The 280,964-nt window shown below is 38.9% G+C and overlaps 3 protein-coding genes across 4 annotated transcripts; all 3 read left to right on the top strand.

Annotated features, from left to right (window-relative positions):
- The first annotated feature begins 37,456 nt into the window (after positions 1-37,456).
- Positions 37,457-179,896, top strand: negr1 (neuronal growth regulator 1). Of its 2 annotated transcripts, XM_020639253.3 has the most exons (8): positions 37,457-37,983; positions 81,083-81,321; positions 106,087-106,212; positions 122,188-122,319; positions 135,856-135,976; positions 138,009-138,157; positions 147,440-147,481; positions 172,521-179,896. In XM_020639253.3, the coding sequence occupies exons 1-8, from the start codon at positions 37,814-37,816 to the stop codon at positions 172,619-172,621; spliced, it is 1,080 nt and encodes a 359-aa protein (XP_020494909.1). In that variant the 5' UTR covers positions 37,457-37,813; the 3' UTR covers positions 172,622-179,896. The 2 variants fall into 2 exon arrangements, with proteins under 2 accessions (XP_020494909.1, XP_020494910.1); XM_020639254.3 differs by lacking the exon at positions 147,440-147,481 and having other exon boundaries at positions 37,468-37,983.
- Positions 179,897-236,846: 56,950 nt separating this feature from the next.
- Positions 236,847-241,138, top strand: zranb2 (zinc finger, RAN-binding domain containing 2). Its single transcript, XM_020639277.3, has 10 exons — positions 236,847-237,003; positions 237,653-237,705; positions 237,781-237,889; positions 237,987-238,069; positions 238,163-238,239; positions 238,419-238,574; positions 238,669-238,832; positions 239,322-239,381; positions 239,923-240,072; positions 240,277-241,138. The coding sequence occupies exons 1-10, from the start codon at positions 236,948-236,950 to the stop codon at positions 240,332-240,334; spliced, it is 966 nt and encodes a 321-aa protein (XP_020494933.1). The 5' UTR covers positions 236,847-236,947; the 3' UTR covers positions 240,335-241,138.
- A 686-nt stretch (positions 241,139-241,824) lies between these two features.
- Positions 241,825-245,193, top strand: ptger3 (prostaglandin E receptor 3 (subtype EP3)). The gene is made up of 2 exons (XM_020639246.3): positions 241,825-243,493; positions 244,397-245,193. Exons 1-2 carry the CDS (start codon positions 242,642-242,644, stop codon positions 244,709-244,711), a joined length of 1,167 nt encoding a protein of 388 aa, XP_020494902.1. The 5' UTR covers positions 241,825-242,641; the 3' UTR covers positions 244,712-245,193.
- Positions 245,194-280,964: the final 35,771 nt, after the last annotated feature.

Here is a 280,964-nt window from a genome sequence, read left to right as displayed (position 1 = left end):
GCACACTTATTTTGAGGTCTTACTCTTAGCTCGGTGGTTCCCATTTGAAACATCACCACCATCCTGGGAATATGGTTATGGTCTTGATAATGACACGTTTTAGACTGTTATGTCAATATTATAATGATATGCGATTGCCATGCTGTCTTATTGCTGTCGTTTCTAATAGTAGCGGCAGTACTGTCAGCCTCTTGGGGGCTTTTTGAATAAACAGATACTGAAAACTGAGGTCAGATGGCTGAAGTGAGATTTTCACGCCGAAGGCTGTAAGAGCTGCAGCTGCGTGTATGACATACAGAGGCAGAGTTTCATCTTGAGTCAGTGAAAGGCTCAGTGTCTGCTTTGGAGAGGTTTGCAGAGGAGCTGTCAGATGATAAAGGATGTGCATGTTATCAGGGTGAAGGTTACAGAAATATAACTCCTTGTGGAAGATTTAAGCAGAACAGTCAATGTGAGTGCTGTGTTCAAGTTCTTAAGTTTTAGATTTTATAATTTTTAAGTAGTCAGATGAAACTCCAGTAACATACCTATAAGCTAACAGAAAAGTTTTCCAAAGTTTAAAACGACATAAGCTACCCATCCTGGGTGGTGCTGGTTCGCTGTTTTACTACGCCATATGTGTATTTCTTTTCTTTTAATAGCAGGGTAGTAAATCCTGGGGGTGACATTCCCCTGGCCTGATTGGTCACATGTTTGGCTATAGGCAGGACTTAAATTCAAACATGCTTGTTCGGCTTTTGGTTATGAGGATGCTAGCAGCTTTTATGGCATTTCAGGGCTCAAGTTTCTTCTGTTGGTACTTTTTACTGCAACTTTGAGTGAAACTTATTTTTTTAATCCTTCTAGAGTTAATAATTGAGGATGTATGTGTCTGTTCCCATTGAAAAACATACACATAAATGTAACAACTGCATGACACCTTAATGCAACTACAGTAGTTAAAAAGACATTAACGGTAAATAAACGCTAAATCCCAAACCTCCATCTGTCTGAAAAACCTCTTGACACTTCTCCGATGAAGACTTGTTCTGAAGGAGTTTTAAAGTTAATTAATCTTAGTAGTTTATTGTTAAATGAAGGATACGGAGTGGTCCCTAGTTCAATTTTCTTGTGATATTCCCCAGGCTGTCAAAATTGCAACCACTGCAGGTCTTTTCAAGCAAGAATGATTTTTTTTTTTTGGTGTTGGAATAGACTCCAGCCTTGTTTGACCTTAAACAACAGGGCAAGGATAGAAAGTGGATATAGATTTGTGTTTTTTATCATGACATGCCGATGGATGTTACATTGAAGATTGGGAATATAACTTTCCTAATCTAAACCACAGAATATATATACATATTCTTTTCTTCAGGCCTCTAAGACTTTTTAACATGTAATTGTCCCATTATTATCTAGTCTATAGATTTAAACACCACTGCCAGGTCCAGTGATTTGGTTAAATATGAGCAATAATATGTTTTCTAGTCAATTAAAAGTGATGCATCTGTAAATATTTTGAGGTTTGTCGTACAGTAGGATTGTGTTTCCAACTCACTGTGTGAGGGTGTTTCTACCACCCCGTGTTGTTAAATCAATACCCTGTGTGTATTATTGTGTGAATGTCTACTGAATCCTATCTTGGAGCACCAAATACCACCAAATACCACCGCAGCATCACTGGGGCAGCTTTTCCTTCTGTAATATTTCGGGATTATTTTCAGCTCTCCTGAAAGTAGATCACAAATCCATAAACCTCGCAGACAGCACCTAATCGTGGTGAGGCTTCCATCATAAACCCAACCAACCTTAACCCTAACAATTACGGTCTTCACCCATGGTCCTTACAGAGCCATGGGCCATGTGGGCTGCTCGATGCACTGAAACAATGGAGAAACTGCCATTACTGAAATGAGAGAAATACTCACACAAACCACACTCACTCTGCTTAAACATTGACCTGAGAGAGCTTTCTGTACTCCCACCTTAAGCTGAAAGTTACATAATACATTTATTAGATGTAGGGAAAAATATTTTAAGCACATTTTTTATATTTACAATGGATTACATGAATGTGAAAGGGGTGACTTGTAAAAAAAACAAAAAGAGCCACCTGATTTATGTCTCAGCTCAGTGGTTAGGACTGCAGTTGAACTGTTTTTCCTTACTGCTCTATAAACGTTGTTTCTGCTGCATCATGCAGATTTAAAATAATAATAAAAAAGCTACAATGCTATCTGCCCAGCACCACACAGGTGGTAAAAAAAGACAGTGACAAGCTATAGGGACTACAGTAAAGGTATATAGCTGCAAAACGATCATCTTTTTTCCAGTTGGTTTTCATGAGGTCTGAGCTTAAAGGAAATAAAATATTGGACAAGAATTCAGCAAATAAAGATAAAAATGACTCAAATGGTTGTTACTGATGAGCCAGGACTGCTTACATCGGCCAAGATCAGGATAGCAAATCTTCACATTCCCTAAAATTCAAACAGTCATTGCTGCTTAAAATGATGCATTGAGATTATTACAACTGAATTAACTATGTAAGAAGTCTCTTTTGCCTTTGTGGAAATGAAAGTTGATCGAAATGCTCCAAAGTTCGCAATGGCAACAAGGAAAATTCTTGAATTAATGACCAGCATGTTAAGACATCACTGCTTTGTGTAATGTTTTATTGTATTTTGCAATTGCATAGCAACAGCTGAGATTAAAATAGGGAACCTTCGGGGAAAAGGCCTTTTCTATGGTGCTCATAACACATTCATTTATAAGTAAAGGGGCCATGTACATTATTGAATATCATTTTTTGCCATTGTTGCATTGTACCACAGTTACACATCTCCAGCCCCTTGGCAGGTCCAAATCAAAACATCACACAGTTATAAAACTGCACTGGATCAACTACAACACAAGAGACATAACAGAGCTGTTCATCACAAACACACACTTGGCAACACACACATACACACCAGCAACAACAACGTTAGCCAAGTAAGAGGCAGTTATATAAAATCAGTGGTTACAGAAACGATTGTGTTGCAGGGGATTGTTCAGTTTTTATGAAGTATATTTCAAAAAGACAGTTTTATACATACATTAGGCAAAGTATTTTGGTATTTTATTCCTCCTTATTGTCTTTCTCATGAATGAAATGGGACTGAAAGGATGCCCCTGCTCCTCTAAATGATCATGGGTGAAGTGGAGTCATTGGGCTTGTCGTATTCTAGTTGTTCCCCAGATGTGCCCTCCTTGTTTATGGCGCCATGCTGTGTAACATGTTTTCATGGCAAGAACAGATGCAATTTCCCTCACATTCAGTGCTAATGAGATAAACATTAACTTAGGAAGCAATACATTATCGTTTTATCGTCCAACTCTGTGACTCAGTCGATGTCACAGCAGGCTTTCAGCTTTACATACCAATTAGTCTGGTTGGCATCAGAATGGTCTTTTGTAACTTTTAGATGCAATTCAATTTCCACCATGTAGGAGTACATAAAAGACACAGTCCAACAACCAGGAGGGGGCACTGTTGATCCTACCAGTGACGTAAAGAGCCTTTACTTGTGGAGCCATTCAGTCTATTTTTACTTCTTGTGAAAATTGTATGTCTTCCTGTACAGATCAGTTCTTTTGTTCCACCCATTTGACCCAAAAATTCAGATACATACAACAAAACGGGTGTCATGTCAGAGGATGATGCGTGGTTAAATCACGCTCTGCACAGCGTGTGGACTCAATTTTGAGTCTTTTCTTCCACATCCTTTCCATATGGATAATCAAGAAAGTAGCCTATCAGAGGTTTACATAATGTATTAAAGGAAGATTTCTTTTTTTAACATTTCTATAAAGAATAAAGGAAGCAACATCAAAATGTGCTCCCCCCTGCAAAAGTATCAAACTCAGTTCCCTCTTTCGCTTTTGCCCCCCAAAAAAAATCCCTGATCATTTGAGAAACAGTAAATTTCACTGTAAAAGAGCAGCAGTGAAGTAGCTTTAAACATTCAGCAGCCACGAACACAGTCATTCTTCATGCCTGGTCTTAAAGGCTCTGTATATGTCACCAAAAGAAGGCCACTAATCCCCCCGCCCGTAAAGACATGTCACCATGGCAACCCCACAGTTTATCAAGGTTCTTGGCAGTTTAGAGCAGAGGGTCTACTGATGTTTCATACACACTCACAAATACACGTGCACACAAACATGTGATTTAATAACAATAATAGCATGAATTTATATAGGGCCTATCAAGGGACCCAAGGATGCTTTTCTTCAGAACACACAAAATGGACTTGTATAGTGCTTTTCTAGTCTTCTGACTACTCAAAGCTCTTTTCATACCGCAGGTCACACATACCCATTCACACCTCAGAAATCAAAGACAACACAATTAACCAAGTCCAAAAGCTGAGTTGAAAAGCTGGGTTTTCATGAGGTTTTTTAAACATATGCAAGGATGTAGCATTGAGGATATCTCCAGCGAGGGTGTACCAGAGGGTGGGGGCTGCCACATTGAAGGCTCTGCCTCCTGAAAGTGAACTGGTTGATGTTGGAAATGCAGAGCAAACCGGTGTATAAGGACAAGAGATTCAGGGACGGAATGTAGGGAGGAGGTCAGAGAAGTACTGGGGGGGAAAATCCTTCAGAAATGTAATGGTGAGGAGGATTACAATGAAATGTAAACACAAACAAACACAGATGTACTGTTGGAAAAACCAAAACATAAACAAGTCTAGTTGGACTGTTGTTTTGAAATCCAAACCCATGTCAGATGTCAAGAGGAAATGTGAACATATGCTCATGAGGTATAAATAATTCTAGCAGGCAGATTATATTCTAGTTAGCAGATATACATACTGAGGTAAGCATATGGCAGGGCGACAGGGTGATTAGAGATTAACTGCATGACTGGAGGCTTGCAGGTTTGATCCCTGCAAAGAGCAGAATTTACACTGTGTAATACACTGATGCTGGGGCTCCTTCAGACAAACCACAACAAGATGCAATGAACAAACAGGTAACTCATCTGAAGCAAATAAATCCTGTTCTGGATTTTGCAATAGAGCCTGAAAAATCAGGTTTGGTACAACTTCATTTTGGTTTTATAATTCTTATTGACCCTGGGTATCTTCTGATGCTGTTTATATATATAAAAAAAAATACAAACCACCATACAAATAACAAAAATCAGAATCTCAGTCTTTAAAATGTTTCTATTAATACTTTGAAACTGTGTACACAAGGTTATGGGAGCTCTGTGAACATTTTTAGGTGACAACTGAAAACCCTTCACTCTTCATTACATACCTTTTCGTTCTAAAGCTGTCCTTGTATTGTATTCAATCGATCACTGCTCACCTGTTTTTGCTGTCTGCTGCCTCTGTGGTTTGTTTCTTCAGTAGCTCGGTTTTATCTCAATATTTATTTTTAAATGCTCAGTATTGTTGATCATGTGGCATTGTATTATCTGTTCAAAGACATACAAATATATGGCTACCACTACCTCTTATGCTACCCTATTAGCACATTGCATATTTTTTTTAATAGTACACAGACAGAGGCTAAATGACAAAATGTAAGTAGTACATCTTTGTTTACAGGCTTAACAAAGAAGATACATTATGTTTATTAAGGGCGCTCTAGTTGTGTCGTTAGCATAATGTTGAAATCTAAACAAAGCCAGAACACAGTATTTCTCTCTCTCTCTCTGTCTGTTATGCTAGGCTGAGCTACAGCATGTCATAGCCTTGACTGGCCCTAAAAACATCAAGACAAGACTTTTTTTCTCTTTTTTGTCCAACACGCACATGTACTATAGGTTTCATAGCTAATCAATGCTGTTTTAACTTCACATCTTTCAACATTTCGAGGACATATCGGGATTTGTTGTGCAATTGAAAAGTGAAATCATGTAAGATTGGCTAACTTGCCTCCACTGGTAAAGGTAAGGCTATTTAGTTCAGCTTGTTAACGTTCATATGGATTCCCATTAGTATACCTTTATTTCAACTCTTGCTTTTTATCCTTTCCCCCTCCCCCCCTTCTCACTCACACAGACGCACACATACACATTCACACACACTTCTCAGTAACCAAAAAGACGCTAAAAGAATGACAAAACAGGTAGACTGAAAGTGACACCTGAGTTAATCTTGCACTTTTTGAACAGCTCAGCTCACTAATGTGGTGAAACGTTCACTTAGAAAACCTTCTCAGGAATGTTGTAACCTGTGTGAAGTAGCTATCGTCTTTCCTAAAAGGATTTCAGACTGAATGGTGTTTTCCTTTCTTGTTACTCAGTCTTGCATCAATTACCCATAACAGGATGCTGAGCCAAAGTGGGCTTTGTAGAAGGGCTGCTCTCTTGCTTTTGATCTCACTGCAGCCACTGAATGGCATGTTGAATAAGATATCATTTCCAAAAGTTAGAGTGTTTTTTAGGGCCCTTTAGAGGATCTAAAAACAGTTTAAACTTATTTGTTGCTGCCTTTTTGCTCAAACGAGCTAATATATTCTGTTCGGAGGTCACACCTCTTTTATTGAGCAACATGTTTCTCCGTTGGTGGTTAATGTTGACTGGCTTCAGGTTTCATCACCTTAATAGTTTCAATTAATATTTCAAATTGACGGAGCATGCATGATGCAATGTGTTTACCATTTATAAATTGTGACAAGCCAGACACAATATTGTGCAATGATGAAGCTACATAAGTGCTCCAACAGTCAACTTCACTTGAGTCATTGTTAATGAGAAGTAGCGTAATAAATGACTGTGTCACCATGTGAAATAAATGAGAGAACTTCAATTTTGGAACTACCAAACATTTGAGACACCCTGAGAGACGAGCCTAATCTTCACTGTGTTTGGCGTTTTTTTCTGCAGGTCGGCTGCCATGTCTGCACTCAGTGAAAGCAGGATGATTAAAGAAGCTGCAAAGCACCACATGACAAGTATACTGTGGCTGCACCGCCTCAGACATGAATAGGTATAACCTGAAATAAAACACAGCAGGTTAAAACACAAGACACACACACAGGATCTGTCTCTATAAAGGATATTAAATATCATGATGTGCCACAATTACCTTGACAGGTTTACACGGACACAAGAAAAATATACTGATGTGTTTTTTTTACTGCAAACAGGCTGCTTATATTACTATGGTGGCCACATAGAGCAAAAATGCTGAGCAGCGTTAAAAATGTATTGGGAGAAAAAAGGTAAAATTTCAGAAACAATGCAAAGTCAAAAACTCTTACAAACATCCAAAAAAAGTACAAAGACGCAATGGACTAATGTTCTTTATTACTAATTATCTTTAACATACAAATTATACAACATTAATAAAAAAATATAAATTCATAAATTTGACATTTATCTTAGTCAAAAAATACCATGTTATATTGTTCTATATGGAGTACAAAGTATACAGTATATGGTTTTACATAATTCTTATAAATGTGTGCGTGGTGACCCATAAACAACATATGTGACATCTTTATTTAGAAAAATAGACGATTTATAAATTAAAAAGACAGAAAGGAGGAAATAGATTCATCATTAATAAAATAAATTAATCAAAAAAGGTGTTGCTGTTCTTCATTTAACACATATTTTCTTTGTTTAAAATTTGATGGCAATGTCAGACATTTCACTCAAATGACTAATGCAAAGGGGAACATCAAATCTGTACGATTCGTCCTTTGGGAACCTTGAAAGTCTGGATGCAATTTTAATGTCATTCCCCCTCATAGATATTTAGCTATGTCACAGGATGAGTGAAGTCTTCAGCCCACTGGTGGTGCTGGAGGGAATGTCAGGTTATTGACCAAAAAAAATGTAGGATTCTCTCTCTTCGACTCATGACTGTATGTACAAAAATGTTACGGCAATATCCATTTAATAGGGATACTCCAGTCTGAGCCAATACGATTTACTCATTTATAGAATGACATTGCTATTCCAAAGGCCACCCCACCAGCACGAATAAAAGTACTGACTCTGATTTCAAGAGCTATCTGATGTGAAGTGGTTCAAAATGGGATGATCTGTTGCACTCGTTATACATTACCTTGTGTGTTTTTCATCATATAGCTGAAACAATAAAATGAAGAATCTGCAAACAGCAGGAATCTCTCCACTACCTCCTCAAGAGCCTGCACTTTTTAAGTGATGATGACAGAAACATAAGTGCTACAAGCTTGAAACCAAACACAATAAGGATGTAATTCATGAAATGCTTGGATTAGAACAGTGGATTAGAAGGTAAACATTCAATTATTCAGTTAAGGCTTGCATACACACATTACTTGGAAGACGTTACAGGATTCAGTGAATGCATATTATGTTTGCCTTTAGGCGTTATAAATGAAGACAAGCAGAGAGAGGGCTCCTCAGCCAAGTCTATTAGCAACAAGCCCATTAATCCTGAACATCAATGCACAACATAATCATGAATATTTGCTCATTTATACGCTTCATATTTTAGTGTTGTTTTTGTGTGAAATACCATACTATAGCTTTTCACTATTCATGCCAACGGGAAGCTTTTGTCCAGTCAAGGGTTCAGCAAGTTAGCCACATTTTTTTTTTTAGGCTTGTTTACATAGTTTCCTCTGTCCTGTGCCAACGAATAGATCCACTTTAATCCAACCAAATGTCAATGTTTATGTGTTTGGCAAGGGACTGAGATGCTCTTTGACACCAGGGAAATGGAATGTTGCGTTTATAATGTTATTTTCAGCCGTCACGCCAAGTGGATTAAAACAGACTTTCAGTTTTTATCAACTCTAAAAAAACTCTGTGAGGTGATAATTAGGGCAAAGCTATGAGCTAAATGTTAATGTCAGGATGCTTACATGCTTTAAATGATGATAAAATACTGTTGTTTAATGTTCACCACAGTCATTATTAGTTTAGCTCCTAGTATGCTTTCATTAGCTAATTTACAGTACAGCACAATCTGCCAGCACAGAGTCAGGGAGATCAGATCAATAGATGAACTCAAATGACCTATGTATCCTTAAAAATGTCAAGGAATGTGCATGATGCTCTAATTTAGCGGCATACAGTCAAAAGTTATATGTTATATATTTTTTGCAAAACTCACCTCACAGGTAATATTTTCTACTTAAGATGGATGGGATTTGGGATCAAGCTATTTTCAGTTTAAAGAAATAAACTATAATCTTTGTTTTCCAGATCCATGGGGTGGCCAGAGATACATTTTAAATCTGATGAGCCATCCAAAGGGGAAACCCAAATCCTAAAGTATAATTGTCTATCAGAGGCCAGGCGTACATTTAAACAAACTATTAGGACTGTGTAGCAACAGGCTGTCACTTTCTTTGCATTTCAATACAACACATTCTTTTAGATCTTAAAGGACAAAGCTGTTCAAGTTTTAGAGATAGTTAGATATAGATATACACATTTATTACATTGATCCCTCAAAGGAAGTTATCAAACACTTGTGGAAAAGATTTACAGTTTAACGAAGACAAGATAGTCAACTAAGTAACTGATAGAGTAACTGCATGTATGTGCATCACCGCTTTACACTGGAGAGCGATAATGCTTGTTGTAATCGAAATAGCACACTCTCCTGGTGACAGCCAGAAAGGGAACTACTAGTGTAATACAATGAAACTCAAATAAAATTATGAAATTATTTGAATGATGAATAAATCTAGTAATATCGGTGCATATTGGAGATAAAATGAGCCGATACAGATAGTCAGTAAACGCTAACATCGGCCGATACGATCGGCTGGCCGATTATAGGGCTCTAGTTGCCACCTTGTTGTTTTATTTTGAAAAGTAAAAAAAATATACACAGGCATACAGTATAGCATCTTTTAGTCGTTTTAGTGTTAGTACTTAAAACAGAAATAAATGATTAAAGACAGGAAGGGTAAATAAAAGCTATTCATTATAGCTTTCTTTGTAACATAGCAATAAGTAAGGTCTTTTACCTGCTTTTTGTAACATAACAATGAGTACGGTCTTTTTACCTGCTCTTAATGTTAACAGACAAAGAGTAAAGTATTTTACCTGCTTTTTGTAAAGTGTCTCGAGATAACACTTGTTATGAGTTGACGCTATTCTTCCCTGCCGTAGGATAATGAACAATGCACATGAAGAGAACATATTGTAAGATCTCTCAAACATTCACCTTTATTGTTTTCCTTTGTGTTGTGTGATGTTTGTGTTTATACATTTCCTTCATGTTGAAACTCAAACTACAGCGTATGATAAAGCCCGTCTGGCTGTCAGGAGGCAGGTGGACTGACATTCACTGTATTCAGAGGTAATTATTGAAGCCTATTTATAGATCTTTGCCAGGCTTATAATACTGTTGATCGCATTGTTCTCTGACAGAGATTACTTGGCACTGAGTCCTCGGCTCAAGCTGTGTTTTGTGAATGATGACAGACTCAGTTTGATGTTTTCGCCTCATAGATTTCTATCTGTCATCAAAGGAGCTCTGTGCTTGGATATCTTTTTCTAAACATGTTTGATGTTGATCTATATCAAAATTTGTCAAATGTTAATCTTTTACAGTTAACGGATGCCATTATTTGGTCATAATAATGATGCTGAGGCCTTTTAAAGTCTCAGCCTTTTATGATCTATAAGCTGCATTACAACAATTTAGACACTTAATCTTTCATTTTGAGACAAAGAGAATATATTCATGGATTTAAGTGAGGGGTTGGTTTTCCCCTAAGGATATTTCTTTGTGTTGGCTTTTTTTTTTTTTTTTATATAGAGTGCATTCTCATTTTTCTCTATCTCGCGCTTCCTTAAGTATGTGTTTACTCCTTCCATGCAGTATATATCCTGGAGCAGTGAAGATAACACACTCACTCTAACACTTGAGAATGCACCTTGAATGCTTCCAGTTTATAAATCTGTGGATAAATTTAGAACTGAAATCTGAAAGAAAGTTCAATGTGCTGTAAAGATTGTTTTTTTCTGGGTTTCTTTTTATTGTTGTTGCTTTTCTAGTGGAAAGTGAACACAGATAATCCAATGACGGCGCAGCAGCAGAACAAAGTTTGCATTCGGCGTCTAGGCTCCGACTTCATCGCTCCCCACAGTTATGTTTTACATGCAGACATTTAAGGAGTAATGAGATGGTATCTTCAACCCCCCAGTTGGAGAATACAGCTGGATGCTGGGGTGGTGGTGGTGGGCTTGAGCAAGAGTGCAGTACATTTGCAGATCAGACCTGGAAATGAAAGAGCAGAGAGAGAGAGAGGCCGGAACTCTTGCAGATAAAAAAATAGGCTGCCAATTGGAAGGAGGTTTTGTCAAGTGATTGTGGATAAGCTGTAGGAAACTAACAGACTGATTGAACATGATATTTTCTTGTAAACATTTCTCTTGATGTTACTTACAGTGTCAACTGTATTTTATTTGCATTGCATTTCTGTGTCATTTTTATTTATCTTATTTTTCTGTCCCTGGTAAGTCACCTGGCAAACTCTTTAAAAAGGATGTCACGTCCACATTTGTCCATGAAACACTGGTGAAAGCCTTGGGCTGAAATGTCTTTATTTCCTTCAATTGCTGTGTACTAGTTTTTCTTATTGAAAGTGATAGACTTTATTGTGAGTGCTGACATCGTTTTACTCATGGTAAGCACAAGGCGTTTTTGAGTTTAGAGCTCTTTATTTTTACATATATGAAACGTAGTCATCGAAAAGGAAATGGATCATAAACCTCTCGATGCATAATAAATAAATATGCGATGCATGGAGAAATAACACATATGTACGTCTACATTGTTCACTGAAATATGTATGTATGGAGGGATGGATGGATGGATGGATGGATGTCAGTCCTCTGTGTCCTTAGATTTTGTTCCTCAGATGAAAGACACTTTATACTCTCATAAAATGCATTTTTACAGGAGCCAGCCTCCATTCTCAGAGGAACATGATAAGATGCATCCTTGGAAGAGGAGACACTTGAGTTTGGGTCAACATCTTTATGAGACAATAAAAATGAAATTACACTAAAAGCAGTCACATGTTTAGAAAAATATATTCTCAGTCTTTCCCCTGAGAGTTTCATTTTTACTGTCTTAACCCTTGCACTGTTGACCTTTGAGCTCCATTCCTTTCTATGATTTAAAAAAACTAATCAATATTAAGTGCTAAATCACAATTCAATCCTGAAGGCGGCTGAAATACGTTTATTCATTTACCCTGTATACAGATATGTTATGGAGTTGCTTTATTGTGCACCTGGCCGCCTACAAGCTTGATTCTGTGTCTTGTACACACTGTACAGCACAATACCCCCTTTATTCTCTGAGAATTAATGCTCACTTGTTCAATGCTGATCTATGGAGACAGATTTTAAAGAGTTCCTTCCTTTGATCCAATGTTTTCATTATGATGCAACATGGAAATTTCTGTGCAACCTCTGAGATCTGAACAGATTTCATAAGGGAGAATAGCTAGGAGGGAGAGAAAAATGTGATTATTTCGACCAATTTCTGGGTTTTTTCTGTGACGGTTTGCAGAATCGCTCCTGGGTACAAAAAAAAAAATGAGGACGCTTGTGCAGCAAACTTGATTTGCACGTATCCACTGTGTAATAGTTAATGCAACAGAAGGTTGAAGCCTAGTTGAAGACTGATGGAAAAAGGCTATATCCATCAAACATCCAATACGTCTAATATTCAAATACGTTCTCCAAGAAGATTATCCTTTTTAGTCCTTTCCATATTGTATGCGTTGCTGGGATACTTGATTGATACATGTGGAGCTACATAAAATATATCTACATTTTTGGATTGCTCTCAGCCTCTTCTGAAGGAATGTAACTACCATGACTTCCTGTGGTGGATAAAGCAGCAATAAAATTAACATTAATTGAAAAAGGTTTGACACAGGGAAAAAAACCACTAAAGCAGGTGGATAATGGGTTATGAGGTGCTGTAATAGTTTCCATGTTATATACCACATAAACGTTACAAAAGAAAAAGATGAGCAAAACTACAAGTACATTTTACTGACGGGCCTATAACAGAATGAGACCTGAAATGGATATTTAGACCAGCTGACCAAACCAAACAGTGCCTATGTGGAAAGAGAAAATTAAACAACTGAAAACATAGCTCAAAGAGAAATCCTGACTCCCATGCTAACAGACCTCTTGGCATTGTCCTTTGCATGGTCTTCTCAATAAAAATCTTTGGCCAAATCAGGAGGAAGAAAAGCATTTCAAGAGGCCGATTCACATCCCAAAGCATGTCACCAGGCTGGCAGCGTCGGTACTCTTTTTTATGTCAAAATCTCCATTTAAAAAAGAGTCTTGATCCTTAAGAAGAGCACCCTTTTTTTGGGAGCTGCAGATCGATAACACTCTTCAATTCATACCAAGAAGTTGCCAGCGAGGTTGAGCAGATGCCAGTTCAGGCAAATTTGTCTCCTTCATTCAACAGCAGTCATGTAACTCAAAGAAAAATAATTTACATAACATCCCAGTTTGGAATCAATGAATTACGTCAATCAGTCTATTTCTATAACTAAAAGCATCAAAAGCCCTACAACAAAATTAAACCAAAACAAACTGATGGTGATTGCAAATGAAAACAACATCATTTGATAAAGTTTAATAAGTGTGTGTGCTGTGGCCATCATCCCGTAATTTTATGTGACTCTATGCACTTACCAAACATTACCTTCAAGCCCTTACATAACTTCCCATCCTCCTTGCCTTGGCACTGTAAAAGGGGCTGAAATAAATGTCTGTGTACTTGTGTCCTTCAGTGAGCAGTCTTGCAGCGAGGCTCAATATTTGGAGGATAAAAAAGTGGGGAAAATGGATTAATTACCACGGTCACTTTCCACTTGCAGCCCAGGGGACTCGCCAAAGGACTCAAAGATTCACAGAGACTCCCACCGCTCCTTCCATCTGCCGTGTCACACCCACTAGCTCATAGAGCACAGGGGAGGATTAGCAATACCTGGCTTGGCACAGGATGCTTGGAAAATCTGGGAGGGATAAAAAAAAAAAATACAAAGGTGAGGGTTAAGGGTCACACGCAAGTGGTGGAGGTTAAAGTGGCTTGACAAGAGCTTTAAAGCCCACCAGTGTGAGTGTGTGTTAGCTGCACCACAGGGTTTGCCATATCTTTGTCACTAAGCTACCTACCAGGGAGGGAATGTCAGCATGGCAAAGCAATGTCCTCCTGCCTCTCTGAGCCTTGTCATTCACACACAGAGCTGTTTATTTGTCTCTGCGATAACACACTTCATCTCCCTTGTTGTCTGTTCTACAAGGCTTTTTATACAAGTCTCTGTGGAGAGCGAGGCATATTGATGGACATTTAGGTGTTCTCGCACCAATGCTTTCTTTGTGTCCTGCATTGGCACTGACCTGGATTGAGAGAAGTGCACCTGGCAATGTGACCAATGCTGTCACAATTGAGCACATCATAGCCCTGTCATGCTCCAGAGCTGCATGAAATTCTCAAAAGAACACAATCACTACTTTGTAAATGACTACATTTTACAGTACTGCAATAAAAAAGGATGTCTATTAACCTATGACAGGAACATTCCTGTCTTCTATATTCTATATCATGGCTTAACCTAATGTGTTATGCTTGAATTATAATTACTGCACAGATTATATTCTCTTCTCCTTGTGTACTTTGGATGTGCATGGTTGGATTTATACTCCTAGCTAAGTCAGAAAAGACACATATAATGAAAAAATGCATGGCACATATTTACTCCTGTTCTCCTGCTTTCTGTGCAATGTTTGCAGAATGTCTATGCATGGAAACTGGATCACACGAAGTTTCTTTAATAATCAATAACACATTATTGTAGGAATAAGCATCTTGTATGCACAAGTCTGTCATAATAATGGCACAGAAAGTATGTTTTGATTTATGGAACCTTTTAAGACAGGGTCACAAGATCAGCAATACCGCAACGCCAACTTAAAGGCTCTGTTGGGTCATTCATATTGCCTTAAACATTTTTGAACCAACCCTGATTGACAGAGGTGTTCTATACTTAAATATTGAAGAAAAAAAAATACCCGCTACTTTAAGTTATTTCTTAATATCCAAATGGACAAATAGGCTACACTTCTTCATTTGCACATTAATACATGATGGCTGAAGCTGCTAAGGAAAGTACCAAACTTCTCATTGTTACAAATCACATTCACACACTGATGGCCAATAAAACTATTGAGGATTCTTTGAAAATAATAATACATTGTATTTAAGGACACCTTTCAGGACACTCAAGGTTAATAGAAACAGAACAATATCATGACTTAAGTATCAATTAGGTCATTAATGTCATGGATGGCTTGTGGGAGAGAGATCCACTGAAAAAGTTTTAAGTTTTAAAAACGTTCTAAGAATGTTAAAGAGAATGTTCTCATAATGTTTTCAGTGGGAAGTTCCCAGCATGTTTAGGAAAAAGTTCTCTAAGAACACTCCAAAAGTGTTGGGTGATAACCTTCTTAAAATGTTACGCGACAACACTGCTAGAACATTATGCTCTAATGTCCTTAAAAATGTTTTCAGGAGGAAGTTTTCTTTGAGCTCCAAGAATTTTCTTTGAAACCGTTCTCTAAAAACATTCTCAAAATGTTTGGAGGTATAGTGACAAGCAAAGAGGAGGAAGATCAGAGAGTACAGCTAGATGTGTAAGTATGAAGGCGATCAGAGAGGTATGGAGGTGATAGGTTATAGAAAGCTTTTCCTGCCCAAGGACACTTCAAAGTGTAGACTGCACAAGCTGGGGATTGAACCACCAACTTTTCAGCTGAGGTAACACAGGCCCCACCACAGCCGCCCAATATCTTATATTCTAAACACGATGATGGGCAACAATATCATAGTCCTGAACATGTTTGACATTCAGCTTCTTCAGAAAAAAAATTAAATACATTGTTGATGCATTTTGCTAAAACATTTATAAACTTTGAAGACTTTACAGATCTGTTAATATGTTAACGGAAATACATTGTTATGTGACTGCTGGCATTACATTTATTATTAAAAATCACAGCTTGTACATAGAGATGAGTGATAAATAATGCCATATTTAACAAGCAAAAATGTGTTGATAAAACTGTCATATATTCAGTCGCAGCACTACCCTGTCTACTTACAGTGACGAAAAGAACAAAAGGTCACAACATAAGTTTTGAGAAGCAGACTGCTCAGTGCCTGTGATGAATCACAACACTATTAATCCCCTACAGATATGCTTTTTATTATAATCATTTTCCGCCGTGGGATGGTAAAATCGTACTTAATGTACTTTTAACAGCTACATATGCGCAGTATATAAGACTGTGTGGGTGGGAAAATGGAGGAAACTGATTTTCTTTGTTCTGTCTCCAAGGGCGAGAAAAGAATGACTTTTGTAGCAGATCAATATAAACTCAGACGTGAGTTTCATGGTGTTTTACCCTCTGCAAAGGTAAAATACTCCATTGTGTCCTCACTGTGAGCTGAAGGCCTCTTCTTTTAGGGAGGTCTCCAAATGGAGCCTCCAGGCAGACTTTGTCAATCGAGCGGTTTGAGTGTTGCCCTCTCTACAGGCAGAAATCAACTCTGACACACTCGGGCTCCAGCACTGGCTCAGCTCCCCTTCGAGTGTTTGTGGCAGACGACAAAAGCTTTTAGATCACTGGGATATCTATTACAGAAAAAAAGACACTGCAGGTTTTTCCATCCAGCAATAAGCCGATGGTTTTCACAGTAATGCTGCAATGTCCAGTATTGAAATTATTGCTGGGACAACTGTATCCCTCAAGTCCCAAGTAGTCACGGAGGCTATTTTTCACAGTTTAACAGGGACAATACATGTAGGCATTTTTACATCTAATTGAAGTGCAACCGATGCAATGTATATATGACTTCTAGCCATGGCTAAAAAGTTGATTTGTTTACAACAAATAGTTTACATTAACATTTGAATTCATCAACTTCAGGGTTAATCAGGATCAACAAAAGAATACTCTAAATGACAGGTAACTGAACTAACCTGAGAAATAAAAGTAACCATAGAACAATCAACTTACCTCCCAGACTACAGGAGGAAACAAGGTTAGAGATGGAGTCGGAAGCTTTTTCCTAAAAAACAAAATATAGACTTTTACAAAGGTAATGCTGCTCAATCCTCACTTATGGGCCTCAATAAATGTGTGGTGGTGACTCTGTTTGCAGAGACTCTGTCCTCTGCCTGGATTTTCATGTTTTGTTTTGTTATGGTTGACATTTCTGGGCGGGGAGCTGGTGCTCGCAGGTCAGTTTTGGAGTGGATACAGCTAAGAGATTGGACGGGATTCAAATCGGCGAATACGACTGACTTGGTCATAGCGGCAAAGCAGAGGAAATATAGTCTAATCATAGGGAGGCTAACCACCGAGCAGATAAAGCTTGTTCCAAAACTAGGGTGAACCTTTGGCTGGCTTTCACCCACATACATGGAGTTGGCTTGCTTTCTGTTGGATAGGCAGGTGCCAAACACCATGCTAGCACATAGCTCGTGTTAGCATGCTATTGCTTGCAGTGCAGGTACTATTACCTGCTGGAGTAGAAAGTCGATACACCAATCACTGGAGGGAGCTGGCACATCTATTTAGACTGACAGACACATACATCCAACACAGTCAACCTGGGCAAATATAAACCAAACAAAACACATTACGACCACAGAACTAACATTTGACTAGTGCCTGACTGATGTGTTCTGATTGGATAATATATTATATTGTAATCTAAGACTAGAGAAGAAGTAGCTCAGTCCATTGGGACTTGGTTTAGGAACTGGAGGGTTGTAGGTTCAAGTCCAAGTATGAACCAAAGTATGGAAGTTGGGACTGTTTGCTGAAGAGGTGCCGGTTAAGGCACTGCAAAGGGAGTCCTTGAGTGTGTGTGTGTGTGTGTGTGTGTAAAAAACAAAAAAAGGAAAAAATTGAATTCCTTCTGTGGATTAATAAAGAAAAGTTTCTTCAATCTTCTTGAAATGGAAATGTTGTGATGCTAACGTTTCATAAAATAGATTTTATATATCTAGTCCAGAGTACACCCCATGGACTACTTTAGCTAGGCTAATAGCCAGAAAGCTTATAGTATGCTTGAAATATCAAAAGTAAATACCTTTTATTATTTTTGATTAAAGATAAATATAATTTGATAGTGTGTGTGAACAAAAAGACCATCTTGCCAACAAGCCATGTCATTGTCCCTAATTTCACACCAATTTAATGAATAAATGGAAGACTCTGTTTACTATTTGCTGCAGTCTGAAGTAGCAAGTAAGGGGATTGGGATGGGAGATGCTTGTTTATGCAATTCACAGTATCAGTAAATTCTGAGCAGTAGTAAATTTTCCAACTTATTTGATACATATGTCATCATGTTAAGTGCAGATAAACCAAAGATCTGGGCTCAGTGTTTCCATTTTCCACTTCACCTTTCATTTCCTCTCTCTGTCCTTCGAAAAGTCCCAGTCCTCAGAGTTAACATATAATCCTAAAGGTTAAAAGAAATGTTTTCACCCCTCACAATTCTAATTCAATTTCAGCCTGTAAAGGAGTTGCATAAATAAAAAGAAATAAAAAAGCTTTGACTGTGTCCAGAGCTTAGTAATGCTATGGAGAGATACATACTGATACACAGCCAGCACACTGATTTAGAGCTGAACCGGCAATATCTCATTGTTACTACTTTGTAGGTGTCCAATACTCAGAGATGAATTGCCACCAATCAGAAACAAGTATTGACTAAGACAATCTTTTCAGCTTTTCTAATCTAGTCAATATAAATAATGTGAGAGTTATGTCCAAATGAGCAAAATTAACTGTCACATAAACCAGCATTGTAGCGTAATATCTGACTCCTTATTAAATATTATTCAGCAGTGAAACAGCTAAATCATCAAGAGGCAGCTTGTTTTAGTGGAAGGATTCCGTAAAAGTTCTTTAGGGACAGTCAACACGAACATCAACACCTATTAAATAATGATTGATATTGATATGTTTCTGTGGAGCTCAACCTTCTTTAACTTTTTTTAAATGTATTTTTGTCAATAAGCCTCTGAAGACCTGAAAGTATTTTTCAGTGATCGTGGGGTGATGCAGAAAATGCTGTCTCAGCTGTCATTGGGTTTGTTGGGTAGGAGACAATATGCCTGTTGGAGTGCATGGCAGCAATCATATCAAATAATATCGTGAAAAAGTATCTCCACATGCTCACCACAGTGAAGTTCAAAAAACCATTAACACAACGACACACTCCGAACTTCATCAAACACAACATGTTCCTCCTGGGTTGGGAAATATTGCTTACATTTAAGCGGTCGGAGTGAGGTGATACGTTGAATAAAATCTTCATAGTGACAGCAAATGCAAACACTTGAGCTAAAAATATCACAAACCCTGACAGACCAAGCGAAGAGAAGAGGAAGCGCAAAAAGAGAAGAAACACGCAGAAACACGAGGAGATAAGAATCTCTCTGGAATATTAACTATACATACACTGATAATAACCATATCAGCCTCACAGCCAACCAAAAGAGATTAAATGCCATTATTGTAGCAATATGTTCTGCATAAATAAAGGCAAGCCCCCCTCCTCCGCCCAAAATAAAACACTGCTCTGAGCAGTTCCACTGACTCTACAGCATGTGCGTGTCAATTTCAGAGAGCAGTCACCTTTTTTGCTGCAGCTGCAGGAGGAAACTGAACCTGTATTTTTCCTGTGCATGCACCCCGTGGTAGTGTTAAATTTGATGTTTCCACCGGGTCTAGGAAAGGAGCCGTGGTTGTTTTTGAAAGATTGTGTCGAGACAGGTGCATCTTAAGATCTCCTCTCACTTAAACAAGAGGATCCCAAACCCCAGATAAATGATCTGAAGAATTCTGCTTTCTTTCTGTATTACCACAGTCCCTTTTTTAAGACACAGCTTTCGAGTGGCAGTGGACACTATAACCCCAGGATGCACTGAATCTCTGCCACTCACCTCGGGTCAGTCTCATAGCACTGTGCTTTGTTCCCTACTGCCATACAGCTAACCTCAGCAGCACTGGAAATCCAGCATTATCATATTATTTATGAGGGCCGGCCTCCTGGGATGCAACTCGAGCAGGAATACCAATGGTGCCTTCCTGCCGTCCTGCTCCATGGCCTAAGCACTCACACCTATTCTCTTCAAGTTTAGATTCTGTAGGTTATTTACATGCCTTTAAAGCAGATGCCATGCTACACCGTTGGTAATTTTGTCGTACATTTGCAACACTAATTAGTAATATAACACATCATAGGCCTGATTCTTGTGTTTGAGATTGTCTTGCTCCTGATGATTCCCAGATAGTTTGCCCTAAAATGAGGATTTTGTTTAACACGCCTGAGCTCCACTGCAGCTCCCCGATGGAAACACAAGGATATGATCTGTTGCCTGTCTCAGCTATACAGACAATCTGCCAATCTGTTCACTGGGACGTGAAACACAGAGCTTTTCCCACTGTTTGGACTGACAGATTAGATTGTTAGCAGAAAGTCATTATTTCCAGAAAGTACGCTAATCTGCAGAAGCTGTCCGAGTACCAGACCTTTACTCACCCACCAGACACAAGACATTGTTTCAGAATTCACATTAAGAATAAAGCTAACAAATGGGATTGAAATGACGTCAATATCTGAATAACATCAAGCAGAACATGAAGCAGGTATCTCTATTAGTCATTTAATACCCCTTGGCTCTTTGTGCGGCTGAGCCTTAGGCTACATCTGATTTTTTGTGCTTTAACAATTGATCATCAGACCATATCACAATTTCTCTTTTCCCAAAATACTTCTATATTGGGTCTATTACAATCTAATAGTGCTTATTAAAATAAATCCTTTTGGGAAGTATTTTCAAAGGATCGATGTGAAAACCTTATGTATGCATTCGCTTTGAAATTCACTCTGATTCAGTAAGACAGGCTGTCTGAAACTTAAGAATGACCTAGAGTTTTGTACAGCTCATCAGAAAAATATCCTGAGTTTTCAAATATCCAGAGTTTCCCCTGCTTTCTCCTTTGTAAGAACTCATTACAGCTCGGTTTGTTTCCTTAACTAACTCATCAGAAAGAAAATTTCACCTAATAAATCTGCCTGGCATACTGGGCCAGTATCTCTCAAAGAGTGATTGCACATGCTCCTGGAGAAAAAAGGCTCTGAGTGGGTTTCTTTGCATGACAAAGATTTGGCCAAATCTGAAACATTTACACGGCTCAACAGTCAAAATGAAAGGGCCTCTTTTGTTTCTTGGCATAATTCAGCAAGTTCATTGTAGAAAAATGAACTGAGTTAAGACAGGAGAACACTACTTCTTCTGGGTGAAACACTCACAATTAAGTGCTTTTACTCAAACCAGCTTAACTAGCACAATTAGGAAGATTGAGGTAAAGATTTTACAAATCTGTTCTCCTCGTTGATCCGCACTCATGCTCCTCAGCCCAATTGTAACAAGCGTATAACATATGCACGCAGGCTGCATTCATGCCACCCAGGACTGATAAATATGTTGCAGACACATTGCAGAAATTGCCTCATCCTCTTGTGAGCATTTTCTCCTACTGTCCTCAACCGCAAAATACAGAGAAGCAAAAGGTTGCCGGGCGGGGAGTGGCATCTTGGGAACACACTGGCCTCAGCAGCATGTCTCCTTTCATGCCTCATTCATTCACTTTATCACCTCATTAGACGAATGTGAAGGTGTGGGGGAGAAGCCTTGTCACCCTGAGACAGAGAAGGAGGAGCTGTACTCCATCTTCTCCTCCTCCCCTGGCCCAGCAGCTCTCCCCCCTCCCTCAGTTTGCTAGCTGAATGCGAGGATAACATTACTCCAGGGAGGGGGGTGTAAACTGCCATATGAGCACACTTCATCAGGTGACACACGGCACAGAAGCTTCCACCACAAAAGATTCACGGTTGTGGGGAAACATGAGGACACAGGGTGAAAATGCTGGATTGCACATGTACATATAAATACTATATGTAATTATTTTTCAAGCTAATAAAAACCTTTCTGACATTTTTTAAGTATTAATCGAAAAAAACTAAGAAATATTTTCCGACTTGTATTTCCTGCACATTTTTAGATTTTTGTAGTTGTTATAACATTTCTTACCAGACAGAATACCTCAACTTGAGTATTGGTCCAAACAGAGGATATCTCTAATATACTTTTTTAAATGAAAAAAACACTGATTGCTCAAATTTGATAGCTTGATAAACATTGTGCTCTGCTGTCACTGCATTGGTAACGTTTATCTTCAATTGATTATCACCCCAAAACGTGTAGAATTTATTTGCACTGATAATGTATTTTTGTATTGGTTTAGTGAATTGACTGACGTACTTGCTGATAATAAAAACGTCATTTTAGGCAGTATTAGAGGTTGATATCTATACTGGTGTAGTTACTGAATACCAGTATTACTGTGGGACTGGTGTCTATATCAGAACAACTTTGTTACACCAATACTTTGAGTACTTGACAGCACAGTATAATGCTAGGAAAGTTGCATAAATATATATGTACTGATATTGCATACAAGTATTTGTATTATACCAGTATTTGTATTTGCTTCAGACACCAGTATCACTACATGGGACAAGTATCTGACCTAGTCTTGACGCTTTTAATAAACTGATCATTTGTTGAAATTAATTGAACTGTACAATGAATTCTAAAATTTGGATAGTACTGCCTACTAGCATTGGATACCAGTATCAGCACTGTTATTGGATACCAGTATCTCTATGGAAACAACTGAATGTGAGGTATACCAGTATTAGTGTATGGGATACTTTGTTTGAGAACAAGGCTTAATCATCTTAATTAACTAGTTATTCAGTATATGATAGAACAGTATATGCATCTTAGAAACTCCCCCAACATTGAACATTTTTGAAAAGCTTTCTCTCTTAAATAGATGAGAGGTTTTGGAATGAAAAAGGTCAAATGGAAAGACTAATTCTTTAAAATAATCGGCTATAAGCCTCTAACCAAAACAACATTAAGCCCATATTGGCAAAATCCTTGTAGAGTAAGCATTACCATATAAGCAGAAATGCACTGCATGTTCATCTTCGAGCTCACTGGCTTAAAATCTCTCTTAACACTACAAAGCTCCTTCTGTTGCCAGATCAGCTCACAGCTAAAAGTTAGCAGTTTTGAGGATCATATAGAAGGGATACATTGCACCCACTCCCTGATTTTCAAGAGAATATCGGTCAGAGCTGCCCTGGATAAATAACCCAGATGGAAACCATGCACACAACTGATCTCACACACACAACATTGCAATTTGTCATTTTGGGCATGGAACTAAAATAAGTTTGTCCTGAGCAGAAATGACATTAATCATGAGTATAATCCACATTTATTTGGAAAAGGTGAGAGCACAAACCATTGTCTTCACTCTATCCCAGCATCACGGTGCAGAATACGAATGGAGTTTTTCATTTAATGTGTCAGGCCCTCACACGGTCAGGAGAGACAGCGCTGTAATGTTAGAGTTTTTTAGGAGCTCCATCATTAGGCTCTGCCTTTTTATTGATTTCCTGTGGCCTCATGTTGACTTGAATCCCTCCACGACAAATTGCCTTCATATTAGGGATATAGCATCGGCACAGGCCACTTCACAATTATGTATTAGATGTGTACTTGGTTGAAATTGCTTTTTTTCCCAGAGAACAATAAGTAGCTCTGATGAGAGAAGATCCTCTGTGATGTCTGAGCAGCAGCCTTTATGTACCCTGGGCTTTATGTACAAATGAATACACTTTAACTAAATGCTACAAGGTAAGCTCTCCTCTAGGACTGTATTATGTCTCTTCTATCCTGAATACAAAGTGTGTTTTTGGACTTTATACATAAAAATACTCAGATCTGGTCCCAATATTTTTGAAGTTATCTTGCACATTTTCTAAAAGTGTCATCAGGCCACCATATCACAATTCTTTTTTTCTCAAGATACTTAAATGTCAACTTTATTAGAATATAAAAATCTCAGAATGCAGTTTGGTATGTCTTCCCTCACAGACAGATAAGCTGTCTGAAACTTCTGGTTTGAAAATGTCTGGATAAAAAAAAAAAAAAGGGTTTTTTGGGGGTGTGTGCTTTGGGCTTTGGCAGATTGTTTTTTTTTTTTTCAGTCTGACTGTCAATGTGCACTATATGGATTTCTGATGCTTATTGATGTGACACTCATTAAATGTTTAACCTCGTGATCTGCCAAACAGCAATAGAGATGTAAGAATGTGTTGACAGGCTACTTTGAATTCATAAACTGTCAAGACCCAGGCATGGCTCAGCGAAGCTTTCCCTTTCAAAGCAATTACACTGAAGCATAACTCGATCTTGAAGATTTCTTTGAATAATTCATCATGTGAAACCATGTTTGGTTTGTAAAGAGGATAAATATCTTTCAGGAGAAGAGATGAACACATGTTGAAGGTTGACCAGAAGAAATAAAGCATTATTCTTCCTGCTGCGGTGTACAATAATGTGCTACTTTTGCAATACATTTTTAATTTCTTCTGTTATTATAATTTTTTCATCTTTTTACCTTGATTTCAACTCTGTATTGTAACATTTTAAGCCATTGCCCCCCCCCCGACAATTACGTCTCTCTTCTCGTTTTCTTTTTTAGTTATTTTGGGGCTTTTTATGTCTTTATTACAGAGAAAGGACAGTGGTTGGAGTTGTAAATCGGTAAGAGAGAGACTTGGGAATGACATGGGGGAAAGGAGTTACATGTTGGATTAAAACCTAGACTGCTCACCTTGAGGCCTAGCCTCTGTACATGGGCTGTATGAACTAACCACTAGGCCACGGCATCCCAAGTTTCTTTTTATTTTCTTCAAACAAAGCTTCCAATGCTTTGTCCTCTTTAATCATAAAAGTAAATTATTGAACAATACCGCAGGTAACAACTACTCTGCAGCTGGTGAAAAACAATTACTTACTTGTATCCTCCAACACACAATCTTTGCCCATAAAATTGTTTCAGATTGAGTTTTTGTAACAAAAAGCATATTAAAGGTAAGACATAAAACAGGTTTTGCTTTTCTTTTGTCTACTTGAACTATTCTGTTTTGTATTTAAGCTGACCTCTGACTGTTTTCCTTTTTTTTTTTTTTTTACAAAAAGGGTAAACTGAAAATCTTTCAGAATAGACAGGGCTTGATGCTTCTGTAATATCTCTTAAGCACTGGCAGGAGGATACCAAGCCCTATGTTTGATGGCCAAAGAGACTACACCATAGACTGTGAATTAAGATGGACGACGCTTCAGTGAAGTCACCCATTGGTTACTGAAGGGGCCGCTTGAAACCTGTCAATGCAGCAAATTGGAAAAATGCTTTCTCAACCCAAATCTCGGTCAGGCGAACAACAGGTAAAGAGATAGAGTTGAGGCGGGTCAGAAGCCTCCTGACTAACAAATACACTGCCCCCGTCTCATCAGTCACGCACTTTATTATCAAAAACTCACATACTCCTTCATAAAATCACAACAGATGAATTATAATAAAAATCACTTCTGCTGTAAAAACAGGCATCTTGAATGGGTGTGCTTCCAGGGCTTCTGCAGGCAGCCTTAAGTGGACACTCAAGGAACTGCAGGTTTTTGTACTTCCTCATCAGCTTCATTTTTCAACACTAGAGGTTGCCACTTTGACTTTACACAGCATTCCTCATCCAACCCCGATTCCAACCCATCTTATTACTTTTGAACTGTTTATAACTTATTCAAAGTGCTTTTTCATTTAAGATTGGCTTCAAATGGATTGACATAAAAACATCATAACCTTACAATTTATTCTCATTAAGATTTGCAACAATATTTTCAAAAAGTATGTTTTTGCTCTCACACAGAACCCTTCATGAGAGTTTTATTATCCTCCTGTCACATTTTCAGGCAGGTGGCTGGGTAATTTCAAGTCTTTATGAGCCTGACAGAGTTCAACAATATTTATAAGATTGTGAATAATGTTATATGATGGGGAAAAGGTGTCCAATTAAACACTGAACAGGCTCAATTAAATATATAATTGCCTTAGGCAACAAAAAAAGCTGACAGTTGGTAGAGAAAGACTTGAAATAATGGTACAAAGAAGCAGCATGAGCATTCAGATAAGGACGCTCCTCATTTAAACATTAATATGTGGTCAGACTGCAAAACTGTACAGTTACTTTTCAGCTGAGGAAGAAATTTGCCTTTTGACTTTTTGTGAGAGCAGAGAGTTACTTCAGTGTAAAACTTTTAACAAAGCATGAAAATGAAGATACACTGTATAGTCTAAAATGTGGGAGCATTTGAAAAGTTATTTATGACACCAAAGAAAGTATTTAGGATAAAATGAAAGCAGTAATACAATTAGTCTTAATGGAAGTGTTGTTTTTTCAGAATATCCAAAAGGTTCATTTCATGTATTCACACAAACGTGACTTTTGAAAGGTCTTTTTAAAAGGATAAATGACGAATTTGTGCCTTCACTGTGAAAGTTATGTGTGATGACTACTGAAGGCCTCTATGCTGTGAGTGATCATGTAATTATTATGGCATAAACAAAATCCAAATGAAATAATAATCAACTCTTATAATTACTCGCCCTTTGGTCATTTGGTAAACACTCAGCATTTAAAGAGTTTGGAGAGCAAAGCATTTTTCTATTCTTTTAAAAAAAACACCCCCATCAGCAAGTCAATGAAATAGTGTCTCTATGTTCAGTGAGCAACAATGTCAGCAAGTAAGGCTAGCCACCTTTGGTCTCCAGTAGTCACTGAAAGTCTAGCAAGACCATACGTTAGTGGTAATGTTCCTTGCTCTGTCCACTTCAATACCTCATTTTAACACTCTACCAAAAAAATCATTTCCACAACACTGCCACATTCTGCAACACTACAACACTTCCATAACTACCAACTCCAGCAAAAAAAAAACTACATTACCCACATTTGGGAAGAAAATGTTCTTTCCAAAACAATGAACAAAGCTGTAAAATATTTGAAGGCTAATTGTTGCAATGATTAATGACAATGCCATCTTCCAGTGGTGTTTTAAAATGAGCTATCATGTAAATTCTTTTGGATTATTCTAACATTGTGTTCCCATTACTTTAATAGTTTTTACATATATCTACAACTACTTGAAGATGTATATATCTATACCCAATTAACAACAAAAACAACAACTTGTTTGGCAACAAATAAGAAGCCAGTTTGAATCAGCATGTGTCCCAAACTGGTCAGTGTAATCATTCTACATTAGAATCAAAAGTTGGACAGGCATGGCAACAGAAACAATAGTAACCTGTTTCCTGATGAGGTTAAAGAGCCCATATTATGCCCTTTTTAGGGTTTGTATATTTAATCTATGTACCTACTTTTGTACGTTCACAATAGCTAAAGTCCAAAAAAGTGTCTGTTTTCATGTACTGCTCCTCCTTACTCCCTCTATGCTCTGAGTCCGTCAGCTGCACTCTGTTGAGCCCACACTGTTAGACCCCATGTGGGCCAATCTGCCGATCCGCTCTGTCGTTATTGGTCAGTTGCTCAGCATGCGTCTCGGAAATTTCCAAATGAGCTGCAGGGCTTGCCACAACGAGCCAATGGGCTTAGATCAGTGATCTCACACTGACAATGACGCCGCACTGACAAATTTTTATCGAGGGGGGCTAGAACCGAGCGTTACATGCAGCTAATGCTGCAGCTAACAGGAGGACGTAGGAGAAGCCGCGTTTCCGCAGACTTTGAATTTTTGCGCATAGATGTGCCTAAACATGCACAGGACACTTGGAAAACACACTAAAGAGCATATAAAACCAGAAAAAGCATAATATGGGACCTTTAATGCATTTTACATCCAGTGTGATACATCTACATCTGGTAGGTCACTTATGGAACTAAATTTGCTGAATAAAAACATTTTGAATCTGTTAATTTCCCAGTATCAAATGGGAAAAGCTTTGTTATATCAGATTAAAAAGTCGAGTTTGTTTGATCAGTTAACAACCACCTTAAAACCCGCCTTCTTATCTTGTGGAGCTTGACAATCATTTGAGGAGCTTGTCGAGCATTGTATCAAGCAGATATGTTCACTCAGGATGCCTCAATCAAAATTCTCATGGATTAAGCCTCATCTACTATCAGCGATCAGGGATTAGTGCTCTAATCTGGCATTCAATCACACACAAAGACAGATGGAACGATTAGTTAACTACACTCAAACAGGTTTACACCAATCTTTCCCCAGCGCAGGAACAATATATCACTTCACAGTCAAACGTCCATGTTTTCACACGAGTTTAACCACAAATCCGTGTATGCCACAATGTAATTTCCCCTTGAGTGGCGGGCCACATAGAGCGGGGATCTCCCTCAGGAGATAGAGAGCATTTCATTTCACACTGACATGTTCACCTCTATCCTCACCATCCCGTTGAGGGTTGCGGGGGTTGTCAACCGTAGGGGAAAAGAGAGGAACTTGAGTTTGTGCCCGAGTCAAAACAATGTAAAAAAACTACATTTGTGACCACAGAACAGAGCTGGTAACAAAATCACTTGGATCTCTTCAGTTTGAATAGTTATTCATGTTGTTGTATTCGAATGTCCCTCTTCCATCTCTTGAACCATTTTGGAATTAAATAGCCTGGAATTTTATCAGCCTCAAGAGTAAACACAAGGGGGTACAAAAGACGACTTATGCTATAAAGGACATATAAAACTCTAATAGTTTGTTTCATCCCTTTTTATATTTAGATGTAAAAGGTGACCAATACACAGTGGCTTTGTTTGTCTTAGGTCAAGTCAGGGTCAGCCTTCCAATAAAGCACACATGGGGGCTGGTAGCAGTCAAATAAATTGGATTTTATATGCTTGCCATGAATATACGGCTCATCCAATCTGGAGACTATACTCTGCACTTTTTAGAGTGTTCACTATACCCTCAGGCTTTTCATCTCCATCTAAGCTTTGCCGAATCACTTCTCATTATTTCCTCCTGAATCTTCCAATCTAGCCAATTTCAGGTAAAATATGACACATCCGTTGTTCTCCTGAGGTTGAATGTGCGAGGTATACTAAGAAGGAGTAGGGAAAGAAATGTAAATACGTCAAAGCATCAGGTTTTGTTTTCTTTCTGAGTTATTTATTCACACCATTAGTTCTTTCTTTTGTCCCCCTCAACATGCATTCATCTGTTAATGAGTACACAAGGTGATTGCTTTTTAATCCACAACAGACTTTTGTTCTTTACATTAAGTTGGTGGGTTATTTTTTCAAATTGCTTCTAGGAAACTTTGTTATACGATCTTTATTATTTTGCTCTTTTATTTTTAAATACATGCAAATTTTTTTGGGGGAGGAAAACTTAGTTTCTGTGGATGGACCCACATAGTCAATAACCTTGTATTATGTGTAGTCACCCCCCTTATTTCAGGAACGCAAAGAGGAAATCTTATTTGATTTGATTAGCAATTGTTCACATTCACACGAGCTCATCCAATAATCAAAAGGACTTGTTTGTGAAGAACACAGATAAACATCATTGTTCCTCATATTGATCAAATACAAAATAGGTCTAATGATGTACACAAAGCATCTAATGAGTGGCCTCTCTGATGTCCTCTTTGGTATGCATAAGGCAGCACAGGTAGTTAGAGCGGAGGCTCTGGGGGTGCAGTAGGTAATCTATTTCTCTGTGCCAGAAGGTCAGACAGATTAAACCGGGCTATGAAGACCCCACTTTTCTATGACAGCTGTCTGCAGGGGAGCTGCTCGGCTCTGAAACTCAACCCTAAATGAGATGTAAAATGAACTTCCTGTATTCTGGTGTGAAGGTCATGCTTTTGTACCAAACAAAACAGCCTCTTGACAATCCCCTCATTGAAACCAATAGATTTTCTAAGCTTCAAAGGGGTGAAACTGAATCCAAAAAAGGCTGAGTCGTGAATACAGCCAACGGGCAGTGAGGCGTAGAGTTGCTTGCAACAATCACCAAGGATTAGATCTAGTCAAAGCTGCAGCAGAATTTAGACTGTTGGTCATCACTTCTATCTTACATAAAAGGGCATCTTTAAAAAAAAAAAGGATTTCTGTCATGATTTGGTCTTTTTTAGTTTTGTATGCTGTATATTTTTAGAGTTTAGATCCTGGTGTTTCTCTATGTCCTTATGTGAATTGTTACTCTTATATTCTTGAGTTATCTTGGGTCCATAGTGTTTCCTGTTTTATTTTGTAGTTCTTGTCCCCAGTGGTTGTCTGGTTTCCCTCCATTTTGAGGGTCCTACCCATGTTGTGTGCTGTTTCCTCATGGCTCCTTGTGTTTTTGACCTTTTATGAATTTTTTCAGTTTGCACATTTTTTTGGACTCTAAAGAAGTAAGCTTTGTTTTTGCCTTTTTGTTTAATTCAATATTTTGGTAAACTGCACTTGGGTCCTCCTCTCCATGTTTTTATGAACATGAAAGATTTCAGTACCATGCTTTCTACATTACCACATTCACCCTGAGCTGTCTGCTATTGAATGAGAAAAAAAAAACCCTCTGGTGATAATATTTTCTCTCGCTCATTTCCCTCAGTGCCCATGCTGTGTTTAAACTTATACCTTCCTATCGCTGTCATTTCTCATTTCAATAATCACAGGCACGTCTGAGTTCCATTGACATTCTAAGTACTATTAATACTATTTCATTCTGATGGCTTTGAAAGAACAGATGTTCATTATATGAACATTTTCTATATGATCATTATTTTCAGGAGCTTAAGACATCTGCTCTGACCTTTGCTGGTTTGTGAATCTGTCTTAAACTTGATTCCCTCTTTTAAAAAGGTTCAATATAAAGTGATTTTCTTTAATGACCTGGGTTGCTGTTTTGAATACCTTAAAAGGTCACATCTAACTTGGCTTTGAGTTTAATTCCCAATAAATTAAATTTCTTGGTGACATCTTAACTATTTAATCTCACAAGACTTAATTTACAACACGTAAAAATCTCACTTTAAAGTGAGACAACACAACTGCATTTGTTTTTTATTTGGGATGCATACAATTATAAAGTTTTTTCTATTGAGTGAAATCTCAGAACACATTGGCTATTGTCTGAAAACAATATTTTAAGAGCAATACTTCTAGGTGTGGTCAGCGACGAGCAATGAAGGACTTCTGTTCAAGACTTTCTTTTCCATGTTTTACAAGTGTTCACAGTATGACTCCAAGCTTGAGAAGCTTTTATGAAGTTGGAGTAAAGAGGTGATTTATATGAGCAGTTTTATGAACTTGAATACAGATATCTGCTAAAGTATCAATCAAAAATTATAATAGACTGACATCAAATGATTGCCGATAGGATGAAGGATTGTATTACAACTGATATGTTCCACCTCTTCTTTCTCTCCACTAAAGAGGCAATGAAAGTCAGCTGAAATGCCAGTGGACAATTATACTGGCATTACAAACAGAAACAACAATGCTTCTTATCTGGAAAGAAAAGTGTAATTTGCATACAGATTATTATTATTTTGTGTCTTTTATCACAGATTTTGAATTGAGCTTGAGCTCTCGTTTGTCCATCCTTATAGAAACTTAAGATAACTTCTTCAAAGATACAATTTTTATCTGTGTGTAGAGGGACAGCGGTAAAAATGTCAAACACCGAATGTTTATGTAAAAAAAAACACGCAAGAACAATGAAAACACCTGGATTATTCATAAAATGAACCGTACTTCCAGCTCGCTCTCATGGTACAGATGTTGTACCTTCATTCTTTAGATCATAACTAAGATGTCTGGGGCCTAGTCCCCAAATATTTCTGACATTAAATAAATTAAAATTAAATTAAAGAGTGTTCACAGTTCATATAACCTTTATTATAAGTATTGACACATATTTTGACTTAAAGGCACTCCAATGTTGGGCGCCATGCAGATCGAAATACTCTAAAACACAGCACCCACACAAAACCATCCGAGTTAGATAAACATAATGCAATCAAGAAAACAAAATATATGATATTAAGGGGGCAAGAGGACATTAGAAGCAGCAGCATGATTTTGTGAGAAAAGGTAGTAGTGATTTCTTAAAAAGGTGTAGTGAATTTATTGTTCTTATGTTCATAGTTAGATTGTTCAAGTCAGAGGGAGCTTTATATTTAAATGCTCATCTGCGGATTTCTTCATTGGTTTTGGGAACTAGAAAAAATGACTGCTGATATGTCTTGAAGAATATGAGGAATTGTAAGGTCTCAAATATTGTTTTAAATAAAAGGGAATACATTAGAAAATACATTGGAGCCAGTGGTAATGTCTTCTTGCATTCGGAGGTAACCAGTTCAAGGTGTCGTACATGGAGCAGTGATGAGTTCGACACCTTAAAATAAATCTGCAGAGGGTACTGTAAATAAAAACTTTTGTTGAGCATCTTGTTTTCTCCACAAGGGTTATGTTGAACACCTTCTCAACAGAAGAAATATTACAACTGAATTTGTACTTAAGTGTCTGTGAAGAAACGATGATTCAGTGAGTTCAGTCCTGGCAGAGGCACTAAACATTTGTCTGGTGAAAGAAAACCTTTTTGGTATATACGGGGGGGGGGGGGGGGGGGGGGGGAGCTTTGCCATGCTAGCTCAGACAATCAAAGAAAACAAACAGGAGCTGCTGGTTTGCCTGTGGCTGCTGTTTGAGCAGAACACAAGGAAAGAAAAACCTCGGGAGTAGGAAGACAGCGTTACACTTCTCTTTCCCACACACTGAGCTTCTTAGATGGTTAACGCTGCTCTGCACACACAGAAAGGTCTTCTTTTAAAGAAACTCAGTGAGACAGAATGATTAAAACAGAAATACATTTGGATACTGAGGAGTAAATGCAACACACTTATAGTGATTGATGAAGAAAGACACATCAAGGAACAATTATCTCCAGAAAAGTTAGACATTTTACTCAGGAGGTAGTGAAGACCAAGAAATTAGCAATAAGGAAAGGGAATAGTGGACTTTTTGATTTGACAGTGGGTAAAACAAGACTCCATATCAATTTTATGTTGCCCTGAAAAAGAGGAAATGCTTTGCGCTTTTAGGAGGGACATTGTTTTGTTATATGCTTGTCATAGCGTCCCCGACGAGAAGAAAAATAAATTACTATTGCACTTTTACACCATATTCTGATAAAGTCAAAGTCCAAACTTGGAACCTTTAGCGATAAAGGGACCAGCTATGATACCCCTTCACCATGAGTTTTCTTTATTTCTGAGCTCCAAATTAGTCATGATTTACTCTTTTTTTTGCCTAAAACTTGTACTTTTTAAAGTCTTTGTTGATTGTTGTGAAATCATAAATGTGCATAAAGGTGTTGCACTGTATTCTTAGGAATAACACTACCGCTTATGACCAGTAAATAACCAGTTTAGTGTTATGATGGTTTCATGTGGCTTCATCCACGGCTGGTTCCCAGAGTCTCATTATTATGTGGCCTAAAGCATACTCGATACACAGCGGACCACTCTGCATCCAGCCAACTGGGCACTCAACTGTTTCAGACAGCTGCTCCACATTTAAGCAATGACAATGAACAAGGAACTCCACCACGTCCTATAAAGATGTCAGTAAAGTCTCAGCGCTGCCTATCCTCCACATATTTTGTGACAAGATGAACTTTTCATTCCCTCACTCTTTTAATTTCACTTGTCTGCCTGTGCTGCAAATCCTGGAGAAAGTTCACAGGAAATGTTGCTCATGGGGCTCGAAGATCAGTTGCTTGCTATATTTAATGACTCAGGAGAGCTTTTTGAACCATCCACCATGTATGAAATGCTGTAGGTGTTGTCTGAAAGTACAAATCAGTTGTGACTCATGAGGGTTGGAGGTTTTGTCTCACATGGGCAGTGCAGGGAAAGCAAAGAAAAGAAAGGCTCAAAATAAATCACTGCTGCAGGGCTACATATATCAAACTTTATAGTTCATTCAAAATGTGTTTTGTCCACTCTACATTGTGCATTTGGACTTTGACAGTAAGGTACAGTTTGAGAAATGTTACACATTTCTCTCCCCGGACACGTGGTGCTTCTTGAAATGTACAATAATGAAATTTCTTATGTGAAGATCTCAGGGCAAAAGAAAGGCATCAAGGCTTTTCTTGTACTTCCTAGGAAGCCAGGTTAGTCTTTTTTTGAAGACGAATGCCATAGCTGAGATGGTGTAGTCTTTGAACTGGCAGACTGAGTTACTCAATGATCTTTTTCCTGCCAGTACATTGCCATTACATAACCGTTATCATGTGAAAAAGTTCAGAAAGCTTCAATCTATACCAAATACAGTCTTGTTGCAGATACATTCATTTCTTCCACTTTGACATTATTTTCTCTCTTTAGTTAAATCTAAGCTAATTATAATTCATTTCCTGTACGTGCATGACATTGTCTAGTGGTTTTCATTTTCCTTTTAAATGAATGAGGCCTCACTGGAGTCTTATCACCATTCTTTTTGGAGGCATCATGGTAGAGAGGGAGCTACTGCACTGCAACCTCCTGACCAGGAGTAGTTGCTGATAAAAAGTTGCTGAAGAGTTTAAATGCCCTCAGTTGCACTTTTGTAAAGACGATGTTGATTAAAATCTCTATATATGTTTGATTAATGTCAAAAAAATTAGATTCTGTCTTCCCACAGGTTCTTAGGTTTTGCCACAGCTAAAATATAGCTGTCTTTAATTAGGAGCTAGTATCATTAAATTGCCATTTAGATAAAAAAAAAACTATTTAAACTTTGAAACTTAAAATGGAAAGGAGCTCTACATCAAACTTTATATAGATGCCATTACTTGAAATACTCTTTATAATCTTAGTCTATTTGTGACTTCACAGGTGATCATTTATCTTTACATTTTCCCTTACAGCTCTTTAAGTTTTGTAAAGCCCAGGCTACAGGGATGCTTTTCACAGAAGTGCTCAGCATTGGTATTTAGGTGTTTGTTGTGATCGATTGGCACACTTCCCGGCAGGATGTCATCCATTATCATAATAGCCAACCAAATCACTATTACAGAAAAATGGCCATGCACTTACCTACTTCAGGAAACAATAAGCTTTCCATACACGGCATCACTCATGTTAAATTAGTCCCTTAAACTGATGGTGAGGGTTGCTGAGTTAAGTCTAACAATACACTGAAACAACATGCAATATGACAGCAAAAGATGAATAAAAGATCTTTGGTTCATGCTCATTATTCACTCAGAGGAGTCAAAATAAGTTAGCATATGCTTCAGTGATTTTTGCCACACCATTAGCACACAATTAGGACAATAACCACAGTCTAAGTGCTGCAGCTATTCTCCATAACCACTAAAAGTGACATACAAATAGTGCCATTCTTCTTGGTTTTATGCTTTGCTTTTAAAGAAGCCGATAACACTGTGAAGTATATTTAAAGCTTACAGAGACATGTCCTCCTCCTGAGAAAAAAAAAAAGATTATTTTTATGTGTCACTTCATTCCCTCCCTATTAAAGCACATTGCATGCATTGATTTTTTTCTAACTGTGAAAAGAGGACTGGTTATGGTAAGTGTGAAGACACGTTTGAGGTATCCATTGCTTTAAAAACAGCTCAGACGTTGTGATAGTCCAGTGCCTGATCTCTTTCATCATGTTCATAATTTCTGAGGTTATTATGAGTTGAATATTAGAGGCTGCCACTCTTCTCCTGCCCCCTTCTCTGCACGGGGTTCTAGCTAAATGGAGTCACAGTAATTATGGCTTTCATGCATGGGAAGGTTCATTTTCTGAGGTAAGTTGAAGGGCTCAGAGGAAAGGAAAAAAAAATATCTTGGGACTGACAAAGAGAAGGGTGGACAAAATGTCACTTTTTCAGCCCCACACACCTCTGACACGGAACAAGAATAGAACTATTGATGGTATTATCACAGCTATTAACAGCAGAGGGAGCTTCAGTTGTGCAAATTATAATTGTGTTTGTGTCAGGATGAACTTTTCACACCCTCTCTTTTGATGCTGCTTGTCATGGAACATTGCTTGTTGACTTATTCTTGGCACAGAGAAACGTCTCTCGTAACCTCTGGAAAGCAGCGCTCTTGGTCTCTGTTGCCGCTCGGCCTGCAAACAGAAATGTTTCCCAACCTCTACTCTATCATACCCCTTCAATAATCAATTTATCTCTTGAGTAAATAATAACGACATGACAAATGCAACTCTAGCCGCACCCAGAATGCATTTATGCGTTGTACCCAAAAGCAAGCCAATAGTCTGAAGCTGGTTTCTGTGTAAAAACCGAGGCAAAGTGTTGAGGGGTTCAGAGCTGCTCGCCCTTTTTAATTTCAACGAGTAGCTCCAGACAGTGCATCCTGATAACATCACACCCTGGAACCCTGTCTCTGTAGTCTATGAGATAAGATTTGAAGATAAGATATAATGAAACTATATTGATCCTCTTGGGGAAAAATGTGGAGGATAGAAGAAAGCAGTATATAGAATTAGGAGGAGAAAAATAGGAACGTTTTTGTATGGAATATGAAATCAAAACTACAAAAATCCAATCATCTGCAAACCCCTCAAGTGAACTATTGCATCGGTGAAAAATCACAATAGAAATACATTCTACCTTCTATCTGCAATTGATGAAGAACTTAGATTTTATTTCACCTCAATACTGTGAACTCAAGACTACAAAAAAATAACTATTTTGAAAAAGTTAAACTGAATGGATCTTAAGCACCATTCAGTTTAACTACAAAAAAAAACAAAAAAACAACAACAACTCCACATTGTGGGGAAGATTTGCTATTGTTGTGTTTACAGCAAGTCATGTGTCATGTGCAATAATTTAGTGGCACCATGTCAGCATGTCACGTCAAAGAAATGTATGTCATTTCCATGGTTACAGCTGTACAGTCTGTTAAGTATTAGGGCTATGTCAAAAGGCTTAGAGCAGCACAATGCAGAGGGCTATATGCTCTAAAACAAACTTTGCATGTCCTCTGTGTCTCTTTGTCTTTGTGTGTGTGTGTGTGTGTGTGTGTGTGTGTGTGTGTGTGTGTGTGCTCTGGAACTATAACAGCCTAGTTGCGGCAGTTTCCCTAGCTTAATGAAATATCATTGTAATATTCACAAAATCTCCCAAAAGGGATTCATAATAATACCTTTGATAGTATTTTGTTTTTTTGTGGGGGAAAAAACCCCCCACAATTTTTAATATATAGGCTATTGAATGTAGCCTAAGTTGTGACATTCTTTTGGTATCAGTCTAGAATCTGTTCCAAAGTAATCCTAAGGGGTACACTTGCGTCACACTCTGTCAGCTCCATAACCAAAAACGTTCGCATTGTTAGTTTTCTTATTGGGATCGTTCTCCGGTCGATATCTGTAATTGCTCATGGGTTGTATCAATAACTTCCGGTTTTACTGATCCAACACGAGCCACTGGGAACGGGTTGCCCGGGAAACGGCCGCATGGCAACAGGATCAGAGCCTGGGGGTTGTCTGCTTCTAGGTCTGCTCCCATTTTACATCGCGTTTCCTCACTAGATGGTGTGCGAGCCACTGGAGAGTACGCTTCCCCGCACAGTGAAGCTCTGCATCCAAGCTAAACAAACCTGGGAAACTACACGGAGGACCATTTCTTCACGGGGCTCCGAGGAGGGAAAGTGTGGAAATTTAAAAACGTCAAAGGTTTCTTTTTAATTTTTTTTTTTTCGAGCGAACACTACGCCCTTTTTGTAATTAGAAACAAGAAGACTTAGGAGAAAAAGCGGCAACAAACCCCAGCTGTGATGGACATAATGATTGCGGTGCAGGATGCTTGTGTCTCTGGTCAGTGGCTTACTGCGATAATTCTCAGCCTGTGCTGCTTTCTGCCGTCCTGTTTGCCCGCTGGACAAACTGTGGACTATTCGTCGGTTGAAAGTGTGGTGAGCAGACAAGGCGACACGGCTCTACTGAGGTAAAAAAACAAAAACAAGCTAACACAACTTCACTTTCTCCCGCTCACTTTTCTGACAGAGTTCTCCAAAGCTACACCCGATTTCAACACAGACTCTTAAGCAGCTGTTCATCCATTTAACATGTCTACTATATACTTTTTAAAGACACATCGCCTGCGATAAACACACAATAGGCCATTTTCCCCCTCCATCCCGTCCTTGTTTTTAGCCTGACAAGGGGTGCTGGACAGTTGCAGCGGAGGCAGCTTTAACAGGACGCTGCTCCTAGAACAAGTGCAGCAAACCGCAAAGTTTTCTGACAACACTTTTCCTTTCTGTACACCAGCTAACACAGACGATGTGATATTTTATGGTGGGGCTGATTCTGTAGCTGCTCTAGCGGGACGGTGTCGCCTGAAATACTACATTAGCATACCGCTGCCTATCGCGTATGTTATCCTTAGTTAGGCTTTATCCTTAGTTTCACTGTTTCAAACGCTAGTGGTGTTTAAAAAAGGGAGTTTAGGATACAAAAACGGCGTCGAGGGCTATTGGAGTGCTATTCTGACAGTTTTAGCTGATTGAACAAGGTGATGTCGCAGTTTCAAAACGAGGCTGAAGATTGTGTTTGTGGTCTCTGTTGATCAAAATCGAGTTATTATGGCAGTGACGCTCTATTCTCCTGCATCCTCCCTCCGTCACGTACGCTACGAGGCAAGCTGCACAAGGAGCTGCCCATTAGGACCTCTACATTAAGAGACACGGGCGTGGTTTGGACCAGTTTGAAACAATTACATGTAAATCTCAGCATTCAGTCAATAAAATCATTAAAAAAAAAATACTGAAACGATAATGTAATGCATGTTGCAAAATGATCTCCTCTATGTAAATAAAACTCATTTTTTTCCCAGGAATTGTTCATGAGAAACTCTGTGTAGTATTTTTTTTAATTTCTTAAGAAAATTCTAAACTCTTAATGAAACACCAAAAACAGAAAAAAAAAGATGCAAAATCTTTGGAGGGCTGTGATAAAATCTTGTTCCACTAATATCAAATATCTGCTTTGATGGCTCCAAGGGAATGCTGGGGGGGGGGGGACGGGGACTGGCCCGGCCCCATTCAAATGTGAATTTTTTGGATGTTGACTTGGAGAGATTCTCTGTGTAGACCTGAATGCAGAGCAGCTGAAAGTGTGTAAAGTTCGCCTAAGGTTAGCTTTTAGTCACTGTTTTATACTTCATTTCTGAAGAGCTGGAATATTTCTGTGTCAAAAGGTCATGAAAAGTGCCCCTGAAGAGATGAGTGTCCAACTATAAGCGTAGTCAAAATGTGTTGGTGCTCTTCACAGAATTACCTTGGCAACAGCTAATGGGTGCTCACTATTTTTACTATTTTCCTGCTTTACCCTAGAGGGCCATCCTGTCAAAGAGACTTACACCTCTGCCTGTCACATTAGAGAGGGGTGTCTAATTCCCTGGTGTCAATCTGGTTTGGCTGTGATCGGAGGCGGAAGCTTTGCCTGAGTCCTGATGGTTTATTGGACCAGAGATTATCCCTGTGCTATGAATCAACTCAATAAACAAGTTTCCACCCCTTGATAAGGCAAAGCTCTTCAACAGGAGGTCATCCCCTCTGGAAATGCCAACCAGAAACCAAGGAAATGGATAGTGCTAATATTTTCATGAATCTTTCAATGCCAAGTTCTTACAGTCTATTACTGTGTTATTCAGCGCTTGCTGAATTCAACTCTGTGAATGCGGCCACTGTGAAGTTATAAGTTTGCTGTACCTGCAGCTGTTGACCTCACTGAGATTGTAAACCTCTTAAACTGCTCAACCGTCCTTTCTCGATTGCATCTCGTGGATAAACGTATTTGACAGCAAAGTGTTGACAAAAGGCTGCTCTGTCTTGTCAAGCCATGCCACAAAGAACCATGGCTGTCTTTTTCCTCCCTTCTTCGTGTTCAACGCTCTTGGGAACCAGGCATCAAAGCATGAACTATCTCTTATTGAGACTCAGTGAAGAAAACAGTGTCTGTTTGTCGAGTTTCTCTATTGTCAAGACCTCAGACTATTAGAGGGCAATTTTGCCGTGCCCCAAAGCTGATTGCTGGCTAAAAAATGAGAGCATTCTCAAATGCTGACAAACCCAGAAGCATGCAATTAGTCACTGCCTCTGGATTATGGAGTAGCTCCCAGGGGTGAGTGGACACTGTCACATGTTCATTTCCCCCACCTGCTCAATTCTTTGCGCTGCATTACAGCTACCCTAATTCATGTTGGACAGTGGGCCCACATCAATTAAGTGATTTGAGCCTCACAAAGATGAGGAATGGTCCACACGTGTATCATCATCCTTTTAATCTTTCTTGATTACCTAGATGTAGCCAATTTCAACCTCTAACAAAGGCCCTATTGTTTGAAATGAGCTGTGCTGCTGCTGCTGCTGTTACAGTGTCGTACATGAGTGCATTCAAGTTATGCACATACGCTGCTTTTTTTACATGCTGGAAATCTATAGGGAGCACATTGTTTAGAGGAGCTACTGATCCGCTTCTTCCCCATTTTCTTTTACAGGTTTCTTGTCATTTGGATTCGGTTGAATAAACCTTGACTCTTCCAAGTAAATGACTCATCTGGCTATGAATTTAAGGGGGACAGCCAGATGAAAAGACAGTTCCCTGTGCTGTCAGGAAACACAGGGTATCAGTGGCAGCCTCTTCCACACGGATAAGCAGCTGCAGTCAACAGCACAGAGCCAGTGTCTGTAAATTTAGTCAGAGCAGGCTGAAATGTTAAGCATAGACTAATTCTAGACAGTTAAAATTTGCTGTGCTATTCTTGAATTATGTCTGTGTTTCTACCTAAGTGCTCTTGGCTTTGGCGATCAACTCTTTTTCCCAAGTAAAATATGTATGATAGAGTGAGAGTTAAACAAAGGTACACTGATTGTGCTTTAAAAGCTAACTTTATGTCCTACAAAGGGAAGATAACGGGAAGCAAGAAAAAATGGAGCACGGCTGCAAACACAAGAATACAAGAACGATTGTAGCTTATATTTGTTATATACTTTGACAGTTGGCCCTCAGCCACAAAACAAGGCCTGCACTACAGCCCCTTAGTCTCAGTAATGGTGCAAAATTGACCTGTCACTTGTTCCAAAGTTGCGGTATTCTTATAAATCTAAAATCATTACCCAGTGTCAACAGAGCGGCTGATGAAAATCTTTTCCGGCTCTACACGATGGTCCTGAAACTGCTTTTTCAAGCGTCATCCTGGATAAAAACGGTGCAATGGATCATCTTCCTCACCTGTGTCATTACTGTGGCTCTGAAAGGTCTTGACATTTTCTATAAGCACTTGTGCCGGCAACAGCATGATCTAGCAGAAATGGCCTGGTGTTCCAAACTGAGTGCAGGTATGAGGCAGTATAGTAGAATCTAACGTGACTGTTTACACTCCACAGGACACAATTTAAAAGAGTAATTGTTGACTGCCTCCTTAATGCAGACCTCTTAACAATGGCTGAGAAACACACACTTCATTTTATGCATTTCATCACTTTTTTTAATTAGGCCACAGCCTTTTGAATAAAAAAAAAAAAAATGCTACTTTATCTCCAGCTGCTTGTTTGGAGATATTGCAGATATAGTGTACCCTGAACATTAGCTGCCAACCATCAGCAGTTTCATGCACTCATTTGGGGAAAAAACCTGTTCTACTACTCATGACACATCTGTGGGCACACCTGAGTCTGTCACTGTTAATTGCACGCCAAAATCCTCTCGCATGATTGCCGCGGCACAAGTTTAATGCTATTAGTGTTGCTGTCAGCACCATGTTGCTCCCTTTCACAGTCCTTATGCTAGCCATGGTCCCAGCATCTTAAGGAACAAGTGTGAGGCACATTGTTTGACCTCGTTTTTCTGGCGAGGGACAGACATCGTCAGGGTGAGAAACAATGGATTTGGGGGAGGGGCTATTGTTACAGAGGGGCTCCTAGATTAAGTCGTCATGGCCCAGATAGATTTATTTAAACTGTCTGTCTCCTCCTTCTAAACAATGATGTTTTCTGCTGCCCAGGCTATACTATCAGTTTCATTATTCTGGCATCCATTTGTAGTAGATGTACTTCAGTACAAATGGTAATCCGCCAGCAAGGTGCCATGCTAGAGCAGTTACTTAAGAGGCATTCATAGCAGCTGTCTCCTTTAAGAACTCTGGTTAACCTCTTTCTCAGAATCCACTTTAATGTAGAGCCTGTAATGATTTAAAAAAAAAAAAAAGTTCATCAGCTTGTTACTCAAAGCCTAATCTACTTTAGACGAAAACGTATAAAGTTGCAGCAATTAATACTGTCATCCAATGCTGAGAAACTCAAAAATGTTCTTTTAGTCTTTTCTGTGTAGTCATATATAGTTAACTGTTCTTTTAAGATAAATCTAATGTTCAAACATTTAGCCCAAGGATAGCCATTAGGATGCCTATGTTAAATTACAGTTGTATCTTTTATAAACAGATAACATTCAAACTAGTATTGGGAAGGAAGAGAAAATGTGATTTTTTTTCTTTTCACATGTCATGATTTATGTTCTCATCTTGCCAGTATGAAGTGGGGCGAACGTACATTTAAATACAAATGTACACACTGTAAACCATTTCCAAATGGATTACATTTAAAGCCGTCTTTTTTCAGCCAATTCAATCCATTGTACTTTGTGAAAATTAAGCATTTCTATTTCTAATAGGTTTCAATTAGCACTAAAGTGATTGAGTGCCCCGGTGAATTAAAGCCTAAATGGGAATGCTTTCTCAAGGTAAATCCTTTTGACGGTAATAGATGCTGTGCTGGGGTTTAACGCATCTTTCTAATATCCTAATAATCACTACTATTATAGGGGCTACGGAAAATGATTTTGGGTGGAAAATGGAGCTCCATTCCCAGCTGGAGCAACCACGTAATTGCAGTAATACTACAGGAGAATCTCCGAGGAGTGTTTTTGTGTTGTGAGAAAGCTGTAAGCCTCAAATTAAACTTGACAGCGAGTGACTAGAAAGGCAATAACATGGCTCTGTATCTGCAGCAATTTTGAAGGGAAGTTACTGAATTCTTCAAAAGCACAGATATCTACTTTTAATGAAAGCTTTTTTTATCATCGAAAGTTTGGATTGGAAACATTTTGGGATTTAAACACACCAACCTGTTATTAACCACTTGTTATTTAAATGCTTGTCCATTACATAAGTACGAACACTGTTGATGGGTTTTTACAAATTACTTCAGCAGATAGCAGAAATGCAAATTGAAATTCAACAGACTACATCATAAGTCATGTTTTTTTGTTGCATTTTCTCAGGGCTCAACATTATAACTGGCCCACTGGCCCGGATGAATGATTGACAGAGTCCGGGCCAGCTGATTGCACGTTCAGCTGGCCGCTCGGGCCAGTTAAAATACTGCCTGAAAAAAAAAAATAGACTGCGTCACGTCGCGCTGATAACTGCTACAGCATCAACGTATCATAAACGCTCGTGCGCGTGCATGTTTTTCACAGTTGAAAGGCAGCCGATGGCTTCACTGCTGTCCCTCCCTCGAGCGCTCGCTACTCTCAAATTGTACACTCGCACACAGATTTTAGCGCAGGTTTTCTCTGATAAAAAACACGTTTGGTAAAACGGTTTTAAAACCATCAGATCCGGGCTTAAATCAGCACTCAAATGAAAAAAAACCCCGGAAGAATTGAGAGTGACAGCAGGGCATGACGAAAACAGAATTCACAGTTACAATGGTTGGGCTTAATGTCAACCCCTGATTTTCTTCTATAGTCCTTTTTTGTAGATTAAGCTTTTCTTATTTAAAGCTCTTTTCAAGTACCGTAAATGTCTTGTAACCAGCTCTTTTGCTGAACAGTGTACCGTCTTTTTTGCTCCAAATCGTATGCCAACACTTCCCCTCTTTCATCACTGAGCTGAAATGATTCCTTAGAGCTTCTTCAATTAAATTCCTAATCAATCAGTTAGCATCTCCTTGTGTTTCATGATAATTAGTTGTGCTACTCTGACAACATTGCGTAATCTCTTCTATGCCTCCTCGGTTGAGCCCAGTTACATCCTTGCAAGTGTTGATGCCTCTCATGTCAGCAGGTTAGAGACAAAACTTGCTGACATCAGAGTTTGGAGCCTGAGTGATGCTGGAGCTTTGAAACAAAGAGTGTAGGCACAGGGGTGGTACACATAGCATGCTGTTTTGAGCATGAAAAACATCTCAACCTTGACTTTAAGCGAAACCAGAAATATCATTTTGTGAAATCTCTGTATAGGCATGATCATATGTCATTCAGTCAGTCCTAAGGCAGTAAACCAGTCATCCAATAACACGCTTGTGATCAAAATCTACAAAGGAAGTATGCTTCTTACTTTTTTTTTTCTACTGATGAATGTTTATTGCATAAAACTCAACATCCTTTATAGCAGATACTCTCTTAGGATAGTGCTCACACATAAAGATCCTCCATTGATGTCATTATCTACAATGCAGGATCTTTATGTGTGAGCATGGTTGGAGGCTGCGAAGACCACAGGTAAACATAAGGTTGATCCCAGGGGTTTTATAAATCAGAAGTGTTGGCACGGTTATCTTAGTGATTCCCATTTGTGAATTAAAACGGTCCAGCGGGACTTCGTCTCGTGTTCTCAGGGTATTTTCTTGTCCTTTAATGAAATTCAACGTTGATCCTGTACCTTTGGTAAAAATTAAACATGCATGTTGTTCTGAGGGACCATGATTTAAAGCTTCTTGACTCCTTACATCACTTAACGTTCAAACAATCACTTGTGGCTTTACTGTTAAAGCTTTCTGAATACAACTAATACATGCCATATTACATTGGATTCTTTAAAAAGTTAACAATTTCCATCTCTCTTCTGAATGTTAGATTTCCTCTGATTCAAAAGATAAGTGCCTGGTGAGTCACACATATGTCACCATTCAGATTTTTAGAAATCATAATTATGTTTTTTGTGTTTTCAACTGTCAATCAAGGTATTTGTCAAATTAAGAAAGTCGATTTGTGACTATAATCTGTGTTTTAGCACTTAAGTAAGCTCATTTATATGTTCATGATGGCTGGTCTCTCACAATTGATTATAAACTCCAGCAACTAAAGGAGATAGATTGTCATAATTCATTTGGCTGTTGGCATGGCTAAAGAATTTTAATTGGAATTGCTCTGAGCAGGTTTTGGGTTTTTGTTTTTCTCTCTTGCACCCTCTGTCATCTGCATAATGAGTGTGTGGATTTCAGACTGCTGTAAATGTTTGTTGGAGCAGAGTAATTGGGGAGTCTGCATTGGTAATTATTAGTAAATGGAGAAAGAAGCAGCGGAGCAAATCAATATCAGTGAGACTAGTGTTACCTTTTGTTTCCAGTAGGATCAGAGTTAAGGTAACACCAGTGCCTGGTAGCACAGAGATGAATAAAAGCCTAATGTGTTAGAACGATTCATTAATATTGTCCAGACTTTATGCACAGAAAGTATTTACTGAATGTTCTATATGTTGTAGCAGTTCTGATGAAATACTGAAGCAACGTTCAATAATAAGCATTTCAGTTGATTTAGTTGTTGATGAAAAGCAGTCGTGACAAAAAAAATGCCCCTATGGATACTTACTGCTTAATTGTAGATTAATAACAATTTGTTAACTCTTTGCTTTTTTGCACAGATGGCACAAATGGTTTGCTACTGTAGAGTGGTCCAATTAAAAAAGAACAAAATCTGGTGTTGTCAAGTGTAATTTAAAACAGTCCCTTCAGCACTTGACATATTATGGGAACACAGGATACTATCGTCGGTCACAAAGGTTGGTGCCGTGTTATTGAAAAGCCCCCCACCTTCCCTGGCTTTAAAGACATACATTACATATTTTCATACACTACATTGTTTGAACAGATAATGAAGCTCCTGAGAAAATACAAACGGCATAATCTAAACATAGAGAACACAACTTTGACACTAATAGGCTGTCAAGCTTCGTCCCATCCACACCATGCCAGGGAGATAGACTCAATCTGTGCCAATGTTAAACAGTAAATTCATCATCTGCCGCTCATTAGGATACTCATTTTAGAACAGGGGTGTGTGCAAGTGTGGGGGAGTTTTATGCTATTTATAAAAGAACCATGATCTCTCCACACCTCTCCGTCTCTCTGCCTCACCTTATCTCTACCTATCACTCGCTCTCTCTCTGCAACTCTCCATTCCTTAATTGCATTTAAAAGTAAGCAGCCAAGGCAAATTTGATTTTGATTAGGCACAACGCAGGAATGCTAGAGCTTCCTGGTTCTCTCTGTTAACACCACAGAGTTTGCTCTGCGTTAGTATTTGGCCTGCTCTACAGCTGCAAGATATATTGATTCAGCATTTGACATTTAGACGTATGTATGTGTGTGTCTGTACGTTCAGTAGTCAAGTTGCAGGAAGAGGAAAAGAGGTAGGACAAATAATTCACAGAGGTCATGTTATGTCATTGTCCATGAATAATCTACATTACAAGTTCACATAACCACGTTCCATCAAAGCATATAGCACACTAATATCAGTGTACAGAGCTTATGTATCAACTTCATTTTAGTTGACAGTGGAACCTTTTCATTGTGCTTGTTAAAATATGATTACTTGATGGAAAAAGTTGGTGTCATCCTATATAAGTCTTGACATCTCTCTCTCCAGCTATCCATGCTGGTGTCAGCGTCGCAAACATGAAACATATCATCAAATCCAGACTTTTACGAACTTTTAATAAAACATTTTCCCCATCTAAAAAGTAGGCCCTGTCCTATATACCGTTGCAACCAATACTTGTATAAAATTCTTAGAGGTATATTTAAAGCGCTTTTTTCTATGTAAGTCTGAGTCACGGACATGGGCTGTCATTACCAGAGTGCAGCCACCACCATCAGCGACTGCACTCGACTTGATGTGATTGAAATTCCTCCCCGTTCATTGTGTATTGCTAGTACCCGCTTCACTGCTCTGAAATTTAGCGGACCAGGCTGGCTGCGACACTTTTTTAATAGCTTTTCTCCCTCATTAGATCATAATCATGCATTTAAAGAATGGTGTGCTGTACGGTTAATCAAATAAACCGTGTTGGGTGCTTGTTTATTTGAAAATTCTCCTCAGTTAAAGAAAAAGTGGCTAGCAGAGGTGTGCAGTGTGATTCTAGGCAAATGTTGCAGGCTGTGGGTTCACACTTCACAACTATCAACGTTAGTGTATGCCTAGAGCTCAACTACTGTACTGGTAGCTAGCAGAGTTGTAAACTCCGCAGGAAGACCTACACAGCTGCAAGGAAACTGCATGTTGTGGAGCTTGCCAAATGCAATGGAAATTGTCACTCAGAAGAACTGTTAAACCTTTTTCTCCTCTGGGACAGCCCCAAAAACCTAACTTTAATGCGTAGATAGATATACATATTGTTATACACAGAAATGTTTTGCATTGTTCCCTCAAATGCAGTTATCAAATACTTGTTGAAAAGACAATAATGAAGACAGGATGGGAATTCTAATGGTAAATATACGTGCATCATTGATTTTAACTGTGATAATGAGTGATAATGCACACTCTGCTTGTGACAGCCAGAAAGAGGAATGCTAGTGTAATACATAGGGTTGTTGAAATTAATCATTTAATCGATGCATCGCGATGCAAACTAGAAGATTAATGCATCGATGCAGGGACAGGACGTAATCGATGCTGACGAGGGTTCGAAAAAAGCATCTGCCAACCGCTAAATGCGGTTGTTTTGAGCAGCGTTGAGTGAGTTTGTTTAACCTAAACACACACGGTGGTGTGTAATGAAAGTAACGTAGGCTAACAGAAGGATTTGTGACAGAAAACAACGTAAATTGAGTCCCGGTCCTGTGCTTGCTGACTGCAGCACGGATTAGTATCTTCATTACAGGTAAAGGTGTGTTTAAACCGATGCCTCGCTGTCTTAAGTCCAAATTAACTAAAAGAAGGGGGCTGTGGCGGTGACTCGTGGTAAAGTGAGCGGCTGTAAACACAGTAGACTCCCGACAGTATCACCGCTAAGTGCACCTCCGCTAAAGCTGCGTTCGTTCGATGATAAACACATTCTATTCCCAACAAGTTCTTCACAATAAAAGTCCCCTGCCTATCCATAGTTGAAGTGCTTTTATTGTGAAACAGTCATATCAGGAAATGGGGTTTTTACAGAAGATATTGATCTTGATAATGACATTGTTGTCGAAATCACTTTTTAAATTATACAAAAGGAGTTCACATTCATAAGACTGTTTGTCTCTGTTCATATAAAAGTAGCCATGTGCAGTAATATAGAAAATTGAGGATGAATCGTGATGCATCGTGATATCGTGATATTGTGGCCCTGCTCTAAATGTGTGAGTGTGTGCAGTCGTACTACCAAATTTTCCAACATGGAAGAAAATGATCAGATCAGGGGCGCTGGTGGCACAGTGGATAGTGCGCCCGCCCCATGTATGGAGGCCCAGGTTCGAATCCAACGTGTGGCTCCTTTCCTGCATGTCGTTTCGCACTCTGTCTCCCTGATTTCCGATTCTATCCACTGTCCTATCTCGAATAAAGGCACAAAAAGGCAAAAAATAAATCTTAAAAAAACAAGAAAATCATCAGATCGGTCAGGACCAGCTGATCAGTCCATTGTGCGTAGTGTAAACTACACATCAAACGGCATGTGACTGGGTTGAAATTCAACCCAACTTCAAAATTGGTCGTACCACTCAAAAATCAACCTTAAATCGTACAGTGTATGCCAGGCTTTATGTAGCAGTCTGACTATATTCCTAATTTTATGGTACATAAATAAGTTCAGGCTGATGTCAGGAGGGGTTGGAAATGATTTTGTTTTGTGCACTGGTTCACAACCTTTGTAGTGATTGATCAATAATATAGTAAGCAGATACATTGTATAAAAATGTTTTAGTCATTTGGAGCCTTGATCATTGCTTACATTACGTGAACAGACACCCAACCAGCAATTCAGGGTGGTAGCCCAGTTTCTTAGCAGCAGAATGAACTACATTAGTCTTCCACTGGCATCTCAAAGACTTGGCAGCATTACCAGCTCTGCTACTAATTCAGAAGCTTTTGGATCAGTAAAAAGGGATAATATTTTTCTCTGGAGGTGTTTTAACTATCCTTTTTATCTCCATCAAACTTACATGCAAGCTTTACAGAACAACATGGAATTAACCTCATCTAGGTTTTCTGCTGTGAAGTCAGGCTCGGTTTCTCCCCTCTTCCTATTATACCAAGTTAGTATCATGAAAAGGGGGATTACTGCTCGGAGCTAATTAAAATCCAGCAAATGAAATGTATTTGTAAATGTATGTAGCTTCCATACATCTATTATGTAAAAACAGGCATGCCAGTTGTTGGATTTTACACACACTACACTGTTTCCACTCACTGTATTTATGAAAGGCACAGTCAGGTGCCGTAATAAAGCTTCCTGAGGCACGCAATCAGTTTCCAGCTTCTAATACATTCTGCAATATCTTAAAACAGCCAGTTGTCTTCAGTGGAAATGTGTGGGCCATGTCTTTTTCTTTGGCAAACTTCAATCCAGGCACTGTCTTTGATTCCAACACAATGCCCTCGCTGCCTTCCTCTCTGGACTGTGTTTTTGTCAGTTTTATTTCAGAATATTCACCCTTGTTCTTGCCAGAATGGTTGCTAATGGGTAGTCTTTTTAAAGCCTGGTGAGGATTATCCTGTCATCTTTGTTGCCATGGTCCTCTCATGCAACAAGTTCAAAAGAAAGAAAAATCTGCAGTGTAGTGTTTGTGAGGTGCATTCTGACTCTTGTTTATGTTTCTTTTTCAAACTGGCATCACTGACAGAGCTACATGTCGAAACAGGTGCTGTTCTTGATGACTTCAGTGGCATGTACTGGCATGTCACTTTAGGGAATATCCAAGCCAGATGCTTTATTATGTTGTAAAAATGCTGATGCCAGCGTACCACTACACAAAAATGCAGGGGTGGTAGGTGGTACTCGAAACAGTTGCACTCCTTGAAATGACTGCTTTCACAAAGAATTTTTGCTTGGTGTCCAATTTTTTTCATCAAATGTGTTGACATGTGAAAACACCACTTGATAAACAATATTCTCCCAGACAGGCCAATGTGGCCATTCACACATGATTAGGTTTACAGTCTCTGTGGATGCCACTGATTTGTGTTATTTCTTCACTGCAGTATCGGCTGAATTTTCTTTTTCTGGAACAAAATGATTCACCTTGAGGGAAATGTTTGATTTGATTTTGAGGACTGAGAGCATCTTATGCATTCCTGTGATGAGAAATGTTTTTAGGTACACAGATCATTGTAAAAAAGATTCTTCGAAGGAATCACAAGTGTTTACAGCAAAGGAAAAACAAGGTTTCTCTGTTTGTTCCAGAATATGACAAAAATAGTGACGTGACTTCAAGGTCTGAGACAAGGTGATGGCAAGACTCCAAAGTGTTGCTCATATTTTTGCAAGTTTGCATCTTTGTTAAAAGGCAGAATAAACTGAGATACAACTTAATAGAGTCAGGAATTTGGATTGGCATACCATACTATAATCTGAAATCAATACATTACATGCATTGCTGTTTTGTATTGTATGATAATATGTGGAGACACTTCAGGAGTTTTGAATAAAGGGATAATAGAATATGAAATACGCGTTTATATAAAGCAGCTTTACTAAAACGTCTATAAAGCTGTATGAACGGACCCAAGCATTTGATGAACATTGAAGAACAAAATGTGTATGGAATGATTTATAATAACCTATTTTAAAATATTAATGTAAATATTTCAACTTTTGAATCTGTAACAGTATTATGTCAAAAAAATGTAAATAGCTGTAATATGAAATGATTAATTTCTGATTATCTTGCCATTAAAGAAAAAAGAAAACATTAAATTAGCAAATTGGATTAAGATTAGCAATTTTTTCTTGTTGTTTAAATCACAGATGCATGATTCCACTTTTTTCACTTCTGATCCAATTACGAAGCATATGTACCGATGCCAACTCTGATATTTTTTTGAATCATAATTAATAGTGTTATTGTTGTTCTTGGTATTATGAGCAAGGCTACAGAAAGCTGTACTAAACCCGGCATTGCATTGCAGACAAGAAGGGCAATGTGTTGAGAGTAAGATGACAGTTTTGTAATTGAACATCCTTTTACAAGCAGTCAGAAAGTTGCCGTGGTAATATATGTATTAAAAACTATGTTACGACTAAAAGTCCATGCTCTGATTTATAACTCTGAAGAATTGAAGAATTGCACACTTAAATAACAGATCATATCATAAAACAGATGTTTAATACGTTAATACCAGCTAAATTGTCTTACTTCTAGTGTATGAGACGTGTTCTGCACAATAAAATGCACTCTGCACTCTTGCAATCCATAAGTTGTAACTTTGCCCAAAGGCCTGACACAGAATTTCGGCTGACAGGATGTGTTTGTTGGCAGCAGGAACTTTTATTTGCTCGCTGCGTTGGACTCAATGGCAATGCACTAATAAAGGTTAAGCACTTAGAAACACATCAAATATTTTTAGCAACAGGGTCAAACTGCTTTGCTGACAAACACTGGCAGTCTTAATGCCTTGATTATGATACCCAGTATACTTAAACTGTACATAACTTGTTTTTGTTGCAGTATTTTTCACAGCATAGGGATACAGCGTCATGCTGCATGTGTAACAAAAGTAGATATTTATGGCAGCGTACTTTATATGACTGCAAGAAAACCTTCACTGTGAGTAAATGTTCCGAGCTCTCCATATGGACACTTGCCAGTTCCTTCAAATTGATTTTTATTTTCCACAATCAGCTCCAATGTGCACTTCTTGTGTGTCAACTCAGCTGCTGCTTGGCTGGCTAAATTATTCCATGGATAGATATACTTTTAAAAAAAATCTCACAGTTAATAATAGTGGGGGATACTGTACACAGCCGCATGAATAATTCATGCTGGCTTCCCTTTGTAGAGATTAAAAAACGGAATAAAAATAATTCACGCTGTAAGCTTGTTTAAATGGTTCAAGAAACAGCTAATCAACTTGCAAGCCTGTCGAAGGCAAGGCGGCTACCTAAAGTTCTGAGTTCGTCCTCAGAAGTGCCGACTCCAGCCCAGATGAAAGCCAGCCAGAAAAAAAAAAAAAAATCAAAGACTTCAAGTCCATATCATCTCCACCTCATCTTTCGAAATTATTCAGATTTTCTCCTGGACATGGCACACTAAAGCCTCTCTTGGCTTATTCCTCCACTAAAGAAGTTGCAGGACCTAATTATGCAGTCTTAGGGTCCCAGTGACACTTAAACATTAACAATTACGTAGGAATAAAAGCAGCAGATAAAAGGAAGTGTATAATGAGAAGAAAAAGAGGGCATGGGAGAGAGCGAAACAGAAAAGGGATTTAAAAAAATGTTGTAAGGTTTGCTGATAAAGCAGGCAAGAAATTGAGTTTGTAGGGAGCAAAATGACAGTAATGGCTCTTTCAACTTGTTTCAACATTGTAACCAGATTTAGAGGCGCATCATGTATTCAGGACGTTTTTTTTTTTTTTTTTTTTTACATAATGCTCTTTGTGCTCGCCAATTGCACATATCAGTCATGCTTCAGTGCACACCAACAATTTCCCAATCCGTAAGCTGAAGCTGTGTCCTTCATTGAAAACCAGAGAACATGCAGCAGACTGTTATTAGATGTCTTCCCAACCATATGGTTTGCAAGCTTAGTAATTGCTTTCGCTTGCATTACTAACCACTGTGGATGGATTCATGATCTGAACATGCTCTGCTGTTTGCTAAAGCACTCCAAAGGACAATGGCCTTCTGTTTACTCTGCTGTAACCCTCTGAGTCCTAAATGGATTAATGATCCTGAGGTTGTCTGTCCATACACAGGAAACTGCTGATGTGTCCTTGACCATGGCACTTACTCTAAATTGTGTCAGCTAATATCCATCTTCATAAATGCATTATACACATATCATAGGTTACACAAGTCACCCTCAATGAAGTCAGGAGAAACAAACCATGCAAACCTCGGATAGCACCTTGGCCCACAACACAGTCCCGGGGAATATCAAGTGGCTGTTGTCTGGATTGCATTGCTTTGTCATTGTTTGGAGTCTCTTTCATAATGTATTCTGTCGGTACATTTTTTTGCAGGTCGATATAAATAGTTCATCCTGTTCCAAAGAGATACTCATAGGTTCGCGCTGTCTGACAATATTTATGGATCTTGGTACCCACCTTACTGTCTGGCAAATGTGCACAGCACAGTAAACAGGACCATGGGGGTGCTGCTGACATGCTAGGGGGGGCTTCTGGGCAGCGCTTAATCAGAACAGTATAGCTCAAACACACTTCTCTGAGTGGGTGGTTTGCTGAGACCTGGACCCCACATACTCTGGTAGGGGAGTTTGCAGGGTTGCCCAATTAGTGCTGAAAAGTGTAGCAGTGCGTCAGCAGGGAAGTGTGCACCAGAGGAGGCGTGTCATCAATCATCACTCCAGCTCCAGGCCTGTTCCAACCCTTTTCCCTATCTGGCAGAAGGAGAAAGAAGGAGAGAGAATGACAGTGGCCGGCCAATTCCGGGAACGACAACAGACTTTACTGGAACTGACTGCATTTAATTAGCTGTCGGCATCAATAGAGGAAAATTATTTCTTTAAATTATTTGATTATTTTTTTTTTTACCAAAGCAAGTACTTAGTTATTTTTCTCTTTCTCATCTTATCTCAATATAAAGGACCGTATCTCTGTTTCTCTTCAATATCTCAATAACTATCAAGTTGATCAGTATGACTCTTGAAAGGTTTATTTCTGAGCAGTTCAGGTCACGTCATTGTACTGGCTTTACAGTCTCACTTCCACTGCCATACAGTTGTCACACTCAGTAACTCACCTTATCCATTGCTCAAAAGTAGCACAGTTTACTACTTCTTAAGAATCATCTTGCTTAAAAGTATAGAAACCAACTGCTTAAGAACAGACATGAAGTTCTTAGGCTGTCATGAAGGCAGCAACCCTTAGTTGAATTCAGTTGTTTAAGAATTCTGATACTATTGAACCCGAGGAGTACATCTCTCCTAAGGCTCAGATTCGATCTGATGTAGCCTAACTGAATCAAAAGTAATTTTTTTACTTCATGGAACTTAAGAAAAAAATTATGTGTGTCATTTCAAAATGTAAAAACATAATCTTGTAATTTAAGCAAAGAGGTATTTTACCTGCTCTTTTGTTATGAATTGATGCTATACAAATATATTGATTGCCTGAATATAACATCTCCTTGTGTTTATTACTTTTCCAATAAACAAGAAGATAGGCCTACTGCACAAACAAACTCTGACATGATGCATGTGAAGTCACACGCCATTGCCCAGGTTAATTTAGCTGCTTAAACTGAAATCCAAGCTCTTCGGTAGATCTCTTTTCTCTGGCTTTGTAAAGCTCTGCTAACACTTAAAACAAAGTAGGCCTATTTAATTCCCCCAAGAGACAAAAAATAAACACAATTGAACTATAACAGGAGATGGGAAAAACACTATGCCAGAGCTCTGTGTTTCTACTCACATGGAGAGCAATGCTGCTGTGGTAAGATCAGAATAAAGAAAACTATTTGAGACATAATTTTTTACTTCTTTCATAATTTCTCTGTGATTTTCACTTATGAATTTCAGCTGAAGTTCAGGCATTGGTTGTGATTGAGACTCGCTCTGCATTAGACAGTTCTTGTTTAAGTTCATTCTTAAATTACCAAACTATTTCTGGTACGCTCTTTGGAAAATGCTGCATTTTCTTTTCTTGTTACTAGAGTCAAATGGATTAAACATGCCATGAAAGCTGTCTGAAAGCGACTGTTAATCGCTGCCAATATATCAAACGTTTTTTTTCCCCTTGTGAGCTAACTTATGTTAACTGGTGGGCTACCAATGCTAATTTAATTCCTGTGAGTGGTAAAGGGTCAAACTCAAGAGTCTTGCAAGATTGAAGAGGCTAGAAGCAGAGATAGGAAGCAAAGCCTCAGTGAACAGGTTCAGAAATGTAAGAACGGTTTGGTAGTATGTTTTTACAGTCCAGGCCAAGGCTTCCTGTTGGATCTTAAACATTTGATTTGTAAGCTATTCATATCGGTTTATTTTTCCACCCATATTGATCATTTATAAGGTTGGGGATTGTATGTTTTTAAAACCTGATATTGAAAGTGTCCGAAATATAAAATTCTTGACAACCTAAATTAGAAATCTGGGACTTTATGAGCTTTGCAAAGCGGGTCTAAAAAAGATACAGTATACATTGTTTCCCCTACCATTATATTAGGGGGGCGGCGTGTCAGCATGTCGCCGTGTCCCCCCCCCCCCCACCACCCCCAATGCTGTAAACCTAGAGGAAACACTGGTGACAGATCATGGAAAAGCACTTGTGTTTTTGTATGTTTAGTCATTTGTTGCTATTACCAGATAACTCTATTGAGCAACAATTTGAACCATGACAACTAACAATATCATACAATCAGCCTTTTAAATGTTTACCCTGCATCTCTTCCCTCTTTTTGTCAGCCATGGACGTGTAAACTGACTGTTCCTCCTCAGTTTCATCAGTGATACATTGTGTGACACTGGCTCAAAGATTTGTACCGCTTCCAAAAATCGGTACTTAGCTCTGTATGGAGGGTATAATGATAATGACGGTTCATCAATGTATAAAATGCCTCTCATTTAGTCAGCCTTGACACTGCTTTGTCACAGTCTTGATAGTGTCAGTCCCTGCTAATGAAAGCTTAAAAAAATCTTCTCTGAATATTATCTTTGAGGTCTTTTATCATGTCAGAAAGTTCTCAAAGCCCCATACTTTCAATTCAAAATTATGGTTATATTTCTTGGCGTTAGTCATTTTGTTCATTTTATGCCCTGCGCTCTATAGCATAAAAGATCCATGTGGAAAATGCTTTAAGATAATCTCCCCTTTGGGAGCTGTGAAGTAATATAATACAGGATATAAGGGAAACTGCCCTCACATGGAGCAGGGAGACAAGGGGGTCTATAGAAAGAATATGGTTCTTGATAACGCCTTTGCAGTTACTGCTAAATTCAACTTTAAAAAAATGCATGCTGAAATTGTTTTTTCTGAACTGTAATATCAGGAGGATCACGTTTGCAAACATGATATGGCCTGTGGTCCAACTGTCTGACATCCACCCTTCATAAAGCAGTCATCAACATTAGCTGGATTGTGTAATTAAGTTTCTGCCCCTCCATTAGAGCAATATTTCATCACTCACAAATTATCCTCAACAACATTATCTTGATGTTAATGTCCATATGGCATCAGTGATGACTGTACCACTTTCACTGGCTGCAGTTTAAAATGTTATTGCTCCAATGGAGATCTCTCTTGATTAGAGGATAGCAAATGATATGACACCATAATAGCACCGAGTCTGGCCAGGTTTTTAATGCCTGTATGGTCAAGGTTCAGTGTCTTTTAGCTGTGTTCAGAGAGATTGGCTTCACGGCAGCATGTGCTCTTCATAAACCACCGTACTCAGGTGGGAGAAGCGAGCTTTTTTTTTTTTTTTTTTAGACAAAACGCGTCTGTGGGAGAGGAGCTCTCGGATCTACTGGTAATAACCTCTTCTTTTAACCGACAGTCATGAAAGGCAGGGCTGACCTACATGCTGTAAGGAGGATTCTCACTTTCTTGTTAGTGTGTACTAGTGGGGAATTGAGGTCTTTTTTTGTCAGGAGGTGATACGTTGAAGCTGCACACTATCTCAGCAAAGCCAAAGGAAAAAAAGAGCGATGGAGAGAGCACACTCTGACAGAAGATGTGTGTGTCTGTGCACACGTATGATTTTGTAATGTAGTTTGTGAGAAAGTGTGTATCTTTTTCTGTGTGTAAGGGCTCAGATCTGTGTGTGTGTGTGTGTGTGAGAGAGAGAGAGAGAGAGAGAGAGAGAGACACTGTGAAGTGTTGACTGACAACCCTATTTCCCACAACACTATAGTGCTCCATACATCATTAATAGCTGACAAAAATGAACATTCTGCCGTATTCTTTGAGGGCTAAAAGACCAACCTCCTGGCTTTTCCTGTTGCAAGCCTGTGTATGTGTCTTTGTGTGTCCACCATACACTTTATGTGGGTGAGGATTCACCACCATCTTGAGGTTTCTGACCTGTGTGTTTGGTTCATTGCTGTTATGATGGATGACATGGTTATCAGAATCGCGCCTTCAGGATGGGGGCTGTCCTATCTTGCTGTCAAGGTCAATGGTTACCAGGCTTATAACAGAGTGGCAACCCAGTCAGGGTGCTGAAACACACCATATATTTCATCCAACATCCATCATTTCATTTGTCAGATCCTGAAAGACTGCTGTCTTAGAACAGGCCTCAGTGCAGGCTAACAATTGGACAGAAGTATGGAGATATTTGTGTCCAACATTAATTGAATGTTATAATGATGACTAGACTAGTTCGGCCAATGCCCAGAAATAATGCAGTTTTGTGTGTGTGTGTATGTTTGTATGTGTGTGTACATGTGCATGTCAAAAGCTTGGTTACAGCTTGATTGAGACTAAATGTTGAGCCTGGGAAATAGACACTAATTGCAGGCTTTAATATGAAAAAAGCCTTATCACTTCTTTCCTTGCTGAACTGTGAACATGACTCAGGTGTGAGATCAAAGGAAGCATCAAAAGATTTCCCTGCAATTACTTGGACATTGAGAATAATACTTTATTCTTGAAACTTTATCATCAAATGAATCAATGCATCAAAAACAAGTATTTCTTTCTTTTTTTTTTTTTTTTACCTCACTTTGCTTTTTAATACCTCTGAGTCTTGTTCTGTTACACCAAGCTCTTTCTTTTTTTTCTTTCTTAAAAAATTCTGCAAAGTTAGAATTTTCTCTGCTAACCTGCTGATGGCATTTTTGGTTGATTGCCTTCCAGAGGAGCTGCTACAGCTACTTTGAATCTCATGGGTCAGTAAGATTGCTGCCCATAATTCAGCAGTTTCTGTTATTTTCACTTTCAGTCTCTCCTACAAGTGATAGCCCTGCTGTGCAGAGCAGATGTGCCCACAGCAGTATTGCTAAGATGTTTTGTCCTATCACATACTGTATGTTAAGTTAACTGATGATAATATGAAAATACACAAATTAAGGACATTATTTCCTACACCTGTGTGTCTTTACTCCTTTTCAATACCCAGGCTTTTGCACAGCAAATTCAACATTATTGTAGACCATAGACTGTATAATAAGATGGACAGAACATAAGCTGTCTGGAATTGAAGCCAAAAGTGTTGGAGCTCCCCCTGCTGACTAGCTGCAGTATAGGTCATAAAGCACATCTTTAATTTGCCATGGTTCAAATGAGCAAATTTAAATACATGTTAATACTGGATAGTAAGTTATTGTCAAGCTGGTTTAGGTCTTACCGTTAATTTTTCTGAGAAATGTTATTTAATTGGTTATTTGATGCAAAACGGATCGACTGTAACGTCATGATTGGCAGCTCTGTAGACAAAACATAACAAAACTTAACACTACAGTCATTGAACTTTCCATAAACATGAGTGCTTCAAACTGACACGATTACCATTTTTGCTAAGTACTGTACTGACATGAGAGATCTTTGACATTTGAATGTGTAAATGAAATGTGTACTTTAGTTAGCTGGGTGTGGCATCATCCCTTGGCTCCACCGGCCAAATCCCCTCTTCGCACATCTTAGCTCCAAGTTACTTCGCCAATGCAATGTATCAGCGACAAGTGCAGGGCTATTTCGTCAATTTGAATTTACTGTCAATGATTCAGACCTCTTCAACACTGTTTTAGACTTAGAATGACTCTATGAATACATCAGGAATGCAGGCATAAAGGATGTTTTCTTGTTACCAGGGTGGTAAGCATTCACTGATAGATGTTTTCTATTATATACATTGAATACTAGACTCAAGATGTTACACATTAAATTCAATTAAATTCAATTAAATTAAAGCAAATTACTTCATTTTTCACTCACCATTTCTATAAAGGATTTTCTACTTGGTCAGCTTGTGCTGTGTTTAAGTGCTGTTTAAATAAACTTTACTTTCATTTTTTAAAATGATGGTATTCATTTAATGATTTACTAAAAATATAAGAAATGTTGATCACGACTGTTTTTCTATCACAAAGGCGTTTGGGTTGGTGAGCTAAAAATAGAACTTTGAACATAAAAACTTGACAAAACATACGTTTTTCGGTTCTGGATTAAAACGTAGGGGGCTGTCAGACATTCAAAATTCATGATACACGTCCTGCTGTGCGTCATAGTCCGTCAAAATATAAGTAGGAGAAAGGAGGGATGTGTGTGTGCTGCAAGCAGAGCAGGAGGAGCAACTATGTGTCTGTGTTTATGTGTGAGTCAGTGAATAAGAGCAACAGAGAGATGAAGAGCCGACGCGACAAAGAGCCTAAATGAGCTAACGATAGCCTGACGCCCTGACCAGGCAAAGTGACTAAGGCTAAGGATTCTCTTTAGAAAGATGTAAACTCTCTGTCGGTTACATCTGAAGCACTTCTGCGCTAAATGTAGGGTATTGCATGGGTGGTATTAGTAAGAGTACACTTACCACACTGTGAAATAATATAATAATAGATAACACTACTAAATAATAATACAATTCATTTATATTAGCACTTCTCTTAGCACAGCTAAAAAGTGCTTCACTAAAAATACAGAGAAATAAAAGGAAGGCAAATGAAACAGCTGAAAATGTACATTTAAGGTTAAAGGATTTCAAAGACAGATATAACAATTCAGAAGACAAAATTAAGAATTCAGTACCCCACTACATGAAAGCCCTTTATTCAATGTACTGTATGTCAGTATATTGATGATCAGTATGATCTTAAAAGATGTATGTGAATGAGGTAAAGCAAACATGTTTTACACATGTTGTAGAGAGAATATGTTTGTTTGTATTGTTGTGTTGGTACATGGTCTGTTAAGGCTATTTCATGTAGCAAAACATGTCAACATTACATTTCCTTGAAAAAAATAAGTAAATCATAATTAAATATAATTTGAAAAGCTCTACGACGTTCAAGTAACAATCTGTTGTTGCTGAATAAAGGAGGGATAAAAAAAGTCATTTTATTTTGGATTATCAAAATAATTGGCCGATAAATCGGTTATCAAATAATCATTTGTTGCATCTCTAAACTATATTTTACAGAAAGAAAACAACAAGATGTCATAAAGATACAAACAGCAACAAAATAAGCTTCCTGGAGTCAGTGCAGAGGCCATGCAGAGCAACAGGAAGCAGTAAAACATGAACCTGTGTTCAGTATAATAGCACCAATAGTCCACTATTCAGTACATGTACCCATGCAAGCAAAACAAAGCTGCAAAACACAGCCAAGGAATTTTTAATGATTATAAGAGGGACACGCATAGAGATCTGAAGTAAGCTATAAATAAATACAATAATCATAATGGATCTAATGTTAAACGATATCAAAAAAGATCATATTTATCTCTAAAAGATGCAATACACAAAAAAGATCATACCAGATTAGATTTTTTTTTACCAGTGAATATTCTAGCACAACAAAGTGATCTGATTGAAAATGGCCCACTAACATAACCGGGTAAAGTTAATTACTTTCTGGTTTACATCTTTGTGGAACAACCCAATGCACATTTTCATTATCTTTTTGGTTGCAGCTGCTCAGCTCTTAAAACATCCGAGGGTGACTCATATTCATGTCAGAAAAGGCTTTTCAAAGCTCAAATAAGATATTGAAATTTTTAAGGAGTTACGACACAAAATATATAATTGACCTTGCTAGCAGTTGAACATCTTGTGCCAAAAATTAAAAAGTTTTGTTTTGTAATTGACATTAATGAGGTAAGCCAAAAAGGATTTTTTTGGCTACAGTATCATGATTGGCTACTTTGTGCATATTATCTAGCTTTTTTTTTTTTTTTTTAATACGTCTATGATAGCATCCAAGTGGTTTTTCGTCTCATTTATTCTAAAGACAAAAGACAGAAGAAGAAGTAATGTAGTTGCAGCAGTAAGTGTATTATTTTTAACAACAACTTGCTGTAACTGCAGATCCAAATGGAGAAGACGCAGGCTAATGTTGCTTCATTGTTCTAGAAGTTTTTTGGCACTTACTTGAGATAGATTAAAGGGGTAATAAGCTCAGCAACACAGTGAGTGTGTTTCATGCTTTTTAATTCTGTAGGAAACTTCTAAAAACATGCGTCATTATTGCATTGTGTGCTAAGGTAGAAATTAAGGGTTCCCTCAGAGCTATAATGCAATGACCTAATCTGAGCAGGTTATTTTTGAAACACATCTATGAGGATGGCATGCACTGCCTGGTTAAAATAGAAGGGGAGCATTAAAACATCTTATAGAAGCTTGACACCATACAGGGTTGTTGTCATGTACGTTTCTGCACCATAACGACAATGTCAACTGTCAGCGCACCTCCACAAATTGTCACCAGAAAGACATCTGTGCTGTGAAGGACTTGGCTCATCCACAAAGTAACCAAAGCTCTGGACGATGGAGGCAAAAAACAGCTAGAGCTCTGTTCAGCCATGCTATGTTAAGCTGTGGGTAAAAATAGATTCCATTAAGTCTTGATTTCACACTGTGTTAAAATGGTTGCTGCCAAATGTATAGGGTGAGTGCTTGCTAAATATTTTCTCCAGTTGTACCCTAATAGGAGACTAGCAAGACTGCCTCCAGGCTCTTGTGACACTTTTGCTGTGAGATGTTTCTGATTAAATACTTATTGCACAAAAGTTTTATTCTTAACATTTATGCTGCGTGTATGATTTAAATAGATATTTGGATAAATACCTTCCATCCATCTCAAGGTGGTTGGTCTGGAATTGGGAGCACAGAAAGCATTTTGTCCCATCAAATAGAAAGCATGTCAATGCAAAAAACCCATTAGAATTGCCCTTAGGCACTTTCCTATTTAACACTGTTTTCTTTAATGGGGTTACGCAGTAAAGCTTGCGGCCATCTTCAACTAATTGCATGTTTTATAAACTGATAATGAAAAATCACACAGGTTACTGGCTCCAGCCCATACATAATATTTACATTCCTGCACTTCTGTAACCATCCAATTTAGGAGCTTAGCTGACTTTACTTCTTATCAGCTATTTTACCCTTAGCTGAAATTAAATTCTCTATAAACTGGGTCTCAGAGAGCCACATTTTGTGTAGACACTCCAGTGCTGTGATCCCATCCCAGTCATATGCATGATGAAAAGGAATGAGGCTGAATCACAGAATCAGTTTAGTGTTGTGTTTCTTGTCAGTGTTTGATGAGGTGAGCTTGTCATATCTTGTGCAGAATCATCAGCCCATCCCCTCAAAGCCTGCAGAGAGCAGAGTATTGTGTGCGTGTAGATGCTCATTTGCTATTGGCTCATTTGAATGTGTGCAATGTTGGTAATGAGCAGCCAGAGCTGCTGAAGCAGAATAATGCCTAGGGAAGGGATGAGATGGATTCTCTGCTGGGTGTTTCTCTTTTTTTACCATTATTATCCTGGTTGCCAATATGCTAAAGTCCTGGATGCTGCAGCAATTTACATGGGCTTAATGAACCTGTTCACTTGGACATGCATTTTCCTGCTTCTCCCCTTCACATCATGCACATGGGTAACGATGAAGAAGACTCATAATAGGGTTTAGATTAAAGTCTTTGAAAATGCTTTAGAGCCAGAATGGTCTTTCTTTTGGAGCTATGCATTATACATGTTTTAATTACTTGATGCAATGGATTTGGACTTTTTTAGTAAAAAATAATTCTTCCATGAGTTTTAATAATTTATGATGTCTTTAAGGAGATTATGGAAAAGAGTTATAATTGATAAAGACTCTGGTGGGTAATTGAATTAAATCAAGTTCTGTTGTGTTTATGCTGCATTTTTATCACTTGATTATAGTAGATTATGCAAAACTCAATGTATTTAGTTTTGTACTGATTGAAAAATACTTTATTTTTTTATCCAGACACTGCAGCTTGTCTGGAGAACAGTTTCTGCACAATAAGAGACTTTTCTTCTTCAACACAATAGTACTATATTTTAGCTCCAACTAATTATGTTTAACAAGGTCACATGGTAAGAAGCAACTGTCACAAAATGATAATGGGGGTTTTGGGAAAAGCCCATGCTCTTATTCGAAATGCAATTATGTCATTTAGACTGAAATTGTATAACTTTGCTTTTCCTAAGAGATTTTTTTTAATGGTTGCCAATCAATGTTAACATAAGCAACACGTCTCAAGACATTTTAATTGCAGGCTCACGCCAGCTACTTTCCTACATAGACAAAACAATGGATTCAAGGCTCCTAGCTATTATCACATAATTAATTTCCTAACTTTTCCATATAATTTATTCCATTAGAATCATATCAGACTGGGCTGTTTTGTTGACAGAAAGTGCAGTGTCAGGGCAGCCAAGGAGTTTATAAATGTCTCTTCAATAAAAAGTGCCAGTGGAACCAATGACAGAGCACTAACATAAGGAAACTAATACAAAAAAGCTCATGAACACTCTGTAGATTTTTATGTTTTACGACACGGAGACAGGCATGATTTTAAATCATACTGGATTATAGTTTGAGAAGTTGGTATTTGTGTCTGGTCGATTGTACTGCAGGATAAGTTTGAGAGGTTTCTTTGGAAATCCAATAGCAAAGAATCCAATGTGTTTCGTTTGTCATGTAAGTTAATCTATAAGTATGCTGCGATGTTAATGGTATATTATTGAAATATTTATGTAGAAGCATCACATTGATATTCCATTAATTTAGAAGTTTTTTATTACGAATTTGAGAATGCCCTTCTAAATGCAAACACATGGCACATAATGTACAACTTTGTCACAACATAAATGTTTTTTGAAGACGACCAACCAAATAGAATATGCAAGACAACCAAATATAAGCTTGGTTTCGATCTGAGCCCCATTATTGAGGCCCATTGAACTCTACATTGAACATGCAGAGGAAATAACCACAGCAAATGCCTTGTTCTCACAAAAACTTCAAGATTCTGTGCCTGCGTGGTTGCACACCACTACTCTTTGAAATTAACTGAGATGGAAAATGAAAAAGGTGAAAAACTCTACAAAGAAGAAGGTAACTTGAAAACTGTTCTCTGTTCATCATTTACCTTAAATTGTTTGCTTCAGCCTACCTTGCACGCACTGACTGCAGCTTTGGATTGTTTGACCGCCTCTTTTAAACTGTATACCAGTGTTGACACTCCTGAAGGAATTGGATTGTTTTTCACCCTGCTGACCACCACTTCAATGAGTTAGGGGGCGACCGCCTCTAGGCCTCGATGGGAGTGAGGTAAATAAGTGCCTCTCCAACTTATGTTGTGCCCCCTGTTGGTTGTCATCAGGATGAAATGTTAAGACTCTTGGTTTGTTGACTTCCCGTTGTTTTACTGTGTCCTCACATAAACCCAACCCAGCTAACACCCACACACACTCTATTGATGTATTTAATTGCTGTAGTAGTATTTTACTCTGGGGACGCTGGTGGTGCAGTGGGTAGTGTGCGCGTCCCATGTACAGAGGCTATAGTCCTCCAAGCTGGCAGCCCAGGTTCAAATCCAACCTGTGGCTCCTTTCCCGCATGTCATTCCCCACTCTCTCTCTCTCTCCCTGATTTCCAACTCTATCCACTGTCCTATCTCTCTAATAAAGGCCCAAAAATAAATCTTAAAAAAAAAATAAAAATAAAAAATAGTATTTTGCTCTTGCTGATGCACTCCTGGAGACCTTACAGTGATTAAGGCAATCTCAAAAACGAGTATTTGCTTTTTCAATACAATCACTTACTCAAATCACTGTTATGAATCAGAGACCCTGTTCCTGGGACGAACCCTAAGCTGAGCATAATCCTTGCCAAATGGACCGGCGATTAGCTTAACCAAGGACTTTTTGGTCCCTGCCAACAAACAGGCTCTGCATTTTAAGCAGAGCAGCATTCATTGAATTTCTTTATTCATCCACCCTGCTGCTGCCTCCTCCTATTCAAACAGGATAACATGCTTGTATATACATACACAAAGAAAAATATTAAAGCTGAAAATGACATAACATTTAACAATGGGTTGAGTAAGAAAAAGAAAGTTAAACACTCAAAACCTGCAGAGATATAAAAAAGAACAAACTTACACTAGGCTTCAAGCATTCCCTTAACACCTCACCTCTATGCTCCATAACTGGGGCTTTTGCATGAAGTCTTTTCTAATGCTTCATGGAGAAAACAGGATGTCGAACCTGTTCATGCTCAACAACCCAGTTCTTTCATCCATACTCTAAAACTATATGGAACTGCACTTGTACTGCATGTATGCGTGTTGAACCAGAAGACGCAACCAAGAAGGACTGTGCCTGAAGCAGGCACGTTCAAAAGCACAAATAGGGCATGTAAAATATGACTACGCCCAGAGGGACCTCTCCTCTGCTCAATGTATTTATTCCAATATTTGCAGATGAGTGAAAGCAGTTAAGTGCTGTGGCAATTGCTTATTTCCCTTTGTCAGGATGATGAATGTGGTCGCACCTATCGGACTGTGCAGGGTTTCCAACGACGTCTGACAATGAAGGATTGTCCATTTGTGCCATGGACAGAGCACATCAAAAAGGGTGGATAAAGCCCTGCAGGGAATGCAATAACAAACACCCCCTTGTTATTTTCATTGTTTATGATGGAGGAATTTTAAAGCATGGCATTTTCCATGTCATGTGCGTTCATAAAAGAACCATCCGACATGTGCCCTGATAGGCACACAAATCTGCTTTTTATCAAACTGCAGTTAATAGAAGCTTTGTTCACAAGGGATGTAAGCAAGCAACTGATGTTAATACTAACACTTTCATGTAATCAAAACCTGAGACCGTTGTATAATGAGTTTTCAGATACAAAATATAGCATTGAAATATGAATTGTATATGCAAACTATTGCCAACAACTCATTGTTTTCTGGGAGCTTTCAAATTGTCCCCAACAGACATGTTGATATCCAAGAGGGTGGACTGGCACCATTACATTATACTTCCATCATCATAACTTCATAAACAAACATTTTTTTTACAATCTGATCAAGATGTTAACAGTATAGCATTGCCATACTTTCTTTTGCATAACTGTAACAAAGGCATTTCCCTTCTGTCTTGAAGATATTGGAATGTTTCATTGTTTTGTGCTATTTGTGCCTTTTTGCATGTGGCAGGCTGTTCACCATTCCAATTATGGCGAAAGTCTGCACGTGTGATAATAAAGGCCTAGCCACTGTTTCACCTCAGATGTTATTGCCTGTAAGGATGCCAGTGCTGGCTCTATGACTGCACAGGCGTCTGTTATGATGAGCCGTTGTTTCTAGAAAACTGCACAATCATTTTGAATCACTGTGATTCATATAGTGCAGAATGGATGCATCAGTATTCATATTAACTTTACTGTGATGAGGCTGTGACCGTTATCACTCCTTATTTACTATATATTGCACTGTGTTTACCCTCTGTCTCTTTAGCTATAAATCCAAACTGAAAGATTGGATGTACCATCCCGTATTGCATTGGTTTGCATTTCATTGAAGGTAAAATTATGGTTCTTGCGACTGTCTTTGAAATTTCAATTTACTGTTCACCTGCTGTTTTCAAATTTAGGAGGAAATGATGCTGACCATTCAGCACAATGTTTTGAGTCATCGGTGTGTGTAAGTCCTGCAGACTTCTGGCAGAATTATAGAGATACAACAAACATACAGGCTCATCTTTTTTTTTTTTGCTGCTGCAGTTTTTGACATTCATTTACTCCTTGGCCATCAAATGGAGGGGCTGTGTGGCCAGTGGGACCAGGGCTTTTAAATATTACAAATAATCCCCATTTAAGTGAATGGATTTGTGCTGTTCTGATCAAAGTCAAGGACGTAGAGATTTTGTTAGTAGTAAATCAACAGATTTGTATGCAGACACACCTGTACATAGAGGGACGGAAAGAGCTCTGTAACATTTTGGATTCCCTTTGTACCATCAAAAGATACTTTAAGAAGAGAAAAAAAACTCAAATCGTTTTTAAAGGTTAAACAGAAACTAATGTCCTGGGAGTAAAACAGAAGTAGTTATTGGAAAAAGGAATCGATAATCATGCAGGATAAACTACAGTATTAGATGCAGGTTACATAGAGCGTTCCTAATCAGCTGGTGTTTTGTATTAAAGTAGTTAAATCAAACATATTGAATGAAGATGAAAGGATACATGGATAATTGACACACATCTGTCCTGGCCACTGCAAAACATGATTTCTCTATCAGTTACAACCCTCCAACCTCGTATTTGAATTTCGTCCATTGTTGTCCGTTCAGCTTTGAACATGGACAACCTGGAGAAGGAGATGATGTCAGAAATGTGAAGAGAAGAATTTAAGGAGTAATTGAAGCTTTGCCTATTATCTTTGTGCTTTCTATTGAAACAGAACTACATATGTGGTCACTGTAGTCAGAACTATTATTTTTGTTCATGTACTAAATGAATATTCCCCAAATTTGCCTTATTATGTCTTTTTTTCTTTTTTTTAGAAGACAATACATTTAAGGATTTAAACCCTCTGAAGCCTGCAGTACAAACTGTGCTCATCTTGGCTCAAGAATGTAAAACATGATGATGCCAAAGACTTGATTAAAAGGTTGGATGCTCTTGCTTTAAAGATTTTGTTGTTGTAAACACATAAATGTTTATAAACAAATAAATTTTGCCGCTGCCAGCATTGATAGAAAGAGACGTAAAAAAAAATTCATAAGAATACAACATTTTTAAAACTGCAGTGAAGTTTCAGATGAAGTCAATAGTTTTCCTAAATTTCGGAGGTACAGTATTTGCAGTTTAGAAGACTCGGCATGCCAGCGCACACAGCCTTCCTCATCATCTGAAGAGTACTCACACAGTCTAGACATTACATAAACAGACTTGTTTGGGGTTTGTCTGGTTGGGCTTGTAGTTTAAGCTCTTGTTATTGAGCACTGTAAACTCATCTGTAAACCCCAGCAGTCTCAGGCAAACAGGAGCTCACTGACTCTACCCCACATCCAGCCCTGACCTCGCCCTCTGACTCCACTTCCTGTGCTCTCCCCCGGCACACTGCCAAGCCTGACCCGTCACTTGGGCGGTGAGTTGTGTGGGTAAACTGTTTGGCAGCTGAATACCCTACCCCGGTACATACTGATGAAAGGAATCACCTCAGAAATGCACTTCAAAGCACAACAAACAAGGTAGAGGAGAGGACCTGAATAAGTATCAGCCTATTTAAATTAAAAAGGCATTTCAAAGTGTGAGGCTAATCAAAAAACATTTCCCTTTTAAAAAAAATAATAATTCTCGCTCTTTTTGTCACTCACAAGGTTAATTTTCTCAAAGTTAACCTCAACCACATTTTACTCTCACCTCAACATAATATCAGCCTCTCAAAAAGGCACATCATGTTGAACCACATTTTGTGCTATGAAGTACCGCTGTCATTTCTAACTAATGTGAAATGCTTCAACTGTCGCCGCAGATTGAGGACTATAATAAGTCTTTCCACTGTGCCTGTGGCGTGTGAATGTACTACACATGTGCATGTATGTTTGTCTTTGAAGCAGTCAAAGTACAAGCTGCAGAAAGATGAAGTGGAGAGAAAGAGAGAGTCTGACAGGGAGAGGGGGATTAGGAGAGGACCTGGGCACAGATGGCTGTGGAAGGCAGATGTCCCTGCTGAGCTGTTCAGGGTAGTCCCTGCCAGCTCAGAAACGCTAACAGAAGTACGCAGAGCAGATAGGCTACCTCTGAACGGGTGGCTAGATTTTAGAAAGCAGATGCTAAAAAATGCGCTTTGTGCTCGAAAATGTCACTACAACAAGTATAACGCAGGGAAACAGGAGCTCTCAGAAGAATTGTGTGAAAGTTGTAAATCCTGCTTAAAAAACATTTTTCATGCAGTCATTTTGAACTGAATTTTTACGTAGGTCTCAAGAAATGTTAGCAGGTCATTCAAAATGATATCCTCAGCAACTTTACATCTTTTGACATTAAGGCTTTTTAGTGGAACTTTAATAAATGCAGTAGTTTTTTTGTCAGTGCTCTAGTATTGTTAACCTGACATTGTCACTTTACAGAAACATTTTGTCACCTGAGGCAAAGCACAGAAGTATGTACTGTATGTTGCCAGCTGGTTTTTATCCGCTTTAATAATCATCATCAGTCATGTCTAGTCAACACAACCAGGCAGTGTCTGAGCTTTCATTTCACTCATGATAGTAAAGCGACTGTTGGTGGTCACGTGGTCTTATTTTGGTTACATACATTGATGGTTATTAGGATTGACTTTTGTTCCTTTCTTATATTATTTTGTTTTTATTTGGTGAAGGCTTCTCCTGCCTTTTGCTTTCTTATTGTTTTTGTTCTGAATAGAACTGCTTTGGACAGGGTAAAAATAGGTTTTAAGTATATCACTATTGTCTTCTGGACTCAAATTGGTTTTTCTGAAGAGCCTTTTTCCCAATTGTAATTTCAGCTTGATAAACATAACGTTTGCATTTGTAGTACCTCCAACTGAGTGTCAGTGCTGACATGGCCTCGAATAATCCATCACCTGGCAGTGGTTGGTTGAGCTAACCCCTTAACTTTAAATTTCATAACTTAAAACAAACAAATGATCAACATGTTAATTGGCAGTAGAAATAATCGTAAATTGGAGTCTCGGGTGTATGGCCCCAGTCAAAAACCATTATAAGTCATTTGGTGTACTGTTTTCAACCTACTTATTAGACTGTATTTGAAATTAAATGAAGGATAATTGAAAGGTTCCCAGGGCCCAGGCAATTTTATAGCACCCTGAACTCTACGTGTGCTTGTGCGGGTTTTGTCAACCGCCCACTGCTTGGCTCCCGGAGCTTTAATACACAGCAGAAATGCCTTTATCTGCCTTATTTATATTCTACTGTCCTCCCCAGCTATTGCATATAATCCCCTCTTCCTTTCTTTCCACAGTGGTGGAATCACACAGACATATATTCATGCTTGAATGTCAAATGTCAGTATGTCATTACACTCTCACAATTGGTGCATTAGAATGAAATTGCAAAAAAAACGTTCAGCTGTGAATGCCTCTCTTTGTTTTTTGGGGGCAGTTGAGTTTCAAAGATGACCCAGATGTACCACCGCTCTTTGTCTGATTTTTTTTTTTTTTTTTACAACTTCCTTGGAATTTTCTTTACTACATTGTCAGTCCATTTTCAAGCTCAAACTACAGGGGGTTGGCACTGCAGTTTGGAACCATCAGTTTTGAAAGACAGTGTACTTTGAATTGGGAGACACATTGTTGGTAGGCTCTGCATCCTCAACTAATTTTAGACATCTTACAGGTACCTAAGGAGACTGGATAACATGCTAGTTCTTTATTCTATAGCCTTCTCTTTTATTAATGCTACATTAGGGAGATCTAACCAAAGCCCAACAGCAGGACTCTTTAAGGCTGTGTTAAAAGGAAAATACAAGTTTAAGTTGCTGTGAAATGTAGTAGTAAAGGCCTGTTCCTCTATTTTCAGTTCTCCATGCATTTCACACTTTAAGGTAGACTCTAGGGGTGTAAATCTTTCAATATCTGATGATTCGATTCAATTTTGATTCTTAAGGTCATGATTCGATTTATAATTTCATATTGGACTCAGTCTGATGCCTGACTCAAAATACGTACCCTATTTTTTACAAAGGGGTGAATATTTAAGGATTTGTTAGGAGCATGCTGTGCACTGAGAAGCACAAGTCCTTTTTTTATAATAAGAGCACAATTAAATATGTTTCAAGATAATGGTTTATATTTGAAATGTTTTTTAAATCAGCTGAATGCAATAATGAATACACTGACTGAGGCAAACCCAAGAACATACGATTTATTTATGCGAGAAAAATATATCAATATGAATACAATGTGTGGGCTTAAGCCAGCTAAAGAAGTATTAGTCAGAAAACTTGCCAGGGAATAAATGACACGATCAAAAATCTAAAGTCTTCATTGTTGACGACACCTTAGGGCTCGCAGGTCTTTTGAAATGAAACACAGGATAGATCTTGTTCATTTTATTGTCCATTTAGAATTGGCTGGCAGATTGGTACTGTAAAGTGGTGCAGTGTGTGTTGTTAAGGTGTCGTTGGCTGTTGTTCCACTTATTTCAACTCTAGGTTTGTGGCATATGATGTGGGCTTGTGCATTTGATTTGTTCTAGAAGTACTTAACTTTTATTTGGCAGACTTTGCACACTTTATCTGGCCAAGCTTTCTCTTACCCGGGGGATTGTAGAATCCAAAGTGCACCACAACGTTTGCCTTCAGTAAAGAAGTGCTGAATGTCTTGCTGCTCCATAAACAGTACAGGCAGTAGGTTAGTATGTCGGACACAGCCATAAATTACCAACACTGAGAGCTAGATATTGATAGCGGCGCTGCTGACTAGCCAGGATCAACAACACGTTGGTAACATGTCATTCCAGTCTCTCTCTCCCTGCTTTCCTACTCAAGCCACTGTCCTAACAAATAAAGGCAAAAAGCCCCAAAATAAATCTTGAAAAAAATGAGGCTATTCAAAGCATATGTCTGGTAGTTGTTCTTGACATGTTTGGAATTCTGGGATGTTAACAGCCAACTTGGCCTTAAAAAAATGTGTAGCTCATAATCTGATCAACACTCCCCTTGCTGAAATCAGTGTACCTAGAAAATGCCAGCAGGGGGTTTTCTTTGCGCTCAAACTGGGTGCTGGTGAAAATTTACTTAGGGCAAAAGAATTTGTCATATTTTTGTACTTTTTGAATCAATCAGATGTAAATATTAATAATTGTGATTGTGACGTTTAAATCAATTATTTCCCACACAAATAATAGATTTTCTCTTCAATAGAAGTTGTTGCAGGAAGGATGATCTTAATAGACACTGTTGGAGGACATTGATACTCCCTCCATCTTTATATTGAGTGCAGAGTGGATCACATTACCTAGCTCACTCTTACTTCAGTGCAGTGTCACTGTAGCTCACATTACTTTTGGAACATTTTTAAGTGCTTTAGTGAAATTTAAAAAAAATGTTAACGCAGGCAGGGAGGGGGGAAAAAGAATTGCGTTCTTTGCACTGCAGGAGGCCCAGAGCAAACTAAAATAATAACCAAAGTGGTTTCAAATGTGTCTTAGGCCTGCAGCATGCTTTTGTTTCATGGAAGAAATTCAGACTCATTCATCTCCAAAATGTTTATCACTGTGAGTCATTGCTACTGGATGTTCAAATGAGAATTGTTTACCAGTAAATCAGCTCAGGCTGTGTGCTCCTTGTGTCTGTTTGGATCCCTTTTTAAGGGCAGAATGTAAGAAAAATAAATGTATGTGTATGTGTTGTTATGATATATCCTGTATGTCTTCATATAGTGGTTGTGATTCAGTGGTACTGACTTTGTAGTCCAGTTAAATGTTACCGGACAGTGATATTGGATAGCTGCTACTAGAGTTCGCCTTAGGAAATGGATTTCCAGACAATATACTATTTGTTTAACAGATAATGGCACAGTGGACTGCTTAAATGTTTGATCTTGCTCTGCCTCGCTGGGTTTTGAATGTGACATTTAACAGTATCGGGGTGTGTGGTGGACTGCGTTTTGATGTGAATGTATTACGCACCACTCATTCACATATTTATAAGGGGGAATTGTCTGGGGTGGAAAAATGCTCGCCCATTATCCCTCTGCAAAAAAAGCTACTCTTTATCCTCCAAGAATTCCAGCTCTCAACTTCCATTCAACCACTAATTTGTAAGCCCAGTTCACTTTTTTTGCGCTCAAACTTGAACTCATTCAGTCAATGTCAATTCTTGAAAAAAGGATCGATAATGTGAATTAATCCACAGATTACTCGTGTAGAGGTCTGAACGATTTTCTGCACATGAATTAGTTCTAGTGGAAGGAGTGGTGTTGATTTATGCTCAAATTGAAATGAACAGGTGCAAATTCTTGCCCTTGTGTAGGCCAGAAAGACGCACGAGAAAAGGAGGAGCAGCACAAACATAACCTTTCACTATTGTTCACACAAACTATTGTTCTTCCCGGTTACATATTGAGGACAAGTTTGCCTCAGCTGCTTCCACGCATGTGAAACAAGACAAAACCATTCAACCAGAGCCATTCAAACATGGGTCACTTCATTTGTATGCAATGGCAGGGAGGAGTGCAGGTGCACCTAAAGGAGACCCAGAACTGGAGGGGACGAGGTGAAGCTGAGTTTGTTGTAATAACTGCTAGTATAGTCAGGGGTAGTCTGACAAAAATCCCTCAGTCAAAGGATTTACTTCAGAAAAAAATAAATGACACTTTAAGTTAAAAAAAGAAAGCCTTCAGAATAGTTCAGCTTCAAAGTCACCACAGTTTAAGTGATATTTTGTGGTTTCTAATAGCTGTGAGACAGTTTTTATTTTGTCCTCTGTGTCTGTGATGTTAGGTGTTGGTTTCAGCATTGGGTCTGTGTGGATTAAAGCTGGCAGCCTTCAGATGTGTCCCACTGGCCACAGTCGACAGGATTATTTTAGGGATTAAGAGCCTGCTGCTCTGTACCTTGGTCGCACAGCACTACAATATGTCCTCATTCTCCCTCATCCTGTGCAACAACCACACCTAAAACACCAAATCTCTATCATACGGACCAAAATTGTTTCATGGGTTTGCCTCGATTTATTAGGAATATTATTGAAAGATATTCTTTGATTCATATATTGGAATTTTGTTATTTTTCTACCAGTTGACTAGTTGATTGTTTAATCAATGAAGCAGTCATTCCGGGAAGTGTTGGAAGTCAAAGTGGTTAACCAATCGCTGCATTAGTTTGTGACCTTGCAAATTTGACAAATCACCCTATGTCCTTATATGCATCATCATAAATGTCAACAAGTTCACTTCTTTGGTATGTAAAATAGCTTCAGCAGAAACATGGACTTGTGCATGCACTGGGCACTGGGCACCAAAATGCCAAATAGGTGTCCAATGACAAAAAAATTAAATTGAATTCAATAATAATTAAAAAACAATGTTATTAATTAAGCAAAATGCTTTGGGAAATAATGAAGAACGAAAAAGAATTATATGAGGAGAGTAATTGATCTTATCATTGTGCCACATAATGCCTTTTTTACATGTAAAAACTCCCTTATTTCTATCATTCTTGCTATTCTGTATTGTAACTAATAAAGGAAAGGACCTTAGCCAGTCTAAAAAGAACCTGACAACAGAAGGGGCTCAGATTTTCACACTCTGATCACACCCAGCCTCCTTTCACCAGTGCTTCAACCTCCAGTCAGTCAGTGTGAAATGCATTTTCTCATTTGAGCATTCATTGGACAGTTGAGCTCTGCTGAGGGCACTGAGTCGTTGTGGAGGTTGTAGAGCGTACAGTGATCCCAGGATCTCTCTCTTTATGTGTGAAAACAGCTAGAATGGAATGAAACATCTGCCCCTGCCTTCACCATTAAAGCCTTTTCCTCATACATTTTTATGGCCGTATCACAATCTCTCATTATTCTCTTCAAAACACTTACTTCAGTCAGGCCTGTTAAGTGGGTACCACTATTAACAGAAACACAAAAGCTTTGTCTTTAAGCAGATGTTCCACTACAATGATACTTGCACCAATTTTCTGGCTTAGTTTAATACAAAGTGAAATATTCCAGGTGGTCTGCTCGGTGGCTGAATCTTAATTTATACTTCAATGATGAAGTGTCATTTAACATGCTGCAGGGCAGAAATGACACAGGGCTGATTGTTCTCATAGAAAGTCAAGTGTAGTTTTTGGATGATCACAGACATGATCATACATGGCACAAGGTGGGATTGGAGCTGGATTTTTCAGGGGTTTTTTCCAGGCCATTTGTACGAGCCACCTTGTTGCCTCCTTTCTTTAAAAATGAAACATTTACTTTCCTCCAATGACGGAAGCTTTCAGCTCATTGGGAGTGCTACTATTCGATAGAAACCTCAAATGATTTTGAACTTTGGATACCATAATAACCGTGCAAGCTGTCTTAGAACCATGATTTTAATCAATCACCTGCCAATATGCAGCTTAAATGTAGCTTTTATAAGAATAGACCAGTAAGCAAAGTGACATGCCCAAATAAAGCTGTTCTTTTATTACTTAAAACACCAACATTGGAACAAATGGTTTGTGTCAATGTGATTATTTGAAATGACAAATTTAGAATATAGTCCCTCTATTGTGACTCTTCAGCTCATCTCGGCTCTATGGAACATTGATTTGATTTTAATTTATTTATTTAATTGGGACAAGGCAGTTTAACATAGTTTTGATACAAATCATGAAACTGATGTACTGCACAGAGAGTATACAGCTAATTTCCAACTCTTGTCATTGTGGTTGGGCCTTTGGGTGGACAGAGTATTCTATACAGCTTTGATCCCATAAAACCACATAATACTATTTGAGGAAAAAATGTAATACTACAGCAGCATAACCATACAGTTTAAAAGTCTGAGCACCTTTCAGCTCATGTTTTGGTTTAAAGTCTGTAGCTTTGGCATTATGTTTCACTGTTACAGCTCTACTAGCCTTTTAGCTTTTAGAGGGCTAATGCTGCTTCATGTCAAATTGATGTACAAATGGGCAACAGCTCTATAGCAAGTGAACTACAACAACTTCTCCAGCTAGTTAGTCATATGTCCACATATTGCTACTCTGACCTAAGTCATTTGTTTTGTCTGGTTTCAAGTCAGTATGCAAAATGAATTACAATAAAGGTGGGGAATAGAAGAAAACCACAAATGAACAAACATTAAAGGTTTCATTTGCTGTTTCAGTGGGAAGGATATTTTTTGCTTTTAAGTTGGGTCCAGAAAAATATAGTTTACAGTTATCTTACATGGGTTCTGCATGGCTTGAAGTTCAAATCTCCTGTGTGTTCATTATATAACTGTTACATAACAAGTCTGACACTACACAGACCCATCCAGAAGAGTATTTATTTCTTCTGCCAAATACTGAGAAAAAACTGCTGTGAATAACTAGACTGTGAAACATTGAAATATGTTTGCAAGACCAGATCAGGGGAGTCGATGCCAGGAAGAATATTTACAGTTCAGGAACCTAGAAAACCATTTTATAAAGCAAATAGAAATCTGGGTCAGACTGATGCCCCAGTGTTAATTGTGGCGTCTGATCAAAGAGCTAGGGAAAGTTTAGCTAAACGGATTACATTCGTCTACTCTTACCAGCTGCCATAGTCTAATTAATGGTTGTCATCATTCTTCATTCATGTGAGCTTCTTAAACACCAGCTTATCACTTTGTTGTTGTTGTTGTTTTTCGCATATTGTGCATCATCACTAGGGTTTGAATGGGACTCTTATTTGTGAGCCAAGAAAAAACCTGGATTGGAATGAGCCTTCTTCCTCTGCAATCATTTGTCAGAAGCGGGGATAAATAAAAGTATCAATTAGTGCAAGTTTTATGTGTCAGACCTGCTTCAAAGTAAACGCTCTGAGATCTGTGGAATAATTAGCCGAATTTTGTACAAACCATGGGAAGTCTCTTTCCTGGTTGTTATATAGAAGGCGCCTGATGAAAGTACAGCAACTTAGTGTTTTTTTTTTTATTCTGGCTTCAATACCTGATTAGGGCGATTAACAAATATGTAAGGCAAAAGAAAGTCCTAGCTGCCATGGTTATACTGTGGTATCTAATGATTTCAATGAGACAACCTTCTTCCTTGTAAGGATATTTATTGAATAATCAAATGAAAAACCAAATGATGAAACAATGTTTGATCAATGGTTATAACAGGATGAATCCATCCCACACATGACAACTTATTTACTTTATTATTGCCAAAAAGCCCTTCTTTGGAAAGAAAACTGCAGTCAACTGAGGACAAGGTCTCCCTAGCAGGTCACACAGGTCTGAACACCCTGTCCTCAGTGAACTCAGCATCAGATCGCACATGTTCTCAGATTGTCCTCAATACACATTGTAGAATACATATTTGAAACGTAATAGTTGTTTGTAGGTTAATGTTTTACTGTTTACGTCATAGTTATAAGTAAAGGTCACATATTATGCAAAATCCACTTTACCATGTTTTATAAACACTAATATGGAACCCTAGTCTGTCTACAAACCCCCCCAAAAATGAGAAAAGTCCATCCTCTCTTGTCACTTGGCTGCTCCACTTTTCAGAAAAATGTGTGCTCAAACAGGCGGTTTGTAGATTTCCCCTTTATGACATCATTAAGGGCAGTTACCCCTCCCCATGTGGGTGACACTCCCACAGTTAGGTGTTTGTTCTGCCCACTGAATCTGCCTTCTCACTGTAAACAATAGTCTAGGGCATAGAGGGAGAAAGACAGAGCCACCCAGCCCTTCCAGAGAGGGGCGTGGTCAGGCACAGCTCATTTGCATTTAAAGCTACAGACACAGAAACAGCCTGACCAGGGATGAAATAGAGAGGTTTATAGGCGTGCTAAAATACAGGATCATAGTGGATGTATCAAGACACTTTAATGACATGTTTTGTGGAAGTCTGAGACTTCAACTTGTTTTAAGAGTATAATATGTGACCTTTAATATAATTACCAAACATGCATTTTCTTACTTTAATACTTTAATATCTGGACCCATGAAAATAATACACACCACAATATTCAAAGTTTTAAAAGATTATGCACCAAATTAATTTAATACAGAAAATTTCAAAGCATGGAATTAAAAAAAAGAGCGAAAACACTTTTCCTTGTTAAGAGAGGGAATTTAAAAAATCTAAAACGAGGCAACCCTTCTGAAGCCTATGTCTTTGAAAATCTTCAAAAACAAAGAATTATACTCAGCCTAATCCTTCTTTTAACTGGCATTAAGCAGGATCTGTTTCGGCTTACATTCATCTGTAAAAATGACAAACAGAAACTGTGAGCTAAATTATCTTTGTGTTGACACAGCTCTCCATGTAATACAATAAGGGCAAATAAAAATGTTTTTGATGCAGAAATAATTTGACTCTTGAAAAATGTGCAGAAAATGCCCAGTAAACAAGAAATGGATGTATGGTGTTCCTTGATTGCAGACATAATGAGTTGATGGCACATATTTCAGAATGTCTCAAGAGGATTTACTGACTATTATCACTACAATTTCATCACAGCCCTCTCTATATTTATGTTTTCTATCATTTTTTTTTTCATTATTTTGAATCCATACAAGTCAAGGTGGTCGATATTACAGGCTGCCAAAATTGCTTGCCTTAAAAGCACACTCAATAGACACTCTCGCTACATTAGATTGTCAAACTCATGCCAGACTTGTGACGCAGTTTCTGTTAAGAACAGCAGGTAGGTAAAGCAAAAGACGCAGAAAATAACAACTCCTGAGACATTGTATAAATGTAGAAAGGGTTCTGCTTTGTGAGGAGGTTTATAGATAACGCATCTGCACAGCTCCTTGGTGTTAGATCACAAAACCAGTCAGATAACAATAATCATTTCTGGAGGGAGTGCAAAGACTCTCAACAGTGATATGCAAACTGATTAAATAAACAAAAGACCATGAAGGACTATTTTATCAAGATGGCGAAAAATGTTGAGAGTCCAAGAGTTCTGGGGTGAAGTATCCTTCAGCCGTACAGGCGCTACACTATTGTTGAAGTGTCATTTTATCCCAAATCTACCCTTGCAAGGTTGCTTTGTTGTTTCTTCAGATAGAGCAGCAGCTGTGGTCAGCAGTTTTTATGACCATATTAGAGGAAAGCTATTAGACTTTTCCACCTTTTGGTTTCCTTTCAATCCATAACCACCCATCAACAGTGAAGTATACTGCAACCAATATGTATCCAAGCTGACCACGACTTTTTGATCTCTTTTTAAAGAGTAAACTTTTCTGCTTTTCACGCCCGCCTACATCAAATGAACATTTGCTTCTGAAAGGACAATTTTGGGTGAGAAACAGAAAAATCAATAGAAGCTACACTGCAGAAAACATTTTTATGGCTACCCTGTTTTACAAGGATATTATGATGAAATCCCAGCAAGCTGTTGACAAGTTGTTCACATCAATGAATGTGGGCTGGACACAAGAGCATTGTGCTTAATGTTCAGGCCCCGAGCTCGCACTCTCAGCTGGCCAACAAAAACGTGTTAAGTTATTAGTCACTGAAGGCTTGTGACTCAGGTAGTAAGCTTCACTACACGTCAGAGATGTTACACTCACAAGCAGAAATTGCCTTCAAATTCAGATGTATTTATGTTTTTTGCTACTCACGGCCATGATCTTTAAAAAAAAACCTGAGTGCTAAATTTGCAATTACACTCGCAAATACCTTATTACCTGATAATTATAGATAAATAATCTGTTGTCCTTGAATCACTGAAGAGTGCATTTCTATCTTTCTTCTCAAAATGGAAGAAAAGGCAGGAAACTAACCTTGAGGCTTCTTTGGTAAATCTTCGCCTCAGGGCAAGGAACACCGCGGCTCTGGTGGTCAATGGGGCTAACTAACCGACAGGTCCATGCGGACTCTCAAAGAGAACTGGACGTCTCTCTTTTGTTGCTGTTATTACTTTCCGTTCTCAATTGTTTGCCACTTATTTGTCACAATACCTCCAGGGCCATGGCTTGTGTTCGGGTAGAGCAGCATCCACTGGACCATTGTCCTCTACCAGCTCTCCTGACGGGACACTTTGTTGGCATGGAGGGTAAAGAGCTTTGAGGTTAGAGCCAAACTGATTTCCTCGGTGGCTTTCCGACTGGTGCTGGCAGTCTGCATGGCATACTGAGAACAGCTAAAGAGCTGAACTTGATTGCCTCTTTTCCTGCTCATTATTACAGTGTTTGTCACATAATATGATGCGATTGTGTTAAGTCCAAACAGCGCTGGAATGATGTGTAAAACAACTGCCAGATGATAATTGTGACCCCAGTCTCATCATGTTGTACAATTTACTGACCCATTGTCTAGCTACAATTATCCTTCAAAAGTAAATTGAGATGACCTCGGTCCTGGTCACAGGAATTAGAGTATGGTCCTTGAACACTGTACTTTTGCAGTCAGGGATGATTATTTGTAGTTGCACTTAAGGCCTTTGTAATACTTTGACTAGATGTATGTTTTTGAATCGATGAGCACATGTAACCTTTATGAAGATAATCAATCTATCTTGTTTTCTTTGAACTTTGGGTCCAATCTCTTCTACCTTTGTGCAAATTCTGTCCTCTCTGTACACTGCACTTTAAGTATATCTGAGTTGCCATCAACTTACTCCGATTTCTACATCTTTTCACTGTCGTATGTAGGATGTTACAATGACATTGTTTGTAAAAATGGTGCTTCTTGTTTCTAACGATGTATTGACACGTGTTCAATGCAAGAAATAGTATATCTGACTAAGAATTATTTTTTGTTTACACAGGATATGAACCACCTTCACATATTTGTATCAACTGCTTGAATATAAGAACTATGTTTGATAAACCATACCAATTGTCAAAGAGATGGTCCAACAACAACCAAAAGCTGCCCTTGTGCACAGCTATTGTAATATGGTTTTTGCTATGTAGGTGTTTACCAAATCAAGTCTTGAAGAAACAGTAGCAGTCATTTTCAGAGTTTTGTATGACTCACCATCTGGAACATCACCTATTCAACATGTTGCCAAAATGTGATACTTTCTTTGATCCATTTAATCCCACGTCTTGCATTTAGAAAAAAAAAATCAATATAAGGATTACCATTTACATACATTAAACTTCAGAATGTATTTTTTGGGAGACTTCCACACACACATTCTTGTGCCAACAGCTTTAGTTCGGTGCTATTAGAGGAAGGATTACTTTTCAGCAAGATCAATTCAGTGTCTCTTAAAACCCCTCTGCTTTATCCTGGCATTTATCGATATCTAACTGTACTGTTTGTTCTCTCTTTAGGTGCTACCTGTTGGATGGGATCTCTAAAGGAGCATGGCTGAATCGCTCAAGCATCATATTCGCAGGGAACGACAAGTGGTCCGTGGACCCACGTGTGTCCATTGTGTCCAGCGTTGGGGACAAACATGAGTACAGCCTTCAGATACAGAAAGTGGATGTAACTGATGACGGCCAGTACACTTGTTCGATCCAGAGTGAGCGCAATCCACGGCCAAAGCTCCTTAACCTTATTGTTAAAGGTGCGTATATGCAGTTCTTTTTGTACTCCACATTCACTTGAACCTGTGTTTGTGTCTTTTACTTTGTGTTTTTGTGAATGAAGGATTCCAGCTGTCTGCACCTTTATGTGGCATGCTGTCTTTGATTCGTGTTACATACTTTAAAAGATCCTTGCTTTAGTCTTTCTTTCACGATTTATGTCCTTATCTGCTTTTTTCAAAATCTAACATCTTGTTTGTTACTTCTTATTACACATATAATTTAGCCCACATAATTCCCATAGCGACAGTATTTGTGTGGTATCCATGTACCTAATGGTCACCGTTTTATCAGGCACCATCTGTGCTTATAAAAAGGCTGTCATTCTCTTCCATAGAGTAGGAACAAGAGCTTGAGTCATTCCGCTTTGTGTAACATAAAACAGAATCTTTTCAGCAGAGACATTTCTTCTGTGGAGGCAAACTGACATTGTAGGGTACATTTTGTGCCTGTAGGCTATGCAACACAAAGTAGAAGCTTGTTGGTGTGAATGGCTGCAGGCAGACTGTGTAGCTTTAATCAAGCCTCTCTGGGATTTGTCTCAGCAGATAACAGAGAAAGACAAGAATCTAAGGACTTTTTACTGAAATTTTCTCTAGTTATTGATACCGTATGCTTTTCGTGTCACTGCTTTGGTTAACAGGTTTTAAATGTCTAAATTAAAACCGTTAAGCCTTTAGCACTATACAACTTCTACTGGGTTCTTGAGAGGCTCTGTTAACAGAGCACCATTTAGGATAACTCCCTGCAAGGTCAATATGTGTATTTTTTTTTTCGACATTCAAGGAACAATTTGTGACATTTTACACATAATCATAGCAGAAATCAAGTAAACTGTATCATATGTTAATGTCTCTGTGAGTCATGATTGTCTACAATGAGTCAGAATCGTGAGTCCTGCTGGTTGTGTTGTTGTCAGAGCTGTGTTTACATGGATGGGACGGCTGGCTCCTCCCCTTGCATGCTGTATAAAAGCTGTTTAAGTCAAGGACTAGAGAAAAGAAGAATAACTCACTACTTATTTGAATGTCACAATCATTTTTAGATCAAAGTCATTCCATGCCAATTTAGATGCAACGTGCAGCTATGAGCTAACTAGCGTGTGTTAACATTAGCCCGCACACACATTTATGCAGGCCACAGGCAATCACAGCTCGAGCTAAGGACAATTTTGTCTGCTGCTTCAGCTCGACTCCTCCATGCTAGCGAGAGTTGAGAGGGGTTGAAGCTGGTGTGTCACTGGAGGAGAGCGGAGGCTTCAGTATGGCAGACGTGACGGCAAACAGCAGTTTGGTTTGGTTCTTATGCTGGTTGAAATCTTCTGGATCAAAAAGTTGCACATTCGTCCTTTAAGAAGACTGTTGTAAGCACAGAGATCAAATTGAAGGAAGTGTCTTAATTGTTACTCGTTGGGGAAATGAGTAGAGGCTGAGTTTGTATGCTGAAACATCTGACTGTGGATTAGCAAAAGAAAACATTGGTGCTGAAAACTCCTTTTGAAATGCCATATCCTTCTTTAATAGGCCGATGCAAAAAAGTTACAGCATGGTCCAGTTGGTTCTGCATATGTTTACGATGGAGTTATAATGAGGGTATTAGATTACCTAACAACCTGTCTAATACAAACACACTTTACCTCCTATTTATAATTTGTTTTTTTCCCATAAAAAAACAAACTGTGAAGGCCTGCATTTTTCACATTGTTAACACCTTTGTTTTCTCCTGTGAAAAAATCACAAATGAAAACAAGATTATTATTTTTTTCTGTTAATGGCCATGTGCTTTTGGATTTATTTCAACATAATGCGTCAATATGCACACTTCCACACAGGCAGCCCAGTATTATTAGAAGAGTTAGGGGTCAGACACACTTCTTGTAGAAGTGTGAGCTGTGATATCTGAAGTGCGTAAGTGGAAAACAGCTCTCCAGCTGGTGTTGCTGATATGACATATGGGGTGTGCGTATGAAAATTATTTAAAGTGGTGTTATAATACCTGCCGTTTGTTTTGTTTGGTCTAAACCGTAATTGAAATTAATCATGTCTTAATTCACTCTGCCCTGGCACAAACACGAATAGGGTCTGAACAGTGGAGGAAAAAGAAGTGATAGTGTTCATAACTGTTAAGAAAACATTACTAACCATAAGCAATAACCCAGAAAGCAGCTTGCCCCTGGCTCATTTTCCTATTCTAAATTCTCTAAGCTCCTGGCTATCATACGTCAACACATTCATCTTCTTGCACTGAACTTATAAAACTGAGTGGGTGTAGGCTGGTGCTGTGGTTGGTTTGAGCATGCCCTCCGCGCCTTTCGATTATTGTTGTTGTTTATGAGGTTGTCTATTAAACTGTCAGATACTTGGCTCATGATAAGAGTGCAACTCAGCTCACTTACCTAAGAAATGGTTAAAAAACCTAACCCATTAACAAAGGGTCACATAATGAACCCCCTCTGTATGGTGGAAATAATCCCTGGTTACATCGCTGAACATGTACGAGCTCATGTATTGTTTGTTGATAGATATACACCTAAGCTTTGTGCCTTAAATACAAATACAGTTCTCTATCAGCACTTGTCAACTTGTCAGAGACCCTTGCTGTTTTGCAGTTGAAATGACTGTCTGTTAGCGGGGAGGTCAGAGGGGGAATCTCTGCCACTGCCAATGTGTCCATCAAGAGCCTAATGTCTTGTTTAAGTTCCCTCCAGCAAGCAACCCTTCCCTTTGTACTGTATGTCTTTTCTGCCCTCATTTCCTCCTTGTGAATGGTCAAGTCAGTCTCTCAAAACCCACCCATCCAACCTTAACTAATCCTTCCAGTCAGTCCTGACGTCAATACTTTATTCAGTGGATCGGCTCTGTATGAGATGTTAAGGATCTACAATAAACACATTTAACAAAGTAGCGTTTCTGCTGTTAACCCAGCACATTATGCTATTATGTATCACAATAAAGGCAGATGGAGGCCTTTATTTTGAAATGAAAAGTGTTCAAGGTAAGATAAGCTGAACAAAATCACTACACTATATTTTCTGCAGTCATTGTGAGGAAGTTGTTTTGACACATTACAGAAACAAATGAACTTTTAATAAATTAGAAATCATCACATGTTGATTAAAGATGAATAAAGGGACTATGTGGGAAGGAGAATAACATTACATACACAGTAACATATCATCCGTACAACAGACTTTAAGCATCAGGAAAATAAATGTTAAAGTTGGGTGTATTCCCAGAAGAAAAGTCCAATTGTTCAACTCTGAGTTTTAAAAATACCATTATATAGTTAATATTATATTAAACTGCTAAACTCAGGGGCTCTGCCAAGAAAGCCTTTAGATGGATTATTCAACATTATTGGCTATATGACAAAGCCCCGTCCAGGCCCACTTGTTTGTTTACTGTAACTTATTGTGCTCCAGCTGTCCAAATCGCCCCATTGTCCTTCCATTAAAACTGTGGAAGTCTTTCCTGATGTTCAGCCCTGAGAGTGACTGAACTGTGCGATGGCTGAGTTACAATTAATGACACAGCAAGCAGAGCTGCTCTGGCTTAAACAAACTGCTGCTTTGCCTCTGCTCAAGCTGCATTTATAGGTGTAACATGCCTGTAAATATACATGTGGATCGACGACAATCAGCTGCCTTGCAGGCATTTATGGTCACTACAGGGGCATCATGTTTTTTGGAGTTGTTGGCTTTTTGAAGAACATTCTGTAATGGGAATCTGACCAGGGGTGTTTCAGGTCATGGCAGCTTCTCACCACTGGCCATATGGCCACAATCAAACCGAAGCTAATGTGCCAGCTGTCAGTTCTATAATATGTTTTTCAATGCCCAGAATTCCTGATGGATGTGACCTAGTGGCTAAGATTTGGCAACAGTTTGATACACACACACAAATTGTTTTTCCGCTGTTCAAATATGGAACACGGTTTGCAGTTTTAGCTACGACGCCCATCACTTTTTAAGGATTATATACGGGGTTTTCTATTCCACAGAAACAATTATACATAAATAAATCTCAGTAATAACACTTTGTTTCGTAACACCTGTATAGCTGCAGCTTCATGTCACATTTGAAACCAAGGGTCAAGAAGCCAGAGGGTCGATTGGATGGTATCGCTTTGATTGAAGGCACGGATTGAAACACACAAGAGTAGGAAAAAAGGTGAAACGCACAGATTAGAAAACGTTTGCTGTTACTTTGAACTGTTGACAGCTTTTTCATCTTTTAGTAAGCTCAATGGTGTTGTGAGTGTGTCATCTGAATCTGCTACTGTTGAGTCATCAGGCAAATGGGTCGCCAGCCGTTGAGGCAGAGTTGTGATCTGAGTGTGAGCTGCAGGCAGGAAGTTTGTCGAAAATGCAGATGAGTCATTTTAGCTGATGAATGCCAACGGTGTCTTCTCTAGCAGGGTACTAAAGGTAGATCAAAATTAAACTTCATTTCATTCCTCGCCCCTCTGTCATTTCTTTATTGATGCACAACCACCACAAGACATGTGTGATGTTCTGGCACCTCCAGAACTTCACACCATATTCTACTTCGCTTTGACAAAACTCTGTATGCTGTGAATGATTACCTGTCACCAAGCGACACTTGTGTACACATGCTTAAGCCCACTCATCTAGAAAAGAGGGATTTCTTTACAGATGAGATGTAGCAGGTGAGAAGATCTGTCATGTGGCAGAGGATTCTGGGCGCGTGTTTTTTTCTTCTTTTTTTTACATCTGCAGAAAGGAAAAGTATGACTTGCTTTGAAAAAAAAAAAAAATACCCAGACACTTTAATCTGGGCTTTTCAGTCCAAGCATACAACATGTGTTAATGCTGCGACACGAATGTTACAGTTGAAGTAAAAGGATTTCATGGCGTTGGATCTTTTTGGCACTATTGCTTTGCTCGACAGTGCACCATGCAGAGTGAAAACAGAAAATGGGAGCAAGAAAGGATTACTGTATATGGGGGGAAAATATGCAATGGTCTCTCAACCCATTTCAGGTGCATGAGAGGGTCTTCCATCAGCTGATCCTTGGAACAATTGTGCTTATCTGAAATGTTTATCTGTATTAGCAGTGTTGGTTTCTTGAATTTCAAAATTATGGGTCATTACAGCTCTGTCAACAAATATCCTTTATTATTATTTCTCCAGTGTCTGACTTTTGTACAAAATGAATGCTTAAACGGAGCTAATATGGAGTTTTAGCCTGTACATTTTTGAGGGAAAGACAAAATGTCTTCCTCCGATGACAGAAATGGAAATGTACTAAGAACTTTGTCTCATAAATTAGTAAATTCATAAATTCCTGATCAGTGATATTTGGAACTCACTGACAGTTCTTAAGGCTGAGAGAAACATCTTTTTCTGCGCTTGTGCTGTCATTTTGTAAAGTTTCTTTCCATGATTTGTTACCTTTTTTTGTCCTTCCTCCCTGTATCTGTGTGTGAAAAAAACTTAAACACTATTAATGACTATGATGTAGGGATTCATCTTTGCTATCGGAGACAAAAATGAAAGTTCCTCTTTCTCCCAACTGCTGGGGTTTCCTCTTTACCTGCACATTTCAACATTTTAACTGCATCAGGAGTCTTTAGTTAATAACATCCTTATGCATGAATCACACATTGCTACATTTGTTGCTGCAAGTTTTATCAGGCTGTGACTGCTTACTCATCTCAGATCAATTTAATCTCATTTACTGACATTTGTCCCCATCAGAGACTCTGGGTCACCTCAACAAATTAGACGTTTGCATCTGCGGCTCTCTTAGGGCCCTCTGAAATCTGTTTTATTTTTTTCCCCAAATTCCACAGGTTCCATCTGTGTTCTCCACATCTGGAATCATAAGGCCCTCCTCTACAGCTTTGTGGAAGTGAAAAAGTGTAGAAATTGCAGACGTATATGCTGCACAGCTCAGAGTCACATGAAGTAAAGGGCACAGGCTGAAAAAATGTTTATCTCTTGCACAACCTCAGATCTAGCAGTGCAGAAACGGGTCTCTCACATAATCTCAGCCAAAAGCTATAACCATCTGGGCCATCAGGGTCTGTGGAATTACTAAGAGGGTCCATGTTTATTTCTGTCAGGTACATTTGGCACCTGCTGAGCAGTTAAACCCTTCCTTTAAATACTTGACTTAACAAGATTAAACTGAATGGGCTATGCCTTGTGGCTGTGCACTGATTATTGAGTAAAACTGTGATATCAGTAACATCACCAACAACTCTCTGAACTATGTCCATTATCGACTCCTGGTCCCCATCTGACCAGCTCTTTTTCTCTTGTTTTACTTCTCTACTGTACCCCTGTTTTCATCTATCCTCGTCTCCACCATATATTCACTGACCTATTTACGGTCTACCCTGACCATTATCTGATGCAGGATACAGAGGAATAAGAGATCACTATCAGGCACCAATCTGCCCTTCTACACATCACATGTCTCTCCACCTCCTAAGACGCAGTTCTTCACCCTCCCTCTCTGTTAATTAAGATTGTAGATGTGATAATGTATTAAATATGCACAGCACCTCTCTTTCAAGAATATCTTCTCTCAGCAAGGAGAGAGGAAGAGGCACACTTATCTTCAACTGTAACTGCTTGCATGGACATTGGTAATGGGTTTTAGGCTTTCATCTCTGTAAACCCCAAACTGTGGGATAAATTGTTAAGCTTAAAAATTCACACAGAGGAGTCTTAGTGATATATATTGATAAAAAAAACCCCGACTTGTTCCCAAACTGCATCTACTACCAAGCATGCATCACAGTATGCAATTTCCATGTTGTGGCTGTACGTCAAATTTTGGCGGCTGTCATGAATTTTAGTTTTGTGTATGATTGTGATAGCTTCGCATCCTTAAGATATTTTTATCAATGACTGAAGTGGATCACATTAATGCCCGAGGACAGGGGTCGGCAACTGTTTCTATCTAAAGAGGCAGCTACCCAAAAAATATCCATCTGGAGGCACAAAGCACTGTTGAACGGTACAGTACCAGTAATCCAACCTCTTTAAACCCATTCCCAATCCCAAAAGATTTAAATTAACATTTGTTGAAAATTGTTCCCACATAACAGTTGACAACTCTTCAATGGGTGATTTTCCTCCATAACACACTGTGTGTGTGTCTGTCTGTCTGTCTGTCTGTCTGTCTGTCTGTCCGCCTGTCCGCCTGCCTGCCTGCCTGCCTGTCTGTCTGTCTGTCTGTCTGTCTGCCTGTCTGCCTGTCTGTCTGCCTGCCTGCCTGCCTGCCTGTCTGTCTGTCTGTCTGCCTGCCTGTCTGTCTATCTGTCTGCCTGCCTGCCTGTCTGTCTGTCTGTCTGTCTGTCTGTCTGTCTCTCTGTCTGCCTGCCTGTCTGTCTGTCTCTCTGTCTGCCTGCCTGTCTGCCTGTCTGTCTGTCTGTCTGTCTGTCTGTCTGTCTGTCTGTCTGCCTGCCTGCCTGTCTGTCTGTCTGTCTGTCTGTCTGTCTGTCTGTCTGTCTGTCTGTCTGCCTGCCTGCCTGCCTGCCTGAGAGGCTAACTTCTGACCCTTCCTTTACTCGATAGTTAGAGCTCCTCCTGTACCCGAGTGCTCTGTCATCTCACCTGCTGTTATCAGGGTCAACTGGAGCATAGTGAATAAGTGGTTGAGCAACTGAGAGAGAGGGAGCGATGAATGGAGCAGAGCAAAAATGATGACAATCTGACAGTATGCTTATGATTCACATTTTATAAGCGCCTACATTCAAAACATTCAGGTTTAAGGCAGCACCCTCCAGATCTGTGCGCCTGGGGCGACCGCCTGTATCACCTTTTACTTAAGTCACTCCTGGATCTGGTTTTTAAGGTCTGAGATCCTCTCCTCTGATATTCTAATACATGTTCCTTTTTCATTTTCCCGGTCTGTGACTGCCTTACCCCACCTTATGATTTCCTGAGGTCTTTTTCCTCTTTTCTGCAGCAGTTCAGAAATGATTATTTTTCTCTTCCCCATTCAGATCCCTTTCACACAATGCTGCGTATTTGTCTGTCAACAATCCTTTTTTTGTTGTTGGCTAATTTCTGGCAACAGATTGCCTACAGTTAGAGAATGAAAAATACATTGAGACAACAATGATAAGTTCTGACCCAAGTTTAAATTGCTGACTTCCTGTTGGGTTTTGAAATACAGTAGGTTAAAGAGGCATTTTTGTAGGTCTAGGTATGATACATATGCCTACCTGATTTCATAATTCAAGGTTAAATATAATGCTACACCCAATCACAAAACGTATCCACAATCCAAAGTGTGTCATTTCTACTGGGATCATGTGTACCAATTCGTATGGCTGTCCAAGTATTTTAAGCCCATCATACCTCCTGTTTCATGGCAAACAGTGCGTCACCATGGCAGCAACGTTATTGTTGACACTGGACATGTGGCTGCAGGAGCTGGGGATAGATCCCCTGACCTTACGGTTGAGAGACGGCTGACTCTACCACAGCCCCAGTTATTCATCTTAAAAATTCATTCAGAAGAATCTGAGTGATATATTTTGATTAAAAAGTGTTTGTTCCTAATCTGCTTCTACTACCAAGCTATCGCAGGATGATGCATTAAAGCGAGAGGGTGGAGGATTATAACCCCACCTTATGTCAATCCTCTACTAATGTCATGCTAAGATATATGACGTAAAGTAAAAGCATAATGCAACCTGAAATACTGTATGAAAAGAATCAAAACTTAACTTCGCAATCACCGTGATCCCTCCTGAGCCTGTTTCCCGGAGACAAGGTGCTCTGAGGTCACGGTGGTTGGGACCTCTGTTTTAAAGAAATGACCAGCAGGCAGTAGATTTGATGCAGTAAAGACTTTCCATGACCCCCTCAATGTAATGTAAGGTTAATGTTTAAAAAAAGAAGAGGCCTCATCCTGTGTGTGATGAAAATGCTTTGGACATTAATATGGATCAGAGCGGATCTACAGTGAAAAACTCATCACCCACGCCCGTGGAGTGAGTCAGTCTGAGAAGAGTGTTTCTCAGCAAGAAGTGAACGGCAGGTTAAATCTCCAGGTCACCTTTCCTGTCTTTGGTGTCAGTGCAGAGATAGAGTATAATCACAGAGTACAGCAGTAAATTCTTCATATGCTGAATCACTCATGAATTGTTGGGTGCGTTAGGATATATTTAATTATTTCATGACCAAAAACACAGTCCTGTCAGATTGAACAGCTTCTTAATGATCACTTTCCCGTATTTCTCACTTGACTATGAGCTTTATCAATATAATAAAGTTCCAGCATAATTGTAACCTAACTCTACCTTGCTCTGTATTTAATTAAAAATAGATTACACTGTCTGAACACATTGGTAACACAATTTCTCATCTAAAGCTGATGTTGAGTGATCAGTTTAATATTAAGTTCTCCATGTTTTGTGAAAACTGAAACATAGCAGGACATTTTGTCAATAGTGTCTGCCTAAAAAAAAGAAACATTAAATGCTGCTATTAGACTAGCAATTTGGGATAATAGACCCTAAGTGTCATAAAAATGAACAACTCAGTAAGCCATTCTCAAAACTGAGTGGCCATTTCACCAAATGAGGCAACCACCCACAGGTGTGTGGACTTTATTTTGTCACACAGATTACATAGTGATTTTTTCTGCAGTTCCCTCAAAGGCTTTTGAGCTTGATCCCGTAAACTGGAACTCCACGTAGCACTGTCTGTCTCCTTATGCAACAGATCTGCAGCTCATGCATTTTCAGCGTAAATGATTTCTGAGTGCAGATGTTGACTGACCCCTGTGGTTCATCCCCTTTTTACAAAAGGCTTACAGTATAATATGAGATCTCCTTAGAGAAATATGGAAAACAGTGTGGACAGGACGGCATACATTTTACAGTCCCCTGATACTGCTTTGAAGGATAGAATTAAAAAGTTGACCTTCAACAGAATGTTATACCAACTGTACACCCAAAGCAGAAGTATTGTCATCAGAATCAGAACCAGAATATCTTTGATGTCATCGCACAAGTACAACAAAAAAGCATCAAAATGGAGAGCTCAGAGCCGCTGTGTCTGGGCGTGCCATTCATACTGGCCCTATTAGGTAAAAGCAGGACATGTTTCAACTCAGCTAGTGTACATATATGTCCCAGATTTGACTAAAATGTTGTTTATTTGTACATTTTTTATGTAAATGCTTATTGAGATGATGATGTTGATAACACAGAGCTTTTTCTAATTTTAGTCAAAGTAAAAATATACCATTATTTCTGTGTCATTTAACTTCAGCATTAAAAAAAAAAGCACCACAACAACCCTAATGCAACATTTCCTTATTACTGTATGTGTGATGAGATGTGTGAAAGCTGTGAGAAGAGGACAGTGATTACCGTCCTCGGCTAGAATAACCGTGTGTATCAAGAGTCTCAGTGGAATAGTAATGCATTAAAAACAACACAGACCGGCATTGATATCACAGGGAACTTGAAGGGAGAATATGAGTGTATCTACAGAAACACATTTGCCATTATGGACCCTGACATTTAGTTAGCCACTAACCATTGTCATGTGTTTATGTTGTGTGTGTTTGTGAATGTGTGTCTTATCCCCTTTCAAGATCTATCCTTTGTTACTTACAGTATTTGCACGTGGACACTTTGTCTTTCATGCATGCACGTTCAGAGTATTGTGTTTGTGCACTAATGTGAGTCCTCATCATGGAAATATCTGATATTAGCCATACTTAATTAAAATGAGGAAGGCCAAAGGTCAGCCACTCAGCTCTTTAGTATCTCTACTCTGGAGAGGGAATAGATGGATCACCAGTGCAGAATAACTTAGCCGCTTTTATTTAGGCGATTGGAACGGTCTTAGCAGGTTGAAACAGCTTAACATGAAGGTAGACTGCACTCTGTCACTGTCGCACATTTATTCCAGCACATTTAGTTTAACCAACTAATGGCACATTTACAGTGATCTGTTATAGAAAGCTTGATTGTTCTCTGCATGACTGTCCTGGACCTGCTTCACTCCCACAGAGTAGCATTGTGATGTTTTTTTGTACTCTTTGTACTTTAAATTGCATGTTCACAGTTGTACATGAAACAGTGATTCTGATTATAGTAACGGGGTTGTTCCAAAGCTGAAAATGTAGACCTTGCCTTCTGACAATGTTGTTGAAAGCTCTCCCTCTTAAATCAAGTTTTGGTTTTTTTCCCAGTGTTTTCTTTTCATGCCTGCACTTGTGGATAACATTCCATAGACAGGACAATTTAATTTCTGCTGTCAATCACTGTTGCTTATAACATGTTATCACAGGAAATACAGCAAGTTGTCATGGAGCAAGAATGCATTCACAGCTGGCTAATGGAACACAAACATTTAACCAATAGAACAAAAAGGAGTAAATCAATCATCGAGTCAACAGATGTGTTTGAATTAGGGGTGCCCGAGAACTCGTTCATTAACTCGTTCATTAAATAATAATCGGTTACAAAAAAAAATGTAATCGATAATCGTTTTGTGGTCCACATTTTTGTAAATGTTTCTTGTTGCATTGTGGGTTCTAGGATAGGCCTAATTCAAAACAGAAAAAAAGGAGCACACTCAAACAGAAATAAAACTTCAGGTGCATGAGCGCAAAAAGAAAATAGATGGCAAACAAAGTGCTGATAAAGGCTCTGTGCTGAAACGCGTCCGTTGTTGATCCGTACGCTGCTACCCTAACAAAAATATCCCTTTAATTAACCCCCCTATGAATTCACAATGAACAAAAAGTCCCAAACAAACAAAATATGCAATATGATCTACGAAAGTTCAGTTCAAATTGTCTTTTTAGTCCTCAGAAAAAGAAGGACTTTCTCTTTGCGATTACCGCTTTACTCCGCCAAATCAATGACGTTTGATCATCCTGGACAGAGCAGCATAACTAGATGTTTTCCTATATTTTGGAATTTTACATGATTATTCTTTTAATAATTACAAAAAGGAACAACCTTATAGGGAGAAATAGCTCATAGCGGACGGACGAGTGAGATTGAGCGAGTGTGTCATTACGTACAGAGGAGAAAGATGAAACAGACACTTAAAGTGTTCACCTGTTCTATTGTAACTTCATTTACAATAGTAAAGTGTGCTCTACACTGCAGACTGTAGTCTTTGTTAACAGAATGTTGCTGTCAAAACACCTGCAACGTGCGACGAGTGTGAATTGATGTCTGCACGTCCGCTCGCCACACTCACTGCTCTAATCATAATGAAAAAGTGTTGAAACGGTCATAAGATACGTCTGTGTGAATTGTTATTTGAGGTGTGCTGTCTGTTGAAGTAAGAAATTTCCTAATTTGAATGTTAATACAAAGGCCTATTACTAACAATTATTAAAATCCCGAAGATTCAAATTAATCAATAGATACAGTCGGCATCGCGTCATAGTTGGGGCCGGGGCCTCCCGTGGGGGAAAAGAATCACAGAAAAAAAAAGAACTACAAAACGATTACTCGAGTACTCGCTTTAACAACGGGAAGAGTAATCGATTAGAGAAAATTTTGCATTTCTGCACCCCTAGTTTGAATGATGGAATATTGGAACATCTCAAATAGTTTCTCATTTGAAGTTATGAGAGGAGAAAACTTTAATTAAATGTTACAATAATTAGGCCATACCTTTCCTTCTTTTAGTTTTCTCAATTGTTCCTTATTAGGTACCTGCTTCAGTTTCCTGTTAACTTCTTATGCTGTCTGGTTAAAAACTCAGCATTTTGCTATATTTACCTGTTATTTCGGTAAATTCAGCATAATATACAGTTCCATAACAATCAGACTGAAATATTGTGTGGATGTGTGTCTTTAATACACTAAATTCACAGGTCCCTGCCTTTGTTTAGTGTAAAAATGTCAATATTTGACACAATCGCTGTCATAAATGATAAAGTTAATATTGTCAGGCGGTTAGCTGAGCAAAGCAGAGGTATACAAATGAATCAATACTCAAAGTTCTTGTTAGCCCAAGCTTGATGTGATCCTTAATTGCTTTGATCTGTATCTATTTCAGTGTCTTTAAACACATGTTTACTGCATGTTTTACATCTACTGTTGTGCGATCCAACCACCCACACAAAGCCATTGTCTCTTGTTGCAGTCTTGTTTTTAAGAGAATATGAATTCAAGTGTGTGTGGGTGTGAGTTTTGATTACTCTCACGTCATGCAGTCCCTTGAAATCCGTATAAAAAAGTATAGGTGAAATTATTTTTATGGTGGAGAGGGCAAATGCACATGTACTACAGGTTTTTGCAACCCTTCATATTCAGTCAACGTTATGTCATGCAAATCAATGTACTTACAAATATGCATTTTATTTTTCGCTTGGATGTGCAGTCCTCTACAGAACCACCACCAAAACTGAGAACAGTCTAAATTCAGAGTGTCCATCAGGTGACAGGCCGTGGCTTTTCTTGTGCTAACAGTTGGTTGTCAGAGGTGTAAATCACAACAGAGACATGGGTCCTCTCACTTCTCCTCCAGGCACTGTTTATTATACAATACACCCGTCATCAACAGTGGGATGGCTGCGTAACAGACTCGCTGGGGGTGAAGCATTGGCAGGCATCTAGCAGTAACACTGGCCTTAATTGGGCAGATAAATATCACAGGCTGTGCTCTCTGGCCCTACAGCACTGTTGCATACATCACATTGACCACCGGCTGTGGGGGGGCCACCCGCATGTCTCATCCCTGAAATTCATCTGGTGCCTAAAGTGCAATTAAAGAACAGTGAGAGATTTCCTGCATCAGTCTGTTGCTTTGACTTGTAGCTGTTTCAGGTTGGATCACTGGAGCCCTTTCGCTTTGTTCCACAATCCAGTGGTCAAATGTAATTACAAAATAATGCGGCATATGATGATTTATCAAAGAGCATTAATAAAAACCCCAAAGACAAAACAAGGGATGCTTACTTATTTAGAAAATCTGAGTCCGGTCAGTGTAAATGTCATTGTTTTCACAATCGGTACTCCAGAGTAACACTTAAACAAATGGCAGGAACTGACATCTGTATTCTGCAAAGAACATTTCATGGTTTTTAATAATGAGCAATTTATTGAATAGTCATGATTTTGGCCTTTCCAGCACCCTCAGTGGGCACTAATATGCCCGTATTACCAGCACATTGTTCAGTACAAATCTCCTCCTACCAGCCTGCAGGGAACATCATGAAGAAGAGCAGTCGATATTTGGCAACATAAGAGAATGTGGCAGCTTACACACAAACACAACAACAGAAACGCTTTATGAGCACACCCTCAATGTTTGCGAAGTGCACAGATGCACATACTGCACAAATGCACATTTATTCAATAACAAACACTCAAAATTCAAATCCTCTCCAGCACTTGAACCTTGAATTGTTTGGCAGCCAGTGCTATTCATCACGGGCTAATATGACTCACCAATGAGAGAAAGAAATCTGCAGAGAGAGAAGAAGAATTGGTTTGACAAACAATTCATGGATATGTGTCGGCCCTCAATCAACAAAACTATATTTTTTAAACAATATTTCGAGGTAAAAGTTCAGTGTCGTAACAAATGGATTCACAAATTCAGGGCATTGCACATTGCACTGATGGTGATGGATCACTGAAGAGCGCAAAGTCTTTTTTTTTAAGGACATAGATTTTTGAAGATGAAAGGTGTGGGGAAAAGTATTTGTCAGTTTCTCTGGCGAAAAGAGAGTTTCTACAATGCCTGCACGATATAAGAAAAATATGTGACGTGTTAATGTTGTTCGAAATTGTGATGATGATATTCAGTGTGATAAATAAACACGATTTAAAGAGTGCATATCAGCGATAACTCACAGTTTCTATCTGTCCTGCATGTTGCTCCTGCAACCAAAGATGAATCCAAAAATCATGTTTTGCAGCTTGAGCCTTATCTGAAGTAGGGCTTGACGATTTAATAAAGCTGGATTTTGAAAAATTTAAAATATAGGTGTTCTCTTTATTTTACTTAGCCGCTGCCCTTCAGCTCTGGTTCTTCACATCCTCCCTCCTGGTTTACTTCCTACAGAGTGGTTGAGTGACTCCAGGTGTATGTCCCACTCAGCCACAAGTGTTTTGCTGAAGTAGTTCTGCCTCATCTGTACTTTTGCTGTACCCTGAAACTGCAAAGAGCACTTCTAAAGACAAGTTTACAGCTTGCACTTTAACCCCAAAAGATAAAACTCAGTGTACTTTGTTACACTTCAAAGGGAAATTCAGTTCGCTTTTGTTAATTGTATTGACAAAATAAAAGCTTAATCGGTTTTTCGTCTTTGCTTTGTGATTTATATTTTTTAAAAAGGAAAAACAAAAACCTGATTAAAATTGTAAATCCAGTTTGGTGTAAAACGTTTCTGAGATCAGCCCTAATCTGAATGCATAAAAAAATGTTATGCCTTGGCTTTCATCAAATGGGAAAAATGTATGCATGCTGAGTGAGAAAGCATTGCTGGTTTACATATGAAACATTCTCATTTTTGAGCTCTTTTATGTCAGCAAATGTGGAATTTTAGTCAACCACGCATCTGCAATTACTTTGTACTGACCATCATTTTAAACATTAAATGTTGGAGTTTGATGGTGCTTTGGATATGTAGGTTTTAATATTGTAGTGTTGTTGGGTGATGATTCAATTCATCCACCATGCTTTTAGGATCTTAAATGTTGCCCCCAGGTTTTAAAAGGAAAGGATGAAATGTGAACTTGACTGAGAGTGGCATCAGGAGCCTTTTGTCTGCCCTGACCCCGTAGATATTCAGAGTACAACAGACTGATGAGCAAAGAGCCCTTAAAGAACAGACCCGGTCGCCCGCTGAGCCGAGCTCCTTCCCTGTGACTGGGTGTAGCGTGTGTCTGCTAGCTGCCAACTGCTCTCTCCCCATTAATCACTACCCGGGTTCTGAAGTTTGAACTTTGACCTTTAGCGCTGCATCAAGGCTCAGTGACAGATGGAGACACGGCTTTGTGTGCTCACATCACATCATCTATCTTTCACACGCACGCACACACACACACACTCTCCTCACACATGGATTGAGAGCTGAGATGTGCTGAAGATCACCCAGAGCAACAGTTCTTTGGTCACCGGCTGATATTTCCACATTGGAAACAGAATATCTTCTGACGGTCCCTTTTTTCTCAGTAAACTATCTGAACGAGGCTTGTGCATGGCCGCGCCTATCAAAGACACTCTGTAGCCTCGCAGCTAATTGAAAAGCAGTGATCGTTCTTTGAAGAGGAAGCAGAGTGGTCCATGCAGAGGAATTTTGTTTATCATAAGCAAGATGCTACAGCTGAAAGACACTGATTAGCATGAATAAATTAGAAACTCTTTCAATAAGAGGGTGATAGCTTATCTTTGAATTACATGCCCAGTGCAGCTCTCCCACTGAAGATTAATTGCCTCTCACAAGGTATTTCGAAAAGTTCATTTTCATCAATTGATTTCCCTTAATTCATGAATTCCCCAGAAGTGCATGAAATTGGCAACAAGCTCTCCATAATCATGCTTTCTGCGTCGTTAACCTCTCTGGCAATTACTCATCATATGAATCGGTTGTGACATTTGCGGAAGCATGTTATTTTTGCACCATTAGGTCATGACAGGATTATTATCATAAACTAATGGTTAATTACAAGTTGAACAAAAAAATGATGCTCATATTTTTTTTCTGATTTCAGAAAAAAAAAAAAAAAAAACAGATTTCTCCAGCTTGTTCTGTAGTGAGATGTTCTAATCTTTAATGCTTTATCTGACTGATCCACTCCTATCCTATAAGTACTTATACTGTATACACTAAGTATGACCAGTATATACTCATACTAATCTGAAAAGACTACATATGCTGTTTCCTGGTGACTGATGGTTCAGCAAAAAGAACTTCAACATGCTGAAAACAGGTTCGCTAAGGACTGTAGCAAACATCCTTACATTGCGGGGAACCTATTGGTCGCTTGAGGAAGAATTGTCTTTTTTTCCGTCACTTTCCTCCAAGGATATCATCACCTCACCAGCGCATTATTGTTACTACAGTATTGAGGTCATTTCTGTTTCAGTCAGAGCCTGCAATGTTGCCTTGAAGCCATGGAAGTGGGCCACTGAAATAAATTGAAAGAGGAATATAACTTCAGGGTTACAAGTAATGGGCATGGAAGTTACAGTAAGACATTATGCCAGGTGCATTTCAGTGATACAGTGAGGTGTAGGTTCTTATTAACACTCTGCACACATATAACAACTAGGTCACACCCACAGAAAAAAGGAATCCCATGTCAAAGACAACAATTTGCACTTATTCTACTCATTTTTTTTTTGCATCAAAAACACCAATCTGTGATGTCTTGCAGTTGAAGCTTGTGCATCTGTTCGCATCCCCTGTTTCATCATCCTGCACTGTTTTCACACTATCACTGGACCCTCAGGCGGATTCCTGCAGTACATTAATAGGGTAAATCACTGGATTCATCATACGTAATGATACCATTATGGCATAATGTTCATCAGCTAATGTGCACTCGCCGGGAATCTATTTGTGTCTTAAGCCCTTTGCATTCTGCTACAACTACCCACATCTTGATTCTTTATTAACCTCCCCAGCACCTTAGCCACAAGGAGAGCTTAGAATATGAAGGGATGCCAAAAACAGACAAGCAATAAGGTCTGATGAGGTTTTATGTCTTGGCCCCTCTGATTCCAGCACTTAGTCTTCCTCCATTGCTGCTGGGCTCAAATAAATGGAAAGAAAAAGAAAACATCCCGGAACATTTTTATTGCTTTTTATTATTGGCGTATGTCTGTGTTTGTGTATGTGTGTGTGTGTGTGTGTGTGTGTGTGTGTGTGTGTGTGTGTGTGTGTGTGTGTGTGTGTGTGTGTGTGTGTGTGTGTGTGTGTGTGTGTGTGTGTGTGTGTGTGTGTGTGTGTGTGTGTGTGTGTGTGTGTGTTCTGTTGAGAATGATTGAGATTGATATGTTTAATAATGCTGGGAGAGGGCAGCAGGTGATATTGGAGGAAAAACTAGAGTGACTTTGAGAATGTATGTGCTTGGAGTCAAGTGCGAAACATGTTAATTGTTTGAAAGCACACACAGCAGGCGAATACATAGAAACAAACACACGGCATGCTGTGAATGTGCCTGGAACACATTTTGTATCACAACCTCTAACCTTTTTTCTTTCTTCATCAGTACACATTTTTATGATTTTCTTTTTTTTGTTTGTTATACAGTACATGTCAACAGTCTGAGCCAAGGTGCCAAACAGATACAATAGTGTGACAGACAAAATCACACGTGTTTACAGAAAAATAATGACAGATTTCTCTTTCAACTTGGATGAACTTTTCCCAAGGTTAAGCTCTACAAACTGTCTGTGGCTGCTTTACGATACTGCAAATGGAGGTAATCCCTTTGAGTAATATAATCTGTCACTGTTTATGTTTAGGTTCCGTGTCTGACACCTAATTAACGGACTGGAAGTTGCTTCTTTTTTTCTGCTGCCTGCAGTGAGGAAAGGGATTTGAAAACCTTAAGGAATAGCTGTGTGGGTACTGTCTCATTACTGAGGTGTATATTACACTCAGCAAACACAGGTATATATTACAGGTATATTATTATCCATCTGTATCAATGTCATCTCTTGAACAAGGTAACTGTAGTTTTCTTTTTTTTTCCCCCCATTCTCCCTATTCTCCTCAGGATTTCCTCAAGCTGGAAAGTAGAACTAAAATCTGCTCCTAATCCAGTTTCAAAGACTTGCATGTTGTTGCTTAGAGATGAAAGAAAATCTGTCCTTAGATCAGTAAGCATCTGGGTTTTAATAAGACCATGCATTAATTGTGTTTAGACAGAAAATATGCACACAGCAGTTGGAGCACCTTTGTCGCTCCCTGTGATGTGCGATGTTGGATAATAGTGAGAGACTGGAGGACATGAATTACCGCAAATTAAGGTGGATTTTCTCTCTTTTTTCTCCCTCCCTTGCTCTTAGCTTTTACTGACTTCTCTACCTCCATAGCACCCATCCTCCTGTCCATTGTAACAAGTGGCCTGGCTTCCCCTCTGAGCTCTAATTGGAGAGTTGGGTGGCAGTAGGTTTAGCCAGTAATGGGGTCCTGCAATTTGGTAGCAGAAGTCATCCTGGGGAGGCTTGTCAGGATTTGTAGAAAAGCCTGGTCTTGTGCATTGCACTTTGCAGTTCCAGAAGAAAACCCCCTTGCATTTTAATAGTGCAGCTGTAAGCATTTCCGTAATTCAAGGTGGCGTCATTAGAGGCTTATTTATTCACCCGACTTGTCTGCCAGGAGGGAGATGACGCCTCCTGGATCAGCTGTGGCAGCTCACTCTCTGCACCTCCTGCAGGGCTGGAGGAGGGGAAATTAGAGCGCGATGGGCAAACATGACAATCAAAGCATCGTTACTGAATTAGCACATAAACAAAACAACAAGCTGAATGTGTAGGAATCGAGGCACGGGTTACAATGTGCTGTTGTCGAAGTAGAGGCCCGGTCACGACTGTGTCTGATGGTGCAAGAGATGGAGTAGGTGTTAAAGGGATGATACATGGATCTCGGAGAGAAGGAGCCTGAAAAAAAAATGATAGTAATGGACTTAGGAGGCTTTCAAGATAATGTATCAAGCAAGAAATTTGCAAGCAAGGAGTCTCACAATGCCTAAAAGGCTTTTCACAGCAGGGATGAACATTGATGTGGATAATTTGCCACTCAGACATGCCCACTATCTCACACATAATCTAGTCGTAACAAGCAGCTGCTTTCAGTCACTTTAAATGAACCGTAACTTTGCTAAAAGGTATTTTCCCTGACCATGGTTGCCAAAACATTCTTTAAACCTTTGACAACATTAGTGTTTGGGATCACACTTTATAAATGACTGTCATTAGCTGTAGAGCAAAACTAGACAGAGTTTCCTCTGCCATGGACTTACAGATCAACTGCCTCTTAACTTGACTTTAAGTCGACTCTTCTCAACATTATTATGACATGAAATCTGACTCCTGAGACTCTGTGCTGAGACTCTGGCTTTGTCATGCAGAAGGTTGGCGGCACAATCGGTGCCGTTACTTTTATTTAACCGCAAATGTGGCTGGTAGATTGAAGGGTTGCCTTTTTTGTGCACTACAACAAAAGCAGTATGTTTAAACTAGCGATGACGTTATGGCAATAATCCATGTCCTGCCAGAAAGCAATACAGGTGCCGGTCTTGATACTGGTCTACCGCCCACCCTCTTCTACCTTCTCAATTGTGGGACTTTAATTTCCTCAATATCCATGAAATGCCAATGCTACCTGTAAAGTATGTCCCTTTTATGTCTTTAAGTTGTCTCTCTTTGTGTGCTAAATGCAATACAAAAATGCACTAAATGATCAGAGGAGGTGAAACCAAAGGTTCAATGCTGTAATTGTATTTGCACATCTTTCACATATTAACAATGCATTCTGTACCACACTGGTGTGAAATGGCTTTAATGCTGTCAAGTTGTAGAGCCACATTTTACCCCCATTATCCAAACTACAAGGTTCTTTATAATAATTAGAAGAATAGAAAAGTGTACAAATACAATGAAATCCGCACAATATCATGTCCTCAATAAAAAAAAATGCATTAAACGGTAAAAATTCTCAATAAAAGGCATACACACTACACAGTTAAAAGCAGAAAAAGGCAAAATTACAATGAATAAGAAATTCTTAACGATAAGTTTTGAGATGGGATTTAAAAGTAGAGAGTCGATGTCACGGATGGCTGGTAGGAGAGCGTTCCAGAGACCGGGGTCTGCACAATTTAAAGCTCGAGACCCCATAAAAGCTAAGTGGACAGGAGGAACGAGGAGCATGGAGGCATGAAGGAGGAAGATCGGAGAGTACAGGTAGATGTCTAGGTATGAAGGAGATCAGAGAGGTACAGAGGTGAGAAGGAGAATCTTAAAGTCAGTGTTTGATACTTGACAGGCAGCCAGTGAAGTGGTTGGAGGACAGGGGGTGATGTGTTCTATGGAAGGGGCTCTGGTGATGAGCGGGGGAAACTGAGTTCTGGACCAGATGAAGTTTATGGAGCTTGTGAGGAAGACCAGAGAGGAGAGAGTTACAGACAATCAATACGCGAGGTAACCAGGGCATTGTCAAGGATGACGGTGCTGTTTGGTGTAAGAGACTGGCAGAGACGATTGATATTGCCTAAGTGGATAACGCAGACCGAGTAACGTTATACAGTAGATGTGCGCTTCAAAGGATAGTGTGCTGTCGAGTAAGACACCCAGACTCTTGACTTGGGGAGAGAGGAACTATGCAGTTGTGGATGGTGAGTGAGAAACTGTCAGATTTGGCTAGAGGGGATTTGGAACCAACAAATCTCTGTTTTATTGCTATTAAGTTTGAGAAAGTTACAAGAGAACCAGGATTAAGTTTGACCTTCATACTGTGGGGCCTTTTGATGGTACTGATAGTCTGTAAACGGAACTGAACAGAGCTGCTTGCACTACCACTTGCTGATAAAAACATATTCTTTTATTAATTCAACACTTATAATTCAGTATGAAATTTCACAGTCGTTATTTCCATGATTTAGAGCCAAAACAAACTAACTTTGAGGTTTGTGGAATTTCAAATAGATATAGAAATTTCTGTTTGTCATATGGAAACCCCTCAAAGCATTCAGTATCAAGTGTCCATATTCTGGCTCTTCAGCAACAATGCCTGCAATTGTCAGCACTGTAACCTAGCAACGAGACCCCCATTTATATATAGGAGCATGTTTAGGCTTCTTCTTTTTTAACGAGGAACAACAGATGGCAGGATTTGATTTTATATATTAGCTGTGTGTGAAGTCTCTCCTTCACTTTGACTGTCCCCTGCATAATAATAAATGCTGCTATTCAACAGAGAGCACTACATTTATATTTAGTCAACATTATTTTGCACCATGGCTGATAGTTTTAACGTTGCCTAACTTCGAAACCTTTTAGTGAACAAAAAGTTGATCAAATAAAAAATACACTTGTTGTTGGAATTTCTTAATCTGGACGTAATTTTGAAATTGACATATCCTTCTAAATGGCTCTATCATATCCACTGTCTTACCTTATATCCAGAGAAAGTTTGGATGCAATTCATGCCTCAGGTTTTGTGGTTTCTGATTACAACAGTGTCTGAAGGTATGGAACAAAGTGAAGGTTTTTTCATCCAGTGAATACATTTCTGTACTTTTCAGATCAACGTTTGACTGTTAACTATTGATCTTCTCCTCTTGTTTCTCAAACTTACTTGCTTTTTTCTTATACAGTAATTCAGCTAGGCAACTATAGCTGTGAGCTTAAACCCCCCCACCCCCTCCCCCACACAAAAAACGAGGACTCTTCATCTGAACCTTTGAAAAACCCTTTCAGTCCCTGCCAGGGAGAGATAGGATCAGTAGACAACCCCAACATTTTCAATTTTGTGCTATCAGACACTGAGGAGATGTGTCAACAGTGGGGTCCTACAGCAAGTAAACACTGGAGTCTGACAAGCAATAACCTAGATTCAACATCGCCTCCGGTCCTCTCCCGCCCAAGGTCTGCCACTCTCATCTCATTCAGATCTGTTGATCTAAAAAAGACTCCTATCCATCCACACAACAGAATATTTTCTTGTTCAGTATATCATTGAGGGTTGTGCTGGGCAGGTCGGTTGGTCCAATTTATGAATCATGGACTTCTAATTCCTTGAGCGATATACAGGATCCAGTAACTGTATATGGGTATTGATGCTTTGAATGATTCACCATCTTATTTGTCTGAAGGCAATTTGCTTTTATGATACAGTTAGAGCGCAAGTGCAGTCAGGTTATAGAGAAGGTTTATGGGATTAATGTTGAAGATAGATGATCGATTAAAAGTTTCTTTGTGGAGCATCTGAAAGCTCAGGAAATAGTTTCCTCTTTCTTTACTAAATTAGTCAAAAACAATTGAGAAGTTCAACAGGGTGATTCTTATTCAATCTAGAAGTAATCAAACAATATGTGATACTGTCATTATTCACTCATGCTCTTGGCATAATCCTGCATTATTTGCTCGTTACAGAGTGAGGAGGAGAAAATGAGGGTGGATGCAGCTAAACTGGACAGTACTGAATGACAAAAGACACCATGTGACTAAAAAGTGTTGGTGGGTTTGAAGAGGAGCTCTGAAAACTGTTGAATCCACTTTTCTTTTGTTACTTCTTTGAGCAGGCATCAGGAGGGATCAGAGGGCAGAATAGTTTGAGGCCACGGACGTCTTGAGAAGCCATTATTGTATAGCACAGTCCACTGCAGAAGAGCTCCCTCAGAGATTCAAATCTTGCTGATTAAAATAGTGTTTCATAAGCCTGTATGTGTGTGTGCGTGCGCTCATGTGCCGACATGTGTGCTTAGCCCAGTGTGCTTAAATACCTTTGTGGTTTGCTGCATGCATTCCTGAATGTGAAAGCAGAAATACCGAAGCTTTTACCATCAGAACTCCAAGAGAATAATTGACCAGAAACTTGTCAATTATGATTGTAAGTGATGTCTAGCAGGGACTGTTGATGCGCTTCCCTCAATAGAAACAAGAATGCTGCTTTTCTTTCTAAAAAAAATAAAATAAAAAGCCTTTTTCGGAATACCTTGCCACAAAACTGGATCCAGACAAATGAATCACTGCCCACACCTCAATCTCTGCTTAGTGATTTAAAAAGGTCCTCTATTGTTCTTATGAATGACGGAGCCGACTGCGAACCTTTGTGTGTGGGACTTCACTGACTGTGCCAAGCTTTATCAATAAACATTAAAGCTAGTTACGGTTGACTGCTTAATCACTGCTCATTGAATATTTAACTAAGCGTCTATGAAATGAACACAAATTATTCAATCATATGATGATCTCAGTTTTTTTTTAATGCCTGAGTATATCATTTACTGTAAGGCTGGCTTTACTGTCTGGCTAACATTTGCTAGCAAGCTACGTTAGCTAGCAGCTTAACACCCAACACAATCCAGCCGCAGTACAAATTATTATTTTTTCCCCTGTTATTTTGTACATCTGTTGATGTTGTTTTTTAGCCGTAAAAATGTGAAAATATTTGACCTCGGGTTGCAGCACGATTTTCTAACTGAAACTACAACAGCTAATTAGCCTATTCACTAGCCTAATCAGCAAACTATCTGTCTACTTAAAAGTCACAAATATTTGTTTTGTTTTTTTGAAAGCATTTTTATTTTTTTATTTTTTTGTGCCAAATCTATAACACTTTGCGTCTTAATCCCTATCAAAACAGGCTATCCATTACTTAGATGGCTTGTTATGTGTAGTTTTAAAGTTTTTTTTTCTTCTTTAGAATGTGCTTATCCAACACTACCTAAAGATTGCATCAGTTCTGTGTTGGCTGAAATGTCATCAGAGTGGCTGGAAACTAGTGATTTGAAAGGGGGAGATCAAAACGTTCCCCCCTACTGAGAGCATTTAACAAGACTTGCATGCAAGGCTGAATGATGGTGCTTGAATCTAAGGTGCTTGGTATGATTTTACCTAACGTTAGGGGTCATTTAAAAATAGCACATACTTTATCTCCTGGCTCAAAACTAGAACACTGTGTCAAGATATTGCCCCTGCCTTCCTTTTACCGCCAATGTAATATGTTTTACAAATAATACCACGATGAAACCTAGAGGTTGCAGATTTGAAATGCTAATTTTGTGTCTGATTTTTGTTTCATTTCTTTTCCAGTTCCTCCCAAGATATACGACATATCCTCTGACATCACGGTAAACGAGGGCAGCAATGTGTCGCTCATCTGCACAGCCAGCGGGAAACCCGAGCCAACCATTTCCTGGAGACATATCACCCCATTAGGTGAGTTCACTTCACCTCTCTCAAACCTATGCTAATGAACAGACAAATGGATGGCTGGACAGAGGGATGGATGAATAGAGAAAGGAAATGAGGGAGCACGCACAGGATCAATAGGTGAGAGACTGAGTGTCAGAGAGAACTGGTAGTTACGTTGCAGATGAAGGGGGAGGGGATGGAGCAAGAGATGGATGAGGTTGGATGGATTTGTGACAAGGTGAGGAGGGGGAATGGAGATATGTAATAATACATTCAAGTGAACATGCAGTATAATGGATATACTGTGTGAGCTACTACAATGCTGTTGCCATCTAATACTGTGCGATTCAAAGGAGAAGTAATGGCAGCTTATTAGTTCTTTTTCCATGAACCACTCAGTCTTTCTTTGAGATGATGCTCTTACATTGACTTAGCTGTTTATGTTCCCCTGGGCTTGACTTGACTGCTTACATATATTGTATGCTTCCTAGCTTTCCTTGGCTTCCCTATCGTGATATTTTTGTATCTGTTTTATTTTATTAAGTACATATTGCATTTCAAATTTGAAATGACATTTGAAGGAATCGGAATGCACTCTTAATATTTTTTTGATTTTTTTTTTTTACCCAAAGATGTTAGATATGTGTTGCATGTTGGGTGTGTCCTTTAATGTACTAACGAGATAACTAATGCAACCACATATTGCGTGAATTACTAAAAAAATAGCTGCACAAATTTTAAAAAATGGCTGCATTTGGATATTTATGATACTATCTAAGTTGTGTGCATTGATTTTTTTCCCCAGTAGACGTTCTTTTGAGTAGCCTATGTTCCCTGTATGATTGCACAGGTTGTTAAAAGTTGGACGGCTAAGTGCTAACTGTAAACAACAACAGCAGGATGTCAACAGAGTGTTAGTTTCACAAATACAAAAATGACATATCCTTCCTGGAAAATGATCCATAATTTGGAGATAACCGTATCAGTATTCAAAACAAATTGATATCTTCTCAAACTGTTGCTATTTCATACTTCATTCTTCTACACTTCTATTTAGAAATGCTACTTTTGTAACATTAACAAACAACAAACGATAGTCCATGGATCATGTTTCTTGCTCAAGGCGGACATTCGTGTGTCACTGGAGCTTATTCTGCTCTATAGCGCAATGATACATGCTAATAAGAAGTGAAGACTTTTTATTAAAAGTATGACAGCTCTCATCACTTCACACAGAACTCCGATATGGTAATTTGTAGAATATAATTTAAGGTGCACTTGTGAAGAATATCTATTAGTATTATCAATATAATTTATTTAGGTGGCTGATAAAAAGAGAAGACTTATATCATTAAGCTCTTTGAATACTGAGTCCTCCCTTTGAAAACTCATTCCACAGCATTTAACTGTTGCTGCAAAAGGCCCCCACCCAGCCCCTTCTCGTCCTCCCTCATTTTCATATTAATGGATTAGAGCCTGCTGGGCTTATCAGATAGCTGTGAGGATGACTGCATTTATCTTATGGCTGTCAAATCCTCCTCTCTGGTGGTTGGCCTGATTGCGTTCTGGGAGTTTTCAGAAGATGATCAAAAGAGCCGTCCTCAGAGTCCGAGTGGCAGTCAGTCATTCTACTTTGAAGTGTCCGGACTTTGAAGTATGCCAGGGAAGAAATGATACGCTGGTCAAATGAAAGGGCCCGGGACTAAATGCAATCACAGACTGTTTCCTAGCACATCAGAAAAGAAGCCATTTGCCATTGGATCTTTGAGTTGGTTATTATAGTGAGGGTGATTTGTTTAAAGGACGGGGAACAACTCAAAGGTTGTAATAGGCTAATTACCTATTGATGAAATTCCATTAAAACTGTTGGATATGCAGAGCAGTCTGCTCTAAACTGTGCACATGCCACCTGAATGTGCACAGTCAGGATATGGAAATATTTACCCCAGTTATGAACGAGAGTAGCCCTGCAACAACCAACTGAACTATACTTGAACTACCATTATTAAAAAAGTAATTCTCTAGTCCTTTTGGGAAAGTGATCTTAAAAAAGTGATCTTAAAGCCATTTCACAAATTAACCTTAAACGTCAGTTTTAAAAGGCCAACTGAAGTTTGTCAGCTTTTGGCCTGAACAGTGTCCATTTTGTTTTACCTTGTTTTCTTCATTAAAGATTTACGCAGAAAAACCTCACACTTGTTACACATTTTGCAGTAACATACATAACATACATGCACACAACGTGTTTCCTTCAAACATGAAAAATTAAATACAATACACACATTCTCCATCTTGATTTAGTTTAGGAAGTTCTTTTAAAAATATGAATATAACTGACTGTAATATAAAAAGCTACATCATTTCAAATAACAGTATTTGTTACCAAACCAACAGTGAAGCCTGTTAAAGGGCTACGCACACACTCATAGAACTGGAGTTACATCCAGTAACCCAACACAACGCTCTGTAATGGAGTTTGTATGTCTAAGTTTGTCAACAGCATCCGGAGCTGCTGGATTTATTTTTATTTTTTTTAAATCTACAACGGTAGTTAAGGCAGCCTTAACTATGATACTCTGATGTGTGCATGAATATTGCATGTATGTCTAAAGGCTATATTTTTGTGTTCATATAAACACATTTTTCATGATAACCACTTAAGGGTAAACACAGTTTCTAATTTCTTTTTTTTTCTTTCTCTTTCTTCTCATGACAGAAATCACCAATTCTTAAATCATCCATTACTTTATATGCCTGTACAACTTTCACTGTCTTGTCATCTTTTTTTTTTTCTTTTTGTGTTTTATATCACTGTTTGTTGTGTTATTTCACCAATAAAGGGGATCATAATAGAATAACAGATTCGATTTACACAGTAAATTTTCCAACAAATTCATTGTGTCATGAATGTATCAAACCACAAGTTTTGCAAAGCATATTGTACCAATTACCACAAATCGTAATTCTACTGTTGCATGAACAGCACTAAAGTTGTGCTGCTTATATGTGACAGCAGTAATTGCTATAACAGTTTGAAACCAAGCAAGTGAAATGGCTGTAACATTTCTACATGGCAGGTTTTATTCGCTGGCCCTTCTCTCTTCAACATCAGCCATGTTGGGGTTGGTGGGGGGGGGGGGGGGGGGGGGGGGGGGGGTTCATAAAGTAGATAGTTCTGCTGCAGCAGTCAGTGAAGTTTGACAGAATGATAAATTGCCCTGACTGACTGTCAACTTCCTATTCCCACTTTGACTGTTTTGTGTTTGCATTTTTTTCTCCTCCTCTTCCCTTCCTTGCCAGCCAGCAAACTGCCAGCTAATAATAAACTTTGTGCACCCAGTGAAGTGTGGCCATAAACTGTTTATGGAGACCATAATTTGGCTCAGAATGTGCGCATATAAAGTCGATGCATATTCCTCAATTAGAAAGCTGTGCAAAATGGAAGCGAGCACTTGTAACACACAGATCATCTTTGTTGACATGTTACTGGGAGACAGCATATGTCTGAATCTTGATGTGCTTAAAATATCATCGTGTTTTTTTTATGTAACAGTTTAATTATCCGTGTAAAAAATTAGCCTGACGGTGAAGTTTCAGGAGCTCAGGCAGGCTGCGTAACGAGGATGCTTATAAGTGGAAAGCCAGCTTAAGTCCCCTTATCTGCTGGTGAATCTGAATGTGGAAAGTGAGTGTGTAATGCTCTCCCTACCCTTGAGCAAACATTCAACCCCTGACTGTTCTAGTCCTGCAGCTCAGTCACAAGTTGAAGGGAATTCATGGGAAACTGCCTAGTAGTGCTTAGTTAACTTGTGTGTATCAAGGTAATAAGTTCCAACCCTGTAGCTCCTTCCTGAGGCTTTTGATTTCTTTAAAGCATGTTCTCATTGAACTTATGAACTTTGAGCTGGGTTTAAACACACAAATGCCATGAAAAGATGGACATTGGTAATACTCCTTAGCTGCTCTGTCTGTATCAGTTTAGCTCTTGACATAGCAACTTACTTTACTCTGAAGCTTATTACAGTAAGAGTGACATGTCAGCCTTTCACGCTTCTGCCTTGACTTGGAGTACTGTATTGTGCTACCTCACCACTCTTCCATAGGTCAAAGGGAGGGGAGGGGGGATAGCCTTTAACATAGTCTGTTTCAGTCTGGTATGGTTGGGTAGACTGCCGGGCAAAATTGCTTTGATAAGCTTTTTCCATTGAGATTTGAATCCGGGGGATAGAAGTGTGACCTTTTGGAAAGGCTGACTAGAATACTAGAATACATATTTGATTGTTTCCTGTGATAGCACTCAGTCGTGACACATTTTTCTCTCCCTCGTTCCAATGCAGCTAAACTGTAAATGTGTCAAGCACATACCTGTATATTTTTGTATTTTATTTAAGAGGATGAGACATAGCTTCCCCAAAACATATCTGCAGAGTATAGACAGCAGATGTCTTTACTCTGACAATTCAAAACAGTATGTGTACCGTAGCTTGGTGCTGAACTTCACTTTCTATGTGAAGGAATTTCAAACCTGAATTTGTTTGGCCGCGTACCCTGAGTTCTGCCTGCCAGCTTGCACTGGAATGTGGCAGCTCTTTAAGCGATGCTGAGCAAATTTATGGCCCGGTGTTCACCAGGGATCTCTCATTCACTTCCTTTTCTTTTCTTATAGACTGCGAAGAACTAATTCATAGTTGAAGGGCTGAGGCTTTAGCATGCTTTGAACATGATGGGAGGTGAAAGATAGAGAGTTAGGCGCTGCATTTCAAATATCAGATATCAACAGCAGGAGCCATTTCCAACAAGTCCCCTTTCAGCTGTTGAGCCCCTGAATTGTGAACTAAAGAGGTGCTCAATGGGCACATGCTTTATTGGAGTCTCTGTAACATGATGAATAGCAGACCTTTTTAACTCAAATGTGATATTGACTTACTGCCACACTATACATGTTTAATGGCAGTCGGCAGCCATGAATGATGTCTTTCCAGGCAGTGACTTTTCATTTTACACCCTTCCACTTTTTGAAGAAGAATCTGTGTGAATGGGTACACATAAGAGACATTGTAAGAAACGTTTTTTAACTTGACTGTTTTGATTATTTCTTGACCAATCAATGAGTCTTGTGTATAAAAAAATGTCCAAAAATAAATGAAAATATTCCCATTGCAAATGCTTGGAGCCTGAGGTGACCTTTTCAAGTATTTTCATGTTCCTGTTTAGTAAAACCAACCCAAAGATGGAGTTGCTGTCACAAAACCAGTAAATTTTGTGATTCTTTAAAAATAAAATCAATAAGTATGAATACCATAAGAGACCGATCTGAAGGATTTCTACATTGGTTAGTGTTCAGTCAGACAACCCCATTCTTTAATGTATGAGTTTGGTCAGCATTGGTTTTGTTTTTTTTAATGAAGAGTGACACTGCATTATTATTTATATAAATACATATATTATGTGTTCATATTTAATTCATAGTAGCAGCAGTCTGTCTAAGTTTTACAAAGCCTCCAACGGTCAGTGAAGTGGGCAGTTAAAGGTCAGCAGTAGTATTTGTTATTCTTCAGAATTGTCTCACTTTGCCACCACCATACTAACCTTCTCAATATGTATAGAAAAATATATCTACATTCTTCGCTCAGTTTAGTGCCATGCTTGTATCTCATCAAATCTTTATGAATTCACAAGTGAAATGAGTGAATACTAAGACTTTCTTTCTTCTGAATTTCACACACTGATTGCAGTGTGATAAGTATTCATGTGTAGGCCAATCCCGACAGATTGATTCAGCTCCACGCACTGAGGCGGCCAACACACTTGATTAATAAGAAAAGTTGAGCTGTGGTATCGAGGGAACTTTTGGTTCAGTTGTTACATTATAGTCTAATTTCATAGTATAGTAAAAAAAAAAACATCAACTTCATTTTTCTTTTATCTGCAGCTTAAGTCAGTTTTGCTAGCTCATGGGGTCCCATGGAAAGGTGCTCTTCCTCCACACCAACTCATTAAATATACAGTATATCCATCAAAACCAAAGGTGAGGGCTTTGTGTCTAATATGTACAGGAAACTTCAGGAAGTGACATGTCCATCTATGGGTGTGACCATGTTTGGAATTTAGATTAAAAGCAATTGCAGGAGCCCATTGGTTGATTAAGAGTTTGGGAAAATGTGGCACTAAAATCCGGGAATTATAACTACTGCCTTACAGATATGTTTATATTAAGTTTATTCCTTTTTTTCGTTTTTGTTTTCTTTCTTTATTCATCTGTATTTGTATTTTTTGCTGTGTATGTGCCATTGGTTTGTGTCATGTGGTGGGTGGGGGTGTGACAGACGGTTTAAGAAAGAAGAGAAAAAAAAAAGATATGTATGAATCTTCTTGTGATTTGATGTGAAATGTAAATTAACCTCCATTATCTTATTCAATATTCATCTAATTCACTTCATGTTACCTACATATTTCTGTCCTCACCACTTTTTGGGGGGTAGAAAAATTGTATAATGTTTTTATATTTAACAAATTAACACTCTTAGTAATGTAGACATTTGGTAGACTTGAAGTCAAACCAATAGATTGTGCCATGCAACAATTCAAATGCAAAAAAACCCAAATGTACTGTTTAAACAATATTCTGCTAAATGCAGGGGCTTTCCTCTGTTTTGTAATTTGTATATCATAAAGTGTTTTTCTTTTTATTGTACAAGTTGAAAATTCAATAAAAAAAAAAAAAAAAGCATTGTCGACTGTCACACTATTAAACTAAATTATATTGATATAATTAGCCATTTTCACACATGTATTCTGAACTTTTCAGGACTAGCCTTTCAAACACGTCCTGTCAAAGCACGAGATTTTGTTAGACGAGCTCTCGGAACTTGTGTTTTACACATTATCTTTAAGAATGTTTCTGCAATACAAAAGACAGGGTGGAAAACCAAATTTAGGCAACTGAGGTGAGCAGTAATGGAATGTAGAGTAGCAAAATTTTGCACAATTTAAACAATCATCTCGCCCCCCTCCACTGCAGTTAATGTTCCAGCCTATTACCTGCTCAGTCACACATTGGTTCACCAAAACTTTTCGCTTCCTTTTTCCTAAGGGGAAAGGCAGGAAAATGTTTTCCTGAAGTCAGGGTGAACAGTTGGACACTGGCCTTTACATAATGCCTTTCCTGATAGTGTTGTGAATTTTTCTGCCGTACAGTTTATGTGTGAAAGGGGCTATACCGTCAGATAGATCTTTTTGCCCAGTTAGGTCCAGCAGCTGAAACTGTGTTCCCCTGTCTACAGCAGAAAGAATCAGTGAGGTAATTCTACAGGTTACTTAAGCCACAGCACACACATTTGGACATGACTTTAGGCTCCTTTGGCACAGCTACCCTCTCTGGATTTTAGTGACCTCCGATTGACAGACAGGGAGCAGGGTAAGGGTCGTGTATCAACACAGTATGCGCACATCCAGCAGGCTCTTAGACTTTTATTCTACCCCTAGCTCTGGCCCACACCTTGAGCCGGGGCCAGAAGGCAGCCGCACACAATGTAGCAGCGTGGGTTGTTCTCCATTTTCAGGAGTTAAAAGGATAAATTGATGTAGAAAATGCTGCTCTATGCTATAATGGATTCCTCAGCGATGCCTGCCCTATCTGTGTAGTGCAGCCCTGAAGGAAGCGTGCACGCAGCTCCCCTACACAGTGTGGGAAATTGCTTACTGCAACAGGACTTAGCCAGCATTGGCACTGAATGTGAAATTAACCTTGCTATGATTTCTTTAATTTGCTTGGAGTGACATCTCCCTCAGGTGAGTTAGGTCTTTGTCAGTCTCTCAAATTTCTCTTAGCATGCACTCACACACAACTTCTCGAAGGTTTTTTCAACAATAACACCAACAGCACTGGCTGTTTTCTCCCATCTTTTATTGTTCATATTTTTTTTTTTATAGGAAAAATAAGGCTACCTCCTGTTTTTGTTTACTGTAATGTCAAGGTTGAACACTCAGCATATAATGGTCTTCAAAGTACATATCAAGGATGCAGTTCTTGTTTAATGGCTTGTATGACCTTTGCAGAGCCCCCTTAGTGCTCTAATCGATAGGAATACCATTTGCAGCCGAGGCAGGATGATGCAACTGGATCTTCCCTGAGAAAAATAAACTGGCATTCATTTATCAAGAAAGACTGCAACCTAATTAGGTTTTCTTTGAATGAAAATTTGGCTATTTGTTTCAGAGGTACTTACAAGTTTTTAACAAATGCCTACATCTACCCCCGAAAAAGGCCAGTCATGAGCTGTAAAATCAGATATAGTATTGAACTAGCCACACAGAATGTCTGCAACGTTTTACAATGTTAGGTTTTCATAAATCCAAAATAACTAGTGCAGTGAGTGTTTGGGGTTTGGGTATTTGGCGTGTGTGGGTTTTAAAATGGGCCAAGTGTGAACTCAACTAAGACTTCTCAAAATAAAGATAGATATAAATAAATCAAGTCTCAAGTAAAATCTGTCGTGAGTCTTTCAAGACTCACAAAAAGCTGAAGGGAGGTATTCATGTAGAGTTGTATCGCCAGCCAGAACTAGTATTAGTTTCTTGAGATGAATGTTTCGGCAGCATGGAGCTGATTGGTTCAGTAATTGGTCCAAATTGAGACATTCAGTTATCCAACTCTGAAATCTACCAGACCATTAACAAATTTGTTTTTCAACTGAAGTTCTTTAGTTCTTAAAACTGAAGTTTCCCTGACTTTTTTGGCTTGCATTTCTTTTCATTTTTTCCTTTATGTATTTATTTTTTCCTATATTTCTTCACTTTTATTTCTACCGTATCGATGCAATCATAACTTTGTGCAATGTGGACTATCTTTTGGATGTCTCTACCCTCTTTATCAGAATTTGTCTTTTGTGTGGGAATGTATTTGACGGCAAAGACAGAAACTGGGATTAAGCCATTTCTCTCCACTTGTCTCCAATCAAAACTGCTCAGTGGGAAGTCTTAACATTACATGCCTGCTTGAGTTACTCATTAACTGATGCTTTACTTATGCTTGATGTTGTTTCAATTAAATGAAGTTTGTATATCTGACTTCCCTCTGATGTGCACAATCTCAGAACAAAAGTTTTTATGGACTTAACTTTAATCTCACACCCCTCCTCATTGGATTTAAACACTCTTGGAGGCTTGAGTAATGTTTGGCCACCTCAAAGTTGTCATTAGATTTATTTTCAGGGCAAAAGACTGAACAATTCACTCCAAACTTTCAAATGGTTATATATAGCTCCATCATAATTGGAAGCCTTTATGCAACCTTTGGATAGCACTTAAGGGTACAGTCATTATTACTAACATCTGATTCTCATTATTTCTCCAGTTATATGGAGCTTTGCATTTCCAGTGTACGAATTGTGAACTGAACGGACATTTTTCACAGCACAGTAAGAACTGTTCGCAGTAATAATATAAGCAGGCTATTCAGAAACCCTTCTAAGGAACATAATTACAATCCCTTTGTCTTTCCCAGGTCAGCAATTAATGACGCCTTTTTGCTTTATGTCTTCCTGTAGCAAAACCTAAAATATGTTTCAAACATAAATTAAGATCAGATCTGAATGATCATTGCTTACATATAGACATACAAATACCACAAAAGACATATAATAACAAAACAAAAACTCCTGTTGCAACCCCCCATAAGTCTACACATGTAGCACAGCGATATGTGCAGGATACTGTTTCCACATATCCACATTTGAACAAAAACTAAAATAATTACAGCAATTAACTTTTCTGCCATGGTCCCATCTTCAGCACCATGCATTCTTGCTACTTATAGTTCCTTGTAATTTATATTAATAAATGTGTTTAACCATTGTATTTTGTGACTGTGTGGAGGCTTCAAACATAAAGTTAACATAAATCTCTATTCATACAAGTTAGTTTGAGCAAAGACAGACTTCTTGAAGATTCTAGGATCCTTTAGGCTGTATAACTTGAGGCCACGGGAAAGAAAAAAAATTGAGATCAGTGGTGCCATAAAAATGTACATCAAGAGATGGCATGTGACCAGCTGCCTTTAAGAACACAACTCTGGAGAAAATCGAGTCAAACACTATCAGGTGAATCTGAGATCTCTGATAGAGTGAAGCTGTCTCGCTGGCAATAATAACAACTCTAGGGCCATTTAAAATAAAACTCTACTGTTGGGCCATTTAAAATAAAAGCGCTGTCAGAATGAATTGAAAGAACCATTTACTGTACATACTCGAAGTTGGTGTGTGCAGTTTTGTAGAATTTTTTTTTTTATCACAGTACAGCTCATGGCTTACTGCTTTGTAACATTGTCCTGTTTTTATAAATGTTTTTACTCTATGGAATGATGTTACATGTCACATTAAAGTAACATGTAACATCAAAATCATGACTTACTATCAGATAAACAACACCAACACAAGAGGAGTTTGTACCTTTACTTGTATCTAAAGCAGCAAGGATTTTTTAATTTCAGTGAATATACTGTATACACATGTAAACACATGTAAAGATATGTGTTTTTGTACCAAAGGGAAAGAAGAGTTTCTCTGTTTTGATCTTGCATATCTTACAATTTGCGACCTCCTTATCAATGCATGCTATGCATGTATTTCATGTTAAAGCTTTTTCGTTTCAAAGAAAAAGCTGTGCATTCTTTTTTTTTTTGAGGGGGAATTGATTGATTTAACAAAACCGTGTGCAACCGAAGTCCCCCGGTGGAAATACATGATTAATTGGGTTTCCAAGTATGTACCAAATAAAGCCTGAGTGCTTCTCTTTGGAAACCACTGCATTTAACTCAGTCATTTGCTAAATGATATTGGGAGCATCAAGCATGCTAGGCCTCATGGGTCAGTGCTCTTGATTTCATTGCCCAAGTAAAAGACAAAAGAGCACACTGTGGATTTTCACATACTGCATATCACAATTCCCAACTACAGTAAAGCTAAAGTGTAGCCATGCATAACGGGTAGAGAATAGGTCAACCATGTTAGGTTGCTACTTTGTGTGTGTCAAGAAAATCTATACAGGGAGCTGAGGTCATTCTGAAGACTCTAGTTACTTTATAATACATCACTTATTCACTGACATAAAAACAAACTTTCCAGAGCAGACGTCATAAAGACTACAGACATGCAGAAACTGCTGCTTAAGATCTATGACTGGTAGCATTGATCATCCTGTAAACAAGGTAGACACAGTGGAACCACCTATGTTCAATATACAACCATAAAAGCTTTGTTTGCAATATGTTGACATGCATTAAAATGGATATATCTAATTTCAGCTCTCTCATGAACAGTGCAGAGTCATTGGAAAAGAGATACCAGGAACCAGACATGGATGCGCTGCCATCCCTTCGTGCACAGATGAGCATGGCCAAGACACTGACTGTTGGTTTTTTGTTGCTGTAGTTGCAAAATAAACCTAAAAAATAGTTTGAAAGGTAAGGGAATATGTAAGTGTAGTGTGGCTGACATCTTTTATGACCATATTATGATTGATTTTCTTAATTAAAGAGACATACTGCAGACTAGTGGTAAAAAAAAACTGACCAAATCATTTGCCCTCCCCCCGTGTGATCTATATATTTCCTCTATTTGCTGACATAATTACCTTCCAATATGGTTCAGATATGTACTGAATAATATCGATGTAAATGAGATTAATTAGCAATAACAATGCTGTTCCCTACTCTTATCCCTTTCTCTCTTCTTTAATAGATCTCAATATGAAAAAAACTTGCTATTAAAACGAAGTCTAATCTACAGTTGAAAAACACACGATAATTTAAACAAGTTGTATTAAACAAAACGGAATTTGTATCCTTAAACACACATTTAATAACACTGTTTTATTACACCAAAAGAGATTTCATTCTAGTAAACACAAGCAACATTGTGATCACATTATTTCCTCACAGTATTCATTTCTGAGCAGCATTGTTACAAGAGAGACAGCTGGCTGATAAGATAAACACATACTTCTCTGTCCATTCTTCTTTGAAAAACTAATTCCGCTGTTATTCCTCTCAGTATTTTGGGGAGATTAAATGTATTTCATTAGAAGTAGAGATGCTGACTGACAAAGCAGCAGACCTACTGAATCAAACAGATAATATCCAATACCTCTGCAGTGGTCCTAACTGTAATTCTAGGTATGTTATAGCTCTATCAAGTACAATTCACATAAACCAAAACATTATATATTAAATCTAATCATCTATTCATATTCAATTTAGCGCAAAACACTCCCTTGCACTTGATAGATGACAGATTTATGCATGTTCCCTGTGGAGATCTCTAAGATTGCAGCTGATTTTGACAGCACCATACTGTGTCTGTCATTGTAAAGCTTTGTCACTTCTTTTTCACTTCCAAAGCTTTATATCAAAGTCAAATTTTCCAGGTTACCACTGACAAAAAGCTAGGTTGGTGTGTTTACATCACTTTGGGAAACATAGAGTTGCAGGTTTGTGAAAGACTTTAGATTGCACAACATAAACCTACTGTGCATAAATCCCTGTTATTTTTGACAACACACTTACACTGTCTGCACCATTTGATTGCTTCACTGACACACTCTGTGCTGCACATCCCCTCCCACATCAGTAGGATTAAGTAAAAAAAAAAAAAAAAAAAAAAAAAAACTGTGTTCACCCAGTTACAAAAGTGCTTCTTCTTTGGGTGCGAAGCCATGCACCACCACAAAAATAGAGCCCTTTGTGTCATCTCTCCGTCCCTGTGCTCTCTTGGCATATTAACAGTTCAGGTTTTCAGACACATCCAGTGCTTGTCCATGGATCTGTTTTCCAAACATTTTGTCTTTCCTTTGCCACCAATACATCTTTGCCAAGCCTCTCGGACCCCATTGTTGCCACCATAACAGTTTGAGGAGACAGGAAAGCTCATTATCGACATTGCCTTCAGTTTCAAGTTTTTTGACGCCGTAGCTCGCAGATAAAAAGCCACCCGAGTTGCAGGAGAGGGAAGAGGCATTTTTATAAGCATTCAGCACACTTGCAGTTGAGATTGGCAGCACAGAATGGCAGTATTTCTTCTCCTGAAAAAAGGAATTGTCTTGATTTTTGGCTTCCCTTTTTGTAAGATATTGCTGAGTCAGTGTCAGGTCTCTGCGGCTCTCTGAACAGTATGTTGAGCTCGGTATTGCTTGATTGTGCACTCAGTTTGAACCCTATGCATCTCAAAAGCATCCGCACTTCCATCCAAATCCCCTGTTCCCCTTATAAAAAGCAGTATATAAATACATTTCACAGTGAACACCGCTGTGTTGGAAATTATTTTGGTCAGGCTAAAATCTGCAGTATTGTTGCATTGTTAGCTTTCCTAATGTAATATCTATCTATCCATCCATCTTTACAACCCCGCAAATAAGTTATTATTATTAACATTGCAATGTTATGTTATAGATACCAAATGATGAGGAAATGATTAGTACTTGACTTCACACAATAATGATTCAGTTGACTTAAGTTGAAGAAAATTTAAGTAGAAGATGAATACTCAAGGAGACATGGATCAACAATTCACATGTGAACTTGTGTCTTGCTAAATCAAATCTGCAGGACTCTCCCAACGGCTTTGCCTATATCCCAAGAGATATTATTATTATCAGGGTCATGTCATATTGACCCACGTAAACTAACCTGTGACATCTAGTACAATTTGGAGCAGACAATAAGTCTACCAAACATCCTTGCAGATATGAGGAAAGACAGTTGGCACACTTAGCTGTCCTTGGTCATCTAGTCACAGCTGAACACTATCAGGTCTGACTGACATCAGGAACAGAGAACAAACCAAATGATGTTTGTTCATCAATCTAAGTAGTTCATAAATTCCACCACACCAAATGTTTCTGAACGTCTGCAGGTGGTTTAATGACTGTCACAAAAACCTGAAGAGAATTTGCTTACACTTTACAATGCTGGTCCCCAAGCGGTATCCTCCCGTGTTAAAAAAAAATGAAGCCTGACTCCTGGAAGTCTCTTAGCAACCCCATTCAAAACTTTTTTTAACAGCAGTTCTGTCGTTTTTACCTCAGAAAAAAACCTGTTTACAGCCTGGTACACGATATAGGTCTGATTGTCCTAATGGGTACACACTGTACAGGGGGTGAATTTTTCAATAACGCATCCGTTTTGATTTCATGAAAAATAGAAGTTATCCATATATAGGCACGAGGCTGACCTGATTGAGAGGCAGGCGCGGTCTAGCGGTTTGTCATAAGGCTTAAAACCCGCCTTAGTTCCAGCTCTCAGTCTGTCGTTAGGTTGACTGAAAGTTAGGCTGATGAGCCTCCTGAACCCCCTTGCAGTTACAGATGGGTGACGTCACTCAGGCTGCATCTATTAAAATGTACATTCTATGCTGTTCCCCTGATAAGCATTTATTAATGGTGAAATAAAGTCCAGGTAATCCTAAATTAATGTATGATGGCACCCAAGTTGACACCCATGACTTTGGCTCATTGTGTTAATTAACACATGAATTAAAAGTATTAATCAATAACTTAAGTAATAGATGAATGAATCAATGAATGCAGACATTACTGCTAGCTATTTATGTATTCTGTGTTAATCATATAGTTGCTGATTAATGTATAAATTACTTCCTCATGAGTCATTCTTTAAATCATGACAATGTGCGCATTAATTCACCATGAATACATGCTTTTCAGGGCAACAGTTTTGTAAAGTGTTACCGATCATTCTAACATAGAGGCAAATGCAACTTATTCCTCGATGGTTTGAATTGTCGTCTTTAAATTATGTAAAGTAGGGCTGCAACGTACAAACATTTCAACTACGGAATTCTAGATATTTTTTTGTCTTTGAGTGTGACAACATGTGTAAAAGATGTCTTTCTTTGTCCAAATTGATTTATTCACGTTATCACGTAGCTTGTTTCATAAGAACAAGAGGATATATAGTAAGCCTTCTATATATGACACCGAAACATATGCATTAATTTGATAATTTACTTGAAAGATCCCACAATTTGAAAGATACAGACTTTATTTGATAGATTTTCCTGGAAATCGACAGCTCAATTGATTTTTACTGCTCCAATATAATAAAATGTAATCAGTTATGTACACAGGCTTAGACCCTGCTAGTTTTTGATTGTGACAAATATCAAAGCCATCCTACAAGGCATTATCGCTGATGTGTTAGTTTGTCAACTTGCTTCTGTTCGATATAAAATAATTGGGAATACTTTTCTTCCCCGTAGTTCCATTCACTGACATGTCTTTATTTTTCCTGATTCTTCTCAATGAATTCAACTTGACACCATACACAATCTCTTTATTGCTTTTGATTCCAGCAGTCATACTTTCAATTCTTTCTAGCAACACTTTCACACACACAAAAATCCATCATCTGTCCCCTGTAACTATTGTAATATACTGTATGTTATTGTTGCTTTGTTGATTGGAGTGGACGTGTGTGTAGATTTGTGCTCCCTCAAGCTTTTTTTTTTTTTTTTTTTGCACTACGCCCCTGCTTTCATGCCAGTCATGGTGCTTCACTTGCCGCTGCCTTTGGCACCGTTAGCTAACTACAAAGCACTGACATGTGCATTCAGCCATCGAATTTGTCTTTCTTCCTGGAAGTAGCTCTCACTGCATGGTGTGGAGTTGAGCAAATGATGAGTGGATGACTGGGAATACACAATTATTTCATTTCCTGCCACCGTATCAATACGAACAGATCAATGCACGGCTAATCTGATTCTATTTTAGAATGCAAGGAAGGTAATCAGGAGTTCAGTACAAAGCCTAATTGTATTGCATCTTCTACTCGGGCTCAAACTTGAGAGCTGTTTACAAATTGAGGCCTTTCCACACACTTACCATAGACTGCAGGAAGCCAAGAGCTATACCTTAGTATTTGTGTGTGTTTCAATGCTGTGTTTGTATTCTTTGTTTGTAAGAACTTTGCCTCCATTTTTCTCTTTCCAGCCAGGAAGTATGACACTGGTGAATATCTTAACATCACCGGCATCACCAGGGACCAGGCTGGAGACTACGAATGCAGCGCTTTAAATGACATCGCCTCTCCTGACTCCAAAACAGTAAAAGTCACAGTCAACTGTAAGTATATCTCTTTCTTCTTCCTTGCCTCCACTGGCACTCGCAGAAGGCATGAAAGATACCGGGGGCAGCTTTCAATGATACCGGTGTCACGTCCCTGATGGTTCACCTCCAGAAAGTACACCTTTAAGAAGTTAAAGAAAGTATAAAGATAAAGCTTGAAGTTTTTTTAAATATTTAATGTGAGAATTCCCTTTTTGTCTGAACATGTAGGTGATTAATTCACACTAAGGAAAGGTCTGACTGTTCAAAGCACTATTCCATTATGCAGGTAATGAGTCTTTCAAAAGTGTGAGGAGGCAGTAATGAGAGGCCTGGGCATTAATGAATGATACCGGGCTTTAGCCGTGGTGGTCACATGGAAAGCGACAGTCGTAACTACGAGCTGGAATGGCTTCTTGACAATTATTGCCATTTCCTAGTCTTTCTTAAAGTGCTCTTTTTATTTCGATGTTATTCATGGAGGTTTCTGCATAGATGCCCTGTGCTAAATCTCACTGTTGGCAAAGCTTATCGGGCAGTCCGCCACAGAGACAGGAGGGGAGAAAGTGAAAGAAAAAAGGCTCTTCCTGGCCCAGTTTACTGAGTCATGTGCTGCGAGCTAATCATAAAAGTTTTCTAATTCAAGTGTTAAGAGTTATTTTATTCCAAACACAAATTTGAATCCAAGAATGCTTAAACTGCATTTCCACCTTCCTGTGTTAAGACGACTTTCATTCTGGCTTCAGTATTTAGTTAAAAAAAAAAAATCCGGTGGCTATTATTCCTGTGTAATGTCTGACTCTAATGAGCTGGGTCTGAGTGGAGTTTTGGAGGCCAGCTATTTATAGCTCTGCCGGGACACGGGTTTTAAGAATGAAAAGTGCTTTGACAACTTGCTATGTCTTTATGTTACAGAACAAAGAAGTTATTCACAATGATTTATAAGGCCTGTCATGGTCAGACGCTGCATTTTAAAGCGTCACAGCAGGGGTGAGGGGTTTAGTGTCCGCACAGAGAGGATTGATTTAGAGGACTTTCCTTTGCTGTCTCACAAAGTCACCACAGTTTGAGCACTGATCCAATACTGTGGGTGCTGTAGTTGGTCAAGTGTAAAGGCAGAATTCACCCAGTCCTCAGTTATCTGAGGCCAACAGGACTCTTCTTGCAATTGACCCTTTACTCATCCTTTATTATTGACGTGCACCGCAGCGGAGGAAAGTTCAGATAGCTCTATACACTCCCTTAATAATGTTTTAAATTGGTGTATAAAATCTTCTCTCTTATTTTACATAATCCTGTAAGTAAAGCTGAGGTTCACTTGCTTCACTTCAAAAATAGAAAACGGCCTCTTATGTAATGGAGATAAATATATATTTTTTTGCTCATTACTTCTGCTTTCTGGAGTGAAAATTGAGTTTCTGTATCGCACTCAACCTTATTGCAATGCACAACAAGCATTTCTCGGAAAAGCTATGGATTATAAAGAATAAAGTATAGACAATTTACAGGATGCTTGTATCAAAGCCGCAGCAGGACTCTGAATGAGTACACTAGACTGAGGCTGTAATTGAGTCAATATCCATTGAAAACCATTATCTCTAAAGTGTTTCTTTTCAGTAAGCAAGAAAACCGCCTGTTAAAGGTTATTTGACAATAACTCCAATGGCTTTTCAAAAAGATATTCTGAAACGCAGGTTAGCTGAAATATAAATACCCATTAAGAAGCATGTAGTCATGTTATTATTTATCTGAAATTCTTGTCATCAAAGATGGAAATGGTGCATATGTTTTTCTCAGACAGTGTTGAAAGGTAGCTGCAGCTGACTTGTCATTTCTCTTGCAGCCGTTCTGTGACACATAAGCCATGCCTTTGTGACAAGTCTTTATTCAAAATCTGTCTGCAGTAATTAGTTGAGCCGAGCTGATGGGGCAGGCTGTGTCTCCACAAAGTGTAAATCTCGCAGCTCCCTCCCTATTAATTCATTAATATTTCAAAGTTTCTGACACCCGGTTTGAGCTATGGCCAACATGTAGCTCCTCGGAGTCACACTTTTCTGGCCTCACAGGCACCTCACACATGAAGGGTCCTGTGTTTTATTGCAGCTGTTTAGCATTCAAAATGCTATGCGGCTATGAGACCTGCATAAACAATACACGTCGCTGACATAAAAGCACCCACAGAGCTGCTTTAGTTGTTGACACCTTCCAATAGCAGTGAAAGGTAGATGTTTTACAGTAAGTAAGATAACCTCAGTATCTGCTGTCATGTAGCTTTGACTAGTCAGCATTTAAGCCCTTCAAACATTTTGTATTTCTTTGTATTCATGGAAGTCATGTCCCTCTTCTTCCTACATGGAAACTCTTATCACATGCTCATTTACAACAAAAAATAGAATTAATGTTGTCCTTTGGAGCGGCTGGTATGGCCTCAGAAGGCTGAGCCTGAGCCAGCTGGTGGCCACTCTTCACTGCTTCCTCTCCACCCTGGTGCAGTTCTCTCTGTGTGAAGGAAGAAAGGGGAGCATTTGGATCATATCCCAATGTACTGTTTCATTCATGCTCCACTGTCACCCATCAAGCTATATTCACCCAGCTCCAGGGAGCACTGGGGGGGTATTGATGAGGACTCGGTATGCCATACTCTGAATTAAGATAAAGACGTTCGCTGACACTGGAGCTTAAACAAGAGAGGATAATTACACAGCAAGAAGCAAGAAATTAACTATATTAAGAATATTACACGGCATGGGCACATGTTCATGCAGCTGTTGTGCTCTGCTTAAAAAAAAATTAGGCACTCAACTTTGTAAAGCTTCTCTTGGGAGATCCTGCCAGTTTTGGTTTTAGTTTGTCAGTCAACAAGATAAAATGTGACTTTAAATAGACTTCATACACTTAAAGAGCTGACAAGTTAATTAACAACAAAACAAGCCTACTGCATGTGTGCAAGTTGAAAATAAAAGAACTTTTTACGTGATTTTGTTTTCACATTACAAATAAAAACTTAGTCAAAGCATATTCAAATATTTTGGTTAGCTTTACACAACTAGTTTTTTTTATTGTCAAGAGTTATGGCTAATATTATTTTTAAGTTTAATTAAGTTGTACAAACGTCCTTATAGTCAAGAAACTATAGGAAAGGTTATTGACTATAATAAAATAGTCCATGTTTGAGTGCTTTTTGATTGATTATATCAATTTTATTTAAATGTAAAACTTCATATAAAAACCCATCCCAAGGCCCAGTCCCTTCTATCAAGCCTGGTGTTGCTGCACGTTTCGACCGAAAAAGGCAAGTCTGCGACGAAGATTAGAGACTGCGATGCATATTTAGAGTTGATTCATTTGCAGATCAAAAGTAAAAGCAGCAAGATACAAAAACATAAGATGAACTTCAACATCTGTCCATACAAGACAAAATAGTGCGAGTATGATTACCAGCTGTGCAGCAAGGATGTCGTACAAAGTAAGATCAAATAAGTTATTTGATATGTCATTTGTTTATAAATATCCTAATTTTAGTTAAGTTAAATATTCTTTCTGGTGCAAGTTTACAATTGTATAGTCTTTAGTGTCTTTGCTGTGCACCACTTTTGTTTGAATATAATTATTGACCTGTCTCGTATTGATGCCTGTCCCAGATAAAGGCAGGCTCATTTTATAGACAGAAGTCAATAAAAGCACAGACTTTTAATTGAAGTTTTACATTCATATTAACTCTGAATCCCTAATGACACAGAACACCTCATAAAACAGACAACTTAAAATTTAGCATAAATGTATCCAAACAAAAACCTTAAAACATTGTTTTGCAAATAGACCAGTGAAAGGGTCTTAAAAAGCGCCCTGAGGATTATTTTAGGTGTAATTTCTGCAAGTACGTAACACTGACAGTGAAAATAGTATCTGCTTTTTTCCCTTTACATAAAAACCATTTACTGAACTGTTTGGAGAACATAAGATTCTGTTAGCTTTTTCAATTATATATTTAAATGTATTTGATGTTGTTTAGTGTTATAAGAGGCTATTAAGTTGTGCATTGTCTCCATTTAATAGAAAAAGCGTGATCCTCTGACTGTCCTTCTTATTCAGAGCAGTTAAATTAAATTAAGTCGTAGACATCAATCAGTCGTGTATGCACTGTTTCTCTTGGATCTAATTCTAATAAAACAGCACAGGAGTGAGTGACACTGACATTTCATGGGTTAACAGTTTAATTAAACACATGTCCAAACATTTTCTCTCTGCCTTCAAAACAACTGCACTGTTATTTATTTACTTTGTCTAAGAGTATAGTTGACCTCTAGGCTAATTGCAGATTAAGGCCACTAATTAAAATAAGCAAAGCAAAGTAATGAAAGCGAAATTAAGCTCTCGCATGTTTGGAGTTTTAATAACAGCAGGCCTTCTATAACACTCAGCCTGCCATTTGGCTTCCTATGATATGATGAGTTGGACACAGAGGGTTTGAGGCATTGTCATTTTGCCGCTAATGTTAAGCACAGTTCATGTCACCTCTGCTTGAATTCCTCTAATGCTCAAAAACTACTGCGAACACACAGCATTAATTAAATGACTGCCCTTCTTCTGCCTCTTGTCTTATACCTCCACGGTTTATGATTGTTGACTGAATACTTTTAAGAGCTCAACCTGAAAGAGGGCTGTCATCCAGAAGGTCATGCAGGAATCAGATTGGCAGAAAAACCCTGCTTGGCGAAAAGGATATTTCAGAACTGATTTCACCTGATGAAATTTGATCTCTGACCCACTTTTCAAATTTACATATTCATCTTCACTGCAGGTGGGTTCTGTTATTGGCTGAAATTCTCGCTGCACAGTGTGACTCAAAGGCATAAATATCACATCTAGGTGGCTGAGTCGGAGGGATGAATGAAGGGGGAAAAAAACAGCAGAGGAAAAACCTCCACCTGAGATAAAAAGCCACATTTGATTAATTAATGAAACCACCTTGTTGTAGAACAATTACTAACCACATAAAGATAAAACAGTAACAGGATCCTGTTTCTTTTTCATGCTGAGAAATCAAAGGTGTCTGACCTTCCTCTGTAGTCTAAAAATCTCTCTCCCTCCAGAGAGAGCTGTCTGCTCTGACTCCTCCACTTGAATGAGTGGCACTTCAGAGTTTGAACACTGCAATATGGGATGTGACAGTTTGCACCAACCTAAGTCACACAGGGAGAGCAGACAGACAACCAGCTGTCTGGTTGTGCTACATTTTATTTGTTTGTTTCTTTAAAAAAAAAATAATAATAATAATTTAGGAAGTTCGTAACCAAACCAGATGTCAGTATAATAATCAAAAGCTGCCTGGAGTCAATTTAAAGAAAATAAAAGAGTTAGACACAAATCAATTGATGACATGTTAGCATCACAGGAATTTTAATATATGACTTTTGGGGAATACCGTCTCTATTTTCGCTGTTACTAGCTGAAACTTGGAGAATACAAGTTTACCTGATTGATGTGCCACAGTTCACTTTCATTGTAAACACTGACACCCGCTCTGATGCGAGGAAGGAGGCGGAGTCCTTTAGTCATTCGGCATGTGAGACTGCTGGCTCTGCTCTGAGTGTCAGCACAAAACAAGTAGGAGACCCTGGAGGTTGAGCAATCAGTGTTGCTCCTTGTGTGCTCTACAACCATAACATGTGTATTTTAAATTAGTGACATTATTACAAAATGTCGCGGCAGAATGTTCTACTGCTGCCGTTGTTGAGACCTGTTTACCGCTCACCTCTACTTAAGGGTGGACATGCTCGAAATTGGTGGTCAACAATCAAGGTCACAGTCACAGGTTCTGTTTTCCGCCTGCTCCTCTGTGCAGATACGCCCATATGTTTGGCCTGTCAATTATGCGTGAATACATAATCTAAAGAACACGTGGAGGCACTTTCTTCACAAGCATAAATGTTCTCTGAGACTCAACAAAGAATTGAATTCATTTTGGTGGTCAATGGTCAAGGTACCTGTGACCCCATCTATGTCCCATATTGTGAAAGCTTCATCTTTATCACTGCACTTTACATCCTGCAAGTATGTTCCCCCAAAGTTATTCTCTTCAATCATATATCATGTCAATAAGTGATAACTACATTCCCCCCCTAAAAAATAGACAGGCACAGACTACAGGAGATCTGATATACCAAGTTATTTCAAAATGGAGTTGCATCATGCAAGAGAAACTTCAAAGCTATTTTTTTCTCTTTCATCTCAATATGCACACAACGTAGGATATGAAAATAATGTAACATCACTCACTACATGATATCATTAAGATTATCATGTGGGCCAGATGGAGCGCAGACAACCTTCAGTGAACTCGAATGATCTCACCTGTAAGCAAAACAAAACAAAGAGGAGCTACAGTCAGCTGTAGGATTGCTTTAGAGTGGAAAAGAAAAGCAGAGGGTTTAACAGTCTGGTTGAGACAGTGCTGGGAGACACCATCAACACAGACTGACTTTTCTTCAAGCAAGAACCGAAAGTGAGATGATATTTGTTTTTGTTTTTTTTGGAAATGGAAGCTTGCTAGCTAATGTTAGCTTTATGGGCTTGAATGATTTATGTTGCTTAGAGACACCCACTGCAGCTATCTCCCCTTCTTCCATTTTTTTCTTCTATTGACCCTTTAGAGTTTAGAATCTCTGCCTGAGTTCGGGCCAGGGGCTAATTCAGGACATAACAGGTAACGAGACACATCGGTCCTGTCGTGGAAATGTGTATGGGCTCGGGATGGTTTGGTTTCCGATTTCTGCTGTTAAAGTACCACAGTTTTTACCAAGATCTTAAACCCTAAATATGAAACATTTACATTTTGTAGCTCTCTGGAAACCCCAATTAGTATGCTAGGTCTAATTATATTATAAGTTGCCATGTGTTGAGAAACAGCCACATTTCGAGAAAATAGTTAGAAGAATTCCTATTCTTACCATCTCACCTAAGATCTCACCTAAGATTACTACAACAGCGTGATGTTAAGCACATGTCTACACGTTTAATTGGGAACAGTTCCATACTGTTTGCTGGGAAATTCCATATTGTCTTTCTCCTTCATATCTCTATTTAGGCTTAAGGCTTGAAACAGGGGCAGGCGTCCTTCCCCCTCTCTTTCACTAGTTTTCCTTCATGGCAAGGTTTCATTTGCTTTGCAGAGTGAAGCTGCGCCCTGTGTGCTTCCCAGTTCGCTCCTCCTTCCTCCTCTAGTACCCTGCAGCTGTGAATTCCGCTCACATATTCACCATGGCTGTGTTTATAAAAAGAAAAGCTCCTCACTTTCTCTCCCGTTTACAGTAACTGGCCAAAAAAAAACTATTATCATTTTTAATTCATTATGAGCATTCACAGAGGACTGCTGTAAAGCCATAGCATTGATAGATTTCTGTGCACAATTGAAATGCCTGGGCCAACTGTGAATACTTCACATTCTTTACATCACCTTGTCTTTTGTTTGCTCCATGCTGCCTCTTCCTCCAGAGCCCCTGTCACCTGGGCCTGTTTGGGATTCAAGCCCTGCCCTGATAGATACTCCCACAACATTCCTTGCTCAACACCCTGACACAATTTTTCGTTGGAGTCATGGCCATCTCAGATATAAAAGATGCTTAACTCGTGGTCAGGAGACACATCTGTTTGACCACCAAACATTTCTTTGCCAAGGGACTACAAGAAGGTAAACAACTATTAAGGGAAAGTTAGCATGTTGGCGCCGTTTTGGCATCTTTGTGGGGTAGGTATGCTGTGTGTGTGTGTGTCCAGATCTAAATGCAGTGGGGGATCAAATATAGAACAAATGTTCACTCCACAATTCAGTGAAATCTATTATCAGGAGTTTTTTTAACATCAGGCACAGAGCCTCAGTTGAGCATTCGTCGACAGTTTGCAGTATCTATTGAAACACTGTGGCTTACAATTCAAAAGAGAAGGCTTCCTAGAATTGGATTCTTATCCAATCCTAAGTAGAGTTAAAGCCAGTACCCTCGAGCTGTTTGGATGTAAATCCATCTCTCTACATCTCTCCAAAGCTCTCGTCTTGATTGCTATTTGGATTCCTTGCTGCATGCAGGGCATAAGTAAGTGAGCAGAATCTTGATCTTCTGCTGAATATATGTTCTTGCTTTAGAAACAGATTGACACATAGACACTTCATCTTTCAGCTTGGTCTGCAATTTTCTATTCAGAAAAACACCAGAAAACTGATAAAAGGCAAATGCCCTTAAAATCATGTTTACAAAGCGGGGGCTGACTCGCAGAACTCTCTTTTAGCATTAATGATATTGAGATGTACATGAGATTATGTTGAGGCATTCATCAGAGCAGCCACATCATCATACTTGATTTCTGCAGAAAGTTTGTGATTAGTGTGTCTTGAACCATTTTAGAGAAAAACACAGATGGTAGATTGAATTCCTGGTGCTTTCAAACCACACACTCCTGCACACTAAGCCGGTTATTTATATGCCTTGCATTGTATAAAAGGAAGGGACACAATGTTCCCTCGCTGTTCTGAATAAAAATCTTAATTAATTAATAAATCTTGGCAGCACCACCATTCCTGACTGACAAAAAACAGGACAATGAAGCCCACAGATGGCAGTGAGGAACAGTGTCTCTGTGTGTAAGCTGATAAGTCATGCACTGATGAGTCCATTTCTTAATTGCAATGAAAACTCATTTTCAAATCGGGCTGAAGAGGTAGGGTTATTAATTGATCTTTTAATTAAAAAGCCTGCGTACTCTTGGCAAACAATAGTTTGTTGCTAAATAAATCATATTCAGTCCTTAAGCACACCAATTAATCATTAGTAGCCACATGAGGATTACTAAGGGCGCACGACCCAGTGAAGCCCTTTACATTAAGGTGTGATGGTTTCTGAATAAACCCTGTCCATTAATATTACATGGAGAGAAGGTCAAACATTGTATTGATCGTTAACATGCTTGTTTGTATGCACTTTATACAGATGTACAATATGTATCATCTTTGTTTTGACGATGACTTCTACATAATGCAGGTGTTAATTGAAGTGGGTTTGTGATCGACCCTCAACTAGCCATTTGTCACCCATCACGCATTTTTCAGCTGTGCATGGGCTATTCCTGGACCCTACCCCTTACCCCCCATCTGGTAGAATCACCACAACTCGAGACATGATTTACAACCTCAACACAGCATTCCCCAGACACTAAATTACCTGGATTATTGGGCCTTCATGATTTTTAGTGCAGTACTTTGCATTACTCTCCAAATCCTGATGGTGTATTGCACAATATATGATGATTTAGCACATGCCAACATGTTGAAATTGGAATTATTGGATTGGACTGGATTTTATGGGTGCTATCTGTCTTAAAGGATCTCACTGCCAGGATCTAAATTGGAAAGACTTGATATTATTGATATGCATATAAAATCAGAGCATTTGGACCACCTACAAAATCATGGGGGGGTGTTTATATTCCAAAATGTTCCAGAAGTTGAATGACTTTAGTGGTAATGGAGACCAAATAACTTTTGAATTATCCTAATTTGTTAGAATTTTGTAGTGAAGTCAGACATGAGCCAAGAGATAAATCATCCTTAGTTACACAACCAGGAAGGAAGACCTTGAGTGCTAATGCTGTATGTTGATCAAGAACATCATTTTATACATGTAAATTATTTATTGATTTCTGTTCAATCTAATTTGCTAGTCAGGAATGTATAGAATTTCAATTAGTGGACAGTAATCCGAGTTATCTGTAAGAATATAAAAAGGAAATTCCTTTGAGCCTAATGAGGAAAGCTGTTATCTTCTTGGCAAAAAAACGCATAAAAAATAAAAGGGAACACATCAAAAATGCTTCCTCTTCCAAAAAGAACAACAACTACACGACAGCAGCAAATTTAGACAGGCCTTTTGGCAGTGGTTTTGTGTACTCACTTTTAACATGAGAGACAGTGGCTCTGGGAGCAAGGTTTCAAGTATTGACACACCTGCCTGGGCCGCCATGTCCACTGTCCAAGTAACTGTACAGCCGGACAGCCGAGTCACCCTGCTGCTTTCAGAGGCTTCAGATAATCAATGGCAGCACAATGACACCAATGGAGGATTACAAGTATTCACTAAGCCTCTGTCAGTGGGCACACTGCATTGATTTTTTCATACTTGCTATTGGCTGATATTTCTGTGCTCAGGAGCACTTTCACAATTTTCTCTCCGTGTTCCCTCCTTTTTTCATGAAGAATTGTACAGCGTTTCTCCAGACGACATTGTCAAATGCTAACACTTGCAAGCTTTAGTGTTCCTTTGATTCCTTGCAGCAGGTTGTTGTAGCTCTTTTGTAAAGACGCTCAAGTGGCCAACAACTTTTTTTCAGGCTTACTTCATGATTTGGTTGTTAATGCAAAAGGTGCCTTGTCCTACCTTCACAACAGGAACACCTCTATCATGAACACCTATGCACTTAAAGGTCCCATATTATGCTTTTTCTGGTTTTATATGCTCTTTAGTGTGTTTTCCAAGTGTCCTGTGCATGTTTAGGCACATCTATGCGCAAAAATTCAAAGTCCGCGGAAACGCAGCTTCTCCTACGTCCTCCTGTTAGCTGTAGCGTTAGCTGCATGTAACGCTCGGTTCTAGCCCCCCTCGATAAAAAATTGTCAGTCCGACGTCACTGTCAGTGTGAGATCACTGATCTAAGCCCATTGGCTCGTTGTGGCAAGCCCAGCAACTCATGTTGCACACCCGTTAACTTCTGTAGCACGCCCACGATATGCCGTAGCCTGCGGTAGCACAGTAGTGCTAAGGTGCTAATGTTTTTGCTCCCCTCGGACGGAGCCAGTGGCTGCATTCCCAATATGGTAAAAGAGGTGGGACATTTCCGAGAACCGTGCTGAGCAACTGACCAATTACGGCAGAGCCGACAGGCCGACCAATCAGATCAGACTTGGCGCACGTGGGGACTCTGAGCATGGGCACTTCAGAGCCTTAGAGAGAGAGTCAGAAGCGAGCCGGTGCATGGAGCGGCAGTACATGAAAACAAACACTTTTTTCGAAGTTTAGCTATTGTGTACATACTTTAGTAGGTACATAGATTAAATATATGAACCCCAAAAGGGCATAATATGGGCTCTTTAATGATGTTATGATACTGATGGGACTGACAATGATGATGATGAATATATTGAGGATGGTGTTAATGTTAATCAGAATTTTCATGAGAAGCTGTCGATGTTGTTGATGGGGATGAATATTTAAAAAAAAGACAGCATTGCCCCTGCCCACTGCCTACATTTCTTACTAACAATGTTTCCTCCTGTCTAGATCCTTGATTGTGTTGTACTTACTCTCTGATGTACTTCACTTTGGACAAAAGCGTCTGCTAAATGAATTGTAGAATTGTAATGCTTGCTGTGGTTAAAATGGATGCAGATCTAAATAAATTTGTGAAATCAAACAGATTTTTAAAGTTTCTGATGGAAGATTGTTTCGGAAAAGTGCTCTTAGTCTGAATAGGTGCATTTCATAGAAACAAGTGCACAGATACTGTATACACACACACACACACACACACACACACACACACACACACACACACACACACACACACACACACACACACACACACACACACACACACACACACACACAGCCAGCACAGACATCCAGTCAAGGTCTACTAATACCCCCCAGCATGGCATCCAACATTTCATACAGTGATAAATGAACAGGAAAAGCCCTAGCACAACCCATTGCTCGATTTGCTCGCTCAAGTCCTTCGGATTATTCAACCCAGCCATGGAAGACGGAAAATAACACTATAATTGGCACACACATGCAAGGTCTAGTAAATCTACATACACCAGTCATACCATCGGGCTCATTAGGATGCAGCAAAAGGTTGGTGGAAGGGCATCCATCATCACAGAGTGCTCTGTCACCTCAGCACGCCTCTCTTACATGATCATACGCCTCATGTACAAGTGCTCACATGTATCTTTTTCACCTTGCACAGATCTCTTGCGCCCACCTCATCTATCTATCTATGTGGATTCTCACAGGTTGGCAGAGAGCCCCCGCATACAGTGGGCCCATAATGAAGCATTGTCTTCATTAAAATGAAGCCAAGATATTTTCGATCTCTCTTCGTAGAAAAATACAAATATGTGCAATAATGAAGCATGCTGCTATCCCTGCTCATGAAATACACATCTCTTTCAGCAGGATCAACTATTCAGACATTTTCTTTGAATAAATTGGTAATTGTGGACAGTTTGGTCAGTATCCTGGTGATTGAGTTGTCCAAAGCTGCATATGTCCATGTTGAGGTCATCCATTAAGAACATCTCCAAATGCATTGGAAGTAAAGGTTTGCAGGCGCTTGGCCAAGCCTTCCACTGGATTCAGGTTGCAGCTATGACTGACAGCTTGCTCTTAAAGGCTCATTGTCAGGAATATAAATAGTCTGCATCTCACTTTCAGACATAGCAGGGCAATTTACTGCTAGCTGCAGCCCTGACCGTAACAGTGTGGTCTTTTTCCATTTTTCAAAGGCTTTTAATCAGAATCTGTTTGACTGGCACAAAGTAATTTTGCTTGTTTTGTGTGTCAGATGGCTGTGGATCTGATTGTTTGTTTAGAACAGTTTCATTATTTGTCTGGATTTTGGGAGTAAAGCCAAGTTTATACAACACACAATGTTAGATTGAGCCCTCTGCCTTATTATGATTGTTGTTTCCTGTTTTCTTGTCTGTGCTGATTAAAAAAGGGAGACAGGAAACCAGACATTGGGTATGAACCCCTGTCTGCCTTCAGTTTTATAAAGGACAGTGCTACTTACAGTGGCCATTACTTTCCTTAAGCTTTATAGCGAGTCAATTTAAAGTTTAGGCATTCAGCATTACACTGATATTGGACAATAATTACAAATGTAATAACAAAAACATTTTATTCCTTTTATGTGCCTGACGGATTGACTGGATTTAGATGGTTTTTTTTGTCTTGCCGGTTTGGCCCGACCACATATTGTGTCCAACAAAATGCCATTGTTGTAAGTCTATTTAACTTCAATTATTAGTTTCATTTCTTTCAGGTTGTGTTACTAAGAGCAGGGTAAATATTTGAAGAACAAAAGGTCTGGGATGCTGCAGAAACAGTCCATATGTAAAGCTGCCTTCACAACACTGGCAAAGAGATTTACACCACATTTCAGCACATGAAAGGAGCCTCATTTTGCATTCACATAACCTTCCTGTTCCTCTGAGTCTTTGAACTTCCATTAAGCCATTTATCACCATGCAGTGCAATTCATTTCATTTTTCCAACATCGAGCATGGATGCCCTCTCCCCTCCCCAACTGCAGACCCTGACTGTTGACTTTACAGTATGTCCAGGATGTCAGGTGCAGTCAATCTCAACCACTTGTTCTCCAGTTTACTTTGTCCTGCTATCATTTAAACTTTTTTCTTTAGTTTGTCCTCGTTCTGGTGTTAACACTGATGTTTTTTTTCTGAGTGCTAACATTACTTATATCTTTGTGGTTTTTTTTTTGTAGTTGCTCCATCTATCCATGAGATGAAAAGCCATGGAGTTGGACTGGGACGCACAGCTCTGCTGAGGTGTGAAGCAGCCGCTGTGCCCTCCCCGACATTCGAGTGGTACAAGGGCGAGAAAAGGTGAGCACAGTTTTATTCTATGAAGTGTCTTGATGAAGTTTTTTGGCAGCATCAAGTGGATGTCCTGCATCACAGTTTAGTTGCAGAGCTTTTGCAAGGCTCATCAACGTAGTTTTATTTTAAGGAGCATAACAGGAATTTCAGTTTTAAACTGAGGTGCATGAAGGTGGGAGGTTAGACTCTGTTTAAATGAACCAGGTCAGTTCTTGTTTGTTGACAATATTGAATGAAACTGTTATCTTAAGGCAGGCCTATTCAACTGGCGGCCCAGGGGCCAACCCAGGCCCGCAGAGGACATCAGACTGGCCCGTGGAGAAGTTCTATTTACAATTAAAAAATAAATAATAAACAGGGGAAAACTTGTGAATGACTGTCATTGTTGCCACAGTAAAGTGTTCAAAACAGCAGAGTGCTCCGGTTTAATAGAACATCTTTGGTCCTGTGCTCGCAGCCTATCACAAGCTTGTGTTGTTGATGGGGAAAAAAATGGCTTTGTGCACTGTACTGCTGTGGTGGGCTGGCTTGTCTGGCCCCCGGGTCCTTGGCTTTCTGAGATTTTGGCCCCCTGAACAATATAGTTGAATAGCTCTTTCTTAAGGGGTTTTTTTTTTGGTTTGCTTTTGTTTGTTCTAGCATTCGTCTGCCCCTGCTGGGTGTTCCAGTTAGAATCATTTTTTGCCTTGTCCTCTCGCGGCATCCTCATAAAACGTCTGCTGGCGACTGGCTGAAATCATTCGTGTAACATACATCAATCAGTCTAGATTCAAGTGTCAGTTCTTGAATTTGAATCCAAATTACCCCCATTACCCACTCCTAGTGAGCACAATTTCAATCATCAGCTCACACTGTGCTAATTGTAATTATGGGGTGGATTCAATTTATTCAAATTGCTAAGGAGGCAAGTTGGCATGGTTTTAGTCTTTACTTAATTCAAGGACTTGTTTTTTTCATGACTTCTTACATAGCTTAATGGTGGTTCCTTCATTTTCATCATGAAAAGGACATTAGAATAAGAAACTTTAGCACAGACCATGTGTAGCATCTGTGGAAGATTAACACTGGCTGTGAGTCCCGTCAGTGCTGTGCTGCTGCCAGTTTGTCTGTTTCATAAGAAGTCTGACAGTTTTGACAAGCAAATGTTTCTCTTGATGTGTCACTTCTTTCATTCTTCAATAAAGGTGGTTACGTTTTTTTTTTGTGTGTGTGTGTGTGTCTGTACTAGAGGGAGCGTTTTTTCCCCCCACTATGACAGAGGGGGAGCATTGACTATTTTGATGTTGAACTAGTGTAGAGGCGAGACACCCGCCGATGTTATCAGTGAATGTTCAGCTAACATTTGACGTGGGCACCATGGGAGAAGGGACAACAGATTTGTGGATATTTGCTGGACATAATGTCACACATAGTGTTTTAACTCAGAGCGCCTCGCTGAACAACTCGAGCCAAGCTAGAGATCACGGGAGGGGGCCAAAGCAAAGCCAAGATAGAAACATGCCTTCTCTCTGGAGGTTTATAAAGCCAAATGTGAATCTGAAGCAGTAACAGAAACCTCTCTGATGAAAACAGTAAGCTGTAATGGGTATAAAATTTGGCGCACAGCATATGTTGTTACAGAGTGAATTTTAATCCCTGCAGGCTGTTAGAGATCATCACTGTCAACCAAAGTAAACAGTTAAATATTTGTCAATTTCACAGCACAGATGCTAGGCACAACTGGAATAGGATTTATCGTAATCCTCCCCGCACCTGCAACAAAACGATGAACAACATGTCAAGTGGCACCCAGCTGGTTCACCCCTGGGTCATTCCACTCTCTTCTCAGTACTTTCAAAGTGTCTCTCCAAGGCAGACACGACACACCAAGGGACAAATAGATCTGTTGAAGAGGGTGATGAAGTACTGTACAATCTGAAGATCCACTAAAGGATGACAAACATTTGTTACCTTCCCTGACTCAGTGCAGTGTCACCTCCTGACACTTTGTGTGCGTGGGTGCGAAGGAAAATCTTCATTTGTTGTGTTCTGCTTGCAGGATTATCAAGGGTCAAAGCATCGACATCAAGAGCCTCAGCTCCAGATCAGTCCTCACAGTAACCAACATGACAGAGGATCGTTACGGGAACTACACATGTGTCGCCTCCAACAAGCTGGGGACGGCTAATGCCAGCGTGCCTCTCATTCGTAAGTTGTCATTCTATGTGCTTGTGGCTAAACAGAGTGGTGGAGAGCGGACTGAAAGAGTTGTGGGTGAATGTCCGTGGGCAATGGTGCCCTCAGAAGTGTCTACTTTTTTTTTTTGCATCAGCACCCTTGACACTGGATAAAAGCTAAAGTTAAGCCCAGTGCTGCAACTGGGTGCCCACATATCACCAGTTTAAGTGGTTTCTTATTCCCTAGTCATCAGTTTTGTGAATTTCGATTGTCTGCTATAGTTGTATGTGAGTGAGTGAGTGAGTGAGTGAGTCAGTGGGTGGGTGGGTGTCTGCTTTTACAGTATACATTTGCATGTGTACAGAGCCTGAAAAAGAAATTAAGGTTTAAAGCAGCAGCCATGTCAGCAATGTTTAGTTGAATGCCAAGTAGAGGAATGACTCAGATTTTAAAGAGGTCTGAGAGTCAGCCCTTTTATGGCTTTTAATACCTTGAGGCATCTAACAGATCTCCAAAGAAGCAAAATATTTCCAGGCTTTTGGTGTATCTGTGATGGACTGTAGAATTGCTGTTTGTTTGTGGTGAAGCATTCTGTATACATTTAGGTTCTGGGTGGGGGGGGGGGATAGCAGGACCTCTAGGGGTGTCAACAAAGTGAGGCATTTATGGGATGTCAGTGAGGGATCACTTTCATGTTACTGCATGTTCCTTTTGTGTGGGAGATAGTGGCAGCATTTTGGCCCCCTGTTGAGGGCAAGTGGACTCCATGTCTATTTGAGGAAGCATCATACAGCCTTTATTTACTGCATCAGCAGAGGAAACAGTCAAAACGACTGCAATATGATGGGTGTTGAAAATTGTGGAGAAAACCTGAACAACTCTGTTTCATAACGTAAGCAAAAACAAGTTATTTAAGATTCATCCTTACACACACTCATTTAGAAGCCCATGCCGAGAGCTTACAAAGCAACCAGGACATAGAGCCATGATGACTGACGTTGTGTTGGCTAATGAAATCATCTAAACATTAAGACATGTTGCCTACTGCTGCAGAGACTGTAGGGGAATATTTGCACTATATACACAAAGTGCTGGGCAATTAATCAAGTTTCGATTTCAATTACCACTCATGCAGTATTGCCTCCTGATGAACATGAAAACGAGATAATCGAGATCAAACGATTACTGTGCTGCATGCGGTCTTGCACTTGTCTTGTCAATAGGTTTTGTCATGTGTGGTAAATATTTTGGCCACAAGGGTACATCACCACTACCTCGAAAACACAGTTAATCATTTGTATTTATTCATTGATTATTATATATTATTATTATTCATGTTCATTTATTGCTTGTTTTTTAGTGTTCAGAATGTTAAAGTGTTTAATTTAAGTGTTTTAATTTTGATAAATGCATGTGATGCAGATGTTCTTTAAAATCAATGGGTACTCTTGTTTAATAACCATGAGCTTATTATATATCAACATAATTGTGATTATGTTTTTTTTGCCATAACCGAGCAGCTCAAATATACCATAGTTCTAATAGTGGTAAAGTCCTAGAATCAATCAATCTTTATTTGTATAGCGCCGATCATAAGACATTTACAAAAAGCATTTTAGTTATTGCTATATTATCTTCAGAGACCCAACGTTAATCCAGCATAAACACAGCACGAAGCAACATTTAGCGAAGTTCCAGTAGCAATTCCTTGAAGCAGAAATCTTGGGCAAAACCAGACCTGAAGCCTTCCCCAACAAGACGCATGGTAAACCTCAGCCAGTACAACTCAGTAGTAAAAACAGTGTTAGTTCAGGATTTTAATGGATGGTTCAAGTTTTTTGTGATGATTCTAAACATATTATATACATTTTAGGGCAGGCATGTCAAAACACAGAAATGATCAAAGTGTCTTAAATATTCCTTCAGGCTGATTTCCTCTGAGGTTCTCTACATCCATCTGGTAAATGAACAGACAATGAGTACAAGGCCTTTTAGATCATGGTGCACAAACAAGGTTACAAAAGACAGTTTTCCCTCCTAAATGTAGAATTGCGTTCCATTTTCCTGAGCCGTGTACTGTACTTGTTGGTGGGCGCTTGATATTCCTTCACCGTGAGGCATTTCTCGCTGTACCTGCCAGGCAGCAAGGAAAGCAATGACAGCGAGGGATCGGTGGAACATATTTTCCTCACTGTTTTTGAGCGAGTGCGGATAAAAGACAAATTAATTTGAATATATTCTGTGATGAAATATGAACAGGTGAGTTAAATAATTCATCGCTTTGCGCTGCACCGTCTGATGATAACATTGTTCCTAGCAGGCCAGAGATTCTAAATACAAAAAAGATATTTCTGTAGAGTTGGCAATTGTCAAAGGAGCACCCTGCTCTCCTGTTTGTGTATGCACAAAGAACATCAAAGGCTTGTCTCAGATCCTCAAAATGGATGATCTTAATGTGACACTAGCGAGGCCTCAAAGGCAGAGCGGCAAAGAATCCCTCAGAACAGTCAGAGGAGGCAGCTTCCTGTGCTTCCAACCCCAACTTCTCTCTCTCTCTCTCTCTCTCTCTCTCTCTCTCTGTCTCATCTGTTCCCTCTCTTTATTTCTTTGTCTGTCTTTCTATCGTGGCTTTGTCTCTCTGATTCTCTTATCTCACTCTCTTACTCTCCCAGTCTTTTGCCCCCCCCCGTCTCTCATTTCTTCCTCTTTATCACTCTCTCTCTCACACACTCATCAAACGTCTCGTTCCCTTTCCCTCTCCCTCTCCCTCTCTCTCTCTCTCATGTTCTCCCCTCAATGGAGAAGAGGCCAATTTTGCTGTCACTATTACCGAGAATAGGCAAGCAATCGCCGCAGCGCACTTTCACCAGCACGTTGATGCAAATAACAAAACCCAGAGGTTAGATTTCACCATGGGTGACTTTGTATTGCTATTTTAGAACCAGTCGATAGCTATTGATGAGCAGGATGGGAAAGGGGAAAGGGGCATGCATATTTGATAGAGCGTCATAGTTGAGTTGAATTTTAAGTAGCAACACAATGTGGGTGGTTTGCAGCAAAAGAATCGAGAATTACAGTAATGCAGATACAGTAGTAATTCTGTTTCTGTCCATCACACCATGCATCAGTAATCGTATGCATTCATTAGGTCAAGTAAGGGTCATCGCTGTTCAAAGAGACTGCTGAAATTACAGCAGCTGAGGGGGGAAAAAGGAATACTTAGCATTCAGGTCTCAGTTTCATTAGTTTCTGGTCAACTTTGTGAAGTTGAGAGGTGCTTATCCTTTTTCAGTGTAACTCCTTTTTTCTTCTTCACCTAACAGAGCCACTCTAAATCAGTCCAGGAAAAGGTTTGCCATTATGGCTGATGAGATGAACTGTGACTGCGGAGAGGCTTCTCCCTGGAAAAGTAAACACATCTGCCTCCCATCCAGTCTGGTTTCTGTTTCAAATTAAAAACCGACTTTAGCAGCCTGGCTTTGATGACATGATAACTATGAAGGATTTGATTCATTCCTGTACTTTTGGAATAAGTGTCGCCTGGCTGTATGCTGTTGTGGCTCTTGGGATCCGATGGTTCTAGTTGTGTTAAATCATGGGTGGGTTTTTGTGCTGTTAAACCATTAGTCAGGGATTGTGATCTCTCTCAGTTAAGTAGCACTTTAAGCACTGTGTTTAAAGCGTGTGGTAAAACACAAACTGGGCTCTTTGGAGCAGGAAGAAAGCATATAACCGCAGTACTTGGTGGATTACTCTGAGTGTGAATGTGTGTGTTTCTATGTGTGTGTCTGTGAACAATTATTGTACAAATAATAGGTTTTTTTCTTAACAACACAATACCCAGTATCATCAGAGAATGAACAAAAAATATTGTGCAAACGCACTTGTCACACTTGTCTGTCCTTTCAACAATTGCTAAGTCACAGAGGTGTAATGAATGGGACTGGATAATAGGCTTGAATGGTGGCAAAGAAATCCTCAGAAATATCTGTGGAGAGGTTTTTTGTGTTTCTATAGATGTTTGTTTAATTGATTCAAACTCAACCAGAGTGCAGTGGGTGTTGTGATTTATTTTCAATTTGTTAGATTTAATCTGCAGACAGGCTTTCTCTCAATAATTTCACTGTAAAAACAACAAAGTAATCACAATTAATTTGAATGAGCTCTGTAGAAAAATTATATCTTTAATGGTATTTTGGCAGTTTGTATTAGCAGTTTTACCAAATCAAAGCAGAAAGACTCAAATGAAAGCTGCAGAGTGTGTAACTGGACCAATGCATTTTCTCTTTAGGTAATAAAGATGTCAGTTCAACAGGAGTGAGACAAAAGGCATACACTATAAAAGGATTTGTTTAGTCTTTTTTATTAAAATAGGGACTGTGCATATTAATGTATAACCATTGCCATGAACCCAGCACAGATATTCAAGTCAGCATGTCAAATATATATGATAGTCCATATGATGATGTCCACAAGTTTATGAACCGTTAGTGCTGACTTTGCAAATGTTGCTTTGGCATTTGCAAAGCCAGTATGCTGATTTAACTTTTACTTCCTTATAAAATAAAAAAATAGCGATGAGCAACAACTACACTAAAACATGAGCATCTGTGTAAACAAGCAACACATAAAATTTGCCCTTAACTGAGGCAACAAAGTTATCTTGAAGGACAGCTGTTCTGTCTTTTTATTCATTAGGGTTAAATCTTGCATATGGGAAAAGTTATTGAAAGAAGAAATGCAAAGGACATGATGACAAAAAGAAGCTGCTTCTTCCACATCCAAAACCCTTTTCAGATCGGAGAGATAAGTGCTTACACACCGCACGCAGAAAATATGTAGTGATAGTGTTTGATAAACTAGTTATTAATGAAGATTGCCTGCTATTCCCCCAACAAAGACACAAACTTGCTAACGTGTGCTTTAAATTCTGTTCTGAAGTTCGTCACTGTAATCTGTATTTAATTCTGTCTACCAAGACTGGGCCCTTCAAGGTTGTTTAACATCACAAAACGCTGTTCTGAAGGTATCTCCGCATTCCTCAGGCTCTTCAAATCATCTTGGTAAAAAACATATCCAGACATTGCACAATTCTAGTTATATGAGAACATTTTGAAGTAAAGGTGTGCATCTTTATTCTTAACTAAATCCAAGATGGTTGTCAGAGAGGCATATCTCACCCTGATAGTATATACTAGATACTTTTAACAGCTCTGTGACTTTAATTTAAAGGTAAAACATAGGGTTTCCCCTCGGGCTACTGCTGATCCACCTATAATATGACATTATCCTTTTAATGGAGGTACATGGAGAACTTTGCTGAATAAGACAATACAGAAGAAGCGTACCTTTAATTTCAATGCAGCCTACCAAAGCATCAGAGCAGGATGTGTTTTTGACAGTCTCTCTTACACTATATGTACACCACACACCCACGCCTTTAGCTGAGGTATAACAATTGCCCAACTGGCAATCCCTATTTCAACTTCCCATTTCATGTTCAAGATGAGAGTGAACTTGAAGAAAAAGACTAAGGCTGTTCACTGCAATTTTCTGAGGAGTCCTCCAGCTTAATTGGTCAAGCTCTTATCCCCCCCCTCCAGCCCACCTCGGCTTAGCACTGAAGCAGATTTTCTCTGCCTATACCTCTGCCTTCATTTCCTCCTTTTTCCTCCCTCCCCTCCGCCTCCCTTACTTGAGCAGTAAACGGAGGAGACTGATGGGGGGGGGGGCTACCCCCTCTCTTTCTCCATCACTATTTGCCCTTCCTCAGGCAAGAGAGACACTGCCGGATAGTTTGTTAATGAACGTCGTGTTCGTTTGTCATGCTTATCAATCACAGCATGTGTAGGTGTCATTTCAACATGTCTCCTCATCTGCCATTGTTGTTGATTATGTTGTTTGTTCCCACACTGTGCGGTTGTACCTGAGTCATGGAGCAGAGATGCAGGAAAATGGGAGCTAAAGGTGAAAGCTAAAATGTGGGTGTGTTATAACAGCTTCAAATGCAGGGAAATAATATTGGAGCATTGAAAGATGGCAGTGGATCATGTTTTAACAAGTTGTATGTATTCTACCTCTTCTATGTTTTTGTCAATAAAGCAGATGGTTTAATCCTGACCATATTACGCTGTATTTCAAAGGCTTTTTAAATGGCATTAAGGTGTATTTATTTCCAAACACTGCCGTATCAAAATATCCCTAAGTAAATTGAACATGGTGAGGTTGCAGGGTTCCTTATTTTCTCTAACGCACCCTCACCGTGCTACAGCATTTACCCATCCTTTGAATGCCTGAATTTCCATATTTAGGCAATCAGAATAAAAAAACATTAACATCTCTCAGTCATACGGAGATGAGGGAATGTTTGATGCTGTGTTGGAGTGTTCATCCTGCAGCCCAGCGGGAAATAGACTTGATACCCCACCTACACCCCACCCACTCTGCCTACTCCTGTAGGAGGCCAGCTGCACTGCAAGGAACCTTTATCCCCGGATGACTGAGCCCAGTGGATGCCCACAAGATGATACTGTATGTTTTCCTGGCAGCATTAAAATGCCATAGGATGACTAACCAATTATCTGGCTCACAAATTAACACATTCTTCGACACACTCTATGCGAACATCACAGAGGGCTCAAAATATTGAAGACTTTAGTTTAACACAAAGACTGTTACGCTGCACGAACAATAACTTCATAATGCACTCAAATGGAGCAGTAAAGATGAATTGGGCACCTACATTAGCAAACACTGCAATTTCCATTTAAACATCCTTCTCTTACCTCTTCTCTAATGGTTTTCTGCTGTACTTGAGCATAATAATTGCCATATTCTTTGTGTTGAAAAGATTGTTTTATAAATTTCACTGACTCAGCATGTATTTCACAAGGTGCTGATTTAAAAAAGGAAAAGATATACTGTACAGTAGATGTATGAGCCAAGGGTCCATATATTAGATGCAGCTTTAGCGCTAACCCATTATGCTTGTTGTAAACTAAACTCTGAGCAGGACCCATCATAACACTATTTCTTACAAAACATGTCCCATAAATTCCACATGATCCTGCCTGCAGAGGACAAAGAGAATAGCATTCCATCAAATGAAATGGCTGTGAAAACTAATGGGTTTTATCTCGCAAGTGAACAGGCCACACACCAGGTTGACTTCCATACACAGTGCATGAAATCATGTGTCGCTCTGCTGAAGGAGAGAAAGAGGCCAAGTCAGTGCGGAGCCATGAGGGAGAGATTGTCACGTTTAAAGATATGTTCTGCAGTAACGGACGAGTGTCTGAGAGCTCCTAAAACGATTCATTGCTGAATTCCTGCTCGAGTATTAATCAGATAGCTCCCGCCTGTGTGTTTGAAGAAAGAACTTGAAAAAATAAACAGTTTTCACATATATCTGCTCCCCCAGGAGCACTTAATGCGGAGACATTTGTGAAAGAAATTCAACCAATATGCAGACAAAAAAAGCATTTCCCTCCATGTATGAATACTGATTCCCGCACAATATCCCCTTCAAAAAGAATGATGAAAGCAAATATTTTATTGTTGTCTGCATAGCAGGAGCTTGTTAACAGTGGCACAGTCATGACACAGTTGTTGGAGAGCTTAAGCAAAGTGACACTGGAGACCACAGATGGAGAGCATAGTGTGGAGGACAGTGCACCCTTTTGCCCTGAAAATTTAAGCAGTCATATTGAGTTGCCATGTAAATGGATTAAAATGGAGAATCTAAGTGGGCTTTTGCACTACTGCATGGCCTAGATACAGCAGCAACATAAAGCAGTATTCAATGATTTGTGTGACTGTGTGTAACATGTAATCCTCGCATCCATAGTTTCCCTTGTGACAGATAAGCTCCTCCTCTGTCACAAAATGCTCAAAGAAAGTGGTTTAGACTTTTGTGAAAGTTGAGTTTTTAGCTGCAAGTGTAAGTGATACTTTGTGTGTGTGTGTGTGTGTGTGTGTGTGTGTGTGTGTGTGTGTGTGTGTGTGTGTGTGTGTGTGTGTGTGTGGCAAGGCTGGAAAAAAAAAACCTTTAAAGAACAACCACTGCATCACTTGAAACTGAGCTCGCGCAGTGAGAAACAGCTTCAACTCGACCAAACAGCCCAGATTCAGCTCCCCCACTGAGGCACAGCACTGAGCTGATCACAGCTTATCTTCAATTAAGTGCTTATTTATCAAACAGAATGTTATTTATTTTTCTGTCTTACACTTCAGATCAAACGGGCAGTAATGTTTACATTACATCGATATCTTAATGCCAAACCAGCCTTTAAGCACGAATGCTGCACAGTGTGGGTGCAGCCCTCGCTACATCCTCAAATGTCTTGTTTTATCCTTAAATCCAAAGATATTCAAATTACCACCATAGAGGAGTAAGGAAACCAAGAAACACATATAAATGAGGACTTACTTAATAGTTTATAGTTGATTAAAATAGTCTGCAGTGTATTCAAGACTTTACGATTTATCGATGAATCAGTGCTGCTCGACTTAATTTTCACAACCAAATTTATTTCTTGACTAATATGTGTCAGAAAAATGGCACATATTACTTTAATATCCTACTTCACATTAGACTGAGTTATTAACAGTATGCATCTGCAGAAACATCTCAACTACAAAATGTGACTGAGCAAGAGATCTTCTCGGTTTGACATTTAACACATGTACTTCAAAGGACGATCTAAAGTAGACAAGATGTGTTGGCTACCATCCTTCAGCATACTCACACTTTGACACACTGGACTGTTATGAATGGCACATTACTTCATCTAACAAATGCCACCAGTGGCTCGACCCTGAAATGAGTTGAGGTAATCAGATTGAGACTCTTGAGTTGACTCTTGATGAAAGTCACACTGAAATGTCCTTTTTTGCTTATTCTACAATGGTCTCTAAACTTAAAACAAGGACAAAAAAAATGCAAAAACGGGCATTTATTTATATACCACAGGTATAATGAAAGTTTAACTCCAATCACAAAACCCTTTCAGAGCTTTGGAGCTGCCTCCATTCCAGGTTCTCCTCATTTTTTTCGGCAGTAGCTGTAACCCGTGAAAATCTGAGGCGGGTGGCGGGATAAAACATGTCATGTATGAGCATGTGGAAGTTGCATCTTGCCACAGAGACGCCTGTCCTTAATGCATGGAGAGGATTTGTCTCCATCCCCTGTCTTTTTGTCCTTGCATGCATTTTTTATTTTTTTTTTAGTTTTACGTCTCCATTCTGTTAATAATACATGAATGTCCTCTTTCCCTCCCCCTCCCTCTTCCCCCCTCCTCTCCTCCCCTGTAGCAAGTATTGAACCCACCACCACTAGTGCTGTCTCAAGCCCAGGTCAGTATATGTCACCATGCTGTACACCAAAAATTAGCAAGAGGTCCGCTGCCTCAAACTAACCTCAGCTGAAATCCTCTACTCCATCCTGATTTATTTCAAATTTGGCTGGCTGCAATGCTGCTGGGTGTACAGCTTCATTGTATGTACTTTTATTTATTTCCTTTGCATTCCTTTTTTTTTTTTTTTCGTTTTTTAGTTTGTATTACTTTTGGGTTCTTCAGCCTGGCTATACGTATCTCTCACAGCCTGTGTCATCCCGCCCGCCCTCGTTCCTCTCATTACAACCCCGCCTCCGCCACCATGTGGAGCAAACAGTAGTGTCATCAAAGTGGCTCTTTCACAGGCCCCTAGGTCTGACGCTTCTCATTATGCTGATGATGGCTTCTTCTCTTTCTGCCTCTCTCACCACCAACAACACCACCACCACTCTCCTCAGTGATACCTAAATGCAGTATACATCAAAGGCAGGAAGCTGCTTGGTGGCAAAGGCCCCATTGGTTTGTTGTTGCAAGATGGAATCTCTGCTGTCTTTGTACTTTCATCACTCCCTTCATGTCTCCCTCTCCATTTCTCTGTCTTAATCTTCCTATATCCCCCTCTCTCTCTCCTTTCTGTCTCTGTTCTTTTCTCTTTCTAGAACAATCAGCTGGCGTTCTGCCACCCTCTTTAACCCGATCTCCCGCTAGAGCTGTTTTGGTTGTTACACTGTCAATGTTGCCCCTTGCTCCCCCTCCCCCTACTCCTCGCCACCTCCTCGCTGTATTCTGCCGCTTCCACATTCCAGCCCAGAGTAATCCCCTCTGCCTGGTTGTCTTCTTTCCCTCTCTAATGCTTTTTCAGCAAGTGGCAGAATGTAATCTCTCATGCTGGTTATATTATTGTCGCTTAATACTGTTCACACACAGAAAACATGCAGACATGGACTGACACTAACTAAACATGCTCAAATACACGTAAAAAAAACCCACATGTCATCACCTGAGAGGACTCATATTGCAAGATGAATCAGTGCTTTTGGGTGTTTCTGTTTTTATCCCAGCACTTTGTATTGACGCCATTGTTTTCCTCCAGCATTTTATCAAGCCTCGGATTGACAAATTCTCAGCTGCACTCTCTACCTGTCTATCTGAGCCAAATATAATTATCCATGGAGATTCTATCAGATAACCAGTTTAAAATAAGCTCAGCAGTGACGAGCCATCCTGGCATGGCCCTGAACTCTCATTTGATGTTACACACGCATAACAAATGATAATTTCATGGTCCAAAGGAACACCAGTGGTTTCAATCATGAAGATAAACTCACTCAGCGATCCACTGTTCTTGTTTGTTCAAAGTTGTTTTTGGAGTTAATGTTATGATTGCACACTCACTAAGTGGCTTGGCTATGGGAATTATTTCAGATCCCTTCAAATATCTCTTTGTCCCAACTGCTGTATAAACAAGTTTAATAATTTAATAATAATCCGCTGCTGTTATTTATCTTGTGATGTGGAAGATGAAATTCTAAAATAAGGAATTAAAACGCTGTCTGACGTATGAAAATCAGGAGAAATTAAGTGGAAAAACTGATCAACCCCCGCAATGTGCAGGTCATTTTCAGCCCATTTATCAAAGGCAAATGACAAAATATATTCTAATTACACAAAGAAAACAATATTTAGAGGCGTCACACTTTCTGCAATTTTAAATGTGACCTAACTGTAACAAAAAAAGGAATTAAAAAATAATCGGTGAGGGCCACTATGTTCATTTCTAGGTTAAATAGATCCTATTTACATGATAAATAGTAGATCATTATAACTTTTACCACTTAGCACAAACACATGAATAGTTAAAAGTGCATTCAGAGAGTGCAGACCTACACCAAAGCCAATAGTCCACTATTATATGATATATTCAAGCCAGCCATTAAATAGGTCTGGATCTATTAGTCCTATATGCTTTTAATTGTTTGTTAATTAGTCAGATCCAGATCTAGCTGAACTGCATGTGTTCTACCAAAAACATGGCATGTTTGGGGAGGTAAAAAGTGTGATGAAGAGGGCGTATGTATTTAGTCAGGAAGTAGCATACTGAAATACTGTAACCTCTGTGTTCCTAACCCATAAGAAAAGCCAACTTGGTTAGAAAAAGCATTTTTGCACTTAGATTAACTTTGATTATGGAAAGTAAATGTCTCACTAAACATTTAGGTTACCATGACGCCATACTGTATATGAGTTAATGACCTCGGTTGACTGGATAACTGATATCAGTGTAGGTTTATTAATGATGATAACATGTCTTGCATTGGTTCGCACACATAAAGTAGATGGTACTCGGGTAGACCGATTAAGTCTATTAACGACTGCCCAAGTATACTGGCTGACTCTTTTTGAATCCATAAATAATCACAAGAGAGAGAGTTAGAGAGAGAAGTGCTCTGGTATGTCCCTGCTGTAAATGTAGGCATAAATTGTGTTACATCTCATGTTGAAATTAAAGCCTCTTATGACTTATTTTTCATATTTCTCTGCAGATGCTTGCTGATCATAGTGATATGCATTGCATATATGTGTGTGTTTGCAAAGTGTGTGTGTGTGTGTGTGTGTGTGTGTGTGTGTGTGTGTGTGTGTGTGTGTGTGTGTGTGTGTGTGTGTGTGTGTGTGTGTGTATAGGATATGTTAGGCTGTAACTGCGTGCTAACTCGATCGACCAGGTACAGCATCATTCTGGCATTCATAAAAGCTCCCTCCACATAACAGCCACGTTTCAGATACATTCCTTGACATTGTCTATGACCACCACAAGGCTCTTTCCTGCTACACTTAAGAGAACGAGTAGCTTGTGGAACAGGCTGCTGAAATTCAGCAGTGAACGATGAACTGTTCTTGGCTGTTGTGCGTGAATAAAGAGACGCTGAGGCTGTTGATGCCAGTACATACAGTACAAGAAGTTTAGCTCTGCTGTCAGGCTGAAACTGCATAGTCAGGATTGGAATCTATCACAGAAAGGAGGATGTTGATGGACATGATGAATATTGTCCTGAATAATCCCCTCCCACCAGCTCCAAGGTGAACTCTTATCAGATGGACAGTAAATTCAGCCGCCAGCTCCTCCCACCAAAGAGCAAGACGGTACACCTCAGGCTTTCACTTGTGCCCAGCAGACAACAGTAACAGCAACTGTGACCACGGCCTAAGCCAGCTGTGACCCCCCCCACCCACTTCCACTCAGCCAGAGCTGTCACGCTCGCTGGTCTCATCTTTAACTGCTCCCACATCCTGACCCAACGGTGACTAAAATATAAAAGAATACACGCTTAAAAAAAGTATTTTTAACCATCTGCAGAACAATAACTAAACCATTGCTTAGCCTGTTAGTATTATATTCATCAGTGTTATAGTAAAGTGGTTGTATTGAAAATGAAAATGAACTAATATGAAGATTAATACAGCTCTTACATCTGAAAAAAAGCTACAACAATCGGTTAACTTAGCTAATAATAGTTAGCCTAGCCATGTTGGAAAGTAAATACATTGGATCACAATTGATTGCTATATTTTACTATAGTTATCAGATTTCAATTCGAACTTCACAAGCAATGGATAATACACATTTCTGGAGTAGCAAAGATTTTAAATGTTTCTGATCTTTAAGCTAAGCTAAGATAACCAAATCCTGGCTTTAGCTTCATATTGTTAGTTATATTATGAGAGAGGTACCAATATTTTCTTCTCACTCTTGTCAACAAAAGTTACAAGCTTATATCTGAAAATGTAAAACACATTTGACAGTGTTTCTTATTCATTCATATTGTATAATATAATAATCTTAATATGTTACGGTTATATTATATGATAAAACAACACGGTTAAGGACTGATAGACTTTATATTTTGACATATTTACCTCCAAACACAAGGTGTCTGTAAAAGATGCTTCTTAAATGAAATGTTACCCTACATAGCCGTTCTATACCTATATTATTTGTCATTTTGAGCTCTAACCTCTTAGAATTCCTCTCTTACCTCTTTTCTGTCAGTCAGTTTTGTTCACACTCATCATGGAAACACAGGAATAGAAACCATCTGTTGTTACTTGACAGAATATGTTATGTACAGAGCTGTCAAAGTTTATAAAGCCAATGTTTATAATGGTAATATAGCACATTTTGTTTCGATGAAAATCTTAAGCCTGATTCATCTTTTGCATATGGATTTGTATGTTTTTCAACATAAAGCACCTCAGCGGTAGCTGTGTAGCAGCTGGCTCGATGCCATGCTGTCTTACCAAAGAAATGTAGATCTGTGATAATAGCTTCTGCTCCCAGAGGCTTTCACGTCTGTTTATTCCCGCAAATCACTTGACAGTAGGAAAAAACAATGTTCTTAACACTGTTCTGAGCCCAATTTCTTGTCTTCACGAGGCTCAGTGTACAGTGCTACTGGTTCAAGGAATATTACATGCATTATACATAATCTTTGTGACTCTCTGATTCCCAGGTGTCATGTCAACTCCCAACCAAACAAGATTCAAGCAGCCTGAGTGGAGTTAAGTGGAGATGAGCGCTCCCCTTTTACCATTCATAGAACTAATTTTTCATTTTGCGTGATTAGGTCTTTTTTTTTCTGGAATCTAATACAATCATAACTTTTATGAAAAAGCTGCAATGCTGTCATCTTTGAAACCTGGCATGTGAGGCATTTATTCGACCCTCCCTCTGACCCAATATGAAGCAGTAGGAGCTGGTTAGAGGAGAATAATGTGTCTGTAAAGGTTTATTTATCTTGGTAACACTGCATTGTCATAAAATAATCCATGAGAGAGCAACCTTTAAGAAACATTAGCTAATAATCATAATGCATTGCTTTTTTTTTTAGCATTTTAGTGGGGAAACAAAGTCCAACTACTGTCTGTATCAAGATGTTACGTAACTCAAAGTCTCACCAGCTTAATGAAGACAATTTCCTGATTGATTTAGAGAGAGGATAGGTCATACATCGTTCTTCATTTGAGGTCCAGAGCGCAACATCAAAGAGATAATCTACCTTATTAAGTATTCTACCCAAGTCATCCCAAATTCAAAAGTCACTCACTCAGCTCCCCAAGGCCCAGGGAGCTGTGTTAATCAAATTATTTTAGTGTGCACGCAAAGCTTCTTTAATCAAAGGAGAGCAGGCTAATTTATGTCTGAAAACAGGGGAATGTCTTCTTTGGAATACAACTTTAAACAAGGTTAGGTTGTACTTTATCTGATGTTAGTACAAGTTGGACCCTAAGGCACATTTTGTTGATATTACACTGTGCAAGGCCCTCTTAATAAATAAACAACTTTGAATTTTTCTCTTAAGTTCTAAATGAATGGTTTCCCTCGGCTGTCAATTAGTAAATATTAGACTTAAATTACAGGAAGAAGCTCTCACACACACACTGAGCGTGTCTATGAATCCATGTAATGTGTTACTTTGGTGATTTTCTGACTCTTTCCCAAAAAAAAGTTGAAAAATGACACACAGACAAAAAACATTAGCCCTAATACATAATGCATCTTTAGCTGCATGAATCAAAGTTTAATAACCTTCAGACTTTTATCATTGGTTTTCTTTTATGTTTGGCTTCAGTGGGAATTACAACTGATAAAAGAGTAACAGTTTGAGGGAACATTTTAAAACAAAACTTTTCAGATGTTCACCCAGATGTTCACCCACTCACGCTGCATTGTGAATGAGGAACTTCAATATTGGTTGCATTCAGCTTGTATCGAAGGAGAACTTAGTTTAAGATTCAATGTGTTCCTTTTTTTGTTGTTGTTTCAAACTGCATCTTTACCGTGTCACATCAAGCAAAACCTTTCATTCTCTGTGTATTTCAACTTGAAAGTCAAAACATCAGAGCCTGCGAATTGGAGAAACTGGCTGTTGTATTAACTTATTCACTGCAAATGATTTGACAGGTTGAACTCTGAGCTCATAGCTCCAAAACAGAAAACGAGTGTGTATACCAATACTTTTTCCTGTGCTCCTGCAGCAATGAAAGCAAGCCATTTATATAGTGCTACATATTTTCCAGCGTATTCTACATGTCCAAATTGACCACTGAAATAGTAACTATAGTTTAAAAACCGAAAAACCATTCTGAATTATATGACATGCAAAGGAAAGAGCAACATATTCACAAAGCCCATGGAAGGAAATCTAAAAGAACATTAAAGATATCTTTGGCTTTAAGACCCAGTAATAAGTTTCTTCTGCTGCAGCATGTCCTTAATATCCATCAGGCTTATTTCTGACATTGTGCAGGGAACACTAAGTATCAGTGTTCTGATACTTTGAGATTGATATTGGATTTCTTGGATGTCATTGAATGAGCTGCATAGATCTGGTTGTCCTCTGTTTCACCCCAGTCCCAATCAATCTCACAAATCACTGTCAATCAGCACACACCCCCCCTTACATAATACTATCTGCATCTAGCCTGTTCCTTTCAACTTTGTTCATATCCCATTTGTTGTGTCTCTTCTGGCTTCCCAGCTTAAGAGATAGGCAGTGTGACACTATAGGAGTGTCAAACAGAAGAAGAAACTAGAAAGAGGCATTTTTCTATCCCTTGACTTTAGCCTCAGACTCTGCTCCGTATCTTTTTCTAACCCTCTATTCCCTATAAATCCACAACCACCAAAGTTGCAGTTTACAAAAAAAAACAGTGCCCCCACCCCCATCTTTTAAGCTTGATTCCACCTCATGCACAAAGTCTCCATGATGAGCTAAAACAAGCAAGATACTGTTAGATCTCTCAACGCTAAACATCAGCTAAAAAAAGAAAAGTGAGAACACTGCTAATGCATACTGTGCTTTTCCACTTCTGTAGCCTGAAGCACAAGCCAGGAGTGCTGAAGTTGAGCTGCGTCAAGTGGCAATTACAATATAGCCACCAATGTGACTACTGACTACTCGGGTTTGTGAGTCACCTCAGGCTAATAGCAGTATAAATACTCTGCACTTATGAAATATTCAGCAGGACGGCACATCTCCCACTGATAAGCTTGTGTTGGGTTCTTGTCTGAGTGGGCTTGGTTATGTATATCTCTTAGAGGGCTGGATACAGTGTTAAACTGCTCCAAAAGTCTTGACAGTAAACACTCTTCCCCTTTTTACTCAGCATGCCTGGTGTCAGACACACTGAGCTTCTTGCAGATAATCCTTTTTGGCAGTGCATTTTCTACCAGCCTTATCAGTTATATGCTGGCGATATCAAGAGCTGCACCAACCCCTCATCTCGCCTGTGCACCACCACCTCGACTCCTGTCCCGTGTAGTTTGTTTTCAGGTGATATGCTGACCTTCATTTTTACCGACTGCTAACTCCCTCCAATCATCCCTGGAAGGGCCTGATAAGCAGATGGCATGTCATCTATCATACTTGACCCCTAGATCCCAGGACAATGTGAATGGACGATGGGTTTTTGTCCCGTGGAACTGGAAGCCAGTGAGCATTCCCAGTCGAAAAACCTGTTACAGTAAACAAGTTTGAAGGCTTATGGACTGTGCTAAAGAAATAAAATGTTCTCCTGTGCTCAGATATTTATATAATGGACAGTAAAGCAGAAAACAAAGGCCTCCTGTGACTACATGTGCAAAACTCCTCATAATGATCTTCATTTTTGCAATCATTTTATTTCAGCACTCTTGAGAGCTACAGTGTGATCCTCTGAAACATCAAAGTGTGCCAGTGTTTCTAGAGTTCATTCAATTGTTGAACAGTCCCCATGCTTCACGACAGAATTTGCATTACCACACTTTAACGGCATATGTTTTCTGTTAATGGAAGCCATTATTTCTGTTATTCCAGTAACAAACAACATGATTGCCTTATGATCTTTAGCTTCCTCTATGTAATTCTGTTTAATGAGTATAAATCAGGGAAAGTGTTATTTTTTGCTATTTGGCTGATTGGTGCTCAGTTGTTTGTATCATATTAGTCATTATGGCTAAGGTTCTCTTGTGCTGTGGCTGCCTGGAAAATTTTATTACAGTGCCCTCAAACAAATGTGAGTGCTAATACTGATTGGTTTAATGTAGGAGATACAGACAGTGAAATTGATTTTGTGTTTTAATGTGCTGGGAAGCGTGCTCTCAAACATAGTGTTCCCTATTTCCTTATTTGTTTAGTTGAATTAGTTAGGAAACCCTTAAGATGTGTTTAAAAGTCAACATTTTAAAGCCTTTGACACAGAAATGATCATTGATGTGTAATCGTTGCTACACTAAAAAATGGAGGATACATGGATGGGCAGACAAGAATCTATTAGAGTTGCATCCATATTGGGTTATTTGCACCTTGCAATATTCATTTAATTGCACACTGATGCTGGAAGAAGTTGTTTTATGTAGATTATCATGGTGACATGGATGCACACAGCATGTCAAGCCTTGTAACACAGTAAAAGACCAGTATGCATGCAGTATGCTTATAGTCTTCCAGGTTATAGATTTGATGATGCTACTCTGTCGAGCCTTGCCATCATATTGTTGTGCTAGCAGCAATTAGCAAGAAAAATAACGTATGTGTAGTTATTCTTAAGAAATAATGCAAAGGCAATGTGCCACTAAAAAAGAATAAAACATAAAACACAATCCTCTTACAGGTAACGCTTCCTGCAGGCTCAAATGTCAGTATTTCAGAGGATGCTTTGTCTTCTTATGTAGATTGTTCTGTCTTATGTGGTGCACAATTAATGAGCTTACTTCCTGTTTTAGATCTGAGGCAGGCACTATAGTGCAGAATCATAAATGTATTGCTCATTAAACCAAAAAGAAGTGGAGGTAAGAGAGAATGAAAGCAAGGCTTTTTGTTGAAAGATGTTTAAATTTGACGCTATAAACTTTGCTAGCCAATGTATTTGTGGGTTTTCTTTTGTATTGATGTTATTTTGAGGCGCTCAGGTGGCACTTTAATAATGTGCTTAACATATTGAAGTATTAGGATTATGCTTTTCTGAAAAAGTCTTAAGCACTGATGCGCTATATCCCAACATCTTTCTCATTTTCAGCATCTCATAGAGCATTCAGAAAGCATTTTGGACTCCCACTAAGACCCACTTACCTTTCTCCCCTTCAAATCCTAACTATGTAAACAGATTATTATTTGTATTTCATTGGCTTTAGCCTTCTCTGCTCCTCTGTGCCCCCTGCAGAGCCGCTTTTTCAGGGCTGCTTTTCACCTCTTTTAGTCTCAGATGTAAAAGACAGCGCTGCCATTTCCCCCCTCAGCAGATTATTCAACTTACCCCACATCTCTCTCGCTGAGCCTCTCTGTCTCTGAGTTTCCCTCGCTCCCACATGTACCCCTCTCGTTCTCTACCTCTGATTATCTCTCCCACTTCGCATCTCCTCTGGAGTGTCGGCCATTAAATGCAAACCTGGTCGTGCTGTCAGTCCCACGCACACACAAAAGCAGCACAGCGGCACAGCTACACACACACACACACACACACACACAGAGAGAAAGCTCAATAACAATTTCCAGAAGAACAAGAACAACTATTTCACAGACTTCACTAGCTTCTCTGTTCATCTTCCATGGATATTTCTCAGTGTTTGTGGAAATAATATAGGAGGTAGGTATTAAAACCGAGACCTGTCAGAGCCTCTCCATTTCATAATATGTGCCAAGGAATTTTCTTCCTTTTATGTGTTTATTCCCACCTCTTATTTGAGCTTGTGTTGCAGGCACTGCTTTCATCCCTGCCACTTCTGTCACTTCTACATTTCTTTCAAGCACAACTTTTCTGAGTTTGCAGATCACCAAACCTCACACATTTCAATGTACCTAGATGATCAAAGCACATTATGCATTGTAGCACTTTCAGGTCTGTGACACTCCTCCCCGTTTTTGATGTCGAAGTTACAACAGTTTTTCAAAACCTGCATTCTCGCTGTCGTACTGAAAGCTTAGCAAATGAGAAAAAAAGACCACAGAGGAGAAGCCTCTGTTAGAGGGGGCAAGCAGAGTGCTTTTTCTGTCAATTCAAATGTTTTCCAAACTTTAATTGGCCCTCGTGCCGTGGCAGCCGGTGTGATTAATAAGACAATTCAGTTGGAAAGATGAGTATTGGTGCTTCTAACAACAGATAGGACTCTGCAGTTGCTCTGTGAGAGCTGGAGCAGAAAATGGAGAGTCATTTCCTTTTATGGCCAAGAAAAGCTGCTGTACCGATTCAGTCTTGGTCTATAATTGAGACACCAGGGTATATTCTCTTTCTGGACAGACTCTAATGGTTAGTGCATTAAGGAGGATGATTGAAGAAAGCCACACACTTACAGTAGAGGCTCTGGTAAATCAGAAAAGATGGCTTTTTGGACAACTTGTAGATTGCAGCTGGTTCCCACTGTGCAATGCTTTGGGTGTCTCTGTCATCTCTGCTGAGAGCACTCTTCAGTAGAGTTAAATGGGAGTAATTTTGAGGTAAAAGAGAGAACACTTTTTGTAGTAATGGAGAGAAGGCTTTAGACATGTTGTCATTGCCCTTGGATATGCAGTAAATGCACTCTTCAGGCCTGGCTGAGTTGTTAGGAGACGCTTAGATTTTGTATTCCTCTCATGAAAGAGGGGGAGCCGAGGCAGACGCCTTCATGAAGACATCAGTTGGACTCTGCATATTCACAGACCTGCAGGTTCAAGGTGCTTAGTCCTGCCATATCTAACAAAGCCCAACAACAGAGTTTATTTTTGGATTTAATTAACTCTCTCTCTGTCTTATAATAAAATTGGTCAGTTTTGGGATTATTGTTGTTAGCTCAAGGACACTCAGTAAAAAGACTTTCAGCAAACATTTTTGATGGTTATGTTCAAGAGGCTACACCTGTTGAAGTTACCATGGTTACATGTAATGTCCTATCATTAAGTAAGCAGAGAGGTGCTATTACTTCTACATAACTAACGTTTTTATTCCCCAGTTGTGTTAAAATTGACATTCAACCATCTCAGAATTTAGTGAGTCACACATTTTGCTCACCTGTATACTAAAATACTGTTCACATTCAGTAACATTCAGCTGGGCAACAGAAGAAATGTTAGGAATTTTGACCGCCAATACATTTAGCATTTGTTCTTATCAGTGATTTAAAACATGAGGGATGGCCCAAGACATCAACAGCCCTTCAAAATTCAACATAACCCTTAACATAACCTTCAAGATATGTCCATTTGTCAGTTTATATGGTTTATTCCACCTGTTTTGTTATTTTATGTCATCTCAACTTGTGAATGAATTTAGTCCATAAATCTGTTATTTTTGTCTCCAAAGCAGCTCGTAACAATAACTATTTAATATGATATTGAATCTGAGAAAACGTGTTGGATATGAATATTGTGCATCAAAATGTTTTTTAAAGAAGCCAACTCAGCCTTGAAATATTGTGTAACAGTGAGTTTACATTTTCATCTGTTTTCATCTGTTAAAGCTTAACTTTAAACTAGAAGTGTTTCATTTATATATATATATATATTCATATATACTGTATTCATAAATAAATATTCATACATGACAGCTGTGTGCCAGCAGATTACTGGTCTTTCATGTGATTGGGCCAGAGGGGAGCTGTGTATTTGTTGCCAACTATCCTGATGATAATTAAACAGCAGGATTTCTATCCAACCATGACATGTCTCCTTTCCATGTTTTTGAATCTTGGAGGGACAGGGTGCCTATATGTCACTCTATGATAAGTTGGGAATTACACAGTAATTAGTTTGCTTATTCTAAACAAACCCTGACTGACACTGACAGTGGTAGAAGTCTGAGAAGTGAAGATACTGTGCCCGCTGCCTCCTAAAGCACCCTCTGCTAAACCCTTGCTCCCTAACGATACACAGAAATTATTATAGGATGATTTGTTTCACTTGTGCAAATCAAACATACAGACATCACGATAAGAAATGTATTTAGGCTGCTGTTTATTTTTTTGTATGTGTCTGTTGCTCATTTTCTTCATTTAGTACTTCTGCAACCAGATTAGTGCTGTCAGTATGCAGGATATTGAGTATACATCAAATGTTATAGGTGCACTATGGAGATTTGGTATTGTTAATGCAGGTTAAGAGGAAATATAAACCTTTTCTTTATCCATTTCTTTAACTATTTGCTGCCTGTATTATCAGCCATAATGGATGGTAATTAAATGGTTAAACATTAAAAAATATTGTCAAAAACAGACATTTAATTACACAATTTGAATCATGGATGTTTACTGTGTCATATTCACACTGAAGCAATATTTTTGCATCAATGTGATGTGGTATCTAGTTTTTCAAGAAATTAAATCACTATAATTCACAAATCCCACATTTCTATGTGCTCATTTTATCTCTAAACAGTTATTTAAAGGAATTCCCTGAAAGTGTTTCACAAAAAATACATCCATATCTTTATGTAACATGAACGTGTGACGAATGAACTGAACAACCTCCTGTAGTTGAGTAATTTTTGACAGTGTGTGTATCCGTAAAGCGACATGCAACTACATCATTGTGTGTTACAAATGATTTTTACCTTGCTTGTAAATGTATATCGGGAGTTTTTGATTTGGTATTTTATTGATATAAGCACGTAATAAATATAGTTCAATTACATCAATGTGTCAGGTCCATTAGCTCAACAATAAGCACCTAAGGTCACTTCATGAAAAAATGGACGAACCGTTTTGTTTGACATTTAGCGGAGTTCAGTCAATTTGTTTTCAACTGGCTCCATCATTTGATCTCTCAAAACACCTGGAAAATGACAAGCTCTCTTTCATTTCATTCAATCCAGATCCATTCAAGTTGTTTGAATCAACTGAATTGAATAACATGTAAATATCTTGCCCGTCATCAGAGATATGACTGTGTATTATTGGCCATCTACCTGCATTTCACCTTCTGTAGCCCTGTGTGAAACAGACTTCAATCCCATCTAAACCAGATCAGCCTGGAAACAAACACCAAACTCCTAACTGCATTCGTTCCCCACTTTGAATGCAACATCATACAGGAGGGAATGTGACAGAAGGGCTCACTGCTGCAATCTCTAAGTAGGAATTTCCACACTATCCCTATATGTCCAAAGAGAGGGCTCCCTAAATGACTCTTGTTGACTTCCTGCACTTGTTTCACCTTCAAAAACATTGTGTTATTGATTGTGAGGATCAAAGCACACTTTTTTATGGCACAGCAAAGAATTGTCTAGCATCTTCTCAAATCACACCCCAGACACCTTCCCTTCGTATTTTCTTTAATTCCTTCTTTACTTCTTTTGTCAAGTTTGATGTGTTCTGTGTCGCCCCACCGCCCTCTCAGGATGAACTCTGTACTCGGTGCGGCAGTGCTGCTGCACAGTGTTGTTTTTACTCTGGCAGACAATTATCTCTGAGACGCCTGAACAGAGAGAGCTGCTACGACAATTTCCCACTACCATTAAAACAGTCCATGCTGCCCGTCAGCCACTAAATGACACACACACACACACACACACACACACACACACACACACACACACACACACACACACACACACACACACTCACACACACGGTTCTTTGCACCAAAACGCACTGAAAAAGCTGTAGGGGTACCTGTGTGTGTAGCATGATTCACTCTTTTCAATACTCTTGTATTTATGCTATTAAAACTTTGTGGACTTTCACACACTCCACACAAACACACACCACTTCAATCACTGTCACGAGCTGGAGGAAAAACCTCTCAATCAGCCTAACAACAGACGACAGTATCTACAATAAACCAGCTATTAAAAGCTCAGCATATGCATCGCCTTTCTCTCTGTTTACCACAAGACTCTCCTCAATCTTTTTATTGACAAACCACACCTTGAAGACCTTGGAGGTTTTTAAACGCGGTTAGAAAAGGTCATGACATTCAGAAATGGCATTCTCTTTGGGGGGAATGGCTTGGATGTCTGGCTGTTAAATAAGGTTAGCTTTATCAGCTCGATTTCAAAGATGTTTGGAAATCTTTGCCTCTACGCAAACACTGGAGGCTAGCAGTGTGAGTTGGACTGGTTTCTTCATGTGTGATACACTCTACTTAAGGCTATAACAGGGTGCTGCGCAGAATACCGTGCACACACACACACATACATGAACCCGCATAGCTTGAAGATTTTGATTTGTTGATGTGTGTGTGGGCTTGGATGTGTGCATTAACAGTTCATGCTACTCTCCTATATTGCACACATATATATATATATTAAAAACACCGTCAGTATAAGCGTTGTGCACTGCATGCTGCTATCTCAATCCCCTCCTCAGCTTCTCACATGCAACCCAGGCATTGAAATGCAAGTGCTTTAGGGTAAAGCCTGGAAGCCCCTAAACAGACACCATTAACCCTTTAGTATTCCCTCGGCTTTGGAGCTGATGAGTTATTCAAGGCTTTTGACAAGTATCCACCCTCTTTACATTCACTAATGATGAAGAAAGGTCAGTGAACACGCTGAGAGATGCCTTTGGCAAAATAATCTCGGGACTCAATACACCAGGGCAGAATCGGCCTCTGATGTGATAAACGCCCCCCCCCCTTTTTTTTTTATATCCGAGTCCCCTCTTCTGGCTGTTTGAGACAATCAATGGGCTGAGCTTCTCACAAGCCAAAGTCCTGTCACCATTGACACTGTTAATTAGCTCTGAAGTATCCCAGGCGCCTTTTGTCTGAGCACATTCGAAAAAGACACGAGCAGATTAAACCATTTTGCTTTACATTTGTTATTCCTAATGCCATCTAGCATGGGGAGATCCCAGTGATGGTGGGTGGCTCCCTGTGGGCCCCCAGCCACAGATCTGCATCCCAACATGAAACAGCGCGAAAAAGACTGGAAAGGAGCTCCGTCGAACCAGAGCAGTGAGCGATCCTCACACAGAACAGAATCAGAGGGATAATCCCTAGCTCCACTGGCCCTCCTTGGCATTGATTTAATATTTCTGTCTATTTTCATTTGATTAAAATAGAGTAGAATTTGCAATATTTTGTACCATTATTTAATTAATGTTTTTTTTTTTTTTGAATGACACAGTTCTTTGTTTAAAATCAAATAAAACTTCAGTTTAGTCATTGCCTATTAAGCAAATCCACTCAGGAACATACTATGGGCACTTTCATACCTAACCTGTTTGGATCGGTAAAAACAATCTTGAGTCCGTTTGATAAGTTAGCACGGCCCACTTGTGCTGGTGTGAGATCTGTCTGTTAAACTCTGGTGCAGACCAAACAACCGGGCCGAGACTGCTTGAAAAGATGGAACTCAGTTTGCTGTCTTTCAGACTCTGGTGCAATTCCTTTGTAGCAAGAACGTCAAACCAACCACGATCTGACCAAACTGCAGGGCGCTAATGTGATATGTTAAATTCAAAAATGCAAAGAATATCACTCGTGTTTTTTATTGTGTGGACATTTTTAAAAAGAACAATTTGACAACCACAGGCTGTCACAGACAAAAGAATGCTGCTGGCACACATTCAGTTTTACTAATCCTGTTCTCAAAGTGAAAAATGATTCCATTACATTCTACATGGAGCTAAACACTGTTGGACTAAAGGCAGACAGTGGTCATGAATCACAGAAGAGAAAATGGCTGAGATTGAGGGTTATTTGCATTCTCTCTCCTCAGTTTCAGCGAGTCTGTAATTAAACATCAGAACTTTTATTTATTCAGTGACTATGGTTATGTTTTTGTCTTAACATCAAGTTTTTGGCTCATGTGGATGTTTTCTTATCAGTGTGTTTTACATTTGCTTGGATATGAAAACAACCTTCCTTTGAACAAAGTTTTTATGCAAAACAAGAAACTTTGATGAGAAAGTGCAGATTCAGTTCATTTTTCTTTGCTTCTTAAGAAGACAAACTGAGTGTAGGTTAACAAATCCAATACACCTCTGTAGGTGCTGGATTAAAAACAACTGTGAGTCGGAAAAAGAGAAATCTAAATTTACAGAAAAAGATTTCTGTTGGATCGAAAACACTGGAGCTCTAGATCAAACTATTGTTTCCTATTCATCCATTTGGTATACCTCTTATTCCTAGAGGGTCACAGGCCTCGAGTCTTATGCAATTTAGATCTGTAGAATTGAATTAGCTGCTATCTATCAGTACAGTCTGCAGATCACACTTTTCCTCACGTTGTACAGGATGTGTTAACAGTGATAGGAGAGCTCAATAATTGGATTCCAGTTTCTTATTGACCTATAAAACAGCTTTTCTGAAATGACTGCTTCATTTCATCATTATTTTCTAGACAGAAGCCGTAAGTCCTCTTTTATATGGCTACTTTGTGCCCCCTTTACATCCTGTCATAATTACCTTAATGGAATGAATGCAGTATAATTGAACTGACATTTCCCATGTTCACATTCACTGTCACGAGAGCAGTGAGTCAACATGATGATGAATACTAAATGTACATTTAAATGTGAATCCATCCACTCTTTTAGCTACAAAGGCAGATATGTGTTTGTGTTTTATCAAATGTATTGATATTTACCGCTGCTGGTACCCAGCTGAGTTGAACTAAGGGTCAATCCACCGGTCCAATTTGTCATTAAACACAGACTTATTCCCCTCAGTGATTCCGGTCAATAATGTTTGACCTTATGTGAAAAACAGCAACATAAAGGTGGACAAAGAGTGGGGGCTGCAGCCACCTAACACAGTCCTACATCAAAGAGAAGGAGCATGTGGCACCAACAGCAGTTGTGGTTCTTGTGCCGCCATGAAAGTTGAATATCGATAGTGTCAGTGCACACAGAGGATAAGCCTACAGAGGGAAGGCTGAAGTGGATTTGGAGAAAAGGAGGGAGTGGGGGGGGGTGCTGTATGTGGAGGAGCAGATAAGAGTTAAAGGCTTTTTTTAGAATCTGACACATTTCAGAGTGAGGTGATATTGCCTGCCTTTTATTCATAACATCCAGACGTTTATTGTCATTGAGCAGAGTGCACGCAACTCAGCACTCCCAAATAGTCGTCTACATCCTGGAATGCACTCAAATTGGATGTGCGTCTCACTTAACTTTCAAATGCACCCATCATTTTTATTTGGCAGCATTTTGTGGTGCATCTCACCACCTTGACTTGACTAATCTAAAACGGTTTTGATTTTTTTGACGCGTTCGTTCTACCCCACTACATTTGAGTGATAGCTGCAGTTCCTTCCTTTTCAGCTGAGAATTTTGCGTTAAAAATAAAATAGAAAGGGTTACAAAATACAACGTATTGTCGTAGACCCTGTTGAGACTCGCATGCTGATTTACTTAAGACACAAATCATTGCTTTAGATTAAACAACAACTTTAAGTTGTTTTGATCAAAGCTCCTCCACAAAATGCAGCTGACATGTGAACACATCAATAAGCAATACTGTACAGCAACATGATACGTGGCAAGTCTGTCTGCATGATAATTAGCCATGCTTTCATTACCATTGATGAGAATCCTGTCATGGTTTTATATTAGGAGTATTTAGACTTTTAATTATAATAAAGAATATGTGGTATTGGTCATATATAATTTATTCTATATTTATTTAAAGATCTAGGTGGGGTGTTTTTGTTATAATACTGACTGAAATTAATTTTTTTGACTGTATGACCTGGAAAAGCAAACAAGACCATTAGTGCTAACACTGACTATTTGTATTTTTAATACAATATAAACAGAGTCTGTGTCAGATGAGGAGATGAACAGCACACATAAAAAACAGCCTTTGCTTTCATTTTCCAGGGAAAAGATTCACTGTGAGTGATATGTTTGTCAGTTAAAAGACAGAGATTTTTGTTGTTGTTCCACAATATGAGAACAAGATAAGCGAAGATTCAACTTTGTCCACAGGGGGTCTCCAAGATTGACACCAAATGAAAATTCCTCACAGTAGATTTAATTAAAGGATATGAATATACCATATTTTTGATCATTCGATCGACTTCATTGTTTTGGCCTCAGAACAGGTCAACACATGTCAAATTGACTTGTAATTTATGTCTTAATACCTTTGAGATTAACTGCGTCTGACATCAGTGTCTTAGCTTTCAGTCTCTCTTACTGTATGACAGCAGACGAGGCCATTACCAATTAATTAATGGCATCACCATTGCTGATCTAGATTCAATATTAAAAGGGACTTCTTTTCATACAAGACTACAATCTCCCGAAGCTACATAGACTGTCATTCATGTCGCATTGGGCAATAATTTGGATCGCTTTCTTTAGTTTTTTACGGTCCATGTAGTTGCAGCAGACATTTAAGGAGTAGATGCTGGAAGGTTGTGAATGTTTATTTTCAGTTTTGAGACCATGAGACATTAGCTACTAAACAGATCCCACAGTGTGTGAATTAGAGAGCACAGAGCAGACTGGGTTTGGTAATGTGTGTGTATGAGAGAAAGTGCCTTTACTGTCTCTGTGCTACTGTAAAAAAAATCCCCCCTCTGAATTAATGGGGCTCACTTCAGGATACTATAGCTTTTATCTGAACCTCCCGCAGGCACTAAGCAACAAGGTGGGGAGCAGAGACCGGAGTGCATTCTCTGCCTCAGGTCCTGTCTTGGCATAATAAAAGAATATTTCATGTGTGACACTCACACAGCCGATGGGCGTACATCGTCTAAGGCAGACTTTGAGCTAGCAATAATTAACGTAAACATATGGCGTGTGCCTCCCTTGAATTGTGCTTTCCTTCCACGCAGCCTCAGCTAGAAATAATCCACTGAACATGCTAATCACTTGGCAATTGATCGAGCCCTTTTTGGTCCAACAATTTCTGTAAACCATCAGATTGATCCGAGAGAAATCAATTAACAGCTCAGGGTAAGTAAATATGAGGGAAAAAAATGGATCGATGTGCATACAGTACGGCCGTCTGAGCAAATTCTGGCTGCAGCTCGTGTGCTCGTGCAGAGAGAAATTCCAGTCAGGTTTGACTTGCCTCAGGTGAACTGTGATAACCAGGCAGTCTTCACTGATAGACTTATCTGATATCCATCAAGGGGAAAATGCACTTAACCCTCCACATTCAAGCCTGCTGTGTTATCAGCACCATAATGGAAATTGATAAAAGAGAGCCGTCTTATCATAATCCTACATACATAACAGCCGGGAATTGCTATTTTAGGAGGCTATGGCCGAAGGAGACATTTGGATCATAGGGGGCAGGAAGTGAGGGTTGCCTCCTGTTTGGAGATCAGATTTTTATCCTCGTTGTATTGATGGGAGCAGCTCATGGAGATGCAAGTAGCTTTAGTTTGTCTTCAGCATTGCTCATAACTGGCCAGATTGTCGCTGTCGTCACAGAGGGGCGCAGTAGCCAAGCTCCAGCTGACTCAGCGAAATCCTTGGGCCTGCAGCAGGACTCGCACAGAAATAAACCTCTGATAAGCATTAAAGAGTGAGGGGGGCACAGGGAATTATTAAAGATAGAGGGAGTGAGGGACCTACATATGAGAGGGGAGATTATTGTAAAGACTAGAGAGAGGAAGAGAGAAAGGAAAAGAGGGGCTGTATCAACTAGCTACATGCTGACGCCATTTGTTTGCGTCCCTGTGCATTTTATTAAGCCTCCAACATTAAACAGATTTAGAGGGAGCAGCCAAAGTCATGGAGTAATTATGCTTTTGGAAGTGTTGTGATTAAAAAATGCTTGCCTAAAGTATCAATCCACATTGTACTGCAGTCTGCATTTATTTTTTTGTTTATTCCCAGAACGTGCTGATGTGGTTTTACGCTCTAGACATAGATGAAGCAAAAATCATTTATAAATTCCTAAAAAACATTTCAAGATTGTAGATCTGTCCATCAAGCGTGCATATAAAGTACATCATTTGCAAGCTCATTGATATCCTGCATAAAGCCTGTCCTTGAATTTATAGGTGCTATAAACATACGTTGAAGGTCACTGTGAATTTTGGAATTTTTTTTCTCGATCGTCAGACTCATTACTGCTCTGTTCATTTCGAATATAAAAGATGCAAACACTTTTTCAAAGAAGAAGGAGTCAGAGGAAAGTGAGAAGTCCAGATAAATAATGAAAAGGAACCGTATCTCTGCGGAGAATATCGGAAATGTCTTCTCTGTTGGGATTCATTCCTCTGGCTCCCGCTGTTCTAAGGACTCTCTTATGTGTCCAGATTCCCCACAGAGGCGTTGATTAAGTCAAGCTGAAGGCCGAAGCCCCCAGCTTACTCAGTAAGCTATCAGGTGACCCGTCTCTCTTGTTCGCTCGCTCTCCACTCAGATGCTGATGCTGAGAGGAGCTATTAGAGCCTCGCCCGCAAAAAGGCATTCTGCGGGGTGTTGATAACTGGCTGGTACCAGGATGTGCAACGGGGGAGCATAGCAGGGATGGGTGGGGAAAGGATATGGCAGTACAGGGAGGCGGAGGAGGGTAAACGATCTCTGAAGGCCATCTTATTAATGGAGGCTTTTCATTACTTGCACTAATGCAAACGATTGGTGGGGCTAATGAGCGCCAAGGCATGTGTGTGTGAACGAGGGCTCTGTGGAGCAGAAGTGTGTGGTGATAATAGACATAGGTGGAGATGAACATCATATCTGGTGAACGTTTGGCTTGTACAAGAAACAGAGGAATAGAGTGAGAAATGGGTAAATGATGAGGATGATGCGTTGCAAGTCAATTGGGCACTTTCTGAATATGGCGCACTGCTACAGGCAAGCGGGTACGCGATGAATTGTGTAGGGGACAAGTGTATTTCACTGTTGATGGATTAAAGTGAGGTAGAGCGTAGCAAATGTCTTGGCATTCTCTCAGTGTGTGAAGCTCTTAAAAAACGATGAGGCGCAGAACTTCATTTGAACATGCAACATCCCCTTTGTCAAATGACATGGGCGATGCACGATATTGCATTTATACTCGTTACCAAACACAAGTATAGTAGCCCATAAAAATGCTTTTAGAGAGTACTGCATTGTGTTAAAGACACCCTCTGAGGTTGCTGTGAGCCTTGCATGTAGAGGGATTTAGCCCGATTTAGAGCGTGGTGTGTACAGGATCAGTTCTGGCTCAGGAGTGTCTCATGCAGGCTCTCTCTGGGGAGCAGCGAGGGAAAGGACCAGAGGCCACTGATTGATGGTCAAGGACACCAAACCCCTCCCCCAACACCCTCGCCGCAACCCAGAGGAGCCCATCTCTGAAGCTGTGTCCTCAGGGGGATTTGGATGCTGCCTGGCTGGCTGCCGCCGCCCGTGTGTGTCGCTCGTGACAGCTGCCTGCTCGAAGGATACAACTAACTCAAGGGATGAATAATTCGCTGGACGACGTGAATGAATCGGAGACTCAATCCAACATGAAAATTATGGAGATCTTCTCATCTCTCTTTCACATGTGCATTACACAACATGTGTTAAACTTCGGGGCAGGCATACACAGGGCTAAGGTTCTCCAGAATGGCTTCCACAAAGCCAGAGTGGCGGTTAGAGGGCCAACAAGAGGGAGGGAGAGGAGCTCACACGATTACCTAATGAATGATGATGTTCCAGTGAATTACCACTGCATAACACTCGAGATGGCACTCAACACAAACCCTGCATCGAGTGTCACTGCTGCATATTTCAGTATGATTCATTATCTATGTCAACAGTGACTGAAGTTCAGGGCCTTAGCGGTTGTTGTGCATATGATATGTGGCTGACAAAACTGCTGTCGATGGAGATTGGGGGGGAAGGGAGAGGGGGGAGAGTGTGGCTCTCACTCCCGCCACACTATTTAAAGCAGATGGCTCTAGTCCAAAGTCAAAGGAGAGAAGCAGGGATTGTTATTTTCATATGACTCTTGCTAGAGCTGGGGAGGGCTCTAGTTTTTCATTTCAATCCAGTTGCAAAACTGTAATTGAAGCATATCGCTTTCATCTCCACTTATCTCTACCACACCTCTCCCTTTAGAGCACAGCTTGTCTTCCCTGCGTCTTGACACTGTTGGTTTCTCTATGATATATTGTCTGGGATTCTGGTACTTCATTGTAGCGCCATGCTGATGTACATGGTAATTAAATTCAAACCCCAAAGAGGTAGATCTCAGTCAGAAGTCCCCCCCCCCCACTCCCTTCTCTTCCTCTCAGCTCTGTCCGCTGCTGCTGCTGCTGCTGCGTTGCTTTCGCAACCCTTTCAGTCACTGTCTTTTTTTCTCCCAAGCTCTCTCTTCCCTTTGATTCACCATTCTTTCTCCCCGTATCTGTCTTTGCTTTCTGCCTCTTTCCTTTTCTGTTCCCTTCATGTTAATAAGCAGAGTAATGAGTAATGGTGTTGCAGGCTGGTTGAGGAGTTAATTAAAATGGCAAGTTCCAGCCCACACAGTCAAAACAATGGAGGGCCCTGCTTTTCAGAGCGACACACAGAGAGGTTAAACAAGCCCGAAATCAAAGACTCTGAGTGGGCAGGCACCTACTAACACCGTCCACTCTCTAGCACAACTCCATTTAACACTGAGGGGTCTTCTGTTACTCTCTCCAGCCAAGTCAACATTAGAACACAGATCCAGTAATTCCCTTCCCTGAGCTGCTGCATAAAAGCATTTGTGTGCACGATATTAATGTGATTACTGCAGCATTGATCAGATGAGAAAGTGAACAAGGGATATAGTGGCATCTGCCAGTTCCCCACCCACCACCACAATAACACACACAAACACAGACAAACACAAATACACCAAATGATTCTGCTAGCGTGGCTAGCACAATGCAGCGCACTCAGGCTCCGGCAACAGTGGGCTGGCTGAGCAGGACAGGAGCTGTTGCTATGGTTACCATTTCTCGCTCGCTCTCTCACAGCCTAGGAAAACTGTGTCATTATCCTGTACTTTGGATAGGAGAAGAGAGAGAGAGAGAAAATGAGAGAGACAGAGGGGAGGGATACAAAGAGAGAGAATGAGGTAGAACAGGGAGACAAAGATAGAAAGGAGGCAGAGACGATGAGGAGGGGGGGGGGGGGGGGGGGTGGGGGGGGCTGCAGTTCATACAGGCCAGCCATGCAACTAACACACACATCATCCAAATTTGCACCCATTTGTGCTCCTCTGTTCACTTCTTTTTTTATTTTTGGTCGCTGCCAGCAGAGCTATAGTTTTCCCTCTAATAGGTAAACAACTTCAGTGCTTAGAAGTAACGGGTAGAAGCAGTGCTGTGACAGGTGATAATGGGATGTGTGTGTGTGTCCTTTTTCCCTTTCTCTTCCTCTCTCTAGCATCTCACAAATTGTCACCAACAAGCTATCATTGTGGCAAATAAGATCAATCTGTGAACCATTGTGTTTATTTTAACACACCAACAGCCATATGCCACTCTGATGACACCCAGCTCGGGTTCTTATTGAATAAGCACACGGCCAACAATGAGCGCAGCACAGGGATAACAAATCGTCTTGTTTGCAAAAATGTGTAACTCAGAGACGTTTCTAACATCAGAAATACATGAAGAAAAGGGCTTTTATGTGTTCATGAGGGCATTTGTGTGCGTGTGTGTGTGTGTGTGTGCAGTATGCCTGTGTAGTTATGTAGTTGTTCGGGCTGTGTTTGTGCAACGTGAGGTCCAAATCATAGGAGTTACACTGTGAACTAATTACATGGCCGTGTAAATAGAGGCACCCTGCTGATATGGGCTGTGCACCACATGATTTCCCCTGGTAGAGCAGAGCCTGTTTGCACTGCCTTGGTGTGTGTGTGTGTGTGTGCGTGCGTGCGTGCGTGCGTGTGTGCGTGCGTGTGATTTGTACATGCAGGTGTGTGTTACTGAGTGTGTGTTTGTGTGTGCAGGAGCGGAGTAGCCCTTCCAAATGAAAGGCTGCCCTCTCCCTCCCTGCCCGCCTGACGCAGCTCTCCAGACACACCTGTTTATCTTACTGTGGCTTTTTTTGAGAGAGATGTAGTTAATTCCAATTACAGTTACTTTTCATGTTAAATCTTCTGAATAGTAACACAGGTGTTTTCAATCATGCAGGTTGACTAGACCTCTACTCAGGTTAGTGTTGGGTGTAGCTGTTGACATGTTTTACCTTTTTGTTTGACATTCCATTATTTGCATTTGATAACAGTTTGTGTTGTGCTTTTATTTTGACTTTTCTTTACTGTCTTCAGTCTTTGGTATTTTACTTCTTGTTTGGATACAAACCTGTTTTATTTTTGAAAGAAAATTAGGAATTTCTGGTAGATTAATGGAGGAAACATTAACATAACTACAGGGAAATAAACTTTTTCATTATTGAAAAGTATGGTAAGTTAGAATATCTAAAGGGACCTGTCAACTGGTCAATCACTTCATCTCCTCATCTGATATCAACCTATGCACACTGCCTCAGTGTAAATCCTGTAAAAATAATCGACTTTATGTAAATTAATCCATCTGTTACCTTATTACATTATAAATACTTTATTATCCTGTTCCTTTCAGAATCTTTTGATCTATTTATCACTGCACTTCGGTATTATTTAGCCTTGTACATATTTGTTTGTTTGTTGTTCATATCTAATGTCATACTTCTGTACATGGACAGCACAGTTTACTGAAGTCAAATTCCTTATATGTGTAAGTAAGCAAACCTGGCCAATAAGGCTGATTCTGATTCTGAGCTCTCTGGGATTTTTTGGGAGTGAAAAGATCCATTCATAGATGCTGTTGTGTCTTTTTTTTCTATGACTGTGGCTACAGCGAGACGCTGCGTTGGGTAAGCTATGCTGCGCCCAAAGGGACAAAATAGCACACAATTTTTAAAAATGAGAGCGTTATTAACGGACCTTAATCGTATCGTGATTCACGGGTTAAAGCTGACAGCTCTATGAAATATATTCCTTTATCTAATGCGATGCTTTAACTTTGCGTTTTAACAAGTGTGGTCTAGTGAAAGTAAGTTTCTGTTATACAAGCACAAAGAAAGAGTTGCTTTTTACAGTAATTGCAGTTCTTACAGATGTCATTTGAAAGCACCCTACAAAGCAAATGATAGGTGCTGCAGACTGAAAGTGAAAGTGCAATCACAACTAATCAGAGTCTCTCTTGTTTCCTGCCTACAGCGCCCAACACTGCACCCTATGGGAGCACAGGAAGTGCATACGTCCCGCTGGCCTGCCGGTACCTGGTCCTGGCCCTCTCCTCCTTCATCAGTGTGTACTAGCGGAGGCCAGCATGGACACAATGACTGTCGAGAGCATTTATGAGTCCTTTTTGACACTGCTGATGGCTGGAATCACATCTGGTACAGTTTGTTGAAAGGCTGTGAGGGGAACATAATCAGCGTTACTTTGTGTGGGGAAGGTTTTTTTTTTTCTTTTCTTTTTTTTTGCTTTTGGTGAATATTCTGTCATGTAAATACGATGGTGTTTTTTTTATTAATATTATTGTTATTATAATTTTTTTCTTCTATTTTTTCTGATAGACCACATTGTGAATCAGTGCTAATCCCTGCCCCCTCCTCACCTTTAATCATATCAGAAATCCCCCAAACGAGTCACTTAAATGCCTCTTCCTCTAGGAGGCCATGGCGCAAAATTGACATTTCCATTTGTTTTTGTACATGGCTAAAAGAGAAGCGATTGTGCCAAGTCTCTCAGTACACAGAATTACAATACCAATGTTGTATTGAATGTATTATGGGTTGTTGAACAACAGGAAAGACATTTAGATTCCTAACAGTACATATTATGATTATGGAGTGTGATTAAAAATAGAGAAAGAAAAAAACACAAAAAAATCTAAAAGAACAAAAAAGGCAGGGCTTTTTCAGGGCCTGTGTTGTCATGATTACTCAATAGATGGATGAACAGTGTTGAAAGTGTGCTTTGTTGTATTCTGAAATGGGTCCTTCGGTTACTATGCCTGCCGAACACATTTGATCAGGCAGCCGTCAAAGTAGCAAAGTATACTGTATTGTATGTTATATTTTATTATAGTATAGGCTTTTGTTCTGAAGTGGGACCAGCTTTTTCTCATCTGACCGACAATTAACACAGTTCATGACTCTGTACAGTACGAAGGGAGGAACATCGCTGCCCTATGTTTACATTTTTCTTAAGAATATTAATACTACAGTATATATCCATACTTTACACATACATGAATGTTGCAACAAAGTGTTGCAGTAAAGGAGAAAAAAGTTTTGACTATTTTACGCTTTTCTCTTGAGGATGCAGTTCTTAGAAATGTGCCACTTGCAATGAACATCTGAGCAGAGAGTTGAGTCTTTTGCTGTATCATCCTCTGAAAAGCCACAGCTGCACACTGTGGGCCACTTAAAGTCTCTGGCTTCAACCTTTGCCATGGTTCTTCCTGAAAAACAGATTCTGGGAAAGCACTATTCTGCAGCAAAACATTTTATTTCTTTGTTTTAAAAACATTTCAGTAAATATATTTACTTCGCTCTACCTATTAACAAAATAAAGAAATATCAATGAGTGGAAGGCCATGTAACTTTAAAAATAGCTGGCATTTACAGCAACATATTTGGTGCAGTCCAAAACAGTACAATAATGAAACCTGCTTTGACTCATAGGAGTCCTTCTTGTGTTATTTAGTAGAAAATAAAGCCTCTGAACATGCTCATCACAACTTACATGGCCTAAGGTGCTATCTTCAGAAAGCTCATCAGAGTCCACAGGGCCTGTTAACAACAAGCAGAGTAGAAAAATTAAGCCATGTGGTTGTTCAATAGGACTAATTTTGGCTTTTAATCACCAACACCGGCATTTTAATTCTCAGAAGAAAAAGTCATTATAAGTGTTTAGTTTCCTGAAAAGATGTTCATGGCTTATTCATACTGGGTTTTCTTCAGTCCATGGTATAAACAGAGATACTGTAATGTAATGCCTTAATAGAACCATAAACATGGAAGTACGCTCATTTATGGGGCACTTCTAGAAATGATCAAACAACACAATTCATTTGTTTAACATATTTCTGATTATTGAATGTTCATAAACAAGTAGCTGACTTATCTTTCAAATTCTATTCAGTGAAAACTAAATATTTCTCAATCCATGCCTCCTGTAGGTATTTTGAAGAAAGAAAAAAAAAGCCAGTTCCATCAGATGAAAATGCAGTATTTGTCATTCAGGTTAACATGTTTGCAGGTCTTGTTTGAATTTGGATTGTTTAACATTTCTCTCCCCCCACCCCTGACCGAGGGACTAACAGTACCCCCCACCCCCTCACACAGTATTTTTCAAATGAACTTGTAACTGCAAACCTGTAGAGAAATAGCCATGGCAGTTAAAAGACTTAAAGCACAAACACTGTTATAACTTTAACGTTTTGTGATGATTTGTTTCGAGGTCTGCTGAACATTTCTTTTCTTTTATTGTTTGTACTGAAATTATTCTCAGCTTGTTTTACAAATTATTAAAATACTGCACCATATGATCTTGTTTAAATGTTAAGGTATACTGAAAATGAGTCAAAGTATATTTATTCTCTTCCTTTATGAAAAAAATGTATAAAAATAGATTTGAAACATGTAAAACCGGATATGTGACATTTCTTTGAATGGGACACAGTATGGCATAGTTTATAATGTTGTCGGGTTCATTTAGATGCCATAACTGTTGTTTTTTGTCAGAAAGATACATTAAAAAGAACAATGTTTGCAATCAAATTACCTAATTTTTGAAACGGAGAGGGTGTGAACCAATATAACAGTATTATAGATCAGAATCAATGTATGTATATTTGGAGAAAATAGGATACCTTTTGATCTGTAGAGCCAGTGTGTAGTCCTAGTTTTCACACACTTGCGTGTTTGACGATGTGCAGAGAGTATGGTTGTGCTGCATGTCCAAGTTAACCTGTGTTTTTTGAGGTGGCCATTTTACAAATATTCATACTTCTTATGAATGGAGCCAAACGTTTGGTTCTTAAAGCTGGTCTAAAAATACATACTTCCTACAGACCACCAGGCTACGTTTGTTTGTGATTTCTTTCAATCAACTTTGCTGATTATCTTTAAGAAGAAAAAAAAAACTGCTGAGTCATGATGGTTATTATTGTGGCACTTTGGTGACAGTCTGGAGTTCTGTTGGTTGCTTGTCTGAGCAGTTAAGACCATGCTAGTATTCCATTATGAAATGTACTGGATGTTTATTATTTTTGAATAATGGTATTAACAAGTCCCTTTTATCAAATCACTATTATTTGCAATAAAAGTCTTCATGTTACACTATGAACCCTCATCTGAGTTTATGAGCACTCAAAAGGGTTGTGATCACAGGGACAGGGTGTGAGCAGGTGCAACAATGTCCGACTTTAAATACAACATTTCTGTCTTCAGGTTTTTCCTTGGTTTTATTTTAAAGGCTGTATCAACATTTATTTTCATACTTACCTTAACAATACATTGAACTCTTAGCTCTTCCAAAGGAGTGCATAAAAGAAGTGAACACAGCCACCAGGAAGTCACCTATTGGTTTATGAACGGATGCTTGGGAGTCTAAGTAACACATTTTAACCTTAGATGTTTTCTGACATGACAGTTAAATCAATTTAGATGCTATCCAATCTCTGAAACATAAATTGTCAGACTTGTCTCACCAAATGTATTTTCATTGTTACCTGAAATAACCAATGAAGTAGTGGCTACCACTTATTAGAACAATGAACTCTTCAGTAAATTGGTCATGTTGTTTACTACAGGATATTAGTTTCATTGAAGTTGGCCTACAGCAACTTACAGCTTTTTGCCATTTGCACAGGTTAACTTTATCTTCTGTTTAAACATACAAAATATCAATACAAATTCTTCTATGAACACATTGCTGTGTTTGAGGTTGTTCAGCTTTCACGGTTTATTTATAGCCACTTCAGAAACTATTGGTCTCATTGGAACTTTTTTCCTGGACAAACCTTGATGAAACCCTTCTGGGACTATTCTTCAGGCTTGAGGGGATGTGTCTGTTCATACTGTGCAGCCTGAGTTAATCAGTCATCTTAATTTTGCCGTATCATGCATATTTGATCCCCTCCCCTCTACCCTTGAACGCAGCATAAATCCTCCTGAGTCCAGATGGCCAGCAGCCACAGCACATACAGTCGGATTAACCCTGTTTGCATTGCATCATCATCATTGACTGGAATACGTCGCTCAGTGTAAATGATCTGGAGATATTTACAAACCTAAATCACTGCTCATCCCAGCCCATAATGCATCTGGGGGCCAGTTTTTCCTTTTTTTTCCCCCTCCAGCAGCACAAGGCTTTCATGTATCCTATGACCTGAATACACTCTTAACTTAAACATCCTCGGTTGTTTGACCTACCTCGTAAAAAGAAGAGTCATGGTGGTGTACAAGTTAAAAAGAGGCATCACCACCCACCTGCAGGGATCACTGCCTCACCTCACGCTCTCCACCCAGGGAAAAAAAAATCTCTTCACTTTTAAATTTAAGATAAGAGGATTTTAAATATTCATGCCAGTGCGTATTATTTCGGCCCCTACAATCTCCACCCTGAATTTTTAAATTGCCAATTTCTAAGCATCCTCCTGCTCTCACCTCAACGTATCAGACACACACTGTTCTGTTTGAGTGCATTCCTTACAAGTTTGTTGCATTATGAAACAAAATCTGTTTAAAGAGAGTCTCAGAGGGGGACATGTACTGTACTGAATGTGCCTTTAAAGTATTTCATCAAACATAAGAACATAGAGCATTAATGCCACAAGAAGTTGAAGTTTATGTTTTAAGCTTTGAAAATCATAAAATGATTGCTTACTGAACTTCTCCCTACATTGTTTATAAAATTGACTGAACAGTTACAATGTCAACATACATAAGAAAGTGCCGATTTAACTCCTTCAGCTGTTTGAACCTGTTGAAGATAATTAGTTTCATTTAACAAAATAAGGCTTATCAGTTTTTTTTTTCTTCTCCTTGACAAGCATAACCCCCGGGTAGAAAAGAAAAAAGACAAATTCACTTGAAATAGTGAACTTCTATCCAAAGTAAATTCATAAGTAAGAAAGTTAGTAGTAGTGAAATGTATTAATGAAAGAGGGAAACAGAACAAGGCTAAAAATCTTCCTCATTCTAGATATGATCAGTTCAATCTGTAAAGACAAACGTCCTTACTGTTGTCATATTACTGTACTTTTTACTAATGGGCGGATATATATATTTTCTGTGATCAACAGACTGTACATTTTTTTGTCTTAACATGTTCCTGCAAGTGATGCACTGATCCAACTTTCCAAGTTCAGATACAGATCTGATACCTTGCCTTTGGGTATCTTCTGATACTGACTACGGCTCAGATACCAATATAAATATAACTATAAATAACTGTGAGGATGAGACTTAAATAAATACATATGGACTGGCTGAATTGTAATCACAATCAGCCCCACAATCTGTGTACCACTTGGCATGGCGTCACTCATCCTCTGCTGTCACAGTGAGCCTTCATAGTAGGAGCAAAGCAGCCAAAACTGTTAACTCCCAAGTTGTCCATGGCTTTTTCATGTCAAGTTAACTGATGAAGCATGTCTTTGATGGCAGTTGAAATCAAGGCGCTAGTGTGGGAACTTGTAGGCCAGGCAAAGTGCTCTCAGAACAAATATTTATGTGATGGCAAACTGTAGAGTGGTTCAAATTGTTTTGTTGCTTTCAAACCATCGCTTGGAAGTTGGAAGTTTCTTGCATCTGTGCAAACGCATCTGACAAAGTTAACTATGTTGTTTTCATTTAGTCTCATCTGCTTTCTTTGTTTGGTTGAACTCGTTGCTCCACCACCCCTTGATATATTAGATTGGCAGACATTGCAAGTCGCCGCAGAAGTTGTCATCGTAACAAGATTGAAATACCTCCAATCTGCTGAGCCTTTGTCGTTTTCTCCTTCCATGCTATGTTGGCTCAGCTTAGCAATCAGCCCCATGGATCACCCCATTGTTACCAAGATCTGATGTAGCTATTCGAGTCAGTATTGGACCAATATCCAATACCAGGAGCGGATCGGTACATCTCTGGCTCCTACTGCAGTTCAATGAAAACATAGAATGAAAAAAGTGTTTAATCTAATTTCAAGATTTGTTTTTGAATATGTGTGACTGTCATTGTAGGCAACATGATTAAAAAAGATACTGTGTATTATATAAAGCAGATGTGGCGTTTACAGTCTTTAAAGACAAACATGAATTATTAAAGACAAGGACACATTTTGTATTGCAAGTTATACAAATATTCAACCTGTCTGTGTATATTTTCAGCAAATAATGCTTCATAGACGGTAGTGAATTGACAACGAAATACTGGAATTTCTGGGGTTTTTTCTCTGCAAATGAATAATATGTAAACAGCATTGTCCTACAGCAAAATTAAGGCAGTGTATGCTGCAGGTTTTTAGAAAAAATGTGCATGGTGTCAAAGTGTAGTTGGGCTCTTCACAAAGGCGTCTGCGGTCAGCAAGAACAGAGAGTGCAGAGGTGTTGCGAACCTGTGGTAAATGAAACCCTTCCTGTGCCTTTGTCAGATTTGACTGGGAGATTGTGTCATACTTACTAAGCACTGGAGCAGCTGCTGGGCTCCAACAGTCGCCATCCAACTTCCTTGAGCAGCATACTGAGTCAACAGTATCAAAAGGACTCTGTTTCTTGAGAGCTAGCATTCAGTATGGTAGATATGTTTGTTGCACAGCAGGAACATTTTCAAACGCCTGTCAAACGGAGGCAGAAAGAGAATGAAAAAGTAGATTTTTGTTCTGTGGAACTGGTCTGTGCGTTAGATTAATTCAGCTGTACATGGGGGGAAAAAAATCGTCTTCTTTTTTCAAATAGGCCACTTTCTTTTCTCTCAAACATTTCAATCAGTACACAAAATGAATCATTTCTGACTGGTGTGACTCTCCATTTCTTTGAAATCTCTCTGATAGTGTGGCAGCTGCCAATGTAGACGGGGGACGTGCTATTAAAAAGACGTTGCATCAAGTTATTTGTCAACCTGTCCCTCATTATTTCCACTCAACTGGAAAATAAGTTGCCAGGCGATGATGCAGAGCTGCAGATAATGCCGGGGTTCTAAAGTACGCTATCTAAGCCAGGCCTCTCCATGACACCGATGACTGAATCACAGCGCCGAGTGTGTTTTTGCGCATGAAGCTCCTGGGCAATTGTCAGTTTTCATGAAGGAGTGATCGGGGGTTGTCATCGAGAGAATGTCTTTTGACTGACGGTAAATGTAATCCTGTTTTATTTGTTTTCATGCCTCAAAAGGCAGATTACATATTGTTTTCTATACGCTGAATGACACAGCAAATCAGTGCTTTGTAGCAGCAGTTCATCATCATGTGTGTCTTCTTCAGTGTTGTGTTTAGGAGTGCCATCTGGTTGAGAACAGGTATGATGTGCAGCATTTCTTCTGTTTGCTTCTGTAAAATAAACACATTTACTGATGTCATTTTTTTTTTTTTTTCTTTTACAAAAAAATTGGAATGAGATTTATCGTTGACAGGATTGCTTATTTTCTTTCTCCGTGTACTTTTTTTTTTTCTCTTCTCTTAATTTGTTTTCTTGAAAGCATCATGCTGAAAAAATGATGTGATAAGACGTGTGGAATGGAAATGTTTACTCTCATGTGTACGACGGTCTTTTAGCCACCAGGGATGTAGTTGTACATTTATAGGCTCTAGATCACTGGAATGATATATATGGCTTTAAGTGGCATTGATATACCTATATATATAATATATATAAATATATATTGATATTTGTCCAGAAATAAGAAAATTCATGTACTTACTTTTTTCCTTTTAAGCTTACATTGTGTATAGCACGTATGCAAGTCCATTTTCATCCTGTTTGATGTGATTTTGTAGCAGTGGTTTGATACTAATAAATGGCAGTCGATGATGGAATTGTAGAATGTGTTTGTGTTGAACTGATGTGACCTTTTACAACAGAGACACTCTTGACAACACTGTCATGCCTTTTAAAAGAGGAGAGCGTTTGACTGAACGCACTCGCTCTGTATCCACACTGGAGGAAGATAATTTATTCATAAAAACATGTTTGAGACTAAAAATATCGAAGTTGCCCGTTTAATGAGCAGATTCTTTGTGTGATTTTCTCTCCGAGTGGCTGGAAGCAAAATAGTTCCTTGTTTAGAGAAACACTTTAATTATTTTAAGAAAAAAAACACTGTGGAAGTTTTTGTTTTTATTTTATTTCATGTTTTGTTTTTTTTATGTATTGCAGAGTTGTAGCCTTCAAATAAATATGTAACCTTCTTACATTCAGTAGAAAAAAGATGTCATTACAATGGAGCACGCTCATTACATTATTTAAATCTGCAGCAGTACTTATACTACGTATGAGAAAAGCAGAGCCATTACAAGAGCAAAGAGAAGAATTAGTGACTGTTTAAATGCCTTAAAAAAAACGTATGTTTACATTTAACATTCATGTGCGTCGTGATCCAAATAGCATCGCAAAACCTTTGGACTCCTGTATCCTGACCCACTTAACAGTCAACAAACTGTACTTCCAATGTCAGAATAATGTTACTTCTAACAAAGACTGCATCATCACCAACTTTACCTTTCCTTTAAGCAAGGTTTATAAAAGAATTCCAGCTTCACGTCATTTCACCTGCTTGTACCTGAACTTGAAATTGGCATCAAATGGTCAGTGGTCAGAGTTTTCTTAGATGTGTGGGAGGATTGACATGAAACTCTGCAGCTCTTTTACTTAAACTCTACACACAGGTGAAGGGTAAATACGAAGTAACAGAGCAATAGCATTTTCACCCCCAAAAAGAAAGGTTTATGTAAAAGCACAGGGTGTAAAAGCAGCTTTAGTGTTCTCCTGTTATTCAAGTGATCAATTGTTCGACCTGGATGCACTCATCCCCTGCGACCCTCCTCTCTAGCCGCTCTGCAGGCCAGTGACAGTGGCAGTGTGGAGTTTGATAAGATGACACACTGTTAAATCTAGCAGCTCAACTATCGACTGGAACCACAGTGTGAGGACAGAGTTCCTCTGGGACCAGAGCTGAGTGGAAGCTCCTCTACTCTCTAATTGCCCCCGCTGCCGCCCACCTCCTGGTTTCTGCCTTGGCAGCCCTGTGTTGACTGTTACACAGTGCTGATGAACTCTACAACACACTTTCAGTGTTTCAATAATTAAAGCCCGTGGAGATTGTCAAGATAATGCACTGCACAACAATAAGCTTAATCAACTCACACAACCAGTGTAGTCACAATGTCTTAATTACAGACAGTGTCCTTGCTGTTGGAATAACCTGAAACTTTTCACGCGATGGTCCGGCCTACCACACCTGCATAGACGGCTGTGGAGAGAGCCGACTTTGTGGCTCTGAGGAGAATATGCAAATATGAGGAGATGGAGTTTATGATCCAGAACTACTCAGCTCCGAGATGGAGCAATACGTGATGGCAGCTGAAGACAGGAGGAAAGAATTGTGAAAGTATTTGTGAGATGAAAGTCAGAATAATGAGACCTGTGTCTCTGGTGGATCGTCACTCTAACACAGCAATTAGGGTGACTAGCTGGATGGCCAGTAGGATGGTGTTAAGCCCTCAGAATTTGTCACACGACGAGGCAGTTTGTTGTATTGCTGTTTTTAAAACACCTCTGCTAATGACATTCAAGAAGGTACTTTGACAATCCTTTCTTAGAACTTACACATTTTCTAATTACGAACAGAAAATACCAATCTCGATAGACATGCTGCCTGGATTAGATTTTTTATCACATAATGAGGAAAAATAGCAAATGACCATTTCTGCTAAGTCCCTAAAACCATAATGATCTCATTCCAAAGTCTTCTCTGCTGCCGTCTCACTGTGGTGAAATGAGTTACCCAACATAACCCCACTCTGTCTTCAAAAATCACTCCAGAAATTAAGTATTTAGGTCCATGTGTCTAGTGAATATGGTGTGCTATCTTGCACTTTGAGATAAATCAGCTGATGTTGCTTTTGGATAGACAGAATTGATGGTAGGGTCTATATTGTGAATTGTTTTGAAAACAATAACCTTGTTGGCTACCAAGAGAATGAAGGGAAAGATTCAAAGGATTCACAGGACTTATTGTCTGATGGAAAAGCTGACATTAAACTTACAAATCAAAATCCAATTCTTCTATGATGCTCAGGATGACCAACTGGTTGTACAAATAACTCTCAAATGTGCCTACATCTTGTTGTTTCCAAACTATTTGCATGTGGAGCATGTTTGCAGTCAGCTGTTTCCAGGATGTATAGCATGAAGCTAAATGACAACATTGGGGAGACATATTTATTTAGATAGGTTGGTAAGGCTTATTCTTACAAACCTATTTTTATAAAGCTTTCAAGCTCACTTGAACACTGACAAGGAAAGAGACAACTTGTTGACTGACGATGGAAGTATTTGTTTGTTTGCACACCTGAGGCATAACTTGGGTTAGATGACTTTCTGCATCCAGTAAAGCTCCTAAACCTGAGATGACACAAAAAACGTAACGTTGCAATCTTTTATGAATCATATCTACAGGTACAGTATGTACTCCTGCTGTCGGATTGTTGCCTTCCCATTAGCCTTCCCATAATGCCTACTTGCTGGGCGGTATCAACCAGTTTGAAACCATGCATATGTAGCACCCTTTAAATGAACCGGTCAAAACTCGTCCATCTTCACTTTTAGCAACTTTTATTAAAGAAAAATGCCCACAGCTTTACACAAGCTTCGTTTTCAGCCTACACACAACTCTGTGTCTTCTTTACTGCGCCTCTCTTAAAGGGCCAGTGTCTTAATCTTAAAAGGTAGGTAAAACACACAGAATTTACTGTTTACTCTTAGAAATTAACTTAAATACTTCTGGAAATTAAATTAGTTTAACTAGACACACTGATATAACAAAATGACAGAAAAAAATATAAGTAAAAGAAAACAAAAGAAAATATGAAAAAGCATTTTCAGCGTGTTACACATACATAATATGGTTTTAATGTTGTGTTTATGCATTACTAACTGTTGTTTTGCCATGCTCTCACCAACGTGTAAAAGCCTGCCCAATATTTACTTCAGTCACTTCTTTCGTCTTCTTAGTTTCATCCTTCATCGTCCTCTTCTGTCTTTTAGCCTTAGTCAAACAGTACCAAGATGGCTGAAGGCCTCTGTGTGAACTAATGATGTAAAGCCCTACACACTTCTCAAAGATGACCGCGGCCCACTGCCAAAGTTATATAATGCAAATAGCAGGCAATGTTCTTTGGACATGGTAGAGACTCCTCTATTCTCCCTGTGGAAAGTTGTTTTGCTATTACATTGACTTTGAAACTTATATTTTAAAGTGGGAAAATTAAATATTGTTGCTTTTATGCAAAGTCAGAAAAGAGGTAAAGAGGTTTTTCTTTGTCCACAGGGGTTGCCGAGATCGACACAGAATTAAAGTACCTCACGGAAGCTTTTATCGTTAAAACAATTAAGCACCAAACAAGTTACCTTCAAAACATATTTTGTAAATCAGATAAAAAGAAAATGAAAATACCTAGTAGAAAGAGTTGTCTTAATTATCCATATCTTGTATTAGACTTGTATTGTATTGTATTATTTTTTATCCCTGTACATGAGAGTAAAAGAGTATATTTGGGATTTTCTACATTACTAAACATATTCATGAAGTAGCATTATTGCATATTTTTATGGATATCATGTGACCAGTGTAGCTATAATATCTCCATGCTCTCACTAAGTAAACAGCGAGGCTTAGACATATTGCACTGATCCAGCCCTACAGTAAACACGCAATCAGTGCACGCACTCAGTTTCATAAAGATGTAGTAAAATTCAAATTTCCAGAGCCATGGTGCCTTACATAACCATAAAGGAAGCCTGGCGGGTGCTGTCATCAGAAGTGTGCCTGCAGCCGCCTTCCTGAGATGAAAAACAACTGAAACACTTTGAGGCTGAGCTGATTCCCCTCCCGTACTGCAACTCCATCTGTCACTCCCAGCGACTCATTCTGAGCAAGAGTGCCTTCCTGCATGACCTCCATCACAGCGTGCAAGATGAACGAGGTGGGTCTGGTCTCTGTCCTCTGTCTTCTCTGTGCCAAGGCAGCAGGAGCACTGAAGCATCGAGAACACCTGCAAACTGAGAGTAATGAGGCAGCAGGCCGCGTGGCCGCCCATCCTCCCCGCTCTAATCAATCCAGCTCGCCATTAAGGGGACCAAGGAGAACTGCAGCTAGTTAGAGAAAAGTTGCAGATTCATACATCCAGAAAGCTTTGCCTGCTTTCTGATAATGGTCATCTTCTAGAAGGCGGCCAATAGTTTTTTGGTTTTTTTTACATCACAGTGATCTGTTGCTTCATAACAAATTTTCAGCTCACACTAACATACTGTATGTTTTTTTTTTCAGACAACAACAGACAACTGTTGGAGCCAAAAGCTGTTGGAGCCAAAAGCTTAAAACCCAGAACTCATTGAGACCAGAGGAAGAGGGATTTTGGATAAATGATTAGTCCTGTATCATTTATTTATCATCAGTATCTAAGGTAAAAGAAATCTGTGCAGAATGTACAGGTTTTATATGAAATTTGCTCTTGGTTATGTATGAAACCTGAATTAAATCAAGAATATTTTAGGTGCATTCAATGTTCATGTTTAAATGCAGATGCAGGGAGTGGCGTAAACCCTGACGCACTTCCTTAGCGATTATATTTCGAAATACCCTCAAGCAGTGGTGCTCATCTTAATACAAGAATGATGAAGGCAAAAAAGATGCTTTTCATACCGATTGAAACGTCCATCTTCTCTCTATTCCACCCCTTCAATCTTGCAGTCTTCTTCTTTGCATTTCTATTCATTTCCTGCCAGCCTCCAACATAGGAGCCAGAAAGGCTCTAGAAAAAGACAAGCTGATCTCCCCCCCCCCACCCACAAATAAACAATCATGCCACCATGTCATTACCCAACCTCGACTCTCTCAGAGCAATCACATTCAAAGAGCATTTTTCAGGAGCTCTCTCTCCCCTGCACAACTGGTAAGCATGGGTAATGGAAATTTAATCAGCAACGAGAGAGGACAGCGGGCATAATGCAACAGATGATAAATAGAAGAAAGATGCAAATGGTATTTATTTTAGACAGGCAATGCTGACAAGCCTGATAATGCCTCCTCATGCAGTTTCTCCCTCAAGCTTCCTTTTGATGGCTCTGAAGTGGTGTGCACCATATTTCACAGCCTATCATTAATGGAATAAATTGTGTTATTCCTTGAAATGTTTTCATTTTCCAAGTATCTCTCTCAGTGGTGCCTGGGCTCTTTGGAAGTGTAGGCCTAAATGAATAAAAAGCCATGTGAATTGTAACAAACCAACAGTTTATTAGTACTGGAAACCCACAAAATTCACATGGTGTCCTTTTCTCAATAAGACATGGATCTGTTTGTGCTCTTCTCTGGTTTTAACAAAGTTTCAAGTTTGAGTTCAAAGATGAGATCAGAATGCCCTGTAACCTCTGCCTCCAACAAAACAGACTTACACTACGTCATTTGAAACAGTGTCAATAGAATAACATTTCTTGCAATACATCGTGCAGCCTACACAAGATGCAGATCTACGTATCATAGAAATACGATCCCAATTGAAATTTCAGGCACAGTATAAAAAAAAAGTATTAGACATCTGTTCATGGACAAAAGCCTCTTGTTTGTCACAAAAATGAAAGTTGAAATTATCTTGAAATTGAGGGCATGTGTGAGAACGGTTCTAGTCTCTGGCTGTGTCCAAAGCCACATACTATCGTACTGCCTACTACATACTCAAACGGTATATACTGCCTACTATCCATTAGTATGCCATTAGCAACACACTAAATTACTGGTCATGTGATCTATTTTCGGTCTGAGCTTGGTTAAGCTAGCCTCATGCTAGCACGCCCATTGGCCCATAAATTAATACAACAACAATACACATATACTCATTATTGTGCAACTATGAAGTCATTTAGAAATTACTTGAAAACATATAAATTTAAGAAAAATATTACAGTATGGTTTCTTTCAATCGCTAGTTGACTGGCTGGCTGGCTACCTCTGCTGCTGGTTAATCTTAGAGACACGATGCATTGTTGGGCGGATTATCATGAACAGTGTGCTCCTGTTTCAAACTTTAAAATTCTTGCCAATCTACAGCCGTATACATCCGGGCATTTCTGGCATACACAAAACAGCATACTATGATTTAGAATATACTCAGTGAAGTCATATTGAATATGTGTTGTATGAACACCGTCTCTGTCTCTCAGATGCTGCTCCCCTTGTTGGCTTCAACTGCGTTTCAATATCCAGACTGTCTCGTGTTTCCAGTTCAATGCATGTTTCAAGTGTTGCCTCCTTCCTGCATTCTTAATCATGAGTTTGCTCACTTTTGACCATTTTGACCATTGACTGTATTTTGCCTTCTTGCCTGCCACTTGTTGGATTTGTTTGCCCAGCTTATTGATTACTTGTGTACTGACATGGACTGTACATTAAACTCTTTCTTTTATTGCTTCTACCCTTTGTGAGCTGTGTATTTTTTTCACTCTGCTGGAATTTTTTAATCATATCACGTCAACTTCACCAGCAGAATTTGTTCTTTTGGCACGTTGTACTACCCGTAAAAATAATCTCAATGTTGCTTGAAGAGACTATATTCAGATGAAAGGCTGTAGTGGGATTAAGGGAAGGTGTATGTTTTATCTATTTCTCAGAACTATTGGGTAACTAGCAAGTTTGATACACTGTTTTAAGAGTCTATCTGTTGTGTTGATTACTAGACGTGTTCATGCTTAATGAAAAGAGAGAAAAAAGACAGACTTGTGAAACAAAGCGGATTCACAGCTTCCTTGTCCACATTTTTGGAGGATCCAGCAAAACACACCAGGTACCTTAAAATAACTGTTCTTCTCATCACTACAACCAGCTGACTTCTCTGCGTTGAAGAGCAAACAACAATCCCAACTTCTGGGCATGGGACGCCAAAAATAAATCAATGTGTGACAAACACTGAACAAGCTCACAAGCCAGGCTCATCACGTTAAATTTGAGTCTTGACTGATTTCGCAACACCTATAGTTACCACAGCAACAATATGTGCAGTTAAAGAGAGAAGCCATTTCACTTTGTCACAAATCCAACAGAAGAGCAACAGTGTGTCTTTTGGCAGCACATCTAAACAAGCATAACATTTCACTACATCTCAGTAACAAATACATTGCATTTCCTGTGACTGTTTCACAAAAGAAGCTACCTGTGTTTTACCAGATGATTCTTAAAATGTCAAACAGTGGCAGTTTGAGATGTTAGGCTCTACATAGCTTCACGATGCCCTGTAGAGAACATGACAAAAGTTCAATATTACTCATATTGTGTGTATCCTTCATCTCAAACATGTTGAATGCATTTCCCTCTTCATAATACAGTTGCAAAGCAAATTGAATGCTGGATTACATGCTGTATGATTTCCTGTGAATCCCTCCAAACAGAAAAAAAGAGAAGAACAATGAAACGCTCTATATAGAGAGAAGGGATTACGATAGATTATGTAAATACATTGTAAAGATTGCAAACGAAAATAGTATCCTGAATTTGAACAGATTTGAAGGATAATTGTGTGAAAATCTGAAAATGTTTTCCCTTACAATAGTTATCTTGATATGAGGTTCAAACAGGTCAGTCAAGTCTTTCATGTGGAGCTCTCAAGAGGTCTGTGAAATGGCTGGAGATCAAACTGACTTTAAGCCTGAGACAACTCGTACTCTTGATAATTGGCTGTATTTCACCAGAACCATTTAGCTTTGAAAGGATTTCATTAGATCCCATCAAACAACATGCTTTCAGGCTGGCCCAGAGGTTATTATGTCCTGTAGCACAGATGCATCTGCATGTGCCACATAGATACACAGTCAGTCATTAGCACTGATATAACTGTCAGGGGAGCTGCAGGAATCCAAACTTCACTAGAGTGCAAGGGAGTCAGTTTGTGGTTTACCTGTCCCTGTTTTAAGTTTCTTGTATTTTTCTTGACTTGAATCTGGCTGATACCGTGTTTGTCAGTATAACTGTACAGCTGTAGAGAGCAGCATCCCACAGAGGCAGCGCTAATCAAGTCTTGTTTTGGTCCTCAACAGCTAGCAGTTGGACTTAGCTGAATAGCTTCAAAACTGTCGACACTGTCACACATCTCCATGAACTGGCAGCCCATGAGAGGGAGTAATTAGACAAATCCTGGCACCGCATGCAAACTGTCTCTCTGCCTAATATATTGTGATCCAAAAATTGTAAAAGCACTGCTCAAGCTTTACATAATCCCACAAGTGTTGAATGTATAATAATGTTAAGTCTCTTGTGCACCTTTATAGCAGCCTACGTTGAGAAAACAGAGGCATTCATTTAGCAGCAGCTTCTAGCAATATGCTGCTTCAGATTTCGGTTTTGACGTTGATGAATGATCTTTCATAAACGCCTAAAAATTAAAAATAATAAAACACCTCGCTCACTCTGGCTCAGAGACATACTCCATCATCAGCAAACATCCAGATTTGTAAATGAAGATGAACTAAGTAGAATCAACTGAGCATATTGGTCTGGGAGCAAAAACGACACAGAGGGAGCTTCTGCTCGACATCCTGCTGAGATAACACAAGTTTCTCTGTTACATTTTCTTTTTAAAAACTCTTTTTATAACAGCATAGTGGCAAAAACAAAACAACCACAGGACTGAATTTCAGACCGACAACTGCAAGTAAACATATGAGACAATGCTATCACTCATCACACTGCTCCACGTCTTGAAAGCTTTTTGTTTAGTTTATCTTTTCAGCATATGAACTCATGCAACTTGGTACAAATGTGATATCGTGTGTCAACACGGGCCTATTCGGCTCAGAGGAGAATGGAAACAATAATTGTGTTTGTAGGATGATTAAGACTGTTTCAGAGAACAACTTGTGCCTCTGTGCGTTGCTAGCTTCCTGTTGATTAGAAATTCATCCATTTTAATGGCTTTTTTTCTCCCTTTGTTAACTAGACAACTCTCTATTCAAGAAAATAGCACCCCAAATGAATGGCATGCTATCAAATGGGGAATAAAAGCACAGAGTAGAAAAAACAAAATAAAGAAGAAAAAAAACACAGTAACAAAAAAGGATTTAAAATGTGGAGATTTACAATCTTCTCTGCATGCTGCTAGTGCACTAAGTGTTTGTCAAAATAAGTCAGAAACTAGAATTATATCAGCTAGAACATGGTTTGTTTTCAAACAGCCACTGTACTGATCTTTTTTGTAATATTTGAATCTTAAGTTACATTATTTACAACACATACTGGCTGTGTTATGTAGAATTATTACGGTTAATACTCATTCAATGACAAACACTTCAAACAGAAAGAAGGAGCTGGTGTAGTCGACAGGATGTAGTGTTCTGAGGAGTGAATGAGGAATGCTCTACCAGTTGATCTTACGTTTACAATTTGTGTTAAAAGTTTCAGACTAGAACATATAGAATCAACATGTGGGTGGACTGGTCTTCAAACTTAGAGTGTATGGCCCCTGTGCTGTCTGGACAAATCCATTAGCTGCTTTTGTCAGATAAAAAGCACATGTCTCTAATGTTAGAGAGACTTAGTGACATCCCTAAATAGTCAACGCTATTACGTAAAATATGCAAAGGGGTTTCTGTGGAGTCCAAATAAAGTGTTTCATCTGATGATCCAAAACAAGGATCTTTTTTTTTTAGTAATGGGACTTAGAAATGTCAGATTAATTTAAAACATGTTATTGTGATGGTTAAATGCAGTTTTAAATCAACTCACTGCTTCATATGCATGTAAACGCCGTACTTAACCGTGAGACTAACACATTAAAACAAAAGCGATAACTTTTTGGCAAACTCCACAACACTTGTCAGTACAATGTAAACACGGGCCATGTTGAGTGCAGGTGAAGAACTGTAATGTTTCTAAACTGTTGCAAAAATATCTAAACAAGGTTAGGGTGGATGGTTGTTCTCAAAAAGGTTCTGAATCATACACCAGCTCGTACCTGCAGTTCACATTTCTGTTCTTAAACGCTTAAAGAAATATGACTTAAATATAAAAATAATTTTGTTGCAGTAAATATAAAAAAAACAACTCAGTATTAGAAAAACAGCGCTCTTTCCAAAATTCACCCCAACTCAAAAAGTCACTAATTAACACATTTGCTGATAAATTACATCTCATCTTTATATAGAAACACTACAACACTACCAGCTGAGACTCCAGAAAGTTACTACTCTCTGCCGTAGACATAATCTGGCACCTGGCACAAACAACAACCTCAATGACCTGCAATTGCTATTTCTACACGTCATTTTTTTTTTTTTTTTTACAAATTAAATAAACAATGATTTGTGTCATTTTGAGCTGTGCTGAAAGGCAGAAATTGTTATTAGTAAGGATACACCATTTCCCAAGGCCTCAAGTCTTCATGCTGGGCTATGCTTGCTGGCTGCTGGCTGTGGTTTTATGTTAACTATTACAAATGTCAAGCTGCTCCTTACACTTAAACTCTTAAAAAACATTTAATAATACTTAAAATGAGCTACAGGGTTTCACTTCCTTGATGTGTGGCCTCTAGAGGGCATGAGAGTAATTACACATCTCTTGGCGGTAAAAGTTGCCCGCAATATCATGAAGCAGTCTTGTCCCTCACAAACAGTAAAGAGTTAACTTACATTTCGATTTTTTTCCTTAATGTGAATAAGAATTTAATCCAGTGGAAATACAAATTGGGGTCTCGCTTTTTTTTCTAACTGGGATCATGTTTTATATTTTCTGCCCCATTTGGAGTAGAAGACAAAGTTTGAGGGAGATATGGAAAGTTTTTTTTTTTTTTAGTATCCCCTAGTAGTATTGCTGAAATAGCCCTCCTGTCATTATGAAACGCAACGTTACTTCAAACAAACTGCCCAGACATGGTCTGTGTCGTGTTTCTCTCTAAACAGAATGCTTCTCTTCAAATGCTTACTGGCATTTAGTGGGCAGTATCCGATCAGATGGAAACGTGTGGAGACGGTGGGCTGAAAGGTTCTCTGCTTCCTTTAGCAGAGACTGAACAAACCCACGTGGGAATAGTGTGTCCTCCCCCTCTGTCGTTTCCATCTCAGAACTCGGCCAGCTCTCCCTCAGGAGAAACTTCAACAGAAAAACAAGGCGATTAGAGAAGCAACCTGCAATACAAAATGACTCACTATGCAGTTTACCTCCAGACATGAGCTTTTATACCAGCTGTAATTCTCCTCCACATACGCTGTCTCTCACTCTGTCACAGAACTTGACATTTCCAAGTAATAACAGGTGTTTCTCATTACTGGCCGTCTGAATTAGACCTATTTTCTCTTGACACTGGCATATGTTTAAAGACAAAACATCATTTAATTACCTCTTGGCTTTCATTTGAGGATATGCTTGTGTTTTAACTTTCCACCTGGACATATGGGTAGCTCTTACTTTCTGTGTGAAGTCTAAACTGCACTCATGTCTCACTGCACCTAGAGCTGTTTTCAACAAACACATCCTGCCTGGTTGCAGATTAGGCATGGTGAATTACAGATCAACCTATCCTTACTCTGATCTCAGTTCTGCCACTGTTTGCATGTTTTTGATCTATCCTCTTAATATATGCTGATAACAGCGAGAAATTAAGAGGCTGGCCCACGGGTTTATGGGTGTCAAACTCCCTCAAGAATGACCCCCAAGTTCATATTTCCAGCATCACATCAGATGTCTTTGCTGAAATGCCACAGATATGACAGGTGATAATTTACAACGGCATCTGCAGGGCCAAGGAGAGCATGCTGGCACAATATCCATCTATTACATCTCTCTAATGTGTGTGTTTGTGTTTGCATCTCTTTATGGCACAGATAACAGGCGGATGTTGATTATAGCACTGTCTCGGTACACAGCGTTCCTTTCATCCTTGCCTGACAGCCAGTTATGAGCTCTCTCTAAACACGTCATTGACAAGTGTCTTAGGCTGCCTGAGTCTCCTTGAACTGAGAATAAATGACTGTGTCCTCTTGAAAGCTCAACAATAGAAATTATTTATACCAAACAAAAGTACTCTCTGTGATTCATTGCTTGGTTCATGGAGAGCTCTGGCATTAAATGCATAAACAGCTGAGTTAATGCCGTTAGATCAGGGTACAACTCTGTTAGAGACCGTGTGTGTGTGTGTGTGTGTGTGTGTGTGTGTGTGTGTGTGTATGTGTATGTGTGTGTTGTGTAGGCCCCTGTTTGTTTCAGATGAAGAGCTCATTCTGACATCAAGGGTGGGACATTTCTGCAGCAAGTGGAGATAAAGACTCTTAAAGCCGGCTGTGCACTCTTGAACCTGTTGTCACCTTTTATAACACACACACTATCTGAAATCTGTGTTCTACAAATGTGCATTTGCATACAGAAATTGTTTGGGTTGATGTTTTTCCAGTATTAGGGCGTTGCTGTGAGACACAAACAAAATCTGACACAGCAACAGATATTATGTCAGTTGTAGTCTACTCGTGTGGTTTATTTGCCGTGAAATGAAACAAAAAATGTTTGTGCTAAGTCTCGATTGCTGAAGTCAGAGCTGCAGTGAAGTATTGCAGCGTGTTTAGCAAATGCACCTCCTCACAAAAAACAGTCCCTGATTCACATTCTGGTGTTAATTTGAAATAAAAGACAATTTGAAGGTCAACTCAATTAGCCTACATCCTGTTTCCAAATTGAAAACCTATTTGCATTTGCTTTTCAATACTCTGAAATCAGCCGGCTGTGGAGGATTTGTAATGTGGTCGTAGGTGCCAGGGCTCAGATATTTCCTAATTACGGTATAATTGATGGCTAATGTTTCGTGGCAGGCAGGAGAGTTGTTGTTAGCGGTGCAGTAGCATGAAAAGAAGAGGTAAAACTCCACTATGCCTGAGCTGCAAAAGTTATTATTTCATTAGATATGGGATACATGCGTGCAGCTCTGATGGGGGCACACAAGCTATCGGGGTGGAAAATCACACAGAGATTGTGTTTACATGGTAATCGGCATTCGATGTGCACGGGTCATGATCAGGAGAATTAATCTAATTACCATTATTATTATTATATTATCTGATAAATTGGCTGTCTTGACAAATGCTCCCTGAGGAGACACACGTGGAAGATGGCAAAGTGCAAAAAGTCTCTAAGTGGCTCCGCTGGTGTGATCAAATTAAAACTACTTTGTCAGTCATGCCTGGGTATACACATGGGGCAAGGACGGTGTGAAATTGAGGTTACAGTACAAATTCAGACGAGCGTGAAGAAACTTCTTTGTTAGTTGATGAGTTAGTAATATAATGTTGCTAATTCTGCCTTAAAGTGATGTTATACTCATAAAAAAAACACATTTAATTTTTTTATGGAGAAAATATCAGATCACAAAAGATGCTGGTGACTATTCAACTGACTATTTCATGATTTTCTTCCTGCCAGCTGTTGACATTAAAAAGCAGCAGGAAGCAACCTGGAACCATTTACAGAGGAAATGATCTTCAGGTGTATTCTGAAGTACATTAGAGTGAGTTTCTTATTCTAATAAATGAAGGTCAAACCTCCTGCAACTTCAACTTCACTTCAACTGCACACTTTTAGCTTTTAATCAAATGTATTTAAAGAAGCAATTTTCTAAGCAGTTTGGCCTCTCAGTCACGATAATCACAGCCTCGGTAATGAGCACCTACCTGTACATTGAAAACAATCACAGGGAAACCTTAGGTTATCTTTGTTCCAAATGACGCATGTAGTTTGTGATGAGCTTTCTTTAATTGATGTTCACAAATATCCAAAGAAGTTTAAGTTACTTTCCATTTTCTTCGATGAGACTGTAATGATGACATATTGTTTACAATGCATGGCAAGTAAACAAAATCAATTGTATTGCTGTTTTATTTTATAATCAAATATGACTATGTAGCTTTGAATATCTGTATGTCTACATTATTCTATAACTTCAGAAATGTATTTTTCAATAAATTTCAACCTTCATTCATGAGTAAATTTCCACACCCATTCATCCAGTGGATCTCCTGTTGGCTCCAATAAACTATGTTTTTTTTTTTTACATTTCTTTGTGGGTCAGGAAGAGAGTCTTAATCTCTTCCTGACCCACAGAGATTGTTTGTAGTTGCACCAGTATTTGACCAAAATCTTATTATTGAAGAATTTTGCTTAGTCATCCAAAAGCAATACTACAATTCTATGAAAATATGCTTTTCTTGGGATTAAAAAATTTATTAATTGTGAGGAAGTAGTTGTGTTTGGACCAATAAAAGCAGCAGTTTCTTTTGTCACATACAGATTCCTGATTGCCAGGCAATCCTTCAGTTAGTCAGAAGGTGGATAATCCCCTTTTACTTTCTGACACCACAGGTAAATGGTAGTTAACCCTCTCTTGATATCATGATTTAGTCATCATTGTGAAACACTGGTATTTTGTTTTACAAAGCAAATCCGCTGATGTTTGGACAAAAAAATGGGGTGTCAAAAGCATTCACTTGAGGCAGTGAGCTTGAGGTTAAAATTATTTAAACTTTTACCTAAAAAAAAGAAAAACAATGATGTAACAGGGAAATGTGAGACAGAAGAGAAACATGCATCATTAAAGGAATGGAAGAAAATCTTGTGCTTTGTGTTTAAAACTCAAACACTGGGTAGCAGAACAATAAAAATGCAACATACTGCTGTCTACAAACACGGAGAACGGCATCCTTGTGCTTTTTTTTTTTGGCCTTTGCCTTTATTGAGTGAACAGCTGAAGAGAGTCATGAACCAAAGAGAGACTGGGAATGTCAAGAACCAACGGATTAGAGTCCAACCCAGGACCTCGCTTCTGTGGGGACCTTGACAAGAACTTTTGTTTCTCTCTTGACCTGAAACAGCACCCACCTCTTTGCCTTTGCATGCATCTAAATGTGTTATCATGAGAGAACAGCCTATGGTTGTCCTACTTTCTCATATCTATGCTCCAGATGACAAGTGGTAACAATTTTAATTTAATTTATTTATTATTTAATTTTAATAAGATGATATCACCAGGATGGGCTAAAATGACAAACTGTAGTTTTAAAGAAAACTTGCCGTTTAATTACAAAATGTTACCACGTCCACTTGACAACAAGACATTGTTATATGGCAATGTCTGTATTCGAGTTAAAAAAAGGTGGTAGCATAGGGTGAATAATAGAAAGCAATGAATCACCTTGGTGGTGGATTTGATCATTTTGACAAGTATCTATTTACTTCACTCTGATGGGAACATTTATAGAAGCTTTTGGATAATAACAAGGTTCCTTTTAAATGCAGATTTTGCATGTGGACCCAAAATCAGGGCAGTAAGGGGGTTTTGGTTTTATAGAGTCATAATGAATCCTTTGATAGCTGGATAATTACATGGACAGTTATCCCTGAGCTTGCTGTCGTCTGCTCTGTGTTAAATTTTTGTTTGTAATTCGGCAGCTTGCGGAGTCAGGGGCTCGCTAATGATTTCATGGCGAAAGCGTAGAATAACAGATGACCCCTGCCTTCACCTCCACTCCTCCTCAGCACCTTGACATAATAAGCAGTTTATCGCACTTCAACACTGTCTTTCATTTGCTGTTTTCACTGTATTTTTCGACCGCAGGATGGCTTGACCCGGGTAACCTGGCAGAAAGCTGCTGACTGACAGCATAATTCATAACTGCCCATAATAATTGGTTTATCTGTGGCTGGTTTCGAGAATTTCTGATTAAAAACAATAACAGTGCACACACAAATGGACTTAATGGTCTGAAATTTTGCCCCATCATCCTGCACAACAGTCTAGACACGAATCAGAGATGTTTTTATCAGAGTAGTGAGGGCATGATGCTTCTGCTAACAAGCCAGATGTGTCATACTTGAAGCATTTCAGAAGAGGGAACAGTCACAAAGATCTATGTATTTGTTTTTATATTTTACAGTTGTATACCTGAGCCTATATAAAATGACACATCCCACATGAATTCACCTTGCTCACAATAAAAATAAACCGAGCAAGCAATGTGCTCAATCTTCATTTAGGCACAACCCTTGCGGTTGCCTCGTCTTTCTCACTTACCTCCTGTGCTGCCATCAAATTATTTACAACCCCTCTCCATCTTCAGTCAAACAGAGAACATGAACTAAATTAAGATTTGTTAATATAAAAGGCGGAGAGGTGAATTTATTCCAGGATGCACAGGTGTCCTGTGTGTATGATGTTTGTTTATTTCATTGCATTTCAATGAGAGCAGAAGGTGCAGCTACAAATGATCTGCTACTGAAGCTTTTGCTTCTTAGTTCATCATGAACAAAGCTAGTAAATAATCAGAGTGAGTGATACATAATGGTGAGCTCTGTGGATTTAAGTGGGGAGCCAAAACAATGCAGCCTAATGACTGAAGCGTACAGTGCAATAGATGTTTGTCAGAAATAAAAACGTGTCGATGCACAGACTGCTGTCCATCTTACTCCATGCATGACTACATAACACATTCTCTGGATGTGTCCGGCATCGAAATGACTGAAATAATACATTGTGCATGGAGTATATTTACAATGTATCATTTCACGACAGAGGCACTGCATCTGCTTTATTAATAACATCGTTCTCAAGCCCTCTGCCTGTGGGGAAAACAGATTTGTATTCGACTTTATAAACTTTTGAAAACATGTGTTCTACGTGTTGGAAACATTATGGCTTCCAATATAGTTAGTGCAGCGTCGACAAAGAGTGAAACCCTTTTTTTTTTTAAGTATGCCTTTCAACTGAACTGTAGATAGATGACTTTAGACAATCATCCATTCTTATCCATTGGTAACAGCAACACTTTCAAATGGCCAGTGCTTTAATGAGCATGAACTGCAATCATCCAGCAGAGAGGATAATATGACTGTGTCCAACTTGGTAAAGAGATATCTAATAAAAAAAAGTAGAATTATTGGCCAAAAACCACATTGTTTCTGAAGGGGTAAAGTTTAAAAGACTATTAAAGAGACTACTTTTGAAAAAAGTCTATTTTTTTATATTTTAGCATTGAAATCATTAACATAGTCTCCAAGCAAGAGTTCATTATAGGCTGGTTGGAAACAAAAAATGAAACGAAAATCTATCGTATCCTTCCCCTTCGAAAAGTGCCACATAATACAATCCACATAGACAACGACTAGTGATGGAAGGGAAGGGGCATTAGAGTGGAAGTGGACCTAAGGGAGAGGGATGATTCAAAAATCAAAGCAAACAAGAAACAAATACTTGAATGTTAACATGCTAAATAAAGCAAACGTTTTAGATGGAGCAGCATTTGAATTTGACTGGTGAGGGAGTGAGTGATGCTCCTTTCCAATAATTTAGATTCTGGACCATATTCCAGTATTGCATTAGCTAAAGTTTTACAATAAGAATTAATGCCTACACACAAATATTCTCCTAAATGTAGCAGTTCTGCCATCTAAACTCATGGACGTGCATTGCCAGGGATTCAGCTTGAAAAACTAATAACAAGCAATTTGGTGGAAGCTGTAGCATCTGCTGCAGGGGGTGAGTTAGCCTCACACGGGGAAGCAGTTTTTATCGCTATCATGGTTTAGTTCAGTTCCATATGAGCAGCTTAAAAGGGGGAGGTTAGCTGGCAAAGGCAGAGGTCATAGGTAGTATTTGCTTGATTTCATGTTGTGTAGCTTCTGTGGTCTCCCTTTACCAGACCCAGGGCCGTGAACAAACAGCAGATTTATTTTTTAGCACAAGCACAGAGCAGACTGCGAGCTGACCAGGAGGTGTTTATTTATATATTTATTTATTTATATAAAGAAAAAACACAAAGTCTACCCCCACCCCCAAAAAAATAAAAATTGGATTAGAATCAAATGTCCCACCTTCAAGGTTTATATGTACGGTCGTGATTTTTTAATATAGGGTTTTTGGCTTATATACTACTTGTTTGGAAGTTAGTCAAATTCTGGTCTGCAACCAAATGTGGTGCGAAGATTTTAAGCCTCCAGGAAGCACACACTGAGTGGATTTGTCAGCCAAGAAATCCTGCTTCCAGAACTTAAACTTTAAAAAAAAAAAAAAAAAAAATTAATGCATTTGGGGGTTTAAAAAAATATTTTTTAAAACACCAATCTTCATGAGAGTGATAAAATTGATTTTTTTTTTTTTTTTTTTTTTTTTTTACAAAAACCCTAATTTACATTCAGTGTGGATGTTGGTTAATGTACAATGCTAATGTTTAAAATTGTGTTTTGCAACAAAATCTGTATCGAAAGTGCATTATGTTAGGAAGTGGAAACTCTGGCTGAAGGTTAAAAAGAAGGTTTTCAAAAGATGAACACCAATTTAAGGGCAGGATTAAAACCCTTGTGTCCAACAGGAAAGCTGAAAGTGCTCCATGTGCTGTCCATCACATTTTAAGCCAGCTCCACTTTCCCCCATACTACATATAGAACATTCCACATTTGGCACTGGCACTACAAATCGGGATTGTAAACAAATCATGAAGTTGAACACAATTTAAAGTGATACTTGGAAAGACTTTATTATTTTTAGGGAATATAATGTTCCCTCTTCTTAAATAACTTAAATAGTTGAGGTAATTGTACACTTTTTACACAGAAAGATGTCACTTCCATTCTCCTCTCAACTGAATAATATGAATGAAACATAAGAAGAAGAAAGAAAAATTGAGCTGAAAGTCTCACACATAATAAAAGTCCCATATGGATATGCAGAGGGCAGATACCTCTGCTGGCATGGATTGGCGTAATCAAGGTATTCAGAGAATCACAATAGAGCAACAATAGACGCAGCCACGTGTAGCAGCAGATGTGAGAGAAGTTCAGCTCCTCAATTTTCTCGGGGACAAAGCAGCCATTTATGCTTTGTTCAACAGAGGCTGAATCTGACTTAAGCAATGTGATTTTGCCTGAATAGAATTATGGGTATTGTAGTTCAGATAATGTCATGCTGAACTACGCTGATATAAGGACACTGCAATACTGTAATTTTCCCTCTGCTCAGTTGTGGAAACTAGTATTTTTGTTTCCAATTTCAATCAGAGTTAAAACCTTAAATGAGCACATCATAAAATGAAAATTTAGTTTTTCAAAGTAAGTTTTTCCATTTTTATCATTTGCATTGGACGGCTGATTTCATAAAAAGAAATACCTTAAAGACGACCAAAAGATGAGGTCAAGTATTTTAATGCTCTGCATCATCTGGAACCATAACATATTGGCCCAAAAAAATTGAATAGGTTTTGTTTAATCAATACAACCTAATTACTTTGAATGCTCACATAACTTTCACATATAACCCTGTCTCTGTGGATAGTGTAATGTTAACTGAACCTCAGAAAATATCAACACTCTGCTTTTTCCCCCAACACACTTTAAAGGCTGCTTTCTTTATTGTTTTGTAAAATGTATAGTTCTTCAGCAAAAATGTCGTGTTTAATCCTTGTTGTTTAGTTTTTTTATTCATTTATTTTAGTGTTCACGTATATTGTCCACTGTTATTGTCCCATTTTGTCTTATTTTGTCCTCCTTTATTGCTCTACAGTAACACTGTCATGTTTAATCCCTGTTGTTTGGTTTTGTAATTAAATAGTTTTAGTGTTCACTTATTTTTTCCTCTTTTATTGTCATTGAACATTCCCCTCGTATACTCCTGGCATTTGTGGGTTTTTTCCTGCTTGTATAATTGTGTGCCTACCCAAGATAGTTTCATCTGTACCCTGATTGTCACACCTGTCCCTGGTTTCCACAAGTATATTTAGTCTTTGGTTGTGTCTGCTACAAAAACCACAACTAACATATGCCAATTACATACTCAAACTATAAACTTCGTTCTTACTTATCTGACTGTTAGTATGCCTTTAACAAATTTAGACTACTGTTCATGTGAATTATTTCCGGTCTTTGCTTCTTGGATAAGCATCAAGCTAGTGACACTGTAGGTCCATAAATTGAATTCAACAATTTTCATCCATTCATTACTAACACAACTACGTAGTCATTTTAATATGAAATAACATGTAAAATATATTATTGTAGGTAATGCTTTCCAACCTTTATATTTGTATTGTTGCCAATCACTAAGGGGAAAACTCTTAATATTCTCAAACACTATCAGAACAGAATTCTAACTTTTAATTGGATGTGATAACTTCAGCAATGCAGTTGACTGGACCATGCATGTTACTCAGATATCAAACCTACTGCTAAGAATCTTGGTATCATCTTTTACCAGCATTAGACTCTTAATCATCAAGTTACCAAACCAAGCTTGTCTAAGAAATGTCCCCAATGTCAGATTAATTTTGTGCTTTTAAATATCAAGCTATTCATTTACATTTTTATTCTCACATGCTGCAAAAGAGCATATATGGGATTATATGCAGGAAGGAATTCTTCGTTTTTTTCCTTGCGTTCCTGTTGTCCACACTTCCTTGCCGCTGAGGTGGAGGTCGGAGCAGGCCGTGCATGAATGAGGACGGCGGTGGTTGTGGGGACAACACAGTCCTGTGTTGGTAAGAGCAGCTTAACATGCCTCAGTTAAAATGCTCTAAATTATTAGTGAATTCAAAATCTATCGGCCAGGTTATCAGATACGACTAGCTCTTGGTCACATCCCTGTTCTTGTATTCCTCCATAGGCCTCCTGTAAAAGTAAGAATATACTATAAGATCCTGTGTGCACAAAACACTACAGGACCTTGCTTCAAAATATATTTATGATCTCCTCTTTGCTTTATCAACTTTTTTCCCCTCAGAATCTAAAATCTTCTCCTTTTATCTATCCTGGCTCAACCCTCAGCCTCAACCAGTATATGCATCATCTCCCACAGTCTGAGACCTGCTGAATCTTATACTCCTACTCAACTGTTTTGAGGAACTGAGCTACAGGCAAGCCTGCTTATAGATCTCCATCTCTGTCTTGTATGTTCTATTTAACCTGTGACTTTATTATACTGGGTTATAGGTTGTGATTTTTTTAAATGTCGGTAAAATTGTTTTTTTGAACTATGTTCAGCTTAACTAATTTAATTACAAAGAAGAGAACTGACAGGGAAGGATGTGTGGAAAAAAACATTCTGTTAAGTTATGTCTCTCTGTCAAATATGATAAGAAAGTGGATATGGGATCCATTCTCTGTTTGTATTTGTTCATATTTTACAAAGGGTTTGCAGGCCATATATCACATACTGTATCACAACCTTTCACTTCCACATTTGGGTATCAGAATCAGTATCGGGAGGGGGAAAAAACATCTCAAAGTGGGAGGGAATGACTGCTGTATTGGTTTCTTTGTCACACAGCTATGTGAGAGGGGAAAACGGGATGAGAGTGTCAGTTTATTGTGACAGCTTGTGCTTTTGATCAACGCATCTCATCATGGCATGTTGTGGCCAGCGGATGATGTGCGACTGGAGTGACAGAAAGAGATCCATGCATACAGGAAGAGCGAGGAGAGGCTTTGTCACATCTGTTACTCACAGCCTCCCTGTCAGGATAAGTGCTGGCTGTATGCTGGTGCATGAATTCATTGAAACCATCACATCAACAGTTAACTTATTTAAGATGTGGCAAAAAAAAAAGGATATTTAAAACAAAAAAAATACAAAGGTAACCACAGTAACCAAGCAGACAATTTCAAGGTTGGGAAGGTGATGGAACTAAATTCAGTACGCTTGCTAGGTGTTCAGCTGTCAGCCTGAAAAATTGTCTGTCCAAAGTTTTTCTCCTGTTTTCTGTCTGGAAATGATATTGGTCCATCTACACCACAAAATAAACTTTCCATGTAGTTGTAAACATACAATTTTTGACATGGCAATCAGTCTTGAGAACAAAGTAAAAAAAGGTGGCGTGATATGGTAGTAATGTCCTTTATCTCCACCACAAATATCTACAGTGCAAAGAGCTGTCAGTCCTTGATTTAAAAAAAATACAATAAACCTTTTTGAGGTTTTTGACTATTAATTGAGCTCTTAAGAAATGTTTTTGTGGTTGGGTCCCCAGTCTTTTGGTATATCAAACAGATGAGGATGCATTGCTTCTGCTAAACTTGGTTACTTGAAGGTGTTCTTGACATCATTTTAAAATCATTAGAGGAATTTGATGATATATTTGATTGTTCAGTGCAAATTATGTTAACCAATAGTAGTCTTGGGTCAATGCATTAGGTTTAACAACTGCCAATTGAGAAAATTAACAGCCACAAGACGGACTGCTACGTTTAATTCATGACCAAATTCTTAAACTTCCTGATGCTTTTCAGACCCATGTTTAAAAATACAACCTATCACAATTTGCATGACATGAAATGTTGCAGTCTCACTACAAAAGTCATTCCTTCCTTGCTGCAGCTAGTGTCTCACACTTTTGCCCAAACTGAAACATGAGAGCAGCAAAAATAGATGGTGAAAATAGATGTGTCACTGACTGCCTCTGTTTTCTTTTCCATAGCATCATAGCAATTCACAAGGAGTTCTTTGCACTATATGAAGTGCCTTAACACTGACTATTTTCAACTATTTTCAATTTAGAGCACTGTGAGCATCGTGACAAAAAGCGCTTTACGCTAATCTACATTGGGAGCAGCCAGCGCAGAAAATGCTGTCTGTGGACACAGGCTCTGAATCACTTGCTATTTTGTCCCTGTAGGCACCATAGCTATGCCAAAGCACAAGCACAGAGCGCAGTGTCTCCCTGTACCCACAGTGATGGAAAAGAACAACGCCTCTGCTACTTTGAATGTCTTATTTCACTTTAAAAAAAACTCCCAGACAGCTCAGTTGACCAGTGAAAAGTACATATCCACCTTTTGACATTACACACAACATTTTCACTGTTCCCTTTAGCTATTGGCGATCTGTAATAAGTTCCCTTTTCTATGATTAAGTTCATGTTTTAACCTTCCAGGAGTGCTTTATATAGACAGTACAAAAATACAGGCTTGAAATCCAAATATGGAATTTCAAACTTGCAATAAAAATTTGATTAATCCTGAATATCTTTTGAAATTCAGCAATTAATTGCGATTTTATGATATAAAATATAATTGTTTTACAGCTCTAGTTACAGAATATTAAAAAAGTTGGTTTTGCTTTTTTTATTCGGCCCAGAAACACATATAAGTTATTTGCCAGGCCTCAAGGATGCATACAATAGGTATTGTGGAAAAATGTTGAATAGTAACTTCCAAATGTCAACTGAAAGAAAAATGTATCATTTGTTCAGTAATATTACTTTAAATAATGCAATCTGGTATTTCATCAAAGTTAACATTTTGTCAACATGTCAGCAAAGAAATGTATCAAATCTGACTGACGGTTATTGTTCAAATGTGTCATTACTTTTTTTCTCCCAACTGCATTTGGAAGTATTTTAAAATGACAGGGCATAAGTATAACTGAGACACACCAGTTGCTGAATAGTGAGTAACTTGTAGATTTTTTTTTTTTTTTTATGTATTGAGGATTGTAGAAACTGGAGAGACAAAATATGACTGCACAGCACAGCTTTGTCAAATCCAGGCATTGTTTGGGATCTCTTTTCCTGACTGGAAAGTAAATCACGACAATGAATAATTAATAAGTCCTGAGAGGAGAAAACAGTACAGATGTAAACTATAAGACAGCTCCTATCTCATATTTGTTTCACTGTGAGCCAGCAGCACATCAGATTTTGTCACATCTGCAAATATTTTGTCACTCTGTTCTCTGATGTACCTTTTTCCTGCATGCCTTCCCTTACATCCAACAGATCGGAGAAACACTGCCTCAAGTTTACTGCATGGGGAAACTTACAGCAGATGTAATATGATATTTATGTTCTTTTAAAACAGCTGCCTACGGTATGTATTATGGAGCATGTGTTGCTGTGAAAACTCATTAAAATGTCTGATAAGAGCCATTCTTGTCTGATATTGATTTACTGCATTACTTTAGAATTGGAAAATTAGTTGATTATAATTCAGCTACTTCTGTGTTGAGACATGATGTCAAGGTGTAGGAAGCAGAGGAACAAAGTGCAACCTTAACATGCTGTCAGACGACACTCTCACTAATGTGTAGCCTTTGTGTAACAGGGAGGAGACAATCCTGAATGAAAGAAACGTGCTTGAAACAGTATTGTTTGGTGTGACAGGATAAAAAATCATCCTCTCCCACTGGCCTGGTAATCCTCAGGCGGATAATTAAAAAGTGTGTGCCACAGTCTAAAATGGAGAAAAAAGATTAAAATAAATAAAAAAGTGAGGAGAAGAGAAGAGGCTCTGTGCAGATCCCGGGGGGATCCATTAAAGAATGTTTTCTTGAATTGAGGTTAGGTGCATTGATCTCTGTCGAAGCTGGCACAGCTGAGAGTTAACACTCCCTGCCTGCGACTCTGACTCATTTCATACATTATTCCAATTAAATCACTGTGGCCTGCCTGGCTGCCTGTCTCTCTGTTTTCGAGGAAAGATGGAATTGGCACCTGCCACATTAACTCTGCTGTCATCAAAAATGACTAAAAGAAAGACACACAACTGTCGAAGAGGACGAAAAAGAGGGGGAAAGGAAGGCTAACAAAGGCTATGTTTTGTCTGCAGCAGTGAAGGAAACGATTGAACGTCCAGTATGATAGATTAGACACATTAGGTGCACGCTAATAGGAGCCCTGTCCTATACAGTAGGCCTGTGTGTCATTGTATGATATATTGACTGGAGTGAGCACAGCCATTGTTTTTGTAACTCTACAGAATGTGAAAGGCGAGCCCATTTATTTGACTTGAAGGTTTAGAAACTGTAGGTGAGGGTCAACAGCGGTTCAAAACAATGCTGAATATGAAACTTACAAGTTGCTTTATGGATGAAAACAACTTGGATCAGCAATCTGCCAGTAAACTGCCACACACAAATTTTCCGTGTCAAGCCAAGAGAGAAATGGAGGCATTACAGATGCCACTCAATAACACAAAACACAAATTGCTTCAGTTTTTCTCCCACAGGAGCAATATGCATGAAGTTAACTGACAGTGGGATCAAATTGCTTCTTTTACCTTGTTCCTTTCACCTTAACACACCAATCCACTGTGCATAAACATCGGCAATAACACATCATAACCTTACAGCGCAATCAGACCAAGCTATGGGATTAAAGCCAAGACAGAAAAATGCTCATATTTTCTCGTCAGGCTGGGGAACGATACAAAGAGTCTGGTGCATTCTCGGGTCACTAAACCAGGCCGCTTTGAGCCCGCCAGACAGACTTTACATAAACGTTATTCATCAAGCAGCTTTTACAGATATGACTTCAGTGGCCCAGTGAGGATTGGCTGGACACTACACCCACATCAAACACTGTCTCTTCTCTCTGAGAGGGATTAAAAAGCTTTCCTATGGTATGAGGGGCTGAGTGTTTGAAGCTTCACTACATGGTAAGTGATCATTTGACTTCAATAACAAATAACCGCCAATATCAGTCACATCTCCATCGAGAGTTTCAGAATCAAGATATCCCTTTGTAGAGCTTAGATAGTCAGCCAAACGGTTATCTGATACATTTTTCCTCATCCCTATGTCCCTGGAATAAAGAAACAATGATTTTGAAAGCTGAAATTAATGCAAGGCAGGAAGAAGAGACAGAGTTGGAGACACAAAAAACAAGACTGAATCAGCTGGGAAAAGCAGCAGAGTGGAACATTTTACTAACAAGCAGTTTTTTGAATGCACTCCGCAGTTGTCTCAGTATCAACGCGGTGCCTTCTGGTCCCGTACATGTATCGATCCTGTGAGGCTGATGGAGACGTCGAGTAAAGGGGGGGATGCAGAGGACAAGTCAAAGAGATGCTAGAGGAGAGAAAAAAGGAGAGTAGAAAGAGACACAAACATATATAAACTATAGAGGGCATGTGTTAAGGCCTGTCTTTAAAAAGCTCTCTCACACACACACACACACACAGACACACACACACACACACACACACACACACACACACACACACACACACACACACACAAGGTTAAGTGTAGCATTCAGTGGAGGAGAACACAGCACAGCACATCATTGTCTCCTAATGGGAGCAGGTTGTATTGTCTTTACAGCCGGAGCACAAGAGGGAAAATAAATATATAATCAATGCACCCTGTGATGGGCGGAGAGTAAACATTCATTAATATAAGGGTGGAACATGTTTAGTTGCTGTATGTAATTTGGCTGTTCTATTTATGGTTTAGTCAGCTCGGCCCCAATTACTGTGGGAACAATACTCCTTGGATTCTTTGTAACATAAATATGCAAATGTGCCATCCTGTGATACTGCTTGTTTTGACAACGCGTCTCTTATTGGCTTTATAATGACAACTCACAACTTCTGTGACACGCACTTGATAGCGTAATTCTTTTTCTTCCATGGATTCTTATCCTCCATTGACTCAGCTGTAATCATATTACAGACAGTCTAGTGAGTCATTTGACCTTCTCTGTATTCATGATAGGCACCAAGCTGTAATCTAATGTTATGTAATCTAATGATTGATATGATTACATCAATTGCTGACTCTAGACTCAAAGCCTAAAACAATCATATCATTAAGGAGAGGGGAACCATTTATTAAATACAAGTGAAAAATAAAGGTTGTGACATCCATTTTTTCCCATACTATAAAACTGCACTACAATCTGCATGGTAAAGAGGTTATAGAGGTATTTGCTGCCTTACTCTGAATATTCATAAAGATAAAAAGAGGGAAAAAACTAATCCAAGATTTTCCTTGCGCCTCTACTTTCAGCCAGCATCTGCAAACTTCCTTCTCGTGAAAAACTAATGGAAAATGCATGCGGGATTTCAGAGCAGGCTCCAATCCATTTTAATCCTGAAGGCAATTACGGCGTGGGGGTTTTAGGGTCAGTAGTGCTGTTGATTGATGGGAAGAAAAAGTCACTTTAACAAAGTGCCCTGAACTTCAACCACCTGGCTGCAGCACAAAGGGTGTTGCTTGATGCAGCGAGACAAAGCTTTAATGCTTTTTTAATGCATTCAATGAAACATTACAAAATGGAGAATTAATGATTGTGCCTCTGATAGGCCCTATATGTCAATATCACGGATGCCTTTTGAATTATAAATGAATTCCTTAATTTTTATGGATCATTCGCTCCTCCTGCTTAAGATGAACCTGGTAATACGTCACCCCCAGCAACACCAATGACACATTTTTTAAGGCAATAGTGTCATTGATCAGTGACATATTTGCACTGCCTGAAAAGCCATGTGTGTGTGTGTGTGTGTGTGTGTGTGTGTGTGTGTGTGTGTGTGTGTGTGTGTGTGTGTGTGTTTGTGTGCGCGCGTGTGTGTGTTTAGAATCATTCGCTTCACTGTTTTCTTCTGGCTCTCTTTTAAGAGCCATGCTCTGTATCCTAGCAACAGGACTCACTCGCCCCCCTCCTCCCTCCCCTTTGTGTGAAGAGTCGGTGGCTGGGAGCAAGGGCGACAGCAGAAGACCCCTACTGTCGCCTGTTACTGTCAGACATAGTGGTAACACTCAGATAAAATCCAATTCATGTACATAACTAAATGTAATGTCAAGGACCTACATGTACTGCATCATGTACTTCATTCACTTACAGTAAATATTCTCTACTGCTGAACAATAATTTGGTTGTTCTTCTTGATTACTCTCATTTTATGTTACATTATTCTTTTATATAATTTTAAGGGAAATGTTGGAATATTTGGCTGCCTGTTAATCTTGAAATATAGTTCATTATGACTTTACAGATTCAGAGCATATTCATGTTCATTCATGTGATTAAAATTTGATTAAATATCAATAAAAATGTATATTTTAACTTGTAAAAATTAGTTAACCTTAACATATTTCCATAGTTGCCAATTTGAATCACCGGTTGACTACTTCATGACCAAAGAAGACAGCGGGATAAAAGTATAAGAAGACAGCAGGATAATGTCGGGAGCTTTGAAAAGAAGAGATGAATCATGAGTCAAGAGGGGAACATGACACCAAATTGATGTAACTAAATAATAAATCCTGCACTTAACCTCTTCAGGGGAATTTTATATTCCTCCATTAATCAGATATCATGATATGTCATTATATGACTGTGTAGCAATATATCAGTCATTGCAGAATTGCTGTATTATTATCTTATTGTTATGATGTGTAACGTATTGGATATTGTATCGTGAGTGACCCTGCAATTTGAATTTGAACTGCCCCCCGGGGACAAATAAAGTTTTTTGAATTGAATTGAATTGAATTTCCCTGCTGTAGATTATTTCTAAATTTCTAAGTTCCTTAGTGGAAAACACTAAAGTCTGAAAAACAGCCACTTATATCCTTATATCCTTAGATGTCCTTTCGGATATATGAAAAAAAATCCAAGTGGCTTTAAAAAGGCACAATTTTGGTAGCCCCAGGGAAAGTCACAATTCTGTGCCCCTTATTTTTGCCTTGTTCCAATCTTTGAACCCAACAGGAAATGGTACATACAACTGGAAAGATAAGGCGAGCTTCTGAGTGGCTGAAAAATAATATCACCCACTGTTTGATCCATTCCCTCACACTGTTCTTAATGACCTCCAAACATATGAAGTAAGCCTGTTCAGCCTACCATTCCAGTGATCCATCCCCAGCCCCAGCACCCATGCATACTATCAGACAAAAGAAGATCAACAGGACACCAATCTGACAAACTCTATCACAAAGGAGGTGTGATTTCCTGTTTTCTAGCCTGCTCTCTATTCAAAATCTGTACGGCCTCAAAGCTCTGCCAAGTGTGCAATCTACCAAACACAAAATCTGGTGCAAGACAGACAAACAAAGAAGTGCACAACAAAATGAGAAAATCTGGAAAAAAAAGCAAAAAAAAAGCAATCAGAATGTTTTCATGCTCATATGGGACAATGTGGAGGACATGTGCAACCTTAAGTCTCTGTGGTAGCCCAGTAAATGAAAAGTTCTTTCAAGGGAGCGGGTCTCATCAGGCAATGATGCCCCCCCCCTGTTGAGTCATCAGCTGGGTTGCTGATTTGTCCTTGTTTTCAGACCACTCCACACTAGTAGTGACCAGAGAGCAGCAAACAGTGAGGCAGCAGGCATAGTGCTCCCCTGGGATGATAGTAATTGCAGGTCAATCAAATGTACTGTACAGAAAAGCATTTGATTTCTGTTTATTTCCTGGGTCAGGTGATGTCAGGAGGGTCATGGTACTTGCAATGGTCTCTGCCTCGTCCACTGCCACTAAACTTGATTTAAAAGTGTGTTTACATAAACTTGCTTTGCCTTTTACATTTGTCTTGCCTACAAGCTCTGAAGCATTTACAAACTTAAAAAGGTATTGATTTAAAAAGATGCTGTTTTGATGGTACTGTTGGTTTCTCCATGCACATTCTTCTACATTTTCTGCTCCTCGATAGATTTTGCTGTCACAAGAAACTCAGATGACCAACCAATTTCCCCCAATTTCTCAAAAGTCGCCAAGTCACATCCAAATTCTTAGCCCTCAAATGTTTGAACTAAAAAACAAGCAGAATTTAAACCTTTTTATTGTTGTGGATTTGCCTTGTCATGGTGTGTTTGTCTGTGCAGAATTAAATAAGAAATATCTGTCTGAGAAGTTCATTTGAATCCTTTTGTTAAAGAAAAAACAGGTTTATGTTTGTTAATCATTGAGCTCTTTAAAGCTCCGGTAAAGAGTTTTGTTACTGATAATGTGACTGAAATGAATACTGATGCCTCTATATGAGCTTCAAAAGCAAACAAGACCATCAGCAACCAGATTGGTAATTTTGATGTAGTTAATTTAAATGCAAGTCACCCCTGCTGTTAGGTAGTAATCACATGATTTGATGCAACCAAGAAAGTATTTTTTAAATGTTGTTCCAAAGATGAGATTTTTTTTTACTACCTTACTAACACATGTCCAGGAGGCGATCAGCAGACACATAAAAGAAACACTTTGTACACAAGGGTCGCTGTCAAATGGGAAATAACCTGAAGGGTCTTCCCAGGAGCTTTAAAAAGAGTTGTTAGAAATGTGAACTGTACTGAAGGAGTATATGATGTGTTTGTATGGTGATTGAAGATGCTTCTTAAGACATTATTTTGACAATTTACTTCTTTGGATGGGTCACAGCAGAGATGCAGACACAAAACAGTGAGAGAGCAAAACAGTGATGACATACAACTAAAGTGCCCAGCAGGATTTGAATTGAAGTGCTGATGCATCTTAACCTTGACTATCCACAAAGATACGTCTTTGCCATTAACACTTATATTTACCTGTGACTTTCCATATCTGCAGAGGCTGAGTATTTCATATTACTACAAAGAACAAACACATCGAGCACACTCTTGCTTTGACTTAAATAAAGTTAACCTCTTCTTGTTCTTCATGCTGTAATCTCCATGTCATGTTATATAAAGCATTTAGGTCTGAAATGCCATTTAAGGGTTTTTGTCTAAATGAAAGTCATTAGCTTGTTGTGTTCACTCTGTGCTCCTGTCACAGGCATTTTTCAAATGATGCTGTTTCCATATTACCGTCCATGCGTGACATAAGCTGCAGATAAACTCTCCCCAGTCCTATATTCACGTGTCGTTCAGAGTCGACGCCAGCTTTGCATTCACGAGACAGTGGGCATTCTATCTTTCCTTTCTTTGCCTCCCCTCCTCGAACCAACCCACAACCCACAACCCTTATTATTTTTCTCATAGAAGATAGCTGTTATCTGTTCATTGAGAGCAAAAATAATCAACATAAACACAGTTAGCAATTAGCAATAAAACTTTGACTTCATTTGCATGCAGTAAAGTTGCAGTGTGTATTCTGCTGGGGAACTGGATGAACTGCTGCTACACAATTACACACATACACTGAAGGTAAATACAAATATTATTGGATGGACCAATAAGTTACAAAAGTTGATAAAAACTGAGTACTGTTACTCTTACCAATTCCTTAAAAGTACAACCTGGCTCAATATAGCAGTGACAAAAGAGGGAGACCACACATAGTCGGCAACATTATTCAAAGGAGTTGAATTAAATTAGTAAATTAAACAGTGTTAGATCTGTGAGGAGTATCAAACTCCAACCAAGCACAAACAAACAAAGGTTAAAACAGCAGTATGCAGGAGAGAAGAGGGCCCAGGAGACTGAGCAGGGTCTGCTTTGTAGTCTCCCCAACCAGCCAGCTCAGGTGTGCTGCATTAGAGTCCTTCCCACATCTACCTGCAAGGAGAACACAGCCAGCAAAGGGAAACAAACCGAAGAGGCCAAGCTTGAGGCCGTCACACTAAAAATAAAAGTAGCTGAATGTGTCGGATGTGTGAAAAGTTCATTTGGCCAAAATGTGTTTGTCAAACTTAATTGTTCTCATAAAAACAATATAATCATTTATACAAGTTGAATATGTTAGCATTTAAGTACTTCACATTTAAATACATAGATAAACAACAAAGAATTTTTAAGTTACAACATTTTTTACCCAACATTATTAAGAGTAGGTGATATCAACAATATACTACAATGCTGTAAACCAACAGTCAATCAACATTGTAAATAGAGTCTGAAGTGTTAATCACTAGCTTCAACGGGCAACAGGCAGTAAGTAGAGTGATACTTGTTTGGAACTGGAAGTTTCTAAAACGATTCCATTGTTTCTGCAATGTAAAACAAGAAAAAAAAAGTGGTGGTGAGTAATAAGAGGAAAAGGGGTAAACATCATCTCTGATATATTGCTTTCATATTGACTATGACAGATGGTAAAGATGTCAATAAAATTGCAGTTGTCTTTATCAGTATCAGGTTCACATGCTGTATATGTTCAGCTTTGGGTATAGTGGAGAATGACAATCAGTGGTAGAAAAAAAAAGGACTCTTGTTGCTAAATTAGGAAGGGGCTTGCAGGTTGAAGACACACATATTTTGTCTTTCCAAATGCTCTTCCATCCTCAAGTGGAGCCTGCTGCATCTCAAACCACCACAGTTAATATATTTCTGTTTGCTGTTGGCCCAGTGGAATACCCATACATCTTGCTGGGTTTTGTTTCAGATCTGAAACTACTTACAGGGACCTAAAATCCCAAAAAATTAATTGCCCTATATTTATGAGGGTGACCCAGATTTTATGTTAATAATGTCAGGTCAAAAAATTAGGCTCTATAAAATGTGCTTCAGAATATGTATTAAACCTGCTGTGCTACAATACTGCTTCTCTTATGCTTGCCAAAATTCCTGTGTGTGCCTTAATCCATCCTTTTCTTTCATGACTTTTAATGTTTTCAGGTTGTTCTGTCCGTCTCAACTCTAAGGGATGATGCTTAATGAGCAGGCTGTTATATCAGAATGGAACCCCGATAGTGTGAGCAGGACCCCACCTTGAAGGTGTTCCTCTGCTTATTTTATCCCACTTCTTACATGGCTACAGACTTTTTTTTAAATAAATAATTTGATTTTGATTCTTGAAATGATTTCATTAATTTAAAAATGAGATATTTCTCTGGCAAAAACAAATAGTCCATTAGAATTTGCACTTAAAGTTTGGTCCATAGCAACATAACAGTTAACTCTGTAGTCTTCTTAAAATTAGCTTAAGTAGCTGTTCTCACATATTAAATGGAACATTTCCACAGACTATGGTGAACTGAGTAATCAAGGTGAATAGGACCGCTTGTATCAGAGCAGCATCTGATTAAGTTTTTCCATCTCATTACTGCAGGAGTCTGTTGACACTTTATTTTCCCTTCGCGTGTCTTTAAAAAACAAATGCATCCCACACCATGTTTAGTTACGTGTTTACTTCATGTGCCATCTTCGGTTATGTAGATTTCTCTGTCTTAGTCTGCAGGTGTTGCATCTTTTGACATTTTTCCACCATTACTATCCTGTCCTTTCTCTTTTCACCACTTTAAATTTACTGGACTTCTTTCTACTCATTTACATGATTACATTTTGTCCTCCAGAGTCTGTCATTATAGTCGCACCCTTAGCAACCGTCTCCATTATTTTAAGTAACTGTCCTTTTTAACAATCGTCTGCTTTCAGGGGACAGCAGAAAGTTGCTTTAATTTGATAATCAAGATCTAATATTAAACACATCTGTGTAAAAAGAATGTAATGTCGCAGAGTTTCCTGAAAGGAATGTCTTCAAAATTGACACAAACGTTCCTTTGGATTTAAGAATGAAGTGATTAGATTTTGTTGGTCAAAGGTCACTTTGATCTTTCAAAAACATTCTGGCCATAGATCAGGTATTTCTATTTGTAAAATGATAAAGTGATAAAATATAAATCCCCAAAAGGTGAAAGGTCAATTTCCTTACAACATTTTAATAGAAAATGCTTTTCTGGCCATTATATCCAGTCTTTAGTAACTGTATTTCAGGATCTACAGAGGAAATAACATTTAATTTGACATAAAAGTCTACTTTGACTCAAGGATGAAGTTATTAGAAATTTGGTGGTTAAAGGCCAAATGTCAAGGTCATGTGTGCACAATTCTTGTGAATATGATAGCTCAGCCTTGAGGGAATTTAACAACACCTCATTCATTTTTTACTCATCGGAGAGAACACCATTTATGATCGATTAGTGGTCAATCTCCCGTCACTCGCCCCCTTGCGTACCTGTTTGTTATCCTGTCGCCTGAAGGCTCTGCTAACAAACACACACTCTGCAGAGGAACACAGACAGACAGAAAGAGACTTGTTGTGGTATACTGTCCCTACTGTAAGAGAGGGTTACTTCTCCTTTTTACTGTGATGGTTCTTTGACCCTTTAAGGCTTATATGTATGTGTTATATGTATAAAATATATATTTTCACAAGATAAATACATCCACAAACCTCTATCCACTTTGTGAAATGTAAACCCTGATATGTATACTACAAACTTGCTGTTTGGTGGAGGTTTACAAATGCTATTCTTTATTCTAGCTGTACATTCAGTGTGGCTGCTGTAATAACTGGAGCAAGTTAAAGACAGTCATATGAAGTGTTGCTTCTATGATTGGCAGCAGCTCAAACAAAAGCTGGAGGGCCTCAAAAAAGTGTTGTCGAAAAACATTGATTTAGGGGAGAGCAGAATTTTGCTATACAGCAAAGGCAGGGAACAATTGAAATGTACAGAGACATGTTAAATAACCCAATCTGCTATGCAGGTTTCTCTTGCAAAATGTATATGGATAGATTGCAAGAGTTATGATTACCTAGGCAGTTGAAATGTGACATGTGGAGAGAAGCCAAAAAGGTCAGCTATGGATGGTGAGAATGAACATCTCGGCCTACCTTCTACATCATACTTCCAAAAGAAAGAATATATTGTATGCTGCTTAGATAGACCATGCAACAATCAATTTAATATGGATCTATGTTTTACTAAAGAGTAGCTGTAATTGTGCGCCAAAGAATGATCAAACAGTAACTGTAGCCTATTAACATGAAGACAGGCTCATCTGGAAAATCATAACACTGGAATCATAACTGTAGCTGTTTACATTAATTATGAACTGGATGCATGCATAAGCCATTTTGTTTCAACTTCCAGCCTGCGTGTGTGTATGCATTTCCTACACAGGGTTCAAAAGTGTGCTCCATAACAGAGAAGTGGAAACGATGATTCCTTATACCAGCTTTCTCACACTCGCAACTACAGTAAAGTACATGATCTTCATGCAGCAATCCAATTATGACACCCCTATTTTTAAATGAAGTATCTTATTAACACATTATAGCAACATGTGTTTCACTGTCTTTCAAGCTTGTGGTAAGTTTATTTTTTCACTGCTAAATCTGTGCCACAAACATGGTTGGAGTGTAAGAAAAAATCGGCAACAAATTCTTCTTCACTTAAGATGTGCAGATGTAGAGTGTTCAAGTCACAAAAAAAAAAAATCATTTTCAAATGTTGCTGTCTTAAGTTTTTGCCCTTAGGGAAGCGTCTAGAAGAAATAGTGAAGAAAAAGTGATGATCCTCAAAGGATGTTATCTGCCTGTCCACAAACTGCCTCCAGGAGAAGACTGCCAGGGTGTTGTGTTGGCAGGCTTCCTGTGATTTTAGTTTCTGCATTAGTTTTGACTGTAAGGTGAGGGAATGAAAAGACCAATTCAATTCAAAAGGGACTTGGATTAGTGTGTCCCTAAAGCTATTGAGGTTTCACTGGATATTGTTTTTCTCCACAAAATTATTTCGGCAATTTTTCACTTTTTTAGCCAGTCAGCACAGAGGGGCAGACAGAAAGTATGGAGGAGGTGGGGGCTTGGCATGAAATACAGGACAGTCAGAGGTTTAACACAATACACTAAAACAGAAGTAGATGATCAAGTAGCATCTTAAACTCTTATTTAAAATATGCCTTTTTTTTTGCATTTTTCTCCCTCCAGGTCTCTGTTTTAAATTGTAACACAGTGCGTGTCTCTTTCAGTAGAGACTGTGTTGCTATTTTTCCAATATGATTATCCCTTGTGTAGATGTATAGCTTTTCAACCTGCCTTCAAGTTTAACCATCCAGAAGAGCTGAAATAACCTTTTTTTTAACCCTTCCCACATGAAGCAAATGTAGTTGTTGACCTGTTAAGTCATTGTTAAAGATTGTACAGCAATGTTTACTGCATTAACAAACACTGTGACATATAACCAAATATTATTATCTAACACAACTTCCTCCGTACTGTCGGTCATGTTGTTAATGTAAGTGTAAATATCAATCATGCCAAGTCACTTTAATCAACGATTGTCACTTTATCTTGCCCTTCACTGCACATAATTTCTTAATTCCCTGCATAGTTAACTTCATCATTCATATCGTACTTGTATACCCCTATTTTTATTTATCTAATCTATTCTGTTTAAAAAAAAATGCGACCTTCTTACTTGTCTTGTGCTGCTGCAAAGCACAAATTTCCCCTCTGGGGATCAACAAAGTACTGTATTCTCCTATCCTATCCTACGTAAACACAGAGATGCATAAAACTGCGCATGCTGAACTGGATCTCCCCGTGTTTTGTCTGGTGTGGATGAGTTGTGTGTAAACACACACATGCTGCATTTAACATGCAGTAACATATAAATTAAATTGTGACACTTTTCCATTTGTGTTTTCCGTGTAAAAAGCTGTATCATTCATTTTACCTTGGGTGATGTGCAACATGTTTTTAAAACATCATATCAAGAGGAAATTCCCCTGCTGTCGCTGCAAGAACCTGCTTGAAGCAGAAGGCTCTTATGCTTATGTTTTGAATGTTTCTAGCTCAGCACAGTAAAAATGCCCAGTGCTCAGAGCTGTCAAAAATTCATCCAATTCTTGTCCTTAGCAAACATTGAGAAAAAAAGAATCCAGCCCTGTAACAAGAGGTCCCAGTAGGCATGCAGCCTTACAGCTCAGTGAGTTAGCCAGCAGTTGAGCTGACTCAATCTGTTTGACTTTCTCTGTGGGGCACATGGAGCGTTGGGCAGGCAACAAGGTCCTTGGGCTTGGCCCACATTGAGCTGAAAATTCAGAATCGGACTGCTGGCCAACTCTTAAATATTTGGTTTTAATTACTGCCACAACCTTTACTCTGGCAGGTTACTGTTGAAACATAATCCCCAAGAGGCTGTGCAGCAAGGGCATCACACCATTATTCAACCATAGAGAGGATGGCAGCCATTTCCTTACCCGGGCATTTTTTATCTGGAAAATGGGACACAGCCGCAGTAGACTATGTAGGCTGCCTCTGACAAAGAGCAATAGAAAATAGGGAGATGTGAGACACTCCATAACCCTTAATTATACAGCAGCCAAGTTCGACAGAGGAGCACAGCTTATCTCTCTGGTGGGGTTGGTGGATTTTTGAACTTCTTATTTGATTACTTGCCCTGTTCACCTGTCTCCCCCAACAGCCCACAGCTGCACTAATGAATGTGCACACTGTTCCTCTCCCAGATCTGCAGATGATTTTATAATTTGGCCTCCTATTGTCCATGATAAGACAGGGGAGGAGAGAGAAATCCTTTTGTAGATCAGTCGCCTAAGGGAAACATCTGCCTGTGTGTGAGTCCTCTTCTCAGCAGGGTCCTGAAAATGAAGATATAGGACGTTTCTCCTGTTCAGTCCCGCATTAATTACCCATTAGCATCACCAAGGTATGAAAAGAAAATGCACTTTCCTTTGGGGATTTATTTTCAATACCTTGCTTGAGATATTCTTTGTTATTTTTTCCCCGAGGCTACCATCCAATGATACAAAAGAAGTGTTTTAAAGTTAGGGGCCAGTTAGGTTTGCTTTAGCACACCATCTTTTTAAAATTGCCAATGGCAAGTGAAAAACTTTTTGGCACACGGATAAAGCATGTAAGGTTATACAGATTATTTGTCATTAAAATGTAGAAAACCTTTTGGTTTCATTGAACAACGTTAGGAGTCTGAATAAGCAAGAAAACATATACTCTCTTTATTAAATGCATTAATATGCTGTGTTTGTTGTTTTGCTTTCCTCTCTTTGCTGTGGAGAAATCATTATCCCCCTCAGTGTGAAACTAAGAAACCATGAAAGGGTGGGAAAGTGCAAAGTGTGTTTTACATATTGGCTTTTAATCTCCACACTCCAATAATTGGACTCACATCACATGTATTCTTTGATGTGTTTCTGCCTCTGTAACCACAAAGCTGTATGTGTAACCTACCTTACAGACTGTGCAAAGACAAAAAGCCTTCAGATGGAAACACAGCTCCTGTTTGTGTAACCTCACTCCAAAACTGGTGTGTACTACTCTCACAACAATGATCCCCACAAATCACACTGCTAGGTAAGCCTTGAGTATGGGAAGAGTGTTGGCTAAGGGGGTAAATATCATCTATAGCAGTGATCCTATCACTTTCTGATTAAAAATGTCAGAGAGGCCCTGGAGGTGACAGATTGCATGGTTGCTGGCATCCCTAGGTATTTTTGGTGCAGAGACAGGTGCAGCATGCCTGGGAGACTTGGTGGGAGGAGAGTGCAGTGGAGGAGGGAGGGAGGGAAAAATGGAAAACATGGAAGGAGGGAACTTGGAGCAAGAGCTGCTCGCTGTTGGCCTGTGGCTAACCTACATCATCCAGAACCTGGGCTGAGCTCCAGAGCTCATTCGTGTCCTCATTCTCTCAGCGTGACTTTAAAGGACCATCGCAAACGGGTTTTTGAGAGCTAACAGTAACCACCAATCACTCTGACAGACCCAATACAGGTCAGACATCTACTACTGTAGAGAATATGGCTGACTTACATCCACATTGATGGCTTTTTTTACGCTTGAAAAAACCACATGCGACTCCCAGGACAACATAACACCATGAGGGATGGAGACGCTGCCAGAGTTCATCAAGGCCCCCTCTATATACCCCGTCCATCTGTTCCCACTGGTCACTTGACTCTCCTGCTCCAGTGGGGGCAGAAACATGAGCCTTTGTGCACGAGATAGGGAGGTAGGTAGACTCCATCAGGACTCACAAGCTCTCAGTTAAACACCATTGCTTTCACATTTTCAGGGTTTAGAGAGATATGCGAGCCACATCTGCTTGATTCTCTTGTCATTGTGCAGGTAACTATGGTTTTGTTCCCATCTCTTAAGAGTTGGCCAATGGAATATTGCAAATATTTTCAGCACTTATTGAAATCCTTGGAGTCTCTTTGGAGTATAGTCATACTGAATGTGATTTTTTTTTTCCACAGAGCTCAGAGCGAGATGTACAAAGTAAATCACAGACTGTTTGAGGTACAGAATCTCTCAAGTAGCAGCAGCTTCACACTTAACACCCCACTGCACCATGTGTTCTCAAGTCTGTACTAATTCTAACTTCTTAACCTTAATAACCTCTCATCGCTTCATTGTTATTTTATGCTGACATGCAGAAACAGGAAGTTTTTGTCCATTGGAAGTACTTTAAGTTGTCTAATCATCTTGATATTGGGGATCTTTTGTTTTTGGTTGTTTTTTTTTTTGTCTTTTTTGATGATTTTGAGGTATCGATATTTCAGAAGGCTTCTACAGAAAAGTTATTTAATCTGTGCTGTGAAACATGGTTTAGGACACTGTCATTTGTATTGTTCCACCATAAATGAATCTCTTTAGACATCTTTTGTTAAACTATTATAATGGTTTGATTGGGGAATATGTTTAACAGTTGTACCTCTCTGAGATAAAAAAAAAAAACCAACCCTAATGGTTGTGGCTACTTCAATGTGAAAAATTGGATATTCTTTGCTTGCATGATTTGTTCTGGTTAATAGTAGTTATGCAAAGCACATGCAATCCATTACCTTCAAAACAATCGGAATCAAATGTGCAAGACTTATTTTTGAAAGGTGGAAGGGTTATCAACTAGATGAAAAGAGAGGTAGTTTCAATATATAGTCTTACAGAAATAGCTGTGGGGTCTGTGTAACCAAAACATTTGAGGGTGTCGACCCTATGTTGAGAAAACACAAGAGAAAAGTGTTTCACTCCTGGAGTTCTGCCTGGCAACAAAGACACAGACTGACCATGCTTGGCATGAACCAGTGTCTGAGGAAATTGGCTGAAGTTGTATTTGTTTTTAGCTTTGTGATTAAGATACCCACTGTCCACAGTGTGTGCCCTTTGGCAGACAACCCTTCTGAGGTCTCACACATGGACATAATGATATGCCATGGTGACGGGCACAGTGCCACTGCCTGTTGCCTCTGGTCATGAAAGACAGGCAAAAATCATCGGGGGTGATACTGGCATGAACCAATCCTCTGAGATCTCACTCTCACATATGGACAGAAATGGCATCACAGATGACAGGCTCTGCAGTGTGTGCAGTAAGCGGACATGTGCTTGTCGATGTCTTGGGGAAATCCATTTCAGAGATGTGGGGGATAAGCATTGCAACAGGATAATCCTAGATTATTTCCATGGGGATTGCTTGGTTTACTGCAATCAAGTGCCCCAGATTGAAATGTGTTAAGGTGACCTCATCACCTCTCTGGACTAAGACCAACCTCCCTTTCAAGAGAAATGCCCTATACACTTCTCAGATTAGTAATGAGGATTACCCATCTTTAGACAAGTGAGAACATTGTCAGAATGTTCAACACATTCAAGATACATAGCCACGTTTATGGATAACAACTGTACAATTTTTTCAATATTGCCTGGAAAAACCATCCACATTTATCACTGGTATCTTGTGTAATTCAGAAAACCCTGAATGTCAGAGAGTGTTGGGATACTTAATATTTGCCGAAGTCCATGTGTAGGTATCAGTATCAGGGAAGAAAAGTAGGTTTCAGAATCTTTCTGACTATTTTTTAGAGGCATGTTTCACCCCATCATGCAAAAACAACAAGACGCAAGATTTGACAAAAGACAAACAGAAGAGAGAAAAGATAGAGATCAAAAAGCAGGTGGCAGAGATAAAGAGACAATTTTCATCCAGACACACAGGACAAAAGGGAAGAGGGGTTAAAAAAGAGCCATTAGACCAAATGATAGGCCTGAAACTAAATTATTGATCCCTTTAAGATTGATTAGCTCATAACAAAGAGTGAATTTGACGTAGCTCTTTCTTTCGTTCAGAGCTGTCAAACCCTCCAACAAGGCCACTCCACATCTAAGGCATCACCGCAGAGGGCTCACAGGCTTTTATTGCTGTCAGCGAGCCCTGAGCAAAGCAGACACTCGCCTTTCAAACTCATTAGCCAACCCTGACGTGATGAAATCATCAAAGGCATTGTAATGAGACAGAGATGTGAGGAAGCAACACTCTAACGTTCAGCGGTTCCTGCTCTTCCCACATATAATCAACATGATATGGAGTTATCCCATAATGAAATCTGAATTAATTGCGAGTGTGTATTTCAGAATAAAAGTGTGTCAGTCTTACCACAGAGGACAGTCTCAACAGCTGTGAATGTTTGGATGTGGCTTCCTGGGCTCGGGCCAAGTTGACAGCCATGTCAGTTGAGCTGCTCACACATACACAAACACACATACAAACACAAACAGGCAAGTACTCTAAATCACAAACACACACACAAATAAGTTAGGAAAAAACACACACACTTGGTGGGAACATCTCATATGCAAAAACAAACATACACGGGTCGACATGTTAAAATGAGATTTAATATAGAGTATTGGTCTGAATATAGGACATCCTTGAAAGACATCAGAAAAAAGTCTCATCATCTTATATCCGGGGTCTAGACTTTTAAATGCCAATTTATGTTCACAACAAAAGACGGGGCCACTTATCTGCTCATGATTGATACCAGCCGTCACTCAAACTACAGTGCCAGAGGGAAACACGGAGATGTCTGGAAGACAGTAGCTCAAAAGTAGGTCAAGTTAAATGTCAAAGTAACAAATTCATGATGCCAGCTTTAAGATAAGATATCATTGCAGCAGAGTAAATTAACAAGTGTGGGGTCACAGATGGCCTGGCGGTTAGGTACCATGTATGAAGGCTATAGTCCTCCAAGGTACAAATCCGACCTGCAGCTCCATACCGCTTGTCATTCATTCCAATCTCTCTTTGGTTTCCTACTTTATCAAATGTCCTATCAAATAAAGGCATAAAAAGACTGTGAACATATCTTTAAAATAATAAAATAAGGGTCATCTTATATTTGTAACAGTTGGGTATGCGGTGAAATATATGGATACATTGATGCATACATTGCAACAAAAAAACTGTACATGTAGCAAGATGGAAAATACTTAAAACCCCATATACTGTAAAATCAAATGTAAATCAAAAACATAAACAGTTATCTTTTAGAGTGCAAAGACTGTAATGCAGTAAATCTCAACTAATCTGCAGCAGAAGAGCTGCTTAAGTACTGTTGGATCAGTTTTGATAGACAGTGGCGCATGTCAGTATGTGACATCACATTTACCCAAATGATGTTGATAAGATCAAATTGAGAAAGGCACATGAGATGCAGAAATCAAATTCTGGCACTAGTTTAGTCTGTTCAAATTAAACCCCTTTGAGAGACAAGTCAAAATCTCTATCTACTCCTAACTGTAGGGTGAAGTCTGTTCAGTGGTTCCCTGCCTTTTTTTTCTTTACGATAACTCATAGTAGTTAAGCAAAAAGGTAAACACAGCTTCTGTTATTATTCTTTTGGGGATTGTTTAGAGGACTGAAGAAGTTTAGTACTTATAAAAAAATAAACAACAAACAGGACATCTAAAAATAATAGCAGACTTTTCTTACCTTCAGGTTGGTTTTGAGGAACCACTGATATATGGCATAGTGAATGAGAGAACATGAGATCCATCTGGGACATAGACTTTATTTTCAATCATGGTTTAGTGTCAATGCTCCTGTGGAGAATAAAAGTCTCCAGACGTCTGTTCCCCAAAGCATGGAAGTACAGACAAATTTTAATCTTGAATTGTTCTCTAGGGAAAAGCCTTACAAGGAAAGAGGCTCATACAATTAAAAAAAAGAACATCAGCACTACATTATGTTTTTAATCACTTCTACTGGCTGTGTAAATTACATGTTTTCTTAAAGATACTAATAAAAAAACTGAAATATCAAAAGAAAGATCTTAAGTTTATGAGCAGCAGCATCATGTGTAAAATTAGAACTGCTGCCATACACTAGTCTTCAGTACACACACTAACACACACACACACGCACGCACACACTAACACACACACACACACACACACACACACACACACACACACACACACACACACACACACACACACATCCCTTGCATACTGAGAAGGTATGAGAGTACAAGATGAATTCATTAGAACTTGTCATGATAAAGAAAATATATCTTGATGAGTGAAGCATGAGTGAAAAGTGAATTGGAGGCATATGGAGAATCATACAGAGGTTAAAGGTCAACCGGGAAATACATTCTACTACTTTACCTCAAAGAACTGGGACATGGATATCTGCTGAATGGTGCCATCTGATTCCAGGGTTGGCGTCGATGTGATGGGAAGACGAGATTTGAAGTCGGACAAATTTCGGCCAGATCACGCGTTGTTTGTTGTGTAGTGTACACTGAGACCCGATCACAGCTCGATCAGCTGCTTCTGACCAGTTGGATGACTTTTTGACATGTTTGAAGTTTTGGTAGAACGACTGAACTGACTTGCACAATAATGAGAGCAGAGCCACGAGCCACCTCCGCAACTTCAAGACTTTTTTTCCTGATTGTGCGTACACAAACTGACAGCGTCCGAAAATCACCATGGTAACAGCGGGCATGTCTGTTTAATCCGTATTTCATTTCCTAAAATGAAAGAAATGTTATCTGTAGAACGCCAGATAACAGGAAATATTAGTTATAATTTAGCTACTATAAGCTTGTGTTTATTGGTGACGCAGCTCGTGTGTGTATGAGAGAGTGAGAGCGTTTTGAAACGTGCAAATAGAGAACTGAAATACACAAAGATCTGACATCAGCCTCCATCTGTGGGATTTTGACAATTGTAAATGCTCCATCCTGATTTAACTTGTACAGCGTTAGCTCTTATGTTGTTCCCGACTATGTGAATGTACAGGGTGAGCACATAAATCGTGAGCTTTGTAAATGATTTAGTTGTATTGTGCGAGCTGACATTCTGATACGTTTGTTGCATTTGCCACACTCCTTTATTATTTGTTGTTTTTTTCTTACAATTTGAACTCCATTCACTCACCTACCATGACTTCACCGATTGGTTTGTAGGCCTCTAAAGCTTTGAGTTGTGGCTCTCGCCATCTTGTTGTTTTGCAAGCCAGAAGTGATCAGATTTGGATGATTAGGAAAGAAACATAGTAATTGTTGTTATAATGATCATTTTAGAGACAATAGAGACAAGTTGGCTGAGGTGACATCTAGCAGACAGCAAACTCAAGATTAAAGATTAAACATTCACTTTTTTTTTGTCCAACAAGATGAGAAATTGATCAAACATAACTATTCTGTCATTTAAATTTTGCATGCTATTAGTCAAGCTTAATATCAAGCATATGTACAATTTACTGTGAAGTGTTCAATGAAATTCACCGCCTAGTTCTCATGTGCTAAACAGACCAAAAATGAAAATGAGAGTATGAATTGACTTACTTGCTTTTAGACCATAGACTGTGGCAGGTTTTAAGCGTCTTGACAAACCATTACACCTTGTTGTGAATAATGCTTATTCTTCATGAATCCAAACGGATTAGTTATCAAATAATTTAAGTATATGCCGATCGAGGCATGAGCTAATCAGAACAGTTACGTATTTTGAAACAAGGCTGTAATCGTGTTTATTTTTGCTGTAAAATCTGGCTTTTTTTAAAATGGTGTGTATGTGACTTCCGGTGCTTCTGAAGTCAGCCTCAAGAACACTGAACGAACTGCAGGATTTTGGATTCCGCATCAGGTTCACTTTTCACCACCGAAGGTTGCCACTTGTTTTGGACCAAGCCCCAAGTGGTCATTCAAGGATCTGCAGTTTTTGGCACTTTTGCGTTCTCTTAATTATTAATTTTTGGCCTAGAGGCCACAGCCAAAGAACAGTAAGCTTAGCTTAGCACAAACACTGCAAACAGGGGGAAACAGCTCCCCCTGCTCAGTCCAAAGATAACAAAATCCACCTGTCAGCACATCTGAAGTCTAGTAATTAACATTAAAGAATGTTTGTTTAATTAATACAAAAGCAAAGTGCAAGAAGGCATGTTGTTGTTTAGGAGGGTTTATATGCCAGACTGTAGTCTTAACATCACTGTAATGTTGCCAGGCAACAATCAAAGATTCCAATTAGTGTGTGGCATTCTGCCATTTGATTGTTTTGTCAGTGCAATGTTTTGCATCTTTTCTTGCCGGTCAAACATTTGAAGCTGCAGGAGACAATATATACATACATATAAGGTCAAACCTTCCACCTCTCTCTGTGTTGCCATGTATCAATCCCAATAAAGCATCAGATGTCACGTTTTGTTTCTGTCTCTGTGAATGTGTTTTCCGACAGGCTTAGCTTACTGAACGAGATAATTTGATAAAAAGACAAGAGACGTAGCCAAGATGACCCTTGTTTCTATTGGGTCAATGCGATTGGCTAACTAGGTGCTAGTTAGATTGAAAAGCTAAATACAATAGCAGACACTGGCTGGGACATATTCTTGCAAATGTAATATTGCTAGAGACTTTTAATACTGAAAATGTGTTTTATAAACCTCAATTACAATACAATAATATTGCAGACCACAGCTTTAAGTACCCCGTCTATTGATTAACTACTTTGAAATATTTTGAGAACTGGCATACTCGTGAATGTACTTTATAGAGCCATATAAAAAGAATCTTCTACGGATATTGTATATTGTTTAATATCAATTGTACTAAGACCTCACAAATAGGCAAGAAACACATGAAGACAGAGCTGTATTCAACTATCCATATCGGTTTTGGTCGGTGTCTGCACTGATTAAAGAAATGTCTACTCAAACTTATTTTGAAAGAATACGATGAGAATATTTCTGGAAATGTCTGGGGAAAAGTGTTGTTGCTATAATCAGTTGTCACATGCCTATTATGACACCTTTGAAATAGATTATATTGACATCTGTTTGACTGGAATACAGGGTGACAGAGTGTCTGATAGAGGATATATAAGACAGCTTTAAAGGAGTTGTCTCTGTCTGTACTTTGTTTTTCCATTGACTGGGTGTCCTCATTGATAATTCTACACCCTTATGAACATTCATGCAGCATGAATGAATATGAGTGGATGTTTATGGGAATGAGAGAATTATGCACTGTAGCCTAATAGTGTTTGCTCACTGATTAGGCACCCATATTTATGACTCGCCATATCCATGGACTTCCTCTTCTGAACCTGTATCTGTATCAACATGACAGGAAGTCATTTGGGAATCAGCAGAGGATATCTATTGTGTCAGGCTGTAACAGTCTGAAAAGAAGGCTTGGCGCGATGAATAGGTTTTCATATTCATAATTGGCTATGCCCTATGTCTCTGTGTAGTTTTCTGTGCGTGCTTATCACAATAACACAGAGTGATAATCAGCTGTTATCTCAATCCCCAAAACTCTCATTTCAACAGAGGTTATTAGAGAGGGAAATAGCTAACAATATAGCCGCTCACTATAGTCCATGCACACACCCGCTCTCTGATAGAGGATGAAATAAGAGGTCTCTCAACTACTTAATAACTCAATTTATAGATGATGATGAAAACATATCCCCACTTACATATTTATCTAAATGTGTTATGTTAAAGTCAAGTAGTCTAAAAAAAAAATGCAAAAAAAATGCAGACATCAATATTGATTATAAAAACAACCCTCTGGGCCGATACATCAACAGTGTCCTCTTGTGGTGGCTTGAATTTACAAGACGACCGTCTGCTTGGTTGCCTGAGTCCAAATGTCCCAGATTTGTGTTGTTTTGCCAGGATGCCTTGACATCTGCCAGAAACAATTGTTCCCAGCCGTCTCAAAAGGTGGCAGGAATGTGGCATGATTTGAAAGGATTTCTTTTGGGGGAGGTGGGGGTTAGAAGTCCAAGAGCACATTTCAGTTTCAAACTATGGGATGGTTCTCATTGGGACGAATTTATCCTTCTGTCCATCAAGACAAGATGCACATCACATTTATTTTGCACATCCTCCAACAGTGGGATAAAAAAACAAGAGTTCTTAATGAACATGGACTATGTGTCCCTCTACAGCAGACAGTTACTTTTTACATTGCATGTTTGAAATCTTAAAGGAGAAGATTGATGTTGAAATTAATATTGCATTTTTTCTTATATCCCACCTATAGTCAAAATATCTGGGCAAAACATTTTCATATGTATTTCTAAACCTTAATACAGACACAATTAATGAGCTAATTAGCACATGTATTTATTAAGAAATCCAACAGATAAATAAACACGATAACAGTTAAATCAGATTAAATCCATATGGAGTTGATTAACAAATATTTACATTGTGTGTATCTACATGTTTAGACAAGCATAGGTCTGATTATGCTTTTTGTTTGTATTAGTTTTACACTTTGCATGCAGCATTAATAAACCTGAGGATAAGCACACAGAGTACAGAGTGGGGATGTAAAGAAAGCATTAAGCTGCCTGTCAAGATATATACAGCACATAGAAGAAAAAACAACAACACTCTACTTTAATCAATTAAAATGCATTTATTTTAATGGCATCAAGCTTCATCAGAAGGTCAAACTAATGAAAATAAACAATTTGCCATTTAGGGTTGTACTCCACCAGCAGAAATTTTCCACTTGAAGCCAGAGCTGTGCCCTGCAGAGGGTGAGTTCAGCTAATCACGTGATGAAGGTAATGTCCCCAGTTGCCATGGGGTAGTTCACATTATGAGCTAGAATGGCACACTTGTGTTCCGCTAGTCTGCCCTGTAGACGTCTTTTTGTTATTCTGATGTGGAAAACTTAGCATGTTTGACATTCTAGCCGGTAGATACAAATGCAATCAGTTTTTAAAATTCTGCTATATTTTTGCAATCTGACTCTCTTTTCTCTACCTCCCCAACACACGCATTCATCTCTGTGTGACTCCCTCAGACTTTCTCTTTCTCCTTCCTCCTCTAGCTCTAAACCTTCTGCGGTGCTATCAGCAATAGTTCTTTCATGTATGTATATGTGTCTGTGTGTGGTCATCCCAGATGACCTTGCATCCTCATTATTCTCTACATCTTGGACCCTTCAAAGCAAGCTGTAGGACGTCAGAGTACAGATGACGAAGCAGTGTCTGATCTCACACTGATTCTCCGCTCTGATTGATACATACGTGCATGCAGCTTTTCTCTCACCAGTATATCTAACATTATTACGAGGGTAGGAAGAGGAGAGCCTTCAAAGTCATCCTCAAAAGAGGATGCTGTGTTTCTAGCAATGTAAATAATTCATAACATCTTGCAACTCATAGTTAGTGGGAAACCCCGTTATTTTTTTACCAATTTAACTCTGAAAAAGTATCGAAAAGTTAAATAAAATAGCATGATTTGTCTTTCTGCTTTTTGGTCTGTGAAAATGCACTAATCCAAAGATGTGGGATGGGATCGAGGGCTGACTTTAGTAAAATGGTTATAAGCTAATTTGTTGGAATTAAATATTACCTCTGTGACATTTCCTTTGGCTTCCATCAGAGATCAATTTATGAGCTGGAGTTTTTCTTTGTTAGTAGTCAGCAGCAACTGGAGATAAACGTTGAAGCCGAATCTCCAACAACAACCCCTCCTTCTCAATCTCACATATCGTCCCTTACTTGCTCGCTCTATCTGCCTCTCTGTTACCCCCTCTTTCATTCTGACAGGCATGACGTGGAAGTGGTAAGCCCCACTTCTGTGCACTGGCTGGTTCAGGGCTGGTTGAGTGGCTGGCACATCACAGCACCTCTGCCTCAGGAGATAGAGTCATTTGAATCATGCACTTCAGCTTACAGAGAGCTGCACTGGATATTATCATGAAACGAGCAGCCGTGTGAAAAGTCTAAATTTGACGTCTAATGCAGATTTAAGAGTCAACATTTTTGCTGTGGACGCATTTGATAGATGTGAGTTGCCGATTTTGTACATGTTGCAATGTGAGAGTGCTGCATTCAAAAAGGGGCCAATCGTCTTTCTAGCTATTCTAGCAGTTCTTATCAGGTAATTACCGGCTCACCCTTGAAATACCAACATGCTGCTGGTACACTGGTGATGGTGGAAAGGCGACATAGGTCATCTTGTAATTATGACTCCTTCCTTCAGCCTTTATTGTCTCTGCATAATCAGCTCCATCAGGGCTGAATTAATTGATTCTCCATTTATGCTAATGGTATGGATCTGGTGCACGGAGGAGCAAATACTCCGCCATGTTGTCTTTTGGCCAGTGACATTTAAAATGGAATTTTAAAAAAGTGTTAGATTCCAGTCAGATAGCAGGATGTGTTTTCCTCTGGCCTCTGTGAAGCCATGAGTAGCAGCGCTAGTCTGCACTTTGTACTAACCAGACCAGAAGCTGAACAAGAATGAGACCTTCAGATGTATTTCACCGCTGCCTGTTTAGGGACCTTTACTATTGTGTAGCAACTGATGGAGGTAAATTAGATCGCACTCATGCATGCAGAGCCCTACCAATTAATCCCCCCACCAACCGGGCTGCGTGAGGCTCCAGACACAGTCACACAGAGACAGTACACGCCCAAACAGGTTTGCTTGCCTGAAATGTTGAATAAAATATCTGACAAAAGCTTCATAAAAATCTATTAGACCATTGCTTCAGAACTACCCCTGGATCCTTTAGTTCTCTGATGTCAATCACCTGTCAAGCTGCAGCTGATTGGCTGCTGGCAGCCTGACAGGGGGCCTGTGGCAGGTATAGCACTCACTAATGGGAATTAGAGTTTCCAGTTATAAATGACACGTGCAAATCACTTGAACGCTGAGAGCAGTCTCCACTAAGAGGAGTTGTAAAAATGTGTCTTTTTGTTGACAGATGTTCCATTATAAAAACAAGTTGAGTAGTTATGAACTATTTGTTAAGTAGTAGATCGTTCCTTATTCATCCCCTCATAACTATGCAACAATTTGTGTACCTTATATAGCATTCATTGTATTTTAATTAATCAGTTAGCTACTCTATAAAATGTGATGAGGAGTTACTCCATATCTACTCCTAATGGTTAATTTGTTGTTAGTTCCTCATTTGTTACCCAGCTACTATGAAACGTGTGTAAGTTATTGTAAAGGAGATTGTTTTTTTTTTTTACAAGAAATTGATGTAAAGGTAATCTGAAATTGTGTAAGAGGATGTATAAACATCTTGGTGGCCCACTCTGTTACATGACATCAGCTCGAGCTGCCAGCCACCAGTTCCTACCAAGCCAATTGGGCACTTACAAATGGCTAGCTAACAAAAACCTGAACACCAAGGAGCTTCTGCCATATTGTTCACAGGACAGCACCGTCCCCAGAGAAAAGCCCTCAAACAAAGGCAACAACATGGAGGAGAAGGCCATGACAGCTCTATCTCATCCCTCCCTGCCACTCACACAGCACACACATCAATCACAGCTTGCCGCCTCAGATCCAAGCAGCTCCTTGGATGCCATTTGTCACAGGTCCTTAGGCATTGACATGCTTCTTAAAAGCTCAACTAATCTTCCTAAGATAACCGTCTTAGATTTCCTTGGTGGGTGTTAATCAAAAGGATCTGCTATGCGTTCAAGAAATGACCAACGATCGCTATGAAGATGAACGTTGCAATTAAGCAAGTTGTTAAGCTTAATAAGAATATACGAGCACAGACATTGAAATGATTTGACATTTTTGGAAAAGCACTTCTTCGAAAATCAGAAATAGTGTATTTTTTTCCTTCAGGTGAATATTCATCGGGGGACTTTCTAACAAAGCAGGTGTGAAAGTCTCAGTCCTAATTTAACATTCTATCTTAAACACTCCTCTCATTCTTAGACTCAGGATTTCCTTAAGCATGAACTTTTCAATCCGGCAACAGATTACTCATGAATAACACTTACATTATTCATTGACTGGTGCTACATTCACAAGCTGAAAGCTTCAGCCTGCATGGCGAAAAAGATACTCCTGCAAGTAGGAAACATGTCACCCCTTCAAGAGCAATTGCCACTCTCAGTGAGCCCTCTGTGGCAGCAAGCTGCTGAGAGGTGGGTGTGATGGGCCCAATTTAATGCTCCATTATGCAAATTGATCATCTCAATTGACCATCATTCTGGTAATAGGACGGACTGACTTGGTTTGCGGCGAGGGGGCTCAAGCGGGGGTCTTTTAAAAAACTTTAAAAGAAACATCAGACCATAGCTCCAGGTGCTAAAAATAATCAAGGTGAGTAAAAACATGAAGAGATGCATACCAAGTTTCATCAATGAGGCGTGACGGGGATGAGTGACAGGAAGTTAATGGCTGCCGTGGTGACCTCTCTAACAACCAGTCAGATTTAAAAGTCACCTGTCTTGTCTTTTTCGCTGAGAGATTTAGGGATGCAATGATAAAATGCTGCATTTGCATGATGAGTTTCAGCTTAATAACATTTTACACTTATGTGCACTCAGCATGCGGTTTTCTCCTTCGATTTACGCCTTCTGAGCTGACTTACTTGTTGCTAATTCCACAATTCCAAACAGATTAGAGGAGGAAAGCAGGGTGTTTGTTTTCATTTCAATCTAACTTGGAGTTGATAGTCTACACATTATGCATTTTAGTGACCATGAATTGAGTCAGATATTCTGTGTTAAATAGGTGGATTCTTTCTTCCCTGCAAAGATCACAACACACACATTTGAGGTTCCTCAGAATGGACAGGGTGCATGAAAGTCAGAGTACGGGCGAATTAATTTAGTCAGTGCCTAATTGCATTTATTGGCCATGCCTGGCACCTCCTAATCCAGGATTATGATGATGCATTAACAGCTGTGACTGGCTGTTTACAAGGCATTTATTAGCCGGTGTCAACATAACGAGACAAATTCCACCTATCACATTAATCACCCCACTGCCAGTACTATGTCACAGCCAAGAGCAGAGCCGGATGACGCATCGGCTAAGGCTGTGCTGAGGCTGCTTCTTATTTTCTTGCATTAGCCATTGTTATACGGCAATCAGATTGGCTCCTCAGTAGCTGTCAGCCTAGCAGTGTGATGTTGACGTGAAACTTGGAGTGAATAAAGAGAAAGGAGTTGTGGGGGGGAAGATAACAGGAGAAGAATTGTGGGATCAAATGCACGCTTGAGTGCATGAAAGCACAAAAACAATTTTCCCCACATAATGCTTCTAATTGAAGTCGGGTCACTTAATTACAGCCTGAGTATTGTTTACTGTGAACCCATCTCCTTTTCCTTTTTCACTGTCCATCTGTCAATTTCCCCTCACTCTGCCTATCACGTCTTTTCTTTCTCCACTGCCACAACAATAAACAAAATCCAAACACTGTTTGAGTAAAACACTGCAAAATAAAAAAATGTGAAGATGGTTTCATATATGATGTTTTGTAATTGATATAAACCTAATTCATACTGATGCATCTTTGCTGTATTTTTTTTATTACAGAGTGGACGTAAACACCTTGGCAAATGAACAATATGCATATTACAATATCTTTAATTACATTTAATTAGGCTTTGATTAAAGCTTTGATTAATATTGAATGACTAGGAAGTCTAACAATTTAATGTTTTAGTCACACAGAGGCACAAAGAGCTGCAGGGTGAGAGATGCTCACTTTATTCTGCACAGGGTTGAAGCAGGTGAGGCATTGATTTCTTCCCTGTTCGAGAGTTCCCCAAAAGTGATGTGCTGCAATTAAAGAAGAGTCTGTAGGACACACCTGACAAAACCATTTGAGAAATGGCAGCAGAGACTGTCCCGCTGGCCTTGCCTTAATAGAAGAATCCCTTTATATATATTGCATTTTGTACAGACACACAGGAATCATCAGCCAGATCACCTCTTGCCCTGTAAACACTTTATCTGAGGGATTCTCTGATTCCATTTTAAGAGCAATGTCTTGTCTCAGGGTTTGTGTCAACATCACTCCTCCAATTCTCCGGTCTATCAGGATCTGCTGGACTTTGACACATTGACATTGTCAGCTAGGAATGCTGAAGATCGCCTGCAAGCTCAAAGTATTGTAGTTTTCTCTCCTCAAACCAGATTAGAAAAAGAAACAGAAAAAGATTTTAAAATAATTCTACTTCATTGAGATTATATACCAGATTTTTATATTTGAGAACATATATATATCTAAGGGGTTTGTAAGTGATAAGTTTAAAAAAGGATACCGATATGAACAGATCTGAACAATCAGTACAGGCACATAAATGAACACAGAGTTCTTTCATGCACTTACACAATAAAACTGATGAGCCGGTGGAACTGCTTCATCTTGCATTTTATTACTGCTAAACAGTTGACTTATTACCTCCAAATTTTACACATCATATCATGCTTTTGTCAATTGCTTTTACAAGAAGTGGTGGGACCAGATTGTAAAATGCACGCTCTGTGGCTCCTGAAACGAGTGTGCTTTAGTGATAAGGGCCAGCTGAGAGGACAGGAGATACGGCACAATGCCACGGCACATCTCCCAGCAGGAGCTGTTTCACTGTGCAGTAGTCTGGCTTATATAATTCTGATGGGGTTGGCTGGCACCTTACAGTTCACCTACTGCTGCTTAAGTGTGACCACAGGGGCCACCTCTGTGGCTACAGTTAGAATGTCCTCTGACAAATGTGCACAAACAGATAGACATGGAGACATGCCTCATGAGGGAAGAGGATCAAATTACAGCCAGGTAACAAACAGCCGCAGAGTTGACTTTTGTTTTGGCACATTGTACATGGCTTCATTTGCATGCCACCCTTCCCTGATTAATGCTGAATCATGATATTGAGATAAAAGCAATAGGTGGAGCGCGCCAATGTTAACTAGCCTCCAACTCGTCCCCCTTTCCTTGGGAACAGCTCCCTGCCATCTGTCAGTATTGGAAAGCCCTGGTGGTTTGCAGTAGGGTTTTCCAAAACTACATACATGGCTGCTTTATTCTGTCAGAGACTCTGCTATGCATGAACCTTCAGCCATAACCAGCCACTGGGCTAGAAAACAGTGTCAGCTTAGCCAAAGCCTCATTGACACCCATGAAAAATCTCCCTAAGTAGTCTTATTGACCCAGGACATAATCAGATGGTGGCCTGTACGCTGGCCAGAAAGAGACACAGTAAAGTTAAGAAAGTTCTACCACCAATGAAGCCACTTAAATCTAATTGGACAATGTTTAGCTAAGTGCTATTTAATTGCCTGACTCCTCACTGCATCTTTCATGCAACTCTGTGCCACAAACAAACATACCACAGCGTTGGCAGGGTCTCCTCATTAGTTATTCATGGCTTCATTTGCTTCATATCTCAGCTCGTTCTTTTCAATGCAACATCCAAGCCAAGACTTGTTAGTACAGCTTGCTCCTGCACTGACAGAGAGATGAAAAAAGTGTTTTCAGACAAAATCAATCTTGTGGCCTCTTTGTATGATGTCATGAAAGTCTGAGTCATTTCCTGTAGCTGTCTCACCTCTGATACCTTGTGTTTGCAAACCCCTAGTCCTAATAAGCTTTGTGGCGTGTTCATAAATCAGATGCATGTCTCCCTTAACGGGTACATGATGATTAAAACCATGTATGATTAAAAAATCTTGTTCAGTTAATCTCAGGAGTACTCAGTTAAATCAACCCATCTTGTCCAAGACATAAGGGACATGCCTCGACAACGTCACTTTACCACTGTCAGAAATAGGCCACAGGAACAGAGGGCACAGAAAAGAAAGTGAAAGACTGGAGTTGAAACGTTGACATGGCTCCTGGTGCGGCTTCAGGTCATGGACCAGCTGTGACTGAGAACTCCAAGGTTCTTTGACTTTGACCGACAGCAGATTGGGTGGACAAGGACGATTCTGGAGCACACGGGGCTTTAGTGTGTAGCCTACTTATATAGTAGAAGAAGTCGTTAAGGATGTTTACAAAAGGGGGGGGGGGGGGGAGAGCAATTTATAAGTTCCCTTTCTTCTCATTATGATAATTCCCATCAACATGATGAGCTACCTTATGCATCTTAACAAAACCTTTTAAAGCAGTAAATATATTTCAAAAGTTGAAATGTGTTTTTAAAAGTTTGTGTCTGTGTTTTTGGACTTGACTATGATTTGGCAGCTGGGGAGGGGGCTAAGTACCAAACATGTGACAACTAATAACTAATATTACTAAATAAATTGATATTAAATTATCTCTGTGGTATAGTTGAAATGAAAGCCACTAAAAGTACAATGCAAGCACAATTCTTTCCAAGCAGCTCCACAGGACAAAACTAATATATAGCAACATAAAGAACTCCACGACTGCCACAAACAGACACGATCCAAATCCCACAAAGTACCCACAAAACCATCTGTGGCTTTACAAAATATTTCTACTATGATTAAAAAACCTGATTGCAATATTTCAGTTGAATACTTTATGCTTACTAGCTTTTGGTTCTATCTCTAGCTTAAATTAGCCCAAGGCACTTAACACATGACACAAATAACCGACTTTCAGAGCACAAAGCTAACTAACAGTATAAAATGCTGCTTGTTCAGACAGACGGCTCTTACCTTCACCTGCCACATCAAAGGTCATTTGACCAACATGTGAGGCAACATCATAACATCATTTTTTTACTTTAGCACTCCAAAAGCTCAATGATGTGTGTCCAGTCTATAGATATTACCACAAATAGCAAGCAGACAGAAGTGATTTTGTTTTCTCTTCTTTTTCACAATGCTAAAATATAAGGATTTAAAATATTTCTGTCTCAGTGTAATCATATTACTCCCTATTTATGCAATACACAACTAATGCTAAAACGTATATGATGTTCACATAAGCACGGGTACATTTTAGCCACCAGAACCTTGATCTCGACTTACAAGCATAATCAATGGCAAACCTGAGAGCAGAGACAGAGACCAAACAGGAGGCTCTGTGAACATGTGCATTGGTAAATGTTGGCATTAAGTGCCATCTAGTGGTTAGTAGTCCTACTGGCTTTTCAAGAAAACAGAACTGGGAACAATAGGAATCCAAACTCCTTAATTTTGTGGACTTTTAATAGAAAATACATGATTGTAGAAAGATACATGTGTGTACTTTTATTACCATTTACTGATAATGACTCATTTTTTTAAACTCTGTAACATAGCCTTACATTCGTTTCTCTGTTGAGGACGCCTTGTCTGGTTTTCAAATGTGGGATGGTTATAAATTCAAAAGTATATGAATATGAAAAGGTAAGCCTACTTTTTAAGGGATGCAATTGAGTCTGAATTTCAGTTAAAGATTATTTTCCAAATCGTTTAGATTATCTTAGTACTTTGGAAATGTGCAGCCCAAGTTACATGCCTTGTCATTAAAACGCTACGCCTAACTTTGAGTGAAAAACCCAACAAAACCATGTCTGTTACATTTGGGGAAATATTACATTGTGATTAAAACACTTGGCTTACTTGCAACCTTTCTCAAGAAGGGAGGGCTCGTCTTTTGTCCATGTGGCATTCATGTGCATGTGTGGGAAAAAAAAAAAACATTGTTTTGCTACGAGTTTGGTAAATAACTGAGAGTTAAGTTATTACTGCATAGATCCACAGTCCAAATTGTATTTTTTTTATACTGGGGTAAGATGTTGAAGTGTTAATTTGCTATTCATTTAACATGTGTTTTTTTCAAATTGCGAGCAGGAAAAAAAAAAAGGCAAGGTGAAAGATACACCGAGCAGCACCTGAAGGCATCACGGAAGGAGGGAGGGAGGAAGCTCAGCGCCGGGCTGCTGCATGAACACACCGAGCACCGAGCACACCCTGCCACCGGGCTAGTCGGTGTTAACGAGCACAAACATGTCGGGAAAGAGTTTCCGAGTAAGCGACGGGGACTGGATCTGTCCTGATAAGAAGTAAGTGCTCCACATGTATGAAAAAGGTTCCGAATTTAAAATGTTTACGAGTTAAAATAAGGCAGATGTGTTTGCTTTTAATTGGTTGTTCGTGCTAACAGCAGTTAGCTTAGGCCTAGATGTTGTTCACGCTAACGTTGACTAGCAGCTAAGTAACTTAACAAGATGACTTCTATCATATTTATATGCTTTAATACCCTGTTAACAACATAAATACGTAGTTTGAATTGTACCTAAGGGTGAGCACTATATGGGTTCAGCGGTGAGGGTGTCAATGTGCGGACTTACCAGCTAGTTAGCTTTAGTTAGCGGCCGTAGGCTCGGGGTGAAGTCCTCCCCACATATTAGTGGAGGTGGTGTTGTTTACCATGCAGCAGAGGCCAAGGTCTTGTGAGTCTAGTGTTTTGCGTAGTTAGCAATATCATGTTGCTTATGTGGAGCTGCATCAAAAACGTCAGCAGCAGCAGCAGTGTGTGGCCTCCTCCACACAACGTGAAGACAACAAGCTCATGTCGTGGCACATGATGACACACACATACACTTGCATTGCTTTTAATATTCTCAGAGTATGCCTGATAGGTAAGTGAGAAGTACAAGTCTCATATGCATTTGTTATATGCTTATTTTTCTGCGCTTTTTTTTTTTTAAGGTGTGGAAACGTGAACTTTGCAAGAAGAACTAGTTGTAACAGATGTGGACGAGGTAAGTCTGTCTATGTGCAAAACTTCAATGAAAATATGAAAACAGCATAACCAATGATCCTTGTCCCCCCCACAGAGAAAACCACAGAGGCAAAGATGATGAAAGCAGGAGGAACAGAGATTGGGAAAACTCTGGCGGAAAAGAGTAGAGGCCTCTTCAGTGCGAATGATTGGCAATGCAAAACGTAAGTGTGTTGACTCTTGACTTCCAAGGGATTTCTTCTAATTGAGGGAAATGAACCTCTCAGACAATCGTTCTTCTCCCCTTTTGTTCTCCTACAGATGTGGCAATGTGAATTGGGCAAGGAGGTCAGAGTGCAACATGTGTAACACACCAAAATATGCCAAGCTTGAGGAGAGGACAGGTACCCGAGCGGTTGTATATTTTGCAATATTTTGGTGTTTTTTTTTAATACTGGCTATAGATTGTTTATTATTTTATCTCTGTTGCATCTAAGGTTATGGTGGAGGCTTCAATGAAAGGGAGAATGTTGAATACATTGAACGGGAGGAATCTGATGGGGAATATGATGAAGTGAGTCCTACCGAAGAGTCTCATTTTCGATTGATAAAGCATGTTATTTGAATTTGCTGCAAGTCATGTGTTTGCATCTGGCAAGGAAATATCAATTTGTCCTAGAACAGTAAAACCAGTCTGCTTGTTTAGAGGTGATTATTGCTGATGGCGAATGCATTTTCTCTTTGTTGTCAAAGTTTGGTAGGAAAAAGAAAAAGTTTCGTGGCAAAACATCAAGCACGTCTTCATCAAAAGAAAGTGAGAAGAAAGAAGTAGTGAAAGCTGTAGCTGATGATGAGGAAGAAGAAGAGGATGAGGAAGATGGTGGTGACCTTTCCAAATACAAATTGGATGTAAGATTGCCAACTGGAGCTCCAAATCTAAAGGACACATTTTATAACACAGGCCAATAACAATGATATATTAATAAAAATGCTTCCTCTCCAGGATGATGACGACGACGAAGAAGAAGATGGAGACCTGTCAAAGTATGACCTGGTTGCCAGTGAAGATGAAGACATGCCAGCCAAGAAAAAGGGCAGCCGCTCTGGCTCGTCCCGGTCCCGCTCATCCTCGCGCTCCTCCAGCTCCAGTTCTCGGTCGAGGTCCAGGTAAAAGGGTACAGGTCAAGGGTAACTCCGGGCAAAATGTCTGTATCAGCTCAATCTTCCTTCTGATTTATTGATCAAAGTCAATATCATGTGCTGCTCTGCTGATATGTTGTTTTCTCCTCTCTCAGCCCTGTTTCTGTTTGTGGTATTAGAAACTCCATGTGCAGACATTATTTGATTTTTTTGTTTAGCATTTTACTTGAATTACTTTACATAGACAGAATACAACGCTCGTATTGTAGTTTTGAAATTCACTAATTGGCTGTTAGTTGTCTTTATATTTTGGGTTTTTCCACAAAACCTTCATACCTAAATGTTTGACTAGTTGCCCATCCGATATGCTATACAGTCAGTGAAGAACATGTATATCAAAGTACTTAGCAAGATTTAAATACTTATAAATGTCACGCCTTCTTTGTCTTGTGTGTGAACCATCTAGTCAATCTTTTTTGTTTAGAAGTATTGGAAAGGTTCTGTTTTGTTTTTCAGGTCCGGCTCTAGAAGCTCATCCAGCTCCAGATCTGGATCTCGCTCGAGGTCCCACTCCAGGTGAATGAGGTGACATGCACTCTCTCCCTTAGAGAGTGTATGTGTGGAGCAGAAAGCTCCTAAACAGCCCTACTCCTAAGATTACGCTTTACCGCAGACTGGATGGTGCTTTCTCCACTAGTCTTGTTTTGTTAGAATACAGATGGTAATTTGGGGCTGAAATTGCAAGTCAAACTCTTAAAAGTGCTTTGATGGTTTTCAGTCTCTTGATGTAGGGTTTTTCTTTTTCAATAAGGCCCAAGAGTATAAAAATACAGTTTAGTTACATGAATTGAGTTTATAAATGACCAAGTCTGTAAGTCTGAGTAGACTATTAGGATCTCATGAGTGGTGCTGGCTTTGCCCATCTTGTACCTTTCAGTACATCCAACAGGAAATACACATTGCATTGAGGACATGTCATTCTTTGAGCATTACAGATTCTTGGGTTAAAATGTCATAGTAAAGTGCTCGTAATCAGAGAAGCTTGATTAGTTACCCACGCAGGTGAGATTCTGTTCTGACCTTACTGACCCCAGTGCTTGGTTTATTCCTCCAAAAGATCCAGCTCCAGGTCTGGCAAGGGCTCCTCTCCCAAGAAGAGGTCCCGCTCCCCTTCCTCCTCACCTGAGAGGGGACAGAAGCGCAGTCGCTCCAGGTCCTCATCTGGAGAGAGAAAGAGGAGGCGCTCTAGATCACGTTCGTCCGAAAGGTTTGGGTTTCTGTGGAATACCACATGGCACTGATTATTATTAGCCATCTGTCGCCTCGCTTATGGGAATTCAGATTTTGCCTTGTTAGGTTTTCTCTTTAAATACATGTTATGACCTTGTTATTGTTTAAAGTAAGCAGTAGAATTCTTACAGCTCAACCAGCTGACCTCCTTCTTCTTCCCCTGGTGTTTTTGTGATTTCAGGTGCCGCGGACAATCCTCTGGATCCTCCCATTCTGGCTCCAGTTCAAAAAAGAAATAATTGTATTACAGCCTTTCAAACAAGAAAAGAAAGCATATTACAAGTGCATGTTGTGTTGCAAGGACTACAACCACCACCTTTCAGTATGATGTTCATTTCCACTGAAAAGTCTTACTTCCCTCAGAAAAGACAGCGGCAGCCGTACTTATCATTACATGCTTCCTTTTAAAACCACATCCACCCCAATCCTTGACAAGTCTCTATAACCACAGGTGTCCAATAAATGTAAATGTTTGGTCCTGTAAGAATATCAGAAACTGTGAAGAGGCTGTGCCCTATTTTAAACCCTATTGCTGAAGTCTTCGTGGCGCTACATCATTTAAGTCTACTTGTCTCTGGAGAAAATGAGTGAAACATTTTTTTTTCCTTTTGTTCTGTTCATTTCTTTTACAAACTAATTCTTCACTTTTTTTTTAAATAATAGGAAAACGCCATTTAGCATCAATTTAGAATACCTGGAGTGTAGCAGTGAGATCTGGTCCACTTGTTTTTATTTTCTTGGTAAATATAATTTTTTTTTTTTTCAAGGTAAGTATTGACTTTTGATATTGCTTGTTTTAGTCATTGATAGTCCAACATTCTTTGGTTAAGGTTTAGATCCTTTACTCTGCACAGTTGTCGCCTGCTTCACCACTCAAAGTTAGTCCCTTATTGTCACACGGACAACTGATGAATTCAAGAACTTACAGATTTTCGTGTTCCAGATTGGGTCATAAAAATAAGTAAAATACAGTGTCTGGATTTATGGTAAAACGTGATAAAACAACACATATGTACAATGTAAATAAAATCCTGTCAACATTGTTTCTTGTTAATTGACTTTGATTCGTCGAAGACAAGTCTGGGGAATTTTTTAGACACCCGATATATTGAATTAGAAGTTCTGCGGTGTTAATTCTGGTTTATAAAAACTAGGATGATGAATGTCAGTGTTGGCTTTTTCAACAGCTGTTCTCCTGTAAAGGATAAAATTACACTTAATATCACTTAAAATGTGATATTTCTAATATAAGGCTATTAATACACCTCCCTAACAGGGAACACATTTGTGTCAGAACCTACCTACCATAAAAGATCATGTGAAGTTAAATTATGCTTCCTGTATCTATTGTGCATTTTTGATCTCTCCACATAAACAAAAACGCAGTGTTACTTTGGCCATGTCAGATTTGTTGGACGACACTGATCCAGTATTTTGTCTTTGTTTGGCCGCAGATTAAATATTTTAACAGCTAGTTCCTCGTACAAAAATAAATAACTTCAGCAGAAGGTCCAATGTACAGTCTGACCGACTGTAGAATGACATCTGATGAAGTCTTAAGTATTAATCACAAGTTATTATTAAAGGCCTTAATTAACATATGTAAATCTTTAGTAGCCGGTCGAGTCAAACTGAGGCAGGGCCCCATACCTCACGTTTTGATGATGCTATTCTGATTCTGGTCAACAGGTGGCACTTGTCGCTCCAGAGGTTGCAAGGATCTTCGCCGAAACATTGATGAGAAGTTATCAGACTAAAAACAGCGATTAGGAGTAGAGTACCGTCCCCACTAGCTGCTACCGTCAGGGTGCGAAACAAAATTTCACGGACTGCATTCAAACAGTGAAGTGATTCAACACTTTTTTGTTGTCTTTAAATCGACAGGCTGCTGAATGTCCGGACAATCCTTTACCCACTTCCCCGTTTTTTTGTTGATAAGAGTCGCTAATATAATATTTTTATACAATATAAATGCTACAGGTTACTAAATTAACCAACATGCCAATACTGCCAAAATATTAAACAACTACCTTAATCAGTATCTAGTCACGCCTCGTATCAGTTAAAAACATCCATAATATATGTTCCGTTTTAATGTGGATTTCCTCATAATCGACACAAACTCAACGGGGCCTGATTATTTATCCAACTTGAATTCACCATAGTACCATAAGAACAATATTTCACTGCTTTCCTTTCTCCACCAGAGGCTCAAATCTGCAGGTTTGTCAATCCCCCAATCTGTTCGCTATACAGTTGCCTTTATGCTCGGTCACTTTTGGTGATTATTTGAGTTTGTCTCGTTTGGGTTCGAAACAAGTTTACAAGTATCGTATTTCCATTTTTAAAATTTTAGATTAAGTAAAATCATCTTGAGGCAGGCATTTCATGCTTCCTCGGGGCTCCTTTGTAGTCCCTCCTACAGCGCGTAAAGGATCCTGACGCGCTTTTACGCACTGCATTCAGTTGGATCAGTTTGTGGCGCAAGAGGATGCTGGGCATATACTTAAGTAGGCTCTTCATATTGGCTTACCCTGTCCGAAAGGATGACCACAGACGGCTGTGATTCTATGGAGGGCTCTCCAACCATTATTGAAGCGATGCTGGGCTCCAACTTCTCCAAGTCATTGCACGAAAGCAATGTCACCAAAAATTCCAGCTGTGGATCTGTATCCGTTGGTTTCCCTATAGCTATGATGGTCACTGGCATGGTGGGCAACACATTAGCTATCATTCTGGTTTATATCTCTTACAGGAAAAAGGAGAATAAAAGGAAAAAGTCTTTCTTGCTTTGCATTGGATCGTTGGCATTAACTGACCTGTTTGGACAGCTTTTAACGAGTCCAATAGTTATTTCAGTTTACCGAGCCGATCTGAAATGGGGGCGCATCGACCCTTCTGGACATTTGTGCGCTTTTTTCGGTGTGTGTATGACAACTTTCGGACTGTGCGCTCTCTTCTTGGCCAGCGCCATGGCAATTGAAAGGGCTATGGCGATAACGAACCCTCATTGGTACTCCAATAACATGAAGACAAGTGTAACAAAGCAGACTCTGGCTGTCATTTGGTGTCTTGTGCTTCTCTTTGCGCTGCTGCCCGTCGCAGGGGTCGGGAAATACACGCGCCAGTGGCCGGGCACCTGGTGCTTCATCAGCACAGGGGACCGAGAAGTACCGGGCAACATGTTTTTCGCCATCACTTTCGCTGTACTTGGGATTTTCTCTCTCCTTGTGACACTTTCTTGTAATGTGGTGACGATCCGTGGCTTAATTATCCGGTGTAAAACTAAGTCTGGGACGTCTCAGTCTTCAAAACAGTGGGAACGGCTCACCACGGAGACAGTCATTCAGCTGTTGGGGATTATGTGCGTCCTGCTCATATGCTGGTCTCCACTGCTGGTATGTTTACACTACCAATATTTTTACTAGAGCACAATGAGAATAGTAACCATGTGAAATTAAGAATATAATGCAACATACTGTATCTCCAAATGTTTTCTAAAGATGATAAGTGTGAAAGTCTGGTCCTTCACACACCCGTTTTGCAGCAGATTGTGAAACTGTCCCTCGGTGGTGTTCGGCTGTGGAAACTGTGTACTCTTGTTATATATTTTAGATAAAGATCCCAGTATGATAAAGTGGCCAGGTTTATAATTTAATTGGAGACTTTATACTGCATCATGCTTTTCACTAAGAGCTGCAGATCCCTGGAGAGGTTTTATCTTCTGTTGATTTCCATGTTCTTCCAAATCCATCCTTCAATCAGTCATCCTCCTTTACTCTATTTCCTTCCCTCTGACCACCAACAATAAACCATATTAGCAGTTCAGGGCTGCCATGTATGACCCTTTTGAAACACTGCTGCCATTTTCCATTACGAGAAATCTACTTTGCCAGGTCCTGTTTGAGGAGACTGCTCAGTGTGAGGTCATGCTTTGTCAGTCACATATTTAATAGTCCCACAAAGGATATTAATAGAAGCCACAGCAGCATGGTTGCAGTGATAGCATAGGGTGAGAAGCTTGAGTGTGAATGTAATGTTTTCTACTGGTTGTTTGATACTGTAGCCGCTCAGGAGTGTCTTGGTTTGTCAAGTAAAATATTACATTTTGAAGGAGATTGGCCAGAAAAACCAAATCTACGACCTGTCAGACAATTAGGGAACATTGAACATAAACCTCTGAATGGCTTTCTCAGCTCTACATTTCATTGATAGAACACACAAAATGTCATCTTAGCCTATACAGGCCCTGTTTATTATTAACCACATGTTGACGCAACATGTTCCTACTTCCCTCCAAGGTTCTTATGCTGAGGATGATCTCCACCCAGGTATCCTCCCACGAGTGCAATTCAACAGCAGTGACCTCCAATAACACCTCCGGCCGCGACATCCACTTGGACTGCAACTTTTTCCTGACAGCCATCCGCCTGGCTTCCCTTAACCAGATCCTGGACCCGTGGGTGTATCTGCTACTCAGAGAGATCCTCCTACGCAAGTTCTGCCTGGTGGCTAGTGCAGTGTCTAACTGCTCCGTGGAGGAGCATAAGGAAACCCCGACAGCTATGGACGCTCTAAATAAGCCAAACCAAGACAGAAAACCACAAAGTAGCTAAGGCAATGTTAGACAGGAAGTACTTCATTGTGGCCAAGTCCTGGCCATATTGGATATATATGTGAAATGAAAAACATTGGATTGGATATGTTGCGTGAAAAAAATAGAAGTTTGTTTTTTCCCTCACTTCATCCGCCGAAAGACTTTGTGCAATTGGAGAATAGAGCATGGACTGTTACACTGTTAAAGCAAAGCAGCAGAGTGTGCTCTGGGTGCTTTTGTTTTGCTTAAGCATACATATTCCATGTGGATGCATGACTGTGTCATTCAGCCGCAGACTGGCTGCCAGAAACTCTCTCATTACTAGTTTCACTTTTAATCATATCACCAACGTGCAAGAACTGAATAATTTAATTTCAACTTACTCAGTTTGAAAGTGGGGCATCTGTTGCTCTCTGAATTTGGATTTCAAATTATTTGAAGCCATAACACACCTGAAGGACACCTTTTTGTGAATTTCTGTAAATAAAGAAATAAACTGTATGTTGCTTACATTAAGTTGTAAATATATTTGACAGGAAATGTTACGGATGTGTTTTAAAAAGATGGCTGGTCATTTCAAAGGGACATCCGAAATCCTTAACTGGAGCCAGCCTTTGATTGTAAGATTATTTATTAGTGTAAAAAGTTAATTTGAGGTAGTTGTTTCTGTGCTGAATGCTGATTGTGTACAAATTAAACTAAACTATACATATAACATCAGCTAGCAGAAAAGACTGTGAGATGTGAAGCTTTAATTTCAGCATTTCTTAGTGTTCAGAATAACTTCAATTCTGTACATAATGTGAAAGTGTTTACGGGAAAAGGAAAACGATTTTTGAGGTTTAAATTGACGAGATCACAGATGTCGGAGTGGTCTGATACTGAAGTGTCAGAGCTCTAGCCATCATTGTCTAAGAATCATTGAGCAACCCTTGCTTGTTATTGCTGAAATGTATTCTTGTTCTGTAAGTTTACAGTGTTATGACAAGTGTATCAAACTTCACCAGCCAAGAGTCTTCTGGAGAAAACTGATATTGGTAGACTCTTTAGTTCACTGGAATAAATGAGAGCAGAGAGAAAGTAGTGTGCTGTACAAGTGCAAGGCTGATGAGCAAAAAATAAAATGGATTGAAGAAAATCAAATCCAAACAGCCTAAAATACAGACGACAAAAAAGTAAAAGATCAGAAAGCTTTTTTGGCACTGACGCTGCTTGTGTGACTGCTGCAAACAATGTGTCTGTACAAGCTCGTTCACAAGTGTTGGGTGTTTTACAGCCACATAAATTAAATCTTTTATTTTTTTGATAATTGCCTCAGACATGTACGTCTTTGTATTTCATCCTTTGACCAGTCAAATCATATCCCTGAAGCCTCAGTACTACCTCTTAATAGAGGTAAATATTAACACACATTTAATGTGTACAGCTTCTCAGAGGTCTCAGATGAAAGTACTTTTTAATGAAGGGGTTTACTTTAGCCCCAAATGACCAGATATCATAGTACTGCCATATGCAACTGCAATTCATCCCTTTTACAGTGACATGTGTTTTTTTTTTTTTAAATCCTTTCCTATGAGGCAACATCTCGTTCTTGGACATACTTTCAACACGTTTGAACTGTATCAGTCGAAGACATGTCAAGGATGGTCAGATTAGCTCTAAATGGCAGGACAATTTGTCACACAAACACAAATCTGCCTTCTCAGCACTTCAGCCAACAAGATTAGACTTCTATACCCTCTGCCTTTGTCCAGTTATGCCTTTGCCTTTCTAATGTGAGAATGCAAACATGCTTGATGATGATTAACAGGAAATTGTTACGCGCAAAGGCCCTTGGAAAGATGAACGTTTCCTGTTTTCATGCTATTCTTGAATTGATTGTGACGCTATTTCTGCCTTTGAAGCCAACTTTAATGATTAAACCTTAAGCTTAAATACGTCAGTGGAAACAACATTGTGAAAAGAAAGGAAACAAAACATAAGCTTGAATCTCTTGCAGCCATTAATTTGCCATTACAAGTGATAATTTTGTATTACCAGCTATACATCTGAAATGATTATAACATACACACTGGAGCCTAATGTATCCCTCAACTATCAAGTTCCTTAATGTCATAAGCACTGACAAATAATGAGTTTAATGAATGCATCCCTGATTAAGCCTGTGACTGTGCATAACGAGATGTTATTCCATGCACATTATCACCTTGTGCCACAGTTAATACACAATTGAACAGAAACATCTTGGGTTTAATCCTTGCATTTAAAAAAAAAGATTACATCCATTTGCAAGTTTCAGTATGGTTGTAGGGAGCAAATGAGGCAGTCAGCCTCCACTTGAATGTGTGACATGTAATTATCTCAGCTTTCTGTACACGAGACTTTGATGCTTCCTGCTCTTCAGTCAAGAAGTAATTACACAAGCGACTCCCCCCTTACCCCTACAGGCTCTACATGCAATTGTGAATAATCTCGGGTGCTATATCACACCCAACAACCGCTCTGTGTAGGAAACTGGCAGAATAATATGTCGGTCTTTGCGAATTGAAAATTTGATACATTTCCACCCTCCATTAATGGAGCCAGTAAAAGCCTACACAATGTTAAAACTGGGAGTGCTTCCCCCGATTCTGCAGTAATGATATATGAATGTCTATCAGAACCAGGGGAGCTACACAGTAATATGATACGATAGTATGTGCAAACTCCAGTTTATTGATCCACAAGGTGCAATCTTCAAAGGCACACTTATGGCGTTAATGTTGGCTTCATTAAAAGGTGTGTCACAATTGAATTTGCCCTCTGCTACAAACATGCTGTTGCACTCTTCATCTTAAATTAACACAGGAGCCTCTTATAGAAACAACAAAATGAATGCTGTTGAATATTTGATTGCCAGGACTTCCGCGTTGTTTTTGCACACGTGCTTGAGGAATAAGCCATTTCAGCAGGCACTCCCTGCACCAGCATGGCAGCGAGTGTACAATTACATAATGGTTTAAAAAACAGGCTTCATGAGGTCTGGAGAATCCGGTTCTGCCAGCTGGCTTCATCTCTCTCACTCAAGTCACTAATGCATGGAAGTGATTTACTGATTGCCTCAGGAGCTGTACAAACACTTGTTATCTGGAGATTTCTAGACAAGGAGAGTATTTTTGGGCTAAAAATGTTTGTTCAATTGATAAATTCATGATTTATTCAAATACAGAAAAAACATTTTCCATGTGTTTATTCTAAATCTCTATTAAATAAGTTATTTCTTAACATTTTCCCTACAGTATTTAGGTTTAATTTAATTATTTACTACCACTTCCACAAAAGTTGTGCAATAATAATCCTAACATGTGATACAAAAAATGCACTCTATTAATTAAAAGAAGGGAAGATTGTTGAAGTAAAAAACAAAAAAAAACTGTAAACATCTGATGTTGGATATGTTCACCTGTTTTAACATACAGAGAATGTCATTCGTTTCTAGAAAAGGCTGCATAAGATATTTCCCTTTCTGGAGTCTGCAGTACATAGAAATCCCAGTTGCTCCTGTGAGTCCACCTGTTTCATAGCCATGAGCGGTCCATTGATAAGAGTAATGAAAATCATTTTTCTGTCATTTGGAGACACAGCTGACCAAAGTATATCTTGTATGGCATCACTTAATGTAATGTTTTAATCATAAGCTTGATTTGAAAGCCCATTTTCAAAATTGGCATCCATTAAAAGTTCTTAAAAGCCAAAAGAAATAGGTTGTTATTGTGATGACAGTAAAAAATCAGTCTGGCAGTAACAGCACGTGTCTGTAACTATCTTTATCTTTTCAAAGAGCACATGATTTGTTACATGTGCATACTATTCAATAGAAACAGGTTTGGCCCGCCAGCCAAGGCACCACTGATGAATGTAAATAACTTATGATGTTCATGAGATCTCAATGCTCTTCTCTTTTCTTTCTATTTTTTGAATGGTTAACAAAACACCTGACTGAAATGTATTCAAACTCTGAACCCTGGGACACGATTCTCAGATGAGGGCTATCTACACGCTTTCATAAAGCTACTGTTTCCAACACTATTGTTTCTTTCACTCTCTGGGCAGATCACGAAATACTGCACATTCTTCAACCTCTGTTTGTTCCTTCTGATGTGTTGACATACCTGTCATAGATACACTTATGTAAAAAGAAATATCTACATGTCTATCAAAGCTTTCTTTTGATACTGAAGGTCTTTGTCCTCTACTTGACTTGTATCAGTTTAACACAAGTTGCACTTTTGATTCATTTTGTAGCAGTGTTTTTGGTCTGTGGTGGTGTAATGTTGTTTTCTATTTAAGAAAAATGTTTATTCAGGGTGTTTTGAGAAGGCTGTTGTTGTGGCTGCTGAAGCATGTAGTCGTATTAAATATTCATACATCATCACTGCCATGCTCATTAATGACTGATGGAATTTAAGTGTGGGTAATCTCACCAGCACTGTGACCACTGATGACCTCTGGTCAGGCTGAGCCAAGCAATGTATTTTAAAAAAAAGTGGGGGAATCAAGGAATGTAGGCTTCTGGTTTTATTTGATACAGAACTGGTACAATTTATCCACTTGTGCACTTTGTTTGAGTCTAGCAGGAGATGTTTCTTGCATGTTATTTTTTTTTCAGTTTTTCCATTTTTCACTGTCACACCCTTAATTAATTAAAAAAAGAATTGATTTATAATTGTTCAATTTCCTCAGAACTGAAAAACATCACAAGTATCCTTAAACAAATGATGATAAAGACATGTTATCCTCTGAGTATGAAACATTATCTTACATCCTAGTGATTCTTGTTTTCTGCATTAGAACAGCTTGACTTATGAAGATAACAACTTAACTGTGAACGATGTGATTGTTGTTCTCTGCTGAATGTTTTTAAAACTGTGAATGTTGTTAAAAAACGCTGCTGGACATTACAGAGCGTGTGTAGGCTCTATTGTTTGTCGACCTTGTGTAATGTGTTTCCTGTAGGCCAATAAAAAGAACAATGTGGCACTAAACACTGCATGGAGAAATCATTGCATACATAAGAGATGATGCACATTGTGCTTATAACTTATTAAAATACATGGTTGCAGCATTTAATATATGTTGCATATTAAAAAAATAAAATAAATAATGAAAGCATTCAGGAGGGTCACATTCTACAATAAGCTCATTTGTTCAAGCATTAGTGGCTTTGCACTGATAAACAGATGGATTAGGATGCAATTCATGATAAAGCCTTTAGATAAACACTTCGTCTTTGTTAATATAACAGTTGTGGGAGAGACAGATACACCTGAAAGGACAACAGTATTGTATTTGTGCAGAACAAAGACCAAGTGACAAAGTTAAGTGCAAACATCACAATGTTAAGAGCACAACAATTACTTTTCTGAGGCACACGATGTCGATCATTTCCACTCCCTTTTTATTATACCATTTATGGAATTATGTGCATAATCACAGAGGAGTTGTTCTGATAAAACAACAAATTAAATTCTGAGTAACAAGCAAAATCTTTCTTTGTCAAGACATCATTAATCTCTTAAAACCCTAAAGATCCTAACAGAGATGAGGAGAAGAGGCCAAAGGTCCTAATAACCAGTGCCTTTATAATTTTCTCATTCACTACTTTGATTGGATTAAAGTGTTCACTTTTGTGTTCACTTTTAATATTTGCTTTTTTCTCTCCTGGCCTTTTTGTCCCAAATGTGTTGATCTTCTAAACTGTGTTCACAAAGCTCTTCAGAGTTCTAAAAGAAAAACTTAAATACCATCACACATGTGAAACAGAGACGGAGTCAGAGTCTGAGCTAATTTAGTGTGCGAGAGTGAATTGGAAGCAGCTTTGAATGGCAAGTTCAAATTTGTCAGTTCAAAACATAGGCTACATTTGGGGTTCTCCAAAATGTTATCAAAAACACTAATTATTTTAAAAGAAGATTATGTACCAAACTACACGTGTCAAAATTCTATGCAAAGGCAGCACTGATTTTCTTTTTTTGTTTGTTTTTTAAAGATTTGTTTTTGGGCTTTTGTGCCTTTATTGGAGAGATAGGACAGTGGATAGAGAGAATGGGGAATGTCATGCGGGAAAGGAGCCACAGGTTGGATTCGAACCTTTGCCACCCGCTTGGAGGACTACAGCCTACATACATGGGGCGCCCCAGTGATAGTGATTTATTAACTCTTTGAACAGAAGAAAACTTCACACATTTTTACCAGTGTATCAATGTTAACCTGTCCAAATGGGGGAAATCCATTTAAGGAGAATATATCACATCATGGTGTCTCACATTTCTTTGACTTCTCTTTTTTCGGGGGCTCTGGTCTTAAAAGATATCTCGAACCCTCTACTGTTATTGTTTCTTTACTTTACTGCTCTCCCTCCATGGACCATTGTGCTAAGAGAGATGAATGTCTTTTTACTCTGAATGACATAATTGCTCCTAGAGGACCTCTCAGGGAGAAGCAGAGCCAGGACTTTAACTGAATTAATCAGGTTGGTGATGGATGCCTCTACTTTAACCTTGCTTATGCTTTTAATGTATACTCTGAAAGAATGGGCTTGGTCTTTGTGTGGAGACTGCTGAGGGTATAAAGGCATCCACAGCTGCTGTGGTTTCTGCGGTTGACTTAGTGTATCCCGAGGTCAGGTAAACAACTAGGAGGGGTCAAAAGAGAAGATCCTGCAGCATCCCTGAAAACAATTATTGTTTTTGGAATAGTTGTGGAAGGAGGGTTTGGCTGTATGTCCTTGTGCCATTCTTCTATTATGCCCTAAAACATAGCAGGTGGTAAGTGGTGTTGCATTCAGATGCTCCCACTGAAAGACAACGAGGTGAATGGAAAAACAACATCATCAAAAGTGAATAGTATATATAAAAGGATGTGTGGTGTTGTGCACTCAGTGTTCACTGTAATAATCTGCTTTGGTGGCTGTATATTCTGATTGTTGCCTCAGGTTCATATTGATTATTCCCTAAGAGTAGCACATTGCTTGTGACTTTTGACCCTTATCACACTATTGTGGAGGTTTATTCTGATGCAGACAAATATTCATAACATTTTACTGCTTAATGGCAAAGGATACATGTTATACTATTCATTATATATATATACAACAGAGCTGCAATCAACTTGATACAATATGTAGGCAACATTGCAGTAGTACAGTGAAGACTCAATACACAAGCTGTGAGTCGCAGCAGCTGCATTAAAGTTTTGGTCACCTTCTTAGCAGCACCACTACTATTTTATACACATTTAGTACAATGTTGAAAACTATGTGTCAATGTTCAAAAGATACAGACAATAAACTAGATAAGAAAACTTACTCTGAGGCAGAAAACATGGCAATAAGAAAGCTGATTGGTAGGAAATGTAATATATTTTTAGAATCTGACTGGAAAAAACAATTGGCACAACTGGATTATATGGTGCAGTTGAAAGATTTTTCATTAAATTAAATTCTATAATTTATTGGCGAGCTAGTGATGTGGCTGATTAAACAACTTCCTATGTATCGTTTTGATGTGTTTTCATGACAGCAATAAAAACGCTGAGAAATAACACCATGACAAATATTCAGAACCACAACTGAGGTGTGTGTGTGTGTGTGTGTGTGTGTGTGTGTCTTTTTTATGACCTTGCTTCATTTTATATCATGATACAAGCAAAACCAAACAAATAGGCAATGTAGACTCTAGCCAGAAGGGGTTCACTGTCTCATTATCATCGACACTTTATAATATATCGTATCATATTTCAAAACAAACATTTTATATTAGCACGTCAGTATACACTCTAACACAGTCTAACTACTTTGCTTCTCACAGAAAACACAACAGAAAGACATCAAATCCAAAACCCTGGTTTGTTTCCATGGTGACATTGTTGCTTGTCGATGTTCGCAACTTATCCTGGAAGTGACATTTTTATTGGTGTGAAATTAACACCTAAAATCATTAAAATTCATCTCTCTGTGTGTAAACAAGTTGACAATGTAATGCCACCCGGCACACTTCTAAATTCATTACTCTTTAAACAATTATTTCCCTTGGGTTTTCTGAAAAACCAATCGTCTCCGGCTCCATATTTGGACAGCTTCATGCACGGTCCCCTCTGTAAGCGGCCCAGTACAAATAGGTTTTAGTGCTGTCAAAGGACCTGAGATGCAATTCTGGCAAAAGATACAACAGCACTGTGAGCATCTCATTGCTAAAATCGGAATTCCCATATTCTAATACTGACAATGTCAAATTTATCAAGACCCTGTGATCAGCATGGTCAACAGCATGTTAGTGCTTACATCAACTTATTAGAAGGATCTCAAGGTCAAGCTCAGAATGAAGGGAACTTCATCATAGTTGGAATGAAATTTGATATCTGTATACCGGATGATGACAGCAGTTTAGTTTTCAGGAATAACCAAGGTTATTTAAATTCTTTCTGAGTGGTACGTGTATTTCATGGCAAGTAATCCAATACCTGTGGATATATTAACTTAAAGTCAACCAAAAGTGAGAAACTGTCAGCTTCAAATATGACCATACATTTAGTTTGTGCAACAGCCTATTACCCAGTTGTACTTTTATAGGTAGCAACACCAAGCAGCCATAGTTATATTGGGGGAAAACAGAAGTCAGGAGGGCTAGTACATAGTAGTATAAAGAGTCTCTGTAGGTCTAGGTGTTCAGACCACATGGATTGGTCAAACAAAGGATTTGGAACCCATACTCAACATTGACTTACTTTACCTTGCCATTTGTGTTCAGAATTGTTTACCATGGTTATTGTACATTAAACAAAATAGCTCACAATATGTTTTTCTAAAGTTTTTGTAATGGTTATAGGGACTGGTTACAGAGCTATTCCTGTGTGAGACATAGATCCCTTTGAAAGGCTGAACTTCATGACTATCTGCTTCAATACATCCAAATAAATAATTTATTGTAGCCTGTAATCAATGTGATGAACTAACTGACAGAAAGCTGCTAATGTTCCACGTATTGCACCGTTATAAAGAAAAGTATTTTTCATTTGCATCTTAAGCATTTGTTTTGTCTACTGTTCTTTTGTTGACTGTGCATCAACTGTATATAAATGACCAAGCATTCAATAATCCATCACCTCTCCTTGATTTATGCACCGTATTAACACTGTTTGTAATCAATAGCTCTTTCTGAACTCCATTTGCATGTTCATGTAGCTATTCCTGAAAGAAGTTAAAGACAAATTAAGGCAACATGTTGAAGAATGTAACCTGATGTTACTCTGAGCCCCATCTACCCCTTTGGCTGTTTACACTTACAGGGGAAATCTTATTTAAATTCAGTAACAAAAAGAATGGAAACATCATTAAATGTTGTGGTAAAAGCTCCCTGTTCACCATTTTACACAAACGCAGTAAAAGAAAGCTACATAACACACTAATAATGACTTCTTTTTACTACATACTCTCCAGGGAAACACTGCAATAAAGGCAGTAATACAGTTGCATGAAAAATATCACCCAGCATGCTCCAGCTTCAAATATTTTAACAGACCTTTATATTTGTTCCCCTCCCAAGCCCTCACAGTCTGCCACAGAGCAAAACTACTCATTGTTTCTCCTTTTTTCAGTCTGTTAAATGTTTAAATTGGCTGCCCAATAGTCCTTAGATTCTGATGTTTCTCATGCGGCTAGGTTCAGTAATGTGTCTCTTGGATGGCTCTGAAAATGACATGCATAGAATCCTGCTCTCATCTTGGTGCTGCAAGAGCTCTAAAGAGCCATATCCAACCACATAAATCTTTATAATAGCTCTCTGCCCAAATTTCTCATCTGACATCCTGTCTCTGCCTTTCTCACCACAGAACAGAAGAATTAAATAATAAATTCAATTACCTATCAGCTCTCTCAAAATGTGACCGCAACAGCAGCGTTATTTATTTTTTCATAGTCACACTATTCTGATAAAGAACGCATTTCTATTAAATACAATTAAAATAGTATACATGTTTTGTCCTAATATCAAGTGTTGGATACATTGGTTTTTTTTTAAAGTTTTTAAATGGCCTATTGACTCGTGTTTTTCCTGTATTGACATTTCTATTTGTTTACATAAGAAATCAACCACCGACCATCTATAATTGAGTTTTCCTCAAGATGTAATGGGTTTTCCAATGTTACTAATATGGTCTCACTGGGAGAAATCCCCCTTTGCTGAGCCTGAATGGCTGGGATTTTGTAGTTAATGACTTTAGTAGTAAATTACATTTTCTAGGCAGTAAGTACATTCCTGTTCCTCCTATATGTGTTTGAAGAACAAAGAGGAACAACAGGAAGCATTTTTCTTCTGGCTAAGGCAACAAGAAGAAGGGACATAGAGAAAAGCAGATATCCTTGAAACCCTGCAGCTTATTTTCAACCCAACAAATATCATAGGAGGCACAAGAAGCAACTTAATGAGAGGATTTAATCATGTTGAAACAGAAACAAGACGTTTTCCACAATGAACACCCTGCCTGCGTTATTGTACAGCAATTATTGGAAATTGGGGGGGGGGCACACTGCCACTATCACTGACTGTCATCTCATAAGTGTCTCACAGACAACCTCTGAGGAAGCTGGTCTGTATTTTCTTATAGATCTTGCTTCGATTCAATTATCCTACCTCTGAAAGAAATAACAAAGGGAAGGCATGGAGCAGGGTCGTGACTTCTGTGTTCTGGTAAGATGCAACGATGCATAATGTGTTTGTGTCAGGTGTTGGAGTAGATACATGCTTTATTTAGTGTTATCTGGTTTGTGTCTAAATTATCACGTCATGTCATATGTGCTGATTTCCCATTATAAAACAAAAACAAACTGTGAATTGAGTCTACCTACAAGCACTGTTGTGTCACTAATGATTGAAATGTATTATTCCTTTGTGCCATAAAGTAGAGCTCTATTATTGTCTAACACTATAAAAGGAACATAATTGAACTTCCTGTTAGACTGGCATTGACGTTATTATTTTATTATGCTGAAGCCAAACAGAGTAGTTTATTTGGAATGGAATTTAATTAAAGCAGTAAACGGCCTAATCATTAACTATTCATCTCTCGAGTGTTGCTTCGGAGCTAACAATGGAGGAAAACGGAGAAAGAAGCTATGAAACAACACCTACACCTATTTTATACCTTTTCTTTCAAAGATAAATCCTAAATTGAGAGCAACAGTTTAGCTGGGGACGTTACACAGTACTGGGATGTGGACTAATGCATTTTTGTTTTTAAAGTCAGTTTGTGACAAGAGGAACTATTTAGACAATTGCCCACCTTATAAACCCCTAATTAGACAAACATTTGATTTTAAACCAAAAAAAGTTTCCCAACTTTCTGTGAGGTTTAATTTTTATGATGTGATAAGAACTGGAACCTAATGGACCAATATGTAAGATATCTAAATCATAAAACCTCTTTAATATAACATCAGACGTTAAGGAAACATGCTATGTTGAAGTGCTGGCTTGTCTGACAACAAAGCAGTAGCCACTATGTCCTTCTAAGTATCTAGTCCAGTTTTTTGTTTTGACCAGAGAAAGTAGGCGGTCTTAAGGCACCCCCACATGGCAGTTTTCGACACCCCTTGGTTTGCCAGGCAAAAGACGGAATAGAGAAACAGATTACAGATATAAAGGAATCCAACCAACCTTTAAACCCTGAAGCTTCAGTGTCAGCGACATGGCAACCTGCGTGTACTTTGACTCTAGGGAGGAGGGGGCGAGGCAGGGGAGACATCTCTCTTCAATGTTTTGAATTTGGACTGCAGTACCCATTTTAAACACTAGGAGTCAGAGTTACATATTGCTCCTTTAAGTGTTTGTCTTTTGGTGTTTATGGACTGGCATTTGAAGGTAAAATAAGGCTGTCCCTGTTCCATCTCATGTGCATTCATAATAACTAGGTAGGGTTCAACTTTAAATATCCTAGTTTACAGAACAATTAACTGCAAATGAATGAATGCATGGCTTAACAGTGTAAGAGGAACAAATGTCACTGCAGGCTTTGCACAGTGGTTTGTGTTGCATTAAACATGGAGATAACTCATTAAAAGACAATATCATCAAAGTAATGTAATAATAAACAAATTAGTTTCAGCTTTTGTAGTCATCTGGCTCACCTAAATGTGCATTTATTTAGCTATATTCTTGTTCAATAAATAGTGTTAATTTTCTCTGGCTGTTGTTGTGCTTCGTTACTTTGCTTTATTGTTCACTAGTCACTCCTCTTTTGTGAACTCCAACTTCCTACTCTAATTCTCTTCTCGCAGAGGGGAAGTGCTAATGAGAAGTGAAAGTGAATGGCTTAATGGACAGCTTACAACAGACCGCTAATAGCTGCTGCGCAGGGCCAAAGGTGAGTTGTCAATATCTTAATTGCTTTTGTCACAGAATGGGGCTTAGATGGTTGTACTGCAATACTGCAAGTATTACACTATATGTTTTAGTTTTTTTGTAGACGTGTTAATCCAAGTAGTTTCTGAACTTTTTGGCTACTTTAACACTACCACTGTGTCCAAAGTAACACAAAAACAAAGTTTAACACGTAGATAAGGTTCAAAGCCTGCCAGGGCAGCACCGCTCAGGCAAAAGCTGTGGACCTCTGGGGAAGGCTAAGTCAAAGTGTAGGAAAACAAGAGGTGTGTCTGTTTAAACAATATCAGCATCCTGAAACTCAGCAAAAGAAAAAGAAGAGAGAAAAGACATCAATAAGTACAGGGATTCTGTTCAAACTATTTCAGATCTATATCTACCGTATATCTATTTCAATCTCCATACCTGAGTTTGAAGTCTTTTTCATCACCGCAGTGAGTGTAGCTAGATGTCTCAAGTCAACCTTCTGTAACTTACTCACAGGATGTTGACTTTGTTGTGATAAAATAACGATGTTAATGTAGCGAAAAATCATGAAACAAACAAACTTATTCTGTTTAGTTAATCACACACCACAGTAGCATACAGTAAGTTCATTGGAGAGAGTACAGACATAATGCCATTAACAGTACTCTCAAAAACAAAGTGATTTCACAAGCTAAGTGTCTTCAGGGTGAAGCAACATAGCTCAAGAATGTAATACTGCTTAGAGAATGAATGAGGTTTAATCACAAAATGATGGCATTGCAAAAATAAAACTACATTTGCAGCTTCAACACCAAATTCAAGCTCGTCATGATGTATGTTTCAATAGCAAAAATGCACAATTTATTTTGAAGAAGCCTCCTCTGAAAACATGAATGAAATCTACCCACTTAAAATATTTACTTTAAAATCAATACCATTTTGTTGTCACTACCAGCATAGTTATCAGAATAAATGTGGTACAAATGAGGTACTAACAGGACTTTCTAGCTGTTCAGATAAAGATCCACTGAGCCTCTACATGTGAACGACTCTAAATGAAACCATTACTGACTGAACAGAAAACATTGTGCAAATAAGGTCAATTTCAATTCATGCTACGCAGATGTACTTAGTCAAGAAAAGAATGCATGTGTGGGTTGCTTTGACCTCAAAAAACACTCTCTATTTACTGAAACGGACAGACCTATCAAGGTCCCCTATGCTTTTATTCGGAAGTCTAAGGATGTACAAGGCCAACGCTAAGCCTCATTTGCCTTTTTAGCCGCATGTGACTTTCAAGTGCTCAAGGATTTTCAGTGCCCAGAGTCTCATGCCAATTTGTGGCATCATACAAGCTCTCTTGTTGAGTTAATGCAATTCTCGTGTAGTTTATGTCAGCCAACAATCCTCTGTTGACATTTCCTGGCCACAAAGCAGATTGAAAGTTTTAAAAAGAATTTCCTGACATGTCAGGGTCCACTTCTCCCCGTGGAAGTAATGTGTGACTGGCTGCAAAAGAAGAGAAAAAGGGTCAGAAATAAGGTTTATCATACAACAGCTAATTCCGACCGTGTAGAGGCGTTCCATGATTGAGGATATAGGAGGACAACATCAAATCGATATGGTTTTGAATTTGTAGGCACTAGTCAGTGCTCACTCCTTGTTAGTTTTCATGAATTCATTCATCTTGGTAATTTTGTGGATTTACCATCTAGCATCTTAGGGTAATTCTTCTTTTAGGTCCGTGTCGCTACAATACATATGTGTAAGACCCTCATAGCAGCAGATCTATATTTGGATAGGGGCCAAGTGTATGTTGTGAGCTGAAAAGGAAATATGATGTCGTGATTCACATCATGGCAGCCCTTCCCTCCCCTTTTGTTGTGTTGTTTGTCATTCCCTGTCTGTTTAATCCTCATGTGTCTCTCCCCTGTCTGTGTGAGTTTGGTGGGTGGGGCTCATGTTCTCAGGCGGCGCCAGGTGCAGCTAGTTGGTCATCAGGATCTCGGCTACAAAGACTTCCTTCTGCTTCACATCGGCGCCAGATTGTTTCACCTACCCGCGTGGTATTGTACTCTCTTGGTGTCTCTGGGTTCTAGTGCTCTTTGTGATAGCTTGTGTAGCTAACCCTGTTTTTCTCTGCTTTGCGCTAGATCACTGTTCGTGTTTTTTGCTTCACCTCACCTGTGCTTTTTTGGACACCACTCTAGGATCACGGACATTGCCACTGGGAACCTCGCACTACCCCTCCTCTTCGCACCTTTTGAGTCACTTTTGGAATAAACCTTTTTTTGTTATCAACTTGATCCTGCCTATCTGAGTTGTGCTTTTCGGTCCAGAATTTGTACTAACTGTAACATATGATTTGCTGAGGTTGAATAAATGTATATTACTGACATGTACAAGAGAAGGAAATGTCTTCTTTCTAGCCTATTAGAAGTGTATCCAAATAGAAGGGAATGTTTTGTCTGTTCCTGATAACAGAATATAAGCAAGACTGTTAACATAAACAGTTTGTCAGCCATGTGTGTTTCTGTTGTCTGACCTCGGCCGTATCAGTTCTAAGATAATCCACAGTCTGTATCACAGTTTCTTCACTGAACATCTACAGCAGAAATACCCCCCCAAATAACTTCTCATGTGATAGTGCTTAATTAATCTGAAGAAAGCTCCCTTTATCAAGAAAGTTCTAAAGGAAATTCCTGAACAGATATATCTACAAATGTATGGTTCTGCATCTTGCAAAGATCCATCATAGCAAGTAAAGATGATTTAGTAAGAAATGTTGCTTTCACCATTGTTTGCTTGGTTTTTTCTGAGAAAAAAACTAAGCATGAGTCAACAGAGCTGTAAAAGCCAAAATTAAAAGGTTTTATGCAAAATGATATTCTGTTCATCAAACATCTCACCCAGGACATGCTGTATGTTTGAGGTTTTCACCCATGACCTTGTAAGATTTGTTATTGGTCTCAGAAATGTTTTTGTGACTACCAAATAAGGAGACTGAAAATAAGGCAGATCACTTTATCTGGCCCCCAAGGTCAGACGTGGTAGGAGTTGATTCATTGTTCATGAAACCTCCTTTATCCTCAGTGCAATGCCTCAATGCATTATTACACAAAAAAAGACTATTTCATTTAACACCTTCCATACAAATAATTTATTATGATATTTTGGAGGACAGGGCATGAATAGAAATGAGCCATTCACTATGAATGTCTTTCCATTAGGCAGCTTGTGTCATTGCCTGGAAATGAGAGTAGTGACAACACTATCGCTGGCTGTTAGAAGAATCCTTGGTGCTTGATGTATATAGCTTTCCAAAAAATGAAATAGTGCACATAGCACAACATAATTTCCATTGGAGTACTACAGATGTGGCTTGAAATAGTAAATGGACTTTGCTTCCTCAGTATCTTTGACCATAAAGCAGTGCAACGTGCTTTAATGCATCTCACATTTATCCACATAAGATAACATAAGAGCTGGTCATTAGGAACAAATCATTGGTTAATAGCTTTTTCAAGAAAACTAACCATATGGACCACCATTAGATAGAAATAATGATGATGATGATGTTGAATGTGATGAAGTCTACAGAGGACTGTTATAATGTAGAAAACAAGGAACTGGACCCAATTGCAGATACCAAAATAAAATATTTATTTACGCAAAAAGGAAGAAGGCAAACAAAAAACATACTTAACTAAAATGTCCAAACTCAAAAAATCCACAAAAGGTCAAAAACACAGGGAACTATAAGTAAAGACTGACAACTGACATGGGGAAAATCAGAAAGACAACAAGAGGTAAGGAACACTTGAGACTAAATTGACTGGGTAATCAAACCCAGGTGAGACTAACAAGACACAGGTGAAGACAATGAGGGCAATTAAAGCTGGAGGGAAACACACAGGCAGGAAGAAACACTATAGACATGATACACGGGGTCAAAACTACAAAACAAAACAGGAAACACTAAAGACTAAAGTAGGAAACATTAAGAAACACACAAGGGAAACAAGCAACACCAAAGAAGAATGAGAAAAACTAAAACAACTGAAAATACAAAACTAAACAGGGACTTACTGACCCCCCTATGTTTTATGTATCAATTAAAAGTACCATCATCAATCGTTGATGCCTTTATTGAAGCAGAGGAAGTCCCTTTTATTTAATTTATAATTCAGAATTAATGATATAGTTATTAGACTAAACCAACCCAGAGCTCCTAAACACTGTAGTTAGCACCTTTTCTTTTCTTACATTGAAAAGCAGATGAGTTTGTATCAAATTTATTTTTAAACTTATCTAACGACAGACTAAGGTCATCTGCATATGTCGTCATCTGCAGGCTCTAGTGTGCAAAGTCTCTTTCTGTGTCTTCTCCATTCATGTGCTTGTGTAAGGATCATCCCCTTCCAGAAAAGATAAAGTGGTGAATATGACAGATCATGGTTTGTTTGTTTGTTTGCTTGTTTAGCATGAAGGCATCATAAATGAACAACAGTCACATTTACCATAGCCATCACAGGTCTTCACTGATATTCACTGAGACAGCACCATGGCTCTGTATGTATGTTGTTCAAGCATAGACAAAAGAAGAATCTGAAGTAATTCAAAACAGTTTTTAACAAGTGTTCATTTGAATTGTCTTCACCTAAACACATGTAGTTTCGTTTCAAATATGAATGTGCCCTCTTTTGTTAAAAGCTGTCCTGGTGAAAACAGCTGTTATATTTTGTTGTTGCAGGATATTACAAATTGGATGTAATAGTATTGCAAGACATTGACTTTCTGTCACGTTAATCCAGTTACCCTGGTGTGTTTCTCTGTTTTATTGTATCCAAAGTTTTCTTCTGCTGTAAAAATTGAATTTTCTTTCCTGCTAAATAAATGACTTTGTTTATTATTTCATACGAACGAAAGGAAAATTGATCTTTGAGATCATTGTTTCAACATCACCGACTTATCAAAATAAATGCATGGGAGCTAAAAAGACCCTCTGTGCTCCGATTGACTGGATCTATTGAATGGCCATTTTCTAAAAAAGCCATTCCAACTTTAAAGCAGCATCTGGAGTAATTTTCCTATCAGAAGTGTTACGGACCGTTCTTTGGGTTTTCATTTCTTTATTTCTGTCGTTTATAAAAGAGCTGGTTGTAGACAGGAGGTGTGTTATCAAGTTTTGTTGTTTGGGTGGAAACTACAAATCCCAGTGCTGACGGCACCTGAAGGCTTAATGATGCAATGGTATTTTGTATGATATGTCATAAGTTGTTCTTGTTTGTTTTTTTATTCATGTTTCAGATTTCCTATCTTGTTTCATTTTGTCTTGTTCTTCCCTCGCTTAGCTTAGCTCCTGTTTGATTTTGTAGCACTTGGGTTAGTGATAGTTGAATTGAGGACTGAAAAGATTCCTGTAGTAACTCTACAACTTAAAAATCGCAAGGCAAATTATTTTCCATGAGGCTTTGTTTAAATCCGGACAACTTGCATGGTCTGTGGCACAATGTCCTTTCTGCTGTAGCTGTAAAGTGGATGTGAGGCTCAGACTATAAAATCATGAAGGAAAAGAAAGAAGACAGTAGCTAGGGGCAAAAAGAAAAGAGACCCCGGCGATACTGCAGAATCAGTCTTCTGATCACTGTCTGATTAATCTCATCTCGACTTACAAGCAAAAGTGAAACTCTGCCAAGTCTGTAGTGAGGACTGTGAAGAAATGGACAGAGAAAGCTGGATTAACCTGTTTGGCTGAACTGGTTGTTTTCACCTGTGTTTGATTATCCCATTGTGTATTTAGTCTCTGTCCTTCCTCCTCTGCTTCAGTTTGTCATCTGTTCTTCTTTGTTTCATGTTCAGACATTTGTGTCATCTCCCCAAGTTATGATGAGCTGCATCTTACCTCCCAGTGATTTGGCTGAAGTTTATTGCTCCTGCGGTTTCTGGTGTTTGATGGACTGGAATCTTTTGTTGGACATTTACTACTCGACTGTTAAAAAGTACGTCCTGTTTTGCCTTTTTATATCTTTTTTTGTTTAATTAATATAGTTCTGTTAATTCTGCTCTTGGGTCCTGTTCCTTGTATCAAATGATTCATGCATTTCCAAGAAGATTAAGTACCCATCTAGCAGGTGTCAAGCGTAAACGAAACCTGACACCATAACATTTTAAAATGAACAGACTGTAGGTGAACAGGAGCATCTGAAATTTTCATTAGAGGAAGTCAGGAAGGTTGAATTTTGAATCTTGATTGTATATAAATCTGTGCCTCTGTTTTGTTTTTTTGCGGTTGTTACTTTCAGCAAACCTCTGATTAAACTCATAATGATGCAAAACGTTTTTTTTTAAAGGAAAAGACATGTTTCCTGATGATTTTTGTACTGTTGATCATAATGACTCCTTTTTTGGCCCAACAACCTCAATTATAGGGCTCGATGATTAGATTTTATCGTGACATGTCTGCGGCTGTTTTGCATCTTTGTTACAAATAGTACAAAAGTAAGAACTTATGCCAAGCTTTTAATCAAACTTTCTGTCTGGCAGTCAGCAGCAAAGCTGGAAGAACACTTGTGTTAATATAGTTCCCCTGCCAAGAGTATAATGACGTCCAGGGACATTTATTCCAGACATTACCTATGCTGTTATTAAGGCTGGAGTATATGCTGACTCATTTCGAAGGCGGATTCAGTGTAATTGAATTGTGAATGGGAGTTCAGTTCATTTAAAAGCTGCCTTTACTATGAAGGTCACATGTACCAGCTTAAACACACTGAAATGTCAAGGAAAATCTTTGGTCAAATCCCCCCTGATTTCTTGGTATTAGCTTACAGGAAGTCATAATGAATAACTGAAGAAGTACTTTGATATTTGAAGGCCAGTAGTCGAGTCTGATGACTCGCTTGTCATTTACCAGGGCTGTCAACCTTCCTAAAGAGAAGTACATCATTAGAAAGGAAGGATATTAGAAGTAGAAGATAGTGTTCTGCAAAAGATGAAATACATTTGGCATGGCACTTATTTATTGATTGAGACGATAAAGAACACTTTCATTGCCTTATAGCAAGAAAGACACAATATATATTAGTCTGGGGTTGACAGGACTATTGATCAAAAGTAATGACTCAGCAATTTTTTCTCTTTTGCGGTGGTCCATGCCTGCAGAACTGTTTTCCAGCCTGTTGTCTCTGGATTGAGACTAGAGGCGCTCAAACAAAAAGGATGTTTACACAGTGTATCGAACGAATGTAAAATTGTATTTTTATTACTTCAAAATCTGCAATGTAAAGCCTCAGATAATAAAGATTACAAAAATCTATCATAAAAAGGCATCAGTATGTTTTAACTAAGTGATGTTTGAGTTTCTAACACTAAGGACACAAAGAGCAAAAGGCCAAGGCAGCAGAGGGTGAGGCAACATCAGGCAGCAAATTTTCTCTGTAAGGGAATTTTTCACCAGGAAATGTGGAGTTGATCAGGAAGAGGTTTCTCTACACAACGTCTTCCCCTTACTTTTGGCATTTACAAGCATGTGCAACAGAATAGATGTCTTAGAAAATATCCTGTGGTTCTGCCTTTGACTCATTTTTTATGAAAAAAAAGTTCTTCAAATTAATATTAAAAAAAATTATTTTTTCCATTCCTCTCAAATAAAATCTAATTTCTGATAGGATTCCTCCTTCAGCGGAGCATAGTACTTTGCCATTGCCAACCAAACCTTTATATATCAGTCTACTCAATAATGAGAGACTTACTTTGAGGTGTTCTTCAGGTTCAGGCACAAAAAGCTACCTGGTATGGTGGAGGAAAAGGTCAAGATATTGGTTCAAGTATGTTCTTTGTCAAGGTCGGAGAAAGCCTTTGTTTGTCTTATACGATTAAATTCATGTTGCCATAGATCAAATAAAATCATAATTGGCTTGGGAGGGATCACTATCATGCTTTAAGAAACAGATGACTGAGTTTTAAATGGTAAAAAATCAGTTCAATGCATACTTGACATATAAATGTATCTCATATTCATTCACATGGACTCTTTCACTCCATTCTAATGATACCTCACCTCAGTCATAATAGCCACTGCCTACAGAGAGCTTTGTAATTTTATTGTGAACATGCAGCTCTTGGGTCTGGACTGAAATTACTGATGTCATTTTAATTAAACTATTCAGTACACGCAGCTCCTGTTTTGACAAGAAGCTTCTTTTTTAAGGCTTGCCACTGAAGAAAATAATTTAGCATTTTGAAGTAGGTGGTACCTGGTGGAGTGAGAATGTGCAACCTGATTGGGCTGCACACCGCCTCATGCTGCCAGTAGTGACAAGGACAATAGCAGAACACAAAACGGAGGAATCGGTCAGGAAGGATAAGGAACGAGCAATTGTCTGTTTCCACCACATGCAAAACATTCCCTTTTTATGGGTTGTCTTGCCTCTTTTTTGCACCTCTTGTCCCTTCATTTGTAACAAAGCAGGTGAAATGGATTTACATACTTGTGCTTCCTACATGGCCAGATTCATATCCCTGAAGTTTATCGGACTCTGTCATACATTATGATGATTTAGTGTTCCTTTATTTTTTTTTGAGCAGTGTACTTTGAAGTTATAAAGAAAATACAAAGAAAAACTTAAAAAGGACATTTTCAACGACCCATTCCACTTTCAACAGCTGCTGTTACTACGGCGATCTTATCACACTGACGCATGACAGAATTAACTTAATATTTTCCTCCTCAAGTGTTGCCAAGTCCAACTCAATACGTAGTTGTAACCTTGTGTACAAGAATGCAAGGTCAAGTGGTCTATATCTCCGGCCTAAATCTTTAAGTATTCAAATTGTGCCAACTCAAGCAATCATGCATGATGGCTGATTGTGGCCGTAATTACTTTTAAAGCTTTAAAATCAACTAAAACTGGTGCAATCAAACTTTAAAGGATTGTCTCAGCACCAGAAAAAAATAAAACATAAGGGACTGTGTGAGGGATATTATATTGTTTTTTAGAGGTAGCACAGGAAATTGTAGTCTACTACATCTTCCCTTTTCCCCTAAGTAAGTTAAGTTTCTAACTGTGAGCCTACATAACTTGCATCCAATGGGTCTTTATTTGGAATGTTCCTCTTGCAGGATGAGTTTCATATCTCACCCAGCATTGAATTCATTGTACATTCACGTAGACGTACTATCTTTTAATTCAATGTAAATTTACTTAACCAGGACAGGCATCATTGAGATTAAAAATCTCTTTTACAGAGTGTTCAGGGCAAGACAGTCAACAGCACATGTTTACAAAGTTAGAGACTAAGAACATATAGTGGAAAGTTATTGGTCAAATATTCTACAACATGATGCATCTTCCTTCAATGCCATTCATCTAAATGATTTAAAGAGATCCCCCCCCCAGATCCCCAAATCCTCCTGCAGCAGATTTTTTTCAAATGAATAAAATTGCTGAAGTAAGATGGGAGCAAGTCAAGCATTGCCTTATGAATAAGAATTTGCCAGTGATTTGTCTACGAGAGGACAATGAATGCCAGCCAACTTGAACGAACAGGGTGCAATGATAAGTTGTGCCTTCAGATTTGTAATGGTACCATGGTCCAGTATGCATGGAGTATGGACACTGAGGAGTATATGCATGTATAAAACATCACTGTAGTTGTTTAGAGGCATAAAAGTAGCAGCTACAAGTTGTCTTTTTGCAGCAGAAGAAAATATGTGGCTTATTTTTGTAATAAAAACTATGCTGCAACTTCAGCGTCTTTACAAGTTGCTAAATGTGTAGCCTAAAAGATAGCCAATTATCAATAACAAATCCCAGGTATTCACAAGATGATACAGACTCATTAAAATCCCCCCATTGAGTAATCTAGTACACAGGTTATCTCTTTTCTATTAAACAAGACCCCTCTGAACACACCAATACCATGGGCTGGTTATATGTGTGAGAAGAAGTAATTTTCTCTTCTATTCTATACTTTCTCAATTATGTCCTTGTCGTCAAAAAATAATTTGCAATTCTTCATTGCAGCTGCAGAGTTATATTTCACACAAAGGAATAATATCCCAAGATAGGTTTTTTTTTCTGAGAGCAAATAACCAAGAAAGAATCCAGTTGCTTTTCTCAATACTAAAGCTACTAACAGATACTATTAGTTTTCAGCTGTGGAGCATTTTATCTGCTTCATACAGGTTCATTACCACTGAGGAAAAGTAATAAATGGAAAGGTGTACAGACGGATACTTTGCTAGTTTCATTTGTGCATTGCCTTGATGCTGATGACAGACCCTCCTCTGGTGGAGGGCGATAAATTAATTGCATTCACCTCACTAAAAGGTAAAGGAGAAAGTGAAGCATAAATCAGGGTACACTGAGATACTTTTACTGTGCTGTGCTGCAGGAGCCTGTCCTGTTGGAAGGAATATAAATGTACCGTATATACATTTCCAGCCATGATCTTATTTACAGTGATCGATGTATTCAGGGCACACAAGCAATATTTAGCAGGTACAACTCAAGGTTATATAGTCCGAGCTTCAAGTGGTGGCAAGCTTCTGCGTAGTATGTCACCGCTAAATAAAGAAAGCAACCTGGCTGGAATTTTAAAGCAGTGTCTTTAACAGTTTCCTCTCTGAAAGAGGATTGGATTTTTAAAGATGTTTAGATAATATGCTATTCAGAGGTCTCTTTTGAACAGTACCACCTTGTACAGAGCAAATTTCACAGGAAAACAACCTGCTGTGATAATAATATAACATCTATCTATCTGCAATATAGCCAACCCAGAATAAACTAATTTTCTTCATTTTGATTTACCTTCCTTATTTTCTAAGCTAGTCCATACTACAACTCACTAAAAACGTCCCTAATCCACACACTTATTTCCATGTCTAGACATCTTTTCAGGGCTCTGTGATACATTTCTGGATGAGCAGAAGGCTTGTAATCCATTATCGTGATTTGTACGGAAAATAGATGAGAATGCATTTTCACTCTGCAGACTCTGCACTCTCTCCTTGGAGATGATAGACCCAAATGGCAATGAGCAATCTGAGCTGCCAAAGGCTCCTTGGAGTGTTGTGTTCCTCACAAACCATCTGGATCTGCCATATTTAGCTCTGTAGAAAGAACAGATTTGTCATGAAAAAGATGGAAATGATCGACTGATGTATAACTCAGAGGAAAAAAAACACAGATTCTGTCCTCATATCACCCAAGATTTCAAATCACACTGGTATAATTAGTGTTACGAGATTTCTTCTTCAAGACAAAGTTGTGTCTTGGACAAACTTTAGTTCTTCTCTTTCAAAGTTGTTTTCATGGCAACAGGTTGTAGGGATGAAAATATTTGGCTGCCTGTTGGTCCATAAATGTATAAACAAGTTTGCATATGAAAACAGATTTAATAGGTGAGTAACAATTTTCTTTGGTGTCCGAAGCTTTATCCTATGTGTTTGTTAGTCTGGTATAGTCATCCACTTACTCTATGCTGGCTTTGTTTGTTTACAGGAAAACCACGGTGTGGAGAACAAGAGGGGCAGAATTCGGAAATCCTTTGGCTGTTATCTGTGTGCTTTAGCTTTTTAATGAATACCTGTAAATAGAAAACTTCTACAGTTCAGTACCTTGGACAGCTCCCTCATTGTTGATGCCAGCAGGCAACGAACCTTGAAGTGATTTATAAAAAGGTTACAGTGAAATTAAAAGACCCAACCCTGATCCCATAACAATAACTGGGTTCAATCCCAAGCTTTGTCGGCGGCGTATAAATCAGTAGTCAGAGGACTAGCATAGTGCTATACAAGCTCAATTCCGTTTACCGTTCTCTGCCTTAACCTGTAAAAAATTGGATATTTTTTTAAAAGACATTGGACGAGCCTTTGATATTCGTTCCACCCATGACCATACTTTGTGTTTAGCGCTCTCTTCTAAACGTTAGCATGCTAACATACAAAACAGAAAAATACGAAGGATGTCACTGGAACTCATCTGACACATGACACTAATTTTTCAGATCAGAAATGTGGGATTGTTTCCTTGTTTCAACATCTCAAATGGGAGTTTTTACTGACTTTGTTTGGCTTTTTTTTATAGTAAAAATATATTTGCATTTGAGGCAGTAGGGAATATTTATGAGCAGTACATTATGACAGTTATGACAGACTGTAGCGTCCAAAATTACAAGACAGAGAGGAAAATAAGAGGCAACAAATGTCGCAAACCAACAAGACAGCCTTTGCACTAGTAATTATTTTGCATTTTTCGAAACCATAAGGTCCCTTGATAACTATTTTATAATTTTTTATTATTGACATAAGTATTGATTGAGAATATAATTAGCCTATTAATCATTAGCTGCAGCTGTACTCAGGGCTTCAGGACAAAAGCAATGCTCATTCTAAATGTATGACATAATTAATTCACAATACAAACTAAACAAGATACATGCACATGTGAATACTTCCCTCTAGACTTTTCTGTCATCAAAACATCCATGAGCACCTTCAAGAGTGTAAAAGGACCATCAGTTGTTCATCATAGATATAAATATGGTGATTATTCCTACTTTAAACAATGATTAGGTCGAAAGGTATTTTAGAAGAAATAAAGCTCATGCTCTTTATAGTCAGGAGACTAATGGCAGTTTGGCAATCAGTCATACTCAGAGTGCAGACATCAACCAACAGTCCAAAAATGTAACTCGCTTTCACACTATTTGTCTTCTGGAATTTACACGTGGGTCTGTACAGCATGACAACAAAACCGGTCGTTTTAAAGAATATAAAGGCTTATCTAAACCTTGTTAGTACTGGTGGCTGTAGCTGCTTAAAGAGCCCATATCATGGCCTTTTGGGGTTCGTATATTTAATCTATGTACCTACTTTTGTACGTTCACAATAGCTACAGTCCGAAAAAAATGTCTGTTTTTATGTACTGCTCCTACTTGCTCCCTCTACGCTCTGAGTCCGTCAGCTACGCTCTGCTGAGCCCACACTGCAGAACCCCACGTGGGCCAAGTCTGATCTGATTGGTCGGCTCTGTTGTTATTGGTCAGTTGCTCAGCACGGTTCTCGGAAATGTCCCGCCTCTTTTACCATATTGGGGATGCAGCCACTGGCTCCGTCCGAGGGTAGCATAAACATTAGCACCTTAGCACTACTGTGCTACCGCAGGCTACGGCATATCGTGGGCGTGCTACAGAAGTTAACAGGCGTGCAACATGAGCTGCAGGGCTTGCCACAACGAGCCAATGGGCTTAGATCAGTGATCTCACACTGACAATGACGTCGGACTGACAATTTTTTATCGAGGGGGGCTAGAACCGAGCGTTACATATGGCTAATGCTACAGCTAACAGGGGGACGTAGGAGAAGCCGCGTTTCCGCAGACATTGAATTTTTGCAAATAGATGTGCCTAAACATGCACAGGACACTTGGAAAACACACTAATGAGCATATACAACCAGAAAAAGCATAATATGGGACCTTTAAATAAACCAGGGTCAGTACCTTGGACAGCTCCCTCATTGTTGACGCCAGCAGGCTAAGAAATTTTAAGTGATTTATAAAAAGTTACAGTGAAATTAAAAGACTGAACCCTGATCTAACATAATTACAATCAACATAACAATTTGCCTGGGCAACAGTAGCTCAGTCCGTAGGGACTTGGGTTGGGACCAAATCTGAAAGTTAGTCTGTTAGCTGGAGAGGTGCCAGGGTACTTCCCGAGCACTGTCGAGGGGCCCTTGAGCCAGGCACCCAACTCCCAACTACTCTGGTGTGCGCTCTGCTTAGCCCCACTCTGACATCTCTCCACCAATGCATGTCCACAGGTCTTGTTTGTGCATGCGTGTAATTGGGTCCGTGTGTGAGAAGTATATCCCTATAAAAAAAAAAAGTAACAGCGTAAACCAAATTTCCCTCAGGGATTAACAAAGGATATCAAACATAAATCTCCAAGACTATCATGTTGATGTCAAGGTTTGAGAAAAACTAAGAGGAGGACCCAAATGCAGAATTAACTAAAATGATTTATTTAACATAAAGCTCCAAAGTCCTAAACACGAAAAAACTCGGAGCCACGAGGACGCACAAGAGACACTAGCAACCTGACGACTAAACTCACATACCACAATGAACTGACACAGAGGGAGAAGAAACACAGAGAGTAAATAGACATAGGGTAATCAGACACAGGTGAGACTAACAAGACACAGGTGAGGACAATCAGGGCAATCACAGTGGGAAACACACAGAGGCAGGAATACAAGAAACAGGACAACTACATCATGAAACACTAAAGATACACAGAACTCAAGAATGAAACAAAACACACTAGAACATAAAGAAACACTAGGATATGAAGTTACAAAGTAACACATGAAACACTAACCTAGAAAACACACAAGGGAAACAACACCATCAGGGAAGAATGAGAACTACAAACAACAAGAAAACCTAAACTCTGAAAATAAGAAACCAAATCATGACAGTTGAGCTGCTTTTGTGTTATATCTCTCCAACTACTGTAGCTCAATAACAGAAACAAGTTCCTGAAACTAGAAGCTTTACAATTTATCAAAAACCACTCTCAGCTACTCAACTTTTTTATCATTTCATCACATTATCACTTCATTGCAGCTTTGCCCTGGTCCAGCTCCAAAGGTCATCTCATGTTGATGCCGGATTAACATCAAGCTGTGACATTCATCAACATTTGTGATCTAAAGCATTTCTAACAACTCTCACAAATTGAGACTCAAATAACTTCAGGCAGATTTCATATAGACTGTTAAATAAATTTAATGTAAACATAGATTGAATGTTTAATGATCACACTTAAAAACTTTTGGAAAACTGTCCACCACTGTTCTTATTATTCTGTAGTCTGATGATGGGGAAAATGTAATAAGAAAATATGATGACACGTCTTAATTTAATGAACCTGCTCAAAAACCAGGGAGTTGAAAATTAGGGGAGACAATTGTTAAAAGTAAATACTATGATAGTTTACTTCCAATATTTGTTGGACCTTGAAGGAGTTCAGTTTCTCGTTCAAGGAGCTCACTTTAAGTCGGAGGATGTTTGCCAACACAGGCCTCGACCCTGGTCCTCCTGAAGGATTGTTGAACAACTTTTCCTCTCCCTCCCTGCTGTTTTTGAAGAATGTTGGCCATCGTTCAAAGAAGAATTACTCCTGTGCACAGCTTGTACAGTTCTCACAGCAAACACTGAAGCCAGTTCAAAAAGTGGACAGGAATTTCATAAACCTAATGTTCTCTCTACCTGCACTTAATAACAACAGTTTTGCGACAACAACACAAATGAATGAGCTTTTTAAAACATAATGAAAGTTGCTTGTGACAGTGTGTAGATGGACAGCCTCAGATAAAAGATAACAGCTATGTTACCACGGTAACTTGTCACTTATCCTAGATCACCTTTCATAGAAGTTAAAGGGGCTATATGTAACTTTCAAAAATTCTGCGTTTGTAGTGATACCGCATGGCCGTTAGGCGAACTGCACCAGTAACCTGTTGTTTGCTCTCCCTCGCGTGCTCGTACGTACACAAACTAGCATCATCATCGGCTGCAAAACACTGGATATTTACCAGCATAATGTTTACAGAGGAGGTAAGTGGTCATACACATGTGAAAGTCTGTGAAGGAGTCTGTGTGTCTGTATTCATTCTCCATCCTACAAACGACAGTCTCGGCAGGCACTGACTGAGAGCGGGAGTGTGTGATGAGTTTGTCCGCCTTTGAGAGCTCCTAGGGCGGATAGAAGTGTGTGAAAGACGGCCTCTGGCTGTGGAGGTGAAGACCGGGAGTGTGCGATGAGTTTGTACTGTTGATCTCTGTAAGCTGAGCGGAGTGAGGAGGACGTTGAGAATGTGCATAAAATGTGACTTCCTGGAGCTTTCGCGACAGTGAACATGTACTTTTTCACATCAGTTAACTGTTCGCTTATTAATGGGCGATAAAAAAAAACGATTTATACATCTAAAAAGTTACATACAGCCCCATTAATGGCTAAAAAAACAACAAAAACAGTTATTTAAAACATCCATAATGTTGCCCTCCTGTCTCATAGACAGGGTTGTACTAGCTATTTGAAAATCCACAACTAGGTTTGTGTCATAAATCCATCCAAAGTTCTCATTAGCTCTTTTCAGAATCAGAATCAATGAATTTACTAAATCAGATTGCGCAATAAAACTACATTGGCAAAACACTTTAGATGACTGTCTTTGCTAATTGGCTCCAGGTGTTTCATATAAACTTCATAATCATGGGTTCAGTCACTGCTCAGTGATTTGTAACACGCAATGATGTGCATGCAGGTTGTCAGCACAAACATTAGTACATTATCCTCCCATCAAAAGCAATACAGTTTGGAAGTGGGGTTTAGCTGTTTTTTTTAACAACCAATACTTCCCATCTACAGTCAACCTAGCACCCCTTTGGCAGTTCTTTGAGCTTAATGCTAACATCCTCAGAATAAAAACAGTTTTTATACAACATTAACAATCTTTGTAAATATAGTTGGCAATCATTTGTCAGTAAATAATGAGACATTCTTTATGAATGAAGGGGAAAAAATATAGATAATTCTGTGAAGATAATCACCATCACATTTTTGTTTAGATCAGTCAGTCCAAAGCAACCTCCTTGTGGCATTAGAGGGAAAGACAGAGGATACGTCACCCACTGGGGACCATAAGTGTGTGTGTACAAACTTTTATAGCTATTACTCTGATAGCTGTTTAAGTTTTTCAGTTTGGACAGAAGTGGCAGATCAATTTGAAAACTAACCAACATGCCATAATCTTGTGACCTTTAGTGAAATTTAAGGTACATTTTTTCCAATCTGCTGATTGATGAGGATAATATACTATCAAGGTTACCTACACTTTGTCAGTTGGTTAAGTAAGCTACAACAGTTAAACATAGACCAGGCAGTGGGTTGTTAATTACTTTTATTGATCAATCATTTATGTTTAAAAGCTAATGTGTGGCAGGACTTGTTTTAATTCAATGCTGTGTGATCAAGAACCTTGAGGCATTTAACACTGATTTTTCAGTTTGAATTCTTAGTCACAGAAGAATTTCTCCCTGAGCAGATGGTTCAATAAAATAATCAAACCACCTAAGTGCAGTGCATCCACTTTTATGAGTCCAAACCTTCCATTGGGCACGAAAATGTCTGCATGCCACAAATGCATGATGTAACAAAGTGACGGGTATCTTTCTAATTGCCTCAAAGGCGGGTATGTCATGGTCCAGAGCCAGCAGAGCTCTGGCTCACACTGAATTCCTGTTAGCCAACCGGTTTGACTAAACGACTGAGAGTGGTGCTTGGGTTTCTATGGAAATCCTCCCAAAGAATGATCTGCTCTGCACACCAACCGTGCCTCTGACAAAACAGCTGCAAGTCCAAGTTAATGCTATTACCCTTCATTTGCAGCATGTTCTTTTCACGGTGGGGCTGAATGAATCATTGTTTAAAATGGATTTCTTGATGTCATATCCAGCGGCAGCTGGATATTAGAGGGCCCTAAGGCACCGCTCAACCACTGCACACAATGAGAATGACAGACCTTCACTCAATACGATTTAAAAAAAATGTGTTTACAATGTAGCCTATACATAATTGTACAAAATGGCAAGGTTAATATTATGTAGTCTAAAGTTAACGGTTAGTGACATGTATGCGGTCTTGGGCACCCCGGTCCTCCATTGATTTGCGTTATAAGATGCACATGCACATTTGCTCCTCTACAATTACAGAAAATGGAGCTTAATGAGCACTGGAAACTTACCCCAAGAAACTTTACAAAAAGCAGGTAAAAGACCTTACTCATAGTTACTGTAACAACACCACTATTTGCGGTAACTATTAACAAAAAAGTGACTTTCCAGATTGAAAAACAGTGTTACAGTTACTGACATGCACTTGTTACTCGAAAGATTGATGGGCATTGTAAACAAACACAGGCAGGTGATCATTCAGCCGTCAGCTTTCTGTCTCAGAAATAATTTTCCCCTGCTCTAGTCAAAATGACAAGAATAAAGCAGTGAGTTGTAGTCTATTTGCAGGAAGGAAAACTTCTCTCACAAGAACAAAGCACCGAGCTGAACAACAACACGCTTCTACTAAACTAGCCATCAGAGATCCCCGTGTTGCAGACACAGGAGACCCAGGTGTTGCAAAAGCAAGTTAGCTTTTGCTTGTTGAGTATAATAACGCAAATTGTTTCCTTTATTAAAATGATCACAATGTTATGTTAGCCAGGTATTTTTGCAATATGTTTTAGCATCCAGCTAACAAACTAAAATATACATCCCAGTCCATCTGTGAGAATTGTGCCCACCCAGGAGAACAATGCCAACCAGTGGTTTAGATTTTCCAACAAGTGTGTCTTTTCTTAGTTTTGTCGAAAACTCTGTCAGCAGGAAATTAAATATAGTTTCTGGATTACCGATATTCCACAGAGCAGGAAAATGTGACATTGCATGTTCCCATTTACAGCAATAAGATGAGCTCTTTTTTTACCATTCACAGACATCTATCCACAAAGTCAACACAGTCAGAGCCATCCTCAGCTTACCTGACTGGTGCTTTAATAGAGTATGTTTGTACTTTGTTGGACTTGAGTCCTGCATAGCAACTCTGTTTGCCCTGGCATCAAATGTTATGAGGACACAGTTCAGCCTGCTGGAACAATGTGTCGCCCATCCAAGCACATGGCTGTGTGCTGGCTTCTCATTTTAAAGTGGTATTTAATGAAGCAGCTACAGCAATAAATCACTGGGGGTATAGAAACTATTCACCTTAGTTCTAATAAAATGGCGTTCCAACATCAACGTTGACCACCAATCAAAGGGCAGGCTATTTCGATTACAGGGTGTTAGGTATGAGGCTCTTAGTGACTCATGTGTTTCAGTAAATCATAAGCCAATTACATTAAAACAGATGGCAGGCTAGCTGCACAGAGGTTTGGTTATTGTGTTACCATTAAGCGTGGACCCACTACTTCTCCAGCCTCGGCAATCTCATCATGTCCGAGCCTGTCACCGTAGTTCCATGAACACAGAAATCCATACCAAGCTTGGCCACTCTATGCTTCATAAATAAATAAGTAAATTGGCTAAATAAATAAATAAATAAGCAGCTCTAAAATTACACTTCGCACCATAGACTTTATGTTATGAGATTTTTGTGACATTTGAGGATACATGACTGAGGCCACAGGCCCGCTAAAAACATTTTGAGTTACTCATTGTACACTAATTTAATACCATAGTAAAAAAAAATGACCTAAAAGACACATAAAGACGCCTCTTTTCCTTTAGTATCTGTACTGTAAGGTATCTTGTTTTCAATCTCAGTTTAAAGTAGCTCAATAAAAGGTCTCATGCTCCTGACCTGAGACTGAACTGAATTGCAATGAGTCCATACTGAACCAAACGGATGCTAATTGCCTTAGCATGCACATGCAGAATGTACTGTATAATAAAAGTCTGCTTTGGTTGGTATATATGGATCAGATCACGTCCTAATGAAATGTAACATATGTGATGGATGCTGTGAGGGTTGTGTTTACTTGTAACTAAAGTGTACAATTTCCTCTAAGCTGAGTGCTACAACAATTATAGAGTTCTTGCTGTTTGTACTCCATCAAGCTCTCTGCTACCAACAATTCTCTCACAGACGGTGATAAATGCTTTTAATTTTCTACCAGAAAATTGATCATATTCGGGATCAAGTGAGCTCAAGGCCTGTATTTCTTTGATTGCATTTGCATCACAGACCTGTTTTTGTTGCTTGGGTATCATCGCCTCAAAACAACAAGAGAGAGAGAAGATGTCACAAACTGCCAGTCTTGACTCTTTCCTTAACTACTAGACAAACCAAACTGAATTGATTATTTTAGCACCCTGCTTACGGGAATAGCTGATAAACAGAGAAATGATCTGGCCCAAACTATTTAAAACATTTATGCATAGTGTGTAAGAAAAGGTGTTTGAAGTATTAGTAGTAGTAGCATGTTTTCAATGAAAGAGAAAACTAATCTCCAATCAGATAGTTGGTATTCAACGGTGTACTGTTGTCTGATTGTTCATCGATTTGTTTTGAAGGCTTAATTTTTTCAGATGATGGATGGCATTAAACCAGCCAGGAGATTTTTCGTTTTGCCATTAATGTTTAAGAGCAAAGGAACCACATTATAAACAGCTGAGGAGTCATAGAGCACAAGCAAACTCAATTACAAACATGACATGCTTCTTTCTTTTTAAACTTCTGTCTTGTTTAACTATGAACAATTCAAAATGTCAAGGTCATTGAAGGGATTTGAGTTATATTCATTCTTATTTTTTGCATGCCAAAAAAGTAACATAAAGCCTTTCGTAGCACAAGGTAGAACTACCAGACATCTGATGAAGTGCATCAAATGATTTCACTTGAGTCTGCCTTATTTGACTAAAATTAGCCTCGATATGCTAGCACCACACTATTGCTAGTGATATTAATCACACAATAATTTACCTAAAGCAATTTATTTTTGGGGGGGATAAATTGATTGACTTGCATATTCACCAATACTTGACACTGCTTTATGGCAGTATTGGAAGTTGCTACAAACGTGTTTGTACGTGTTGGAACAACCCTCAAGTTACTTGTATAAATGACAAATAAAAGTATAATATTTGCAGTTAAGAGGCTGGAACCAGAACATCCCTATTCCCAAAAAATCCCCATCATCAATGAATTTATCCATTTTGCAGCTTAAATCCATTTTTACAGTTCCACATGGTTCTAGTTCTTGAGCCCACCTGTGTCACTGCTGACATTAATCTTTAGTTAATCAATACTGTTTATGTTTGCATGGCTCCCACTCTGTGTTAACTGTATAGGTATAAACCACCATGTTAATGTTTACTGACTGCTCAATGTAAGTCATGTTGGGCCTGAGCATATGCTGCAGATCCATCATCAATCCTCCTGCCTCTAAGGGCAGTTAATGTTGTGGAGATTGTAGCTTTTTCCGCACAAACAAAGCTGCCTTCACAACAGATGGAGTCACTGCAGCCCAGGGAGGCTTGATCTCTTGTTTAAACAAATTAGCAAAAGGCGAAACCTTGAATGTTTTATGGTTCACTGCACAAACGCATTCATAAAATCATCTATATCAATGTTCCTTAGCCGAGCTGGTCTGCTGTTTCTACCAGATGGCCACAATCAGTCAGTTTAGCACCATATGAATGTAGTCACAGTTTTCTTGGCTTACCCGATGGGGATAATGGTTGATTTTGCTCAGTAAAAGGTCCCTCTAAAGACTGCAGTTACTTATAAACCAAACATTTTTATACACAGTAAGTCAGTGAGCAAACATGTCTTTATAAGGTGTCGCTTTCAATGATCTTAAAAGATTAGATCTGTTTGAACAAACTCAAGAGCTGATGACTTTACACTGCTTTACATTGGCCACGGTTTTTATTTAGCTTTACAATGCACACATTTCTGTTTTACCAGTAGATATTGAACATTTAAAGGAAAGAAGAAGCAATATGTAAGATTGTGTCTGTCATTAAATGCATCATTAACTTTCTTGTGAAAAGTAGAAATATTTCTGGCATAAATGCAAAACAGTCTCCATGTCTTCTTGAAAGGAAAATAAGTTACCCTTAAACTTGGCGGTTTAAAAGAAGCCTGAAGCATTTTTGTGTGTATTTAAAATGAAACTTCAGAGGAGAGACGAGTCGGGGTCCACATTCTCTTATCTTCAGTTCTACCCTGTTTGTTGGCCTTGCGTGTCATATCCACTGAGAAATGGTCAGTTTACGACTGGATGCCTAACACTGTGTTGGCACTACAGCATGTATCAGTATGATGAGTGATGGTGATGGAGACCACAATGGCTCCTTGTGGCTTCTGAGTCATTAATTTTACTGTTCAGAGGTCACTACTATCAGTGTCAGTGTTGCCTTGAAGTGAGATGGACAGAGAAAAAGTCATGGCTGAATGAAAGGAACTACGGGTTATTAACTGTTGCACATAAAAAAGAAAAAAAACTTTGATTATTGTGTTAAATGAATGTTATCCTCAATATGAATACTTTATTATTGTGTTATCAGTATTAGTTGCCTCTACCACATTGACAGCAGTATTTTGAAGTGGAACCAGATTTGTAACGTCAATGTGTCTTGTCTGTAATAAAAATTGATGTAATTAAAAATATTGAAAAGTCTTCTACACGACTATAAAACAGCGCTTGAATTTCCATTAAACACAGCAACTAGACTTTATTTTACTAATCTTATTGTTGCTACAGTTTTCCAAGCACATTCAGAAAATTAAGCTCCAGGATTTTTAACAAGACAAGTAAGTAATAAATCATGAGACCAGAGGCACTGTGTTGTGAAATAAAGGTTTAAAGACCAGGGATTTGGTCCGGAGTATTTTATTATTTTTTTGACCATCTATCATTGCTGATTGTCCAGTTTGGACAAATTGGAGACAGATAAGTATCTGTGGCTTAAAAATACAGACAGATAACAACCCAATTAACTTCTAGATGTTTACCGTCACTTGAATTGATCGCAGGATCTTGTTTTGAGACAAGTTTTGAGACTTGTTTTTCTGTCTGCAGACACTTGCTGGTGAAAGAGGAAGTGACTGGAGTGGGGAGCTCACGGAGGTGTGTCCAAAAAGAGCATTTGTTTTGGTCTAAAATATCTGCTCTGAAAGTCTCATAGTAAGCATGTAAAGAAGAAAATAATTTTTCATACAGAGATTGACATTTACATTTTCTGCTGATGCTGCTGATGGTTTCGGTAGTGGTTGGATGTCCTGGCGAGTCCTCCTGTTGCAGGTGCAGTTACAGTAATTGAGCATGTTGATTGTCGACTGGCTGCTTGGTGAGGGGGATGGAGGACTGGTGCTTCAGGGAACGCTTGTCCTGATGAATGTTGAAGTTTTTCTTGTTGTTGAGAGACAACATGCGGAGGTTGTCTCCTAAAGAGATTCGAAATAGATGGAACATTTTAAAAATATGAGAGAAAGACCTGGCTCAAATGTTAGAGCAGAAGAAACCATGTTTCAGGAAGACAACATAGCTCCAATATGCATTATTCAGTTTTGAAACAAATGCTGTCACTTCTTATTCTTTGCTTTTACTTGGGGCTTCAGTGTGACATCATTCAATCTCAAATAAAGTAACTGGCATTAATGTCAAAAATAACTTATTATTAAAGCTACTCTGGGGAGTTTTAAGCTGGATATGAAAACGACTAGAATTGATATTGATGTCTCTTAATGAACTCAAAAAAGCAAAAGAGACCATCAGCCACTAGATCGATGATTTCTTTGTACTAATTTTTAATGCATGAAACTGCTGCCAGGGGTGTAGGCGTCAGATAAAGTGATTAACTGAATGCTACTGAAACTGACTTTTGTTACATATTCCATGGCAAAGACTGTTGATGAGTGATATATTTGACTGTTAAAAGAAAGCAGGATGAGAACTTAGTTAGAAAAAAACCCCACAAACTCCATATGTAGGAAAAAATCAGAGAAGAAATAAGAGGGGTCACTTCGTCCGCAGGACTTTCAGAAATCGACACAAACCTCAAATCTTAGATCTGTGTTGGTGTTAACAAACTCCTAAGGGAAATATCTGCTATTGCTAAAAAACTTGCCTAGCTTTTGTTTAATTTAGCTTGACGCTTGTCATTGCTTTTTGTTTGGTGCCAAGATTGTACTGTGTCCATTGTATAATGGTTTTAACACAACACTTTTATCAGAACTTTTACAGTGACGAACCAGTAAAATTGCAGGCCATCAAGCCAAAACAATGAGCTGAAATTTTCTATAAAATATGTAGAGTTG

Source organism: Labrus bergylta, chromosome 6, assembly GCF_963930695.1.
Source record: "Labrus bergylta chromosome 6, fLabBer1.1, whole genome shotgun sequence".
Classification (NCBI taxonomy): domain Eukaryota; kingdom Metazoa; phylum Chordata; class Actinopteri; order Labriformes; family Labridae; genus Labrus; species Labrus bergylta.
The sequence above is the reverse complement of the archived record's forward strand: the minus strand, read 5'-3'. Positions and strand labels throughout refer to the sequence as shown.

Coding starts and splice junctions, on each gene's coding strand:
- zranb2 (XM_020639277.3), top strand. CDS start 236,948: ATGTCGGGAAAGAGTTTCCGAGTAAGCGACGGGGACTGGATCTGTCCT. Junction 238,575..238,668: donor TTTCCAAATACAAATTGGAT/GTAAGATTGCCA, acceptor CTTCCTCTCCAG/GATGATGACGACGACGAAGA. Junction 238,833..239,321: donor AGTTCTCGGTCGAGGTCCAG/GTAAAAGGGTAC, acceptor TTTGTTTTTCAG/GTCCGGCTCTAGAAGCTCAT.
- ptger3 (XM_020639246.3), top strand. CDS start 242,642: ATGACCACAGACGGCTGTGATTCTATGGAGGGCTCTCCAACCATTATT. Junction 243,494..244,396: donor TATGCTGGTCTCCACTGCTG/GTATGTTTACAC, acceptor CTTCCCTCCAAG/GTTCTTATGCTGAGGATGAT.
- negr1 (XM_020639253.3), top strand. CDS start 37,814: ATGGACATAATGATTGCGGTGCAGGATGCTTGTGTCTCTGGTCAGTGG. Junction 106,213..122,187: donor GAGACATATCACCCCATTAG/GTGAGTTCACTT, acceptor TTCTCTTTCCAG/CCAGGAAGTATGACACTGGT. Junction 138,158..147,439: donor TGCCAGCGTGCCTCTCATTC/GTAAGTTGTCAT, acceptor CCTCCCCTGTAG/CAAGTATTGAACCCACCACC.